Here is a 288,358-nt window from a genome sequence, read left to right as displayed (position 1 = left end):
CTTCTCCGAAGACCGTAAGTTTTTCAATGTCTGTGAGTCAGCATCTGTTCTGCAAAGAAGTTCCGTCTGTCCTTTTTTTCAGATTCCACATGTCAGTGAAAGCATTTGATGTTGGTGTCTCATTGTATGGCTGACTTCACTTAGCATGATAGTTTCTAGGTCCATCCAGAGGTTTGTGTTTTTTTTTTCCCCAAATATAAAACATCCTTGGATACTATCTTCATGGTGCTCTCTACTTCCTACTAACGGAATGAAGACTACAAAGAGCTGATGGAAATAATGTAAAAGGAGGACAGGACTTTGGTTACGTCTCCAAATAATTATTTGCTTATTTTCCTACAGAATTTAGCCTCTATATTCTGGGATTAGGTATTTCAAGGGGAAAGGAGAGCTGTTTCCCTTTCTTTCCTTTGGTGAACATCTTTTGCTTTGGGGTCAGATGATTATGAGACAGAGGCCAATAATTGGCTTTTCAATCTATCCTCACTGATAATGCATTTAGGGGAAATTGCCTGGAAAATCTGGTATGTCACTCTTTTTTTCTTTTGCCATTGTCAGTTTCTGTCTCCTTCATTTATCTTCATGAATGTTTTAACGGGCGACAGCAGACCAGACACATCTAATCTGTATTCATGTTCCTTATTAAATTTCATTCGATTTGGGGGAATTATACCAGTGTTTATGAAGACAAAAACTCTATTAGTAAATTTAATAGAAGCATGTTTATATATTTATTACAAAAGACAGTAAAACAGAGATAGCCTCTCTTTCTGGGGCACAGAATCTCTATAGTAGAGTATTAGCATGGACTATGGAATCAGATAGATATGGGTCCAAATTTAGGCAATACCACTTTCTGTGACTAACTTGACCATCCCGAACCTCTTTTCTCCTGTGTGAAACAGATATAATAGGACTTACTTTACAGGGTTGCTGTGAGGAATATACTTTGCATTGTGTTTGGTATATCATGATAAACAGTAGCAATGATTGGTTCTTAAAAGTATGATAAAAGATATTATTTTTGAATCTCATGAGTGCATGTAAAATTCATAAGCCTGGTTAGCAAGAGTCTCTTATTCTTTTAGAATATTGAGAAAATACTTTCAGAAAATAATATTTATGATAGACCTACGCCATTACATGAGCTAACATATCCTACCACAAATGATTTTCCCATGCTACCCATCTTACCCTATATGTTAGCATGCAAATATATCCCTAGGCAATTTATGTAAGAAGTGATTATTTAGTTACTCAATTAGGAAGGTGGCAACTGGTTCGCACAGAATCTAAAATAAAATTGTTAACTTGCTTTGCCTACAGGCATAATGGTCTCTTTTAAGAAAACAATTTCCCACATAAGAAAGAAAACAAAAGGTTCTTGATAAAAATAGGAAAACCAGTTTGTTCTAGTCATGTAGAGTCCTGCCAGGCTCCAGCTGTAGAAGGTCGGTCAAAACAACATGTGAGGAGTTCCTGTTGTGGCTCAGCGGTAACGAACCCAACTAGTATCCATAAGGACGCGGGTTCCATCCCTGGCCTGGCTCAGTAGGTTAAGGATCTGGCATTGCCGTGAGCTGTGATGTAGGCCAGCAGCAGCAGCTCCAATTAGACTCCTAGCCTAGGAACTTCCATATGCTGCAAGTGCAGCCCTAAAAAGCAAACAAACAAAAAACAAAACCCAAAAGACAAAATGAAAAAAACACCATGTAAGTGCATTAAAAACAGAACAGCAGAGGCCCTGCTCATTCAGTGGATTTCAAGGTCATAGAACCTTGTCCTGCTATAGAAGGAGAGGCATTCTTTTTTCTTTTTGTCTTTTTGTCTTTTTTTCTAGGGCTGCTCCCCGTGGCATATGGAGATTCCCTGGCTATGGGTCTAATCGGAGCTGTAGCCGCCAGCCTACGCCAGAGCTCACGGCAACGCCAGATCCTCAACCCACTGAGCAAGGCCATGGGTCGAACCCGCAACCTCATGGTTCCTCCTCAGATTCATTAACCACTGAGGCACAATGGGAACTCCAGGATAGGCATTCTTGATCAAAGAACATGATTTGCATCCAAACTGGCATAATTCTGAAAACAAAATATACACATGTTCTTGGCAATTTCAACAAATCATTTCATGTGCCTAGCAAGTTACTAATTGTATCCACCTAGAGCCAGTTCTTTTTTTTTTTCTGTCTTTTTGCCTTTTCTAGGGCTGCTCCTGAGGCATATGGAGGTTCCCAGGCTTGGGGTCTAATCGGAGCTGTAGCCATCCGAGCCGCGTCTGCGACCTACACCACAGCTCACAGCAACGCCAGATCCTTAACTCACTGAGCAAGGTCAGGGATCCAACCCGCAACCTCATGGTTCCTAGTCAGATTCAATAACCACTCCGCCACTCCCAGTTCTTGATTATATAGGAATGAACTGTACAGTTTATCACTTATCTAGCTATACTGTTGCTTATTCTCCTTTTCTTCTTCCTCTGCTGCCTAATCCTTTCACAATCTCATTGTTTGCTAACTTCCTCACTCACGGAATTAGTCGGCTTCCACGAATAAAGTTTCACTGTCTCACCTCTATTAGCCATTCCTTCGACATGTTTGAAAAGGGAGAAATTTGAACCTACAATTTTTAACAGGGTGTTGAAATAAGTGAATTTCATTTGTTTGAGACTATTCTTAAAAATAGCACAGGTAGAGGGGATGGCATGAGTAAGGGCACAGTATGTTTTTATTTTAAAACATACCTGGCTTTCGTGCAGTGTACTGAAAAATAGAATAAAAGGAAAAAGCTCAGCAAATTATAAGGTGTGAAACAAAAATGACTTTCAATTAGGGAGGAGCTACTGGTTCGGAGAAAAGCTGACATCTAGTTAGGTCATTCCCTACCTCAGATAAAGGGGAAGGAGAACTGGGCACTTATCACATGGGTTGATAAAGATTCATGTCTTCAAAAAAATCCAAGTGCTATAACTGGAATCTAATATCCAGCACAAATGAACATCTCAGAAAAGAAAATCATGGGCTTGGAGAAAAGACTTGTGGCTGCCTGATGGGAGGGGGAGGGAGTGGGAGGGATCGGGAGCTTGGGCTTATCAGACACAACTTAGAATAGATTTACAAGGAGATCCTGCTGAATAGCATTGAGAACTTTGTCTAGATACTCATGTTGCAACAGAAGAAAGGCTGGGGGAAAAATGTAATTGTAATGTACACATGTAAGGATAACTTGATCCCCTTGCTGTACAGTGGGGAAAAAAAAAAAAAAAATCCAAGTGCTTACACGACTTTGGACGGTCCCTTTTCATATCTTTGAATCTCAGCATGGTTGATTGTGAAGTGTGGTTTAAATATAAACTCCATCATGTTTATATAGATTCTTCCAATGAGCAGTCTGAGAAAATGTTTTAAACTTTAAAATGAAAGTTTACAACACAGTAAATGAGACCTTTGCTTAGAGAAATAGTTTCAAAGAATAGAGAAAATTTTGAGTAAAGGACAGGGCAATGTGATGTAATGGATGTGAGTGTAAAACCTGGAGCCAGACTGCCAGGGTTTGAATCCCAGCTCTACTATTTACACGGCATGTTCCCGGTTTTTTCCTCAGCTTCCTCATCTGTGAAGCAGGGATGATAATGATAGTACATAGCTAGAGTTGTTTTAAGGAGTAAATAAGTTAATATGGGTAAAATGTGTATTACCTAGCCTATAAGTCATGTGATGGAAATCTTTATTAAGTAAATTTTGAGGAGAGAAAACGTTATTTCTTAAATAGTCTTGACCATTTGGTATTATGGGCATACTTTACACATGCGTGCTTATTATGTGAATGTTTATTACCCTAACTTGGATATTATATGGTCTGAAGTAGAAATGAAAATTAATAAAAAAAAATCTATGTTTTAATTTGCATATAGGATCACAGAGATGTATTATAATGGATTGAAAGTAAGGTATGCTTGGGTCTTGGTGCCAGTGAATCTTTGGACCAGTCATAGCAGATCTAGGCTGTCACAACAATCCCTCTGAATTTAAATAGCACAAGCTTCCCTAAAGTCTCTAAGAAGGCCAATAAGAAGGATATTTGGGAGTTCCCACTGTGGTATAGTGGGTTAAGAACCTGACTACAGTGGCTCAGGTCGCTGAGGAGGTAAAGGTTCAATCCCTAGCCTGGTGCAGTGGGTTAAAGGATCTGGCATTGCTGCAACCGTGGTGTAGGTCACAGCTTCAGGTGGAATTCAATCCCTGGCCCAGGAATTTCCATATGCCATAGGAATAGCCATGGGAAAAAAAAAAGAAAAAGAGAAATGAAGGATATTTTGAAAAATTATTTATATATATGTATATATTTATTTTAGGGCTGCACCTGCAGCATATGGAAGTTCCCAGGCTAGGGGTCAAATCAGAGCTGCAGCTGCCAGCCTACATCACAATCACAGCATCATCAGATTCGAGTCACATTTGCCAGCCACACTATAGCCTGCAGCAATGCCCAATCCTTAACCCACTGAGCAATGCTAGGGATTGAACCTGCATCCTTATGGAGATTGCCTTGGGTTCTTAACTGACTGAACCACAATGGGAACTCCCATAATTTCTATTATAAATTATCATGAATAGTAGATTATTTTGGGGACTATAAAAAGTTCAACTTTAGAAGCTTCCGGTGTGGCTCAGCAGGTTAAGAACCCAAGGTAGTCTCTGTAAGGATGCGGGTTCTGTTTCTGGCCTCACTCACGGTGTTAAGGACCAGGCACTGCTGCGAGCTGCAAGATGTGACTTGAATCTGGTGTTGCTGTGGCTGTGGTGTAGACCAGCAGCTCCAGCTGTGACTTGATCCCTAGTCAGCAAACTTCCTTATGCTGCAGGTGCAGCCCTAAAAAGAAAATGCTCAACTTTATAGTGGAACAGAGAAGGTAAATAATGTCAAATATAAGATGAAACATCTGCTTTCAACCCAACTATGAATATTCTGACAAATTTCCTCACCGTCCTTGTAATTTCATTACATTTTTTCTAAAAGTGATATGATTTGATGATGATTTCCATCATTCATGGAATTTTTAAAATAATATCTTTGCAGTTAAGTACATGATTCAGTTATAATCATTTAAAAGATTCAAGAGAACGATATATATTCTTGGTTGGAATGGTACACAGGTCTAGATATTTCTACCAAAGTAGGTTTATTCATTGTGCATTGCATTTCTTTAGAGCTGTAATTATGTTTTCTCTATCTGATTTATTAAGTTATGAAAGAGACCTATGAAAGTCCTTCACTAGGATCATGATTGTTGTCAATATTGGTTATCAATACCATTCTATTCAATCCTCCTCCTTTATTGAAGATTGCAACACTATTCACTGTTCTGGTCCTTTTTCACATTGATTTCAGCATTCTCTGGATGAACCATGCAACACCTATTTTTCCTACCATCAATGATTTTTTATTTCGCCTTTCCTCAGCCACCCTCTCACCTAGATTGTGCCATGATCAGTAATTTTAAAAAGCTGTCATTACCAATAACTGGAACAGTTTCACTTTCAAGCATGCCACATTTTGTTCTTTGCCTTTTCCATCTTTTCAGCCCATTTTATGCTTTCACAGCTTTTTGGCTACCAGGTCCAACCCGTTAATCCCACCACTCTTTCATGGCCCATCATCCCCTCCGTGTTTTATTTTTTTCCTACTTATCCAGCTTAAACTCTGTAGTCCTCACTGTAGTCACTCCTTTGTGTAAACTCTTGATGGCTCTGTTCCAGTCTCCCAAGATTACATGCTGCTTTAAAACTCCAGCACTGCTTACATCCACCTCTACCTACTCCATGCTCACTCATGAGCACCAAAATGCTGCTGGAGAAGTGACGGCAGGTTGGCTGGTTTCATTGTCATTTGGGACCACAAAAGGAACACTCTCACTTTTAGTACCTTCCCCACTCTTCTAGGAAACTATTTTGCAATTCCTTTTTGGTGTTTCCCCTGTGCAGTATCGTCATTCTTCCTTCCCACTTCCTCATTCTCAGCAAATAACAGCACTTTTATTTCACCGAGAAAGAGAAGCTCTCAGAAGTTACTGCCCAGCTCTTCTCAGCATCAGATCTACTTACTCACCTGCACTGTACCTATATATACTTCTGTCTCTTCTCTTACCGTGATGGATCCCTGCTTTTTTCAGGACCAAACCTTTTTTTTTTTTTTTTGTATTCCATCCTTTGTCTACTTTTCTACTCAAAGATTTGCTTGCTCCATTCCAGCCATTATTCTTTCTCTTTCCTTCCCTCTAGCACCACGAAACTTTCCCTTTCTCCTGGATCATTCCCATCAGCATATAAAGAGACTTTGAAATTCCCATAAAATACAAACCTTTCTCAGATCCCACATCCTCCCCACTCTCCACCAGCTACTGAACTGTTTCTCTCCTTTCCTGAAATACCCATCATGTCACATTCTTGCTCTGCCTTCCCTCTTGAACACACTCCTCCCAGGCTCTGTTCTTCCAGTTTACCAGACCCCTTTTGGAATTACTGATAACCTCCACGTTGCCAAAACTAGCAATCAGTCCCTAGTCCCCATCTTCAACTACCTGGCAGCGTTTTAATTCAACACGTTCTTCCTTCCCTGAACACTTCACTTAGCTCCCAGGACACCTCCCTCTCTGTTCCTATCTGTCCCCCTCCAGAGCTCCCCTCATCTTTTTCTTGCCCAAATGTTAGAGAGCCCCAGGGCTTAGGACTATTTCTTATCTCTGTATACAATATTTTTTTCTGATTTTTCTCAACCAAGTGTATTTTGATGCTTTATACACTGACAATTTCTCAATTTGTGTCTCCAGCCTTGGCTTCTCCCTCCAGCTGTAGGCTTATAAATCCAACTTTCTACCCTTTAGTTGTCTCATAAGCATTTCAAACAGAACTCTTGATTTTTCTGTTCACATCTGCTGCTCTCTTAGTCTTTCCATCTCTGCGACTCTACCTCAACTATTCATCTATTTGAAAAATCTAGGGGAAATATATATATATATATATATTTTGCTTTCTAGGGCCACACCTGTAGCCTATGGAGGTTCCAAGGCTAGGGGTCCAATCGGAGGGAGCTACAGCTGCCGGCCTACACCACAGCCACAGCAACATCAGATCCAAGCCACATCTGCCGACCTACACCAGAGCTCACAGCAACATGGGATCCTTAACCCACGGAGCGAGGCCAGGGATTGAACCCATAACCTCATGGTTCCTAGTCAGATTCATTTCCGCAGCGCCCCAACAGGAACTCCTTATATATAGTCTTAACTGCTTCCTAGATGTTTACTAGGGGTTAGATCCTAAATGGTCTTTGGTGCCCTTCTCTAGTCTCTTATTCTGCTTGACTTTATTATAGTGTACATTTCTTTATTAGCTTTTATCCCATGCTGAAATGTAATAAATTCTATGATTGTGAGAAATATCTTTGTTATGTGAGCATCAGCCTATTCACTGACCTATCTCTAATGAGTAATGCTTAGCAGACTCCAGGTGGTCAACAGATATCTGTTGAATGATGACATGCATAATTTATTTTTTAAATTGCCATATAGACATTGTTGGATCCTCTTTTGTGACTGTAAATTTTTATAATTTAAAAGCATTCTTTGCTCCAATTAAAGTGGTGCTTATTTTATTTCAATATCGTTCTCCTTGTTTCTTTTACAATAGACCACTCTACCTTTGTGCCTTTTATTAACTTTTATTCAGAGTGATATCTCCTGTTTCATTCCTGATTTGCCAAATTCAGATCAAATTGTTCCACGGGAGCAGTGGTGGAGCAGTGGCTAACCTACACAGAAACATTAATAGCTGCAGTTCTTTAGATCAGCTGTTTTCCTTGAAGTAAGCCCCTTCAGTCTTCTCCTGAGGCCTTGCCAGCTGTGGGGGTGAAGGAAAAGACTGTCCCTGTGAGCCCTCCTTGTTTGCTTTTGTTGAGGTCAAATAATATTTGTGTACAAGGAGCCAGGATGGGCAGGGATGGGGGCCTTATGTCAAGTTGCTAGTAGGTAAGCATGTGGTAGCCCTAAAGGGTTGATCTGAGTAGAATGTTCTTTGCTAAGCTCATTTATGAGTGGATCCTGGTATTGCATGACTGTGTGTGTAGAAGTCTGGGGGCAATTTACCTACTGGCCATGAATCATACTATAGCTAAACTCCTCTTTTAAAATCATTTTCACAACAGTTATTCTACACTGGAACCAACAGTGTCATTTCTCCTTCATTTTAATATTGCCAACCAAGGCCCATCTGCACTCACGGCTAGATGGAGAATGTCAGGCAGCTGCAAACAATAAAAGACTGAAGCGCATTCATACTTGGTTGGTGACATGTCCAATACGATGATCTTTTAAAACGACCTCACATGCATAAAATCATGGCGTATATTCTCGTGTCATCAACTTTAAGTCAGCTGCCGATAATCTAAAACCAACTCCTCACTTTCGTGGACAAATGTGTCATGCATCTTAATATCTTTCTTGAAAAAGGCAACTAAGCAGCTAATAATCCTAGGTCAGGTTAATAAAGCAATAAAAGAAATAAAAATCAGAAGAGGCCAACTCGGGATTTTTATCCTATTTAAATCTTATTATAAATGTATTACCTTGACAAAACTCAAGTGTAATATATCTGTATGGAAAAGTCCAAGTTTGATCATCAGATATAGTAATGTGAGCAGATTCTGAGATACAGTTACTGATACTATTTAATGAGAAGCCTTGTATAAACTCAAACTTTCTGGACATTGAAGCTTGCTTAACTGAGTTTTACAAAATCAATTTAAGTTGGGGAACCTGCTGATTGGTTTAGTAATTCACCTGTTTATCAGGAATACAACTAAAAAACAAAAACAAAGCCCTCGGATTCAATTAAAGACCTGGGGAGGATTTCTTGCCCCTGCTTTGTTAGGTAGGTTCTCTTCCTTACCAATCTGTCAACTTTTTTGAGCACTTCTTAAATGTTCACTCATTTGTTCATCCATTTACTCAATCACTCATTATTTGCTGGGTAACTTTTGGGGGTTAAGTACTGTCCTAAGATCTGGGGATATAGGTCAGTGAACCCTTGTGGAGTGTTTTATTACGGAGAACAAATATTTTAACAATTAGCAAATAGATCCATAAAATAATGTCGGTTTGTGAAAAGTGCTACAAATACAAAATAAAGCGAAGAAACCAGCAGGTAATTGACCTCATTATTACAAAGAGACCACCTTTTGCTTGTAAGTGTGATAGCCCATTTAAAAGGTATTCCAGGTAACATGTTAATAAATTGAAAGCCTTGTTTTCTTGTGTGTGTGGTTTTTGTTGTGTGTTTTTTCCAGATAATGTTTCTATGAGAGATTTCCCAGAATGGCTGCATTGGAATTTCCTGGAGGTCCTCATTAAAAATACAGACTCCTGAGTCACACCCAGGGTTCATTAAACCACAGTCATGGGGGATCAGGCCTGAACTTGTGTACGTTTCACTGACCTGGCTAACTGGACGTGCTGCCAGGACAGGAATCACAGCAGCCACAGAAGGAACAAGAAGGGCATGAGGCATAGTCATTCTCTTCATTATCAGCACTTGGAGAAATCTGTTAGGAGCAAGTGTAAGATAGTTGGTGACTTCTCTTAACCTTTTCTCATCCTTAGTCTCTCTAGGCAGGAAAGATCAGAATCCATTTCGTGACCTCAATACAGAGCCTTAGTTACTGAGGCTCCTGTAGTACCCCAATATAACTGAGGTCAAATCAGGTAGGTGTTTTGATGGCAGCAATTTATAGCTGGGGATGACTGTGATGTGATTTGTCTCTCTAACTCTCTGCACTAGCTACCCGATGATGTGACTCAGATGAGTTGTGTGTGTGTCTCCGAAAGAGAAAGTCAATGATGATCACTCTTACTTATGTGACATGGCTTTACTGTCAGAACTATAGTGCCTTAAGAGACAAGAAACGGGCCACAATTTCAAAAAAGGACAGGAGATAATAACTTGACGAGTCTTTCAACTTTTAATAGGACTTCAGACAATAATCTTGCATATGGAACGTAACTTTGTTAATTACCTGGTGTATTACTTGTGACACATCAGGAGGTTATATTGCTTGTGGTTAAAGATTATGTGGGAGATTTAATGATTGTGGTCACGCACTGTGGCGGTGTTTTGCAGACTTACCTTCATATTGATAAATGACCTAAGGAGATTAAAAACAATCTGCCCCACCTCCGGATATTCCGAATGGATTGGTCTGGGGTTGAACCTAGGGATTTGCTTTAAAAAAAACACCAGACTCCTGAGCGATTCTCATGTGTGGCCCAGGCAGAGGTTTACTGTTTTTGTGGCTTAGAATCTGGTGCCTTGATTATACGTATCCCCACACAGGTGCAGGCCTTGTTGTGCTCACCAGTCCCATCTCTTTTCCCAATTTTCACATTTAACCAGAAACTTAGCACACATTAGCCACACCCCGGTACCTGTCAAGGAACAGACCCGTGAACCCATGACTACTTGTTACCCATCAGAAGCCGACTTAGAAAAACATTATTAAAAATCGTTCAATAAAACCTCAGTGGGTTTCAGGTAAGAAAAAACTCCAAAGTATTACTGCAAAACTAATAACCACTAGTACCTAGTTATTAGCCACTGGCAGAACTTATTTATTGTAAGCGCTCTTTACTTTTTTACTCAATTCTATCCCTTATCTTACAGTTCTATTAAAATGTTTTGATAGACAAAAATCTATCAGTGCACTTAGATGACAAGCTTTAAAAGCAGGGACTATGTCTTTCATGTCTCTAGTCTTTTACCTTTTTATATTCCCTCAGAATACAAACAGTGCCAGGAATTTAGTAGGTGTTTGATAAATATTTTTAAAAGGATGAATAAATCAATGAATGAGCAATTGATCCTGGTATCTCAGGTCACAGAAATCTACTGTATCACCTCAGAATTGTAAATATCCTAGGAATGTTTATTAAGAATTTTAAGTACAAAAATAAAAGAAAGTACCATAAGCTATATTAAAAAACAAAGTCTGGTAATGACATCCTTCCCTAAGTGGGTTCAGTTTTTTGTCTTCTTATTGCTGAATTCTGTGCTCTGTACTCCGTACTTTCAGCAAGGCCATAGCTAAGTGAGAACCTGTATGCATGCTTAGCGGGAGTGATGGATGGCAATTTATCAGTTTCTTTCTATATTGGTGGCTGAAACTTACGGCTCTCAGCACTTCCCAGTTGCTGGTGATTGATGGGTTTGTTTACTACTTCTTCCTCTGGTCTGGAGGGAGATACTGAGTGGGGTTTCTGCCAGCACTCTGGAAGGTTTGGCTGAGTCCCAGAGCCAAGAGCTCTGCAGCCCAAGCTGTGTTTACACCACAGAAGCCCTTGGGCTTTTTTGGATTTTAATCACTTTCCCAACAGATGCATTTCTGTTAGGATGGACAAGGTATTGAAACTTGCACTCTGCTCATTAAAACCTAAACTCTGTGTGGTTTTAAAACAGTGGGGTTTTTTGTTTGTTTGTTTTTTGCTTCCAACAAAGAAATTAAGTGGAAAATGTTTCTTTGGATCTGATTCCTATTTCCACCATTATATTTCTGACCAAAAACTGAAGACTATGGAACTGTAATCTCAAATTATTAATAACCTCTTTTTGGTTGAACATGAAGAGTTAAGTTGAAACAAATATGTAAGACACTAGGAAACTGCACAGCAAGCATATATAAATTAGCATGCTGTTTGCTGTATGTGAGAAAGGAAAATGTGTGTGTGTATACATGAATAATTACACTTTACACACACAAGCAATAATGTCTTTACTTTTCATTATCTGACAAGATCCATCGTGTGTTCCTTAATTGTAAACATTGGCTTTCACACAAAAATAGGAGTTACTTTTAATTTCATAGAACTTTCCTATGAAAAAGAAGGCTGGGAAATCAAGCCAAAATTAGTAAAAGAATTGTTTGTACCTTTTTGCTGCCAGAAAACACTGTATACACAGTCTGATAATTGACTCATATTGCTTTGTATGCCTGGCACCCTCTTTCTCTGTTTCGTTTATTGTCTTCTCTGAAAAGCCTGTGGAAGCCAGATCTGGTATTTTTATTGTGTTGATTCTGGTAAAAACAGGTTCTAAATAAGCATGACAGGTGTCAAGAAAAGCAGCTGGATCTGGTTTAGAGGTCTAGCAGATGGGAAAACATTAAACTGGAAATGGAGAGAAAGAACCTTTGATTGTCTGATACAGACACTATTGTGGTTGTGGGTTTGTGACCATTTCCAAGAGCTTCTAGCCACCAGCCTTCATCAAACTGTGACCCTTAGTTGGAAATGAAAAGTGACAAGAGAATTAAACTGAAGAGAGATGTCCCTCAGAAGGACCCAGGGAGGGTGAGGCTATAACTAGTTGACTAAACATTTTGGTTAGAAAAATACAATGCCTTTCTGAATAACTCTTTGGTAGAGTCTTTAGAATAAAATTGCCTTGCTTTTTAATAAGTAAAAAACAGAAATTTCACAACTTGTATAAAGGAATGCCCCTAGGTTTCCTACCTCTGTAATCTCTGATTCTTCAGGCCAATGAGTCAGGAGCTAAATAGTACATATTGGCAACAGTAACAAGTTATTTCACTAGATCTGGTCTTTGCAGAATCTCCCCTCATCCCACTGTTTCTGAAAACATCTGAGGTATGCTTTGCCTAAATTCACAAATACACCCCTTTTAGGCATTCACATTTCTTTTTTTTGCTCTTACTTTTAACTTCCTTCAGTGCCTGTTCCTTTGGTTCTCAAGTCTTGTGAAAGTGCCTTTCAATTGCAGCCACCCTTTATAGTCTGTGTGTGTCAATATGCTGGGATTCTTTTGGTTGCCAGTGACAGAAACCCAGTTTAATTTTACTTTGATTGGCTGATGAGATCCAATGGCAGGATTGCAGCCATCTCAGGAGCAAAGGGAGTCTGGGAACCCAACCCTGCCAAGAATCTCCTTCTCCCTTTCAACATTTTTGCCTTTGCTTTATTCTTGTCTTCAGACTAGCTTTCTATTCTTTGCCAAGCCACATGCTGATAGTTTCTAATCTTTGTGTTTTGTAATCCAGGCACCCCAAAGAGACTGACAACTCTTCCAATTCCAGAACTTCCACGCAAGGGCTTTGTTGGCTCAGTGTGGGTTTTCCTCTGGATCAGTCAACTGTGGTGAGAGAGGAATAATAGGGTGATCGGCTCAACTTGAGTCACAGCCCCACTCCTAGGCCATCTGTGGTGGTCAGGGAGCAAGCAGACAAGATAACACAGCTGCTGAGCAGCATGAAGTCGTATCTGCTTTCCTCACTGCTGCTGGAGAATCTAGCATAGACCTTCTTACTAGGAGGTATTTAAAAACTGTAGAATGAATGGATTATGTGTGTGCATGTATATTTGCGTGTGTAGCACGGAATTGATATGGATGGAGGAGGATAGCTATACACGTAGTTGTAGGGGACCATAAAGAGGGAAACCTAGGGAATTTTGGGAGACCCCTGTAAGTTAATAATGGCTGAAGAAAGCCATCAGAATGAAGCAGGCTTGCTTAACTATAAAACCATAAATGAAAGCATGAGATATGCCTCAGGTTATTAAATGAAACAGAAAATAAGGACTGCATTCAAGTTCAGCAGGATAATGATCCTTAGGACCAAGGAGAGGAATGGAAGGGAAAGATGACATTCCAAAGCAGGAGGCCCTTATTATATGGAAACCCGCGATGATTCAACATATTTTAGCATATGTTACCGCCCTTCTGCTGATTTGAATAAGCACCAGAACAGTCCTAGTTTGACCTCATAGGGTCAAGAACTCTCTTACCCAATACAAAGGAAGAGCTAGTGATATTAACCCTGACATCTATTCAAAGAATGAAGAAGGAGGCAGTCTTTTCCCCCTCCCCAGTTTCCTTTGGATTATAATAAATGTAACCCACCTAATGCTCAGGGCAGCTTCTTTGCCTGCCAGCTTGTATCTTTTGAAAGCATCCTATCTTAATAAATCTATTTCTTGCCTATCGCTTTGTCTCTTGCTGAATTCTACCTTTGCCAAGACACAAAGGACCTGAATCTCAGTAAGTCCAGACACTAGCTGAGCGATTCTAATTAAAAAACTGTGGACTCAAATCCCAATCTGGGTTCTGGCTGGATTCAAGTTCTGGCATGTGGGTTTAAGCCCCAGTCTAGGTTCTGGCTGGGTTCAAGTCAGAGGTGTTATTATCTGTTTCAGAGTGATGGGGAGTAGAGAAGAGAAAGGGTTTCCCTTACAGGAGATGGGCCAAGACGGCAGAGTAGAAAAGCCCTGTGCTCACCCCTTCTCACCGACACATCAAAATCACAACTATCTGCGGAATAACCACAAACAAAAAAGTCTGAAACTCACCAAAAAAGATCTTCTACAATTAAAGACATAAAGAAGGAACCGCAAGGAGATGGGTAGGTGGGGTGGATTCTCCATATAGTCAAGTCCCACATTCCCCAGTGGGCGACCTACACAAAATCTCACATGCACCAGGAGCCAGGACAAAAGCATAATTTGATAGGACAGACCTACCTGCTGGTCTTGGACAGTCTCCCAGAGAAGCAGGGGGTGGTGGTGGCTCACGCTGGGGACGCAGACACCGGTGGCAGCTGTTTTGGGGAGCTTGTTCTACTGCGTGGGCGCTGGCCAGAGGCATGGTGGAGTCCTCCTTCTCGCTGATTAGCGCTAAGACCTGGTCTCACCCACCAGTGCAGGGACGTCTTTGGCCAAGTGTTGGGATGCAGGCCTAAAGCCGCCCCAAGCCCACTGCTGCCTCCGGCCTCTTGCCTTCCAAACAGCCCGGGACTTGGCTCCACCCACCAGCGTGCAAGCAGCGGCCCCAGAATCCCCTGCGGCCCGTGCAGCCTGCCGGAAACTGCTTCCCGCTTCTGCGCAAGCCTCACCCACCAGACGCAAGCAGACCACAGTCCTGCAGGCTTCGGCCCCGCTCTGGGACCAGCTGGGCAGGCCAATACAAGCTTTGGGACACCCTGGACCCTGAGCCTAAATATGTCAGGAACGAACCTTCCCTCCCCAGTGATTGACGCCAGCTCTGGAACCTCTGGGTCCTGCAACCAAACTCCGGAACCAGACTCTGCCTGCCAGTAAGCTGGCACAGTCCCCAGGACCTGGCTTCACTCCCCTGTGGGCAGGCAACAGCCCCGGGGTCTTTTGGACTCTGACCCTCCGCACCAAGGATCCAGCTTAAGAACTGGGACTCACTGAGGTTCAGCGGCTAGCCACTTCCTGACCTGGTACTGCCAACCAGCTTTGGGCAGCTTCCACTCAAAGCAGGGCCCCATAACCAATAGGGGGCCAACCAAGCTTACCAGACCACCTGCAGGAGGCAGCCTTCAAGGCGGGCATCCCTGGCGCATGTAACTCCGCTAATGAGAGGGGAGTACGCTGCCGGGGCTCATAGGAAGTCTGCAAAAGGCCGCTTCTCCAAGGTCGGGAGAGGTCACCAACCTACCAGATACATAACAGTAAAAACGGTAACTTAGGTAGAATGAAGCGGCAGAGAAACTCAACAAGGGAGTAAGATAAAAACTCTGAAAATAGTCATCTACCCGAGAAGTTCAGGGTAGTGATCTTCAAGATGATCCCAAGAATTCGGAAGAAGAACAGATGCCAAGAAACGGTTTCCTTTTCACCCCCGTCACTGACATTTCCCACTGATGCCTGGAGCCGCTGCACCTTACCAGACTGAAGGTATTCCACTGATCCAATGCCAGGCTGATTTCTAACAGGGCAGGATCTTGTGGTTGTCTCTTCTGGGTCCAGTGCTTCATTGAGGTACAGAGAATTTCTTTCCCATGGTCTGCTGCTGTGGTCTCTGTTCACATCCGCTGAGGTCAGGCTGGGCTGGGGCTGCCCTTTCGTGTTAGTCATTGGCACCTGAGGAGTAATGGTATATGACAGATGGCTTTTGTTCACACAGACCACATAGGATCATCCCTTTAAAAGGGGAGAAGCCTCTCCCGATCCCAGGTCAAAGGCCCTATGATGCTGCTCTGTGCCCTTAGAGTTTTTTGGTTTGTTTTATTTTGTTTCGGCTTTTTTTTTTTTTTTTTTTTTGGAGATTTATGTATTTTTGCATCACCTGAATTTCCTTTTTCCTGGAACCCAATCATGAGTTCATTGCTAGAGGGCAGTCTTTGACCCCAGTATTGTGTTCTATTGCTAATAATTCCTTTTCCTTCTGAATGATGACATCCAGATTGGGTCAAATTTGCATTCCTGAGCAACTCTTCCTTTAGGATCAGTTATTTTCCATTTGTTCTTGTGTGGCTCATGCAAATCCTGCTGTGGTAGGTCTGCTCTAGCCTCTGGACATGTCTAGAAATGTCTGAATCTTAAAGCGCACCTAATCTCAATCACTCTTGTTCCAAATGCATATTTTTTCAGACTTATTGCATTTACTTCATTTGAATTTGAAGCTAGTACTAACAGTTTAAAAAAAATCTTTGAAAAACAGAGAAAAGATTAAAATACAAATGGCCACCATTCTAATGAAAAAAAAGTTCAACATTTTGTGTACATAATAATTCCTTTCCTTTTTTTCCCCCCCAAGCATAGTTTTTGAACAATGTAAACAGATATAAAATAGCTTTAATTACTTGGAGGTACATTTTCTAATCTTGCTTATTTTACTTCTTCTTATACATCTTGTCATGGTCTTCAGAATCAGCTGGTACATTTTTAATATAAATTAAGTTAGTATTTAATTATGTTTGCACCCCATGATCCAGAATGTTTCTATCTTTGATTTTAGCTTCTGGTCATAAAGCTTCTAACAATGGAATCTGTTTTTAGAAAAATCCTTTTTAATAATAGATGCAATGCTGCAGTCAGTTTGGAGCTTAGAGCTCCCCTGGTAACTGAATTGGGTCATAAGACTGAACAGTTTTGCTGTTTGAGATAGCCCCAAACACCTATCCATCAAAAAGTTCAGTTGGACAGTTATATAACTTAATGGGAGGGAAAGAGAGAGGAAACATGTTGTATTTCATTTAAGATAAACGGCCTTAACGATTAATAAGTGAAAAAAAAAGTGCTGCTGCTCAGATCAGCTCAGGGGACATTTTGAGACTTCTTTTCATCTGTCACCTTATTTTTTTACATCTCTCCCCCAAATCTCAGGAAATTTAAATAATTTCCCTTTCATTGATCATCTGGGTAGAAAGGACAGCATTGTCATTACAGTTTGAGCAGGCAGAAAGTAAATTAGAGAATGAAGCCACTTGCCAGATATTTCAAGTTATTCCCCCAAGCCTAGTTCCCCCCAACAAACAAAACCCCCAGAACAATTCCCTCCTGTCTCAATTATCTATTTCAGGTGAATATGGATTATTTTGACCGAGATTACTTTGCAGCTGTGCTGTTGGTGCACATCTGTTTACCTAAGAGGGGGAAATATACGTGTCCTGGCAAAGGTCTGGAATGATTACTTTAGAAATATTTTTTGGCTTGTAGTAAGACTCATTTTCCAAGTTGTCTGTTTTGAAAGAAAGTCCAGAAACACCCCTGAATAATCGCTGTGGCCTAATTCTGGAGCTCTGCCTGCTGCAGCTTTAGGTGCGACGTTCACCAGCTTTGCAGCACAGAAGGCCATCCTCTGAAGCTGCGGAGGGCCTGAGCACGAACTGAGGGAACTGGCCGAGTCCTATGGGATCGGTCATCTCCCGGTGGCCACTGTCCTCAGGGAGCAAGGGACAGTCTGTGGGGGGAAGCGCTCTGCTTCCTTCCTTTTTCAGTGTTACTAGATTACAAGTTTATTCTATTTTATGTGTATCCGTAAATAATTTTAAGGAGAATTTGTGTGAACCAAGTTATTTGAGAGACCAACTCTTTGGGCTTGTGTGTTTCATTGCTCATTTTCTTCATTCTACCTCCCAAATTTCCTCCTATTTCTCATTTTGCCTGGTAGAGGAGGTTGAGTTGATGTTATGAAGCATCTTTGCAGTCCTAACAGTTGTAGTTGTGCCTTTAGAGGAGGATCACAGCAAGAGACCCTCTTGGCTTGGAAGGAACGCTATCAGGAAACAGTGAAGGGAGTGTTCAAATTTCACATGTGGCCCCTTGATGTATCTGGAGTGAATATTTAATTTTATGAATATTTTATATTTAAATATGTGAATATTTGGTGACATCTAGATCAGCAGTTTCAAACTTTCTGGTCTCAGGCCTACTTTACTCTTCTAAAAGTTATTGAAATTTAAAAAGTTTTTGCTTATATGGCTTTATCAGTATTACCATTTAGAAATCAAAGCTGAGAAACTGGATTCATTTAAGATTCTAAAGTAATAAACCAGTTGCATGTTAATGTAAATAATATTTTTACTGAAAATGTTCGTCTTTTTTAAAATAGAAAAAGCAATTGAGAAGAGTGAGATTGTTTCACATTTTTGAAACTTCTTGTACTTAGTACATGATGGCTGGGTTTTTGTATCTGCTGCTGAATTCAATCTGTTGCAATATGTTATTTTGGTTGAAGCATGTACAGATATGTAGTTTGGAAAGACTGTTTTAACAGCCTTAAAAAGGTCATTATGAGTAATCTTTTTCGATATTACACCACAAGTAGGCAAGTGGTAGTTCTTAAAGGTTAGTTGCAATGTGGAATCTGAAGCTGTATTAATGAATTTTTTTGTGCACTGTTGCATTTGAATCCTTTTGTCTGTCTTGCAATGGGACAGAGTCGTTTAATCATGTTTGGTTTTATAACATCACGCATTGGTTATTTGGAAAATATTGGTTCAGTGAGCTATGCATATTTTCCAAATGTTAATACATTTTATTATACAATATGATGAAATCACATTCACTGATATCACCACAGATCCCATCAGAAAAGCTTTTCGGTATTTTGAAACTGTCAACCTCAGTGTTGGGTGCAAGTTTTTCAAACTGCTAATTTTTGTTGAAAGCTCAAAAGCAGTCATTGGCAACAGGTACTATCATTGTTTTCCTTAAAGTTATAGGTTTATATTTTCATTTTTGAGAAACTACCTACCAAATACCCAAGGCTGAACAATCACAATCAGGACCGTCAGTTGGTCTTTCAAGTAGAAGTAATTTTCCACTAAAAGAGCAGGTCTTTTAGATCACAGCTCAAACAATGGCCTGGTTGCTTTTCCTTGAGATTAACATTGTACTTTATTCATATGGAGTAGTAGTGCTTGAAAAGTTGGTAAGAGAGTGGATCTTTTTAAAAAAAATTTTATTGACATTTAGTTGCTTCACATCGTGTTAATTTCTACTGTATGGCAAAGTGATTCAGTTATGCATATATATTCTTTTTCATATTACTTTCCATTATAATTATCTCCGGATACTGAATATAGTTTTCTGTAGTATGCAGTAAAACCTTGTTGTTTACCCATCCTACAGTTTGCATCTGCTAATCCCAAACTCCCCATCCATCCCTCCTCTACTCCCCTCCCTCTTGCAGCCATAAGTCTGTTCTCTTTGTCTGTGAGTCTGTTTGTGTTTTATAAATATGCCCATTTGTGTTGTATTTTAGATTCCACATATAAGTCATATCATGTGGTATTTGTCTTTCTCTTTCTGACTTACTTCACTTAGTATGATAATCTTTTAAGTCTATCAGTGTTGCAAGAGGGATCTTAAAAGTTCTCAAGACAAAAAAAAAAAAAGATTGTAGCTCTGTGTGGTGATGGATGTTAAGACTCACTGTGCTGCTTGTTTACGAGTATATAAAAATATTGAGGAGTCCCCGTCTTGGCTCAGTAGAAATGAATCTGACTAGTATCCGTGAGAATGCAGGTTTGATCCCTGGCCTTGCTCAGTGGGTTAAGGATCCCGTGTTGCCGGGAGCTATGGTGTAGGTTTCATACATGGCTCGGATCCCGAGTTGCTGTGGCTGTGGCTTTTGCCAGCAGCTACAGCTTTGATTCGACCCCTAGCCTGGGAGCCTCCATATGCCACTGGTGTAGCCCTACAAAGACAAAAAAAAAAAAAAAAATTGAATCATTATGTTGCTCTACTCTTGAAACAAATATATTATATGTCAATCATATCTCAACAAAAAAATGAAAAAGAAGTATTTTATATATCTGTCCCATTTCTTCACAGAGAATATTAAAAACTACTTAAGGCTTGAATTTAAAAAATAAATATTTCTGTTGCTTCATGAAGAACATCATTGAGTAAAACTGCCATTCATATTACTATTATCATTTACTACTAATAAATAATAAAATACTTTTTTATTGCAAGTACTTTATAAGCCCATTGGGGGCCCTTACCTTGATTTGTGCTGAAGCATTAACCATTTCTTCTGCTATTGCTGTGCACCATCAGTGCAAAGGCCAACACCATGGAAAAGACACGAACATCATAGTATTGTTATGGAAATAATTCTGACCTCATAGACTCCCCGAAAGTGTTTCAAGGACTCCTTGGATTCCGGGTACCATACTTTTAGACCACCTGATCTAGATGCTCGACCGATTTTTTTTTTTGGGGGGGGAAGTTTACATTTTTGGGGCATATTATAGAAGCAGACTAAGGGAAAAATTGGGGGACACACGCAGTTTCAATGTTTTACATATTATAAATTTTTTCATAAGTTTTTATACTAAAAGAAATAACAATATATTTCCCACTGTACAAAAATAATTTCCAGAAGTCAACAGCAATTTTTCTCAAATTTATATTAGAAAATGAGGATGCAAAACAGAATTCAAACTTTCTAATACTTGTTTGTTCAACAAATATTTTAAAATACTTGGTATTTTTAAGTTATATAGAAATGAGAAATGAGAAATTTTGGAAATGATAAATATATATGATACACTTTCTTGTTTTAAAATTTCTATTTAATAAATATATACCCTCTCTGCCCATTTCTCCTGATGCATTTTATTAAAAATTGTTAATAATTTAAAATCTATTATTTGTGTGTATACTCCAGAGAGTAAATTTCATTTGTCTATTTAAATGAATATCCACTTTCCATTTTAGGTGGAAGAATCCTGGTATCAAATCAGTTCTGTAAGCATGGCCAGTGCTGCTACAAAGTAAGTAGAAATATTATATGAAATCCAGAGTCCTTGCTGTGCAAAGTCTCTTTCTCCCCCCCCTTTTGCCTTCCTCCCTCCCCCCCTTTTTTTTTTTCCTTCTGTTGTGGAAAGTTTGGTTTTGTTGTCTTCCATTTGTTGTGGAAAGTTTGGTTCTTAAAATTATTTACAGTGAACTTTCTTTATCTGATAAAAAAGTAGGCTTTATCTGTTGTTTTTATTTTCCTTTTAAAAGAAATGTTCTATCCTTGCTAAAATGCATCTCTTGGAATGAAACTGAAATAATTATCATGCATCACACTGAACTTCCTTTTCATTTTTATTCTCCAGCTTGAGTATTTCTGTGATCTCTTTCTGGGTATAGGAAGGTTATTCCTAGATCTCTTCTATATAGCAGTAACAGCACCAACTAAATGGACTGCAGACTCTGGTCCTGTATTCTAAAGAGGAGTGGGTAGCAGTTAAGAGCTTTGGCTCTGGGTAAAGTCACCTTGGGTCTAATCCTGTGTCTGCTGACCTTGGCGAAGCTACTTAACCTCAAAACCTTTGGTTTCTTTATCTGTGCAAATGAACTAACGATTAGTACCTACTACATGAGGTTTTTTTTTTTTTTTTTTTTTGTCTTTATAGGGCTTTACCCATGGCACATGGAAGTTCCCAGGCTAGGGGTCTAATCGGAGCTGTAACCACCCACCGCCTATGCCAGAGCCACAGCAATATGGGATCCGAGCTGTGTCTGCAACCTACACCACAGCTCATGGCAATGCTGGATCCTTAACCCACTGAGTGAGGCCGGGGACCAAACCCGAAACCTCATGGTTCCTAGTTGGATTCATTAACCACTGCGCCATGATGGGAACTCCCTACATGAGGTTTAATTGAGATAATATGTGCTTAGTACTAAGCACAGTTGAGAGGCACATAGTTAACATTTAAGGTATGCTTGCTATTACTTGAGTCCCACTCTCTTCAGAATTCATGTTAGATGACATATAAGGGTTCCAACAATGAATGCTAGTTCCTTTCTGTATGACTTTTGTCCTGATGAAATTTCTGAAAACAGCTGCTCGTCAAAAAGGAAAATCTATTAGCCCGAGGAGGGTTACACAGTTATATGTACACAGATGTGAAAAGAACATGCAGTTTGTTGTCTCACGTATTTGACCTTCCTTTCATGTATCTTATCTCTTGAGTGGCAGAGTGGAACAATTTATTCTAATCCAGTAATTTTAATCTAATCCAATAGTTGGAGTCTTTAGGCAGCCTAATAATTTTTTGGTCTAAATCCATGTGTTTTGGGAGTTCCCGTCGTGGCTCAGTGGTTAACGAATCCGACTAGGAACCATGAGGTTGCGGGTTCGATCCTTGGCCTTGCTCAGTGGGTTGGGGGTCTGGCGTTGCCATGAGCTGTGGTGTAGGTTGCAGACGCGGCTCGGATCCCGTGTTGCTGTGGCTGTGGCGTAGGCCATTGGCTATGGCTCTGATTCGACCCCTAGCCTGGGAACCTCCATGTGCTGCGGGAGCAGCCCAAGAAATGGCAAAAAAACAAAAAACAAAAAAAATAAATCCCAGTGTTTTGGTCTCCTTCTCTACCTCCTTTCCTCCAACATGGTGTCTGATCCTATTGGAAGGGGAACCATGAGGTGAAGGGAAAGAGAAGGTCTTTAAGATGTAGCTTCAAGGCTGTGTGCTATCCTCTGGTCCCTGTGGAAGTGCCTCTTGTTATCTATGACTGTTGCTTGCCCTGTTAGCCTTAGAGGCTGAAGCTGTTGTCTGGTCTCTGTAAATTTAGGATCAGGGCCAATGGCCTCTTTGATGATTAGCCTTAAGGCATCCACTCCGTCCCTAGAACACTTTGCCCTTGCCACCCTGACTCTGAGCCGAGTTAGACTGTGAGCTGACTTCTGGGTGCCATATTGGGGTCAGGCCTGTGCATCTCAGAACTCACCTAAGACTCCTCTTCTGCCTAATCACATGATGCTATAGCTTTTACCCAGTGGCCACTCCCTCTCTCCCAACCCCCTTTCCCCATGTGAAGTAGGACAACAGTGCTTGTGTTCTAGTCACTTCCCTAAATTGAATACTCTGAGAAATGAGAGCAGGACACAACATACAGCACCTACTTCTGCTTGCTTTTCTTTACCCAGGCTTCCCACCTGCTTTATGTCATGTGCTGCATTCTGTAATTTGGTGCGCCAGCCCTGCATCTCCACATGCTGAAAGTGGTGTTTTGTGATGTAGACATCTTTCTCTCTCTTTGTCCTGACTGCCTGGCTTTCAAGTCCATTCTCTCCCCTAAAGAATTCAAAAAAAGTCAGCTTTGAGAATCAAAGTTGCGCAATACTGTCTTTGTTCTCAGCTGTCCTTCCCTTAAGCAATAAACCTTAGGTTCACACTGGTGAAGAAAAGCTGAAAGGACTTAGAGGAATTAAGACATTGTTTTAATACCTACAACACAAGATCCTCTGTTACATTAACTTAGCAATGTTTGTCTAACTGTAAAACCTATGCTTTTTCTAATGTGCAGTATTTGGCACTGGGTAAGCCTGTGGTCTTTTAGGGCAGGATAGAAGAAAATCAGAAATCATGTGAGAACTTCAGTTTTCTTGTGTTTAAAATGAGAATTGAAATAGTCAATATTTGGGAGTTCCCATTGTGGCTCAGTGGTTTACGAACCCAACTGGTATCCATGAGGCTGTGGATTCGGTCCCTGGCCTTGCTCAATGAGTTAAGGATCTGGTGTTGCTGTGAGCTGTGGTGAAGGTTGCAGACACAGCTCAGATCCTGCGTGGCTGTGGCTGTGGTGTAGGCCAGCAGCTGCAGCTCCAACTCAACCCGGAGCCTGGGAAACTTCCATACGCTGCAGGTGCGGCCATAAAAATAAAAAAAAAAAGTCAATATTGAGTGTTTTTGTACGCCAGGCACTCTTCTAAGCACTTGTATATTGACTTATGTAGTCAATAAATAACCTCAGGATGTATTATTGTCACCTGTTTGGAGATGACACAACTGTGTCTCTGAGACATTAAGGTATTTGTTCATGATCATATAGTTAGAGGTGGAAGTAGGATTAGAATCCAGGCATTGTGGCTCTAGATCTGAATGATAACAGTTAACACATTTTTCTGTATTCTATGCCAGGCCCTGAACAAAGCACTCTATAACCTATGAGACAGAAACTGATTTTATCCTGTTTTAATAGATTAGAAAACCTAGTGTTGTTGAGGTTAAGGATCTTGGTCAAGTTGACACTACTCGTAAATATAAAGCCAGAGACATGTAGTCCAGAGTTTGTGCTGTCGACCTTCATGCTGAATTGTCTCCAAGGAATTTTATGGGCAGTAACTGAGAAAATCCATGTGAAATACTTAGCATAGCGCTTGGCACAGAGAAAATGCTAAATAAAAATTATTAGTACCAGGAAACTATAAATTGGCAGATACGGAGATTCCTTAAGCATGGAGTGTTGTATAAGGTTAAACCTTTTAAAATATGTATTATTCTCATTCCTATTCCCATTAATTGGTTTTATATAATCTCATTCATTCATTCATTGTCCTTTTATTTATTTATTTATTTATTTATTGTCTTTTTTTGCTATTTCTTGGGCTGCTCCCGTGGCATATGGAGGTTCCCAGGCTAGGGGTCCAATCGGAGCTGTAGCCACCGGCCTACGCCAGAGCCACAGCAACGCGGAATCCGAGCCGCGTCTGCAACCTACACCACAGCTCACGGCAATGCCGGATCGTTAACCCACTGAGCAAGGGCAGGGACCTAACCCGCAACCTCATGGTTCCTAGTCGGATTCGCTAACCACTGCGCCACGACGGGAACTCCCATTCAGTCCTTTTAATGAGCCAGTACTGTGCCAAGTGCTCTGGTATGTGATGGGTAGATACCTCTGAAAAAAAGGCTCAAAGGTTTGTTGTACTAAAGTTAAAGGTGCACTAAATAACCTTTATAAAAATTCCATACTAGCAGTCAAACTTCTCCAGCTAATTTCAGTTGTTTGGAAGAAATGTGTTCTTGGCTTGAGTGATGCCTACCGCACTGTGCCATTTAGCTCCTTTCGGCTAAGTTTTTGCACCTGTCTTATAACATTTTCACATGCATAACTTTGATGTGCTTTATCTCTTAATCTTGGAAGCTCTGTGCCCAAGTTTTGTAGCTTTTCACTTAATGCCTTGCTTGCTGTTATTTCCTTAAATATTTAAAAAACATAGCCTCTGTTCTAAATGCCATTTTGCATCTGCTAAGGGGGAGAGAGTCTGTGTAGCCTAAAAACACAGGTTTCAGAATCAGAGCATAAGTTCAAAGCTGATTCTCTTGGTTCTTTGAGCCCTAGCACGTTATTTAACCATTTTGAACCTCACTTTCGTCATTTATGACTGGGGATAATCATTTCTGCCCTGCGGGATTGCTGGGTGATTAAGTAATGAAAGCAAAACTTTCAAAACTTCCTTGCTCCTCTAAGACACTCTACTTGTGCTGCTTATTTCTATTGCATTATTATTATTTTAAGGAGGTATAATTTCATATTTTTTAGTTTGAAATCATAAACAGTTGGCATTACTTTTCTAAAATCCATTTGCTTTTGTATGAGTAAATCTTTCTTCTTTTTTCTTCCAGTTTTTCAATAGTGACGGTAGTGAGAGAGTGATGCAATGTAATTTTCAGCTGATTCAAATACATATTTTTAGGGGAAATAAATTCCTATCACTATGGGTACCAATAGAGTAGGTTAGATAGGATGACGAAGGAAGAACGTGATCCAAGTAGAATTTTAGCACAATAAAAAGGGGAAAGGTAAGAATAAAAAATAGATTTCAAAACTGATATGAATAAAGAGAATCAAAACAGTGAGAACTACCTTGACTTTTGCAAGCTTACGGTTGAAATAATAGAACATTGAACCTTAGAATTTGAGAAGCCTTTAAAAGCCAAAGCGAGTATGGTTCCCACTGCAGGAATCCAGTCCACAGAATCTCTGCTGGATGGTCACCCAGCATTTCTTTTTAGAGCGAAGGGGCTTTCATCTTTAGGAAAAATTACAAGGCCGTTCTGATGCCTACAAAGTGCTGGTAGTCTGATTGAGATGGCCTTTTACACAATCTATCATTTTCAGAAAAATCCCACATTTGTTCTTATCTTTCACAGCAAAGTCTAAATATTCAAAGAAGGGACTTTCTTCAAATTAAACAACCTCTTCTCTCTTAATTGTTCTCTACTGGTTGCCAGTGTTTCCCTTGGAACATAGAGCACAGAACAGACATGATTAATACGTGTTTTTCATATGAATTGTTATTACGCCAGATCTATCCCCCACTGCCACATGGATTATTTTTTTCACCTCAAAGAAGATTTTTATTAATACCTGAATCAGGGTTTAAACTGAGACGCTAATAATTTCAAAGGTACTTTTCCTAGCACCATATTATTCTACTATAACCTGCATTCTAGGCACAGGAAACTAATTTTCTCCAAGTGCCCCAGGTTCCTCTCATTACTGTAATTCTCCGCAAACTGTCATGTCCACCTGTAAAGCTTCGCCTTCAGTCCTTGTCAGTTGTAACTCAGTCGTGCATACTCAGAACAAGTCCAGACCTTGTGTTTCTCAGGCCTGATCCTGCCACCCAAGACAGATCTTTCTTCATGACCTCATACAACAGACTCCTTCCATGTTTATTGAGAAGAAAATGGAGGTAAGCAAGGATCCAGGTTGTTGTCGTTTTAAAATCAGCTTGATTTTATTTAAAATAATTTAAGCTCAGGTCAGCAGTGCCTTTGAACCAAAAATATTAGAGTCAAATAGTTTGGGCAGAATTTATTTATTGAAAATGAACCTGGAACTATTTTAGGAACAGATGTTTAGAGGTCTTTAAGTAGCATATTTGATTTCTTCATCAGAAAATCCTGTAGCTCTCTCAATATGTTTTTGCTTTTCTAAAAGTTTGCAGTAGAATTCAAATTTATTTTTTAAATAATATAAACAAAAGAAATAGGTTACTTTTAGTATTAGGTGCCTCTGCAACATTTTTAAGCAAGAGCACATTTTAGAAGTGGATTTTTCACTTTTTAAAACACCAAGTAGCTTGCTTTCCATCGAGTTACATTTTATTATATATTTTCTTATTGTATATTGATTGCAGAAACGAATATTTTACTTAATATTTAGCAGACCTATTTACAGAAACTAATATCATGTATTTCTACTGAGGATTTTCTTGTTTCTGAGTTTTAAGGACGGTAAGACGGCCTGATACCCAATGACCAAGAGGATTAATTTACATTATATTTAGAAGCACAACCTCCCACGTGTTACCACATCCAAGTTCTAGCCAGCAGTGTTGGCTTTTTGCAAAAACAGCTTCATTTTCTTACCCGATACCCACAAACCCTGCTTAGGTTTATTTTATATGACCATTTTATTTTAAACAATACTGCTGTGATGCTGTTTTTTCTCATTTGTGATAATAGCATGATCTGCCTTAACACATTAATTAAACTGTTCCTTTCATGATTTTTATCTTCTGAAGAATATAAATCAATAATGTCTGCACAGTTCAAGGAGGAGGTTCTGATGTAGTTGAATATCACAGACTTTAATATATTTAATCACAGCACATATTGAAGTAAGGGGACAGAAGTCATTTAAAAATAGATAGCTGTTAGAGTAATTTACTCTTCAACAAGCATTTCTCAATCACAGAGGAGAATCAAAAAGTTCTTTTGAAGCACTTGAGTTTCCTGTCCTTAGTCTTAAAGTTGCTTTGAAATTTGAGCGAGAGAAGCATTGCAGCTGCTGGCCAAAGAGCTACCAAATAGGACATATGTTTAAAGCAGGGAATGGTGCTAGATTCTTATCAAAAGGGACACACAGGGCCTGATAACAACAACAAAAATGGTGATTGTATAGTGACTTTTAGATTCAGGAAATGAGAGAAGCAGCGAATCTTATTAAGGAGGGAAGGAGTTCTTTCTTTGCATTTATTAAGATGATCTGAGATCTTAATTCACATGCCTTTCAGACAGGTGGTAGAAACTAGTGACTGGGTCAGATGGGGACAGTGGCCTCCTGGAGGCACATATCCAGCCGCAGAAGAGGCTTCCATTCTGTGTCCGTCTTATTACTCTCTGGGAATGCGGACCTTGCTCCCAGCGTGAGATTTGTTAAGAGAAGGCAGTAATCTGGATTTTAAGTGAAAGTATCGGGGCCACTTTGCACAACCTCATGAATTGCGAACCTACAACGTGCAGTGTTGTGTTGCCTCTTTGTGAACCAAACAAAGGATCGCACACGAGATACACTGGTCGGAGTTCATAGCCCCTTGTTGAGACTGTTAGAAAATTCTTTTTCATGAACTGAGATCTGTTTTTCAGTAGCTTTGATGCCTTGGATCTTAAAAGTCGTGTGAACAGATGTGATCTTTACACACACACACACACAACTGTGTTTTGGATTTCAAAGCCAGTTGTCATATTTCTTTACTTATATTTAGGTGCTGGTGAGCCAAAGAAATAAATTGTTAGTCTGTTGGGAAAGAATGATAGTGAGTGTAGGCTAGTCCCTGTTCTCACTTCTCCCTCAGCCGAGTGTTAACCATTACTTTAATAATGCATCTAGAATCTTGTCTTAAATCAACATGCCTGGTCTATATTGGGAGACTCTGTCAATCTCTGGCCTGCCCGGTGAAGAGTTCTAACAGTTTGCCACCTGTGAGTCCTTCCTGCCAAGTCCCCAAACCTGTGAAAGCATGGCTGGCAGGGAATTTGGTGAGTGGGATCCTAAAATAGTCTGCTGTGTCCACACCTGGTGTTGAGGGAATTTAGCCTCATGGTGACTTTATGAGCTTTAGACTTTATCCTTTCTCACTAATTCCCTCTGCCCTTGACTAAAAAAGCCATGCTGAAAAATGAATGGTGCAGACTATGCGCTGAGTTTGCACTGTGCACAGTTCCAAGTGTGCTTTATGTGTATTAAGTCACTAAGTGCTCACAGTAGCTCTATGAAGTCTTAGCCTTCCTTGTTATAGATTGAGGAAACTGAGTGTAAGAAACTGAACCATGACCACACAATCAGTAAAAAAGTAGAGATTCAAACTTAGGCGTTTGGCTCCCGGTTATGTACCTTTTCCTTCCCATAGCTGCCTGGATCCCTGGGTCTTTAGTACCCTTTTAAATTCCTTCGCAGACTGGAACTGGACTGTGTAAAATGCCCACTTTGATAGAGACTGTGATCTACTCTCTGCGTGTGTCTTGCCCACAGCCAGTCTGACCTACCCATGTGCTTATGCCACCTCTGTATCAGCCCATAAATGCTGATGCCCAGATGCTCTTGGGCGTCCATGCATGGACCAAAGAAGTCTTGTTGCTTGTTGCTGACCTGCTTTGCTTTCCTCCTCTTTTCATCCCATGTTACCTCTAGGCTCCGAACTCACCATTTACTCTGACTGTGCAATTTGGTGTTTGTACTTGGTCCCCTTTATGTTGGAACCTTGATCTGATTGAACTTGAATTTGCAGTATTTAATGCTTCATGCTGGCCTGGCCCTGCTAAATTTCAAACCAACGTGGGTTTGCATTTGGATTCTACAACTTAATGGTTGTAAGATTTTGAAAAAGTTGACTATCTCTTTGAGGTTTAATCCTTAGCGAAATGGAGAAATTGTACCTTACTTATTGAATTATGAGGATTAATAAGCAACAGATATACAATGCCTAGTACAGCATATAGCACTATAGTGTTCAAATGATACTTATTATGACAGTCATCATTGGGAAGTAGGAACTGAGTAACTCCCCACCAGGCCCTTACAATCTCAGCTAAGCCTTTACGCTAAGCCTCAGATAGTTGCCCAGGAAAAGATGAAAGTATTTGTTGCAATCTTAGAAGAGCTGGCAACTCCAAATTTAAACTTGAGAACTTATGAGAGCAATCGCTAAGATGTATTTATCAAGAATTATCAGTCACAATGATTGTTAACATTATCCATGAAGTGAAAGAAACATGATAATTTTATTATGCATTCATTTAAGCTACTATTTTATATAAAAATACTGACAGGATTATGTTTATGACCATTTGATTCTTTTTTTTTTTTCTTCAGCTTTGTGTTATAACCTATCCCCTGCTAGGTACTATCTGTTGGGGATTCAAGTGAGCTCCACTTTAAAAAAAAATGTTGCTCCTTAATCATTAAGAAAATATTTGGAAAATTTGGAAAGGTATAAAAAAGAAAAAAATTACCTATAACTGCATAAAACCAGAGATAAATGCAGATAACACTTTGGCGTATGTCCTTCTAGTCTTTTTTCTTTGTAAATATCTAGTAAATAGAGATACAGTAATAGGAAATACAGGTAAGAATGAAACCACTATGAAAAAAGATTTCAAGTGCTGGTATACGAATCCTATGGGTTATGGCTATGTCAGACTTAATTAACTAGTTGTCTGATAAAATGGCTATTTTTACTTCTATAAACTTAGTATTTTTCAAGGATATGGCTAGTTTTCCTTTCAACATCTGATCCTCTTTCCATGTTCAAGAGTTCTCCGCACCTTCAAAGGTGGAAGCTGGAAGAGATGCCTGATGTTTGACCTCCCGAATATCAGACATCTCTTGCAGCGAGTGTAAGACCTTGAGTAGAAGGGCGGAGGGTTGAAGAAGTGGGGCTATGCCAATCGCACGTACTGAGAAGCATGATAGCCAGTTTCTCATGTGGGCAGTGGCAGTGTTGCCAGCAGCATTCTTAAGAATTCACTGGGTTTGAAAGAATGAACATTTCAAGTCTCTTTATCTTTTTAAAATATCCTCTTAGAAATGTTACTTTGATCTACATTCTTGTACTTAAATTACATACCCAATCTTAGTCTTTTACTTCTAAAATGTGTGTTTTCATTACATACCTTACCACAAAATCTATTATTACATGCAGTGAAGATGTCAGTATAATGTGGAATTTGGTTTGTGCATAAGCAGTTTCACCGCAGTTTCTACCAAGGAGCAAAAACTGAGTGCAAGTTATGTTAACCCAGGAGAGTCAGCAAGCAACAGAAGAAGCCAGTGCTGTGTGGGCTACCCCTTCACCTCCCAGGCTTCCTCTGGAATTGATCTGGCCCATGCTCTGTCTTGGGAGTGTGTAATGCTTTGTTCTTCTGCATTGTTTTATAGGTTTTGTCCTGTCTCTGTGATTTGACAATCTAATCCTTCCTTACCCAGATTTCTTTAAGCTAGTTTTCACTTTTTTAAATGGTAGAATCTTGTATTTACTGTAGTTTTTCTTTAGTGTTACAACTTTTCATTTGTCTAATTAGGATTGCTATTGTTTTTGTTAGTGTTCTGGTTACAGTATGACACAGGTTTTGCATGGCCTTCCCTAGTCCTATTGTTTCTGTGAATTCTGTTGTTTTTAGTTCAACAAAAAAGGAAGTTTCTTGGGAATGCTACACTGGGCTGCAGTAGAAGCATAGTAGTTCCCTGTCTTGCTCAGTCATAGCACGTCCTAGCGAGACTTGTCAAACGTAGAGATTTCATAATCCACCTCAGGTCCAATTCAGAATTTCAAGGGAAGGGTGGCTCTGGCAATCTGTTAACATATGACCCAGGTTCTTCTTAAGTTTCAAAAGTTAGGAAACCTCTATGCAAGATGGTGGCTGGAAATAGTTCTCCCCCCGCCCCAATACAGAATTTAATTAAGGGCCCTTCAGTTAAAGGCCTCTTTAAAAAAGAAGAAATTATAACTATACCACCTCTATGACTTAAATTATCCTGGTCTGTAGGATCCTCCATTCTGTCTGGTTTTATTTGCAGTGGTCCTTTTAAGGCAAGTCTTCTTACACTTCATTTCATTCACTCACACCACTGATAAATCCAAGCAGCCTGCATAAAGGATCTGTTCTGTTTCTATTACAACATATCAAGTGTCAGATATAATAACAAAAGCTTTCTCTTTAAATGATGCAGCCAGGTTAAGTGAATTTTTGCAAATACTAAGTGCAAGTCTTGTGAAGATGGGGCTCAGATGAAGGCTAGAATAAAGGTGGTGGGGGAGAGGGTGCTTGTCACTGGAAGCTTTACATGCATTTGAACAGAAAAGCGTCTTACATTTAGAGGCTGTTTCTGTTTGTTTGTTTTAGCATTTTGGTTTTCTTTCTTCTAGTTGTGAATTTTTAAGAGGGAAATTGGTTTTGTTTAACTACTTGAGCTAAAGTATAGAAAAGATGCATTATAGGATTGTCATAAAAGATTTACTGTACACTGTAATTTGTTGTAATACTCAGTAAACTCAGAGTAATAAGGGTAAACCAGCTCATAATGGCAATGCTTGAATTCCAATTCCAAAAATACTTTTCTTTCATAACATCCTCGTTCATTATCCTTTTAGTTACACCTCTGAGGCTAGAAATCTCATAGTTTGTGTTAATACTTAGCTGGACTTATTGTCACTTTCTCTGCTTATTAAAAAGATGTACAATATGTACTGGTCTCTGGGCAATAAGAAATAATTGTTTTCTATAATAGTAGTTCACTCTTTTCAGTTATTTAAATATTGTTAGATGGGAGGATTTAAATGCACAGCAGTTTGGGTTGATTATCATGAAGAGCTAAAGAGATACTTTCTGGGGCTTTGCATTAAGAGCGGCCTTGAACTTGGGCTCTCCCAGTTCACACCAGTGTTTCTGTAACTCCAGTGATAAACTACTCCTCTTTACCTGGGATGGTGCTGTATACAATATTTTATTTGGTGCCTTTACTTCAACCGGGCCCCTTCACATTTGGAGAACTGATTATGCAGCAGCAGTTTTCTCATGGTCTGTTTGTTTTTTGTCATATCTAAGATCATAAGTGTGAAAGTCTAGGGCATGCAAAAGTTTGGAGAGTTAGCATTGCCACTTAGGGAGTTCTTCTTTTGCCGTGTTTAGTGAGTCAGGTCGGAATTTTCCAGCTGTCCTCTCCACCTACTGCAAATACATGAAACCTTAGCAAAGCCCTTTTCACTGGTAAACACTTCCCGTGTTTAATTATAGATACATGATATAGTCATTTGACCTGTGTTTGGTATATCAGAATTATTCCACACGTGCATGATAACACTAGATTGTAAATTATCCTCTGAGATTGAGGCAGAGAACAGACCAACTCGATGTGTGATACTTTAGAACTTAAAAGATTCTTAGATTTCTCCCTTTTCTAGTCTTTCAACCAAGCTTTTATTTCTTAGTTCTGTCTTTCTACATTCGCCATAAAAGGAGTGATTATTGTAATGGATGCCAGAACTTAGGGCACCATCCAGGTCTGGGCCATGCATTCCCCCAGCTGCTGGAGTGTTAGGGGTTGACAACTTTCAGCTGACCCCTCTCCATGCCTCGCCCTGATCCAAAGCCATACTCCTTCTTGGAAGCAGCCATTCCAATAAAAAAGTCACAGTCATCCATTCCTTTTCCAGAACTAGCCCAATTTCCAATCTAGAAGCCCTTTATTGAAGGAGAGTTCAAAACTCCTGGAGAAAAAAAATTGCCAGAAATCCCAAGTATATACAATAGTGATCTTCCCCTAATCTTTCCCCAAAGTGATCTATGGCCATTTACTCAGATAGTCGTACAACAGAAAACGGAAACTGCACCCTTTCAAGTGTGTCGGACATGGGATCTGAGTTGACATTGAAGACCTGGAACTTCAGCATCATCACGGCCTTCAAGTAATAAATGGAGTCCTGGGCCAGATCCATCTCATGGTATATCTGCTGGATTAATGGATGACCCTTGTGGTCATTGCCTTGGTCCCCAAATGTATAATTCTAATGGGCACCTTTGGTAGTTGGCAGAGTATGTATTGGTGCTTTGGCCTATGGGATAAGAGCCACCATTATGGAAGGAACCAAGAGTAGATGGACAAGTGCCATAACCAGGGCCTAAGGACATGGTGACCGGGGGCTTAGACCTCTTAACCATGAGGTCTGGGTCACCCCACTAGCAAGTCAGCTGACTGGCAGAGGTGAAAACAGAGGAAGTGGGGAATCTAGAATGGTGGCAGGTAAGGGCATGATGCTCCCCCCACCCATGACTTTGAGACCACCTGCAGTGGCAGGGTTGTCGTTGGTCCCACTCACCTTCCTCTGTCAGTTTCCCTGGAAAAAGAGACTAAACTGAATCCTGCACGAGCTGGGCTCAGAATTTATTATATGACACAAGTGGATCTGGGTGGCACGAGCAAAGGACAGGGGTAGGTGCTGTAGTGTGTCACTCACCGCCCCTCTGCAAGCTGAGGTCAGCATCTCCTAGACTGTTGGGAATGTCAGCACCTGAGGATTGCCTCAGCTGAAGAATGCTGCCTCGTCCAAAGCCACCCACACTGTCCTCGCAGCCTTTTTCTAAAGCCTGGTCAGAGAGGGTGCGGATAAAGCAAACCCCATGGCCTTGGGAAATGACTGAAGGACCTCCTACCCTGGGAGTTCCCTGGGAGGTCCGGTGAGGGGGCATTTTTGTGAGGCTGCATCAACAGTTGCATGGTCTCCTTTGCTCGGTCAGTTTTACTTCCTTCTCTCTGTCAGGGCTGATGATCAAAGGGCATTCACTTCCTGCTTGACAGTCCCCATCTCGGAGTCAATTTCGGGAACCCCACCTAAAGCAGTTATAAAAGCAGAAATGATGCCAGATGTAAGGCCCATGGTCATCTTCTCTTGAGGAAGCTCCCATAAATTCTCTTACTAGCTGTTCTGGGTGATGGTATTGCCTTCTACATTAGACAAGCAGCAGCAAACCCTGAACATCAGAAGTTTATGGATGCCCCCTTTTTCTCTTCCTTATACTTAGCCACCAAAACCAGAACATTTTCCCTTGTAATGACTTTTGAACTAATGATCATCATCGTCATTATTGTGTTTAAGAGACGTAAATTATTTCTTATCTGGACTGTTCTTCCCTCCTGCCTAGGCTATTTCGATTGGTTCTTCACTGATCTCCTGCCTCATGACTCTTTATCATTCCTAAATCATTCTATACAATGCTTTCTGATTGATTTCCCCTGAATTCTACATTATAACAGGACCTCACCACGTACAAGCATGAAGTAGCTCAACCATGTAGAAACCGCTCATCTTAGTGTCGTATCCCTAAGGCCTCTGCATGCTGAGCCATATTGACCTTTTTCTAATCTCTTTAACTCATAGTTCCTGAATATCGACAAAGATAGAAATGCAAGTCTGTCTTCAAGTTGCTCAGAATGATTTCAAAATTTCAGTTGTTGCCACATTCTTTCTATGGGCAACATTCTTCCTTGAGATAATCCTCTTGCAAATATCGATCCTTTTTAAAAAGTGTGTAAAATATTTAAGCACAAAGAAAAATGTAGAGAACTATAAAATAACTGTGTACTAGGTGTCAATAATTTTCAAACTGATATTATTAATCTTTGGTTTTTTGATGAGCAATTCATTAGAGATGTTCCTGTATAGCTTTCTCAGATCTCATTCCTTTCAAAAAATAATTTTTATTTATTTTCTTTTCTCTTATAAATATTTAAGGCTTTATGTTTTTTATATACAGTCTTTTTTTTTTTTGTCTTTTCTAGGGCCACTTCCGTGGCATATGGAGGTTCCCAGGCTAGGGGTCGAATTGGAGCTGTAGCCACCAGACTACGCCAGAGCCACAGCAACGCAGGATCTGAGCCACGTCTGCAACCTACACCACAGCTCACGGCAACGCCAGATCCTTAACCCACTGAGCAAGGCCAGGGATCGAACCCGCAACCTCATGGTTCCTAGTCAGATTCGTTAACCACTGCGCCACGACGGGAACTCCTTTTTTGTCTTTTTAGGGCCACATCCGCGGCGTGTGGAGGTTCCCAGGCTAGGGGTCTAATCGGACCTGTAGCCTCTGGCCTATGCCACAGCCACAGCAATAGCAGATCTGAACCGTGTCAGCAACCTACACCGCAGCTCATGGCAATGCTAGATCCTTAACCCACTGAGTGAGGCCAGGGATGGAACCTGCAACCTCATGGTTCCTTGTTGGATTTGTTTCCGCTGAACCATGACAGGAACTCCTTATATACAGTCTTAACTGCTTCCTAGATGTTTACTAGGTGACAATTTCATTATCATTGAATTCGAAGTTTTTAAAATTATTTTGACTGATGAATTATTTACAAATTAGTATATTTGCATTTGGGTGTTTGTATTTAAATTTCCAAATGTATAGGGATTTTTGTGGCTGTTTTCATGTTTTTACTATTTATTTCACAGAATAGTCTTTGTTAATTTAATATTTGCTATGTGTTATAAAATGTGGCTGATTGGGGATAGATTTGCTATAGACATGGAAGTAATGTGTATTGATAAGTTGGGCTTTGTAGTTTCATTGTTACTAAATACAGTAAATATTGTGTCAGTCTTTCACTTCTCTCTTGGATTGATCTCTCAGTTGTTGAGAGAAATATATTAACATTATTCACTATGATTGTAAATTGTTCAATTTATAATTTTATTATAAATTGCACTCAATATTTTGCACTTTGCACTCAATATTTTGAGGCTATATTATTGGGTATATATGTTGTAAACAGGGAATAAAAGTCATTTGTTTATTGTGCTTTGTTTTTAATGACAAGTGGGAGGCTCAGGTCTTAACACTGGCAGGTGGGAGACAATTCTCTGTGAGTTGCTCATGTCTCTGCATGTCTTACACATGAGGCAGTGATTGCCTTTTGGTCTGAACTATCTTTTCAAGGATGTTTGTACAGTGATCAGTAGTGGAAGATAAGTAGTATCTTCCTCTGGAGCAAAAGGCAGGCATGCCCATTATAAAAGACTTGGGTTCCCTCAGCTCAGGGTTCCACTTCTGTAACACATCCCCTAGGCATCCATTGGGTCCAAGCCCATTGCTCCTAGGGGTCTTGTCGGGCATAAGGAGACTGAGGCAAATATGTTTATGCTCTTGTGGCTTGAGTAGTAAAATCCTTTGTCTTTATCCCAGGATTCTTATGCCTTCTAGAATAATCATGAAACTGTGGCAAGCCAATATGTTGCCTCCAAAGTAGAGCAAATCTTAAGAGCCTTTGGAGTTCTTTGCTTCATGTTACAACTTGTCTGTAGTGCAACTGCTAATACCTCTTTCATACTCCACGGTGCCTATTACTGCAAGTTCTCTCTGACTTATGTGGTAGCTACTTAGAGAATTCTCGGAAACACAGTAACAGTTGACTCCAGATCTTTGTGGTATTGCTGATGGAACATTGCAAAATGGTGTTTTATACTCCCTCCAAATGGCTTTAGTCTGAGTTTTAGCCTTGAAACAGGTTTAAAAAAGTCCCTCGTTCTTTCCCAGCAAAGTCCATTTGAGCTGTAATTTAGTTTTTGATTGGAGATTTGTCTGTGTTTGCATTTCCTTCAGTATATTTTGACTGGATTGAAGAAATTTTTTTTTTATGTTTGCAAATCATTAATTAATATTGCTATGTAAATAACTTTATCTAATTATCAGTTCTAAAAATAAGATCAAAACTTAGTTATTCATACGGTCAGGCTCCTCAGCAGCCTCTTTGAATAGTCCACATTTCTCAGGATGCGCCGTCATAATTTTTCACATATTGTGTGTTAAGGCAATAAACATAATTTTATATTATTCTTTGCAAAAGTAAATGTGTCACAAGATTAATAATTTGTACCCCATGGCTAAATGGTAATGATTCTTTCATTTTATGCTGTTTTTCATTACTTAGTCCATGGTTACCCTCTTTGGTGAGAATAATTGAAAGCTAGCTATAATAATTGTTGCAGTTAGTGCAGAATATTTATACTAGGAAAAATTAGTGACCCAAATAAATACTAGATTTTAATATATCTTAGAGTTAGTCTAGTGCAACTAATAAGTATAGAAAGTTTTTAAAAGTAGAGACAGTTTGAGCTTTGCTTAAATTTCTAAATTGCCCCAAACCTTTAAAAGCTTTAAAAATTGTAAAATATTTTATTTATTAAGTACAAAAAGAGATTTATAAAATACATGTAAAGCATGTAAGAAGTCAGAATTCACCAATATATACATGTTATCCCTACATTTAAAATAAGACTACTGTCACCTTTTTTTTTCTTTTTTTTTCACAGGCGCGTCCACAGCATATGGAAGTTCCTAGGCTAGGGGTTAATTGGAGCCATAGCTACAGTAATGCTAGATCCAAGCCACATCTGTGACCTATACGCAGCTCAAGGCAACACCAGATCCCCAACCCACTGAGTCGAGGCCAAGGATCAAATGCATGTCCTCATGGATACCAGTTGGTTTTGTTTCTGCTGAGCCACAACAGGAACTCCACTACTATCACCTTTGATGTTTTCTATTAGCCCCTCATTATTTTCACGTACTTTCCTATCCCTTAAGATGTATTCACTATGCTAAAATTTGTTCTTATAAATCCTTGGATTTTTTAAATAGGTAAAGGGCATATGCTGGTATCAATCATTACATGAATATACAAATAGTCTATTCTCTTATGACTTTTTGTATTCAATATTATGTCCTAAGGATTCATCCAGGTCCTTTGTAGTTTAAATTCCACTTACTTTTATTGTTGAGCATTCTGCTTATGATTATAGCACAATTCCTTTATCCACTCTACAACTGGTGGACGTTTGTGTTGTTCCCACACTACTCTTTTTTTTTTTTTTTTGTCTTTTTGCTATTTCTTGGGCCGCTCCCGTGGCATATGGAGGTTCCCAGGCTAGGGGTCAAATTGGAGCTGTAGCCACCGGCCTACGCCAGAGCCACAGCAACGCGGGATCCGAGCTGTGTCTGCAACCTACACCACAGCTCACGGCAACGCCGGATCGTCAACTCACTGAGCAAGGGCAGGGACTGAACCCGCAACCTCATGGTTCCTAGTCGGATTCGTTAACCACTGCGCCACGACGGGAACTCCCCCACACTACTCTTAAATAGCGTGATGCTGAACTGTCAGCCTCCTGGCACGTGAGTGCAAAAGTCCAAGGCAGTAGTCTGAAAACTGGGAAATGAGTATGGGGGTGTACAAATGTTTTCCCCAAGGTATGTGGAACACACATAATTTTAACAGGATCAATTTCCAAACCCTTTGCTTCTGTGTACACTGTTTCCAAAAATTGATCTCCCCGAACTTACCTGAGATACAGGCCTTACTTGGTCATTTGCCCTGTAAAAATCCTTTTCCCCACTTCACAGAAGACATGCCTCTCACTATTGGCCCCTTTTACTCTAATGCTCATATCAGGAGTATAAATACCTCTAGAGTACCAAATAAAAGGCAGCTTGAATTATTGCTCTAGGACACTTTTGAGAAAGCTAACTATTTGAATGTCTGGTGTTAGGAACTGAATTGTGTACCCCCTTCATTCATATCTTGAAGTCCTAATGTCTGTACTTTAGCATGTGACTATATTTGGAGGTACAGTTAATAGAGAGATGATTAAGTTAAAATGAGGTCTTCAGGAGTCCTAATCCAGTATGACAAGTGTCCTTAAAAGAAGAGGAGATTTCGATACGGACAACACAGAGGGAAGATGATGGGAAGACCGAAGGAGAAGGCTGCCATTTACAAGGCAAGGAAAGAAGCTTCAGAAGAAAGCAGCACCACCAGCACCTTGATCTTACACTTCTAGCCTCAAAATTTCTATTGCTTAAGCCACCCAAGTCCGTGGTATTTGTTTTGGTAGCCTGAGAAAACTATTACATCTAGGTAGCAAGTTCTTTTGCAAATCAGATGGCCTTTAGTCCTTCGATGTCAACAATATGGGAATAAAATCTTACCAATGGGAATAATTAAAAACAAGATGATAAATTTAAAGTATATTTTAAAAAGTCCTGTCACCATAAAGCTTTAAATGTTAATTTTTGATTGATTTGACTTTATAAATAATAGTAGTACACAATAATCAAAACCGCACTAAATATTTAGTCTTTGAATTATCTAAATACTCTTAAGCAAAAATAATAATATTATCTCTTAGTGAAATGATTCTCTTTTTTCACTTTTACCTTGGAATTTTATTCAGTTTTTGTGCTCTTTTATTACAAACTTTTTTCTTGTTACAATGAATGATCATTGTATAATGATCACTTTTGATGACTAAGTTGTAGTCCATTCAGTTGACTTACCAAGAATATGAAATGAAGAAAAGAGAGTCTCTTCAATAATCAGTCCTGGGAAAACTGAACAACTACATGTAAAAGAATGAAATTAGAACATTCTCCAATACCATACCCAAAAATAAATTCAAAATGGATTAAAGACTTAAATTTAGGACCAGATTCTATAAAACTCCTTGAAGAAAACATAGGCAGAACACTCTTTGACATTAATTGCAACAATATCTTTTTGGATCTATCTCTTAGAGTAATGGAAATAAAAACAAAAATAAACAAATGGGGCCTAATTAAAATTAAAAGCATTTGCGCAGAAAAGGAAACCATAAAAAACAAAAAGACAACCTATGGAAAAGAAGAAAATATTTGCAAATGATGTGACCAACAAGGGATTAATTTCTAAAGTATACAGATAGCTCATACAGCTCAATGTCAAGAACAAATAAATAACCCAATTGAAAAATGGGCAGAAGATCTAAATAGACATTTCTCCAAAGAAGACATCCAGATGGCCAACAGGTATATGAAAAAATGTTCAACATTGCTAATTTATTAGAGAAACGCAAAATACAATGAGCTATCGCCTCACTCCGGCACTCCAATCAGAATGGCCATTGTCAAAAAAATCTATGAATAATAAACATTGGAGAGGTTGTGGAGAAAAAGAACCCTCCTACATTGTTGATGGAAATGTAAATTGGTACAGCCACTGAACACTATGGAGCTTCCTTAAAAAATGAAAATTGAGTTACTGTCTGATCCTGCAAGCCCATTCCTGGGCATACAGTTGGAGAAAACTGTAATTTGAAAAGATATATGCACCTCAGTGTTCATTGCAGCACTATTTGCAATAGCCAAGACATGGAAACAACCTAAATATCCACTGAGAGGTGACTGGATAAAGAAGATGTGGTATAGATACACAATGGAATATTACTCACCCATAAAAAGAACAAAATAATGCCATTTACAGCATCATGGATGCAACTAGAGACTCTCATACTAAGTGAAGGAAGTCGGAAAGACAAAGCCAAATACCATTTGATACCACTTATATCTGGAAACTAATATATAACACAATGAACCTTTCCACGGAAAGAAACTCATGGCCTTGGAGAACAGACTTGTGCTTGCCAAGGGGAGGGTGAGGGAGTGAGATGGACTGGGAGTCTGGGGTTAATAGATGTAATTATTGCCTTTGGAATGGATAAGCAGTGAGATCCTGCTGTATAGCACTGGGAACTATATCTAGTCACTTATGATGGAGCATGATGGAGGATAATGTGAGAAAAAAAATGTATACATGTATGTGTGACTAGGTGATTTTGCTATACATTAGAAAATTTACAGGACACCATAAACCAGCTATAGTGGAAAAAATAAAAATCATTAAAAAAATATACACAGCAGAACATTACTCAGCCATAAAAAGAGTGGATGCAAAGAATGGATAAAGAAAATGTGATATAATGAAATATTACTCAGCCATAGAATGAAATTAATGCTGAGAATGGCTGAACCTAAAGTTTATCAATACCAAGTAAAGTAAGTCAGACAGATATCATATGATATCACTTATATGTGGAATCAAAAAAAAGTACAACTGTACTCAATGAATTTTCATCTACTTACCTGTCACTGACTTCTAGTGATGACAGAAGCTCAAAGTAAAGGTTTTGATATATTCTTCATTGATTGACTTGAATATATTGACCTGTAGTTTTATACATAAGGATTTATATAAATTTGTTTTTATTGTAATATATATTTATGTTAAATCACTTTGTTATATAATCTAGTTTTTATTTTGAAATCTGTCATACTTGAGATTACTAATGACCCCTCCAATTTTGTTTGTATTTGCAAAACCTATTTTGCTTATCCTTTATGAAATGTATATATAGATGTGTTATTTTGAGTCTCATATCATTAGATTTTTGTTACATTAAATGAAGGTATATTCTTTTTATTGAGAGAAGGCCAAGTCATTTTTGTCAGAAAAGCTGGTTTTTATGTTTTCATTTACTTATTTTAAAAGTGTTTTCTTAATGTTTCTTAGTGTTTCATCAATGTTTCTGTTCTTTTTTCCTAAATAGTGAAAGATAAAATTCTTAAAGGATTGAGGCTAAAAAAAATAACTGTATGAATATTTAAAATTTAAATATTTTAAAATATATTTTAAAATTCAGTTTAAAAAGTAGACTTTAAGAAGATGAAGGGAAAAATACAAAGTAACACTGAAAACTTTTACTCTGTTCAAGTCCCTAATTTAGTGTTTTCTAAATAGTTGGTGAGTTTTAAATTGCTATTTACAGTCCCTTGGAAACATTTATCAAGGTGATGTAATTATTTCATTTAAAAAGATCATATTCACCACATTTTGAAACATATATTATTTGCAACTTTTTAAACTTAACATGAAAATTTGGGCTGGCAATTTAAAAAATGGGAGGGGGTGTACTTTTACAAAATTCTTTTAGATGTGAAACAAAAATTTTTGAAGAACAGTGATCTAGTTTTGCTAACTAAAAATAAAATGGCTAACTCATAAAATATGTTTATCTTCCGCTTTACACAATAAGGCCAGGCTGCATGGATACACATGTCAGCATGTTGAAATTTTTTTTTTTCTTTCCTGTATCCTCACCAGGATTTAGAATTTTCAGATTTTAATCCCTACCTTTAAAAACCAATACGGATGTGTATACATTGGGGTCTTGCTGTGCTTTTAATTTCAGTTTCCCTGGTTACTAATTAGATTGAGCATCTTCCTTATGTTTATCACCATATGGATTTCCCTTTCTGTAGAGTGCCTTTTCAAGCTTTTGCCCATGTATTTTTTTTTGAGCAGTTTATGTTTTTCTAATTGCTTCGAAATAATTCTTAACATGTTTTAATTACTTTTTTTCTTTTTTTAATATTTTTTATTACTCAAATGAGTTCATCACATCTGTAGTTGTATAATGATCGTAACAATCCAATTTCACAGGATTTCCATCCTACAACACAAGCACATTCCCCCCACCCCCCAAACTGTCTCCTCCAGAGACCATAAGTCTTTCAATGTCTGTGAGTCAGCATCTGTTCTGCTACTAACTCTTTTTCAGTTATTTGTATGGAAGATACTTTTAGTTCATGGCTTGTATTTTTATTCTCTTTATAGTGTTATGGACAAAAAGTGTTAGTAGTTTCTTTGGGTCTTAAGAAATCTTTACTTCAGAATCATAAAAATTACTTTGTCATCTAAAAGTTTCCCTTTCACATTTAAGTCTTTAATCAACCTGGAATTGACTTTCATGCTTGCTGTGTGTGCATCCAATTTCATTTTTTAGGTAGATGAACAATTATTATAGCTCCAGTGACTGAAAACACCATCATTTATTTACTCGTTGATCTAAAGTGCCAAATCTGCTATAAATCACCTTTCATTTACCTATGTATGGGTCTGTGTCTGGGCTCGCTGTTGTTTCATAGACTAGTCTCTCCCTGCGTGGCAGAAACTGTGTTTTCAGATCTTCGGGTCCATTTCCTTCTGGGCACCCGTTGCTACCACATATTCATTCCAGCCTTTCTTGTGATCGAGTGGGCTCGTGTGACTGAGTTCTGTAGAGGATGTAGACAGAAGTTACGTACATCATTTCCACCCTGGCCCCCGAGTTTCCCACGAGATCCTTCACAGTCTCTCTCATCGCTTGTCTGTGTCGGGTGCCACAGGACCCAGTGGAGTGTTGTGAGTCTATAATCAGTGGCAGAGTCTAGGCAGGAGTCTGGGATTGTGACCATCTGCATGATCTTCCTCCCAGCCCGTCACCATGTATCTCTCCCTCCTCATCTGCCACCAAGCTGCCTTGGACTTTTTGTTTTTATTATCTCTTATTTAAACCAGTATAGACAATTGAGACAGGAGTGTAATGGACTTAAGACTTTTATATTTGTGTATCCTTCCACTATGGGAAAGGTCCCATCCTTCCACAAAAGGGAAAACTGGAAATAGTGCATTTTGAAGCTGACTCCATGAGGATATAAGTTATGTCACTGGCAAAACAGATTCAGGATATAGAATCCATTACTATAAAATTATTACTATCTTTCTACTAATAAGAAAAGACATTTGATCTTTCAGGAGGCCATCACACACTTTAGCTAACAGCTTATTCTCCGTTGAGATAGGGAACAGATCATACCTTTTTTGAAGGTACATGAGAAAGTAACCAGGTCAGTGCAAAAGATAGGTGTGAAAGTGCCAGAACTGAAATGCATGCTCTTTAAATATTTGGAAGGTTTTTTATTCGAAGCACAGCCCTCCTCCAATGAATAATGAATACTGTCAACACTTTCTTCATTTTTTTTCTACCTGAAAATAAACTACTTTAAGAATTCTTTTTTTTTTTTTTTGCTATTTCTTGGGCTGCTCCTGCGGCATATGGAGGTTCCCAGGCTAGGGGTCTAATCGGAGCTGTGGCCACCAGCCTACGCCAGAGCCACAGCAACGCAGGATCCGAGCTGCGTCTGCAACCTACACCACAGCTCACGGCAACGCTGGATCGTTAACCCACTGAGCAAGGGCAGGGACCGAACCCGCAACCTCATGGTTTCTAGTCGGATTCGTTAACCACTGCGCCACGACGGGAACTCCAAGAATTCTTTTTTTGAGCTTAGGGGCAAATATTCCTGACATTGTTTTTACAGTCTTTTGGTGATGTGGTTAAGGTCTCTGTGCTGCATCGTGCATTTGGAGGCAGCATGATAAGCACATCTTTTGGCGTCATCTTGGTTTTTATTCTCTGGCTCTCCTTCATAACATGGTGATTTTGGGAAAGTTACTTAACCTCTCTGTGTTTGGTTATTTATCCATAAAATGGAGATAGGAGTGGTCACATTTTATAGGGCTGTTATGAGGAGTAATGAGATAGTTTATGTAAATCATCTACAACAGTGCCTAAACTTAGCCGGTCTTATTAAATGTAGGTTACGTAGTGTGAGAAAATCTGAGCTAATTACAAAAACTGGGGGGAAAGAAAAGATAGTGGACAAGACTAAAAATTCTAATTGATGACTAATTGTGGAACTAGAAAGATATGTTGTGGAGTTCCTGTCTTGGCTTAGTGGTTAACGAATCCGACTAAGAACCACGAGGTTTCAGGTTCGATCCCTGGCCTTGCTCAGTGGGTTAAGGATCTGGCATTGCTGTGAGCTGTGGTGTAGGTTGCAGGCGTGGCTCGGGTCCCAATTGCTGTGGCTATGGTGTAGGCCAGCGGCCACAGCTCCGATTCGACCCCTAGCCTGGGAACCTCCATATGTCGCGGGAGCGGCCCAAGAAATGGCAGAAAGACGAAAAAAAAAAAATGTTGCTCTAATAGAATATTCTGGCAAAAATAAAAATGTGTACTGATCTTACGATTCAATGCATTTGTATTTGGTCATTAGGAAAATTATAGAAACAGCTTTACACATGAGTTCTTTTAAAAGGCAATTGCCTAAGAAGCTCAAATTACTAACGTCTTCCTATAAAAAGTATTGTATTTGTAAAATTATGAAACAAATGACTATTGATACATAAACACATGCAGTAAGTACAGTTGGAATATTACAATGAAGGATGCAAAAGCCTTTGTCAAAAGGAGATAAATATTGTTCTGTCATCTTCCTTCAAATGTTGCCAAATATATTTTAGGGAAATCATTGCATAAACTCAGAAAAGACAAAGAGAACAAGAGAATTAAAAATATATGATGCTTTATTGTCAAAAATAGACAAACTTTAATTTCCTTTAACAGGAATATTAATTTAAGAGTCTCTATAAGCCATTACTATTTTGTGAGAATAAAAGACAAGAGAGTCAAAGACAACTGTTAGTGGGGAAAGGACGACAGTTCTATATCCATGCCAGAGACACCTCGCCACAGAATCACAGTGACCTTCAGAGCCCTAGACAATAACAGACACGCAAAAACAAGCTTGACTTATCCTGGCCCAGTCCTATAAGATTAGCTTTGGGTATCTTTCCAAGCATTTGAAGAGTTCAATTTGTTAGAACACTTTCTGATTTGAATAGTAGAATTTTAGGTCATTTGTGGGGTCAGGAATAGGATCATACCTGCTTTTGAATTACACCAGGATGAAGCCATGGTCCCTACAACCTTGGCCTCATGTAAAGTAATGCTAACAGCTTGGGCAGGAGACCTGAATAAGCTCCTTGCTGACCTACAGCAAGGATGTGAAGCCCTTGCCACATCAACAGGGTAACGTGAAGGCTCTGTTCTCTCATTTCATAAAAAGGGTAAAGATCTAGTTAGTTGGAATAAGAAAAAAATTAGGCCTTTATTGTTCCCTAGGGACAGGTATTCAGGGATGAAGAAAGCTGAGTGTGGGCATTGGTTATCTAGTCATGAGTTTCATTTTCTAGTTAGTCTGTACTATAAACCAGACATCCACAGCCAGAGGAGACTTCGTAAAGAGGCCCACTTAAAAATGAAAAGTGGTAGTGTGCAGCTATCACCTTTGAAGATTCAGGTTAAGGAGAGAGCCTTCAGTGCCCAGGAGAGGCCAAGGATGAAGTAACACTGACATGGTGAGATGGTTCATCTGAGAGTAAGCGTGTGTAATTGTGAAAAGAAGCTAGAATATCAAGTGAATGAGAAAGGAATCGAACTCAGCCCATCCTTGTATACATTCACCACTCACTCAACAGAAGAGTAATCAACTGCGTGCAAAAAAAATAAGCTTTTTCCCTCCTTTCTAATTTAAAGATAAAATTCAATACTTATGAACTAGAAAAGCTGAGCTTATACTGTACTGTAAGGTTATTTAAAGCAATACTGTGGTTATCTAATTGGTTGCTCAAGAGTTTGCCACCTTTTTGTTAAAAAAGAGTGGAGAGGATGCAAGAAACAGAATTCTGTTCTTGCTGTGATATTTCTAATTCACTTTTGCATGGGGTGAATTTTCATTAAGCTCACCCACATAATTCTCCCTTCCTGTATGAGCATTCTTCAGATTTGAGTAGGGGCAGGACATTGGTGCTATAGGCTTGTGGAAGTTTTGATGGGTTAAGCATCATTCAGTTAAGATTCTGTGATTGAAAGGATCACTCTGAAAACTTGCAGGAAAAAGAAAAAAAGGCCATATGAAAATCCAACTAGGCAAAGTGGGTTTATACAGTCTATTAGCAAGACTACCTGGAAAACTTTCAGTCAAAAAACCAAGTGGATTGTTTCTTTTCCTTCCTTATTCCATTCCACTTCGTAAAAATTGTGATAAATGCAGACAGTGAAGGCCTCATTTCTCAGAAGCCCCCCAAATAAGCTCTTCAGTTGGGGTGGCTGGGAATATGAAACACAAGGAAGGTGAACTCAATTTGGGGTTTCTTGCCAAGAGCAGGCAGGGCGAACTACAACTTCAGCTGAGCGGCTGCAAAGTTTTATTACCCAATCATTAAAAAGCTCCCTTAGAAGGACTTCCCTTTTAGCACTCTTCAATGACTGTTGTTCCAATCAACGAGTAAAGCTTTTTCTTAACCAGTCGGAATCCTGAACTCAGGATCAGAGTTCGCCCGAGGCCAGAGGAGAAGCGACCTCTACTAAAGAAAAAATCCCTGAAGCTCGTCCACGAGCAGGTCTCCTGCTTAAACACAAGCGTAAGCTCGAAGGTGGGCACCACGCTAGGATCACACACAATCCTATCCAGCTTTTTACATACATTTTCAACTTCCAAGTTCACGTGTATGACGCAGCCACGCAGGCCACAGGGTTCCGTGGAGGAAAGCCGCAGGACGTCTTGAGCGATCCTCTGGGTCAGTTTCTCAGGAACAAGGACTTTAGAGCAACCGAGTTTGGTGTGCTTAGATTTGGACAGACACTTCTCCAGCATTTGAACTAAACTCTGGCAAGTCGTCTCCTCAAATACGACCTCGTTGAGGTTGGGTTCAGGGACAACGTAATCCCAGTAATCAAAATCTGTCGAAAATGGAAATTTAAGCTTAAAAAAAAAAATCCGGAAGCAGGGAAACCCACCAAGATACAGCACCACCGGTTATTTCTGTCTGTCACATCGACTTGTTTTTAATATTTGTTCGGAAGTCAGCTGCTCTCACTTTGCTGGTAACCAGCTGGGTAATATAGCAAGTCATCTGACCCTGGACTACAAGTTCACCTCTGGAATAAAGGTCTTGATAGAGTAGATAGGCTATAACGATTTTAAAATAAATTTGTATGTGTGCACACACACAATCTTAACAACTACACAGCACAAATCTATTTATGGTTACCTCAGAATACTAGTGATTTTCTCTCCTTTCTTGCTCCCTGACTTGCTTATGGGGGTTCTCTAATTTTGTTTTACTGAACCTTTGCACTTGTTGCAGAATAAAAAGGTTAATTTTTCTTGACCGAGGATTACTACCTTCTAACTCGAAGAATCCATGCACTTATTATTGTAAAATACAGAATTTTTGCTATCGTTCTTTAGTGATAAACTGAAAATGAACTTGAGCTATATTAAGCATCAGTTAAATTTGTATTTTCCTTTAGAAGTCTTTACTGGAATGGCCTGTAGAGCTCAACTTTAGCTTCAATCTCTTTGATTAAAAATTGTCCAAAGAGAAAGACCTCTGAGGTCCGCAAGGATATTTATAACTGGCTGGGTGTTTTTTTGTAGCCAAGCAAAACAAAATAGTCCTAGGAAAACAAAATTAGATTTGCTCAAAGGAAAAGAGATAGCTCTGCATTCGGTCACCTACCTTCCAAATTAATCCTACCACTTGGCAGAATGCCACACCACACACAGTCAGCTGAGCAGGGCACAGACACATGCCCTGTGGGCTCCCCGCCCTAAGCCTACTGCACCTTCATTGGCTACTGTGTTTTCCTCACTCCACATCACGTATACACTTACATCATTGGGTGTTTTAAATAACTGAATGAAACAAACGCACTTTAAATTCTAAGGCTCCATGTTTTACCTCTGTTAAAGAGAGAGAATTTCAGAACTCTGTCCTGTATACTAGTAGATCATCAACCACTTTGCCTTCTAAATGAGGAAGGCCCAAAGATCTCAAGCCCTTGGTCTATGCCCACAGCTCTGAGGTGGCAGAATGGTGTGTTTATTTAGAATCTGCTGTTTTAAAATTGCAGAAGACAGTCTGTCTAGCATCACTGCTGTTTTAAAGTTCCCTTTTGGCATTAAAAATGAGGTCAACAGAATACTACTCAGCAATAAAAAGGAACATATGCTGATAGACGCAACAGCATGGAATGGATCTCAAAATCATTAAGCTGTGGGAAAGAAACCAGAAACAAAAGAGCACATATTATGAGATCCATTTATATGAAACTCTAGAGGTAGAAGTAATCTAGAGTGACAAAAAAGCAGACCCAGGTATCCCTGGGGATAGGGGAAAGGCAGAGTGGGGAATTGATGGCAAATGGGTACATGGGCCTTTGGAGGCAGAGGGTTATGGTGGTGGCTACGCGGTGAATACAGTTGTTAGAACACATATAATTGTACACTTATTATCCACCATAACTTCACAACCATGTAGGGTAGGGACTTTATAACTTTTAATCCCAAAGAGCCTATTAGCTGCAGACTAGACTGATGCAGCCTGTGGTGTTTTATTTTATTTTATTTTTTATTCTTTTTTTCTCACTATCATGGGCAGACAAAGCTAAAAGTTTGGAAGAGAGTCTCTTTCAGACGGATTCTGTGGCACTTCCCACATTCAAGGAAGCAGTCCACATTGCACTGCCCGCCAATCCCATCTATCCAGCGGCTGAGACCTTTGGAGGAAAGAGAGGCGGTTAGGAAGCTCACCATTGAGTAGGCTGCCCGGGTGGAAGCTACGGTCTAGCAACTCTGAAATGCTGTCTGGGTTCTTACTGCTCAAACTGCCAGTTGCAACCATGGTCAACGGCTCTGTTTCCCTCGCGGGGCAGCACTGGCTTTCTGGGGCGCTAGAAAAAGGAGACAAGAAGGACAGATTTGCAAAAGCAAGCAAGACGTGCAGAGGCTCCTAAATTGCCCAGCGTCCCCGTCGCGAACAATCCGAGGCATTCATTTTCCAAAGGGGAGGCACCGGCCTCTGCAGCTCAGGTTCACAAAAACCCAGGAACGGAGACGCCAACTACAGCCACAACCTGCAACGAATTCAAAGTTAGTAAAACTTGGAGCCGACTTGCCCCGCGGAGCTCTGCCCGGCGGCGGAGCCCCACTCCCTGCCTCCCCCCACCCTCGACCCAGCAGCCGCCCGCCTCACCTGCTGGGAGTTCACCCGGGCCGGTGCTCTCGCTGGCGAAGCTGCGGGTAAACAGAGGCAGGCAACGTTCTCAGGAGCCCCCAAGGGAGGGGGCTCAGTGACCTGCAGACCCGAGCAGCAATCAGCACCCTGCTCTCCCCCAGCCCACCCGGCACCGGCTCCACTGAGCAGCATCGCTGCTGGGGCAGCGAGCACTTTATAGGCCCAGCCCGGCCCGCCCACCTGCACCGCCCCTCCCGGGTCCCGCGCCCCGCCCCTTCGGGGTCGGGTTGCTTTTCAACTCACGCATTTCCAGCCGCCCGAAGTTAGCCTCCGAGAGTTAAGGATAAGTTTGCGGTGGGGTTAACACCTGCTGTTTCCTGGGTGGGCCACGGGTCACCGTGAGTGCAGTTCCGGGTTCAAGATTCGCCGAAAACTGGCTTCTTTCCTCTGCGGCCAACCTGGATTCTTTGGCGTGACCCCTCTGCCAGCGTGCAAGCATACACTCAGCACCGCTGATACCCTTGTTGAGGTTGTGTCCCGGGCAGCGGGGAAGCTTTCAGCCTTTGTCTGTTAGCGTGACTTGAGGCTTTGCTTTGTCATACTGAGCACTTTGATTATGTCTGTTTCGACGTTGAATGAGCATCCTTTACGCGCTTATTTCTGGCCTCTACCCCAGTCATCTCTACTCCTTAACTCGTCCAAGGGTTTCTATCCCCTCCTCTCCCTCCCGAGGTCAGCTCCAGCTTGCCTTTTCCTCACCCAAGGCTCTCCAGCCTTTCAGCAAGGGTCTTCGGGGCACCCCTGGCACCCTTCGTACTGTTTCATCTATGACTAATGCGTTTTCTCTGCGAGAAGGGTGAGCCTGGTACTCTTCTAATTAGACCTGGCTCCAGAGCGCCGGCAGCTTGAATAAAGGGGAGTTTGCCAAGAAACTAAACAAAACCATTAGTGGGATTTTAGCTGCTTCCACCACCCACCCGATAGCTGGGAGCAGTCGTCATTCCCAGAGGCAGAAGTTCCTGGCCAGCTCCCCTGGGGGGAGGAATTTGGGTTTGGGTGGGCTTGATGGGGGCTTGGGGCAGTGAAGATATGGTGGTTTAAATCCTGCTAGAATTATCCCTGTGAAGCTTGATGCACCTTCCTGAATTTGAGCGCACAGAGGGGCAGAGGAGTGGTGCAGTGTCAAAACGCTCACACAACCTGTTAGCAAGAAGCCAAGCATGTTTTCTTCCACAGTTCCTAAGCCACCCTGTGCCAGCTCGCTTTGGTGTGCCAGTCAGAGATGGTCTGGTCAGAGGGAACGTTCCCAAAGACGGCAGTGAGTCAGGAGAGGGAAGGAGGGGATGCCTGGAGGAGAAGATTGTTTCTAGTGTTGGCTCCCAATCCTTTAGGATTAGGTGTACAAGGATCTGTAGGCTAGGGCCTTGAGCTGTCCAGGCTAAAAACTCTTAGTATGAAAAACAACCACAGAAGGGATGAGGAAGGTGTGATAAACAGATCAGTAGGAGAACCCTGGGAGGCAGAGCAACAGAAATCAAAACCAGCTTGACAGTCCATTTTTAACTCCACTCAGGCAGCTGCACTGCCTGAAGGTCAGGGAGCCAAAGAGAGAGATGCTGATAGGCTGGTCTTTGATAGCAGATTTCCACTTCTATCTCAAGAAGAGAAAAGGGGAGAAAATAAGGTCATTTAAGCCAATTAAAAAGTAGTTTCTGAGGTGAGCGTATACAGGACTCATGGATGGTCAGGTCAGGGATGGCAGCTGCCTGATAATGTGGGGGCGGGGCCAGGTCACAGCCTCCTTATCTGGCTGTGCTAATGGGGCTGCCCCTACCTGCTTCCAGGGACAGTTATTAGCATTAATAAAATGAGTGGTCTGGAGTTGCCGTCGTGGCGCAGTGGTTAACGAATCCAACTAGGAACCATGAGGTTGCGGGTTCAGTCCCTGCCCTTGCTCAGTGGGTTGACGATCCGGCGTTGCCGTGAGCTGTGGTGTAGGTTGCAGACACAGCTCGGATCCGACGTTGCTGTGGCTCTGGCGTAGGCCAGTGGCTACAGCTCCGATTCAACCCCTAGCCTGGGAACCGCCATATGCCGCGGGAGTGGCCCAAGAAATAGCAACAACAACAACAAAAAATAAAATAAAATAAAATGAGTGGTCTGAACCTCTACCAAGTGAAGTAAAGCAGTTACCCATGTCATTTTCCTTAGGGTATTTAGGCATAACTCAGAAACTAAACAGTCCCAACGGGCCAGAAAGATTATTGGACCTTCTAGAAAGTTGCAGTTGCTCTTGGCTCACCTGAGTAACTGAAATTTTGCAAAGCCCTTTAGGAATTTACTGCAGAAAATAATTTGCCTGTGTACAAAAGGCTTTGAACAATATCGTTCTTCTTGGCCGAATGGGCCTTGCTTTCCGGAATTATAGGGCATAAGGAATGACCGATAGAGAACATGTACCTGGAATAATTAGTGGAGATTGTCCTTTTTCAATCTACTTAAAAGGGTAAAAAAACCCCAAAAAAACCCTTTCTATCACTGGTTTGCATCTTTGCACTGTTAAATAGCAGAGCTGATTTTTCAAAAGGAAACACAGAATTAGGAAAAGCTAGGTGCCATAATAGTCTTGTCACAAGATGACATACTTAGTCTATTAGAGGTTTTAATGTTGTGGATACAGTTAATTTTTTACAACTGAAAGTTTATTACATTGGTGTACCTCAGCTGTTTATCAGGTGCAGTGATGAAGTATGTTTCATTGCTGTTTTATCATTTCTAATAATGTAAAATTGTAAAATTTCTAATATTATGCTTTCTAATATTGTAAAAATAGTTTGTAAGGGTATTTACTGGAAATAATAGTTATATATGAAGAGAAAATCTAATTGATTGAATAATTTGACTCCCTTTGATACACCAGTGTATTATAACAAACTACCAAAATCATAAGCAAGGACTTTAACTTAAACATGCTTGCTTTTTATTACTATGATTTATTCATCTACCTTCCTCCAAAAAAGATGAAATAACATTAACAAATGGCAGCCATGTGTTCATCTGATGTATACACAAATGTTTAAGTTCCATGATCCATCCTATGTAAGTGTAGTATTTATAATATCATGGCTTACATAAAGTGAAAATTCAGAACACCAGGGATGTTGCAAAAAAACAAAAGACAATGTGATGTTTTAATGTATTAATATAGGAAATACTGGTATCTTGTGCATTCATGATTTGGAGTGTTGAATATTTATTACACGTTTTGCCAGCCAGTTTTCTGTCTTTATCCAGTAGCAGCCGTTGTTCTTGAGCTCTTATTAATGTGGTTCCATTCAATGCATTGCTTATTTCATTTCATAAACTATGATACCAGAGGAAAAATGACTGTGCTTATTATTCTGTAAAGTGGATTCAGGGAGGATTTACAGGCAATGGAAGTTGATCTGTACAATATCCAAGGTCCCTTGGCAAGCTCCTAGGGTTGTTATGAGGATTAAAAGAAAAATCCTTGTAATCAATGTTAAATATTCTCTCTTTTCTTATAAACAAATCTGAGGTCTTTGAGTACATACTGTCTCTGACTTTCCTTGGTTGTGCTAAATTTGTAAACCAAATATGTGAGGTCCTAGAACTAGGCTTGGTACATAACAAATACTTAATGAGTGATAGTTATTGTTTTTGCTGTTACTGTTCTGAAATTGTAGTTTTCTGGTTCAGTGCAGTAAACATGGGAGACTAAATGGAGTTAGAGAAGTATTGCTAGAGTAGAACAAAAATTATGGGTCTTCTCTGTTTGCAGGAAATCTGGAAAATGTTTGCCACTGATTAGAAAAGACTTTTTTTTTTTTTTTATTAGAATACATGCATAACTGTGTCAGAGAGCAGGAAGGAATTCTCCCAATGATATGTTAGAAAATAACGTGGGTGAAAAGTTATTAATCTAGAAAATGGTTTTCTGGAAAAAGATGAAATTTATAGACATTTGAAATCATTGACTGTAGAACCACGCAATTGTGTTCAGATATGACCCTCTGTTAACATTCTGGATGAGATATTCCATCACTGTTTTTATTTGTCTTTAAGGAGGTTCTACCCAATAAAATTTCCATTTAATCATTAAATATGAAATATGAGTTATTCTACTGAAGGTTAAAGGAGTTTCCATTAAGTAATGTGGAGACTTAGTAGAAGACCAAAAAAAGGTCCAATATAAAATAATATGTAATATCTGCTGCCGCTAAAAGCTGAGAGAATCTTCCAGTAGCAGAAGGCAGTGCCTCTAAATTCAAGCAGAGAAATGGTTACCATAGTGACTTATCTCTTAAAATAGTTGTATGATTTTTTCTCTTTGTAAACAATGCTGTGTATTTTGTCCTTTTAAACAAAGAAAGCACATCTGTTTAAATACACAGTCTATGCTTTTCCTTAATTATGCAAAGGTTTATAATAATTCAGGTGCACATTTAAGGGAATGTCATTTAAGAACATGGAGTAGGTCCTTGACATATTTCTAGGAATATATCTTAAAACCTTTGCAAACCTCAAATTTAAGAATATGTAATGACATAGCATTTCTCTGAAGTTCTTATGTGCATGAAGATAAGAGGAAAATAAAGATATGTTTTCATGTAGGTACTGGTCCTTCATTGTTCCCCCTCCCTGTGCCAGTCCAGTGTCCTATACTGGTGCACAAGCTTTGAACAGCGTTGGTTAGTCATATTTGTGTCCCAGAAAAATTACACATTGCTTTATGACATAAACTGGGGTTGGACAGGTAGGAAAGTAAATATGAGAGTGCCCACGAGTGGACTAGATGGGGGAATTCTGCAGAGTACTTTTTAGAAAGGGTCTAATCCCCATTCTGCTGATATAAACATATTAAGGTTAAAAAGCTTGACAAAGTCACAGAGAGATTCCATTTAAAAAATGTTTTTAATTCATTTTGTTTGGCCACGCCCACAGCATGCAGGAGTTCCTGGGCCAGGGATCAGACCTAAGCCATAGCAGTGACAATGCCTAATCCTTAACCCCTAGGCTACTAGGGAACTCTGAGATTCCATTTTTTAATCTTTAAGGTTTAGTAGTTAGATGCGTGTCCACTGTGGAGCCTGAGTGCCTAGGTGCATGTCCTAGTGATGACACAAAGTAGCTGTATAAACTTCACTAGGGTCCTTAACATTTCTATGACTCCATTTCTGTCTTTTAAATAGGAATTGTAATAACTTTATTTTATGAAGGGCTTTTGTGGGGATTAAATGAATTAATACACAGTGTACTTGATAAGTATCAACCATGATTATAATTATGAATTTTGCTCTGATTTTGAAAATCCCCATGCCCTGGTGATATTTTTATGAAAAGGTAGCTTGGGGAATGTAACATGTGTTCAAGGTGTGTAGAAAAGTGTATCTTTGGTTCATATTGATTCATTGGTTGGTTGACATTCAGAAGTATTTATTGAATAATAATTATCTGCTAGGCACCGAGAATGCAACACAGTCCCTGTACCCCGAGAGGTTGTAGTTTAGAAAGAAGTGTAGACGTGTAAATACAAGATAACAGCCAGTGTGCTGTATTAGAGGGGATACAGGGTGCTGTGGCCGAACAATGATGTAAGCACTGATGTTCTGAAGGAGGATTGACAGTGTTTACTACTCAGTGTTTCATGGGCCAGTAGCATGAACATCACTTAGGAGATTGTAACAAATGCAGAACCCCAGTCCTCAAACCACCTAAAACAGAACCTGCTCTTTAAAAAGATCCATAGGTGATTCATGTTGTATACAATTAAACTTTGAGAAGCTCTGATTTTATTTCATTATTTATTTATTTATTTGGCTGCAGTGGTGGCATATGGAAGTTCCCAGGCCAGGGACTGAATCTGAGCTGCAGCTGCAACCTACACCACAACTGCGGCAACGCCAGATCCTTAACCCACTCACCTGGGCCCAGGAGCACCAGTTCTTTAACCCACTGTGCCACAGCAGGAACTCCTGAGAAGCCCTGATTTTAATTAGAATAAACAAAACAATAAGACCATCTAAGCATTTATAAAACTTTTACTGGGCCAATTAAGAAAAAAATATTTATTGAGTTTCTACTATAGGCAAGACCTAGTCTTGAGGAAAGGTGGATTCCCAGCGAGGCAAGTGTTTATGGATTCTCCACAGCTTGTCTCAGCCATCCTGGCCTTGGGCCTGGCTCATAAAACCATACACAGCCATGTGAAAATAGTCCAGCTTTCTGAGAAGACTATTATAAAAAAAAGAAAATCCTGTTTAATAAACTTGAGATGTATCAAACTGTAAATCATTTTTAACCTTGATGAAATGGAAGCCAATTATGTAATGTAAGGAATGGACTTACACTTGTAAAATGTATTGAAAATGATTGTCCTGTGGAGCCATTGTATTTGGAAACAACAAATTTGAGAGGAAGGGAGAAAGATATATGTCTTATTACTTCAAAGTTACTGGAGAGGGTAAATGCAGCTATGCAAGTATTCATCTTTTCTGCTATATTCAAATCATAAAATATACTTTAAAACATTGACCTAGCTTTTTGAAATATTGTCCTGTGATTTAGAACTATTTTAATAAATGATATATAGTAATAGAGGCTCTAAATCATAAATTGCTGAAGCAGCCTTTCAGGAGATGTCAATAAAAGCACGCTGTAAGCACGCCGAAGTTGTGTGACATTCTTGATGCATCATATCGACTTGAACAATAAATGGTACTAAGCAAATTATTTATAGCAATACATGATTAACTTGGCAGTAGATTTAGAAGCCCATATGCTAAAGGTAGGGCAGGGCTCACCTCTGTGTGTGGAGCAGAGCAGAGCAGAGCAGCATACCTTAATGATTTGATTAAAGGCTGTGACTCAAACAGACCAGACTTCAAATTCTGGCTCTGTCAAGAGTAGGCACTGTGAAATTAACTTAAAATATGTTGAATCTCAACTTCCTCATCTATAATGTGAAGATCCAATGAAACAATATATGTATGTTAAGTTACCGACAACTTGTATGTTGGTAACTGACAACTTGTATGTCAGTCAAAGGTGGCCTTTCTAAACACACATGGCTTATCTGAGTTTGCACATTGTACTGCTGAAAATACTTTGTCAAGTGCTGTGTTGGGGTTTCTAGAGTGGTAGTAGATTTTACTTTGCACATAATGGATAACAGAGAGTTCACTAGCCAGACAATTAAGAGACTGGCCTCATTTATAGCTTTTTTAGGGTGGCACCCGAGGCATATGGAAGTTCCCAGGCTAAGGGTCAAATCAGAGCTGCAGCTGCCAGCCTACACCACAGCCACAGCAACACAGGATCCAAGCCACATCTTCAGCCTGCAACACCAGATCCTTAACCCACTAAGTGAGGCCAGGGATCAAGCTCTTATTCTCATGGATACTAGTTGGATTTGTAACCTGCTGAGCTGCATATAACTTTCCTACTGACTTGGTCTCTGACTTTAGGACAGGATGAGTCAGCAGAATCACCTGGAAGTACTGAGAAACTAAAAAGAGATTCACCCAGGCTGGAGGAGGAAAGTTATCTATGGAGTTCAGAGCAGTAGAGCCTGGGTTTCTGGTGGTGTCTAGGATATAGCAAGGTGCTAGAGAGGAACTGGACAGAGTATCCATATTTGGAAAAGATTCCAACTGTGCCCTGAGGACCACACAAAGCAGCAGGAAATGGTCCCATCTGATGAGATGCTGAGGCCATGGGAGATGGACATCTTGGTTTTAACCTGTGGGTAAACAATGACTAAAGCTTTCTCCATCCTCACCCAACTCTTGGAGCCTCAACACTACACAGGATTTAAAATCCTTGACATGAGCAGTGGTCTGTGGAATGGGAGGATGGGTATGGTGGGTGGGGGGGGGGGGAGAATGACAATGTGCACTGATTGATGTTACTTAATATATTATCAATGTAGCTATAGTTACACTTCTAAAAATACCAATTTTGGAGTTCCCATCATGGCTCAATAGAAACGAATCTGACTAGTATCCATAAAGACGCAGGTTTGCTCCCTAGCCTTGCTTAGTGGGCTAAGGATCTGACATTGCTGTGAGCTGTGGTGTGGGTCACAGACACAGCCTGGATCCTCATCATGGTGTAGGCCGGTGTTGTGGTGTAGGCCAGCTCCTTCAGCTTGGATTCAACCCCTAGCCTGGGAACCTCCATAGGCTGCAGGTGCAGCCCTAAAAAAAAGGCCAAAAAAAAAAATTAATTTTTTTGTTTTACTCAATTTATGCATCTTAAAGCAGCTTTCTCAGAAACTTTAATTTTCATGTTTATATCCAATATAGAAGTTCCATTTCTAGTGCAAAACTCCTTAAATCAGGAATATTTTTCAGTTGGGTTGTTTGTTTTTGTGTTGTTGAGTTTTATGAGTTTGTTTATTTTGGATATTAGGCCCTAGTCTGTTGTGTCATTTGCAAAGATTTTCTCCCATTCTGTGGATTGTCTTTTTTAAATGGTTTCCTTGTCTGTGCAAAATCTTTTGAGTTTAATTAGGTCCCATTGGTTTATTTGTGTCTTTATTGTCATTATTCTAGGAGGTGGATCAAACAAGATGTTGCTGTGATTTATGTCAGAGAGCGTTCTGCCTATGTTTTCCTCTAGGAGTTTGATAGTATCTGGCCTTATATTTAGGTCTTTGATCCATTTTGAGTTTATTTTTATGTATGGTGTTAGTTGTTCTATTTTCATTCTTTGACGTCTAGTTTTCCAGTTTTCCCAGCACCATTTATTGAAGAGACTATTTTCTTTGACTGTATATTCTGGCCTCCTTTGTCATAGGTTAGTTGACCATAGATGTTTGGGTTTATTTCTGGGCTTTCTATCCTGTTCCATTGATCTGTATTTCTGTTTTTGTGCCTGTACCATATTGTTTTGATATCTGTAGCTTTGTTGTATTATTTGAAGTCAGAAAGCTTGATTCCTCCATTTTAATTTTTCTTTTGCAATATTGTTTTGGCTATTCAGAGTCTCTTGTGTTTCCATACAAATTTTAAAATATTCTCTTCTAGTTCTGTGAGGAATGTCCTTGGTAATTTGATAGGGATTGCATTGAATCTGTAGATTGCCTTGGGTAGTATAGTCATTTTGACATTATTGATTCTTCTAATCCAAGAGCATGGTATATCTTTCCATCTATTTGTGTTGTCTTTGATTTCTTTCATCAGTGTCTTACAGTTTTCAGAGTATAGATGTTTTGTCTCTTTAGTTAGGTTTATTCCTAGGTTATTCCTAGGTGTCCCTTCCTCCCTTCCTTCCTTCCTTCCTTCCTTCCTTCCTTCCTTCCTTCCTTTCCTTCCTTCCTTCCTTCCTTCCTTCCTTCCTTCCTTCCTTCCTTCCTTCCTTCCTTCCTTCCTTCTTTTCCTTCTTTCTTTTCTTTTTTTTCCTTTTTAGGGCTGCAGCCGTGGCATATAGAAGTTCTCAGGCTAGAGGTCTAATTGGAGCTGCAGCTGCCAGCCTATGCCACAGCCACAGCAATGTGGGATCCAAGCCACATATGTGACCTACATCACAGCTCATGGCAATGCTGGATCCTTAACCCACTGAGCAAGGCCAGGGATCAAACCTGCATCCTCATGGTTACTAGTTGGGTTCATTACTGCTGAGCCATGATGGGAACTCTGTATTCCTAGGTGTTTTATTCTTTTTGATGTGATGGTAAATAGGATGGTTTCTCCGATTTCTTTCTCTTTATGATCATTCATTGTTAATATATAGAAATGCTATTTATTTATGTGTATTAATTGTGTAGCCTGAAACTTTGTCAGATTCCTTGATGAGTTTTAACAGTTTTCTCATTCTGTCTTTCAGGTTTTCTAGGTATAGTGTCATGTCATCTGCAAACAGTATAGTTTTACTTCTTCTCTTCCCATTTGTATTCCTTTTATTTCTTTTTCTTCTCTGATTGCCATGGCTAGGACTTCTAAAGCTATATTGGGTTTTGGGGTGCAAACTCTTATATTTGGGATGGAAAGGCAACGGGGCCCTACTCTACAGCACAGGGAACTGTGTATGATTGGGTCACTTTGTTGTACAACAGAAATTGAAGAAACGTTGTAAATCAACTGTACCTTAATATATGTATAAAAAAAGACCCACTGCTAAAGCACTGGGGGAAAAAAGGAATATTTTTGTATTTTCTAAATCAGGTTGCTATTTATAAATACTCATTATAAAGATATGACCCTTGTAAGAAATTATGTAGGTGAAATCTAGTAAGTTTAATTGTAAAAATTAGTTTTAAAATAATGATCCTTACAACTTATTTAACTCTTAAGTAGCCCAGGGAAAGTATTACTGAAGCAGGTCCAGAAAATTCAAAGTTAAATTAAATAATAACATTAGTAAAGTAGAATTGACTGAATTTACAAATAGTCAATTTAAAAATTACAAAATGAGGAGTTCCTGTTGTGGCTCAACAGAAATGAATCTGACTGGCATCCATGAGGACGTAAGTTTGGTCCCTGGCTTCACTCAGTGGGTTTAGGATCCGCCGTTGCCGTGAGCTGTGGTGTAGGTTGCAGACCTAGCATGGTTCTGGGATTGCTATGGCTGTGGCATAGGCCAGCAGCTACAGCTCTGATTGGGCCCCTAGCCTGGGAACCTCCATATGCTGTGGGTATGGCCCTAAAAAGCAAAAAAACAAAAACAAAAAAAAAACAAAAAACAAACAAAAAAACAAAGAAAAAGAAAAAAATACAAAAATACAAAATGAAAAATTAAATTCCTATTTTTGAGTCTTATTCATACCATTCCTTGTACCCTTTTCTGGGAGGTAACCATTTTTATTAGTTTTTATGTATTCTTCTAGAATTTATTTATGGAAATACAAGCACATAATAACCTATATGCTCTTTGTTATCCTAAAGGGAAATATTATATTTATGTTCTCCATGTCTCTTTTTTTCACTGACAGTATAGCTTAGAGTTCTTTCCATATGAATTCATAGTTACTCTCTCTCGCTTACCTCGTAGTGTTCTGCCTTAGAGATCTTCACTTCACCTGTACACAACAGAAGGACATCTTGATTATTTATAGATTTTTACAGTTACATGCAATCCTGTAATGAATAATCTTATTCATAAGTCACTTTGAACATGGGATATTATAATTATAAAATTCTCAGAGGAGGGAGCTTGTGAAGCCAAGGACAAATGTGCAAAATATAATTTGAAAGATTTTGATCAGTTATCCATTAAAGGGCGTCGTACAGTTTTGGGTACCCTCAGTAAAGTATGGTGTTTCCTCATAGTCTCTTCAACATTTATTCATTCATTTCATAACTGTTTTAAGCATTTAGCATGCCTTTTTGTATAGTTTTATCATGTTCTGGAAACCTATTGGCTAGCAGTCATAATTTTTCTCATTCAAGGTAAGAAAGATATTATCCTAATTTTGAAAAAGGAAAAACTGTAAATGGAAAGTGTTCATTATAATTATCAGGAAAAGCTAGAAGTATATCATGTTTTTCCTGATTCTCAGTTTTGGGGAAAGCATTGAGACTATATCTACAGTGATCATTATACCTTCACTGATTGGAACAAAAGGATTACTATTATTTTTCCGCAACTCTGTTCATACTTAATAACCAATCGTATTTTTTTGTTACGTGAGGCCGTAGCTGTGTTTATTGAAGCCAAAGGCCCTCTGATTTCTGTTGAGAGGATCTGCATTGGAGAAGAGAAAAACATCTTTTTAAACATAAACTTAAAAATAACCTGTTACTTAATTTCACTTTTCAAATAATTAAATAACATTTCCCTCTTTTAACCATTTCAAAGTCATAACTCCATTACAGATCACGGTAAAATATTCAGTTAGATGCAAGTCAGTAATCAGTAATGTTACTATTGAGTGCGGAAGAGAGCATGGGTTTAAGTGCAGCTTTGAGAAGGTTCTAGGTGTGTTCTGTTTACTTTGATAGCCACTTCACACATGTCACTACTGAGCACTTCAAAATGTGACTAGTCCAACCAAAGGGAGATGTATGAAATACACACCAGATTTCAGAAGTTTAATAGAATATAAAGAATGCAAAATATCTCATTAGTAATTATCATATTGGTTACATGTTGAAATGGTATGATTTTTAAGTTATTGGGTTAAATAAAATATACTACTAAAATTAATTTCGCCAACTTCTTTTTAGAATTTTTTTGAAAACAGGGCTACTAGAATATTTAAAATGCTGTATGTGGCTTGCAGTTATAGCTCACTTTAAAAAATAAAGGATAACACTAGTCTAGATCTTTATCACTTCATCTTAAAGAAGCAGAGGAGCCTCTTTGTACATAATAAGGTTTGAAAATTCTTAAAAGTGTACTTTTAAGGAACGCTTTTAAGGGAGGTCCCGTCGTGGCTCAGTGGTAACGAACCCCGACTAGTTAGTATCCATGAGGATGTAGGTTTGATCCCTAGCCTTGCTCAGTGGGTTAAGGATCTGGTATTGTCATGAGCTGTGGTGTAGGTTGCAGACAGGGCTCAGATCTGGCATTGCTGTGGTTGTGGTATAGGCCAGCAGCTGTAGATTCAACTCCTAGCCTGGAACTTCCATATGTATATTATTTTATTTTATTTTATTTTTAACTTATTACTATTTTTTAATTTTTTAATTTACTTTTTAAATTTTTATTTTGCTTTTTAAGGCTGCACCCACAGCATGTAGAGATTCCTGGACTAGGGGTCCATTCGGAGCTACAGGCAACACAGCATCTGAGCTGCCTCTGCGACTTACACCACAGCTCACGGCAACGCCAGATCCTTAACCCACTGAACGAGGCCAGGGATTGAACCCATAAACTCATGGTTCCTAGTTGGATTCATTTCTGTTGTGCCACGACGGGAACTCCCCATATGTCTTTTAAAAAGACAAACAAAAAATTTACTCAGTAAATTGTATCTACTAATTTAGGGGATGAGGTTTATTGAAGTATACTTTAAATATGTTAAAATCCACTCTTTTTAGTGTAGAGTTCTGTGAATTTTAAACAACTCTCACAGTCATGTAACCTCCATTACCACCACAATCAGTATAAACAGTAGTTCCATCACCACAAAATATTACCTTGTGCATATTTGTAATCAACCTCTTGCCCCAGCCCTAGGCAAACATGTTATACAAATGGGATCACACATTCTTTAGATTTTTTTTTTTTTTTTGTCTTTTGTCTTTTTAGGGCCATACCTGAGGCATATGGAGGTTCCCAGGCTTGGGGTCTAATTGGAGCTGTGGTCGCCAGCCTATGCTATGACCTATATACCACAGCTCACAGCAGTGCCATGCCTGATCCTTAACCCACTGAGAGAGGCCAGGGATCGAACCGGCAACCTCATGGTTCCTAGTTGGATTCATTTCTGCTGCACCACGACAGGAACTCCACCTTCTGTAGACTTTTGAGTCTCGTTTCTTTCATTAAGCATAATTCTTTTTATATTTCTGAGTACTATTCCATTGCATGGATTTACCATACTTACGGATTTACCATACTTTGTCTATCCATTTGCCAGTTGAAGGATTGGATTTTTTCCAATTTTTGATGATTATGAGTAAACCCAGTATATATATTTGCTTACAGATTTGTGTGTAAACATACACAATCATTTCTCCTGGATAAATACCAAGAGAATGGAATGGCTGAGTCATATTGTGTTTGTTTAATTTTACAAGAAGTTGCCAGAGTGTTTCCCAAAATGGTGGTTTCACTTTGCATTCCCCCAGCAAAGTATGAGTGTTCCACATGTGCCATATCTTTGCCAGAACTTGATACGGTCCTTGCCCTATTTTTTTTTTTTAATTTTAGTCCTTCTAATAGGAATGTAATAGTGTCTCATTGTGATGTTAATTTTTATTTCCTCCATAACTCATTTTGTTCAACATCTTTTCATGAGCTTATTTGCCATCTGCATATCATCTTTGATGAAACATATATGAAATCTTTTGTCCATATATTTACATTGGATTATTTGAAGCTTGAGTGTGTTTTACTATTATTGAGAACTTGACAGTTCTTATTTGAGCTTTGAGAGTTCTTTATGAATTCCAGACACAAGTCCTTTATCAGATTAATGTTTTGCAAATATTTTCTGCCAGTCTATGGTTTGTGTTTTTATTCTCTTAGTGTATCTTGAGGAAAAGCTTTAAATTATGTATGATAATGTCCAATATGTCAGTATTTTTATGGGTCATGTTTTTGGTGTCATATCTAAATAACTCCTGCATAACACAAGATCACAAATATTTTTCTCATGTTTTCTTCTAGAAACTTTATAGTTTTACATTTGTGTAGGCTATTTTTTGTGTATGGTATAAACTGTGGGTTGAAATTCTTTTTTTTTGCATGTAGATGTCCAATTGTTCTAGCACCATTTGTTGAAAAACTTTCTCAATTGAATTACCTTTGCGTCTTGATGAAAAAAATCAATGGTATATTTGACACTTTATTTTTGGTATTTACTGTATTCTGTTAATTGGTGTGTCTGTCTTTTTACCAATATCACAAGTCTTGAAATCAAGTAGTGTGAGTCTTTTAAATTTGTTCTTCTCTACCAAACTTATTTTGGCTTTATAGTTCCTTTGTGTCTTCTTATGAATTTAATTTTTTTTTTTATTTTTTGTCTTTTTGCCATTTCTTGGGCCGCTCCAGCGGCATATGGAGGTTCCCAGTCTAGAGGTCGAATCGGAGCTGTAGCCGCCGGCCTACGCCAGAGCCACAGCAACCCAAGATCCGAGCCGCGTCTGCAACCTACACCACAGCTCACGGCAACGCCGGATCGTTAACCCACTGAGCAAGGGCAGGCATCGAACCCGCAACCTCATGGTTCCCAGTCGGATTCGTTAGCCACTGAGCCACGACGGGAACTCCTTCTTATGAATTTAAAATCAGCTTATTCATTTCAAAAGAAATGTCTGCAAGGATTTGATTGGAAATGCATTGAATCCAGATCAGTTTCAAGAAATTTGTATTTCAAGATTACTGTTTTCCAACAATGAACATGATATAAACTCTCCATTTATTTAGGACTTTGATTTCTTTCATTAGATGTTTGTGGTTTTCAGCATGTAGAAACTGCATATATTTTGTTTGATTTATGCCCAGGTATTGCATTTTTTATGCTGTTTAGGAATTTCAAGTTCCAAATGTTCATTGCTAGCATATAGATATACAATAGAAATTAAAAAATGCTTTAAAAATACAGAAATAGAAGATATAAGAAAATTGACCTATTCTTTAACTCTTCCTAAAACTACCTGTTAGTTCTACTAATTTTTAAATAAATGCTTTTGGATTTTTTTCACAGGTAAGCATGCTGTCTACAAATAAAGACAGTTTCATTCCATTCATTCCATTCATTTCAATCTGTATGCTTATATTCTATTTATTTTTCCTTTATTCTATTTCTGTATTTTTCCTTTATTTTACTGATAAGACCATCAAGTAAGGTGCTGAATGTGAGTGGTGAGAGGGGATATCTTTGCTTTGCTCCCACTCTCAAGGGGAAGCATTTGGTGAGCTGTAGGTATTTTAGAGATGCTCTCTGTCACACTCAGGAAATTCTTTACTATTACTTGTTTGCTAAAAGGTTTTATCATGAATGGATGTTAAATTTTGTTAAATATTTTTTCTACATCTTTTGGGATGGTTATGTGATTTTTCTGCTTTAATCTGTTGATATGGTGAATTACTGTCTATTTATTTCAGAATGTTGAACCATCATTACATTTCCTTATGATGTACTATCATTTTTAAATCTTTGATTCAATTTCTGAGTAATTTGCTGAGAGCTTTTGCTTCTGTTTCATGAGGGATGTTTTCTGGTGTTCCCTCCCTCCTTCCCTCTTTCTCTCTCCCTTTTCTTTTTTCTTTTCTTTTCTTTTCTTTTTCTTTTCTTTTTCTTTTTCTTTTTCTTTTCTTTTCTTTTCTTTTCTTTTTTCTTTCCTTCCTTCCTTCCTTCCTTCTGTCTTTCTCTCTCTCTTTCTTTCTTTCTTTTTCTTTCTTGTACTGTCTTTGGTTTGTGTATCAGGATTAAGTAGCCTTATTAAGTTATTTTTGTAGTACTTTCTCCTCTTGTATTATCTGAAAGAGTTTGTGTAGAATTGATGTTAGTTCTTTTTTAGTTTTATTTTAAATAACACATCCTTGGAGAAGACTTTTCTAACACTTGAATCTAATTTAGATCCCTTTTGTTATTAACTCCGTTGGTGTCTTTTTTCTTTATATACTTTATCATAATTTATAATTGTATGTTTACTTGTTTATTAATTGTTTATTTCTCTAAAGCCAGCATTCTCTCCTAAGAGGCCAGGCTTATGCTTGTAATGTTCACCATTATGTGCTTATTGCTTAGCATGGTACCCAGAACTCAGTAGGCATTTAATAAATATTGGCTGAATAAATACATGAATCTCTAGAATGTAATGAATGGCATTATTCATCATTCATCATACAGTTTTGGGCATTATACCTATAATCACTAGTTATTTGTGCAAACTGCCTACAGTGAACAGGAAAGCACTTGAGACACATCTTAATGGGTGTTAAAAAGCACAGCATAGTAACAGAACCAGAACTAGATAATTACAAGCATAATGATTTACAACATGGAGTTAGTATTTCTATAAATAACCTTAGAGTGTGAATTCAACAAACTAAATTTTTGAGAAAAGTTAGAACTTTAGGTTTAGCCTTACCATGAAAAAGAAACTTTAGTAAAAATAAAATATTTTACTTAGCCTTTATAGATTAAATATAATAAAATTAAATAATTATGTTATATCGTACTTTAAGTATTTCCTAATTTTCCTTTTCTTAAAGTAAAACCAAATAAATATAAATATACTCGGTAAAGCAAATAGCAAGTTGGAGCAGTGAGCTGCAGAGCACATGGTCCAGATCTTGTGGTACAGAAGCAGCCTTATCTTCTGAGGGGGCAAACGTTCAAGGAAAACTTTACAATTCTAGTGACTTCCGTTTTATTTTATATTTATTTATTTTTTTATTTAAGAGTTGTAATAATGTAATCACAGAAGTGACATTACATCACCTTTGTCATATTCTATCAGTTGGGAGCAAATCCCCAGGTCCAGCCCATGCTCAAGAGAGAGGATTCTTTACGGGCACAGACACTAGGAGAGGGGTCTTTGGGAACCATGTCAGAAGATGCCTCCCACCTGAGGTATGAGGGGGAAGAAGAGGAGCCAGGATAGTGACTTCCATTTTAAATAAGTTTTCAACTTGTTCTTAGACAACTGCTATAATTCTGTTTTTTTTTTTTTTTTTCCAGCAGCAATAGTAGTTGTGGAGGGTGGAAAAGGAGTGATGCCTGTGGGTAGCCAATTAAACATGTAGAAAAAACTGTGAATATGCCAAACAATACAATCAAAAACACAACTTAAATTCAAGCAGATGTGGTTTCCCCTTGCCAGTCAACTTTCATTCTTTAATTCTTTCATTCTTTTGACAAATATATTTTGAGGGCCTAGTATGTACTAAGTGCTTGGTAGGGAACAGGAATAAGATGGAGAGCAGAGTAGATACAGAATTTGTCTTTGTAGAGCTTCCCGTTCAGTAGGAAAACATGGGCAGTGCCTAGGAAAGCTGCAGATGGTATGAAACCCTTTGATAAGGGACAGAGTACAAATAGGAGGAATATTAACCTAGTCAGAGGTGCGGTTATCCTGGGAAGATTTCTTGTTTAAACTACTATTTGAAAGATATGTAGGAACTAAGTATATTAAGGGGATGAAGAGTGGAGTAAGTGTTATGGAATAAGCATTATGAGCAGAGGAATCAATATTATTAATAACAACCACTATTTAGTGGGCGTTTCCTAAGTCTTCCACAGCAAAGATTTCTTTTGATCTCTACAATAACCCCATGAATTGGTGTTCCCAATTTAGGACAGAAGATGAGGAATGTAGGACACAGAGAATTTAGAAACTTGCTCTGGGTTACACCGGAAGTAAGTGGTAGAGCAAGGAATTGAACAGCGTTACTCTGTGTATGACTTGTTGCAAGAAAGACTTTCAGAATAACTGGAGTGTGTGACACTAGGAGTGAGGGAGGTTGTTGTGGGGGGAGGTGGGAGAATAAGTGGTGTCAGGAGTGAGATTGGAAAGGACGGAGGTAAGGATTGGGTACTGAGGAAGAGTCTTGCAAGCCATGAAAAGGAGCAAATTGAATATTACATTAACATTAGCCATTTTCTCTGACAATTGAAGTTCCTACCTTGAGCTCCTTCATCTGACTTGGTGTAGTGAAGAATATGGTCCTGACTCAGCTGACATGACTTAAATATGGCAAAGACTATATTCTAGTGGAAAATTACTTTGCTTGAAGAGAGTTTTTCCATCTCTAAGCCAAATGATCAAGGAAAGCTTCCTTATGTGAATTTACAGCTTCCTGACCAACAGTGCTTATTGTCTACGTATTTTTTTAACTGAAATATATTTATTTTATTTTTGTCTTTGGGTCGGAATAATTCATTAAGAATTATTACTTAATATGCTGCCGTGACACAGTGGAGTGCCCTATTCTATTGTAAGAGTATATCACAAGTGATTTGTTACAAAATATAAATTATTACATTTTGTGAATATTTTAATTAAAAAAGTAAACTCAGGTTGAAAAATTTTCTTATATATAATCATTGCATCATAATTCTGAGTCGGAGAGGAAGGAGAGTTATTTTTAGCATGCATCCATTGTGTAAGGAGGGGTTTTATGCATGTACCTGACCTCTGTTGAATATATCAGTGTAGATATTCAATTAGCATGAAGTGTGGTGGTCTTAGGCTCTTTTAATCGAAGCATGAGCTAATGGCTACAGGAGGCTATGTTCTTAATTAACCTTACCGACCATCTTACACCAAAGGAACTGGGAAAGACAGTAGAGTTGCTCAATAGCAATATTTAACTGCAAAAGGGAAAACAGAGCAAGCCCACGTCTCTTTAATGGTGGGTCAGTTGTGAAGTCTTTAAAAAAACATTGGAAAGGCATAGAGACAAAGAATTAGAAGTCCTGATCAGTTGCTCAGAATTAATCTCTACATCCACATATTTTCAGAACACTGGGCTCATAGCTCAATAGTTTTCTGAGTGGAAGTGGGAGTGTTTATTGACCAGCAGAATGGTCTAAGCTCTAATCCTTTTCTTGCTTTTGCAGCAGCAGATTAGAGATTTTATAGCTCTGCATGATCTGCATGTTTATTAGATTTGCATGAGTCTACTTCTGCTCATTAATAATATTTTAGATTATGCATTGCTTATAAAATGTGTTTTAGAAGAGGAATTTGTCTTTGTAGATCTACCTTTTAAAAATAAACATGCTTCAGATGGAGATTTTTCATCGGATGAAAGCTTCTTTAGATGACTTAAAAGAATTATTGCAGTAGGCCCCTCTGGAAGGAAATGCAATTCTTGTCTTTGTGTTGGCTTGAGTCCCTGCTCTGGAGCCTTGACCTTTGTACTAGGAATGTAATAAATTCTAATTTTTGGTTTGCTGATTCAGGGTTAAGAAAGAATCTTCTACAGTTCCATTTTATTGTCAAACCCCTTAAATCTAGGAAAAAGGAGAAATTGTACTTTATGGAATTCTATAAAATGACTTCACTTTGGACAAGGAGAAAAAGAAGGAAGCCTCTTTTTTTACATTGGGCTTTCATTTAGTTCCAGGGCTTGTGAAGGGGCCATGAAAGTTAAGGCAGCATGATATCAGTTGAGCTGACATATGCATTTCCTCATACACTAGAGTTACCATTTATTTTATTTTATATTGATTTTTATTTTTTACATTATAGCTGGTTTAGTGTTCTGTCAATTTTCTACTGTACAGCAAGGTGACCCAGTCACATAAGAGTTACCATTTAAAAACATTAAAAGCAAAAAGCTTCCCCTCTGCCCCGGGGGTGGGGAGGGGGGAGAATCGATGAGCGATAGTCTAACAGGACTAGTTGACTCAGCCACGAAGTCACCAATTTGTCTCATTTCTGGAAGAAATCCAGCACTCGATATAGAGTTTATCTAGAAATTAAACTGGTAAAAGTATGTCAGTCTCCTTGGACTTTGGCAGGGGAGCTTTGGTTTGACAGCGCATGACTGGTCTTTGCGCATATCCCTTGAGGTCCATGAGAAATGGAAGAGTTTGCCAATACTGTTGGTTGGTGCTTATTCATTTTGGATAAAGAGACCTGACCTAGTCATCTCCTTGCATGTGGCAACATTCTTGAATACTTTGTATGTGGAAAAGGAGAGCCCTTGGTAAACTTTAAAGTAGGGAATTTTATCTTCAGTGACCCTTTACCCTTCTTCTTGATGCAACCTGACCACTTTTACTCATTCCCATCCAGCTACTGAAGCACTGTTGGGTAGCCTGAAAGCCCTGGCTTCTTCACTGTAGGTCAAGTTTGCCCTCCTCTGCAATGCCTCATGATCCAGGCCTTTCCCCTTGGACTTTAATCCCCCTTCAAAATCTCACTGGCTCAGTTCCAATCACTAAGTGCTCTTATTTTTAGGCCATAATGGATAGCCAAAACCCATGGGATATTCTGTAATGCCTTTTAATACATTAGATTGCTTATGTTTTAATCTCTCTTGGATAATATAATCTCTCAGTCTAGTTAAAAATGTAGAAAATTAGAACATTTCAACAGATGAGTGGGAAGGGCCTTTACAGTCCATTTATTCCACATTCTTTCAATAATCGCTTACTCCACAAATACCTAGAATTCATTTTCTGGATATATTTCTGGATATATATTTCTTTTTTTCTTTAAGACAGTTTTAAGCAACTATAACTTGAGCAATTTGAGAGTTTTCAAACCAAAGAATAAAGAAAAAACTATTACCTTTACATAGATTGCAGGTAAGTCTTCAGGACTGGAAGAGTCCCATAAACTACATAAAGTTTGTTTTTTCATCTTAGTAGCCGTTAAGGCATAATCTAGTCTAATTGACTGACTTAAAAATGAAGGAAGCAGAGATAAAGAGAAAGGAAGCATTTATAAGGTCACAGAGATCGATTCCTGGGATGGGAACCTGAACCCAAGTTTTAATATAATTGATATGATACATTTTATTTTAATAAAGAACAGTAACTTCAGATATTCATTATAAATATTGGGGGCTTTATATGTCCTATTATAAAGATAATCTTTTAAACATCATTCTCTCTCATTCCTCCTCACATGGTACATCTCTAATTTCCTTTCAAATTTAACCCAAATTCACCTTCCTGGAAGAAAATGCATGTGACTACCTTACTCCGAACTTACTCTACTTGACACCTCATGAATCTTTAGGAAAGTATTTGCAGTATGTTCATGTTTAGCATGCATTCATTTATTTAAAAAGAAGCTACTGTGTCTAGTTTGTTTGTCTTACTTTCTCCATAAATAAGCATTCTCTGTCTCTCTCTCTCCCTTTTTTTTTTTTTCTTTTCAAGGCCACCCTTGAGGCATAGGGATGTTCCCTGGGTATGGGTCAAGTTGGAGCTGCAGCTGCGGGCCTACATCATAGCCATAGCAGCTTGGGATCCGAGCTGCATCTGCAACCTGCACCACAGCTCACGGCAATGCCTGATCCTTAACCCACTGAGCAGGGCCAGGGCTCAAACCAGAATCCTAATGGATACTAGTTGGCTTGGTTACCTCTGAGCCATGATGGGAAGTCCAGCATTCTCTTGTTCTAAAAGTTTTTTTTTTTTTTTTTAATTAAAGTATAGTTGATTTACATGTTGTCAGTTTCTGCTGTATTCTCTTTTTTTCACTCCATAACATCCAGTAGATGCTCTGAAATGCTAATGCCCAAATGTTTTTGGTTTCTTTTGTTTTCTCATGTTTCCTCTGCCTTCTTTCTTTGAGCCACTGTAGGCTGAAAGCAGAAGGTGTGGTGGAGATGAGCCACATATTCTCAGGACTGATTGCAATTGAAAACAGCTTCAGCTGGTCTTTTGGAGGGTGTGGCCTAAGTGAGGTTGGTATCTTTTTACTTACAGCACATTCAAAGCCAAGAATCTCTAAGTAAATAGTCTGGAGGTATGGAAAGCTGGTTGTAAGAGTGAAGAAAAAGCACAGGATTTTTAAAGGGATGAGGGAAAGAGTATCCAATTTAGATCACTCCTCTGAATCTGCTTTTTATATCCTCGCTGTGAATTCAGGAAAATGAGCTCCCCGTTTAATCGTGCTGTGGGCGTGTGCCTGTGTAGCTGTGTGTTTAGAGACCTCATAAATTTTTGCACTTTAAATGATCCCTATAATGCCCTGAAAGAATCAAGGCTTCCTGGAAAATCTCAAACTTGCTCCTTGGGAGTTTATTTATCCCTGGTGGGATCTGATTCACCATGATATTTATAGTGGATGTTTTGATTCGTGCTGGTGCCTTGGGCTCACAATGCGTTTTTCTAGACAGTGTTGTCATGAAATGTGACTTGCAAAACTATTTAAAGGCTAAAGCAGCCTTTTTAAAAACATTCTTTTAGGCATGGATCAAAATTGAAGGCTGAACTATTTCTTCATCTCTCTCTCTCTACCTCTCCTTGCTTCTGCTGGACCCTGACGAGGATTTTGATGCTTAAGAATTGATTGAAAAAGCATCAGGACAAATAGAGCATTTCACTCCTATATCACAAGCTGAATTTATAGATTTTAGTCTCTTTTTCACAGTTATCAGAAGTGAAATTTGGTTTGATTTAAGTCTGTTATTGAAAGGATTATATAATTTTTTGGGTGCTCATCACTGGGGAGCCTCATTTCTCCCACTTTGAGATAAACAGTGCAAGAGTGGTTGTGTAGTGAAGGAGGTTCTCTGTTCTTATTCCTTTTTTTCCCTTTTATTTTCTGGGGTGAAAGTATAATAGTGCTTTTATAGTGCTCAGAAATTATGCTCTGAAAGGTGATCGTGTTTCCTTTCTATATATATATATATATTTTTTTTTTTTTCTCATGATGAATTACTGATCTAAACTTGTACAATGGCCAGTAAAGATCGCCAGGTTTTCAGGACAAAGCCAGGAATGGTGGCCGTTGTGAACTTGAGAAGCCTCCAGTATGGAGCTGGGACCTTGTGGGAGGTGATCACAGGGGTTGAAAATGCTGACATGGAACAAAGAGGGAGACAAGAAGAGGAGGGGAGGCCAGAGAGGAAAGGACTATAAAACTCACGCCAGACAGACTCTAAACCAGTGCTTTTCAACAGGAGCAATTTTGCTTCACTTTCATTTGGGCAACATTAGGCCATTTTTTGGAGTTAATTTGGCTGCTACAACTTGGGGTTAGGTGATACTGGGGTCTAGTGAGTATAAACCAGGTGCTGCTAGTCACCCTGTGACATATGGGACAGCCCTTCAACAGAGACTCATCTCCTCCAAAAAGTCAGTAGTCCTGTGGCTAAGAAACATGCTCCAAACCAACCAAGAAGGGACTTGATGGGAAGAGTGATGTTTTGCAGCAACTTCTGCACAGCTGCGCATGACCAGCTGATACCAGGTCGTTTTCTTTCTGTTATCTGTACCTACTGGCCCTCCCAGATCTTTTGGGCATAGCTGAGTTTTCACAGTAGGGTTTTTCCTCATTCCTCACCTGAGACTCTATTTATAAATAAATTTGTAAATATCTATCTATCTGTCTGTCTGTCTGTCTATCTATCTATCTATCTATCTATCTATCTATCTATCTATCTATCTATAGATAACCCCCTTTTCCCTTGGCATGTTAAATCTCTATATTCCTGTATCTTCAGCACTTCCACTTCTGGCCCTTTGCCTATCTTACAAGTCTTATCAGCAGAGAAATACTTGTTAGGAGATACTCCTTTAATGACTTGTTTGTTTCTCCAACAAATTTATTGAAGGCCTGCTCTGTACAAGGCATTGTTATAGATTGTCCTTGTAACTATCAGTATAACCATGAACAAAACAAAGACTTCTTGTGGGGGTTACATTCTAGTAAGGAAGACAGACAATAATCAATAAATAATGGGTAAAAGATATAATATGTTAAAAAGTGTTAAGTACTTTGTTAAAAAAAAAAGAAGAAGGTAAGGCAGTGAAGGTTGAGCTGGTGGCATGTCGTATTGGCTGGTGTAGGGAGAGAAGACCTTATTGACAAAGTGACACTGGGTGCAGAGGGAAAGCAGGAGGCAATGGTTGCATGCATTCTTAGTTTCCTTCCAAATGCGAACTTTGGGTAAAAGGAGTTCCAAATGCTGTGATGCAGCCAATAATCCTGAGTATACTCAAGAAATTTTCTTGAAGGAAATCTGAAGCCAGGAGAACTTTTTTTCTTTTTTTATGATTTTTATTTTTTCCATTGTAGTTGATTTACAGTGTTCTCTCAATTTCTATTATACAGCAAAGTGACCCAGTCATACCTATATATACATAGAAAAAGGAGCACTTTTACAATAGTTTTGCCAGTCCAATTTATGAATTGGTTCAGTGGTCTTAAGCTTAAAATGTAGGTCATCCAGAAGCCCATGAGCTGGGTTATGGTTCAGTAACTTCTTAAGGCCTCCACGATGTTACTGATAGTGAATGAAGGCAGCTTTCCAAAAAAAAAAAAAAAAAAATTGCTATTTGGTCAGCACGGTATCTGCTATCACTCTTGCTATGCTGTCAGAAATAGTGCATTTCATAACTTAAAGCCATGTATCCTGTTTAGTCACTCAGGTCAAGTACCTATAAAGGGTAGTGTACTGTGTACGAGGGGTGGAGGGCAGAATCCTGAAACTTGAAGAGCTCACATCTAGAAGAGGTAGACTTGGGTCATGCTTCTTCCTAGGGTGTATCTGGACAAAAAAAAATCAAATGTCATAAAAATACAAAGGACCAAGAAGAAACCATAACTGAAGGCACTGAGGGAGCTCCCTGGAGAGGATGGCATTTGAGTAAGTCCCACTGGATGAAGAGAGTGGAAATAGGCAGAAAGGAGAGATTGGAAGGTGGGTTATTCCCAGAACTAGAGGAACAGCAAAGCAGTAGAGATGGGAGGCTGGCAAAAAGTATTTGGGGAGCTGCAGATTAAGTGTGCATTATGTGATCAGAAGCAGCTTTTTGCAGAAGGATTGCTTGAGGCTGTTAAGAGCCAGTTATGTTCAGACCATAGATCCTGAACCACAAAATTCTCTCACCCTCTTCTCAGTTGGGACAGCACACTGGCAAGGTTATGGCTCTATTTTGGAAAGGCTAGATTTTCTTCATAATATTTTTCTATTAATTGATTGATTGTCTATTTAGGGCTGTATCTGAGGCATATGGAAGTTCCCAGGCTAGGGGTCAAATCAGAGCTGTAGCCAGCGGCCAACACCACAGCCACAGCAATACAGGATCTGAGTCATGTCTGTGACTACACCACAGCTCACAGCAAAGCTGGATCCTTAGCTCAATGAGGCCAGGGATTGAACCTGCGTCCTCATGGATATTAGTTGGGTTCATTACTGCTGAGCCACAGTAGGAACTCCCAAGATTTGCTTTTCATATTGGTAAATGTTTTTCAGAGTACCCAGGATAACATTTAAGTCTGCCTTGAAGGGTGATGGATGCAAGCAGAGTTTTAAAGATTTTGATTTAAGGAGGAAGAAAAAGAGAAGCAGAATTAGGTTTCCTGACATCTAGATCTTACCAGCGCTTATTCCACATTTTTTATAACACTTGCCATATTGTATTTTAATATTTCACTTTATGTGTCCCAGCTCCTTCCCCTCACCTCCAGTTGGTGAGCCTCTTTTAAGGATAGGGGCTCTGTCCTACTCAGTTTTGTGTCACCAGACTCCATTTGGTCCAAATAATATTCGGGAAGTATTAAGTAATAAATACCCCAAGAAGTGATTGACCTCACTGGTCGTGTGAATTGTCTTTTTAAAAAGGAACGGTCTTCCCAGGCTCCCCAAATTTGCAGATGTTTTGGCAGCTAAGTTATTAGTGAACTTTACGTTTTAGCCTCACCTAAAGTCATGAATGGAGATTCCTTCTCGTTCTGTCGTTCCATGCCATGCCGCCCTGTCTTATTTTAGGCCAGTACGTATGATTCACAGTGGGAGCACCTTTAGATAAATTATTATTATTTCTTCTAAAGGCAGGTGGAGATACTTTTTTTTTAAAATCAATATCAGTACTATAAATAATCGTTTTTCTAGTCTATACCTGGATTGCCTGTATAGTAATTTTGTATTGAACTAAGCACTTTTGTAGAAAATAAGATGGACATTTCCCCTCAGAGTGCTAATTTGCTGAAGTATGATAAGATGCTACTTCATCTTTTCCCTTAAAATCTTTTTTTTTCCCTCTGGTTTCTAGTTAAGCATTGATTAAATCATTAGGAAGAAAATTTAGGTCATCTTTTTTTTTTAATATACATTGACCTAGTTACTTTTTCTTTCTAAGCAGCCGTTTAAACTAGATTTGAGGAAAGTGGTTGTTTCAGTCTTGCAGTAGGTCATAGAGCACAGAACAATGAGGGGAATTTGCAAAGTCCAGCTATGCTCTGCTGCTCCTTTCTCCCCTTCCGTGTCTTTGATTCTGCCCTTTCCCTTTGGATACCAAGGTCTTGCTAGACCAGGGCTGTACCTAAGTAACTTTTTTCATGTAGTTAGTCCCGTTAGGGACTATCTTCAATTGAAAACCACTTGATTGATATTACTTGGTGATGATTCTAGAGTCAACATGTTGCTTGGATCTTTCCCCCAGTTAAAGGGCACAAGAAATACCTGCTTCATGAGTAAGGAACATAAACAACAGCAGTACATGATATTCATCATCAGGCGGTTTGAAACTAAACCTGTAATGCCCTCAATTGTCTCTCTGGGAGTTGCATCTTCAGAGACCTAAAATAGGGTAACAGTGTGGGTGTAGCCTTGATAGAGGAAAACTCTCTATCGTTGCTTTTTTTTTGGCAGAAATTTTTCTTTTGCTTTCACAATTAATCACAAACTTATTCTGGAGGGTTATACAAGCAGTGCCCCAAATTTCTTGGAATAATCCTGCGAGAAGACTTTTTGGTCACAGAACATCTCACTTCTACATGATGGAAATTTTTTGATGGAATATAAGCACATGCTCCCTTATTCTACTGCCAGCCTTACTGCAAAATTATGGCTGAAATATACAGACATCTTAGAAAAAAATGGTCTCTGTTAACAGTCTTCCACTGTTTTTGTTTTTATCCAGCCAATTTGAATTTCAGGGTAAGCGCAGCTGAATAAAACATGTCATGCAAATTTGTTTGATCTGGTTTACATTTTTACTTCTAACGAGGCCCCGATTCTTAAATCAGCCAACTCGAACTAATAACACAGCAGAAAGGTGATGTATCCTGACACAGCCAGCTTTTCCTGTTCTGGGGGATTATGGTCTTCAGTTGCCTACTTTCTTGTTTGTTGAGCAAACCTATCTCCCTTAGTTGTGCAGTTTTTGAAAATGGTTCTAATTTCCTGACAGTGCCCTGGGGATCTAGACGTGGGCTTGGCGGGAAGACTAAGAACCACCTGCCTTTCCCTCTCTTGATGCAGCACCTTCGCTTCTTTCTTTCTGCAGCTGCACTTCCCATTGCTCTCTTGGCCCTATTCCTGCTACTTTGGTCACCTCAATGCTGTGAATACACCAACTGGTTCTCTGTCTCTCCATTTGAATCTCCTGCTCCACCTGGAAAAGCCACAGTTCTCATGTCTACTGTGTGAAATCATACCATCTCCTACTTGAACCCTTTCCCAAACCCCTGGGTCCCTTTCTCCCTCCGCACTTTGCTGGCATTATGGTTGGTACTGTTTCTACTGCAGCCGTTCCCTTTTCCTTATTCCTAGGATAATTTGTGCACATCTTATCTTCTCTGCTAAGCTGTGCATGCCTAGAAAGTGGAAACTGGTCGTTGTTTACTCCGGAGAGTACAGTTCAGTACCAGGAGCTGGATGATTCCTGGAGTGCATGAGTGCAGATAGTATCTTAGGGAAGCTTCATTGATGTTAGCCAACTGCATCCCCTCTGTTTGTATTGCTTTCCTCCACCCCACATTCCAGAGGGAGCAGGCACAGCACAGAGGTGCAAGCCCTGGGCTCTCCCTGTCCTGTGTGTAGGTTAAGCCAGCCAGAGGTTTGCCAACAAGAGCCCTGATAAAAGCAAGCCACATCTAGGACATGAGACAAGAAAACACAGGCAGTTTGTTTTGATCTCCATGATGTGTTTATTGGTTTCGGTGCCCATCTCATGGAACTGAAATACTTATTTTCCTATTCTCTATTTAATACTCGGTATTTTAAAAACATGTTTAATTATGTAAGAGCAGAACAGAAAAAAAAAGAAGCTGCTCCTTGTATTTTTTTTATGACACTTTGACTGCATTAGAGAGAGGTTATCATTTGATTTCACAGAGGAATACAAATTGTAATTATTAGACTGTGAAATGTCCCTAAGCAAAATTTTCTTACCGTCTTGTTAAATATAACTTCTTTAAGTTCTAAACTCTAATTTGACAAACCAAAGGCAGTGTACTCATGCAACTACAAATGTTTAAGACATTCAGAAGAAAAGCAGTAAAAAAAAACAACAAAACAAAACAAAAAAACCGCTAAAAATCCAAGCAATTCATCCAAAGGAGCAAGTGATAAATGCAAAAACTACTGCTGTCAAAAATGTAAGCATAAATCCAAAGGAAGACATGCAGGCATGTTCTAGTGTCTAAGATCCCTTTTACTTGTAAAGTCTGTACACTCCTGGGTCTGGAATGTTATTGAGGAATTCTCATAGCATCCCTGCACTGGGCTGGGGAGAGAGCCCCTTTCAGTGACCCTTGAAGATGTTCTTCTTGCCCAGTTCATTCATGCAGAGGGTAGAACATTATGGCTAGAAAGAAAAGTTGAGGGTTTAGCAAGTGACACAAGGCAAACCCAGAGTTATAAAGCAGGAAGGCAGAGTGTAGTGGTGTATTTGAGTCAGCCAGCTTCTATAGAGAATCATTAAATAGAGTGTACCTACGGGGGTACTTAGAACAAATACATTAGCAGAGACACAATAACGAAGCACCTAGGTAAAAGAAAGCAGCATGTGGGACATGAGACAAGAAAACCCAGAACATGCAGAGAAGCAGCAGATCAGACAACATATAAAGAAGAGGCAAGACTAGAGAACAGAGAAGCCCAAGAGCTGCAATTTTAAGGTTTTTCCCTGCTTCTTTTGGAGGAGAAAATGGAGTGTGAGAACCTCAATCTGTATCCTTCATATATGTTTACATATGCTTACACCTAAGGTAATTCCATGGTTATTTTTTTGGTGAATGAATTTAATTCTTTTTCAGCATTCCTTAGGTTATAACCACAAAGTCTCAATATAAAGAACTGTTGTAGAGATAGAACTTGCTGACAGTTTGAATTAAGATTTTCATGAGTGGACAGAACCAGGGATTCACAAATATAATTCATCACACAATTAGAATATGCAATGCAATTTTCTTTTCTTTCTTTCCTTTCTTTCTTTTTTTTTTTTGGCGGGGGTGGGGGGGCTCACCCGAAGCGTGTGAAAGTTCCTGGGCCAGGGATTGAACCAGCACTATGACAGCAATCCAAGCTGCTGCAGTGACAATGCCGGATCCTTAACCCATTGCTCCACAAGAGAACTCCAAAATGCAGTTTCTTTATAATATTCATAACTAGTTGGCTTTCTTCCAAATTCTCTATTTACTAATTACCAAGAAGAACATTTAAATGTTGTATATGGTTTAAGACTGAATGGAAGCCGATAATTTAAGTAGTCTACTTAGAATACGGTCTGTCCTTCTTGGATACCAACTCCTGGTTAACAGTAGCTTCCCTCTCTTCTCTCTCTGCTTTGTTTCCTAAGGTGTATGGAGAAGAGGGGTGGTTTCTGTGGTCTTACGAAGTTGGGGAAGATTGGGGGTCCCCACCCTAGATGTTCCTGGTTGACCTGCTGTCATACACTACTGAGGTTTGTGGCCAGGGTAACTCTCCCTGTGGGCTGGGTTTCTGCCGCCTTGGATATGATGCTGGCTTCCTACCCCTAGATCCTTGCTGCAGCTAGAGTACCTCTCAGATCTGGTGGGAAATCACGTTTGGCCTGGACTTTGGGGGTCTGCCCTGCAGCTCCTTCTGCAGAGTCCTTTGTGAGGAGTCTGCATCTGGGGACCTCCCACCCCCTCACCCAAGACTCTCAACCACTGCATGTTCCCTCTGGGCATCAACGGTGATTCCAGAAAGGCTGATTTTCAAGTCTCTCAATTCCCACTGTCTACAGTTTCCTCCCAGTTTGACGTGGCCATGCGCCAGATAGAGGTTGGAACAGGTCATCTCTTACAGCAGGGAGTGGGGACAATAGCCTGTCTCTGACCTCAGTTTTCCCTCGAGTTTGTGATGGTGTTTTTCCATCAGGGACAAATCCCCAGTGGAGACTAGCAGGGTCCGCATTAGGCTACTTTGCTCTCCTGTGCCCTCTTGCTTTCTTCTTTCCACCATCCTTGGGCCTTTCCTTTCCTTCCTTTCTGTGTTATTTTCCTTCTTAATTCTAGCCAAGGCTTATTGGAGGACAAGATTCTCTTCTCTATACTTGAGGAAGGCTGGGGGCACTGACTGCCCTTGGCTCGGTGACTGATTTGTGAGAGGAGGTTGGAATTATTTAGAAAATGATCCTTGAAGATAAAAGCTGGATTTTGCTGCCTACTCCTAGTCAGAACATCAGAATTTGCCCTTTCTCTTTGCATTTCTAATCAGTAGCCACACCATCTCTCTCATCTAACAACAAAACACTAAATGCTTTAGGAAATGTACTTAGACAAAGTTGAAAGCATGTTAATTTTTAAAATATTGCATTTATTGCACAGCACTGTGCCCCCTCCCCTCAAGTCCACTCTAAGTTACTTCCATGAATTTATTTCAGTCAAAGTATGCCTCAAGGTAGATCTGATTATGCGTTTCAGGTTAAAAGTACATTTCTTGGGAAAACATTCTGGAGCCTAATATCCTTTACGAAAAAAACAAACCAAAACAAACAAAATAAATAACAAAAACCTCTGCATGTGTGCATATACCTATATTCACCCATGTATTTAGTTTTTAAATTATTTATTTAAAAGGTTTTTTTAAGTTTTTTTTACTTGATTGATAAAAAGAGGGTTAGATACCATATTACATTATAGCTTTGAGAATTGTGTAAGAAATAATAAATTAAAAAGCAGTTTAATGAAACCACGCATAAGTTGTTTCTCCATAATATGAGTTAAATTATCTTTACACTTATCTCGGTATCTTTCACAGATTTAATGCTTGCTTGTCATTTAATTCTAAGGAAAGAGTAGGGAAGTAATCACAGCATATTGACTTATATGGAAAATCATTGTTACTATTATTATTTTGTCTCTTTAGGACTGCACCAGCAGCATATGGAAGTTCCCAGGCTAGGGGTTGAATTGGAGCTGCAGGGGCCAACCTACACCAGAGCCAGGGCAACCGCAGGATCCAAGCCACCTCTGCCACCTACACCACAGCTCATGGCAATGCAGGATCCTTAACCAACTGAGCGAGGCCAGGGATCGAACCCGGAACCTCATGGTTCCTAGTCAGGTTCATTACTGCTGAGCCACAACTGGAACTCCCATTGTTAATTTTTTGAGAGGAAAAGAAGATTAACTTACCCTTCTGAATGCAACTCAGAGTATGATCTGAATTTCTTTACTCTTAAACAAATATTCTGAAAAATGAAATCAGTGATATGTGTATAAACAATCTGTGATTTTAGAAATTCAAGAAACAAGAATATCTGCTGTTGAAATGCTTTTAAAGGTTATACTCCTGAATACTGGCCTTTTGAATTTAAAGTTTTTGTCTCAACTGGAGATAGCAATGTAATTCTTTCAATGTGCATGTCGTATTATAGATATGCCTATCCATACTCCTAGTATAATGTTTTCCATCTTTTGCTATCAAATATACTATTCTGTGAAAAGTTGCTGCTTAGATATGAAACTTTGAAGAAGTTTTTTGGATCTGAAATCATGCGTCTGGTGGTATTTACCCCAAACTCCAGCAATGTGCTGAAGAGTGAAACATCCCTAAAACCCTTCTGTTCCAGCTGGATGGGGCTTGAGTGATCATCTATGCTTTCTAATGTAAAGACCATTTGCTCTCCTTGGGGAAAGAGAGTGTAAAAGAAAGACTTCTCTCTTCATTCAAACATCTGTTAGCATAATACCATCTTTTCCAACCCGGCATATTTCATCTTCCTAATTCTCCTGGCTTTAAATCTAACTTAAAAGGCCCCTTTTATTTTATTTATTTTGTTTGACTTTAGAATTTCGGCTTTTCTGATATTATTCTGGTTCTATTATTTTTTAACTGGATTTTCCACTGGATATACATCTCTCTTTTCATCATTTTAAAGTTTTGAGTTTACCAGAGAGCGTCCTTTGCAACAAAATGGTTTCTCTGGGCACTTCCTTTTTTCCTTTCTCCAGAACCCGTTTACTCTTAAGTCGTTAGAATTTTACGCCCAAGTTAACATTATGTCTCTCTGGTTTAAACACCAAGGGCAGGCTAAAATGGGTTTGCCTGATTTCTACAGAGCTGTACTTAGTAGAGTTATGTCTGGAAACATCTAGGCAAAATTTCTTCTTTCTTTCTTTCTTTCTTTTTTTTCTTTTTTTGTCTTTTTGCTATTTCTTTGGGCCGCTCCCGCGGCATATGGAGGTTCCCAGGCTAGGGGTCGAATCGGAGCTGTAGCCACCGGCCGACGCCAGAGCCACAGCAACGCGGGATCCGAGCCGCGTCTGCAACCTACACCACAGCTCACGGCAACGCCGGATCGTTAACCCACTGAGCAAGGGCAGGGACCGAACCCGCAACCTCATGGTTCCTAGTCGGATTCGTTAACCACTGCGCCACGACGGGAACTCCCTTATTTCTTTTTTTCTGGATCAATGGCAGGATGAAATAACTAGGAGAAATTAAGTAGAAAGATACAGGAATCCATGGTTAGTGCTCTAGCTGTTAGATTCTAGAGATGACTTTTCTGCTATTTCTGTACTTTCTCAGTGATAGTCAGAGGCTAGCCTTATAGGATGTAATTTTTCAGAATATTCCTTTTGAAAATGGTATAAAGATGCTTTAAATACACTAGAGTTTTTAAATAGTGATTATCTCTGGTGTAGCATTATAGGAAATTTATTTCATGTTCTTTTTGCCTCTCTGTGTTTTCTCATTTTTCTGAAAAAAAATTAAAAGTTGAATCATCTCAGTTCTACCAAAAAACCCAAAGCATATCTTTTCACACAATTTACATATCTCTGATGTTTATCCTAATCAAATGGTCATGCTTTTAACCTTGCTATCTCTTACTGTGGTTTCTTATTCCTCAAACTCAAAGACTTCATGAATTTCTCTTGCCTGAGAGCTCTATCCATACAATGCAGAGAGAACTCATGGATGTCATGGACATATTCATTCATTTGGCTGTTTTATCACCTGTTGTTATTGAAACTTTTTTAAAAAAATTAAACTGAATTCAGTTCAAAGTGGTTATTTTTCCAGAGGTAGCCAGGAATTCTTCTTTGAACAGATTTCCTCTGACACCCAAATCTTGGACATCCAGGTAAATGAAGAGATTATCATTAACGCTGTTGTCTCATCTGTAGCTACTACATCTTGGATATCCAAAGCCTTATTTTCAGGGTTGTTTTGGCATCAGATGCATCCTAAATTGCTAGATTTGGGCCCCAAAAGAGAGTCTGACAGTTCTTACTATTCATTTTCCCTTCTACCTTCATGCACTGCCATTTCCCTCTTTGGTCTGTAAGAAGAGATCCTCTGGAGTTAAAAGCATACTCCAGCATTTCCTTTTCTCATATTCTTGTTCAGTGCCAGATCCAGTGAGTTGCAGAGGATGATGTGGCTCTGTGGCCTTGTTTGAAATTAATACCCTTTTAAAGATGGACGGGTGAATAAATAAGTGACAAAACCCTGCCAATCATGAAAGCTGTGCCCAGTGGTCCAAGTTCATGACACTGCTCTATGCTGGCTGGATCATGCTCAAAACAGTCTGTTGGGATTTGGGCAGGTCCCTTTACAGAGAAGAGACAAATCACAGACATGCATGCTGGACCACCACGGTGGCAATGTGGCATTTTCTTGAAATCTCCTATGTTTCAGCTACCTGGGTCAGACTTTACTTATATCAGTAAGAGGTAAGTCTTGCTATTGCTCTTTTTTATGGATTAGGAGAATAAAAGCTTAGACACTTCACTTGGTCAATGTCATATTTATATAGTGTAGAGGAAAGATTAAAACTCTGGTTTTTCTGGGTCTGATGGCCCTGCTCAAAGCCCCACATGACACTACTCGACACAATACCCTGACCAATGAAAGGAACTGGGGCTGTGGTATATGAAGAAGAGCTTCAGAAACTATTGGGGGTGAGATGGCAGAAAGAGTAGAGTGGAGAAGAAAACCTGAAGTCGGAGGAATGGACACTGTTACCAGGTATTTTAAGGGTTATAATATGTAAGAAAGATTTGATTTGGTTTATGTTTTTAGGACTCCAAAGGAATAAATGGATTATGGGGTGGCAGTCACTGAGACATAGATCCAAAAAAGATCTTGCTAGCTCTCGGGGATATAGAGAATAGAGTTGATTTGGGAAGAAGAGATTTCTGCCTCTAGAAGTGTTGTGTAATTGGCAGAGATAGAGCAGGAAATATGCATTAGATGCATGGTGGGCTATCTTTAAAAAATCCTTTCAGCAGTGAAATAGATACATAAACACACACTTGGTAGACTAGAGAGAATCGATCTGGAAACTCATGCATTTTAATAGGATTTACACTTAGAGCTGTTTTCCTAGTAATGAGAGTTAACTGCATGCATTGTCTTCTCAGTTTCCTGCGTGTTTAAAGGTGTGAACTTTTGAGATGTATGCCATGGTGGTTGGGGGGGGTCTGTGATGGGAGAACCTTGAGTGACTCTTCCCAAAATAAAATCTGTTACACTGATTTCACTTGTTACATACCCAAGTTCAATAGCTACAGTAGCTGCCGGATGGACGGAGTGGACAAAAGCTGTGTTCATACTAAGAGACCCACTCTGAATATCTGCTCTTCATTATTCTTTCTAAGGTGGAAATAAACCATCACACTGGCAAAAGGGGAAGGAGGAGGTGTCAGCACATTTGTGGTGCATTCAAACCTTGAATGGACAATGGTGACTTAAAACATTTCCTTGTAGCAGCCGACTGCCTGGGGGATATTCCACATCTCTGTATTTCCCGTCAGGATGTCCTGGTCGCTGTGCCATTTTGCTTTTCATTGAGAGTGCATAAATTCAGAACTTGTGTGAATTGCTCACCAGGTAACACAGCAGTGTAATAACAAGTGATAGCTTTTTTTGGGGTCGAATCAGAGCTGTAGCTGCTGGCCTATGCCACAGCCACAACAACACAGGATCCAAGCTGCATTTGCAACCTACACTGCAGCTCACAAGCAACGCTGCTAGATCCTTAACCCACTGAGTGAGGCCACGAATTGAACCTGCATCCTCATGGGTACTAGTCAGATTTGTTTCCACTGAGCCATGACGGGAACTCTGAGAGCTTTTGAAAGCACTGATGACATTGAACTTGAGAAGACAAAATCAGGACTTCACACAACTGATCTTGTCTCAATAACATTGCAGTAACATTGCGCTGAATCATTTACTCAAAATGATCACTTGAAACACAGTGATAATATCTTTTCCCAAGAAACTTCTGTGTTACTTAATCATAACTAAACACAAATAGAAGACCCTGAGGCAGTTGTAGTTTCAACACTGTCTGGACTGTACCATGGGGCTGAGAAAAAGGTTATGACCTAGGGTGGGGGCAGAGCCCCTTCAGAATCTGAAGGGAAGAATAGGGCCAGCATTTAACTCCTCCCAGAGCTAGACAGATGTGACTTTTGTGTATTTTATAGTCTCCCTTATTATCTTATTAATGATCCATGTTTATTTTTGTAAAAGTATTTATTGTATTCAATTTAAAAAATAAGATAATATTATAAGGTTTGCCTTCCCCTCTCATCATCTTTTTCCACTCCCCAGTTATAATCACTCAACTCTTAGCTCTTGCTTCCAGTAAGCACCTGTATATTTCTAATGGCATGATTACATTATTACTTCATCATATTTTGTGTTTTAGATGTTGTCTGTTGACTATCGAAGATTTTGCTTTCTCATACACCTCTTTACATATTTGTTCTTCCTGAAAACTTGCACAGTAGCTTTAGGGTTAAGTCCATTTTCAGGATTTTCATTATTTTGTACTTGTTCACTGCTAAATGTATTTTTAATTTCTGCTGTGAATTCATTGCTACTTCTTTATCTTTTTTTCTTTTGCTTGGCTTTCTGCAAGTTTCTGGTTAAGATTTCCTACAAACTTTCACAGCTCTGTATAATAACTTTCAATTCTCTTTCCACACACTTTCCTTCCTGCTTAGCCACAGTTTTGGTGTTTTGCTGTCGTCTCTTGTGTTACAGCTTCTGCTTCTTGGATGTCATGTCCTTATGTTTTTGGCTTAATTTTTCGTTTTGGTGGAGCATAACCTCTAGCAATTCCTAAAAAAATATGCATAGAAGCAACATCTTTGGAGAACTTGGATGTCTGAAAATGTGTTTATTCCATCCTTATGTTTGGTTAATATTGATTAGGATTTGAAAAAGTTGTGCTCTTTACAGGGGAGGACTCAAATGGTAAGAATCCATGGTCCCTGACAAAATTGTCCAATCTAGTGTACATTTAGGAAGAAAGTAGCCTGAGGACAAATTCAGGGTCTACTGACAGCAGCTTCTCTGGATGTCACCAGAACAAAGTAAATTCATTTTTATTATTTAGAATCTCTGGCATTATTTGAAAAGATGCTGCCGTTTTTTTTTTGTCTTTTTGCCATTTCTAGGGCCGCTCCCACGGCATATGGAGGTTCCCAGGCTAGGGGTCTAATCACAGCTGTAGCCACCGGCCTACGCCACAGCAATGCAGGATCAGAGCCGCATCTGCAACCTACACCACAGCTCACAGCAACGCCGGATCCTTAACCTACTGAACGAGGCCAGGGGTTGAACTCGAAACCACATGGTTCCTAGTCAGATTCATTTCCGCTGCGCCACAACGGGAACTCCAAGATGCTGCTGTTTTGTTATCTCACTAGGTGATTGTGTTGCATATCCGTTGGTAGGTAACTGTTCATCAATTATTGGAAGGAAACAGGCTGCATCAGGCCGTGGTTTTGTGTGTGACCCAAACAAAATATGTGCTTCCATTTAAGACAAGAATGCACAGGTAGAAAGATTGTATACTTTGATTCTGAGACTCTTAACCTGAAATCTCCTGCAGCCATCTTCCACAAACATCTTTATGAGTCCTTGAATTCCCTAGACTTGGGGGCAAATTTTCTTTTGTGTTATTTACGTCCTCTAAGCTTCAGTGATCTGATAACAAGGTGAAGATAATATCAATACCTCCTCCTGTGGAGATTTTTAATATTTAAAGAGACCCAAGGCACACAAAAAGGTTAAGAACAATTGAACTCTAATCCCCCTCTGTTCTCCATTAATTGAAGGAAAAACAGATTCTGTAGAGGTTGTGTGTCATGTTGATGGGATATGTGCTTTTATCCCAGCTGGGTTCAGCACACTAGTTTTCTGACTCCTTGACCAAAATCTTGCCATGGTAGCTTCCGCCAAGTTTACGTTTGAGCCTTATCTATCTTTATTGCTCACTTATTTTCCAAGGGAAATTGAGGTGAAAGTTCTTTGTTCTGAGATTTATTGTCTACAACTAAATGTGGCCAAAAAAGGCCTCTGAAACCAAAAAGTGACAAAGAAGCAGCATTTATTTTTGCAATTATTCATTCTTCTTACCTGGCCATGAGAAATATGTGAATATAGATAAATCAATGTAGAGGCAAAATCTTGACAGTATTGCATGACTCTCGCATGTACTGGAACCATAAGGCGAATTACAGTCTTGTCAGAAGAATAAGCATTTTGCTACAGCACTTTTGACCAAGGAGATCATGGAGATTTTTTAAATTGATCTCTTTTGCAAAGTAAATTGTATAGCTATGTAGGAATAGGCTAATTACTTGACATCCTGTGATCAGAAAATACTACATTTTGATTCCTCACTACAAGTAATTTCTTACATGTGTGTACTATTTACAAAATGCTTTCACATATCATTTTACTTAAAAAAACAATCTGACATAGTAAATTATCATTGCCCATATTTACAAAGGAGAAACTGAGGACAGAGATTAGAAGAAATTTGCCTCAAGTCATGTAGCTAATATGGGTTAGCACTGAAACAAGACACCTGCCTTCTGACTCCAAGTTCCATTCTTTTTCCATCATACCATGTGGCCTTCTAATCACCATTAGTCATGCTGCTCTCATACTCCAGTGATGGATACTTTTCAGAACTATGGGTGAAACTGGAGTGGGCCATGCTGTCCTTGAGGGTTTGCAGCTATGGCCTGTGCAAAGCAAATATGCTCTGTTAGCTTGCCAGGTATGATCAGGCTGAGGGCATGTGGCCTCAAGGGCAGGCCAGATACAAGATCCTAGGGAATTTGGGCCAATGAAGTCATTCATGGAGAGATCAACTTTACTCCTTCTATTTCAGGTAGGTGTTCATAGCAAATGAGTGAATAGAATATTTTTAGGGGACAAAAGGCAAGTGTGCCAACCAAGATTTATGAAGTTACTGTACTCCTTGAAGGACCCAGCATAATGTAATTCACTTCCAATTTTTTTTTTTTATCAACCGTATGGATCAATAGCAATTTCACTTAAAGTGATGTTGAGTCAAGGTTTTCATCCCTTGGTTTAACCTAAGAGGTAAATCACATAAAAATGTTATGTAAACAATTGAGCTTCATTAGCCTTATCTTTTTTACTTTATTTTTTTATAAAAAGGAAAAAATACTCAGCTTTCTACTTTGTGGATAAATCTGCCATACACAGGATGTAAAGTGATATAACTAATGAAGTGAGCATTTCTGGCTTGCTTGAGATAGGAAAGTCTTAAATCTTTCCCCTGCTCTTAGGGTAGCACAGGTGGGACATCAAAATGTCTTGAACATGACTTAGTGGTATTTTTTTTTTTTTTTAACGTGTGAATTGATGCAGCCTCAGAGGGAACGCTGAAGCAAATCCTGATGGACAGAGGGTTTGGTCATGGTCATGGCCAGGACTGTAGAAATCAGCACTGCTCTGGATGGATTAGAAACCTCAGCTTCACCAGACATGGTCTCATTTTCTTATAAATAAAGAAATGCCCCTTTAGCAGAGAGCTAACAATTTTTAACATGAAATAAAAATTATTTTTTTGGACAATATTCTTGCTAGCGTCCCTGAATAATTTATCGCCTTTCCTTTGCACGACTCTAATTGTTCTGAACACAATATACATCTAGACTGAAGAAACTGTTCCAAGGCTATGTCTTAGGAAACATTTAAGAATAGTACTCAGGAGTTCCTGTTATGGCTCAGCAGGTTAGGGACCCACCGTTGTCTCTGTGAGGCTGCAGGTTCAATCCTTGGCCTTGCTCAGTAGGTTAAGGATCTGGTGTTGCCTCAAGCTGTGGCATAGGTCTCAGATGCAGCTCGGATCTGGTGTGGCTGTGGCTGTGGCATAGGCTGGCAGCTGCTGCTCCAGTTTGATCCCTAGCCTGGGAACTTCTGTATGCCGCAGGCATGGCCCTAAAAAGAAAAAAAAAAAAAAATAATACTCAGCTTCATGTCCTGCAGTTTTGGCTTTAAATACTTGACAACCTAGTTTTACCCAACCCCCACATTATCTCATTCCATTTTCAGAATTTTCTTCAAAAAGCAACCTCTCAAAGTTTTCTATCGTATGTCTTACACTTAAGCAGTTTTACCATTGCTTGCTTTTCCCTATTTGGCTTTAGTAATTTGAAGATGGCTGTCAGAGGAGCACCTTCAAATGCCATCTGCTTGTTGGTTCTATGCTGCCTCTGCTCACCAACCAGTCTTACTGCCTTCTCGGAAAAAGCCCAGATATAATGGAGGGGTCACTGAAGAGGTTAGGTAGAAATCATAAAAAAATGACCAGCTCCAATTAATTGAACAATTTAAGATTAACTTTCATTCAACCACCACTTCATCTATATTGATGTCTTCCAATTGTCTGTATTCAAAAAGTCCAGGGGTATTTCTTCAGTGTTCCACTTTCTGGAGAGATGGGGGAAGGGAAGGCAGTGTTTGTAAATAGCTTGGCAACTGCTGGACTATCTTGATGGATATGTTGTCGATCTGTTTTGCTGTTTCCCCTTTGTTCTGATTGTGGCTCTGAATTCTTTGAAGATTAAAAAGAAATTCTTGTCTTTAACAATTGAACTAACAGCTCAAGTAAGGGAAAAATACTGCTGAAATCTGTCAGAGAATGTTGCTAACATATGTTGTGTTTATAGACAGGGAGAAAACTAAACCTAGCAAGTCCTTGGAAAGATGTGCAAGCTGGCTGACAGGTGTGACATCTCAGCACAACAAGTTAAAGCAACACTGAGCAGTGAGTTTTGTCCAGTGAGACTTGATTGGTCACAGATGACAATTCCAGCTCCCCAAGCTGTTTCTCCAGTGTTTATGATTAATATCAAATGTCAAGTAAGGCTCACTTCCAACAATAAGGTCTAAGACATCCTCAGTTAAAGCAACATAGGATTTTAGTTTCCCATAACCCAGTGAAGCTATCCAGGCACTTCCTGGGGGGATTATCCCCAGGATGAATTACATAGAAGGGAAGCTATATATAGGGGCTTGCTTCTTTAAGTAAAACTCCAAGCAGTGCACAGCAGAAGCAGATACTTATCACCCGCGTGAAGCGTGGTAGGACGGGTCTTTTTTTTTTTTTTTTTTTTTTTTAATAGCCAAAGCTGTTGAGTAGGTTCAGGTAGGAGATTCTGAAATAGACTCAGAATATGGGTAACACACACTTATGGAACAAATGATTTCAATCAAGACCATTGAAATTGGTTACGTATTTTCAGAGTAAGGAATGACAGAGGGGTTCTTTGGCTTTTTAGTTATTGACACGTACATTCTGCAGTATAATTGACTGGAAATATGTGTTTATGTATACATATGTATATATTTTCTTGGTTTTGATGCTTATAATAGTCAAGGGTCTTTGGATCAGATACAAGAAAAATGTACATATTTATTTTGCAAAAAAAATTTATAGGAAATGTTTAAAATCAGAAGTATTAATTTAACATATTTTGTATAGAAAACATAGATGGTTTTCCATGACTTGTCTCTAGAAAGGGGCTATTTGCAAGCCCTAAATTTTGGATATGTTCCTACTTCAGATGATCCCACTTTTTTAGGGAGGTCATAAATTGGTAACAAAATATATTCATCATTTAATATTTAATTTCTTAAGTTAGTGTCCCAGAAGGAATCCAGAAAGTTTGAATTAAATATCCATTTTCAGGAGCTCCAGTGGCACAACTGGTTAGCGTGCAGTAATTATATAAATGACCATTTCCTTTGCTGTCCTCTGCGTCCAACTTATCACTTCTTATTTATTTATTTATTTATTTATTTTTAATTTTTTTTATTACTCAAATGAATTTATCACATCTGTAGTTGTATAATAATCATAACAATCTGATTTCACAGGATTTCCATCCCACTAACTTATCACTTCTGTCTCTATGTCTCTCTCTTTTATTATTCATCAATAATTCCACAAGGATTTGAAGTTGCTTAAAACAAGTGTGTATAATAAGATAATAATATAGAAAGACAAAGTCAAGATTGAATAAGTCCCTATTATACATAAAGGGAAAATGGATTTTAGGGAAGGGTTTAACATGCAGACATAACTAGTAATCTGAATCTGAGAGTGCCTGGTAGAAGGATCTGTAGTCAGACTAAACCTTTGTGTACTGTCAACAAAATGCCAATTGTATGGGATCTTTGTGGTTCAGGGGCAAGTCAAGAAATGCCATATGCCTAGAAGTGACAGGGAGAGTTAGGTTGGTTTGAAACTAAGTTTATAGGATACCAACATTAGCAATGGAAAAAAAAAAAGAAGGAAAAAAAGGAGAGGGTTCAAGATGGAGATGTAGAAAGTTTCTGAACACATCTTTTCCCACACACAGAAAAACCTACAATTACACATGGAATAATTCACTTGGAAAAGGATCTGAAAGCTGGACAAACAGAGCCTCCACAATTTAATTATGTAAAACATTGTTATGTTTTAATTTTCATGTCTTGTATATTTGCTAGTAAGTTTGTGAATTTTTATTTTCTGGGAACATTACACATTTATATTCTTTACTTTTGTCTTTTCCCGATAGATCTGAAGGAACTCTGTATATATTAGGGAATTTAGCTTTTGTATATTTCAGGTTTTTTAATTAGAGTATAGTTGATTCACAGTGTTGGGCCAATTTCTGCTGTGCATCATAGGGACCCATATATATGTATGTGTGTGTGTGTGTATATATATATACACATATATGTGTGTGTGTATATATATATACACATATATGTGTGTGTGTGTGTATATATATATATATACACATATATGTGTGTATACATACATTCTTTTTTGTGAATACACATATTCTTTTTCTCGTATTTCCTCATATTCTCTGCTGTGCATCATAGGGACCCATAGGGACCTATATATATATATATAAATATATATATATATGTATATATATATATACACACACACACACATATTCTTTTTCTCATATTTCCTCAAGTTTTCAAATATTTTCTTCAGTTTCATTTTTGTCCTTTAGTTGTATTCGTGGCAACTTTTTCACAAAGAATCAAAGCTTATATAGTCTTGTTTGCAATTGCTTTCCTTAATGACTTTCCTTAATGGCTTCTTGTCTTGTTTGGAAAGTCATTTTACTTGGAAATGTCTCTAGTTATAATCTTTCCCTGTAAATTTCTTCTAGTGTTTTTTCAGGTTTTTTTATTTTAACATTTAGAACTGTAAGCACCGTGATGTTTATCTGAATATTCAGGGTGAAGTGAGGATCTAATTTTATTTTCTTCCATTTGGATTTTTTTTTTGTACTATCATTAACTGTCATTAAACAGTCCATTATTTTTCTTCTAAGTTGAAATTCCATGTATTTATGGATCACTTTCTGGACTGTATTCTTTGAATCTATGTGTTAATTTCTGCATTGTATCTATGCATTGATAAGTACTGAACCTGTAAGTATCTTTGGTTATTATAGGGAAGGGCCTTTTTATTATTCTTATTTTTCATAATACTCAAGTCTTTTCTATTGTGATTGCTTTTCGAGTAAGGAGCATTTATTTAGAACATAATTTATGTCATCTTTTACGTTTGTAAAAGTTTTATCATTTTCTTATAAATTTGCACATGTCCTCTTACTTATTTTTATGTAACTCTTTTATACATTTTTTGGCTATTATTACTAGGATTTTTTTTTAATCGAGTATAAAGGAAAGCTTTGGTTTTTTGAAATTTTTTTTAATTAAAATATAGTTGTTTACAATGTTGTGGCAATTTCTGCTCTGCAGCATAGTGACCAGTCATACATTCTTTTTCTCATACTATCTTCCATCATGTTTTGTCCCAAGAGATTGGCTATAGTTCCCTGTGCAGTGCGGTAGGTCCTCATCGATTTTCCATTCTAAAGTAATAGCTTTATCAACCCAGAACTCCCCATCCATCCCACTCCCTCCCCACTCCCCCTTGGCAACCACAAATCTGTTCTCTATGTCCATGAGTCTGTTTCTGTCTTGTAGATAGGTTCATTTGTGTCACATTTTAGATTCCACTAAAAGTGATATCATATGGTATTTGTCTTTCTTTCTGACTTACTTTACTTAGTATGATAATCTCTAGTTACATCCATGTTGCTGCAAATGGCATAATTTTGTTTTTTTTTTATGGCTGAGTAGTATTCCATTGAATATGTGTACCTCATCTTCTTAATCCATTCATCCATTGATGGACATTTAGGCTGTTTGTATGTCTTGGCTATTGTAAATAATAGTGCTGTTATGAACATAGGGTGCATGTGTCTTTTTGAATGAACATTTTATCTGGATATATGCCCAGAAGTAGGATTGCTGGATTATATGGTAGTTCTATATTTAGTTTTCTGAGGTACCTCCATAATGTTTTCCATAGTGGTTGTACCAATTTATATTCCCACCAACAGTGTAAGAGACTTCTCTTTTCTCCACACCTTCTCCAGCAGCATTTTTTTATTTGTACAGTGGTTAATGATGGCCATTCTGATCTATGAAATAATTAATTTAACTTGTTAGTAAACTGTTAGCTTTCATTGCTTCTAGTTGGTCCTTATCCTTTTGAAGATTTCTTCTAGCACATGACATTATATGGCTGCCTCAAATTCTGATTCAGCCCACAAGACTCAAGTGTCTATTCTTCCAAAATCTCCTTCCCTTGTGCAAGGGGCACCTGCAGCAGAATGAAGCGAGTGCTGAGAGTACGCTGAGAACATCTGGGCTGAGCGCTGCTTGATATACCATGTTAGCTACGATTGGGTTCAGCCCCACATATCAGAAAAAATGAAAGTAAGAGTAATTTAAACACACAAGATTTTATTCTTGCCATGAAAGAAGTCTGAAGGTGGACGTCAAGGCCTGGTAGGTAGTTTATGAAGTTGTCTTTGACATCTCTAGGACAAGATCCTTGTCCTTATGTTCCAAGAGAATGTTTGTACACCAGAAATTTCGTCTGATTCCAGGCCAGCATCAGGAAGAAAAGCTGAAGCTGCCCTTCCCTTAAGATCGTGTAGAATCATCCATAATCCTTTCGCATACACTCCATAGGGTAAACCTACCCATATGGCCATGGCTACAGAAAAGTCTGGGGAAGATTGTTGTTGCTGAAGTAGTTGTTAATGAGCCCTGAAATCGGGGTGTTTATTACTTAGGAAGAGTGGGGAGAGAGAGATTGAGCAGTTTCTCTTGAGTCACTAAATTCAAGTGTGAATATATGCCAATTTTGTTCCATAAAGAAAAAAACGTTTGTTTTTCCTGGTGACAAAATAATATTCTTTGTTTGGAAACCATTCACACAAATCAGAAAATTTGAAGACAAGTAATTGACATCCTACCACTCAGATAAATTGCCATGGCGACCTCAGTGAATGTTTTTTTCCTATAATCTCCCTAAACATGCTCCATATAATTTTATAGAAGTGGCATTATTTTACACTTTCCTTGCTTTCTCAAAATCTGCTGGGTGGCATGCTTTGCATCCAGGTATTTACACTTATGATTGTCTTTGTCTGCAATGCCCTTTCTTCAGATATTAGTCAGGCTATCTTCCTCCCTTTCTCAGTGTAGCAAGCTCTTTACTCCCTCAGTGTGGCCAGCTTCCTCACTTCCTTCAGGATTTTGCTCAGATGCCTTTTTCTGATGAAGCCTCCTGATATTCATTCTGTTTATAATTGCTCATCACTCTTTTTTTATATTTTATTTTAATTTTCTCCATAAAACTCACTGTCTTTTGATATGTTATATAGTTATTTTTCCATTTTCTGTTCCTTGTTAAGACAGTGAAAATACCATGAAAGTGGGGAGTTTTGTCTTGTCACTGTTTATCCAATGCACAGAATAGTGCTCAGCCCATAGTAGGTCCTCACTAAATTCTTGGTGAATGAATAAATTCTCAGCACTTCATAACAGCTGATCACATCACTAGTTGTGAGGATTAAATGAGATAACACGGATGACAGCGCTTAGCACAGGGACAGATGGCAGACTCAAAACAGGGATGTTGAAGCTGCCGTTACATCTCAATAAACTTTCCATGCTTCTACCAGAGCCCTTGCCAATGTATCTTTAAGTTTTTATTCATGTGTTTGTTTCATCCATGGGCCCCATGGACTCTTTGAAAGTTTAAACTTATTTGTTTTTCAGTCACTGGCATTGACAGTAGTCTAGTATACAGTAGGTGCTCTATAAGTCTGAACTGACTCAATTCATTTGTGGCTATTCCTAAATCTGTAGACGCTGACATACTTTCTAATTTCTCAATGCTTTCCCCTGTTCTCTGTACTGAAATATTTATGAAGCTATTTGGTACTCAGAGGAAATCAAGTTTTAACACAGCTGAGGCTATCTTCTCTCTCTAGTCAATGGTTTTGTTGAGAGCTCATTTTAATAAATGCACTAGAGAGGCATTTTTTTTAATAGGAAAGCGTCATTCAGCTTTGTGAAATGTCCAGGTGGAATAAGTATTAGATGCTTTTGTTATTTCTGCCACTTTGGTTAATGAAGCTGTCCCCTTTATAATATAATTAGAGCAAGAACAATTCTCTCTCCAAATATAAAGTGACACACATAGGCTTTTGTTATTAGAGCATTCCCTCTAAAGAGTCACAGGAAACCATTCAAACACAGGACTTGACATATCAGGGTAAATACAGCCAATTAAGAAAATGGTAAGTAATTTCATGAGAGAAATTCTAATTCTTACTAAAGATGTTCAGTGTCCCTTTTGTTTCAAATCACCTTTTATTTTTTAAGATCTAGAGGAAGCTGTTGCATAAACATGTTTTTGTTGTCCCTGCGTGGGATATTTTTTCTAAGTCTGTGGTAACATTTATACTTCTAAATACAAAGTCAGAATTCAAGGGAAAAAAAAAAAAGTGTGCCTCTAGTGATCTCCTGGAGACTGAAGACAAAATTGTCTTTTAAAGTCAGTAGCCTAACTCCTGGGAGTGCAAGATAAGTCAACAAGAGCACAGCGCTCCCCAGAGAAAGAATTCAGCTCCTCTTCACGGACCATTGGGCCAGATACTTTTCTATCAGAGAGGACTTCCTTGTCTGTGTCGCAGAAATGGGTGTTACACGTACAGTGGCAAATCCACAGCACTGACTCGCTTTACACCTGGATTGCCTGACTCTCCCTTCCATCCTTCCAAGCCATCCCCTAAAATGCCCCATACACAGTTGCCAGAACAAGTATTGCTTTTCTTCAGCATTTGATACACATGTACATCTTTCTTAGCCAAGGACGTCTACATACAGTCAAGAAAATGGACTCTGCAGAATTGAAATATCTTGGGCTTTAACTGAGACGCATTGATTTTTCTCCATGAGTCTGAATGGATCATTTGTAGCTGCTATAGTTGAAGTATGATACCTTTTTTTCTAAGCCATGCTACACATGTTTTGGAAATTGACAGAGGGGCACGCTAAATCTTGATGCATCGAATTATTAAAGCAGTATGAACACATAGGTTAAAACGTTTGATTTTGTAAAATTTTAGGTTTTCAGTACTTTGATATAAGATTTCATGCTGCGTATAAGGAAGAGGTGAATATCCTAATGTCATTTCTCCTTTAAAACTTCCTCTTCTGTTTGAAGATGTCAGGCACCTTTGGGAAATGGCGAACTTGGAAAAGCCTGAGCTTTAGCATCTGAAAAAACCAAATTCATATCTTCATCCTGTCATTTGCTAGCTTGTGGCCTTCAGCCACTTCTTATTCTGCATCTCATAAAAATGCAGCCAATAACAACTGTTTTATAGGATGAATGTAAGGAGAAAAAAATGACATTTACGTTGCTTGGTTTTAATAAGTACCAGGAGCTAAATAAATGGTAGCTGTTTATTTATCACACTGTTTTGTAAAATTTTTAATATTTCATTTGATGAATTCTCTATAATAAATGCTGCTTTAGTAGACTAAAACCAAATGTATATTATAATTATAGCAGGCTTTATAGATAAAAAAATTGTAAAGTCATTTTAATTGTTCCTACTGCATTGTTATTAGTAATATTTACCCTAGTCACTGAATAAAGTCTAACTTATGATTTTGTGTTCTGTATCGATAGATCTGCATGGCTGTTCTTTCCAGTGTCATTCAGAGTGGCTATCACGTATGGTAATACCATTTGTGTCTACTTTGTAATGACCTTGAGATACTGGTTTGGGGAAGGGGTGAGATGAGAGAGAGGTGCTGGGGAATCACTTAGAAATGAACAGTGTGTGGAGGAGTTGGGATGCCTAAAGGACAGATGACTAAATTGGTTTAAAGGTTGACATGTAGGATGTAGAGGGACATTTATCAAGATGAGAACTGATGCGAGCTTCATTTGCACAGGGGGGGAAATGGTAGGGGTGGGAGTGGTAAAAACATGCTTGGTTTTTTTTTTAGACTTCAGTTGGTCAGGCTGTGGGAGGGTAAACAGATTGAAAACCCAGTTTGCTTATTGACAGACTAGCTGAGAGAAATTACAGGACAAGGAAAAGGGCATTTGGTTCATTCTGCTATATTTGAAGTGAAAACTTCCGAGACACAAGGCTGACAAAGAAGGAACTTTAATTAAGCCTGGGTTGCTTGTGTGAATGTGCGTGTGTTATTTTTCCCCTGAGGCATTCTTCCTGAAAGGCACGACAGTCCACTGAGTTACCTTGTTAGTGGATTTTGTGTAATTTCCCCCATTCATTTCAGCCATAGTGGTATTGATGCAGTGGTATTGGTTCCTAAAATCCTTTCTAGTTTATATCATGACCTCATTGGCATTTAATGCAAACACGAGAAGCCCCAAGAGAAGAGAACTGTTTTATAGGCAAACTGTCTGCAAAGTTAGGGTACTCAGCCCCAAGCCCAATGGCTAATACTTTGAATTTTCTGGTATGTAAGTATCAAGTGTGTCCAATGTTTTTGTTGAAATTGTGTGGCAAAACTTAAGTTTTGATTTGGTTTTGTACAGTGACAGGTATTTTAACAGAAAGCAAGGGGAGCAAGGCAAAGTAGGGGTCACAGAGGAATTTTCCTGTATTGGAGAGGCTCCCTTTTCTGAAACAGAGCCCTGCGGGGGTCTTGGGAGGTGGGGACCCCAAGCCACAGTGTTTGTGGTAGGCCAGAGGGAGAAAACTAGAACGAGCACATCTTGGAGGAGATGCAAAGGCCCTCGTTGAGAGAGAAGTCTTAGGAAACAGGGAAGAGAGGGAAGGAAGAGTGTTGGGTGAAGGGGGCTAAGTAAGCAAGCTGGCTGCACTGCTCTGGAAGGATTCTAGAGATGGAGTGCTAATTCCTTTGGTGGCTCTTATACCTTCAGGACATTGGCAAGGAAAAATTATGCATTTGGAAAGAGGTGGGAGGAATCAGAATCACTTAGTGAACCATAGGTCTGGGTATGTCATCAACAAACTCACTATATGATAACCCAAGACTTGTAATTTATCTCTAAAAGGAGGGATTCCAATTGAATGGTCATTGAATACCTTCTTGGGCATTTTTTGGTTGTTGTTAATATTAACTGAAATTAATGGGTGACCCAGAACTGGTATGACTTGAAAGAAAAATTAGGAATATGGGTAGAAAATTGTCAGTGGCAAAATCTGCATACATGAGCCTCAGATATTCAGATGTAGAATGTGAAGGAAAACCCCAGACAGAAGCCTTCCTCTTTCCTCTGAAGTCCTGCACGTTTAGAAGCTCATTTGACACAGTGTCCACCACCTGACTTTTCATCGTCCCAATTCCACCTTTCACTTTTGAAAATTCAGGTTAGGGAAGGTCAGGTTTTGTACTTACAATGCAAGGGAGAAAAGAAATAGGTAACTACTACTTAGAAGTTGGGATCCTGGAGAGTGTGGAATTCCTCACTTTTGAAAGCAGCAAGCTTGCTGTCTCAGCAGTAGAGCTTCTTAATTCTGGTCCAGGAAACACATAAGGCCCTCTATGTAGGAAGCCGCACCTAGCCAGTGAGCTCTGGATTCTTTGTAATTAGTTTGCTGTTTGTAGAAAGATAGATGCTGTTTAAAACAAACAAACAAACAAAAACAGCTTTGGACATTCGGTGTTTACTAAGAGAACTTTTTTGTTGAGGGGAAATATGTATGGCCTTAGCCAGCGTTTATTGCTATGGATAATATACCTTATTTTTCAATCTTTTTTTTTTTGTCTTTTTGCTGTTTCTTTGGGCCACTTCCGCGGCATATGGAGGTTCCCAGGCTAGGGGTGTAATCGGAGCTGTAGCCACCGGCCTACGCCAGAGCCACAGCAACGCGGGACCCAAGCCGCGTCTGCAACCTACACCACGGCGTTGCCGTGATGATCACGGCAACGCCGGATCATCAACCCACTGAGCAAGGGCAGGGATCGAACCCGCAACCTCATGGTTCCATGTCGGATTCGTTAACCACTGCGCCACGACAGGAACTCCTTACTTTTCAATCTTGATTTACAGAGAAGGGTGGAATAATTTTCCACTAAGCAAGGAGTTTTCTTCTTCTCATTCATTTTCTCATCTGTATTTTCACAAATAATTTTAATATTTAGAATATTTTTCCTTAGGTCTATTTTCAGCTGTATAAAACTATTTAATTCTAATTTAAAATTAATTAAGGAGCAAAGTCCAAATTCTAAGTATGGTTTATTACTGTTTTCACCTCTGAATAGCCATCTTGCCCTAGGTAGTTCCTTCACTGAATGTGGCCTCAAGATGCATTTTTACAGCTCCAGAGTCACTGTTTGCTAAGGAAAAATGCAGTCAAACAGCTGGTTGGTTCTGCACATTGCACACTAGCAGAATACTCTTAATTAACTGAATATAGACGAGATCATGTGGTCATTTCTTCAATGTGTCCATTATTAAGATTCAGACTATTCAAAGGCAAATGACCCTATTTGCTACATCGTGCATATGTGGGGAGGGAGAAAGGAAAGAAAAGAATAGAATTACATGATTTGAACCTTTAAAAGCAGTCTCACCTTTTCTTGCACGAAGTATTTTTTTCTCTTTTAAGCTCTGCCTCTAGAATCTTGGTGGGAGACTTCTTTCATTCTTGGTATTCATCACTGCATTAAAAAAAAACTTGAGGTTATACCTTATAGGAATTACAAGGATTATTTTTTCCAGGTAAACCTACAATAAAAACATGATCTGGATTTAAAATACTTAAATTATTTGTTAAAATGTAGTCATTGATGCTTTGTTCATGAAACTCGTCATGAAATATTATCTACTCTGAGCCCACTTGTTCATTAAAGCACCACCTAATTCCATATAAGTCTTACAACTGAGTTCACTGATTTTTATTATGGATGGCTCATGATGGGTGCTCTACTAGATTGCAGAAGGACTTCATTTATCCTTTACTTTGATTCAGGTTGGAAGGTTAGAGAAATGTGATGTACAACTAATCTTCAACTTATTCTGGGCCTTAATTGATTTGGCAATGCATGAGCCAGGAATTTATTTGGTGGTAGTTTAGCCCAGAACATTTTCAGAAGATTGAAAAACAACTCAGAAGTTAAGACATAGGGACATTGACTTTTAGTCATGTTTTTATTTTAAACAGGATCAGAAGGTGATATGAAATCATTCAAAATTATCTGAAAGAAGCCTGGTGTCACTCAAAGCCTGAGTGAATTCCAAATACGTTGATAGGTTGTGCATGAGGGATTTGGCTAACTAGAACATCTGAGGCAAAGCCAAGGTAGCCAAGGGGAATGCAGATCACAGTAGTGGGAAATATACTGCTGTACAATGAGTGCTGCAAATAGGAAAATGAATAATAACATTAGGAGCTGAAGTATCATTGCAAAGAATAAAATAGGTAAGGCCAAGTGATTTAAAACTCACCTTTGAATAGGTGAAAGTCTGGAGGTTTGAAAACATGCAAGTTTTTAAGCAAAGGTCACTTGCAAACCCTATGGATTAGTTTCTGGTGGCACCATAAAGTTTCCATAAGACGGTAGGCTTAAAATAAATAGAAACTTATTCCGTCACATTTCTGAATGCCAGAAGTGCAAAGTCAGTTTCACTGGGCTGAAATCAAGGTGTCAATAGGACTGTGCTCCCTCTGGAGGTTCAGAGGGACTTCTGGTGGTTGCTAGCATTCCTTGGCTCCTGGTTGCATCACTCCAGTCTCTGCATCTGTGGCCATGTTGTTGCCTCCTTTGTGTGTGTAAAATCCCCCTCTGCCTCCCTCTTGTAAGGGTACATGTGATTACATTTAAAGTCCACCCAAGGAGTTCCCCTTGTGGCGCAGTGGTTAACGAATCCGACTAGGAACCATGAGGTTGCGGGTTCGATCCCTGCCCTTGCTCAGTGGGTTGATGATCCGGCATTGCCGTGAGCTGTGGTGTAGGTTGCAGATGTGGCTCGGATTCCACGTTGCTGTGGCACTGGCGTAGGCCAGTGGCTACAGCTCCGATTAGACTCCTATTAGACTCCTAGCCTGGGAACCTCCATATGCCACGGGAGTGGCCCTAGAAATGGCAAAAAGACAAAATAATAACAATAATAATAATAAAAAGAGTAAAGTCCACCCAAATAGTACAGAGTAATTTCCCTCCCTCAGAATCCCTAACTTAATCATGTCTGCAAGGACACCTCCCCTCAACCCTTTAAAAGACGTAAAATAGCACAGCCTCCAGAGATTAAAAGATTAAGACACAGATTTCTTTAAGGAGAGGGAGAATATGTGTTTAGCCTACCACATCCTATAATTTTCAAGTGAGGAGAACAGCCAGATTTGATTGGCTCAGTGGTAGGAGAAGATGCCATAAAAATGGACTTACTGAAGGTGCGTCACTTTAATTCTATTCTGTCTGCTCTGTCTTCCAAGGATGAAACATGGAAGCCAGATAAGCAATTACAGTTACCTGCTGCAATAGTTTGTCATGATCATCTTTGTTTGAAACATCTGGAATAAAGGCTTAGTGCCATGCTGAAGACTCTAAGGGTCCTATGGAGAAGAGAGGGAAGGAGAGGGGAAGGGAGAGAAGAAGAAAGAGGAGAAGAAGAGAGGGCAGGAAGGAGTAAGACCTATAAGAGGGAAAAGAAAACGTAGAAGGCATATCAGATTTTAGTCCTTAAACCAGAGTTTTAGCTGTTTTGATTGAATTGACCATATGTTGATGATTAAACAGAATTAAACATTATAGCACTTTATATAAACATTGTAAAAATATTCATATGGAATTATGTGTGTGAACACAGCTTGAGTAGAAGAATCAAAGGCCGCCTCTTCTCTGAAATTTTTGTGAGTTCCCCTATAGAATTACTCATTCTCTACTGCTTGCTCCAGATACATTGCACATTCATCTAGAGCAACATCATAAATGTGCATTGCATAGTTTTCTCTCCAGTAGATTATAAACTTAATTTGAAGATCTCTGTCCATATAACTAATATTTATTGCTAACTTGTTAGATACTAGGTATTTTGTCAAACATTTTATGTACATTTAATTCTCTAAATAGTCCTACAAGATAGATATTTTTATTGCCATTTTAAAGATGATAAAGCCAGGAGTTCCCATTGTGGCATAGAGGAAATGAATCTGACTCAGAAGCATGAGGTCATAGGTTCGATCCCTGGCCTCACTCAGTGGGTTAAGGATCCGGCATGGTGTTACCATGAGCGGTGGTGTAGGTCACAATGCTTGGATCTGGCGTTGCTGTAGCTGTGGCATAGGCCAGTGTCTGTAGCTCAGACTCAGCCCCTAGCCAAGGAACCTCCATGTTCCATGGGCGCGGCCCTAAAAAGCGCACACAAAAAAGATGATAAAGCCAAAGCAAGGAAAGTTTAATATTGTCAACATCACACAGCAGGAAAGAGGTAGAGCTGGGATTTGAAAGTAGTCAATCTGATTCCTAAATCCCACTCTTAAATAATCTAATCTATGATGCTACCTTGCAACTAACATATAAGATAGTTCAGTTACTACAACTGTTAATGTTCAGATTCTCTTAAAGTCCAATAAATAAACAGTTTCTATAAAATGTTTACTGGAGGTTTTCTTCAAGGGTTTAATTTAAAGGAAGCTTGTTGCCTAACTCTTTGGGTTACATTCTTTTGCCAACTCAGGAAGTGTGTGAAATGCTTCTATTTAGATGCCTCAAAGAATGTAAACTGTAAGAAGTTGTGATGACCTCAAACTTGAGACAGGTAAAATAAAGATATTATTTTTAGTTTGTTTTCCTAATAGATATAATTTATTTTGCAGAACCCAAAATGGTCTCATAAGGCCAGGATGTAACTGTGGTGTCCATAGTGAATAGAAAGAAGTGGACAAAGGAGAATCTGTAGGAGGACTGAGCCACCATACTTATTCATTGCTGCATTCAGTAAACATTCACGGGGTGCCAATCTGTTTAGAGTTATCCAAGGAGAAACTCCAAATATGAGTCGCTGAACAGTATATCTACTTACCTTTACACCATCGAGAGATATGCGAATGTAACTTCAGTGACTTCAGTGTAGTTTGAACTTCAGTGATTTTTTGGATAACTTATCTTTTTTTTCTTAGAGAAGCTAATAGCAACTTGAGGGTAAGGATTGTGGCTCAGTCTATTCCTTCCTTCTGATGATGCCTGCAAAGGCTGTTCTCATAATGGTTGATCAATAAATATTGGTCAAGTGGATAGATGAGTAGGTCAGTCAGTCCACTGAGAGTCTGACTATACCCAGTAAAAAATAGCCAGAGACATTAAATCTTACTGGGCTAAAACATTGGTTTGATTTAATGCTTTATTTTATTCTTGTCTTTTCTAGGGCCGTACCTGCTGCATATGGAGGTTTCCAGGCTAGGGGTCTAATTGGAGCTGCAGCCGCTGGCCTACACCAGAGCCACAGCAATGTGGGATCTGACCCATGTCTGCGACCTACACCACAGCTCACCACTGAGGGAGGCCAGTTAGCGAACCCACAACCTTATGGTTCCTAGTCAGGTTCGTTAAGCACTGAGCCACGACGGGAACTCCCTGACTTAATGCTTTTAGATACTGTCAAGAAAGTCAACATTTTCCTCTCTCTTACTTCACATTCACCTTTCTTTTCCTCTTTTTCTTTTCTCAGTCTTTTCCCCATTTTTCTACTTTTCCCTTTTTTATTTGGCCTCTCTGCCAACTACTATGAAGTGTGTCCCCATGATTTTTTATCATTAACCAAATAGGTATTTATGTTTATGGGAAAAGGAATGGAATGGAAATGTGATTTTTATTCTCGATTATTTGGGTTTAAGATGTTCCATCAGGTAGTTATGATGTAGGAATATAAATTAAGAGAGAAGTGAGGCTCTCACAGAGATCTGGAATTTATCTAGCATGAAGGTGATGTTCGAAGGTGTGCAAATAAACGTGTCCCCGGTGCTTTAACCATTGCACCAGAGTTTGCTCTGCGCACTAGCTCTTCTATTCTAATCAACAACACAGTGCTGGAAAGCCTTTACTAGCACCGACTCTGTCCCCCGCATTGTTCCTCTTGATACATAGTTATTTAATTCTCACAGTAATGGTGATGCTAGTATCTGACTTTGCAGACTGTCTGTGATTATTGGTGGTATTCATCAAACTACTATTCACCCAAGTTCCCTTTTTTGGATTGTGTGATTGTATGATTTAGAAAAGTTATTTAAAAAAATATAGATGGTAATTTTATGTTTCTATGATCTTTATGTTTTTCATTGTTATTCTTGCCAAAAGTCATATGCTTTTTTACTTTATCACTTAATTTTATGCATAAAATAGATATATACATACATGTGCATTTGTCCAAACCTCATAGCAAGCATATGAGGTAGCTTCTATTATTATTTCCTTTTTACCCCTGAAAAAATAGGCTTAATGTTAATTCGGCAAAAAGGGCAGAGCTAGGTAGGTGAAATTGGAAAGGGTGTGTTTCTTTTTCACATTCTTTTTCACTTGTACACATAAAACTAACACAACATTGTAAATCTACTATACTCTAATAGAAAATAAAATAAAACACATTTATAAGAGCGTACACTTTAAAAAAAGAAATGGCGTGTTTCTGATTATGGCAACTAGTAACATCATCTACCCACTTAATCCAGACCAGAAACCCGGAGTCACTCTAATCTTTCCCTCCAACCATCTGTGCATTTCACTGTCTAAATGCATCCTATATCCATTCTATCCTGTACATTCTGTTTCAATTGTTCACATTCCTCTCTTTAGCATCCGGTTTTGTCCTTATCTAACCTATCATTCATGCTGTTGCCAGAATCATTTTATCTGAACAAAAACTTCACTCCTTTATTTGCTCTGTTGGTGTGTTTACACTTACTTCTTAAAGTGTTTTGATGGATTCCTGTAGCAGTTAAGATGAAAATTTAAATCTTTCCTGTGGTCCCCAAGCCCCTGCTGGTGCCCCTTACTCGTTTTTCAGCCTCCTTTCAAACCACTTGCCCCTGTTGTCCTTACTCCAGCCACACAGGCCTTCTTCCAGGTTGTGGGAGAAGCTACACTGCTTCCTGCCTCAGGGCCTTTGCACACGCTGCTCCCGCATTTGGAATCTTCACATCCCCTCCTCCCTACCTGGTCACGTGTACATTCAGATGAAAGATCTTTTATTTTCAGATAAAATTGTTTTTATTTTAGGATATCATAGAACTGTGTCCCTTTTCCTTCTGAGCACTTAATTCAGTTTATAATTACAAAATCATAAACATGGTAATTTGATTAATGGCTTCTTTCTTATTTCCCTGTTGGGCAAAGACCATGACAGTTTAGCTTATCACAGCAACCCCACACCAGTACTATGCATTTATGAGTCACTTAGTAAATGTTATTAATTGAATGAATTAATACTAGAAATTCTCTCTAGTATTTCTGATGTTTTGGGTGACTCACTTCTTCCTTTTCTTCTCAGAGGATCATCTTTAACAGACCATCATTTATCTAGAATAAATGACAAATGAGGTTTTCTAATTATAAAGAAGCCTTCTTCTCTCTTAACACACACACACACACACACACACACAAAAACTCGACAAGGAGAAAAGTGCATGTGGGGAAGGCAGATGTTTTCATAGTTCCTCAAGTTTTAATTAAATTCGGGATTTTCTCACAGAAGGAATCCTGTTTCCTCTACCCTACTTGGTTCTGAGGCATTAACTACCACTATCCCTCTTTATATTCTGTGCCAAGAAGGAAAAATTCCCTTCCTTTATTTACTCTTAGCCCTATTTATATTTCCCTGCTAAAAAGCATTTTCAAAGAAATATGGAAGAACTGAGATAAATACTGAAGCTCCCAAGGAACAGACGGGTTGCTGGGCCCAGGCTCACTTTCGCGTGAGGATGGCAGATTCCCCCCATCTCATCATGTCTCTGGTCTGTTGGTAGTGGCTGCCTGCAGGCATGTGGGAGAGGGATTCTGAGGGCATGGCCAGCCTTAGTGGGAAAGTGTGCCGTGACTAATTCATTCAACACATACTTACTGACTGCCTGCTATGTAATTAGCAGGGCTGGCCAGGGGCGTGGGAGTACAGTCAGCAACCTCGTTAGCCCTTGTCTACTTATGGAGGGAAGATACAGTTTTGCAAGCATTTTGATTATTCTCCCTCAGCCCAGAAGGTAGCCCTCTGTTACATGGTTTTTGATCATGGTTGTGTTACATGGTTTTGACTCCCTGACCCCGGAAGCAGGTCTAATGGTCAATTTTGTTTTGCTCATGGACTGGAATCAAAAGCCCTTTCTTCACTAAAACCCCCAAATTTTCATGATTTGAGCCTCCTGCATACCATAATTCCTCTTCCTTTTTTTTTTCTTTTTCCTTTTTCCTGCTTTTTCTTTCAACAGACAGACTATATCCCCATCTAGTTTGTACTGACAGAATCAGGACCCCTTTTGAAGGCCAGTGAATAATCCGGGCGCTAAATTCCTGAGCTGTGGTAGAGACCACTAGCTGTTTATCCAACATCCACTTCCCTTTCTTTCTTATAGGGATGGCCAGGAAGTGGCCATGGGGTGGGGATTTTCACACATTTTGCCCTTTGTGCTTTTGGTCCTTTTTGTAGAAAGCAGATGTGATGGCTGGAATTTCAGGAATCATCTTGTGACTTTGAGGCTGGAAGTCATGATGGCAAAGCAGAAAGATGGATGGAACCAGGGTCCGTGCTGAGCAGAGTAGGGCTGTCCTTCAAACTCTGGCCTGCCTGCTTTTGAACATCATTTTACGTGAAAGAATAAAATATGTCTAAGCTATTTAGTATGGCTTCTATTATTTGCAGGTGAATGCAATTCCTAGAAACTTATGGGTTCTTCAGCTCTGATTTCTCCCTAACCCTATTATTATATTATTTTTTACATGAGACCTCACTCTTGTAAGAAGGAGGAAGGATGCTTGCATTCACGTTACTCTCAGACTGTAATTTCCGTGAGGCCAGGGAATGTGACTGTTTTGCTCATCAGTGTTTTCTCAGTATCTAGCACATTGCCTGACATTTAGTAGTTGGCTCAAAAAGAAAAAATTGATCTGTGAATGAATGAATAATAACCTATACTTTATTCAAATAGAAGTCATAAGCTGTAGAAAAGAATTAGCAATCGTACAGTTATCAGAAAGGCCAACCTCTCAATGAGTAATTGAATGTTCTTCTTAGCCGAAGGCCCATAAAAGCATGTGTGGTTATTGGTTTTGCTGAAAAAGAAGAAAATAATGTTTGACATTAAAACACAGTGCAGTTTGACTTTTGATAATTGGTAAGAAATTTGATGTTGGCATTTGTAAATTTTGCTTATAATAATACTGTTTCTTTAATGAGTCTTAGTTTAAGAACATTTCACGCTCTCCCTGACTTAGAGAATAGAAAGTATATTTAAAGTTTTCTTTTTTTAATTTTTAAATTATAATTAATTTACAGTGTTCTGTCAGTTTCTGCTCTACAGCAGAGTAACCCAGTCATATACATATATTCTTTTTTTTTTACGCTATCATCCATCATCTTCCATCACAAGTGATCAGATATAGTTCCCAGTGCTCTACAGCAGAATCTCATTGCTTATCCACTCCAAATGCAACAGTTTGCATCTACTAACCCCACACTCCCAGTTCCTCCCACTCCCTTCCCCTCCCTCTGGCAACCACAAGTCTGTTCTCCAGATCCTTGTGTTTGTTTCTTTTCTGTAGATGGGTTCATTTGTCCATATATTAGATTCTAGATGTCAGTGATATATAGTATTTGTCTTTCTCTTTCTGACTTACTCTACTTAGTATGAAAGTCTTTAGTTCCATCCGTGTTGCTGCAAATGGCATTATTTTGTTCTTTTTATGGCTGAGTAGCATTCCATTGTGTCTATTTACCACTTCTTCTTAATTCGTTCATATGTGGTTGGACATTTAGGTTGTTTCCGTGTCTTGGCTATTGTGAATAGTGCTGCAGTGAACATAGGGGTGCATGTGTCTTTTTGAATGAATTCTTTGTCTGGATATATGCCCAGGAGTGGGATTGCTGCATCATGTGGTATACCTGCACTCTATAACTTTAACATTTCTGTTCTTTATAACTTTAACATTGTGCTGAGTGCTTCCTGTATGTTCAGCTGAGTTATCTTTGTTTCGTATGCATTAGCAAATTTAGTCTAACTGATGGACAAGAACTCTGTTACTCCTGTTTAATAGTTGAAGAAACTGAGTTATAGAAAACTTACGTAACTTGTTAGTCTTAAAGCTAAACAAGCTGTATGATATTTTATTTGACCTTTTTTTTGGGTAGATCTACCTTTGCTAGTTTGCTTATCCATTTATCAAAGGAAAAAGACTGTTTGTTGGTTGCTTACTTGCCTGATTGAAGAATTACCCTGTATCAGACATTGAGCTAAGCTCTGGGGAAGTAGAAGTAATTCAGTTTCTCATGTTGTGGTGCATAACAATCCGATATAGCCTGATAAGTGCTTCGATAGAGAGGTGAACCTGGGTGCTTTATCTAGGCAAGGTTGGGTAGAGGAAAGGGGAGATTCTAGAGGCTTCTGGGAGAAAAATGGCACCTTACAAGATAAAGTTGGTCAGATAAAGAATGAGGAGAATGGTGTGCAAGAGAAGAACGTGTGCAAAAGCATAATGGTGAGGAAATGTGGCTTATTCAGAAAATGGGAAGTCCTTAATGTAGCAGGGAACAGCCTGGAATGAGCAGAGCACAAAGAAGTGACTCTCTACTGTGATCAGCTGTGGCCAGATTGTCAAGGGCTTCTGCTTTCACCCTAGTGAGCTCATGACACTATTCTCCACCCCTTCCCACTTTTAAAAAAAATTGAAATATAGTTGATTTATGATAGTGTTAGTTTCAGGTATACAGCAAAGTGAATCAGTTATACACACACACACATTTCTAGATTCTTTTCCCTTATAGGTTATTATGAGATACTGGGTATGGTTCCGTGTACTATATGGTAGGTCCCTGTTGTTTATTTTTATATATATAATAGTGTGCATATATTAATGCCAACTTCTAATCTATACCACTCCATCCTCCCCTTTCCCTTTTGGTAAGCATAAGTTTGTTTTCTATGTCTATGAGTCTATTTCTGTTTTGTAAATAAGTTCTTTTGTATAATTTTTTAAATTCCACATATGATATCATATCATATTTGTCTTTCTCTGGTTTACTTCACATAGAATGATAATCTCTAAGTCCATCCATGTTGCTGCAAATGGTATTGTTCCATTCTTTTTTATGGTTGAGTAATATTCCATTATATGTGCCACATCTTTATCCATTCATTTGTCAGTGGACACTTAGGTAGCTTCCATGTCTTGGCTGTTTTAATTAGTGCTGCTATAGAGTTCCCATTATGGATCAGCAGGTTAAGAGCCTAACTAGTATCCATGAGGATGTGGGTTCGATCCCTGGCCTTGCTCAGTGGGTTAAGGGTCCAGCATTACGGTGAGCTGTGGTGTAGGTTGCAGATGCAACTTGGATCCTGTGTTGCTGTGGCTATAGCATAGGCCGGCAGCTGCAGCTCTGATTCGATCCCTAGCCCAGGAACTATCATATGCCACATGTGTGGCCCTAAAATAAAATAAAATAGTGCTGCTGCGAACACAGGGGCATGTGCATCTTTTCAAATTAGAGTTTTCATCTTTTCTGTTTATATGCCCTGGAGTGGGATTTCTGGATCATACAGTAACTCTATTTTTAGTTTTTTAAGGAACTTGTATTCTATCCTCCATAGTGGCTGCACCAATTTACATTTCCACCAAGAATGTACTGGTTCCCTTTTCTTCACATCCTCCTCTGCATTTACAGCTTGTAGATTTTTTGATGATGGCCATTCTGACTGGAGTGAGGTGAAACCTCATTGTAGTTTTGATTTGCATTTCTCTAATCATTAGCCATGTTGAGCATCTTTCAATGAGCTTCCTGACCATGTGTATGTCAGACACTGTTCTTTAAGTAGCAAGGATTCCAAAAGAGAGTGCTATAGTTAACTTTATATTTCCATAGAATAATTCTGACCATAGTGTGAGGAATAGCACAGAACAGAATAACACCTGAAGACTCAAATAAAGGTGAATGAATTAGGTTCCTACAGTATCGTTTGAATTTCAATTTAATTGGAGTGAGATCCACTGCACATTTTGAATACCTATCATCATTTAATGCTGAAAATACCTATGAAGAATGTGCATGTGGTCACGTATTTCAGATAGGAGTAAACTTCTCTATCCCACCCTAGTGAGAAGGAACAGAGAGATGCATAATACAAAGTGGTAGATGATGTCAGCTAGTTACTTAGAAATTTATGCATATTGATTATATGTATGTTTTTACAATTTTTGAATATAGGGTCTTCTAGTGTCTAGACTCTTTATTTCCAGTAAAATAGCAAAGTGATACTAAGGAGAAATCCTTGGACAGGCTCAGGAATGTCCCACTATTCCATACTGATCTTGCCTTTCTGTCAGAGCCTCCTTCCATCATTTTCAATTCTAGGACTTGCTGGCTAACTTCTCAAAAGGATGCACCAAAATAGCTTTTTGTCAAAACTTCGGTGATGGAAGTATTATAGAAAAAATTGCAGACCCCCCAGTTCTCTGCAGAATATGAAATGAAGAGAAACAGAAGACAGCAAACAGATAAGTCAGGGGTCTCCATCAAGGCCTTCCTCTGTTTGACCAAAGTGGGTCTTGGAGTCATAATTCTTTATCTGCAGCTCCAAATCCAAAAAGTTCTGAAAAATTAAAGTACTTTCATGGCTGCTTTGGCAGCAATACCTGACTAAACCTGAACTCATGTGGTCATAAAACCTGACCCAGGCTGACAGAAGTCTATTTACAATCTGCATTCACTTGGTGTGAATAGTCACACACTTTGCTGCAGAAATATTAATGTATTTGACACTGTTTAGATTGTTACATAATATTCTGAATATGCACTTTATTGCTTTTTAACATTTCCTTAATTTTTTTTTTTAATTTTGAGGCTTGTAAATTCACATGCAGTTTTAAGAAATAATACAGGTAGTATACCCTTCGCCTAATTTCCCCCAGTGGTAACATTTTGCATAACTATAGGACAATATCATGACCAGGAGATTGACATGGATACAATCCATGGACTTTACTTGGACTTCACCAGTTTTGCATATATTCACTTTTGTTTCTTGAATTTTGTCATATAGAGGTTTGCATGACTCAGGTGACAGTCAGAAGCAAAACAGTTCATCACAAGCATCTCTCCAGCTACCCTAGTATAGCCACAGCCACCTTCCTCACTGTCCCGCTCCCTAACCCCTGGCAACCACTTATATGTTCTCCATCTCTATAATCTTGTCATTTTTTACAATGCTATATATATAGAATTATACATTATATGAACTTTTGTGATTGGCTTTATTGTCTCAACATAATCCCTTTGGAGATCCATTACAAGTTTTGCATGCTTCGTAATATCTGAAAATTCTAAACTCCAAAAGACATGTAGCCCAAAGGCTTTAGAGTAGACTCTGGAGCTGGGCTGAGAGTCTGCTGCTGCAGCTAGAGCCGTGCCTGCACTTTGAACCACTGAGGAGCCAGGCAGGCCAGATGGGAGGGGCTTCTTTCTCATCAGTGAGTAGGGTCTGGAAATAGTTTGAACCAGACGTTTTTTTGCGTTCAGCGTGGAATGCAGCTCGCACCGCCCATGCGACATTTGCCTCATTGTGGCAGCCTAATTATTCAGTGTTCACAGTCATCTGCCTCCCTTGCTTTTGCTTGGGTTTCTCATTCTCATTGCATTTCCCTTCTGGGCCTAAATTCTAACCTTAATTTGCCATCTGCTTTCCTTGGTCTTGTTTCTATGGTCCCTTTCCCTAGGACAGTGCACCTGGCTTCCTATATCACTTACATGACTCTGCTCAGCATGCAGATCTATGACTCGGGGCTCAGATTTCAGCCCTTGCCTCTCTCAGGCCTGTTCTGTGTTCGCTCTGCCACTCAGATTCTGAGAGTTGGATACAGGGTCTTCCTTGGAGAGCTCCCCGCTGTGGATTCTCATCAACCTTAGAGTGAGTTTTGATGTCAGTAAAATTAAGCCTTATAAATATAGTTGCTGTTTATTTTTTAAAGCAAAATTTGCCCCATTTAGGATGGTATACAGTTCAAAAGATAGTTTGGTAAATCCTATAGTGGAAATTGTGACTAAATGTAATAAGATAAGGTTCCATTCTTGACAATTGACTTAAGCACATCTCTAAGAAGTGTGTGTGTGTGTGTGTGTGTGTGTGTGTGAGTGACTCTCAAATGGCTTATGATATTTACAGAAGAGGAAAAATGGCACAATGGCCCATTCTGGAGGGGGGGGTGACCGCATTCATCCTTGCATCCCACTTCTCTTTTTAGCTTGCTGCAGTGGAAGACAGCAAAATAATCAATGTTATAATGTCATTGTCCTAGTCCACCTTGATTAATCTATGTCTTCCTTTTGGAGAAAGCTGAACTGAAGAAATCATCGTAGGATCACCAAGATTGTATTTCCAGCCCTAAAACTATTACAAAAACACACTTTCAGGTTAAAAGCTAAAACCTCATTTGTAATAATTCATAGATTTTGTTCAGGTGGAACAATTGTTTGGGAAATTTCCAGATGTTGGAGTGTTTCACTTTTCCATCTGGTACCTGCCATTGTGCAGAACAGCCTAGTGTTGTTCTGTGAGGCTTTTAATTAGCACCAACTGGGCAAAATTTTGCTTTGGGAATATCAACAGGGTCCATTGATTCACTGAGGAAATCAATGAAGAATGAAGAAAGAAAAGAAGAAGAAAAGGTAATATCTAAATTGGATTTACTTTCTCATCTGAAATATTGTCGCTCCTATTCTCAAAGAGAACAAGGGACATGGATTTGGAAACTATAATTTTCATTTTACTTTGCACATCTGTCCACAGTTGAAAGAGTCATAAAGCATATAAAATAAAAGGTGCACAATGCAATGCATGTGTCTGACTGGTTACCCATGATGGAAGAGTGAGGTCAGGGTAAATGAACATGAAAAATAAAGGCTGACAGGTTTCTGTTTCTTTTAGCTTAAATTATAGATGTATATGTTTCTTGTGTTTCTTGTTAGTTTATATCAAATATTGAAATCACCACTTCAAGGAGACCTTACCACTACTGGGTGCGCAGAGTTGTGGCTGGCACAGAGGGGGTGCCGAATAAATATTTAGCTACTCAGTGCCTGCATGAATGAAGATCCCTGTATTTATTCTCTCTCAATTCTTAAAAAAAAATGCATGTATACCATATGATGGTCCCAGAAACTTGACCAAAGCAGGTATTAACTTCTGAGTTTGGCACTAAACATCTATTTATTTTGAAAAGTGCTTGGGAAAGCTTTGCTTGAGGAATTTTAGTCGCGCATGATACAACACAAGCCTATGTTTTCTAGCAACAAAAGTAAAGATTTTTGCTGTCTGGCTTAATTATCTAATTAGAATTCAGTAAGCTATGTAGAGGCTGCCCTTTGGGGCTCATTAAATCAGCAGGGTTAGGAGTGTTGCAAGTGAAGAAAACACATTTTCGAGTGGAGGAGCCCGTTGTTACTGAAAGGTCCTTTGGTTACTACAACACTGCTTGGAGGAGAGGGCGGCCTTGGGCCAGACGGCCCGCGGGTATCCTGGGCGGGCGAGGAGGTGCCCTGGTGATCTGCGCCCCGACCAGGGATCCGCTTTCAGGTCACCAGGACGCAGCGCCCCGCAGCAGCGCCTCTCTGGGTGTTGATATGCAGGGTCAAACAAGTTTAATCTTTTGAGCTCGCTGACCCCAGCTTCACTGAAGAAACAGGCTGAATCACAAGCCTCTCTGGATTGAAATCTTAGCTCCAAAGGAACACGCGCTTTTACTGTGGATGCTGCTGCAACGTTTTGCTCCTAATGCAGGGAATTCAAGCGTTTAAGTCTCCAGGGCGTTCGGTTTAAATCGTTCTACCAGCTTGAAAATCTCACTGAGTTGTTAAAAGGAAAAAAAAAAAAAAAATCCAACGCAGAAAGCCACAAGCCTTTCACATTTAGTTTCCTTTCACTGGGAATCATACTCATTTGAAAATAGAGTGCAAAGCCTCTTTTATAAATGGAGATATTTTCTGTAGTTTAAACTTGCCCCGATTGCCCTGCCTTGCATTTCTTAACCAGAAAACAAAAGAGGTCTCATCTTGCACCTTGAGAGAGAATGCTGAAGTCTTGAGAATGGTCACAATATGCTACACTGTTGCAAAAGGCCAGTTCTTTGGTGCTGAGTTACACTTGCTAAGCGCAAAACCACCCGGTTGTCAACAAATCTTGTTCAAAATGGTTGGATTAAAAAAAATCCAGGAGAGATTTGTCATTTTGAGGCTCCTGACTGTATACTGTGTGGCTATGTGAAGGTTCTTTTCATCACTTGAAATGATTTTGTGTAGTCAGGCCCTTACTAAATTGAAATGTGTGTCCATGTGAATGTATTGGGGTTTGAAGACCCACCCTATTCCTGCCTGCCTCCCTGATTTTGGCTCCACTCACAGGTCCTTTTATTGGTTTTTGGCAGATTGCTGAGGGCATATGTTTTGGACTTTTCTTGCCTTATTGGTGAAATTCTGCTGACATCCGGGGAAGTGCTACAAAACCCTTCTGCTCATATTCAAGCTTAAGTGTTTTGTGGCAAAGCCACGAGCACCGAGCTCAAGTTTCTTGACAAGTCTTTCTTTATGGAGAAATAAACAGGCAATATTTTGTGGGACCATGCTGTTCTCTTTCTGGGAATAACATTTGGCATAACTACGCAAGAGGACAAATAACTTTCTAAAGGTCTCTTATTCAAGGATATGACAGAGGAAGTGATGCTGCCACTGATGGGATGGTAGTCACCATTTACAGAGGGGACAGCATGCACCGAACCATTTGCAGTGACTCATCACCGCAGAATTGCAAGACATATGCTGCTGTGCCCAGTTTGAAGATGAGGAAACTGAGGCACAACAGCATTCCCAAATCCTTATGGAGTGCTGAAGCCAGGATTTACACTTTGATCTTCCTCTTTCTAAAGCTTATGTTTTTTCCTCAAAGGAACCTGAGAGACAAATACCGCCTTTGGAAAAAAAAAAAAGTTTTTTTCTGGAACTGCCATACTATTTGATGACAATGAATTAAACATAAACTATTTATCGGAACTGGTGGCCATATGGATGCAGTAATGACAAACATGTAGTTCCTGTTCTTTAAGGAACATAGGCTAGAGCGAACAGTGGTTGCTGACTGGCAGTGACTTTGCCCCACCAGGGAACATGTCCCAAGGTCTGGAGCCTTTTTTTTTTTTTTTCTGTCTTTTGTCTTTTTAGGGCTGCACCTGTGGCATATGGAGGTTCCCAGGCTAGGGGTCTAATCAGAGCTGTTGCTACTGGCCTATGCCAGAGCCACAGTGATGCCAGATCTGAGCTGAGTCTGCGACCTGCACCACAGCTCATGGCAATGCCGGATCCTTAACCCACTGAGCTAGGCCAGGGATCGAACCTGTAACCTCATGATTCCTAGTCCGATTTGTTTCCACTGCGCCATGACGGGAACTCCTGGAACCATTTTTGATTGGCATGGTGGGTGAGCCTGTGTGGAGCCCTTGATGTCTAGTAGGTTGAGGCCAAACATGCTGGTAAACATCCTACAATGAGCAGACAAACCCCACTACTAAGAATTATCTGGCCCGAATTCGTGAAGAGTGGTGCTGTTGAGATACCATGGTCTATAAGAAGAAGAGAAAACCCTGAAAGCATAGGGGGTTTATGCTGTTCCTTTAATGACAGTGCGGTGGATTGGATCAGTTGTCCAAAGTATTTGCTGACACTCTCTATTGGAACCTTCCATGGGAGAATTATACTTCTTGCCCATTAACCACAAGCATGGCCATATGACTTGCTTTGATCAGTGGAGTATGGGTGGACCCTTAAAGAGCCATTGTGTAGTTTTGCCATTGCTCTTTTCCCTCTTTCACAAGGCTGTCGAGTTCCAGGCATGGCCTCCTTCATCTGGGTCCTCAAATGAAGACAACATGGAGTAAGAGGCAGTCTTTTTTGAAAGTCAGTGAGGTTTTGAGATTGTTTGTTACTGTAGCATAACTTAGACCTTGCTGGCTAATACAGATGTAGTTTTTATGTCAACAGGTAAGGATGAGGTCGATTGTAGTAAAAGAATAACCTAGAAGAAAAGATTGGAGCCAGGGTATGCTAGATGGCAAAGGGTGGATTTTAATTTTATATGTGGGAAGTTTAGTTGGGGTGAGAAAGGGAATTAATTGTGAAAGCAGAGGGAAAGATTATTCAGAAAGAGATGGATACAGGGGGCAGCAAATCACTTAGGCTATGAAAATAGTAGTCCCAGTGGCAGGAGCAAGAGCGTGAGTAGGGTATACATAAATGAAAAGTTGGAGGCTTATGAGAGAGTGATTGAGGAAGGAAAAATATTGGGTATGAAAATTTATTTAGTATGGACAATGAGAAGATGATTCAAGATTTGGGGAGTGATTATTTTGGAAAAAGGTATCACACAAGAACACATTTTGGAATGGATGTGATAAATTCCTTCCAGAACATATTGAGCTTGGGATAAAGATGGGACTTGTCCAGTGGGAGTTGTTCAGAGTCAGTTGACTATGAGGGTTTGGTCAGTGGGCATGTGATTTACATATTTGGGCATCATCCTTGCATAAGGGTGCAATTCAGACAATATTAACACGGGACAGTGGATAGGGGAACTTAAGGAAAGGGAGGTGGTGTTTGGGAAAAAAAGAACCTGGTGGAAGGAATGTCAGACATTTAAGAGGAAAATATCACCGTAGCTGGCTGGTAAGGAGCAGTGTTTGGAGTTTGCAGAGGTAACTGAGGGTAAGGATGCAAATTAATGCCTCCTCCTTGGTTAACTGTGAATAGGTGCTTAAATGCGTTTGCTGTTCTGAAGCAGTTACACTTTAGATAGAAAAGTAGTACATAGTTATAAGGTCAGAAATTTATAAACACTCGTAATGAAAGTGTAAGTTTAAAGTTTCCTCAGTGTAAAAATGAAAACCAGAATTCTAGTAGCACTTACATGGAAGAAATTCTCAACTTATGCTTGAAACGATGTAGTTTTAAACTTTATTTATTATGTGCTTGCTATGCATACCAGTTAGAAATGAGTTTACTACCTTCTTTGTTTATTGGTTGTGTTCTTAAGTAAAAATGTTCTTCTTTCCGTTATGACCTGTACATCTTCCATCTCAGTGTCCACATCTTGGGGCAACCTAACTAGCAGATGTTCACAGCCATGACTAAAGGTCTGAACTTCTTGTCCATGCCTTTCCCCACCCTCTCCAGGGTTCACAGGCAATATATCCTTTAGTTTTGAGGTTTGGCCAAGGCATCTCAGTGGATAAAATAGATTTATGATATGCTACATTTGCTAAGCCTAAGTCAGACTCTGGCCTATTTCTCTTCCCTTGGCTTCCCACTTCAGTATGTTGGGATCCTGGGACACTGTGGTAGAGAAATGGTCACATAGTGGTCCACAGTCGACATGCTGGTGGCTGCAGCAATTACAGACAGAGTGCTGGAGAGTAGTCACAAGGATGCAAGAGATTGGCCAGAGAAAGCATTATGCACCCTAGTGTTAAATACCACTCACATCTGAGAAGCTAGAACCTACTGTCTTCTGAAAGCGGCACTAACCTGAGTGATTTCATCCAGAATAATAATTTCCTTTCACTTCTCAGCCTAATCAGTCTGTCCTTTGGCTTTACTATAGGTAAAAAGTTTAGGACCCTTCTTTAGTTTTGGCAAGTTAAGGACACTGTCCTCTTTCAGGCATTTATTAAATTATTAAATAAGGCTAGTCCTTTGGAGATCTTGCTGTTTACACCAGAGAAGGCTGTTTAATCTTTTATTTTCTTTGGTTAATCCATTTTACCATCTTCCGTAGAGCATCCTCTCTGATTGCACAGAAAATTGGAATTGTAAACTTAGGGAGCCTCATGTTTCCAGTTCCTCAAGTGTCAACATTTGTCAGGAGCCCAGCACCCCCGGGTGCTCGCTGTAGCAGTTCATATGTGGCTTCATGTTTCTGAGCTTTCCTTCCCATTCCTTTGAAAGTTTAGTGCACATTGTCACATACATGGCAGCTCCTTGGCCTTAGTGGCAGGCTGCTAATTTGATCCGTTAGTCACTGGAATGATTCCTGGGAGATTCCATCTTAATGGGCATTTTTTCCCCCAGAGTTGTGTATTTTCTTGCTAATGCAGGCCTTCTGGAGACATAAAGCCTTGATCCAAATAACTTTCATCAACAGAATAATGTACAGGAAAATGGGGGAGATATGTTCGAGAAACCTTTAGACCTCCTTTTAATTATACCACTTTAGTGATCAGTGACTTTGCCTCTTCACTCTCTGTGTGTGAAGAAGTAGCAACTGAATGCCATTTGGATGTGGGTTGAGCAGAGATAAAGCCAGGCCCCATGATGAACATTGCTGCATTTTAATTAATGATTAGGGGTAATCAGATGATTTCGCTTCAAGGTTTTCCAGATTAAATTTCTTCCATCATAATTCACCTTATAAAAACCTACTGAAGAAACTGAATAATTCACAAGACTCAATTAAGGTAGACAGGAGAAGCATCAGGGCAGGTCCTGGTGAGCATGGTGGAGTCTCTAATCTTATGATTTGCTTAGTGGTCTTCACTGCTTCTGTTTTCCTGTCCTGGCTGCACAGTAGGGAGGACACGGCAAGTCTGTGGGTGGTGGTGGAGTGATATACCACCCTTGTGCTTAGAAGGAAACTAGAGAAAATGAGAGGGGAGATGAGGAAGAGAAAAATCAAAGGAATGTGTCCTTCCTGAGACCATTTAACAACTGGTCTTGGGCTAGGAAATAGCTAAAACCAGGGACTAGGGGAAGGGCTATGGTGAAAACCTCCAACAAATGCCAGGACCAGGGCTGGACACAGGAGCCCTGGCTGCCCGCCCCCTCCTCCGCCCCATTTCTGGCTGCTTCATGGTGGGAGGAGATTGGCACTCTGCCTGTGCTTTGAGACCTTGGGGAGTTCCCCATGAATATGCATCCTTGCAATACCTAGGCCCTGTGTATCTTGGGACATCTAGTGGGCCAGGAGAGGAGCTTAAAGCTCCACATTTTAGAGGCCAGAAGGATAGAGGAAAGTGTATACTTCTACTATCTACAGAGGAGGAAATGGAATTGGATGGGTTAATTTACCCAACTTCTCACAGAAAGAAAGAAGAGTTGGTATTTGAGCAGGGAATTTTTTAGCCTCACAGCTGGGGCTCTCTCCATTTCCTCTGTTTTGTTAAAACAGCAGAAAATGTGAATGCTGCAAATACTAAAACATGCTAGAGGTTCTCCTTCTGTACCTTCTCTGTTCTCAGCTGTGCATACATTCTGGGTCCCTCTCGTGGTGGCTGGGATGGACTAGGCAAGGATGTTGCACCAAAGAGTGCACCTAGAGGTCTTAAGTCCTCAGGTTAGCTGGAAGAGTGAGGTGTTCTTTTATGATGCTAACAACATTCAAGCAGAGAGACTTTATATCATGGTCTAGGAGTAAAGCAAAGCTGTCTGAGGAAAATTGAGATCATCAGAAGAGAACTTTCTCAGATTCCCACCACCCCATCCAACTATGAATAGCATCTGTACCATCATAGTCTGCCTTCCAGCCTCTCCCATAGATAAACTTCTGGTTTATCTCAATTACAACCATTATCTCCACTCTTTTACTAGATCCCACCAACTCTTTACCAGAGGATTATCAATCCAGCCATTATTTCTTGTCTCTCAGGTCAAGTTTTTACTCTTTCTTGATTCCTAGCAGTAATCACATTTTGTGTTATTGTGCCCATCTTTAAAAATAATCTTGTCAACTCCCCTTCTTCTCGTAGCTATCTCCCCTTAGTAGCAAAAATTTTAAGTTTCCTTTTTTTCCTGTTCTTTCTTCAACCCCCTCCAATTTGACTTTGTCCCAGACCACACTACGGAACTGCTCTTGCTGAGGTCCTTAACGCCTCCATGGTGCTAAAGCCCATGATGGAGTCTCAGTTTTCATCCTCATCTATCAGAGCAGTTGATAACAGTTGATCACACCTGTCCCTCTGAAACACTCTGTTCACTTGGCTTCTAAGGCACCACACCCTCCTAGTGATTTTTCTAACCCGCTATACTCTCCTTTTCTGCTTTGTTTGTTCTTGCTCTTCCTTGACCTCCCACAGTCAGAGCGCCTCAGAGTTCAACCTTGACTGTCTTCTCTGTCTACACTCAAGAGATGCCGTAATTCAGTTTCGTGGCTTAAAATGCCACCTACCTTCCAAAAACTTGCACATTTATATGGGAGCTCCACCTCTTCTGTATTAAACTCTCTTCTTGAAATCTCCATTCAAAAGTGTAACAGACATCTCCACCTTTATATATGCCCAAACTGAACTTTTTCCCCCTTAAAACCAGAAGTAGCAATTTTTCAGGTTATTAGATAGAGAATAGTAAAAGAAGAAGGGGGAAGAGAAAGAAGGAAGAGGAGAAGGAGGGATGGAGAGTGAGAAGGAAAACAAAAGTGGGCAGAAGAAGGTGAGTTTTAGGAACTTAAAGTAGCCATGACATTCCTGGATATACTTAGAAAAATGTCGTCATTTTCCCCCAAAATAAATATTTCAAGCCAGGAGCTCCTGATAGGTCACAGAGGTCTTCTGTTTACACAACACACACAAATCCAGTACCGACTCCTTTGGGAACTTTGGATTCCTTGCTTCAAAAGATGGATTGTTTCAATTTGGCATTTCCAAAAGAAAAACAGCAGAGACTGTCCAATTTCAGAAGAGTGTGTGGATGGCACAGCAGACCCCAAAGACCTTTCAGAGCTGCACGGGGTCAGATGCTGACAGGCTTTCCCTGCTTCCTGCACTTTTTTGTCCCAGTGACTGTGACCCCAGCCTCAGTCACTAATCACCAAAGGCCAAAAACTGAGCTTTTGGTATTCTTCCTAAAAGCTCCCCCAGTTCAGTCGACGGCAACTTCATCCTTCAAGGTGTGCAGGCTGAAAACCTCAGTCTCAACTCCTCTCTTTGGTTCATATCTCACATCTAAACATTCAAGAAGCATTGCTAGCTCTACCTTCTCACCACCTGCATTGCCAGAACGCTGCTGTGACCGAATCATTTCTCACCTAGGTTCCTGCAATAGCCTTCTAACTGGTCTCTCAGCTCCCATCTTTTCCGTCTAGAATCTATCCTTCACATGACAGCTGTGGCGACGTTTAGAAATGTGTCAGATCCTGCTGCTCCTCTGCTCAAAAGCTTCCAATGGATTCCCAGCCTAGTTAGAGCGAAGACTGACGTCCTTACCTGGCATTGTTACCTTCAGGGCTCATTTCCTGCTACACTTCCCTGTCTTAATCCTTCTAGGAAAACAGTCCTCTGGGCTTTTGCATGGGAACACTTTTCATCCACATAGCCCTGTGGCTAACCCCTTCATTCCTTCGAGACTTATTCAAATGCCATCTCTCAATGAGGCCTGCCCTGCCAACACCACTTAAAATTGCAGGCACTTCCATATTATTCTCCACACCCTTGAATCCCCTTACACTGTTCCAGTCATTCTTTTTTTTTCTTTTTTCTTTTTTCTCAACTTTCAACATGCCATTTACTTTACTCATTTCTGATATCTATAGGTTATTGTCTGTCACTTTCTAGAATAATAGCCCACCGAGGGTACTGATTATTGTCTGTTTAGTTCATTGATGCTTAAAATGCTTGGAAAAGTTGCTTGGTATATAGTAGATGATCAATAAATGTTAAATAAATGAATGCGTTAAGTCATTTCCTTTACCAGGGGAAGGGTTACCATGAGGTCAGAAATCGGAAAATTAGGGAAGGGAGGAGCGAAAGTGGAAAAAACTGGATGAGGACCAAAGATAAACCTAATGTGGCAGGCTTTGTCTCGTGTTGTGGACGTGGGTTTGACAGGTGGAAGTTACCATGCAGCACCAAAAACCTAATTTCTTCACAGTTCTGGACAGGACGTGGCTTCCTGAATCTCTACTATGTTGATGTTCCCCTCTGCATATATTTTAATGTGTTGGAATCCCTTTTAAAAATATGATGAAACATGATAGTCCAGTTACACTCAGACCAGCATCCCATTAATGTACTGGACCCATACCTTCCTTTGTCTGAACCTGCATGTTTAGCAATGTAATCAAAGAAATCATTGACTTCCTGGGGTGAAATGACACATGAGTCAGAATGAGTCTGCTGTCAGCCCAAACCGCAAGTTACTTTTGCTTATTTTTTCACACAGACCACACTTAAACAAAACCTGCTCTATTCTTTTCTGTGTATGACTATTATGGGTTTTTTTCTATTCAATTTCTCTTTTCAGTTTAGATCCATTATTCTTACCTGTCAAGGTCACAATTCAGTGTTTTAGTAAACACTCAGCATGTTTCATTTTTTGGAAATCTTGACAATTAAAAAAAAGATTGTTAAGGTATGGATAAGATACTGTCCTGTCCAGGGTCTTTGACAAAACCTATGCCAAACTATTACAAACCTTTATTTCCATAATAACAGGATCTATTTAATACTCAGCCTATATAAGTTTAAGCCAGCTGTTTCATAGTATTACCCACAAAATTTTAACTGAATAATTTTTCAAGTGCTTTGCCGAAATTCAGGTGTACTATGCCTGTAGGATACGACTGATTTTCTAGTATAGCATTTTGCCCAAAAGAGAAATGAGGCCAGTTTGGTATAGGTTTATTACATAAGCCCATGTTGGCTTTTGTGGAACCCGTTACATGAGCTCACAAACCATCTTGTATTAATTCGGTCCTGAGGTCAGGCTTACTGTCTCCAATGGGAAGATCTCATCTTCTCCATCACAGTGACATTTTACCTCGGTTTATTTTGTGACTTATATTTGGAAGGAACCATTCATACACTCTTTCTGGATGAGTGGTCCTTGTCATTTAAATGTTGATATATTATTTTCTATAGAATGCATGTTTGAAACTTCTTATACAGATTTTAGTGTCATCTTTCTTTTCCCATTTTCTTTGGCTCTCTTCTCTCCTTATCCTTCTTCCTCCACTCACACTGTCCATTCGCTTCTGTTCCAGATTCTCCATTTAAGACCTGGTGTGCACATTACATCTTTCCATATAATATACACATTCATGTAATCACAGAATCCTAAGGCAGCATATTTCAAAGAGAACAAGTTTACTCCTCCTTCCCTGAGAGACAGATAACATCACCCACAACACTATCCTAGAAGCACCTTTTTTTTTTTGTCTTTTTGCCTTTTCTAGGGCTGCTCCCACGGCATATGGAGATTCCCAGGCTAGGGGTCTAATCGGAGCTGTAGCTGCCTGCCTGAGCCAGAGCCGCAGCAGTGCGGGATCCAGGGATCCAAGCCACGTCTGTGACCTACACCACAGCTCATGGCAATGCCAGATCCTTAACCCACTGAGCAAGGCCAGGGATCGAACCCGCAACCTCATGGTTCCTAGTTGGGTTCGTTAACCACTCAGCTACAACGGGAACTCCCTGTTTTTTTTGTTTGTTTGTTTGTTTTTGTAAATTTTTATTATAGTTGATTTACAGTGTTATCTCAATTTCTGCTGTACAGCAAAGAGACTCAGTTATACCTCTCCATACGTTCTTTTTCTCACATTATCTTCCATCATATTCCATCACAAGTGATGAGATACAGTTTCAATACAGCGGGATCTCATTGCTTATCCACCCCAGATGCAATAGCTTACATCTACTAACCCTAAACTCCCAGTCCCTCCCTGTTCCTCCTCCTCCCTCGTGGCAGCCACAAGTGTGTTCTTCACATCCCTGTGTTTGTTTCTTTTCTGTGGATGGGTTCATTTGTGCCATATATTAGATTCCAGATTTAAGTGATATCACATGGTGTTTGTCTTTCTGACTTACCTCACTTAGTATGAGAGTCTCTAGAACACCTATTTTGTGTTAGATCCTTAAAAGTAATAAAAGAAGTCATTTATCCTCTCACTCAGTAACATCCATTGAACGCCTCCTGTGTCCCAGGCATTGTGCTGGTTGGTGTGTCACTTTCAGTCCTTGCCAAGAGGATGTGTTTGATCCACTGCTCTATCTTTTCTTTTCCCTCTGAAGGGGTAAAAAAGTATCTTCTGCTTAGAAGGCCTCTGGTGTGGACTGCATGTTTGTGCCCTCCCCAGATTCACACGTTGAAGCCCTAACCCCCAGTGTGGCTGTATTTGGCCTCTAAGGAAGTTATTAAAGTTAAACAAGGTCACAAGGGTGGAGCCCTGATCAGGTAGGGTCAGTGTCCTTATAAGAAGAGACACTAGAGAGCTCTCCCCTGAGGGAGACAGAGCTGAGAGACGCAGGTTTGTAACACAGACTTTTGTTTGGGGGGAGATGAAGAGGGGGTTAATACGAGTGCATTCTGTGAAGACAAGGGAAAATGTCTTCATTCAATAACATCAATAAAATTATAGTTATCCATTATATGATTATTGTTACCTGTGTAACAGTATTTCTTCAATTTTTTAAGACTCAAATATGCAGATTTCTGCTATGAATCTTCAGTGGGATTAAATATTAGTGTATTATGAGCTGGATTGTGTTCTCTCATCTTTATTACCCCCTCATTACCTTGGAGTGTGACTGTACTTGGCGATAAAGCCTTTAAAGGTGTGATTCAGTTAAAGTTGTGTCATTCAAGTGGGTCCTAATCAAATCTGACCAGTGTCCTTCTAGAAAGAGAAGATCAGGATACAACTAGGGACCCCTGGGATGTGCCTACAGAGAAAGGACTGAGTAAGGGCCGGGGAGGAGGTCGCCCGCAAGTCAAGGAGAGAGGCCTCAGGAGAAACCAAGTATGTCGACACCTTGATCTTGGACTTCTAGTCTTCACAATTGTAAGAAAATACATTTTTGTTGTTTAAGCTCCTCAGTCTGTGGTACTGTGTTGTGGCCGCCTGAGCAGACTAGTACAGAATAGATATAAGCCTTGAGTCTGTGTTTGTTTCTCAAACCCTCCCTTCTAATATTTTGCAGATACTGTGATTACCTTTTTGTCCCTTTGCTATTTAGGGAAATGGTTCTAGTCTGCTCTTAGATACCCTGGGCACAGTATTATGTCTATGGATGTTGGGTACCGGCAAACATTGTTGCTCCTCTGCTAACCAAAACCTGGCTGTTAGGGGGCTAACCAGCCATTTTGAAAAACATGGAGAGTACAACATTCTGTCTGTTAAAAGTCTGTTCTTCCCAAACAATGCATAACCTTGCCTAGGAAACACTCTGAAAGCATTTCCATTTATTATCATTTATTGTTCTATTTATGTGAATTTTCCTTCTAAGTTCTGCCTGTAACATTCTCCATCTCCTTTTTATGAGGACAGAATTGTAGTGTACCCATCCGGATGGTGGGAGGTTGATAGCAGCAGTCCCTAGAATGAGCCTTAACTCTTAAACCCACGTTCAGACTTCAAGGCCACAGTGACTCAGTGTAGCAAGCAAAAATATGAAGCCAGGGTCCAGGATCAGGCCCTGTGGTATTTCAAGTTAAGTAAATAAATAAATAAATAAATAAAAAGATAGAGGCTGGAAATAGCTGGAGTGACTCAGAACTTATTCTCTGGAGCCCAAATCTTCTTGGGGTTCCTTAGCTAAATTCCTGCACTTAGTGTATTTTTTTGAGCCAGCTTCTAATCTGTTCCCTGCTTTACTATGGATGTCTTTGCCCTACAGCTGGGGCTCATCTGATTTGGATTTTCATCTCTAAATTGCTGTCAGCAAGGATCTTTAGGAGCTAATTGCTGAAAGTAACCTAAAAAGGAAACCCCAGAAAGGAACCAGAAACACTGAATTTTCATCCTTTCTCTTTCCCCAAGAATTTGTGTTACTCTTTGCCAAGGAACAACTAGCTTTGAAGCTTGAGTAATCTCTTTTATTTAAAAGCTAAATACCACCTTAGATGAAATGCCATCAAACGAAAATATGTTTCTCAGTCTTGTAGTTGAGGAGTGTGGAGCGGATAGTGTTTGTGATTCAAAGTCCCACTTGGACACACTTCAAAGAGGGTCTCCAGGCAGAACTGCTAAAAGCTCCGCCAGCACCAGGACACACAGCTTTCCAGTCACTGGGGCCTGAGCTCTCTGCCTGTGTTGGAGGAGGATTGCAATTGCTGTCCTTTTAATCTTCTTTGCAGCTTATCAAATGGAGGTCACCTCACAACAGGACACAAGTTCAAAATAATAAGAGCAGAATTTGTAGCAATTTGATTTTTCTTTAAAAAAAAAATCTTTGCAGTGATACTGAGGCTTAACAAAAGTGCAAGAATTTAAATTGGAATAAAGGAGCTCAGGAACAGCTCAGATGATGGAAAAGCATTTCTGTCATCTCAGAACTGGCGGTGAAACACGTATGGTAGATGTACACAAGCTAAGATATACACAGGTCCAACTTTCCAGTTTTTTATACGGAAACACATTTTTATCTCTAGATTCCACTCCATGAAGGTCATGTCACTTGATCTTGGTCTCTTCAGGGTCTTCAGTGTTCTGATGGATGCTCAAGGTCACCTGTGTGTTGAATAGGAAGTTTTGAGGTATCCGTTATCCTTTTGGGATGTTGTCATTTTCCTGTGTGACTTGCCATCTTGGTGCTTCATGTTCCTATGCCTAACCCACTGGCTCCAGCAACTGTTTGTTTACCCCTTCTTTGTAGAGTCTGGAGCGCAAGGACCATCAGGGCACTTGACATAGCATATGGGGCGTCAGCATACATATGGATCAGCGATTCAGCCAGTATGTTCCCAGGATCTTGTCACCTCCCTGGGGCTCTACAAGGAGAGCATTGGTTTTTCTGCCTTTGCAGTTTCCATACTTCTCTTGGGTTTGGCCACCTTTCAGGGACAGAGAAAGTGCCCTCTCTGGGCTCACTCAGGTGTATACCCTCATCATTTTGTCATCAACTCTCTTTCTCTGCTCCTAGTAAGGGGTGTTTCCTAAGTATGAGGTTGAGGCAGGCAGAGGCATTGTGAGAAACTCTGCCTTCCTCCATCTCCCCAAGTAGGAAAGCCCAGTATTTCTCACATCTCTTGCTCTCAAACGTTTGTCTATGTCAGCAGTCCTTTCTGCACCTAAGAACTTTGTCTTTGGAAACAATGTCTAGGAAGGTGTTTCTTGTCCTTTGCTTCTTTTGTTATGATATATCCTTCCCCTAAGGCAAGGAGAACGAGTTTTGTGGGGATTTTGGTGAGGGTTGCGGGTGGGGGGAGGTTAAGAAGCAGAGGACAGACAATGGGGACATTTTTAGGGAAAAATAGCATTGGTTAACCTTTCAAAACTATGATTGCACATTAGTAGCTTCTGGATGTAATCTCAGGACTGTTAGGAGACAGCAGTGGGATAATGGCTGACAACTACCTTTCGTCTACTTGTAATCTGAGATGATCCTTAGTTGTTCTCTGCCCAGGCCTCTGGACAGATCTGCCCCACCCCACACTCTATTGATCTTAAGTAGTTCTTTGGCTGAACAGCCATTACCCCTGAAGCCCCAGGCTCTAAATCTTCTTCCCACACACATGCATTCCCATTTCTAAAGCCCTTCCCAGCTAGTCCCCAGAAGTCTAGAGGAGGCTCTCCCTGTTACTCACTCTTCTCTGCCCCACAGTTCTTCTTTCATAGTACATGTCACAATATTTAATTGTGCTATTATTTGTTAAATATTTACCTTGCTCACTATGAACACAGGAACCATTCTTTTTCTTGTTTACTGCTGTGCCCATAGCACTTGGCATATAGCAAGTATGTAGTAAATATTTACTAGGTAATGAATTAATGAATGATAAACCAGTTGGAGGTTGAGGGAAAAGGAATAGAGGCCAAAATTTGAATTCCTACTACTCCAGGCACTTTCATATAAAACTTATCTGTATCCTCACCTCAGTCCTTTGGGTTTTTTTTTTTTTTAATATATATTTAAAAAATTTTTAAACTGTTATGGAGAATAGTTAGCTTACAATGTTGTATTAGTTTCAGGTATACAGCAAAGTGAATTGGTTATACATACATTATATATATATATCCATTCTTTTTTTCCCATATAAGTTATTACGAACCATGGAATAGATTTCCCTGAGCTAGAAAGCTTCATTCTCCTTATTTTGTAGTCAGGATTCCAATGGTCCAAGGGCTGAGTTGAGGAGGTAGAGGGATACTTGTTCTAAGGTTATTCAGTTAATAAAGGGCAAATGTTCTCTACTTATGTTCACCTTGGCATTGGGTTTTTCTTTGAAAATAACTTTGTAACTTTTATGAATAACTGATATCTTACCAAGTCATATGTGCTTTTTTGAATAAAATGAGTCTCAAGTCAGGTGAGTTCTCTCTTGGAAGAATTTTAGGCAGATGACTGTGTCAGAGTCAATCAGAAATCCTTCCCTAACTATTTAATCATCCTATAGCGATGTACCTGTGTTCTGCCTGCTTTCTTCCTTTCTCCTAAATATTGGACCTATTCCACTTTAAGTACTGCATTCATTCCATTTTTAGGGCCTTGTTTTCAAATTATAAGGATGGGGTGAGAATAAGTAGAGGGTCTACTCTACAGAAAACAAAACCAAAGCATAATAAAAACTTTTTTTTAAGAACAGTGTATTTCTATTATAGTGGCTTATATTGTCAAATGTAAAATACATGTAACAGTGTAATAATTAGTATGAGAAAAACGTGATGGATTTTGTGACTTTAAAAAAGTGCATTGGGGGTGGGATGTGATTGTCTGGGGGTACTGGAAGGATTCTTGGGGGAGAGATTTGGGCTGGGCCTTGAATGAGGTATAAATTTCTGCAGGCAGTAGTTCCTGTTGTGGCACAGCAGAAACGAATTTGACTAGGAACCATTATTCCCGGTTCAATTTCTGGCCTCGCTCAGTGGGTTAAGGACCCAGCATTGCCATGAGCTGTGGTCACAGAAGTGGCTTGAATCCTGCGTTGTTGTGGCTCTGGTGTAGGCCGATGGCTACAGCTCTGATTAGACCCCTAGCCTGGGAACCTACATATACCAGCCCTAAAAAGACAAAAAAAAAAAAAAAAAGACCGAAAAAAAAAATTTCTGCAGGCAGATAAAATATAATCATAGGGATAATGGGCATTCCAAGAAAAACCTAGTGGTTTATTCTGGCGCTAGGTCTTCAATTTAGATGACTTCTGAGAATCAGAGGCAGACTTAGGGTCAACTTACAAATTGGAATATAACACATAGGGTTTGAGTCACTTTGAGGTTTCAGTGTGTCAAGGCCAGCTTAGGTGTACCTCCAACAGAGCCAATACTCTAGTTTCAGAGTTCTCCTGATCTCCTGGAAGTGCTTCTAACCACAAGACCAGTTTCTGGGTCAGCACAGAGGAGGAGATCAGGAAGCCCTCGCAACAAACATCCTCCTCCAGATGGAGTTAAGAATGGCCCCCTTCCCAGCAACCTCTTCAGTCCTTTCTTGCTTCCTTCATTATTGCTCATTTTGTTTACAACATGGTCTTTCCTCCATGTTTTGATGTTCTGGCCTCCTTGTGAGCAAGGCTCTGTTAAATTCTCAGTGTCTCCCAATGTCTTCAGCATCTAGTGCTTTCCTAGTACCTAGGCTAGAAGGTAATCAATTAATTGAGTGGAAATGGAGAGCAATACCACTGCCAACCCAGCTCCCAGCTAGTTTTTATGGAGGCTCTGTTTTTTTTTTTTTTTTTTCTTTCCTTTTTTAGGGCCATACCTGTGGCATATGGAAGTTCCCTGGCTTGGGATTGAATTGGAGCTAAAGCTGCCTGACTATGTCACAGCCATAGCAACACTGGATCCAAACTGCCTCTGCAACCTACACCACAGCTCACAGCAACACCAGACCCTTAACCCACTGATCAGGGCCCAGGATCGAACCCACATCCTCATGGATACTAGTTGGGTTCATTACTGCTGAGCCACAACAGGAACTCCCTATCTGGAGTCTTAAGGAGGCAAATGTATATGAATCAGGAGTTCAGGGGTCACTCATGTTGAACAAAAGATTCTAGACAGTGAAATTTGATAACATTACAGTAGAACTTTTAGGGTTTCAACATTTCTGCTCCAGAGGAGAATCCACTTTTCCAAAAGTCGGCCTTGACATGGAAAATTTCTGTTTTTATCAAAACAAGTAGGCTGTAATTCTCACCACAACCTCAGGATGGCAGTAATGTTAATCCAGAAGAACACAGAGGAAGCAGGCTGTGTGCTGTTGGGAGGTAAAATGTGCAGATGTGTGTGCATGCACTAGAAACAAACTTAACACCATTGCTGGGAAAAGTAGGTAAAAGCAAGGGTTGTATATTGGAAGTCAATAAAGCCTCTTAACAATAACACTGCTTAAGCTATTGCTATTCAAATCTGAACTTTGAGCCAATATAGAGACTATGTCCAGTAACGCATCTCATTCCATAGCAGAGTGGAGTCAAACAGAAACACATGACCTTGGCCAGAGGATTAAAAGGATGTGACAATACAAGGTGAAGATAAATTTAGGACAAGTTAGAACAGAAGCTATTCTCTCAGCTGTATCTACCAAAGAATTTTCACCAAATTGTGGTGTGGAAGAATTAGATGTTTATACCAAAATCCCCCACTGTACATCCTCTGTAATTGTTTGAATGCATTTATGCCTAAGTTAACTGTATAATAAATGTATATCTAACAGTAGATTCAGTTCAGTCTTTTTAGACTCATTCATTTTTATTTTCTTACTCAATAAAACCACAGTAAAGAGAGTCCTCACATATTATTAGCACCCTGCTGCCTGTTACATTTAAGATTCTGGCATCTTCAGGATGGGCAGAACCAGTTGGTAGAACCTTTCACATGATGCTGTCTTAGCCAGGTTAATTTCTCGCTGGATATGATACAAGTTTCATCTGACACCTTAAAACTCGAACAAAGATAAATTGGCTGTATTTCCTTTCTGAAAGCTAGTGGAGAACAGTCCTAAGCATATGGACCTAGCTTAGGTGGACTTTGCATTGAGAAGAGGGGATAAATGGGATGGAGTACATCTGAAGAACCATGGGTCCGGGTGGGCTTTCTCAGCTGCTGGGAGAGATCACCACCTCTGCTGCTCGGCTCTAGTCCATCTAGCCTCTGGAATTAGAGAACCTGACTATTCTCCCTGTAGACCTTGCCCACATCACTAAAACCCTCAAGAAGTCAAGCAGAATTATTCATCCTTGTCAATTGTTTATGGCTCACTCACTGTATACTGGCCGTTTTACTGATGAGGCAACTTGCTATGAACTGTGCTCCCTGGACATTGAGGATTAATGGAGCAAAACAGAGGATTTGGAAAATTTGGCACCCGGTGGGCTGGATAGTATGCATTTCCCAGGATATGGAGAATGGCTGCAACAATGACTAAGCCAGAAGTTCATTTTCTGTAGAGTTCTCTTTGATTTCTGTTATTTTATACCACCAATCATGCTCTGCATTTATCTGCCCACTTATATACCCATCAACATATGTGAGAAAATGTATCATAAAGCCCATTGACAAAGGAACAAGATTGGAACCCATGTTAGACCTTCCCAAATGTATTCATGAAAGCATGTGGACACAGGTATGATGCATGCTGGAATATTAATGAGAAATACACTTTTCAGTTATACCAACAAGGAGCTATCAAGGATTGATAGCACATAAAAGCTAATGGAACCTTATGGGTGATACGGTCAGATGTTTCTCAAACGGTTTTTAAATTGTGTGACATTTCCTTCAACTGAAAGTTTTTTTAGAAGCCCAATATGCGGAATAAAACTTTGCTGCCTAAGAAGGTAGGGTGAGGGCCCTGCATTTTTAACCTCCTCTGAGGCACTTCATAGAACTGGAGAGTGTCAGCAGGATCCTCCTGCAAATCCAGCTGCCTGGCATTAGGGAACCGTGGCCCAGAGGGGCCCCAGGGTCATTAGCCCAATGTCACATGTCAATGATTTAAGTCATTACCGCTAGAACTTGGCTCTACTGACTCCCGGGTCCATGCCAGCAATCAGTTTTTCCCATTCAATAATTATGTGGAGTCATTGAAGACAGGACTGTATATGTATTGCGATTGCTTTGTTTATGTCTTTCTTACTTTCACAAAGGAGTTGAATGGCTAGAAGGAAACACATGCTTTAACAGCTTGGTCTTTTCTATCTGGTTTTGAGGGAAAGTCCAGTTTACAGAGCCAAGAAATGGAGTTCTTCCAGTTTGTAGCTAGGTTGTCTCTTCAGTCCTGTTGACAACCCCACAATTTACCTACCCAATGCGCCAGCTTCTCAGCATCCTAGCTGGCCTCTTCCCTCTCCCTGGACCCCACAGGTCTTGGCTGGTGCTGACTTGTCTATTCTTTTTTTTTTTTTAATTTATTTATTTTTTGTCTCTTTGCTATTTCTTTGGGCCGCTCCCGCGGCATGTGGAGGTTCCCAGGCTAGGAGTCAAATCGGAGCTGTAGCCGCCAGCCTACGCCAGAGCCACAGCAACGCAGGATCCGAGCCACATCTGCAACCTACACCACAGCTCATGGCAACACTGGATCGTTAACCCACTGAGCAAGGGCAGGGACCGAACCCGCAACCTCATGGTTCCTAGTCGGATTCGTTAACCACTGAGCCACGACGGGAACTCCTGACTTGTCTATTCTTGATGTCCTCCTGCCATGTCTGTTGTCGCTGATGTCCTAACACCTTGAATCTCATCTCTTTCCCAAAGCTTTTCAGGTGCCCTTCTCAGCTCTTGTGTCCCTTCTGCTATTTCTCCAGAGTAGCACTGATCAGAGCTTGCCTCATATTAGTGCTCTTTAGTTTGTGTCTGTCCCCTGCCTTCTCAGTTGGGAACTGCTAAGAGAGCTCTGGAAATGTGTCGTATTCATAACATCTGGCAAAATGCCTGCCCACACTAGAGGCTGGTAGTCAGATAGAATTGCACAAAATATATAAAAATGGTCATATTATCTTGTTTAGATTACAAGTGACAATGGACTTACAAAGTGAATAGTAGAGATAACCCCAATTATGGGAGACTTATAAAAAAATGAGGCTTTGGAATTTTATATTTACAGTTCACTATAGGGCTATTTAATAGTAAAGGAATTGAACCTATGAAAAATGTGACCTGAAGCTTTGAGTATGTAGAACTTTAGTTGTTTAGCTTGTTTCTGCAGTTTTCTATTAAATTCCTCACAGTTTTTAAAAATTCTTTTTGGAACACTGAATCTCAGTTGATAATTTCATGAATAGAAAAAACATCCTTCTTTTTTTATTTAAAATTTTTCTCAAAGTGTATTGTTTTCCTGACTTCATTTTCCTGGAAATTATGAAGGTATTGACAATTAATTTATTTTCTATACCTAAATGTATGCATTATATATTTTCTTCCTAGCTATCTACTCATCCATAATCTACCTTTCTGTCTTTTTTTAAAAATTCTATTTTTTTTAACTATTTCCCCAATACAATTTTTTTTCTACTGTACAGCATGGTGACCCACTTACACATACATGTACACATTCTGTTTCCTCACATTATCATGCTCCATCATGAGTGACTAGACATAGTTCCCAGTGCTACACAGTAGGATCTCATTGCTAATCCATTCCAAAGGCAATAGTTTGCATCCATTAACCCCAAGCACCCAACCCCACCCCCCTTTGGCAACCACAAGTCTATTCTGCAAGTCCATGATTTTCTTTTATGTGGAAAGGTTCATTTGTGTCCTATATTAGATTCCAGATATAAGTGATATCGTATGGTATTTGTCTTTCTCATTCTGACTTATTTCACTCAGTATGAGAGTCTCTCCATGTAGCTGCAAATGGCATTATTTTTCTTTGATTGGCTGAGTAGTATTCCATTGTGTATATATACACCATTATCTTCCTAATCCAGTCATCTGTCAATGGACATTTGGGTTGTTTCCATGTCTTGGCTATTGTGAATAGTGCTATAATGAACATGCAGGTGCATGTGTCTTTTTTAAGGAAAGTTATAGAATGGGAGAAAATAGTTTCAAATGATGCAACTGACAAGGGCTTAATCTCTAGAATATACAAGCAACTTATACAACTCAACAGCAAAAAAGCCAACAACCCAATTTAAAAATGGGCAAAAGACCTGAATGGACATTTTTCCAAGGAAGATATACAGATGGCCAACAAGCACATGAAAAAATGCTCAACATCCCTGATTATTAGAGAAATGCAAATCAAAACTACCACGAGATACCACCTCACACCAGTTAGAATGGCCATCATTAATAAGTCCACAAATAACAAATTCTGGGGGCGGAGGGGAGAAGAGAGAACCCTCCTGCTCTGTTGGTGGGAATGTAAGCTGGTACAACCACTATGGAGAACAGTACATAGAACTCCCATATGACCGAGCCATCCCATTCTTGGGCATATATCTGGGAAAAACTTTCATTCTGTCTCTATGATATAGTCAGAAACAGGATTCAGAAGCCAACATTTTGGTTCTTGCTTGATTATAGACTTTAGAAGAATGCTCTTCACTCACGTTGTTAGGCTTTCTTGAATAACCTCTCAGGATATTTTCATTTGTAACAAAAGACCATATGACATTATAATTAAGAGCATGAACTTTGGAGTTAGGTAACCTAGTTTTGAATCACAGTTCCACTACTCTCAATTGTATAGATGAGGGCAAGTTATTTTAACTCTGTTTCTTTGACTGTAAAATGGGGATAGTAATAGTACTTACCTCCTAGGGGTGCCATAAAGGCTAAATATGGCCACATTTTAAGTGCTTAGAACAGTATATGGTACTAATTATATAAGTGCTAGTGTTATTATTCTAGAACCCTCTTTTTGATTCCTCACTCCTACTCCTGACATGCTCTTTGGTATGTTCTTGAGCATTAGTTATATGGTGAGATGAGCATGAGTAAATATAGGCTATACACCCCAAAGAACACCACATACACACCTCTGTAGGGTAGGTGTTAAATGCTGATGAGAAAGTTCCTGTAAGAGTATACTGTAAGAGTTAATGGCCTGCCTCAACCTTGGGAGTAGAATATATGGAGGAGTGATTAGAAATGCAGTCACTGCATTGAAGAAATGTTCAGATAACATAGTATAGGCTTTACCATAGGCAACTTTAGTGTATTATTAAAGTATGAGCAGAGCTGCCTATCTCAAAAAGCCATTCTAGACTGAGAGGTTTGCTGATGTTAAAGAAGGGCAAATATATACAATTAATGGGTAAACGATGGAGAGAAGGGTTTGCTGATTCAGACCAATATTGAGTTCCATCTGATTGATATTATTTACAGCTCCCTGGGAAAGAACCAGCCTTCTGCATGCACTGAGATGGTTTTAATGATCCCATTGCTTGCCATCAGTCTGCATAATAAGACTAACTTTCATGGGTATTTTTCCTGAGTTTTGAAACTCTGCAGGTTTTTTCCTTACTCTTTTTATATTTCTAAAGTGTATGTGTTTAGTGGAGAAGGGCTCCAAATTGGGCTCACTGTGCTTGATTGGACATAGAGTTTTTCCACTTTGAGTTTTAAATAGATTTGCAGATTTCCGAACTTGCAGAGGTAGAGCTGCTCTATGCCTTCCTGAATGGCTATCTACTGCCTCCTTTAACCAGGCAATTCAGCACCCATCAAAACTTTCCAGCTATGTTTTCCATGCTTAATCACAGATACAAATATCAATCCATATGTTTACTTTTATTTGTTTATTTTATTTACTGGCTGCACCCATGGCACAAGAAAGTTCCCAGGCCAGTGATTGAAGCTGTGCCACAGCAGTGACAGTGCTGGATCCTTAGCCCACTGAGCCACCAGGGAACTCCAATTTTCTTTTATTTTTAATGTTTACACTTATAGAAACAAAATTATGGCTCCTTTATTCATAGGAACTGTCAAGACAAGAGAAAAGGAAGAGGAAGTGGGATTTATATAGATATATAACTCTTTTTTATACCCTAACATCACAGCATGACTAAGGAACCTGGCAAGTAATCTTAGGGGAAAGTATAGGCTACTGCCAAATACCTAAGTAAAAATCAAAGACCTCACATAAATATTCAGACATCCTGTCTACATAATATCAGATAGCCAGGCACATGAAAATATCTGCATAATGAACTGAGTTTTCTAGATTTTATCTGACGCGTGATAACATCTAGAGGTAAACTTGACCCTAAACTAGTAAATTTATTCTGAGTCCAGAGAACTCAGCCTGTGAGGCAGAGGCATGGGCCTCTGAGAATGGGTGCTGGTTGCCTGGTCTTGGAGTCTAGGAAGGGGCGTGCCAAGGCCAGTTCTAGAATCTCTGAGGTGGAACCATGAGGCTAGATCTATGACTATTAGAACTGTACTCTTCCGCTTCTGAAAGGGATTTGTCTTGATGGTCGGAAGAAGTATTGCTCAGTGATGGCACTAGAGCCCAAGTTCAAGAGGAGCAGGAAACAAGAGATTCAGGAAGCAGACCAAAAAGAAGAAAAAAAAAAAGGGAGCCAATCCAGCCTCCCTCCCCCAGCCTTCCCATTTCCCCCTTGGCTCCTTCCCCTACCGGCAGAGTTTGACTGGCATCTAGCTAGCAAAGCACCACTGTGGGCTGCGTAGTCCTAGTTCCAGAGTCACAAACTGAGTACAGAAAGGTGTGTGTATAGGGAGAGCTTAGTAGCTTTCTCGAGCAGTAAAGGACTAGGAGAGAGGTACGAAATGCCTCAAGTCTCCTTCCTTCCAGAAGTGTCTGCAGTAGCCCCACTGGGACCTATTTAGGCAGATCTTCTGATGGTCACATGAACCTTCAGAAGACTCAGCTGACATGACCTTTCCATGAAGACCTTGAAATATGTGCAGCTCCACTAGGCCCCAAGAACTTTATGATATGTCATGTGACACTAATTCTGGTTCATGCTTTATGTGATGTGTAATTCTGGTTCAGATGCACACATGTTAGCAACGGGGAGGGAACACCTCATGGTGCAGAGAATTGGCTTTCCCTCTGAGTGCTTCCTGGAAGGAAATGGTTTCTTTAAGTAGGCATCACACTTCAGACTTTCCCCTGTCTTCTCTCAAGTTTGGAGTTGTGTTTGTGCCGGTGCTTGGCTAAAATTTGATAAACATGAAGTTTACCTCTAGTACAATTTAAAACAAAATTCTTCACTCCGTTAAAGTAAGGATTATTATCTTCATTGTGAATGGAAAACTTTTGCAGTTAAGGATCCTATAAAGACGGCCACCCTCCAGGTAAGTGGGTGTGCATTTTTTCTTGCCTCCACCTCACTGAGCTGTTGCCTCCCGCCCTCTCCACCCACTCCCCAGATAGCTCTGGCAGCCAAAGCTGTAGCAATAAGGTGTTCAGCTCTATAGGCTTGGTGGCATAAAGAAGATTAGGTTCTGTGATAGCACCTTATCGCAGTGGCATCCTCACCACACAGACCTCCCTGTATACCTTTTAAAAAAAAAAAAAGTGTGTATATTAAGGAAAAAGGGTTTCATCATCATGATAATGTCAAGGAAGATAACAATATGAATTTCAACTTAAGCTTACCCTCAAAAAGCTCGTTTCTCCACCTCTAGGGCTCCCTTCCCAACCACACCTTTGAAAATCAGATAGATCTGTGGTCACTCAAAGGCCAGAGGTCTGGAAGGCCTATAAGGGAGAGAGAGAGAAAACCTGGGACAGAATTATTTTGTCAGACTGGTTTGCACATGAAGACCAAGTATGGTAATATTTCATATGCTTGTCACCCGTCGTCCACCCCCATCTTCCTCAAAGAGGCGTGTAAAGCACCTTATAATAGAATGTCAAGCCTCTGCCTTGAGCAATTCAACCAGGCCCAGCTGACGTGCTCAGCTTAGAGCTGTCATTAAGGGGACAAGCAGGCAGGCTGACAGGTTAACTTGATACCCTTGATTTCAACATCATTATTGGATCAGGGGCAGACACAGCAAGGGTGCTGAATTCAGAGAAGTTATTGCTTACAAAATGCCAAAGGTGGGTTCTGAACAAAGATACCTGAGAGAAATCCATCTGTAAAATGCATTTTCTTCATAAAGTGCACAATTTACCACAAAGCACACAAGAATAAAGCTACCCTTCCTGCTGCGTCACTCAGCTCTCTTTTCATTTATCAGCAAGGATCCCCAAATTATGTAAACACGTAGAGGCTTTGGTGCTCTTCTGGAGAAGGGAAGAAAGAGACCCAGCTGAATCAGCTTCCTCAACTATTTCATTATTTTACCCTGATGGCTTTAATTAGAGAAAAAAATAACTGCATTGAGACCATCTGCATATTCATAATGTAGACCATATGGCTGGTTTTCAGGATTTTGAAAAAGAAAATGCATTAATAACCATGCTTCTTTCCATTCATTTCTCACATTCCAGGCTATTTCTTTGAAAAATAATATATTTGAAAAACCTGTTTACTCTTTACATGAGCCAAATGTTCTCATTCCTTCAGGCTTTGTGTGTCATGTCTGCTACTATTGTACATTTCAGCAACAAATGCTAAAACAATATGATTGTTTATGATGGAGAATGCCCCGTAAGTGAGTTCATAACACTTTGTAGATGTGTATTTACATCAACACATTGTCTTTGGTTAGGCATAAATTATGAGATTCGTATGCGTGGAAAGTCTTGTTAGAATTTCCTGAAGAGCTTGATGAGGACTCAAGCCAAGATGCATGTGTAGTGTGTGGGCACAGGGACGTGTGTGTGTGTGCGTGTGTGTGCTCATGTGGATGAGGGTGAGTGTATCTTCAGAAGGACTAAACAGTGTGCATCTCATTTTGACCAAGTGAAATAATCAGCAGCTGTGGAAACTAAAATGATTAAATTCATATAAAATATTTTGGACTTAATGTTATGCTGGTAAGGTAATAAATAAGATGGAATGATTTTTGAATTTTAAGTTCTTAATCAAAGATAAAGCAATTTTGAGTTACAGTAGCAGAAAATAGAAAGCCCATACATAAAACTTTGGGTTTTTTTTTTGGTCTGGCTTTTGAGTACTCACTGGATCAATAAGTCCAATTCCCAGGGTTAGGTAACAAACAAGAAGACAAGCGAAGCACTAGAACTGGCATAACTATTTTAATAACAAATAGAAAAAAGGTGTAAACAGGGTGGAAAAGATTAGGAAAGAAATGAAGTTTTGCTCCTCTGAGACCAACCTGCCATGTTTGTAAAGCAAAGGTAAAAAGAAACAAGGGAAATGAAAATTAGAGTCGCACGAATGTTGTGAAGAATTGGAGAAAACCCACCTGCTTTCCAGGAGACTCTCCAGCATGCGTGTCCTGTGGACATGGTGCATCTCAGTTCTTCTTGGTCCTCCAAGGCTTTTTAAGGCCTCCGAGAGCTCAAAGACACAATTTCTTTCTTTTGTGTTGCCACATTCTTTTGAATTTGGCAAAAGTCTTAGGATCTCCCTAGCTCGGATGAAACCCCTTATAACTTGTCTAGTTGCAGATAAAAAAATGGAGATATTTGAAGCGGGTATTGTTTACTAAAAAGAAAATATGTCAAGTCAATGGTCAGCATTAACATAAACAACCTGTTTATATCAAAATTTTGCTAGTCTCTATTTTGCAAAAGGAAGCGATCTGATATTTCCATTTATTAATGAGGGCATTGAAGATTTCCAGTATTTCACAAAATCTGCTGTAATGACTCAGATTGGGAATGATCTTGCTTTCATGGACATTGTAAATGAATGATTTCTTTTCAAGGAATTAACTTAATATGAATTAGTTTTTGTCTCTCTTTCCCCCACTTCTAGTTAGAACATCACACCTATGATTTCACCAACATCCTGCTTTGAAAGAGACTGTGTTAACTCAGCTTATTTGCCACAGTGCTTTGAATAGCAGAAAGGATGTCTTCTATGTTATCTGTCTTCTAATTGCTAGCGGTGATAATACAAAGTTAATCATTTTCACGTGGTTTTGAAATTTACTTCATATTTACTGTCCTTATAGCTACCTTAAAAATCCTTTTGCTTTGGAGTTCCCGTCATGGTGCAGCAGAAACGAAACAACTAGGAACCATGAGGTTGTGGGTTTGACCCCTGGCGTCCCTCAGTGCGTTAAGGATCTGGCATTGCCATGAGCTGTGGCGTAGGCCAGCAGCTGTAGCTCCAATTGAACCCTTAACCTGGGAATCTCCATATGCTGCAGGTGCAGCCCTAAAAATCAAAAAAAGAAAAAGAAAAAGAAAAAAAATCCCTTTGCTTTCCTTTTTACTGTGACTATCAAGCTTTTTCATAATGAATTCAGTCTGGTGTTTCTTGTACATATAGTTATCTTGGTTGTAAGCATTGTAATATACGTACTCTTTTTGCTCTGGATCCCACATTTTTTTTATTCATCCTATTCATGACTTTTTTTGAATTTGAGTTTTTGGAACTCAACTTTAGCTGATGAAATTGTCCCCATTTTTTTTTTTTTCAGGAGACAGAATATACCTAGATGTAGAAATGCCACATTTTAGTAAAATATGGACAGTGCAGTCAGTGTGACTCTCTCCCTCTTTCTTTTTTGAAAATTTGCTTTGGCTTCATGCCAGTCCAGAAGTGAACATGGAAGATCTCCTAATAACTTTTGGTTTGGTGCTTTTAACGATTCTTCAAAAACCTCAATCAAATAAATCATTCAGTACGAAGTGGCCCAAACATTTGAAATAAATTTTCCTTTTTTTATTGTGGTAAAATACGTGTAACATAAACTTTATCATTTTAACCATTTTTAACTGTACAGTTCAATGGTGTTAATTAGCATATTCACATTTCTGGGCAATCATTGCCACTATCCATCTCCAGATCTTTCACCTCATTCCAAACTGAGTAATCTGGTAACCACTATTTTATTTTCTCTCCCTAAGAATTCGACTATTCTGAGTACTTAACATAAGTGGACTCATACAATATTTGTCTGTTTATGTACAATTTCCCTTTTAAAATGGATTTTACAGCATTAAGAAGATGACTTGAACACTCCAAGTGGCTCCTGCACTTACCTTTAGTTTCCAGCTCAGTTACCAGTCCATGAAATATGGTAGGAGAGGCATGAGGGCTTCCCTTTTTGCCCCAGTGAGAACATGCCTCAATCCCTGGTGTCAAAGACAAATTAATTTCATGCCTTAGCAAACCAAGAGACTATATTATACTCATGGAAGAACAGTTTTAAGTTATATAAGTTAAGGAAATCAAAGTATATTGAGGAATACCTGTGGTAGCTCAGCAGTAATGAACCCAACTAGTATCCATGAGGATGTGGGTTCGATCCCTGGCCTTGCTTGGTCAGTTAAGGATCCGGCATTGCTGTGAGCTGTGATGTAGGTTGCACATGTGCTCAGATCCCATGTTGCTGGGGCTGTGGTGTAGGTCGGCAGCTGTAGCTTCGATTCAACCCCTAGCCTGGGAACTAACATATGCCAAAGGGATGGCCCTAAAAAGATGAAAAAAAAAATGAAATAATGGATTAACTGAGATTATCCCCTTTATTTTATATGTGTGTGTATGTGTGTGTATATACTCATAAAGGAAATGGTTTTGCATGTGTTACGTTAATAACTAATCTCCATAAGACGTGGTACAGCTTGAAAGGTCTTTTTCACAGACATTTTCCTATCAGATGTTGTTAATGTTAACTAATGAACATGTTAATGTTTATTCTCACATTGAGATGCTGTCATTCAGACTCAGTGAGATTAACTCCTTCACATGAACGAGGCAAATGAGTGTTGCTGCTGGACCCCAGTGCAATTCCACTGTGTTGGCACCACCTTTCCCCACTCCTTAATTTCCCCCCAGGGGCACAGGAAGCCTTGTCTGGGCTGCGTGGAGTCCCAGTTTGGTGCACTAATCAGCAGATGCAGTGCTGGCTTGCTTTTAACCTGACCTTCCAAGAGACCTTTCCCTGTGTCCAACACTCTGCCGCTCACTCTAAGGACCAGACACTTGACCTACACATTGTGAGGCTCTGTGAGGGTCAAAAACTTCCCATGTCTGGCAAAGAGCTTCCCCCCGAGCTGCAGTAATTAGGGATCAGGAACTCTCTTCCTTCACTAAAACTGGGTCACATTTCAGATAGTGTTGAGAGAGTGTGGCGTGGCAGCTGACCAAGTTCTGCTGCTGGCAACAAGCATGGAAAACGGCCTTATGTTAAAGTCCAACACGAAATTGCAAACGATTAAAATAATAATAAAAAAATGCTGCCAACGGTATTAAAAAAAACAAAACAAAAACACTTGCAACATGTAAGGAACATCGCGTAAAGCATATTGGTTTACTCTGTGATCCTCTGCTGTATCTCTGTGCCAGGTCTTACAGGAAACACAGCTAAGGGAGAAAGGTATGAAGCAGAAACCTCAGCGTGCTTTCTTGACTCCTGGAGCCTCATACTCCCAAGAGTATTGTCAGAGTGGTTTTTAATATATATATATATATATATATTTTTTAAGCTAGTTTGGCAAAGCTGTAAGCAGCGTTTTATTTCTTGAACCCTGGCTGGGCATGTCCATTAATGAAGCGTATTCTGCTGGTCCTGCAGAGTCCCAGGCAGGGAAGTGGGTCCTGCTGCCTGGATTCACCCCTCAGTCGCTCCTTGTTTGCTCCTGTTTTCCATGGCACTTTGATCCTTTCTTGTTTCCACTCCAAATTGGTCTCCATGTATTCTATGTCATTTGGCACACTTCTGTTAAAGAACTTATAATATCCCAGCTCCTCTGAATTCCCCATGGTCTCTTTTGTCCTTTGTGTGTATAATGTTCATTGCTCTAAAGCCCACAGTTGAATCTTGCTAAGATAAGCTCCATGGTTCCGCTTGTTTCTCTATAGATTCATCACACGCCCTTACTCCAAAGAGTTCACATGTTGGCCAAAAGTTCTTTTTTTTTTTTTTTTTTAAATGATGTTTGATTTTAACAATTTGAAAGGTCAATTTTTAAAAAAAATCTGTCGTGGTTTGCTAATTTGTTATTGTTGCCCAATGTGCTTAGGCTAGTTGAGTTTTTAACTTGAAAAAGTAAATCTTATCAAGAGATACCTTCATGGAATGACTCAAAAGAATCTTTCTAACTAATTGTGCTAGACTGGACGAGTTGTTAGACCTTTCCAGACATCTATTCTGTGTCAAAAATAAGGAGTGGAGACTTCCATTTGCCTTGGGCCATTAAAATGCAACGATTTTATAAATGTATAAAATAAAAAGGAAATCTGGCACGTTGCCTGAGGACTCCTACCAGTTACATTTCAGATGCTCTTGGCTGTGTGTTTCTAGAAATCAATCTCCTCATTAATCCTCTTTCAACTTATTTTGAAATTCAGCCTCTGGGAGTTCTCATTGGGGCTCAGTGGTAATGAACCTGACTAGTATCTATGACGACAGAGGTTCAATCCCTGGCCTCACTCAGTGGGTTAAAGATCCAGCCTTGCTGTAAGCTGTGGTGCAGGTCACAGATGCAGCTTGGATCCTGCTGTGGCTGTGGCGTAGGCTGGCAACTGTAGCTCCAATTCGACTCCTAGCCTGGGAAATTCCATATGCTGCAGATGCAGCCCTAAACAGCAAAGAAAAAAAGAAAGAAAAGAAATTCAGCCTTCTCACTGCAGCCCAGCTCAACTTGTTTATTTCTAGAAGCCAGCAGCTCCTACATGTGCTTCGAAACAAAGCTCTATCAGCTACTGAGAGCTGCACATGGAATTTGGTAAGGGGATTTCATAGAAGAGTGACCTTTAAAGGAGGGAGCTGCTGTCCTGTGTTTTCTTTTTTAGACCATGGAACCATTGTCACACATACATGTAATTTCTGTGTTTTGTTTGAATTGGGTGACTTGGTTTACATGAATGTTTTATCAATATATATAGATTTTATTTGAAAAATGATTTTTTAAAGAGTTCTGATTAAGTCTCTTTCTAGGTCTCGTTTTTCTATGGAAATCTGCTTTCATTGTTATAATAGAATTCTATTGGAAAACAGGATTAAAACGAAATCATTTCATTTTGAAAGCAACTTTTCGATAATATTATGGATAAGGCTTTGATGGGTTTTTAGGCTTTTACTATCTCATACTGTTGTTTATGAGTTTGAGAGGAAACTCTATATTCCATAGAGGCAGGATACTTCTCTGTTTCACAAAGGAAGCTGTCTGGACTTTAAATTCAGTAACTTTGGACTTTAATCTCATACGGCCCTTAGCTGAATGACCTTAGACAAGTCATTTCACCTTATTGAGCTTCAGTTTTTTTACTTGCAAATCGAGGGCAGTAATAATTACTCCCCAAGATTAGTGCTAAGTACCATCTAGCCCATGGGAGGCACTAAACAAATGGTATTGGGATGAATGATTTTCGACTAAGAGATGAGAGGAATTTTAGTTCTTCCAGTCTCAGGGTATTATGTATTTATTTTTCTTTTGGACTTGAAGAATTCAGTGAGTACAGTTGTGCAATTTAGCTATCACTTAATAAATTTGTCTTTAAATGACATCTGCCAGTAGTTTCCTCCATACCTAAAACCAGCCTTTTATCACATCCTCAGTCTTCTCAAAAATTAACTGTCAGCAAAGCAAGTCAATGATGTATCAGATGCTTTCTTTTTAAAAGCCAAAACAGGAGTTCCCGTCGTGGCTCAGTGGTTAACGAATCCGACTAAGAACCATGAGGTTGCAGGTTCAATCCCTGCCCCTGCTCAGTGGGTTAATGATCCAGTGTTGCCGTGAGCTGTGGTGTAGGTTGCAGACGCGGCTCGGATCCCGTGTTGCTGCGGCTCTGGCGTAGGCCGGTGGCTACAGCTCCGATTAGACCCCTAGCCTGGGAACCTCCATATGCCGCAGAAGTGGCCCAAGAAATGGCAAAAAGACAATAAATAAATAAAAAATAAATAAATAAAAGCCAAAACAATACTCCAGTATATACTTTGTATACTTACTTTGCTTCTCTGCTGGTTTTCTGACCTGAATCAAAAACATTTCTCTTTTTCTCTCCCTCTCTCCTTCATGCTTTCCTTTCTTCCTCTCATTCGACAGTATTTTTTTTTTTTGTCTTTTTGCTATTTTTTTTTGGGCCACTCCCACCGCATATGGAGGTTCCCAGGCTAGGGGTCTAATCGGAGCTGTAGCCGCCGGCCTACGCCAGAGCCGCAGCAACACGGGATCCGAGCCACGTCTGCAACCTACACCACAGCTCATGGCAACACCAGATCGTTAACCCACTGAGCAGGGGCAGGGATTGAACCCGCAACCTAATGGTTCCCAGTCGGATTTGTTAACCGCTGCGCCACGACGGGAACTCCTCAACAAGTATTTTTTGAGTGTAGTTACTGGCAGACACAGTTCGAGGCCCTGGGATGTAGCAATGAACAAAATAGAAGGCTCCCTTTAAATGAGATGGTCAGAGAAGGCTTTGATCATAATATGGTATTTAATATGACATGAATTTCTACATGGCAATCATTTTTCTGAAACACAGAGTCTGCTGTATGAAGCAAAGAGTATACAGACATACATCCATTTGTAATTTCTTTTTATCTCTGTCTGTCAGTCTCTCTGACTAGATACCTAAACAGATTCTGATTAATAGGGGCATTTCAGGAGGCCATAGAGAGGAGGGAAATTTAGAGATTATATTCTGGGCTGATGAAAACAAATGAAATCCAGAAGGTCTAAATCCTTGCCTAAGTGTATGGTGCCAGCGTTGAAATTTAAACTTGAGCTTGTGATTCTTATTTTGGTGTTATTTCTACCAATTTATACTGCCTCTGAATCTTTCAAAGGTGCACCAGATTTGACTGAGTTGACAGGAGAAGTAGGAAGCATTTACTGTATTCTGGGAGCCATGTAGATGTTTGAAGCAAAAAATGATCTCTGATCTCATGGAGTTTACAGTCAAGTGGAGAAGACAGGCCATTAAATTAGTCCCAGTGCTTATGTATCATGTATCACCTGGGCCCAGAATGGGATCTAGAGCTTAATATGATTTAATACTTAAGTTTACCAAAGTCAATGATGGTGTTCATTTATTCACTCTTGAATGGGGATGTGATAATATTGCAGGCCACTAGGACTTATGTGAACCAAGGTTCACTGACAAGCTACTGTGTATTGTACTGAAAAATAGACTATGATGCCAATGATGCTGAACTTGAGTTCTGCTCTCATGTACATTACATTCTTGCAGAAAGGAAGAGATTAAGCTTCTAAACACAGAATTGTTTAAGTATATAAAGTACTTACATTTGCATATGTTATAACAATCCTGTGAGCTAGTTAGTGGTTACCGTCCAGTACTTAGGATGCCACCCGTTATCACAGGGTCATAAGGCTTTTACAGTATCATCTTATTTTCCGTTAGCATTCCAGTAAGAGTCCAACCAAACTTTCTGTTATTCTGTTAGCTACATGAACAGTGAGAGCTCTGCATTCTTACCCTTTAGAGCAGGATTTCTGAAACCTCCAGCCAGATGATCACACTGCTGCCCTTAGTGACTCTAACTTGGGTCTCAACCAAACCTTTTTCCCTTCTGTGCTGGCTGTTAGGCTGAAGAAAAGGAGACGTATAAAATTTATGGACTTCACACTCATGTAGCACATGTCTATTGAGGAATTCAAGGCACTCTGGATTCTTTTACTGCCTTTCATTTAAAATAACCCTGAGATTTAAGCTGGAAGTGGTAGTTTTCTTGCCTACAAAATGGAGACACCTGAGCCCAGTGTAGTTTCCTTTGTGCTACAGCTCTATTTCTGAAAAATGGCACCTAAGCTGATGCTTGCAATCGAGCAGGTAACAGTGCTCATATAGCCAGCAAGGTAAAGAAATCCTGGAATTCCTGTCGTGGCTCCCCAGAAACGAATCTGACTAGTATCCATAGGATGCAAGTTTGTTCCCTGGCCTCGCTCATTGAGTTAAGGATTTGGTGTTACCAGGAGCCATGGTGTGGGTTGCAGATGTGGCTTAAATCTGGTGTTAGTGTGGCTGTGGTGTAGACTGGCAGCTACAGCTCAGATTGGACCCCTAGCCTGGGAACTTCTGTGTGCTGTGGGTACAACCCTAGAAAGACAAAAATGAAAGAAAGAAAGAAAGAAAGAAAGAAAGAAAGAAAGAAAGAAAGAAAGAAAGAAAGAGAAAGAAAGAAAGAAATCCTATAGTGAAAATGCTCATGAAACATGCTATTCTTTTATTTTTTTTAATTAAAAATTCAGCTTTCAGTATGCTTGGCCTAAGGAAATATGGTGTGCCTAAACTACGTTTCTTGGACTAGAATGGTCAGTAGAAGCTTCAGTCCTGGATTTTGTTGAAATGTCAGTGGCAAATGAACTTCCATTTGCCTATAGAAGAAAATCTGAGATCAAAAGGCTGGTCAACACGACCTCATATAGAACACCGCCTATGTACTTCCAATCTAATTTCTCTGCTATTGGCTATTTTTCTTTAGCCAATAAATATACTTATTGTTGGTTCTGCAGCCCTGTTCAGCGGGCTTGCAGGTGCTACTGAAAGCTGTGGGCTCATACCTGCACCAATAAGCATCAAGTTCGGCAGGTGTAAGAGGAAATTTCTTCTGAAGCGTGAATTACTCTGCTCCTCTGAGCCTTACATGCCTGGGGTCAGCCCCGGGTGCCCCTGTGTTCACGAGTACCTAGCCTCCTCATGCCCCCTGGGAATCTGCCCTGAAGTTTCCTGTTGGACTGGAGCCAACTCAGAACCTGGCCTTTTCCAGCCAATCTCTTCTCCCAGCCTTTGGCCTTTGCTCCTTCTTCACTTGTACAGCTGTTTGAGAATTGCTCTGATAATCTTTTTCAGTTTCCTACCTCAAAATTCATCCTCCTGCAACATATAGATTCTTATTTATATATTTCTCTTACCTCTAGAACTGTGCTTCTGCCTAGAATGTCGTAGCCAATAAAACTTCCATGTATTTGAAGACCCAAGTCACAAGTCACCCTCTCCAGAGATGCTTCCCCCGTCCACAGGCTAGGTACATTTTCTTCCTTTATTCTTCCATAGTAAACTGAATTGTAACTTCCTATTTGTATATATATTTATAATAAGATCCCACCTCTGCCCCATCCCATTCCCGCCCTACTTGCCTGTCAAGTTCTTGAGGATAAGGACCAAAGCATTCATCTCTGAATGCCAATCACTAAGATACTGTTAGATTCTCAGTAAGTGTTCCTTTGATGACTGAATGCTCCCCTGGCTCACTGGTCACTAACCAGCATCTTTATCAGCCTGGGAAACCTCTTCCAGAACCATGATGCTTACTCACTGGCTGTGAGTCCTCACCACAGATTCATGCCTCCAAATCAGACTATGAAAGTGGTGCCACTCTCTGATATCAACACCATGAATATTTTCTCAGGTCAGACTCCCAAAGCAATAGAAATTAGAGCAAAAATAAACCCATGGGACCTCATCAAACTGAAAAGCTTTTTCACAGCAAAGGAAACCAAAAAGAAAACAAAAAGACAACTTACAGAATGGGAGAAAATAGTTTCAAATGATGCAACCGACAAGGGCTTAATCTCTAGAATATATAAACAACTTATACAACCCAACAGCAAAAAAAGCCAGTCAATCAATGGAAAAATGGGCAAAAGACCTGAATAGACATTTCTCCAAAGAATATATACAGATGGCCAACAAACACATGAAAAAATGCTCAACATCGCTGGTTATAAGAGAAATGCAAATCAAAACTACCATGAGATATCACCTCACACCAGTCAGAATGGCCATCATTAATAAATCCACAAATAGCAAGTGCTGGAGGGGCTGTGGAGAAAAGGGAACCCTCCTACACTGTTGGTGGGAATGTCAACTGGTACAGCCACTATGGAGAACAGTTTGGAGATACCTTAGAAATCTATACATAGAACTTCCATAGGACCCCGCAATCCCACTCTTGGGCATCTATCCGGACAAAACTCTACTTAAAAGAGACACGTGCACCCGCATGTTCATTGCAGCCCTGTTCACAACAGCCAGGACATGGAAACAACCCAAATGTCCATCGACAGAGGATTGGATTCGGAAGAAGTGGTATATATACACAATGGAATACTACTCAGCCATAAAAAAGAATGACATCATGCCATTTGCAGCAACATGCATGGAACTAGAGAATCTCATACTGAGTGAAATGAGCCAGAAAGACAAATACCATATGATATCACTTATAACTGGAATCTAATATCCAGCACAAATGAACATCTCCTTAGAAAAGAAAATCATGGACTTGGAAAAGAGACTTGTGGCTGCCTGATGGGAGGGGGATGGAGTGGGAGGGATCGGGAGCTTGGGCTTATCAGACACAACTTGGAATAGATTTACAAGGAGATCCTGCTGAATAGCATTGAGAACTTTATCTAGATACTCATGTTGCAACAGAAGAAAGGGTGGGGGAAAAATGTAATTGTAATGTATACATGTAAGGATAACCTGACCCCCTTGCTGTACAGTGGGAAAATAAAAAAATTAAAAAAAAAAAGAAAGTGGTGCCAGATTAGAGAAGATCCAGCTGCACCATTTCCTCATGGACATTATGGTATGCCAGGCCCACTGGGGGTGGGGCGTAACTGAGAGAGACTCCCTTTGGTTTGTCTTTTCAAGTGGATCCATTTATTCTTAGATGAATCCCCCAGCCCCCCATCACAGGCTCATTTGGCATGCCCAGAAGACCTTGAGGTCACAGACAATTAAATTATAAGACAAACCACTCCCTCCAAATGGCGTAAATAATCCCATCTTTGCACCCACTTTCATACTGAATCTCCTTGACGTGCTTACCACTGGCTCCTCTGTTGAATTAAGCTTACCTATTCAAATTTTATTCAAGTTCTATTTTTTTCAAGTTCTGTTTCTCTTGTGCAGTTTCTTTAACCATCTAGGCTCATATTAACCCCTTCTCCTTTGCATTCCTCTTAGAATCTAGACTCCGGAGTCAGCTCTCATCTTTCCCTTGTGTTGCCAGTTTCTTTCTACGTATCTGTGTTGTCTTCTCAAATGGGTGATGTTTCGCAAAGGCAGGTGCTTTAACTTGGGGCTGCCTGAGTTCAGAACGTGTGGGGATGTCAGTAACATGGGCCGCTAGTGGGTAGGGGTGAACATGGCAGAACCAGATCAGAGATGGACTGAGAGAAGCTTACCTGGTGCTCAGGGGCACTGAGGCTGTCTAGCACTCCATGTTCCAGAGACATGGGGAAATCGGACATGGTTTATGCCAGTGGTAGGGATGGAGGCATCCAGTCTGCTATGTGGAGCAGGGTAGTGTGGGAGCATCTGGGCAGCGGGATTGTATTGTGGTTCCACTTAAACAATGCAGTCCTGCAAGGAAGCCAGTGAGGCTGAGGAATCAGGGAAGGCTCTGGCAAGTCTAGGTAGAATGGGAAGAAAGGCTCTCAGATCAGTGGGAAATGGGGATGGCCTAACCTTGAGGCAGAAGTCAAACTACAGGATGGAGGTGAGGAAAGGGTGGGAATAGTGGGTGAAAGAGAGAGAAGAGGAGAGATAGAAAAGGGAAATGAGAAGGTAGTGAGGCTAGCAGCAAGAGAGAAGGGGAGAGAGAAAGAATTGAAGATGGGAAAGAGAGGAGGAGAGACATGAAGGTGAGAGAGAGGGAGAAGGGTTAAAAGGGACCAGAAAGAGATTAGAAAGGAGAAAGCAAAGAGGAAACCGACAGGAATCACACTAAGGGAGTGGGTCAAATTGCATTATATCCCTCTAAAATCACCCATAGCTTTCATCTATTTTGAGATGGACCATTGTGATTTTTCTCACCTTTTGTAGAGTGTAAATAAAAGAAGTTTAAGAAAATTTGGCTACATTGGCTTTGCATGCTACATCCATTATTCATTATATACATTGCATAATTATGCATACATATATTATGCACACATTCCTCATCAGACACAAAGGCAATGCAATTGCTGTGCAAACACAGCTTCAAAATTAAGTTCCTAACAACCCACTCTTCTGCCTGGTTCTACCTTAACCTGCTTGCTCCCTGTGTTCAGTTCTGGGTCCGTCAGAGGTCCAGTCACAACCAGTTTGTTTGATGAGAGTCTGCAGATGCCTGTTCTGGCCTCTTAAGAATGGGCTCATCACCAGTCAGGGTCAAGACAGGAGGTGGTTGAGAAGGTGGTCTTGATGCAGTTTTAACATGCAAGTAAGAATAGCACCAAGAGTCATTCATTCCTAATAGTCTCATATATTAGATACAATACAGATCAATGCAAATAAAATAATGCCTGCCTGCATTGCAAGGCAGCACTGATGAGAGATCAGTGCTGAGAGCGGTAACTTGCACAGAGTGCTGTTTAACATTATCTATTATCACTTTTATTTTTATTATTATTTGCTTAGCGCTTGCACTTTTATCATGTAACACCTTACCTGGTCTCTACAAACACCTGTAAGGTAGACAAACAGGCATTGTAACCTCTTCGTGCTAAAGAGGAAACTGAGTTTAGTCTGAGGTTATGCACAGGGAGGAAAGCAGCCCCAGAAGACCTTGTTCAGTGTTGTCTGTACTCTTGTGAGCCAGCCAAGAAGACCAGCTAGAGAGAAGTGGTTATTTCCAAATTATTTCTAAATGGTCACAAAATAATACATAGTGCATCTCCTGACAGCCCTCCAGTGAATGATTTCACAGCTGTGTATCACTTGATATAATTGAAAAATTTTCAGCCAAGATTTGTTTCTGTGCTTTTTCTCTATTATCTTTCAAAATTGGTAAAGTAGTATGAAAATTTCAAGGCTAAAGCCTCGCTGAGAACAAGGGTTCAGGATCAGACTGGTGGAGTTCCCATCAGTGGTTAATCTCAGTGGTTAACGAACCCAACTAGTATCCATGAGGACGTGGGATCCCTGGCTTTGCTCAGTGGGTTAAGGATCTGGTGTTGCTGTGAGCTCTGGTGTAGGTCGCAGATGTGGCTAAGATCCCGTGTTGTTGTGGCTGTGGGGTAGGCTGGCAGCTTTAGCTCTGATTGGACTCCTAGCCCGGGAACCTCCTTATGCTGCTGGTGTGGTCCTAAAAAGACAAAAAAAAAAAAAAAATCAAACTGGCTTCAGAGCTACTCCATGTTTTATTAGTGACCACTGACACTTGGTGACGACTGTGTGGTTCTGAAGGTATCCTTTGTTGGGGTGAAAAGACAAGGTGGTAAATCCAGGAGTGGAGGGAGAACAACCCATTTTTGACTTGCTCCGTGACTCTTGACAAGTCATTGAATATCCATGCTTTGTTATCTTCCAAATGCAAATGAGGGCAAACAGCGGGACAGGAATGGCGTGGGGTGCTGTGACTTGGAGGAATCGACATATGTTGAAGCAGTCTGTGTGTGAGCACTTTCCCCACATGCGCATCAGGATGTTGGATGGATTTATGGGCTCACAGTTCACATTTCCTCTGATGATACCGTCGAAGGCACAGAGGGTGGGTGTTGTACACAGATTCTCATTCACTGGCTGCTCCAGGGCCTTGGGATTTTGCTGGGGGACCTACTGTGGGTGTAGTCACTGCCTCTGATGGATGCATGTGAATTCTCCCCCTGTAGCGTCCAAAGGGGTGGTGAGGAAAAAGCTTGAGAAAGGACTTTGGATCCAATACAGACATAAGGTTTTCCTGCAAAAGGTCCACAGCCAAGCGCTGACTGTACCTTGTTTATTTTCTGGAAGCCCCGAAGAGGCCTTTACTAAGGCATTATGGAATATTTTAAATGTGTGCAACCTGAGGGAATAAAGAAATGGAAGTCGAAAGAGACTGTATTTCGCTCATAACTGTGTTCTTTTTCGTCAACTTGGCCATGATGCTTAACACCTTTCAAGAAGAATTTTACATAATTCCATTTCCTTCCACAACTTTAAAGCTTCTTGGAACAGTCATTTTAGAATAAAATTTTCTCAGGGAAACGGATACATATTTCACATTTATGGTGCTTTCTTTATTGATATGCACTCCCTTGGTGATTTCATCTTCTATGGAGGCTTTAAACACCATCTATGTGCTGACGCTCCCATATTTATATCTCTGGCCTGGACCTTTCCTCTAAACCCCAGATTGTATTTCCAGTCAGCTACTTCCCACCTCCACTTTGTGTCTAAAAGCATCTCAAGTCTAACATGTCCAACAGAATTCCTGTTTTTCCCACCAAACCCATTCTTTTCAAAGTTATCTCCACCTCTGTGAATGGCAACTTCATTCTTAAGTAACTCCGTTCAGAAACTTGGGATTATTCTTTACTCCTTCTTATTTCACAACCCACATTCACCTCTTCAGAAATTCCTATCAGATTTACCTTAAAAAAAGTTTCCAGTACCTGATCACGTTGTGCCACCACCGCCACCGATCCTGTTCAAGCCAGCACTGCCTTTCATCTTAATTATTGTACTAGTATTCTGACGGGTCTCTATGTCTGTGGTCACCATGGAGTTTCCTGTGCAATTCTTTAAAAATGTAAATCAGGATCAAACCTTCTGTAATCTTCCCAACAAGTGGACATTAAAATGAAACCCTCTAAAAAACCTACAAACTCCTATAATATGTACAACCTGCCTTACCTCTCTGAACTTGTTTTCTTTTTCTTTCTTTCTTTCTTTTTTTATCTTTTTAGGGCTGCACCCACAGCATATGGAGGTTCCCAGGCTAGGGATCGAATCGGAGCTGTAGCTGCTGATGTGTGCTACAGCCACAGCAACATGGGACCTGAACTGCATCTACAACCTCATGGCGACCTACACCACAGCTCATGGCAATGCCAAATCCTTAACCCTCTGAGTGAGGCCAGGGTTCGAACCTATGTCCTCACGGTTGCTAGTCGCATTCATTAACTACTGAGCCACGACAGGAACTCCCTCTCTCTCCTAATTTTCTAATAGTGTTTCTCTTACTATGCTCTAGGTACTGGGTGCTTTTTCTTCCTCCACAATGCCAGGCACACTGTAGTCTCAGGGTCTTTGCATTTATTGTTGTTATTATTTTATGGTTGCTTCCATAGCATATGGAAGTTCCTGGGTCAGGGATTAAGTCCGAGCCACAGCTGGGACCTATGCTGAAGCTGCAGCAACCCCAGATCCTTTAACCTACTCTGCCAGGTCTGGAATCAAACCCACACCTTCACAGAGACCCAGACAGCTGCACTCAGATTTTTAACTCACTGCACCACACCAGGAATTTGCAAGTTCTCTGCATTTTTGTTCCCTTTTCCTGAAATGCTTCTTCACCAGATCATCTCAAGGTCACCTTCTATACTTGTCTTTCAACTTCCAGATTCTGCTCTCTGCTTCCTCTTCTGATTGCCACCTTTGGTCTAGGGGCGGTAACAAAGAGCTTGGAATAATGCATTATCACTTGTGGTTCTTCCTAAATCTCATTTTAGTAAATTGTCCTTTTGTAAGAGCCTCCTTTCAATTATTCCAATTTGAATGCACGTCTCTTTCTTCTTGTGTCCCTGGAGTGATACAGTAATTTGTATTATATTTAGTATTTATTGATGCTAGAAGTGACTGTAGGAAATACGCCTTCCAAATGGAATTCTGACATTGAGTGTCTCCTAAATTCATGGAACACAGGATAATCATCCTGCCAGGGGAAAGTGGGGGCATGGGTACAGAGATATTTCTTTTACCCAACTATCACTGATGGTGGTAGAGAATGATGTTCAGATGGTGGGCATAACAGTAGGGGATCACTATGGCAACAATAGAGATCATGGAGCTGTGGAATCAGCTGACTTCTTTTTCCCCTCAAGGGCTGACTTAGGGAAAAAAGCAATTAAAAGACATAAGCTTAACATAACACATGTGGAGAACAAGAAGGCCTTTATGGTGAAGGAATTCCTCATCTCCCACTGTTGCAGGGCCTGTTTGGCTAAGGCAGAAGCCCAGGATATGATTGTAAGAGGTGGGAGATTGTAGCATCCATCAAATTCTCAAGTCTATCAGGGTTCTCCTCTAAGGAAACTGGTAGAAAAGGAGTTACACCCTGGGGCAGGGGATTGGGCATTTAGCAGATCTTGGGCCGGGAACTTTGATCCTCCAAATTCTCTTAAAATTCTTTTCCCTGGGGTGGTCTTCTCTGCTCCATTCTCTCTCTCTCTCAATAGTCTTCTTCTACATAAAAGCTTTTCAGTGATTGAACCTAAGGCAGTTGCCTCATAAGCTGGTGCTGATTTTTCTCAAGACCCAACCTCATCAACTCTTAATCCTTCTAGATAAATAAGAGTTGTTTCCCAGTATAGCACAGTTTGAGAAATTCAAGACCTGACTGAATGAGGAAAGAGCATATAGAAAGGGCAAGAATAATTGACCAATCTGTGTCAGCAGATGTCTCTTTAGTCATACCCTTTGGGAGGACCCAAAGGACTCACTGGCCACCAAAGGACTGAGAAGTGCCGTGGTGTGAAGGACAGCAGTGTGCTTGAAAAGCTCTAGTCTGCCTTCTTTCAGGAAAGCGATGAGGGAGGGATGATGTGCTGTAATGGGTTCACTGATCTCAATGTGAATCTCAAATCTCAAATCTTAGATTTGCTGAGGAGAGTTGGTAGCAATGAACTGTCAGAGAAGAGGTGGGTGCTGTTACCATAATAAGCCATAGGATTTTGAATGAGAATCATAGAATTTGGATCTAAAGGGTTGGGATGAAGTCTAAGTGATGAGGGAGTCCCTAGTAATAAAACGGATGGCAGCCTCCTAGTTGGTTGTTTGACATCAAAAAGTGGGAAACTTTTTGGTCCACAGTGCAGAAACCTAGCTTGACTTTTTGAGGTGAACTTCATGCCTTCTACCCATTTTCTAAATCAAAATTCATTCATATAGCCTAAATTGACAGGCCATCCAGGCCACTTTGAAGAAAGGCATTATAATATGGACTTAACCGTCTTGTAATCTTTTCCCAGAACTTCCCTGGGAAGTCTGAAACCATTTTTTTTTTTTTTATGGTGACTGTGCACTGAACAAATGATAAGTGCCCACATTTTCTGGGGGTTATTAGACATTGTCTGTGAACTGAAGTGAATCCCCCAAGACTCAAAAGAACTCTGTGTTCTGATGAGCAGAGGCTCACAGAAAGCATGTAATAGGTGAAATCTTGGCTCAAAGCTAATAGCAGCTCTAGGAAGACTTGGCATAAATACTGTAATTCAGTTCCTACCTTGAAAGTTTAGGGAAATTAATTTCTTTAGGAAGAGACACAGTTCCCATATGGGCATCCTGACCTATGAAGGGGGAGATGTTATGTTAGAGAAGATCAAGCAGAGACCCGTGAAACTGGCTCCGACCCCCACCCCCCACCCCCAGTAAGATGACAAACTGAAAACAATATCTCATTTCTGGGCATGTTATAGAGACTTGTATCACTATCACAGCTTTGAGAAATGAAAAGGTGGTTATGCTTACCACATATTATTTAACATACCTATGTGGTTGGTGCAGAAGCAGGATATATCATGGAGAATAATAGTAAACTATTATAAACTAAATCATATGGTGATCATATTTGCAGCTGATATTACAGCTGTAGTATCAGCTGCAAGTATAATTACTCCAGTCAGCGACAAAACCCAGAAGCAGTTTGCGTTTATATGGCAGGGACTACATCATACAGTTACTATTTGCCCTAAGGGCTAGGTCAGTTCTCCAACACTATAATATAATCTAGATGAACCTCAATCATCTTGTTTCTCTGAACATCCTGCTTACCTGCTATTGTAAAGATTAACTGGGTCTGATAAATAGGAAGTAGCAAGCACTCGAGAGGAGTTCCCGTCATGGCTCAGTGGAAACAAATCTGACTAGCATCCATGAGGACGCAGGTTCAATCCCTGGCCTTGCTCAGTGGGTTAAGGATCCAGTGTTGCTGTGAGCTGTGGTTTAGGTCACAGATGTGGTTCAGATCTGGCATTGCTGTGGCTGTGGCGTAGGCTATCAGCTGCAGCTCCAATTCGACCCCTAGCATGGGAACCTCCATATGCCAAGAGTGTAGCCCTAAAAAGACAAAAAAAAAAAAAAAAAAAAGAGGAAGCACTCAAAGTATTTTAATGAGACATATGCATTCTAGAGTGTGTGAGTAAAGACTGTAAAATTACAGGGTTTCACCTACGAGTGGTCCAGAAGCCATAATGTGATTTCCTTTCTGATGTACGGGGCAGATTGCTCGACCTTATACAAAACTCACCACTTAGAAAATGGTATACACCTGGGACCAGTTAGGATTTTACATGCACTGCATGTGACTGAGTATGATCCTATCACCCATTTTTAGGTAATTAAAAGGTTACAAGTTATGAGTGGGGCTTATAGGAAGAATGGGCTCTGTAGCAAGTCTAGATTGCTCTGCAGCCTGCTTTGCTATCTGGGCCTCATAATATAGGACTCAGTGAATAAAGGCAGTATTTATGGCAGACAGAGATGCTCTTTGAGCCTCTGGCAATTCAGTAGGAAAATCAACAGCACAGATACCCAAGGTTCTGGAAAAAGGCCATGTCCTTCTTTAATGACAACTATTTTCCATTTGAAAAGCAGCTCCTGGCTTGCTACCAGACACTAAATACTTGACCATGGAAAGTGAAATGACTGTGCAATCTGAACTTCCCACTATATCTGAAGTAGGATTTGATCCACAGAAATTAGCATTGGACATAAACAATAATATCATACTATAAAATTGAAGTAGCATATGCAACTCCAGTCCTGAGCACATTCAATCAACTGCAGAAGCCGATGGCTCAGACTCAAAGTTGTACTTGCTTCTACTGCTTTGCCATCTTTTCCTCATTCTCATCTATGACTTTGTGGAGAGTTCAAAATGACTGGTAATTATGGAAGCAGGAGTATGGGTCTGATTTATGAATAGACCTACATGCTATGCTGGCACCAGCTGAAGAAAAGCAGACTGCCCAATGATCAGACTCATTGGTGACCTTGAAAGACAGTGTGGTGGAATTATTATCACTCCAGGATAGCACAACAGCTGGTGGGACTCCATGCATCTCCTGAGGTGAGAACACATATTTTTCAACTGGACGAAGGACAAGAATGAGTGGTGAGGGACAAAGCACACAGGCTGTGCTGAGTACCTTTCAGCTGAAACTGCAGATCAGCTTTCCCCCTTCTGCACTTCCATCTCTGCCTGTGGAGACTGATTTGTGTGGCAATGCCACAAGCTTCTCTGATATTTGGCTGGGTGAGTAGATCTCAGATCAGAACTAGAGGGAAGTCAAGTGCTGATTCCCATAGCTCTTTTCTGGTGAGTTCACCTTAAACCAGCTGTGTCTCTTGACGGTTTTACTGTTTATTTCAAGGTAACTGTCCCCTTTCATAACATGGTAACCAGTCCCTCCCTGGTCATTTTAGGTCTATGGATGATTACAGCACTGTTGTACCCAACTAGCACGCAACTCTTGTGGTTGCCGTCCACCCTGCCTACACCTTTGTAAACAGAACCTTAATTTTTAAAGAATCCTCTAAAATTTTCCAATTTGATGATGCCATCTGTTTCCTATTGGGAAATATATCTCATGCAGTCATCTTTCCTTTCAGCTACACACTGTTTATTACCTAGAGCCCATGTACTTGCAAGTGACAAAAATATTCCAACTAACTTACTTAAGCTAAAAGGCAGAGGAATTTATTAGCTTGTATCATTAGAAAGTCCGAGGGATAATAATTCTGCCTTTAGGCATGTTTGAATCCAAGAGCTCACACGATACTGGCAGGGCTCTCCCCTCTTGGCTCTATATTGTGTCCCTTTTTAGGCAAGTCCTTTCCACAAAGTGACACATATAGACAGAGTCTGGCTTATAGTGGCTTCACAGATTGTGATCCCAGGAAAAACAGCATGATATACTGCAACTATCCTCACAAATATGGTGATGTGATTCCAATGGTGAAGTGCTGGGTGTAGGTGAGGTTGCTTCCTTGGCTGTCACATTGTCCGTCACAGAGAATAAATTGATAAACCCACTGCAGTTTGACCGAGGAGTGGCTGTGAGTAGAAAAGAACATTGCCTGGCTCAGAGGAGTATGATCTCCCAGTCCTCGACTGGAGCTCGTTGTCTTTGAAGTATAGATGTGAAAACAAGCAAGAATTGCTGATAATAGAGCATAGAGCAAGTAGGGCAAACTAAAAGCCAGCTTCTGTTTTAACTGGAACGTTCCCCTTGCCAGAATGCTGCATCGCTTGTCAGTCTCAAGAATAGCTGATTTAGCAAATGCATTTGGAATGACCTCAGCCTCCTCCTTATTGCCAGGTTCGATAATAGTGTAAAGAGGGATTCCCTCTGGTAAAGAGTGAAGCAGATCTGATCTAGGGGCTTCATAAAAGGCAAGGAAGCCCTTTGACAACCTTGCATTTCTCCTTTGGCAACCCATGCTGCGAATATGACTCGGAGCACTTTGCGTGGACCTAAGGTATGAAGAGGTTTGTAAGAGAGCAAGCTTGTCTGGGATGGAGTGTGTACTCCAGCCTCCATAATACAGAAAATACAATACAGCTGGATTATAGCGCAGAGGGACAGACAGGTGGGATGGAGGGAGCTCCTGAAGGGGAGGGAACAGCCCCTCTTTAGGTAATTAGTAGAGCCATGGAAAATCTTCAGGGTTTCTTATTAGAGTAAAAGGTGAGGGTGGCAGGCATGGAAAATAGCTTTGGCCTTGGTGTTAGTAGACTGGCAGGAAGAAGGTTATTGCTGTCTAGAAAAGGAGTGCCAGGGGTCTAGACAAGGGAATTTACAGTTTACTGGGAGAAAGTAAGACAAAGAGGTAAAGAAATTGCTCTATGCTGAAAACAGACTAATATGTGCTAAGAAATAGACAGAACTCACTTGCCTCTTAGATTCTTGTTTGCACACATCAAGCCAAGAATAAAAGTCATATAGAAATATACATTGCATCTTTCACAGAACACATAACATTTTGTGACCAGAGATTTTGGCATCGTTTACTCAACAGATGTTTGTTAAATTCTTTATTTATTACTGTGCAGTTTGTACCTCCTAGGAGAGGTAGTGTAACAATATAATAGGTTTTGGGTTTTGGTGTCTGGTGAATTGCTTTTTAAAAACCTCTTCTGCCATCTACTAGTTTTGTGCTTTTGTTTTTTGGTTTTGCTTTTTTTTTTTTTGGTCTTTTTAGGGGCGCATTCGTAGCCTATGGAAGTTCCCAAGCTAGGGGTGAAATTGAAGCTATAGCTGCAGGCCTACACGACAGCCACAGCAACGCAGGACGCATCTGCGACATACCCCATGGCTCTCGGCAATGCTGGATCCTTAACCCACTGAGTGAGGCCAGGGATCTAACCTGCATCCTCATGGATTCTAGTCAGATTCGTTTCCACTGAGCCATGACAGGAACTTCTAGTTTTGTGCTTTTGGCCAAATATCTGAACTTCATGTGTTAAATGCAGAACACACCTTAAGATTGCAGCGGATATTACATTAAATAGTATGGCAGAGTGGCTGGCACAATAATCACTCAAGAAATGATTGTTGATATTATTACTGATTCCTTAACTAGTAATGACCTATTCAAATCAAGATGGAGTCATACTGACTGGCAGTTGACCTGTACATCAATATTTACTCCCATTTCTCTTTCCCTACAACCTTAAGGTACTTGAACAAACTGAGCATGTTAAGGTTCAACACTTTAAAAATTTTCAGCCTAGTTGGGAACGGGCTTGTGGCTTTTCCATGGTCTAGTTTAATCCCCTCACTGGCATCAAAAGTGGTATATCCTTTGTCTGTCAGTCTGGCTTACAGACTGCACCAGGGGGGACATAGACTCCCTCTGCTAAGGTTTAGACGTCTAGCTGTAGCTGAAATTTCTGGTCTCCAGCATGGATTCTTTCCTGTTCATGCCAAGAGCTTGATGCTTTCTTTGTGTATTTAAATGTCAGTGTAGCTTGACCTCTGGACCTCCCCTCATTTTGCCACCAGTTAAAGCTGCTGGTGCAGAACTCGTTGTTGTTTATTGTTGTTGCCTGAGCAGGTGAGTGATGCACACTCAAATGGCATATTTGTTCCCTTAGTTTAGTGGAATGAGTTGGCTAGGAGGATGGTGCTCCAGTAAACAGTGGCCAGCAGGAAGAAATGTCAGAATTAAGTGAAAGGGGCTCTTTTTTAACTTTTATGCACACTATTTAAAAAAGAAAATGATTACAGCAAATGGTGTTTCTCCTTCTGCTATCAGATATCTCTGGATAGTTTGTCAGTTTAATATTTGATTTAAAGAAATAATATTTTAAAAGTTGGAACTTAGAATTGAATGTAAGAAAATGTTTTCTTGGTCATTTTCTTTTTTTTTAATCAGAGAAGTATATGGTGGCTGGTGTTTGCGGATCTATTCATTTTGGAAAATTTCTCTTTGCTTCTTGCTAATTCTCATTCAGAGCTAAGTGTCCTGTTTTCATTTTCTTCTCAGTTACCTTGTAATTACAACTTCTTTCTGATAGTTACAGCAATGCAAATGTAGTTAATGGCCCTGAACAATGCACTTGAAAATGGTTAAGATGGTAAATGCTATGTAAAAAAATTTTTTAAATGGAAAAATACTCCCCGTATTCCCATGAGACATTACACACACACACACACACACACACGCACACACACACATACCCCCGCACGTTATCACACCTACGGAAGTGTTAGCTCAGTGTAGTGGTAAAGTGTGTAGTCTCTAGCACCAGGCTGCCTGGGTTCAAATCCTGTCTCTAAGCATCTGACAGCTGTGTGACCCTGGACAACTTAACCTCTTTGGGCTTCAGTTTCTTCATCTGTAAAACAAGGATCATAATACTATGTAACTCCTAAGGTAAATCATGAGGATTACATGAATTAATATAGCATTGAGAATAATCTTGAAACCTGCTGTGTGCTCAAGAAATGATAGCTGTTCTTAACTATTTGGGGATGCCTAAAATGTGATACTTTCTTGAGCATATAAAAGATGAGTGATTTGGGCAAGTGCAAATTCTTTTACAGTCTGAAATAAGGAATTTCTAATAGAAGGTGCTAGTATCCTAAATGTGAAAATACAAAAGTTCTTTGAATAGAATGGGTTAGTTCTTTTAGGTCAGAGATACGAACCCATGGATTGCATTCTGTTAAGTTAGCAGTGTCTTTTGCTTGTAATTGCTTTCAATATTGCTCTTCACTTAAAATGTCTTTCTACATTGGATATTTTGCTTTCTCATCTTCAGATATTAGATTTTTTTTTTTTTGCTAGCTTTTTGCTCTCAGTTATTCTGGATTTGTATTTATTGTAGAATGATTTAGTGAGCTTCTGAAACATGGCTGGGCATATCTAATTTTGCAAACTAGACTAGGCTAGACATGGAGGGATCATATTTGCATAATGGCCACAGTACAGCTAAACTTAAAGCATTTTCCTTTGTGTAACAATGATTTTCAAATCATTATGCTGCTCAGAATATAGCAGTAAACTAACCCAGGCACATGTTCTCTTTAATATAACACACTGTGACCTTTCTCTCCCCCAACATATTTAATGAGGATCCTGCTTTTCCAGCTTTTTCGTGTAGCAATCCAGAGAGGGCATCTCAAATGATTATGTGTGTGTATGTTTGCGTATATGAGATTCTTGTTTCAAACAAAAGAGGCTGTTTTCCTGATTTGGTTTTACATCTATTGCAATTATTTTCTCAATCTGTATTTTTTGGGGAGATCGAGGGGGAGTCCTGTGCCCACAATATGTGGAAGTTGCCAGGCCAAAAATCGAAACTGTGCCACAGCAGTGGCCCGAGCCACAGCAGTGACAACACTAGATCCTTAATCCGCTGAGTCACAGGAGAACTCCTGATGCAATTTAAATGATTTTTAAAAGCCTAGGAAATATGCATGTATGGCCAGCAACAACTGGGATTTGTATCAGGTATACTCTGGTTTTAGAAAAAATGTCATGTTTTTTCAAAATTTTCTTTTTAACCAGATATATCGAGAATGCAGATATTGTCCTGGCTGGCACAGTGTCATGTTTTTCAGCAGTATGAGGAATAATCTAAAGTTATAGACCTTTTTTGCATTCTTTTTCCCCTTGAATAATTGGTATCGTATTGACCCAGACCACTGCTCTGCCATTTGCTAGTTGTATGACCTGGGAAAACGAATCTCAGTTTTCTTACCCATAAAGTGGGGGTAGTAATACCTCTCTCTTAGGGTGGTTATAAGAATTGAATGTGAAATCATAGAATATGGCCTTCTTTTCTGACTGGCTTCCCATCATAGTGGCTAGATGGTTAGAAGCAGCTCCAGACTTATATCTGACTTGTTAAATAACTTTAAAAAAAGAGAGCTACAAAAGGCGAAGGACTGGTGTATATTTGGTGATCTCAGAGAAAAGACACAGTCCATGAAACAGTCTCTATGCCCAGAAGGAAGGTACATATGAAATGGCCAGCGTTTCTTGCCAACAATTTTTGTTTTTTTGTTTTCTTTTAAGCTACACTGAAGTATAATCTACATGTGATAAAATTCATACATTCTGTTGTACTATTTGATGAGTTTTGATAAATGCATACTATCGTGGAATCACCTACCACCAGATCAAGATATAAAATATTCCCATTACCTCAACAAGTTCCTCTGTGAGTCTTATAGTCAAGTCCCTAGACTGGCCCCAGCTCCTGGCCATCCATGATACATTTTTTGTCAGTATAGTTCTGTCATTTTTTAGAATTTCATATGAATTTAATCAATCTTTTATGCCCTCTTTCTTTTATTTAGCATGCTAAATGCTTTTCAGATCAATCCATGCTGCTGCCTATGTAAGTGTTCCTTTCTTTCCAAATTTGCCTGGTAATCCATTCTATGGATATGGCACGGTTCACTTCTTCTCCATCACTATTTGGTGAATTTGGGTTGTTTCCAGTGTTTGACTATTACCATTAAAGCTGGTATGGGTATCCACTACAAGTTTTGGTATAGATGTATGGTTATTTAGGGGGGAGGCAGGGAAATATTTATGAGTGGGATTTCTGGGTTACGTAACATGTATTTAAGTTCATATGAAACTGCTGGACTGTTTTCGATAATTTTATAAAAAGGAACCAACACAGATGCTTCAAATGAATTGTTGGAGTGTTGATTCTCAACCATGATAAAGCACAGGCTACACCCCAGACTAATTAAATGTGAATCTTGGATAGGACTCGGGCATCAGTATTTTTAAAGATTCCTCATATGAACCCAATGTATGAAATGACTCAATTGGAACAATGCTTTTTAAAATTTAGCATGCATGGGTATCACCTGGAGAGCTTGTTAAAGCATGGCTTCTTGGGCTCTACTTGCAGATAGGTCTAGGTGGGCTGATTTTTGTGTTTCTAACAAGCTCCCAGGTGAAGCTGATGTTATTGGTCCATGGGCTACACTCAGTAGCACTGCATCACAGTGACTGTACAGCCTCTCGAAACATTCAGACAGGTCTTCACCTCTGATAACAGTGTCCAACTTTCAGTCATTTGAAACTTGGATTCAGCCTATACCTACATTAATGAATTGTCCCTTAGAGAAGAAAATAATTACTTAATTACTACTATTTTAGGCAGTCGAGAAGAACCTATTACCACTTACTGTATACTGGGTGATCCTAACCGTAAATTCTGTGACCCAGATTAACGCCATGGGCACATGACCTTGCCCATATGATGACTAAGACACACCAGCAAGTTTATTAGCCTCCCTTTTCGCCTTTACTGAAATTTTTAATATCATGTATACTTGACATAAATGAGGCCTGGTTCCTATGACTAAAGTTCCTTCCTTTTCCCACATCTAGTCTTTCTGGACTTCACCGTACCATTTCTCAAATCTCAAAAGTAGACACAAAGGGGAGCTAGGAGTGGGGAGACTCAGTTCTAGTCTGACTTTGCCATGAATTTTCTAAGTCTTAAAAAGGGTTTTAAACGTACTGGGCCTCATTTTCTTCATCTATAAAATAAGGCATTGGATGAAATTATTATTTCTAAATTCCTTTCCAGTTCTAAAATTTTTTTTTCCTCTAGCATTTCACAAAATGCCAGACTAGAGCGAAAGGGATTTTTATTATGTAAGTATGTGTTGGTTCAATATTTCAGTACATTAAAAAAAAAAAAGTAGTTAAAATGTCTAGCTTTCTGTAGCTTTAGCTTTTAAGCTTTTAGGGCAGAGCACATGCAATTAAAATTGGTATTGTTCCATGGTGGCTTTGCTTGATCCATCTGCGGCTAGGAAACCTCTCCACAGAATCTACTTGAAACTATAAAAATCATCCATTTTAATCTTCTTGGCAAAACAAAAGTTCTCTTTTATGCCGGAAAACATTGTATTCTTCTGTATAATACTCATTGTGCCAAATAAAGTAACTTGATAACATTATTGTCAGATTAGTAATTTATAATAAAGGTACAAGTTGAAATTTCGAATCTGTTAACTCCATGCAGAGCTGTTGGGTAATTGACAGTAACCTGTTGCAAGGGAGAGTTTAAAAGGTGAGATTTAGTTTATCACTGATTTTAAGGACTAACAACCTAGTAACACACAGTGCTTGGATAAATATTAGAAACATTTTAGATTTTTCAAAAAGTGGATTATAAAACTCACTCTTAACTACTCAGTACTTCCACATCTGGATTATTTCCTAAGAAGGTAATTAGAAGCATGCTAAAATCTGGGTTCATGACGGTCCTGAAGGTAGGTTTATATACACATACAATAGGAAAATAATGGATGCAGCCTGGTATTTAATAGTATAGTAGTTAAGCAAATTATTTCATCCATAAGAATGAATAATATAAAGACATAAACTGAATCATAATGATTATTAAAAAAACACTGAAAAGTAGTTCTAATATGTTAACTGTTGAAATCCAAGTACAGAATATGTAGTATAATAATCATGAAAAAAAAGTGAGTTCCCATTGTGGTTCAGTGGTAACAAACCTGACTAGTATCCATTAAGACATGGGTTTGATCCCTGGCCTCACTCAGTGGGTTAAGGATCTGGCATTGCTGTGAGCTGTGGTGTAGGTCACAGACGTGGCTCAGAGCCTGAGTTGCTGTGGCTGTGGTGTAGGCCAGCAGCTACAGCTCCGATTGGACCCTTTGTCTGGGAACCTCCATATGCCATGGGTGCAGCCCTAAAAAGCAAAAAAAAAAAAAAAAAAAATTATGATACAAAATAATGAATATAGAAAAGATGGAAAGAGACTATATAATATATAATAGTTATGTGAGAATGAAAAGATTATGGGTGACTTTGTCCTTTACCTTTCAAACTTTTCATACTGTTTATGTGTTATCTTTATATCATAGTGGTTAAAAGCACAAACTTTGCAGCCATATACCTGTGTTCATACCCAACTTCACCTCTTACCACCTGGGTGAATTTAAAAAAGTTATTAACCCCTCTTCTCAATTTGTTAATTTATGAAATTTTTAGCAACTTTATAATTTTAGCAACTTCCTCATGGGTTATGAAGATTTAATGAATTACATATAAAAATCACTTAAGTCTGAGTGTACAGCTAATGACAAGCTTTAGATAAGTGTTTGCTATTTATTAATGTTTAAAACAATGGGTCTTGTTTCACGTACAATGTTTTTTCTATCGATGGAAACATTATCCTTTTTCTTTAAATAAAGAGAATATACAGGTTCCTTTTTCAAGTCCTTCTGACATGTATACACCACTTTCCCCACAATTGGGGAACATTACAGTAAGTTATTTGTTTTATCCTTAATCCCTTCTCTGCTCACATTCTAAACTTTATATCCTGTTTCTTGGAATGTTTCTTATCATACATTTAGATAAACCAATTGATTTAGAGCTACTCACTTAAATATGAGGCTTTAGTGATTATTATTGGGCTCATTTAATAAACTTTATTTATTAAAGTATAGTTGATTTAGAGTGTTGTGCCAAATTTTTCTTACAGCAAAGTGACCCAGCCATTCATCTACATACATATGGAAGTTCCCAGGCTAGGGGTCCAATCGTCCAATCGGAACTGTAGTCACCAGCGTACCAGAGCCACAGCAATGCGGGATCGGTTGCCATGTCTGCAACCTACACCACAGCTCATGGCAACACCGGATCCTTAACCCACTGAACAAGGCCAGGGATTGAACCCGCAACCTCATGGTTCCTAGTCGGATTTGTTAACCACTGAGCCACAATGGGAACTCCGCCCCTTCTTATGTTATTTTCCGTTATGGTCTATCCCAAGAGACTGGATATAGTCCCCTGTGCCATGTAGTAGGACCTCATTGCTTGTCCATTCTAAATGTAATAGTTTGTATCTACCAACTCCAATCCCTGACATTCCACTCCCTCCCCTCTTCCCCTTGGCAACCATAAGTTTGTTCTCTGTGTCTGCGAGTCTGTTTCTGTTTGTAAATAGGATCATTTGTACCATATTTTAGATTCGACATGTAAGTGATATCATATGGTATTTGTCTTTCTCTTTCCGACTTACTTCACTTAGGATGATAATCTGTAGTTGCATCCATGTTGCTGCAAATGGCATTATTGCGTTGTATTTTATGGCTTAATACATTCATCTGTCAGTGGACATTTAGGTTGTTTAAAATGATTAACTTTTCACTTAAACTTTTGTTTTTGCTTAAATCTCTACAATCCTCAGAGAATCTTTGGGTGTCTTTGGCATGTTGGTACCCTGGTCAACAAATAAGGAAAAAATATTTGTAAAACAACAATCCATTATAGGAAACTTAACTTTCCCAAATGCTGAAAACCAGAATCTAACTTTACGTCCTAAATTCTCTGGCACAGAATTTGTTCCTATAGTTATAAAACAGTACAGGAGGACTAAGACTCAAGCTCATTAAGAAGACAAAATCATTTAAGCATCTTTGAAAATGAGAAGGCAGTTGGAATATCTGGAAGTAGATGAGACCTAAGTATTGATAAATGTTAGTAGTGACATGTACCTATTTTTCAACATTTTGTAAAAAAAAAAAAAAAACTAAATTGGAAGGAAAATGGGAAGGAAATTCCTTGCAGCTGTACTCCTTAGTCCTAGTACAGTTGCTCAGAGGCACCAAGTTGTATTGCTTTTATTTTCAATTCTTATTGTTATTCTATATACTTAAGTATTGTTCTGGTACTACTGTTTCTTGATTTATCATTTTTCCCCCCAATCTGACAAACTCTCTGTTTTACCTGGAAGGTTAATGCATTTGTATGTGGAATGATTACTGGTATATTTGAAGTGATTTCCACAATTTTATTTTGTGTTTTGTTTAGTCCAATACTTTTCCCTTCCTCTGTCCTTTTCTTTCCTCTTCAGTTTATCAAGATTTTACAAACTTTCTTATTTGCTTCACTAGTTTAGAAGTTATAATTTATATCTTTGCCAGTTACTTATTTTAAAGTTACATTGACTAATTTTTCCAATGTTAAACTCAATTTATAATGAATGTAAAACGACTTCTTTCATAATGTGTCATTTTTTTTTCATATATTGCTGCTTCTGAGTTGTGAATACTTTAGCATTTTTTTGTATCGTTGTTTATGAGTGAGATTTCTTGTTACTTTCTTCTCTTTTACTGACATTGTTGGGATTTTCTATTCAAGCGATGCTAATTAAAATCAGTTGAATCAGTTGATAATTTTAACACTTTTTAAATTCTTTGGAAGGGTTTGTATATATTAGAATTATTCTCCCTTAATGTTTGGTAGAACTCAGCAGTGAAGCAATCTAGACCTGCAGTTTTTGTGGTAGAAAGTTTTAAATTACTGACCTGAGTAATTTCATTTTAAAATGTTTTAAGAATTGATTTATTTCAGACATTAAAGCATTTTTGTTTGGAAAATCTCTAATGATAGCAGCATTTTCATGACTATACTGGCTATTTCTCTCTCTCATCAGCCTATTAACTTTAATAGTCTTTTTGATTACTTGTGACTTGGTAGACCCACTCTGTTGTGTATTTTTTAATTTTTCTGTTTCGTTAGTATCTTCACTTCTCTTTATTTGATATTATTTATCTTCCAACTTCTTGTCATGGATTCTTAACTCACGGTGGTTTAGTTGCCTCCTGTGAATTTTGGAATGAAGTATTTTCATTTTATTCAAAGAATTGGATCTGAGTGGGACAAGAGGAAGTCTATGGTGGATGCTCTGATGTGCTTCCTGATCATCCTTCACAAGGGAATAATGGATACCATCAGCTGCTGAGTCCTCCAGGCAGAAAGCTCTAGGCCCCCTTCATTCTGCCTTGACTCATGAGAGGTGCCCCACTAAAGGTCATGCCTCCTTTGTCAGGTACCCTGTATGTAGTGCCCACTTAACCTGGGCTACAAATTCCTGACCCTCCTCCCCAACTCAGGATAGCACTTAAGGGGTCAGCTTCAAAACTCTCCCTAGAGTCAGCTCTGGTCTCTGCTGAGATTTCATCACAGCTATACTTGGTCGGTCCAACTTTGCTTTCCTCCCTCATATACTGATCCTTAGAGTACTCTCTGAGTACCATTTTGGCAGAGTAATCTCTCTGTCATTTTTCTCAGAAAATGAAACCTGCGAGAGCTTTCTGGAGGAAAGGACATTCAACCTGGAACTAAAATAATTCTGTATAAGAGCAAACATATTAAGTACCAACAGCTCACATGGTTGGAGGTAGAAGGCGTGTGCATGTGTATAAGAACTAAAGTGGAGGGATGATGGGAAAGCATGTCTTACGAGGGATAGAGCTAGAAAAAGCAAGCTTGATCTAAATTACAAAGGATCTTCTAATCTACCTTGAGAGGTTTGGGGTCTTAGGTCCCACTACTAGTGCTATAGCTCCGGGTGCTAGGCACAGCTCATGGAGCAGAAGAGTTAAGTGGGGAGTCTTTACCAGATTTCCTTCAAATAGTAAAGATATTATCATTTCCTGAAGTGTGATAGCACTTAGACAACAACAAATGTTTGCAGAGAAAATGATCACTAAATGATTACAAAATTTCTAACTACCCAGTTCTTCATTAGAAGTGCATTTCACTATTGACTTACCCAGCAGGAATTTTAAAAATGTTTTTACTCTATGGGGACCACACAGCCTTCTCCTCTTATGGCTTTCAGGCAAATAGCACCCACAGGGAAAATTCTACCGCACATTGTCAGTTTTCAGATATGCAACCAGATCACTGCTGTGCTTTATTAAAGGCATAAATCTGAACTTGTGCTGAATATGTACAAAGGAAATTTGATTTGTACATCTTTATAACATCAAAGAGTTACTCCAGTTTCCAAAGACAGCCTACTTACTGTCTCATTAAAGGATCAGCGCAACAGTAATATTTTCCAATAGGTGATACCATTGACAGGTCTGCATTCCCAGTGTTTTAAATGCACTGGACAATGCAATATAATTATAAATAAAATACAAGTTAATACCTACTTCTTCAATTGTCAATAATTGTCAGATATGGAAAAAATAATGATTTCATTATTAGCAGAAATGCAGTTAAAATTTGTCTTTTTGGTTAGAAAAGAAATTTCCCTACCGAGTAGGTGTGGGTGACAGAAGGAGGATGAAAGAGGAGGAAGAGAGGAAAGTGAGGCAATATCTACCTGTGCTTGATTGAAGAGAAAAACAAGGATATTTTTCTAAAGATTTGAGTAAGCACTTCAGAGATCTGCCACCAGCAGCAGCAAGTCAGCAGAGTCACTTTGGTAATGAATTCAGCTGAAAGTAGCAAATCCTGTTGCATAATACCGAACTTCAAAAGCAATGTTGCAATTCCTGAGTGACACACTGTTAACCTTAACAGCTCCGGTATCCAGGAGAAAACCATGTGTATAAAGTTTGTATGTAAAGTTTCATAAAAACAATTAGTAGGCACAGGGTCATTTTGTGTTTTCTTTTAGGTTCAGAGTAGCTGCTGTAAGAATTCAGAGCACCAAAATTCAGCCGCTCAACACAGGGAGTTATTTCTCACACATACAGAAATCTGATGAGGAATACTCCTGTGTTCCCACCTACCTGCAGAGGAGGCTGGGAGGTGTAATCTGTGCCTGTGAATCACCTCTCCATGTCACCTCTGTACTCTGGCCATTTTCAGTGGGCAGTTCAGGTTCCTCCACCTAAGCAGTCACTGTCCTCAGAAAATAGCAACAGATCCCCTTTTACTTTTCTGTTTCTGCTTTGGAATGCATGTATCTGATCTATGTCCCATCCTCTGCATTCATTTAGAAATTAAAAGAATTGTATTCAGTTCAATTTAACACATTTTTTGGGGGAACTGTTTATAGGGATCTAAGATTGTTGACTGGAACAGTACAGCCTGTGAATATTAATAGTGAATAAGATATTAGGATCCTCAGGGGACTCCTAGCGAATATGTTCTCATAAAACTAAATTTTGGTATAATGCAGTAAATGCTAAGCTCTTTTAAGAATGCTAGAGGTTTAATGGTTTTTTTTTTTTTTTTAATGAAGCATCATTCATTGGAGAATCAGTTGTCACAAAATGTCACAATGGTACTGACATTTGCATTACATTTATTTATGCCACTTGCCAATAAATGAAATACACTTTTTAAGATTTTAGTAAATCTCTAAAATGTAATTGTATAGAGAACTTGACATTGCAACAGAAATGTCTGACTTTAAAGGAAATTCTTCTCAATTCTGTCTTTCCAAAGAGGAGGAAGAGCGTTAATTCTGTAACATAACACATGGGGTCAGTCTTTTATTGAAACTAATAATTGATATTTTGTTTTAATGAGCTTTAGCTCAAGACATTTTCCTCAGACTAAAGAGTCTGAGTCACACTGTAGCTCAACCACGGCATGTACAATAAATAATTCATCTTGCCTATATCATACGTATATATACCATTGTATGACGTGTAATATATATCATGTATTACTTTATACATTCTTCAGTGTACTCCACAGCCCAGATTTACTACTCCTAATTCCACTTGCATACTTTTTAATAAAAAATAAAATGCATTTTGGATCTTCATGTGGTATTAGATAATGTAATGGAAAGAAATCAAACCCAAAAGCCCTAGGTCTGCCATTGTGTGACCTGAAATATGCATTTAACCATTTGCTATATTAGTCGTTTCCTCAAGTGTAAAGTCAGAATTTCAGATTCATGAGGCTCCAATGCTTTATGTATCCTGTTCATTGAGTCTATTATTCTGATACATTTCTGTATAATTATGCTGTCTCTGCAGGGAATTCCAATGTAAAAAAAAAAAAAAAAAGGCCAGTGGATATAGGACACTTCAGTAATAGCCCTTTTGTTGTTTAGATATAAACTTACCCACTTGTTCATTTTGGAAGTCAGTTTGTTTGTTACCTTCTGTTTATGTCATTAGCTTCTTTTGTGCTCTTTCTTATCCCCATGAATATGAATTATTGACTACCTGAAACTGATTTCATAAGCTACAAGCTTAAAAACTTGCACAATTCTTATGTTTGGCAAAACTCTGCTGAGGAAGATAATGTATTGAAAAGAAATAGGCTTTGTTTTGGGAATACTTCCAATTTTGAGTCCTTGGCAGGGTTGGACTTCCACTGGAAAATAAAATTAGCCAAAGCTCTAGCTCAAGAATCTTTTGAAAGATAAAGCTGTGGGGATTACTCTAATGTATTCAAGGTGTCCGTGTACTTTGAGCACAGCTAATAATAAGCTCCCTGGAAAATATGATGAAGACATTGGCAGATTATCAAAGTTCAGCAAAATCAACTTCACGCACATCCAAGACTACCATTTCCAAAATAGATCGGTGGATTTCAGGTTTACCATTTCATTTGGAATGTTAACTCTGGGAGCGTGGGAGGCATTTTCATAATCACAGGGAAGGGGACAGTGAGCTCTGCCTCCCACATTCAGCGTGTGTCCTGATGCTGTTTTATCTTAGCATCTGAAATTCAAAGTCATTTCCTCCAAAGCAAAAGGCCACCCAGGAGCTGGAATGAAAGGAGCCAGTGGAGGAAACTGTGGTGAAATTTGGCTGCAGTCCCTCAAAGCCCCCTTTCCTGTATTGCTAAAGAGGGTTGAGTAGTATTTGAGTGCTTATAATGGGATAGATGTTCTACACACTCAACTTGGCCTCTAGAAATTCTGGAGCAGTGCTGTATTCTTCTCAGTCAATGGTCTTCAGAAGTGGCAAAAGACTGCATTGCTGTTTCAAAATACAGAGAAACTAATAAAAATATTTCAGATCATGAGACTTTCCCTACTAATCTAGCTACCTCTAGGGTTCATGGAAGAGGGCTTCATTTTCATAACTGGATAAACTCTCTTTCTAGTCAGGAATTATATAACTTCTAGCAGTCATTTTTCTAACTAAGGGGGTGATGTGAAGGTTTGTATCGGCGTCACTTGCGACACTTTTCAACTCACACGTTCTCTCCTCCCAGCTGATGCCATTTCTCTCCACGAGTTTGGTGCATTCCTGCCTGTGGGCAGCATAGCTATAATCTGTCACTGTGATCAATAGTTACTTATAAGAGTGGGTGGTGGCTCCTGGATATTGGAGGGGGAAAAAGGGTGAGAAACAGCTCCTCTCTCTTGAAGCACTGCTTCTCGACAGTGTCCGGAGCTCTTTGGGGATTTATGAAGTTCATAATGGAGACCTGCAGGCTGTGTTCATTATTTTTTAAAACAACCTTATGGAAACTGTAAACCTGTTGACAATAAAGCTTCCCCAGCTGCTGGATAAAACCTTGTCTCTCATCTACAGACTAAAATTATATTCACCCCTGGTAATAAGCTCACTATCACAAGCCATGTGCAAGCTCTGATGAATACTTGCATATTCCTTGGTGACTGGAAATGGAAAAATGAATCTCTATTTAATTAAATCTGGTCGTTTGATTGATAGACTGTTTAAAAACATGGAACACATGTTAAAAGGGCATGTGGCAACACACAAATTTTTTTTTTTTGGCAATCACTAACCTCAAATGAGATAGACTGCAGCACAGGAGACATAGATGTAGATTTCTTTTAATACCCTTCTTATTAATAGTAACATCTATGTGTATATAAGGGCACAAATATTTATATTGTTCTAAAACAGGACTGAAGAAAGAACGTCAAACCTATTGATTGAGGATACAGTTCTCTATATATTGAAGCTGTAATCATTTATTAATTTTAATTAAAATCTTTTACAATTACTCATGTTTTATTTATTTTCATTAAATTTGAGTTCTACCTCCTTGTTCTTCCTGGGATGGGTGCCGTGGGTGGTGAAATTGTGGGAGGCTCAACTTTGGAATGCATTTTTACAAAATTACTCTCCTCAGTAAGTTCTGGGTCTTACATAAGGTATGGAGGGTTGACCTTAACACTATATCTGCAAATATGATATTACTACAGTTCTTACTACCTTTTGTATTATGGTTGATTAATTAAAGTCTGGATAAATTTGGGTCTCTTTCTTTCTATTATAGAATTAGCTAGAATTTCTACCAGCAAACTATTAGGAAAGTTGTTGCCGAGGCAAGAAAAATCATAAAGCAGAGATTGGAGCCCTTGAAATCGACCAGGCTTTTAACTTTTTGGGAGCAGAAATCTCTTTGTTCTTTTCTATGTTTTCTTCCTAATTCCAATTAGAATTGGAAGGAGAAGGACAGAGGCTAACAGGGCTCTGGTGGATGGCAGTGAGGGGCTTGGCCGTGAGAAGGGTGACATGGGTACCAGAGGAACAAATGTCTGGATCTATTGGTTTGATCTCCAAGGTTTGATTGGTAAGAAAATCATGAAAAAAGGCTGACCTGCTGATTTTTTCACCATGGAAGAAAGGTGTCATTTAATTCTGAAACTTAAGTGTGCGTTCTAGAAGAATTCTGCTTTTTTAGAGCAATAGTTGACAAGTTCTTAAGACTCTGGGTCATCCTTTTAAGTTACTTGAAGAGAGAACACTAATGCCTTGTAAATATCAACCCCAATCCACTAACATATTTATTTAACAATAGTTTGGCCCTCTTGGAGGGATTCTGGGCTATGTCATCTTTAGTGTTCAGTTGGGGGTCATAGCAACCCTTCAGTCAGATTTGAACAACAGTAGTCTGGGCAGAGCAAGAAAGAAATGAAGTGAAGGCTGCCAAGCAGTTGCCTTGTGAAATAACATTGGAGGGTTTCATCCTTTTGAAATCCTTTCTCATCTCTGCCTGTTTCCTTTGTAAGGCAGGAATAATTATCGGGAACTTGAAAGCAGTTTGACATCTGTTCCACTTCATGTGTCTAGTCTCTCTTCTTCGTCAGCATGTGCTCCCGCCAGACAGCAGAAGAGAGATGCTCAGTGCTCACGAACAGGAGAACCAACATAAAAGAGACCCTTTATTCTGTGGTCCGGAGTCAGAACAAAGTCAGGAAGGGAGTCTTTCAGGTTTACAGGGCCTCTGAGAACCTAACAAACCCTTGCAGGCAAAAGGCTGGGTATTTTTTGTGTTTGTTTTGTTTTGGCTACACCTGCGGTGTATGGATGTTCCCTGACCGAGGATGAATCCACGCTACAATGGTAACCCGAGCACAGCAGTGACAAGGCTGGAATGTTTAATCTGTAGGCCGCCAGGGAACTCCCAGGGCAGAGGTCATTGCCTTTGTCCATGTGTCAGCAATTCCAAAGTGATCTTTCCCCTGCTTTGAATGTGGTGAGTTTTTTTTTTTTTTTTTTTATTCTGTGTATTCTTTCCCATCACAGTGCTTAATGTGGTGTTCTGTGTGCGCATTGGCCCCTCAACAATCGCAGGTGGGTTGGAAATATGATAAGCTTAAAATAATGGGATGGGGCAGGGTGAGGGCCAGAAAAACCCACTGCTTGGATCTAAGGTGGGGAGTGTAATTGATGGGTGGTCCAGCTGCCACCTTTCTGATCCTCCCTCAGGGGACATGTGGTCAGCTTTTGGCAGGGCCATTCCTGCAAGGGGCAGGACTCTTCTCAGGGTGACTTTGGCTTGAGACTCTATAATCTCGCTGGAGACCTTCTGGAGTTGTCTCCCCTGTTAGACCCTGCCTACCAGCCCGCCTTCCTTTCCTCTGTCCTTTCATAGCAGTCAGACCTGCGGCGCCCTCTGAAGGGCTCCCCTGCTCCTCCATCTCCCCCTCTCCTGGGCCTCCCACAAGGCATTTTCTCCAATGAACCTCTTGCAGGTCTAGTACTGTGTTGTCAACTTGCTCCTCAGAGGACCCGAGGTGAAACAAAAGGGAAGTAGGTTTTCTCCCATGATTTAGAAATCTAAATTGAATGTAAATAGTGCAATGCATGAGGGGAAAATTAAGGGATAAAAGACAGATATTCAAGTGGAATTCCCAACTGTGCTTGGTCACCCTCTCTCTCTCTTAACTTTTTTGCCTCTTCCCAGCCTGCTGTGTTTTTGTAAAAGACAAGATAGTTGAGTGCTTTATGCTTTTGGGTGATATGGTCTCTGTTACAACTACTCAACTCTGCTATCGTAGGGTAAAAGCAACACATACAAGAGTGAACATGGGTGTGTTCCAATAAAACTTTACTTGAAAATCAGGTAGCAGGGTGTATTTGGCCCATGGGCCATCGTTTCCCAACTGCTGGTCTTTCAAGTCCATATTGGAGATTTCCTTAGGCTGCATCATTCAGTCATTAATGTAGGCCCGTGGAAACTGACAAGACCATATAGGCTAAAAAGAATAGGGGGCTTTGTGTTCTGCATTAGTATTTTCTCCCTCAGAAACACCTTGCCCTGCAGTCAGCATTCAAGGGTATCTTTCCTGGAGATCCGGTGAGTGTCCCATGTGCCCACTCCCCAGATCTCTTTCCTTTGCTTACCAATTTGCTAAGCACTCCACTTCCTATTCTAACAAAGGAGACTTCATTTCATTGTTGCTAGAAATTTTAAAACGGCAATAGATAACAAGACATGACTGCATCTTACAAAAGCTTGTAGCAATTACAATGGGAGTCACCATGGCAACTCAGATTTTTTTGGTTGAAAGCATTTTGGAGTGGGAGCTGATGAGGGGGAAAAAAAAGCGTTGCACACAGCCAATGGCGGTTTTGACTTTAGCTAGAAAAATACGTTGAAGTTTCCCCAGATGTGTAGGTGTTGGGAAGAAGGAAACAGAGCTGATAAAGATTCCATGGCTGAGAACAAACCCAGGTAGGAGGCCAGTTAATCAAGTGGCCAAGTATTCTACAGTGAGATGGGAAGGTGAGATGGAAGTCTGATGGGAAGGTTTTAATTCCCTAATTATGCTTAACTGGTGGTGAATTTTGGTATTTTGTGATTAGTGTTTTATAACATAATGTCACTTTATTTATACCCTTGCTCGACTATCACTTCGATTGTACTCTTCTCTAAGAAAGAATGTAGAAAAGGGCACTGGACCCATTTGGATTGTCTTTGGCACTTTTGGGTCCAAGCTTCAATATGGAATGGTAGGAAAGGGCCTCAGTTCTTGGACCACAGTTCGGAATGGTGGCAGTGTACATCATGGCCCTCTCTCTTGAGAGAGAACCCTGACTCAGATTAGATTTCCAAGTGATGCCTTTGTCTCCTGGCACTTCATTCGGATCCCTTTGTCCTTTTTTCCCCTCTTTGTTCTTGCTGAGGACTGAGACAGAGCCAGGCCAACAAAAAAGTAATAGATGATAAGGATTTACACAGAGCTGCTTCAAAGTAGTAACAATGTGCAAATCTTTTAATGAAGTCCCCATAGTCATGAAGGTTAATCATCAAATTGATGATAGCATTTAATTAATATAAATCATTTGTGACAATAATAGTAGTTGTAAAGCAGTAGACTAAGCTTGATCACAGTGATTACTAGAATGATAATGAGATGTGTATTATATCATTTTATTTTTACAATATCTCGTGTAATTGGCATTTTATAGATTAGAAAATTTAGGCTCTGAGATTCTTTTTTTTTTTTTTTTTGTCTTTTTTGCCATTTCTTGGGCCGCTTCTGCAGCATATGGAGGTTCCCAGGCTAGGGGTCCAATCAGAGCTGTAGCCGCCGGCCTACGCCAGAGCCACAGCAACGAGGGATCCAAGCTGCATCTGCAACCTACATCACAGCTCACAGCAAATGCAGGATCCTTAACCCACTGAGCAAGGCCAAGGATCGAACCTGAAACCTCATGGTTCCCAGTCGGATTCGTTAACCACTGAGCCATGACGGGAACTCCCTAGGCTCTGAGATTAATTCTGATTAAAAGATTCTACCCAGGGCATGAAGCTGATAATTTATAAAGTCAAAATTTGTTGGCTAGTCTGGCCTCTAATGACTTGAGACAGTACTTAGACCAAGAACTCTGAAGCCACATGATCTAGACTGGGATCTTGGTTCTACTCTTTTTAGGGTTACTCATCCTCTCTGTGTCTGCCCCATAAGGCTGTCAGGAGGATTTAATGGGTAGTATTTGGATAATGTTTAGAACCATACTCAGCGTAATAGTATATTAGCATTTATAAAATAAATAAATACACCACACTGGTGCTGAGAAGTTGAATAAATTCGCTCACATTAGCAAATCTACCTGACCATTTAAGCTTCATTTTCTATTTATCTACAAAATGGGGATAATAATAGCACCTACCTCACAGATGTTTATAAGGCTAATTGTAGTTAATGTAAAGACCTTATTACAGTACCTGGGACTTGCTAAGGCTTTTCTTTTTTTTGTCTTTTTAGGGCTACCTCCACGGCACATGGAGGTTCCCAGGCTAGGGGTCCAAGTGGAGCTGTAGCCACCGGCCTACGCCAAAGCCACAGCCACGCCAGATCCGAGCCATGTCTGCAACCTACACCACAGCTCATGGCAATGCAGGATCCTTAGCCCACTGAGTGAGGCCAGGGATCGAACCCATGTCCTCATGGATGCTAGTCGGGTTCACTAACCTCTGAGCCAAACACACGTTTACATGTTTCTATATGTGTTTTACATGCATGTTTATATATATATATATTTATATATAAAAACATACATATATTTAAACTATAAGAAGTTGTGTTATGCCAGCATGGAGGCTGAGAAGTATACCCATGATCCTCAGGGGAGCCAGTGGTCTAAATTTCACTCTGAGTCTAAAGGCAGAAGATTGATGTCCCAGTTCAAAGACAGTTGAGCAGAAAGCATTCGTTTATCAGCCTTTTATTCTTTTCAGGCCTTCAGTGAACACCATCTTCATTGGGAAGGGTGATTTGGTTTCCTTGGTCTATGACTTCAAATGCTAAGCTCATCTGTAAATACCCTCCCAGACACACTCAGAACAAACGTTTGGCCATTTGTCTGTCTTCTTTGGAGATATGTCTGTTTAGATCTTCTGACCATTTTTCAATTGGCTTGTTTGTTTTTTTGACATACAGCTGTATGAGATGTTTGTATATTTTGGAGATTAATCTTGTTGGTCATTTTGTTTGCAAAATTCTCTCCCCTTCTGCAGGGTGTCTTTTCCTTTAGTTTATGGTTTCCTTTGGTGTGTAAAAATTTTTAAGTTTAATTAGGTCCCACTTGTCTATTTTTGTTATTTCCTTTTTTAAAAATTTTATTTATTTATATTTATTAATATTTATTTTTTTATTTATTCTGCTTTTTGAGGCTGTACCTGTGGCATATGGAGGTTCCCAGGCTAGGGGTCAAATCGGAGCTACAGCTGTTGGCCTATACCACAGCCACAGCAACGCAGGATCCAAGCCACGTCTGTGACCTACACCACAGCTCACTGCTAACCAGATCCTTAACCCACTGAGCGAGGCCAGGGATAGGACCAGCAACCTCAAGGTCAGATTCTTTTCTGCTGTGCCATGATGGGAACTCCTGTTTTTATTTTCGTTACTATGTAGATCAAAAAAGATATTGCTGCAATTTATTGCAGAGTTTCCTCTGTTTTACACTATCCAGTCTTATGTTTAGGTCTTTAATGCATTTTGAGTTTATTTTTGTGTATGGGATTAGAGAATGTTCTAATTTCATTCTTTTCCATGTAGCTGTCCAGTTTTCCCAGCACCATTTATTGAAGAGACTGTCTTTTCTCCATTGTATATTTTTGCCTCCCTTGTCATAGATTAATTGACCATATGTGTGTGGATTTATTTCTGGGCTTTTTATGCTATTACACTGATCGGTATTTCTTTTTTTGTGCCAGTACCGTGCTGTTTAGTTTTGGGCTTTTTTGTTTGGGGTAGAGGGTGTTTCTTTCTTTCCCTTCCTTCTTCCCTCCCATCCTCCCTCCCTCCTTCCTTTCCTTCCTTCCTCCCTCTTCCCCTTTCTTCCTCCCTTCCTCCCTCCCTCCCCCTTCAGTCCTTCTTTCCTTCCTTCCTTTCTTTCCTTCCCCATGGCTTATGGAAGTTCCCAGACCAGGGTCAAATCCTAGCAACAACTGTGACCTATGGGATCCTTCTAACCCACTGCACCAGGCTGAGGTTCGAACCCATTACTCAGCAGGGACCTGAGCCACTGTAGATAACACTAGAACCTTAACCTGCTATACCACAGCAGGAACTCTGGTACCATATTATTTTGATGACTCTTTATAATATGTCTGAAGTTTAGGAGCCTGATTCCTCCAGCTTTGTTTTTCTTTCTCAAGACTGCTTTGGTTATTAGGGGTCTTTTGTGTTTCTACACAAATTTTAAAATTTTTTGTTATAGTTCTGTGAAAAATGCCAGTGGTAATTTAACTGAATTGGACTGAATTTGTAGATTACTTTGGGTAGTACAGTCATTTTTACAATATTGATTCTTCCAGTCTAAGAACACGGTATATCTTTCCATCCGTTTGTGTCATTTCCTTCATCCATGTCTCATAGTTTTCAGAATACAGGTCTTTTGCCTCTTTGGGTAGTTTATTCCTAGGTTATTTTATTCTCTTTGATTTAATAGCAAGTGGGCTTATTTCCTTAATTTCTCTTTCCGACCTTTCACTGTTAGTGTATAGGAGTGCAAGAGATTTCTGTGTATTAATTGCATATTCTGCAACTTTACCAAAGTCATTGATGAGCTCTAGTAGTTTTCTGATAGGACTTCCTATGTATAGTATCATGTCATCTGCAAACAGGGACAGTGTTTTCTTTTCCAATTTGGATTCCTTTTATTTTCTTCTTTGATTGCCATAGGTAGGACTTTCAAAATTGCTGAATAAAAGTGGTGAGAATGGATATAGATGTTAACTTTCCTCTAAATGTTTGATAGAATTTGACTCTGAAGCCATCTGGTCCTGGGCTTTTGTTTTGTTTTGGAAGTTTTTTAATCACATTTTTGTTTTCAGTACTTGCAATTGGCCTATTTAAATTTTCTGTTTCTTCTTGGTTCAGCCTTAGAAGTATGTAGCTTTCTAAGAATTTGTCCATTTCTCCTAGATTGTCCATTTTATTGCCAATAGTTGCTTGTAGGGGTCTTATGATATTTTGTATTTCTGTACTGTCAGTTGTAATTTCCCCTTTTTCATTTCTGAAAGATTCTCAATATCACTAATTATTAGAGAAATGCAAATCAAAACTATAATGATGTGTCACCAGTCAGAATGGCCATCATCAAAAAGTTTACAAACAATAAATGCTTGGAGAGAATGTGGAGGAAAGTAAATTCCACTGTTGGTGGGAATGTGCATTGGTACAACCATTGTGGAGAACAATATGGAGGTTCCTTAAAACTAAATAGAGAACTTTCACATGACCTAGCAATCCCACTCCTGTGCATATATCTGTAGAAAACTATAATGTGAAAAGGTACATGTACCCAATGTTCATTGCAGCACTATTTGCAATAACAAGGACATGGAAGCAACCTAAATGTCCATCAACAGAGCATTGGATAAAGAAGATGTGGTGAATATATACAATGGAATATTACTCAGCCATAAAAAGAATAAAATAATGCCATTTGCAGCAACATGGATGGACCTAGAAATTACCATTCTAAGTAAAGTAAATCAGACAGAGAAAAGCAAACATGATATGTAATCACTACTATATGGAATATAATAAAAAATTATACAAAAGAACTTAAAGAACAGAAACAGACTCAAAGATTTCAAAACCAAACTTAGGGTTACCAAAGGAGAAACATGGAGGTGGGGGAGGGATAAATTAGGAGGTTGTGCTTGACATAAACACACTATTGTATATAAAATAGTAGGTAACAAATACCTACTATATAGCACAGGGAAATCTACTCAATACTGTGTAATAATCTATATAGGAAAAGAATCTGAAAAGAAATGGATATACATTTATGTGTAACTGATTTGCTTTGCTGTACACCTGAAACTAACACAGCTCTGTAAGACAGTTGTATACTCCAATAAGATTTTTACAAAAAGAGATAGCATTTGGCGTTTCCTTCATGGCTCAGCGGTTAATGAGCCCGACTAGGATCCATGAGGATGCGGGTTCGATCCCTGGCCTCGCTCAGTGGGTTAAGGATCCCCAGTTGCCGTGAGCAGTGGTGTAGGTTGCAGACGCATCGGATCTGGCATTGTTGTGGCTGTGGCATAGGCTGGCAGCTGTGTGCTCTGATTGGATCCCTAGCCTGGAAACCTCCATGTGCCCATGGGTGTAGCCCTAAAAAGCAAAGCAAAAAAAAAAAAAAAAAGAAAAGAAAAAAAAAGAAAGAAATAATGTTTATAATGGATTGAATGTTAATGTCCCTCTAAAATTCATATGTAGAAATCTTAAATCTCAAGGTAATAGTATTAGGATGTGGGGATTAGTGAAAGGTGATTAGGTCATTAGGGTAGAGCCCTTATGGATGGGTTTAGTGCCCTCATAAAAGTGATTCTAGAGCGATTCTTTGCTCTTTAACCATATGAAGGAACAGGGAAAATACAGCTTTCTAGGAAGCAGCCTGTAACAGACACTGTTTCTGCTGATGTCTTGATCTTGGATTTCCAGCCTCTAGAACTGTGGGAAATACATGTCTGTTGTTCATAAGCCACTCTGTTTATGCATTTTGTTATAGTACCCAAATAGACTAGGACAATGCTTAACCATATACTGGGGCACCCCATAGCCCAGTCAGGTTATTGTGTAAAATTAACCATCCAAGGTAATATGGTTATTTTTATTGTTATTGTATTATATTTTGTGGAGCTAAAATCTATGCAAATAGATTAACCACATCAACATTGAAATAAAGACGAGTAAATATGGATAGTGTGGATAATGTGTATAATATTTTAAATTTGTTAGAACACACACACACGTTACTGAAAGATTAATCTCCTTGGCTGACAAAGTAATTTCAACTACATTTTTCAAGGACATTTCTACTCATAGAGAAAGAAATATCTTGTTTAGGCACTAGACAACTTAAGAATAATGGATTGATTGAAGACAGTGAACTCAAAACAGACCAATGTATAAAAATATTAGGGCTTTCCTTAAGTGTTGGGATTTTAAAGCATCAGTTGGACAGTAGCCTTTTAAGGCTGCTAAATTAAGGCAGAGTTCTTGCCAGACAAAGCACCTTTGCCTGTGAGGGGAATTTGTGAAATGTCACAGATGGTTTACTAAAAAAGACCCAGAGGAAATTCCTACAACCTACAAGCAAAGCTGCAAGTGCAGAACCTAACTCCCATTAAGCTGCCATAGGAAGAACACATCACCCTACAGCCTGTGTGACCTGAGAAGACTGGACTTGCAGAAAGAGACACCAGGAATACAGCCAGAAGGTAACCATCTACGACCAAAGAGAGAAGCTCCAGAGGAAGCTCACCTTGCTGACATCCTCACCTTGGATGTCCAGCCCCCAAAACTGGGAGAAAAGAAATTCCTCTTGTTTAAGCAACTCTTACGTGTGGCCTTTTATCATGACAGCCCTAGCAAACTAATACAACACCTTAATGAGGGAAGAGAAGAGGGGCTTCAGAAAGATAATGGCAAAGGAGGAAGGAAGAGTACGTCCGAATGTTTTAATGACTCACAGCAAGGTTGGGCAGTTAGTATTGGTCAAGGAGTCCCAGGGGAAACTAAATCCTCCGTCAAGTCCTAACTCTCTTCTTCCCAAGGCGTGCAAGGAGCAGGCACCACAGGCAAGACTACAGCACATTGTGGTGTGCGTGCTTGGTGTCACCATTAGAGAGCTCTGGTTTGCTGGCTGGGGAAGAGAAGGAGGCCTTCTCACCTTACCTGACTTCCCATCAGTTTTAGCCTGCAGGTGGTTATGCAGGAGGAATGTACCCAGAAGAGAGGAAAGTGTCATTCTTGGCAGTTTCAGGTTGTTACATTTCTTCTTGAGTCAATCTGTGCTATTTCTGTTTCCCCATTAAACTCATCAATTTCATCAACATCTTTAAATGTATTAGTATAGAATTGCACAGATTTTTCCTTTTCTAATAAAAAAATGCATTTTGGGGGGTTTATGTCAGACCTTTTCTCTTTCCTTTTGTCTTTTCCCTCTTTTTTCTTCCCTACTCCTTATTACTTCAAGAGAGAAGTGGAATCCCTCTATTGCATATGGTTCCCTTGGACTCTTCCCATCCCTTGTGCTCACCATTGCCATTGCCTCTGAACCTCTGCGCTCTCTCTCTCTCTTTTTTTTTTGGCTGCCCCAGGCCATATGGAGTTCCCAGGCCAGGGATCAGATCTAAGCCGCAGGTGCCACCTAAGCTGAAGCTGTGGTCTTAACCTGTGCTCTTTTTTTTTTTTTTTTTTAAAGGGCCGCATCTGCAGTATATGGAGGTTCCCAGGCTAGGGGTCGAATCAAAACTATAGCCGCTGGCCTACTCCACAGCCACAGCAACATGGGATCCAAGCCATGTCTGTGACCTACACCACAGCTCACGGCAATCCTGGATCCTTAACCCACTGAGCGAGGCTAGGGATTGAACCCATGTCCTCAGGGATACTAGCCAGGTTTGTTAACCACTGAGCCATGACAGGAACTCCTTAACCTGTGCTCTTAATATTGCTTTCTTTGTGTCATAGAGGTCATGCTCTTTTCTAAGCTTATGCTCTGATTCTCATGATAAGTCAATTTCAGACCTATATTCTTCTGGGTCTTCCTTATCTCGCTCTTTTCTCCTTTTCTGCAGCTTTTCCTCATAGGCTGTATTTTCCTACCTTGTTGTTTACTCTTCCTTGAAGGAAATAGACCTATACTTGGTTTTATTAACATAAACAATATATAGATTTCCCTGATCTCACTCACCATCCACTTGAGTGCTTGACATATGCCTGACAAGAGAACAAATTGTTACACAGTTCCCGTTTCCATTTCTGGAGTTGGGTAGCCTTTTACCTGATAAATTCTGTTGAGGTTCAATCATGTGACAACCCTCCTCCAGCTCCCCTGCCCAACTTCCTTCTATAACACTTTGAATCAGCTCACTACATGAAAACGAAGAATACTCAGAATATTCTAAAGGACTCTTTTTGCTAATGTACTTAAGACTTGTTCCTACTTCCTACCTGTTGTTTTCTGAGTGCCACAGTCTCTATATGGAGAATAGAGAGATATTATAGAAAGGCAGGTAAGATGTCTCAGGGGAGGAAAAAACCTGAGAATATCATTTTGTTGCCTCAAAAAACAGAATCCACGCAGCCACAGGATTCATGCTCAATGTTTTAGTTAGTCTGTATCATCTTTTTGAATGGGACAAGCAATGAAAAAATTGAAATATTTTCCTTTCCATTATCTTGCTTTTTAGAAAAAAAAAAAAGGGTTTGCTGTCTTCTCAGAAGCAAAGTATGTGTGGGACTCTTCCCAGTTTCATTTCATCATTTAATTCTAGTTTTAGGCAAATGTATGAGTTTCCATCCTTTTCTCTGACCTCTAGGTGGACAGTAACTATGCTTATCTTGCCACTTTACTTCTGACATACCCAGAGTATCTGGGACATCCTGGGTTCCCAATAAATAATTCATTTAATAAATGGATGCATGCCATCGTTGATATATCACTAGAGTCTTAGGAAAAAGCATATCAAGAACAATTAAAAGAAAATTTAGACAAAGCTTTCCTATGAAGGTAGGTTTCTTTGGAATTTCAGAGCCAATTTTGTTTCCTTCCCATCTGGTAATATGGCTATAACTCTAACACTGATTTGGAAACATTGATACATAAGAAATTGCATAAAGATCAATCATTGAGCCCACATATATGCACTGGGTGCCTGTTTAGGCCGGCTCTATGCCATGGTAGAATTCTTTCCAGCCCCACAAGCAGTGAGGATTTGGAAGTGGCTATATAAATATGAAGGACTCAGGTTCAAATTTTATAAATATATAAATATCTTTTCATATATAAGAAAAAAATATAAATATCTTTTCATGTTAAAATAATTGCAGCGTATTGTGAGATACAATGTAGTTACTTAAAATGTGTGAGAGTTACGCTGTGGGTCTTTAGAGAAAACTATGAAAGCTAAGAGGGAGAATGGCAGTCTAAAAGGAAGAACATCTCTGGGAAAGGTAGTAATACTCAGAGTCTGGAATGGTCAGGGATTTGCATGTAGTTAATTGCGATTGAAATAAGACGGTGGATAATAACTGGAAGGGTTTTGAAAATGTGGTTACCTGTGGATCACTGAGGATAATGTTTGCCTAGAATTCATGGATGGAACTAGATCCAGAAGGATGGTGGACCATAAGCCAGAGTGATAAATGACTGGGAAGATTCTTTGGTTTGCCTAATTATGTGTATGCTCTGGCAAAAGAGTCCCCAGTTTCAATGCAGATACAAATAACTGAATATGAAATACATAGATGAGTGAATGCCTCAAGGAAGCGTTATAGTGTAGGAGCGAGAGAATGATAATCCCCTGTTGGTTCATAGCTGGTTCCTCTTTACAAATTTGCAGCGTGATGAGTGCTCAATAAAATTGAAAATGATCTTATCTTATTTCTAACTGTATTCCTTTTTTTCTTTTTTTTTTTTTTAAGGGCTGCACCTGCAGCATATGGAAGTTCCCAGGCTAGGGGTCAAATGGGAGCTGCAGCTGCCAGCCTACACCACAGCCACAGCAATGTGGGATCTGAGCCACTGAATCTGTGACCTACACCACAGCTCATGGTAACGCTGGATCCCCAACCCATTGAGTGAGGCCAGGGATCAAACCCACATCCTCATGGATACGAGTTGGGTTTATAACCCACTGAGCCACAGTGGGAATTTCCTCTGACTATATTCTTAATAGTTATCTTCCTATCAATACCAAGTAAAGGGAGCCTACAGTATACATCCACCACATCTGACTTCTTTTTGCTGGGAGCCAGCATTATGTATGTATGTATGTGACTGTGTGTGTTGACAATAGCAACCCAACTTATTCACAAGGTTATTTTGGCAAGTTTATGTATAAGATGATAATTATAATACAATATGCACTTATCATCATAGCTTGAACTTTCATGAGAATTTTTGCCTACCTGAAATTTTGCAATATCTTTTAGAGAATAATGGAAACCCACTTCCATTTGCCCTTATTTGGACAGTATAGATTATAATTGGTTATTATTGCTGCCCATCACCTTGGGATAAAAGAAACTAGCAGGTTACATCAAAGACAGATCTAGCTTTGTTGACCTTGAACCTGGATGAATCAGTTGTTTTTTTAAATCTACCCCTTTAAGATGGGGTAAGAGTGGGCTGAGTTACAGAAAATCTCAGTCCTTTGAAACAATTAAGGAGAAAGACTCAAGTGACTGAAGTTTGAGAATCCATGTGGGTAATAGTTGATTACTAATTAGTATTGAGTTGAATAGCAAAAAAAGAGATTTTCTGGAAACATTTGGACTAATGTTTGTATTTTCATGGTGTGAACCTTTTGTTGCTTTAGTAAAATACCTTATTAATTAACTGGGCTCAGCAAGGAAAAGGGAGTTTTTCTTGATCTTTGGACAAAACTATCCCCTGAAATAGACCAATAGAAGGAAATACAACCTCTTATCATTAAATAGTGCTATTTAATGATAGCACTATTCTAGGAGCTATTCTAAGCATCAAAATCACATATATTCTTTTGGAAATACTTTTGACTATGCCCCTTTCCTTCCTTTTTGCATTAAAAAAATTTAAGAAGCAAAATCAGAAAGATCTACTGGTGGGAGTTCCAGTTGTAAAGAACCCAACCAGTATCCATAAGGATACAGTTTCCATCCCTGGCCTTGCTCAGTGGGTTAAGTGTAGGTTGTGTTGCTGTGAGTTGTAGTGTAGGTTGCTTGGGCAGCTTGCATCTGGCATTGCTGTGGCTGTGGTGTAGGCCGGCAGCTGTAGCTCCCATTCGAACTAGTTCCCTAGCCTGGAAACTTCCATATGCCCATATACCAAATTGGTCCTAAAAAGAAAAAAAAAAAATCCATAAGATTCTACTTGGCTGAAATACATTCAGAGTTTCTTCAGTGCCTACAGAAAAAGAGGCCAAACTTTTCCAGGATGTGGCTTCTATTTATACGCCAACCTTGTATACTTAATTATCTGTGTTAATCCACTGCTACATTTAATTTTGTTTTATTTTGAAGTTAGTGTTTTTCATGCTTGGTTTATATGCTAGGCCTTGTGCTAAATGACTTGCATGCCTTATTTTATGTAATCTGCTCAAAACCTTAATGTTGCCGTCTCGACCTCAGAAGGTAACTGATGGGACCTATCTCATCTCTAACTCTAGTCATTTTTTCCGCGCCTGTGATAGGCCCAATGTACACAGCTTGGAGAAGAAGCACCACCTTAGCTTTCCATTTAACATGACTTCACCTCACCTGCCTGCCCCTGTTATCTGTAAGCCAAAAACAGCCCCCATTTTAAAGCTATATGTTTTGTCTTCCATGCAGTAAACTCCTAGAGGGAATTATCACTCATGATGTCTTTCAGTAACTCCTCTAAAATAATACCTTGGTCTAGTAGGTAGTAATAAAACTTTATCGAGGATGATGATGGTGATGATAATATTATTAGCATTTGGTATTAAGAGATGATTTCAGCCTTTGTTCCCTTCCCACACACATTTCTTAAAATTTCAACCTTTGAAAGCTTCCCACGTTTCTCTACCCAGACAGTTTGACTTCATTTCCATACTTCACACTCTGAACCTCCACAGAGTGGGAAGCTCAGCTATCAGAACTTTAGAGGGACTATTCTTCTTTTGAAATAAAAATTCATGCAATCCCAGGGAGTGGGCCATATCTCGACAACAAGACAGAGCTAAGACTGGGGGGGACATCAGTCGAAGATGGCAAAGCGAAGTTTGATACTCTTCTGGACCATAGTTCTTATATAATAAAGGTATTCATTGGAACCTGCTTCTTGAGCACACACACCACAAAGAGCAGCTACTGCACTCAGCAAATAAGTGGGTTTTACTGCAAACCCAGTGAAAACCTCATCAGTGCTCTTCCAGTCTATCAACTCTTTAATCTCTTTGGAATAATGAAATGCCATTCAATGGTAACAGCAATGTAGTGCCTGACAGTGTTTGTTTTAAATGCCTTCATTTGCTTTAGTTTTAGTTCCAAGCAAAATGCTATAAATCCTGCCCTGTACTTACATTTATAATTTAAACGCATGCAGCATTATGACACTGTTCTGCAGCAGCAGCAGGAGAAGCCCTCTGGCATATATTGCTAGTAAACCAAAGAAACTGTCCTTTACAGAGCTTCTCTCTCTCTCTCTCTGTCACACACAGACACACACACACACACACACAGACACACACACACACACAGCCTTGGTTTATATTCATGAGTAGGGGAGTATAGATGTCACAAACACTGATACTAAAGAAGGCTATTCTGAGCCTAAATTTGAGCATACAAGTCAGGTTTTCAACCTTAAAACATTGCAATCATTATCTTGTTTCAAGTGTGCTTAAATTAAGGTATCCAGGCTTATATTTGGCCAACAAAACAAACCTGTTCCAAAAATCACAAAAATCCATATTTTAAAAACATGTCCTCTGAAATTATCATCCTGTCATTATCAAATCACAGTTATATGCACCAGGGATGTTCAGAAGATCTAACTGTAAGTGCAGCTTGGGACATTGACTTATAAGAACAGTTTGCCAGCATTAACAACCCCTCAGGTGCAGGATCCTAGAGGACATGAGTCCAGGGAACAGAGCAGGAGGGTTGTGGCGGGTGGGGGAACTTGGGGAGGAAGTGGGCTCAGGACAGCAGCTATTTATCAATGGTAAGGAAGGATTTCAGTATTTTTATATCTTATGACATAAATGTTAACCTCACTCAAAGCTCATTTATGTTAATAGGAGGTATCTAGAATTGTGATGCTTAGAAGCATAGAAGGTTATAATCTAGTAGTAGAATAGAAAGGGTTTAGATATTCTTCCAGCTATTGGCAAGGGATCTCAGGCTTGCCAGTTAATCTTGGTTTTAAGTATGAGTAGTTCTAACCCGGATTGTCACTGAGAAAAATCAAAGAGGGAAAAAGTTAATATTTCTTGTGTCTCTAATACTTCATAATCTCATTGAATTATCTCAATAACCCTGTAGGTTATTAAGTGTACTAAACTAATAAGTGTATTAGTTTACTAGGGGCTGCTATAACAAAGTATCACAGACTGAGTGGTATTAACAGGTTTATTTCCTTATAATTCTGGAGGCAAGAAATTGTCAGAATGAAACCATTCTCATATGTCAGCGTCTCCACTTTTATGTATTTACCCAAGAGAATGGTTTCATTCTGAGGCCTCTCTCCACAGCCTGTAGATGGTCTTACTATCATATGGTCTTACTATCATATGGTCTTACTTCATATGATGTTCCGTGTGTGTGTGTATCTATTCTTATAAGGACACCAGTTATATTGGATTAGGGTCTCCCTTAATGAACTTATCTAACCTTAATTATCACTTTCAAGACCCTATTCCCAAAACAGTCACATTCCAGAGGGACTATGGGTTAGGACTTCAACACATAAATTTTGGGGAGGGGCCCAATTCAGCCAATAACTGGAAGTTAATAATATAACCCTTCCCTTGAAAAAAGTTTATAAAAACTTTTCTAAAAGTCAATTTTGTTAAGGTATATTTTACATAGTTCTATAGTTCATAGTTCTTAAAATGTACCTGTTTTAAGTCTACAGCTTGAGTTTTGGCAAATGTGTATTCAACGCCATAATCAAACTATAGAAATTTCTATCATCTCAAAAACGTCCCTCTTTCTTGGCATTTCGCTGGAACAAGACAGCCATTGATCTTATTTCTAAAGTGTTTCATGTAAAGGGAGCCTAAAGGATGCATTCCACCACATCTGACTTTTTTGCAGCGTAATGCATAGTGTTTTGGGCATTCAGTTTCTGGGTATATCAACAGTTTGTTCCATTTTATTTCTGAGTGGTATTTCATACCACAATTTGTTTGTCATTTACAGATTTTAGCTATTATCAATAAAGCTCATATGAATATTTGGTTATATGTCTTTGTATAGCCAGGACATGTATTTTCTTTTCTCTTGGGTAAATATATAAAAGTGGAGATGCTGTCATATGAGAAATATAAATTTAACTTTTTAAACTTTCAAGAAGAATCTGCTAAGTTTTCCAAATTGTTAAATGATTTTACATTCCTTTCAGCAATGTATGAAACTTCTAGTTTCTCCATATGTTCATCAACACTTGGCATTTTTGATCTCTTTTCTTCCTTTTTTTCTTTTTAAGCAGCACTCACAGCATATGGAATTTCCCAGGAAAAGAATCAAATCAGAGCCACAGCTGCGACCTGTGCCACAGCTTTAGCAATGCTGGATCCTTAACCCACTGTGCTGGGCCAGGGATAGGCTGTGCCACTGCAGAGCCAACACTGGATCCTTAACCCACGGCACCACAGCAGGAACTCCAGGTCTTTATAATTTTAGTCACTCCTGTTGATATGTAGTGGTAGTCTTTGTAGTTTTAAGTAGTCTTTTTCCTGATGACTGATCCTGAGTATCTTTTCATGTGCTTGTCAGAAAATTACATATCCTCTTTTGTGAATTGCCTTTTCAATTTTTTTTTGTTTTTTGTTTTTTTGGGTGGATTGACTTCTTATTTTTAAGTTTTTTGAGTTCCGTATATGATCTAGATCCAAGGCATTTGTCATACATATATAATGTAAGTGTTTTCTTCTATTCTTTGGCTTTGCATTTTCAGTTTATTAATGCTCATTTGAAGAGCAGAATTTTCTTTGGCCTTTTGAATCTTCCTATCTAGGAAATCTTTACTGATGTTTAATAAGGTAAATGGTATAGATCTGGATTTAGTGCTTAAGGTTATGACACATTTAGAACTGTTCTTGTGTGTGGTGTGAGGTAAGGTTGGGCTTCAATTTTTCTGCACGTTGGTTCCAGAATAGTTCATTGAGAATACTGTCCTTTCCCTACTGAATTACTATTGCAGGTTGCAGACTTATCAAAAATCTGTTGACCATAAATTCAGGTCTATATAGGTGGAAAGCATATACATTTAATTCTTTGTGTAATTACTATTTTGTTTTATTTATTAAATTCTATTCTTAGATCAATTCTAAACTGTCTTGATTGTTATAGCTTTAAGTAAATCTTTAAATCCAGTAGTGTAAATCCTCCAATTTAATGATTTTTTAAAAAAGTTTTAGCTATTCGAAGTTCATTTTATTGCCATATAAATATTGTAATCATCTTATCAATCTCTACACAGAAGAAAACTAGATTTGGCCTGAAACTGATAAATCTGTAGATCAATTAGAATGGAACTGACATCTTAATAATATTGAGTCTTTTAATCCATTATTTAGTATTCTTTAATTTCTCTTCAAAGTTTGACAGTTTTAAGTTGTAAGGAGTGAACATTTTTTTGCCAGCTTTATCCCTGAGAATTTTATATTTGCTGGCATTATTGTAAATAGTATATTTTTTACGTTTTCATTTTTTTAGTTAAATAACTCAGCTGATTCTATAAATTTATCTTATATTCTGCAACTATAATAAATTAACTTACTAATTTTGGTAGCTTTTTGGGGATTTCATAAGATTTATACATGATTTTGTCATTCTAACAAAATGATAAAGTGGTCCATATTTCAGCTATAGTGAGGACCACACCTTTTTATAGATAAGTAAACAGAGAATAGAAAGACTAAGTAGTAGAGTGATGAAGAACAGGGATTTGGGGTTTAGGTCAGAATCCAAATGTTTACTGTTTACTAGTTGTACAATCTTGGGCAAGTGACTTAATTTTTCATCTTGGTTTCCATATTCCTAAAATGAATATGCTGCTGCTGATGCTAACAATAATGATAAAAATAATAATGTCAGAAATCATATCTTACCACTGTTGTTGTATTAACTGAGATGATGGATGTGAAGGTTTTAGCACAGTGCCTGGCGTAGAGTGATTCTCAGACGTGGTGCCAGTAACTAATGAATTTATCCATAATCACTTTGGTGGAAGTCTGATTTCAAGCCCAAGAATGTAATATTTATGAACAAGACAAGTGTTTTTCCATTATTTATCAAAACTGTTTTTCCTTTCAAAAGTATCCAGAACAGGTAAAAGATATATTCAACCTCCTAGGACAAATCCCCTTGAAGAAAAGACAAAGTATACTCATTAAAAGGAACATGAGAAGTCTTGATTTTGTGGGGGAATTTTGATGGGAAGACTTGTGGACAATCCATTAGCAGTTATCAGTTTAGGTAGTTGTTATTTAATGAACCACAATGATGGATATTGTTAATATTAGGCAATAATTAACAAATTCATAGTCTTAGGACTGTCACTCAAAACACGACTTTTAAAGGGCTTAGCCACTTTTCTTTTTGGGGCCCCATAAAATTTCAAATAATCACAAGTAGGACTCAAAGGAGAAAAATCAGGAAAATCTAGTATGCTAATGGTTGAAGGTTTGTGGATGTCCTCAGCTGATCCTCGAGAACTTAAGCATGGCAGCTAGACAAGAAATAAGACACAGATTTGTCAGGTATGCCAGGGAGTATTTCAGCTCAGCAAGGGGAATTTGGAAGCTTTTCTCTGTTGGGCTGATCAAAACCAGTGTGTCAGCCACCATCGCTTATTCTCAGGTGACAATGGCACCAGTTAATTAGCTCTTGTTTACGTTTTAACTATGGATATACTTAAATTATATTCATATGGTCCTGCAGAACGAACACATAGAAAGGTTTGGCTTTGATCTAAATACATCCTTTCCTTTGCTGCAGTGACATATGAACTGTATTATCAGAATAAAAAATTTATAAGTGAGGCATAAAAAAGTAGATCATCTAAATCATCTAATTAAAAAATTCCTGATTAATGATAATTTGGACCTGAAAACCAAATACTCTATTTCAGTAGAAGTTCAAGTTGACTCACAAAAATGCAGGCCTTACCTCTGAGATTGACACAAGATGCCGTGAGTATCTCTGTATCTCTAGTGCCTCGATCCTCTTATCACTTTGACGTTTTAAAGATTTAGTGCCATAGTTGTCAGTATAAAGCATATTCTTTATGTGTAACTCTTGAACTAGAATGAATTTCATTCTTCCATTATAATTAAAAAGCTTTCCCTCTTCCTGATCTTTGTAAACTCTTTTCCAACAATGCTTATGCAAGGGCAAGAAAATGGTGTTTCTAGAAGCCAGAAAAACATATTACTTGTAGCAATTTAAATTGCAGAAGAGTTTGTATCTTCACAGTACCATTCTATGCAACAATGCTTCTGCTGAGGCACTCCATAAAGCATTCTAGGGCTGTTGACATATTTTTATTTTGAAGACAAATGCTCCATGATTGGCATGCTCTAGCCACTGTTGCATCCATGTAAAGACTTTTAGGGTAAACATAAGCATGGGCAAAACATCCCTCAGGGGAAAGTGTATGTATTAGAGACCTTTGTCTTTTTCCTCTATCCTACTGCTTTTCTTTTTCTTTTCCTCATCCCCATTTTTCTTCTCAAAGAAACAGAAAGAGGCACCTGTCAGAAACATAAGTATCCTTGCTTGGTATCCTTGATGAGAAATAATCCAGACATCAGGGAGTGAAAAACCAAAATGATTATTTACACAGTCCTTAGTGCTGACCATTTTAAAATACATTGCAACAAAATAAACTGAAGGTAGTTTTAACTATACCCTTCTGTCTCCACTGCACTGCCTTCATATTACTAAGGTAATTCAGCATCAAAATCAGCTTAGTAATCATAAAAATTAAAGAGCTTCCCCTGGCAGCTTGTTAGTGCCAAAGCTTTCCACAGAACTTGAACCAACATGACATTTTGATCCCATGTGTCCAAGGAGTGGTCAAGGTTGATCAATCAGCTTTCAACAAAAGAATTTGTCCCTGATGGAGTGGCAGCTATAATCAGATGGTGTTTTTAGGAAAGTGATACTCTGAAAAATAATATCAGAACTATGTATTTATGAAATGTTGGTTTCTACAATCTGAAGATTTAACAATGATTGCTAGAACAAATCAATATATTTCTAAAAGAAATTTAAAAATGCACAGAGATAGTATCAATCAAATGGAGTACGAAAAACATCTCAGTCCTGTTCAGACTGTCATAAATGCCCTTATATCCTTGTTACACACCGTGAATTACAAATAGGAAGACCAGAGAAAGGGTAAGTTGACTTCTCTTGAACAGGGTCTATACCTGCATCTTTTGTCTCTTTCTTAGATGTCCTTCATTACTGAGTTCTCATATTCTAATAATCAATCCAAAAATATTCACAATTATGGGAAGACAATACACCTGCCATTTTCATAGTCACATTATGATATTTTTAGTGTGTTGAGTACAGTAATTATTTATTAAAAGTAACACATAAAAGTATGAATAAAATATCTTTATGTACAAAGTGGCCTGGCAGGATTTCGATCCAGTATTTAATAATACACTTGCAAATTTTCCCTGCATTAACATAGTGGAAAACAATAAATACAAACATTAGGTAATAGAAGAACACCCAGAAAGTAGGAATGTCTCTGTGGGTGAAATCTGTTGGTTCTGGAAACTTTAAACTCACGGGACAATCATTTCATCAGTGGAGCCACCTGCCTGGTCTGGTCAACCTGGTCTGTCGACTGCTCGCAGACACCCCTCTTAAAATTCACTCTCCTCGGAATGTTCCTATAAATGTGGTAATGTGCTTTTTCATGTCTCAAAGGACAGGAGAGGCCCAGGATTATCTTTGACTCTATCAGATTATTACATGTCATCTGGAAATCCTCTATTGGGACCAGGTGACTGGCTGGTGCAGACAGGCAAGCAGGGTTGGAAGTCAGGATTGATTCCACAAGGCTTTCTCCCTTGCTACTCGTGGAGCATAGAAGCTGAAGATTAAGCCTGTAGAGGGAAAACAAAGAAGTTCAGATTATGAGAAAGTGAAGAAGGAGGAGAGATGATGGGGGAAATTCTCTCTTGGTAAGAAATGTTAGTGACTAGTGGGAGTTTTGCACCAAGTAGTCACTGGAGTGTCTTGTAAGCACCTCAACCTCAGCAAGTCTGAAAGGAAATCCCCCTCTACTGCCTCCCAGACCTGTCCCCTCCCACTCTGTAATCCAACCCTTGCTCTTAGCTCTGCGGTCTGTCCAGGCACTCCTGCTAGAAGTGAGGGCATAGTCTCTTCTCGTAATAGCCCTCATGCCCCAGTGCCTGTATTCACAGTCACCACCTCTGGAGAATTTTATCTTCCAGACATTTCTCTATTCCATTCTGCCTCCTCATATCCATCCCTACCGTACCTGCAGACCTGGTGAAGCCCTTGTCCTTTTCCTGGGGAATACTGCAATAGGCTTCCGACTCCTCTGCTTCCCGTCTTACTCCTCTTAAATTAATCTTGCACATGAACCACTCAGTGAAGGGCCTCAAGCAAAAATCTCATCATATTCCTCTTCTTGTTAGAGCCCTTCACTGTGCCCTGTCACTGCTGGGACATCATTCAGTCTGTTGCTTGGGGTGACAACGTAATTAAGAACTTTATTGGCCACTTTCATGCTTTGCTGCTGTATACCGATCAGGGAGAAGAATGAGCAGGCAACTCTCCACCTCTTCATGGGAAGGAGAGTCAGGACTTTGGTTTAGGTTTATTACTTGGGGCTTTCTTGTTTGCAGTATAGGAACAGCTTTCTGTGTTCATCCAAAAAGGAGCAGGCCTTGGAAGCTTCTGAGCCTCGGTTGGGAAAAGGGCACATGCTCATCACAGCAAGGCTTAGAGGAGGTCATGCTACTAATGGCTGTGGTTTGCGGGAATCTAGAAGGGGGAGGTGGTGTGGGTGAGGATGGGCAGTGGGACTCGGGTAGAGACCTGCATCATGTTCCCTCGTGGTGTGGTTGGTGGAGGCAGGACCTTTGGTAGGGATGGCTGCACTGTCGTGGGGGAAAGCTAGACACTGGCTACTATGGCTTAGGGGGCAGTTTGGAGAGCAAAGAGTGGACGCAGGATCTCGGTCAAGCCTCAGTCTGTGGGAAGGACTGTAAAGCGGGGTATTTCCGGTGTCCTCTCAGAGCATCTGTGGCTGATGATGATCCAGCACAGGCCAGAGCATGGTGCAGCTCTAGAAAGAGCACCATGGTTATAGGGATGCCTGTGAAACAGTCCCCACTCTCAAATTTTGGACTAATTTCCTGGGTGTGTTTTACACTCAAGGTCAGACAGAGTCCCCAAATCAATAAATAGCTTCTTGATGGCATTAGTAACTAGGAAAGAATCAGAGTTTATTCTGCTTAGAAAAAGAAAGCATTTCATTCTCACCCTGTGAAGTCCTTTACAATTTAGCTTAGCCTGGGAGACAAGACCTCCCACGGTCTGGTGCTCTATACTGCTTCCACCTCCCTTTCCGCCCCTTCTGGCATTGAACTGTGTCTTCCAGGCTCATGCTTCCCAAGTTATCTATGGACCAGGTTGCTTTTTGAAAATTTCTAATCAGATGCAAACTGATATTTTAAAAAACACAATAACATGAATAAAATGTTGACGCAACATCAGATTGCTATAACAACTTTTAAATGCTTACGCTCTGTTTTGGTACTTAATCTCATCAGGGAATGGTAGCAATGGTTCACTGATCCTGCAGCAGATGTGCACAGCACAGCTCTAGACTAGTCAATTATTTACAATCTTTTTCGTATACCATGGTAATGCAGTTTCACAATTCTTTGCATTTTACATGCTATTCCCTGTGCCTAGAAAAACCCAAGTGACTTTTTTCCTTATCCTATAAGTTTCAACTCAGATACCACTTTCTAAGAAATTTGCCACTGTATTTCAAGGCATCATGGCTAGCTTTAATACCACTATCATTTTATCATTTTACCCTATCGAATAAAATGATCTTCTTTGTATTTCTCTCCACTTCTCTAAACTTCTTGAGGACAGCAACCATGTCAGGTCTCTCTTAATACCTGGCCTAGTACCTGGCAAGGAGTAAGGTCTCTGTCACGTTTTCTTCAACTGAACCCCAATCTCCTGTAGGTGAGTTTCCACGTGAAGTTAGGAGTTTGCAGCATAGATCAGTTAGGTAAACATCTGGATTTATGGAGTAGAATAATGCTCATGATTAATATTGTTTCGATCATGTTTTTCCTCTAAGATAAGAAACCAATATAGGAAGGAACTGGATTTTTCATCAGAGTGTAGTCCACATGGATAACCTTTTTCCTGAAGTGGATGTTACTTGCTTCAGTAGTGGTTTTATTCCTTAGTTGGTACTTTCAATGTGAATGTCTGCAAATATCACCAATTGCTTTCTTTCCAACATTTAAATCTCTCTAAAAGTCAATGCATTGGCTTCTTTGATAATACAGAACTTTATGGTCACCGAACCTCTCACAACCCTAAACTTTTATAAGTTTGTGATTCTTACGGAAAATTCATGATCACTTTAATAATAAAGTATCGTGATAGATTCTTTAACCATACTGAGAACATTTTATAAACAAAGAAGCACAATGGTCTTAGGAGACAAGATCATTCTGTCCTGGTTTTGTTATAGATGTGGAACCGAATGCAAAACATTATTAAGAAATTTGTTCAGAGCCAAAGACTAGGATCGGAAAATAAATCTCTTTTTACTCATGACATTTTCTTTTTAGCCTTCATAATTCATTTTAAAATGTAAGAAAAATAATTGAAAAATATGTTAAGCTCTCTTTGGGAGTTCGCAGAGTTGCTTTAAGATTATCAAGGGCATCATTTAGAAAATTACAGAAGTACAGTGAATTGTATCTGGGAGAAAAATGGAAATGGGTAACATTCTACTTTGTTGCGGGTCTGTGGGATGAGATTTCATACAAGCTATTGGTCTTGCTTCCCCTTAGTTCTTCATGGATCTGACGCTCCTTTCACTTCTTAAACTGTCGGCAGGTGGGGGGAGCTTGGAACAGAAGGACAGCAGATCTGCTGGCGAGGGAGTGACCAGGTGGCAGCAGGTCCCCTCCCCTCTACAGCACAAGATTCGTTTCAAAACAGTCAAAGGGCTTTCTGTCAGTTCTAAAATTGTCCCCCCGCCCCACATTTGATATATATCATAGACGTATTTACCAGTAATTTAAAAATTGTCTTGGGAGTTCCTTCTATGGCTCAGCAGGTTACGAACCTGACTATATTCATGAGGATGCGGGTTTGATTCCTGGCCTTGCTCAGTGGGTTAAGGAACTGGTGTTGCCATGAGCTGTGGTGTAGGCCCAAATGTTTGCTACCATTCTTCGTATATTAATCTTTAATCAATTTCAAGTAATTGTCTTATGAAAATTTCCTAAAGGTGAAGTCACTAGGTGACAAATGTGAATATTTTAAGTCCCTTAGTGAGTACTGCCACACTGCTCTTGAGAAAGATTAGTCCAACTTACATGCTCAAATGCAGCATATGAAACTATTTGCATCACCAGTATGACTTTTTAAAAATTAGAAAAAGTAAAGGTCTAGTAAATTGAAGGTTCTGATTTTTTTTGGTCTTAATTCACATTTTTGGCTAGTAATATAGTACAGGAACTCTTCTATAACTTTATATTACCATTTCTATTTCCTCCTTTATGGATTGCCTATTCATGGCCTTTGCTCATTAAAACTCTTTCAATTTATATAAATGCCTTTGTATATTTAGAATATTAATTAATTGGTCTCATATTTATGAAAAACCCTTCTGAATTTATAATTTATCGTTTTCTTTATGATGGTTTTTTATGTTGGAAGTTTTAAGTCATGATGTAATAAAATTCCTGTCTTTTCCATTGAATTTTTATATTGTTTCACATTTTGAAAATTTTTTGGGGGGGTGGGTTTTTTTTTTTTTTTTGGCTTTTTGCCTTTTCTAGGGCCACACCTGCAGCATATGGAGGTTCCCAGGCTAAGGGTCTAATCCGAGCTGTAGCCACTGGCCTATGCCAGAGCCACAGCAATGAGGGATCTGAGCCGCGTCTGCAACCTACACCACAGCTCACAGCAACGCCGGATCCTTAACCCACTGAGCAAGGCCAGGGATCGAACCTGCAACCTCATGGTTCCTAGTCGGATTCGTTAACCACTGCGCCACAACGGGAACTCCACGTTTTGAAAATTCTCAATCAGACATGTAATAAAGGCAATTTTTCTTTCTTTTTTTTTTACATTTAGTTTTTTATACATTTTTCCCCTATAGACATTATTAGCTAATGTCCCCACCTTCCTACTCATTATCAACTAATTTGTTCAGACTATTGGTTGGCATCAAAAAAAATATGTTTGCCTGCTCTACTTTTTTGCATAAAATTTTGGCTTTAGCAGAAGTTCTCTGTAACAGAAAATCAATTCCTTTAGCTATGTACTCCTTGTCATAAGAGAATTAATTTTGCAAGATAGCATATTTGTGTTGCAAATAAGCACAAATATATATACAAAGAAATACATACAATTAATATATCTCTAATCTTTGATTTCAGTGGCTTTCAAAACTCAACACAAGTTGGTTTTGCACCAATAACTATTTTGAGGGTGGTACTAGCCAATAGCTAGGATCAAAGTAAATTACACAGGGGAATTTTAAGCTAAAATAATCATTTTCTTATTCTAAAGAAATTATGGTCTCCAAATGTAGCAGTAAATCTATAGTGTAAAGATGTTTTTTGAAACTTCTAACAAACGTCCTCTTGTTGACATAAAAGTCTCAGATTTTAGAACTAGTTTGAATTGATGAATTATTTCAATCATGGCCATACAGCTTTTAAATTTTTTACTTTAATTAGTTTCATATTTCCTGTGTATGATTTCATGTTCCCACTAGACAAAGCTTTGCAGAGAGGGCAGGGATCACAGGTAAAAATTATTTTGGAATTCCTGTCTGTCCTGCCAAATTACATTATAATACTCAGCACAAAATAGATGGTCATTATATGAGACAGCAGGCATTACATACATCTAGAAATTTATACTGAGATGAAAATTTTTAACATGAATGAATATTTCCATATTGGGGTTTGCTGTTACACACAGACCCAAAGACTTCTCAACTTCTTTTCTCAACTTGTAGTTCTGATAAATACACTCCTATTTATCCTGAATTTCTGAGTAGGTATTCTATTTCTAGTTGATAGCTTGGAAAGCAATTACTCACTGGGTACTACATGTAAAATGTAATACAATGCTTGCTAAGAGAAATAAATTGAAAAAGGGTAAGGTAAATAGACAACAGAACTGACAGATGTCAGGCCTGTTTCTTCCCATTACTTTCCAGTCTTCACTCTTCAGAACACTGTTGTGTAATCCCACAATTACTCAGAAAGGCAACAAAAGCTCTTTACCTCTGCAAATCAAGACATGAAATCAGAGGCTGGGAATATTTTTTTTTAAGTACAGAAATCGAAAGGAATGTGAGTTGGACAATAATTCATTTTGTCGAGCTTGTTTGGTTTAGCACTCTTCCTTGTCTCCTATATACCTTTTCTTTTTCTTTCGCACTAAACAGAAGACTTTGTCTTGGAATTCCCATTGTGGCACAGGGGAAACGAATCCGACTAGGAACCATGAGGTTGTGGGTTTGATCCCTGGTCTCACTCAGTGGGTTAAGGATCTGGCATTGCTGTGGCTGTGGTGTAGGCTGGCAGCTGTAGCTCCAATTTGACCCCTATCCTGGGAACCTCCATATGCTGCAAGTGTAGCCCTAAAAAGCAAAAAAAAAAAAAAGATTTCGTCTTCCTCCAAATTGGACAGTTAGTCACTAGGATTTGAGCGTTTTGATAATCTGGAAAGCATCCTTTTCCTGCCCACAGGGTTGCCAAAAAACCCCATGGCTGGTATGGAAGAAAGCCTTCCATGTACTAGCGAGGACTAGTCTCCATGAATGTTTCAAGCTTCTCAGCTTCTTGAATCTTGCATCTGAAAGAGTACAATGCAAAAGGATAGACAAACTCCCAGATTGCTCTCATCCTAACCCATCCCTTGCTGGCTAGAGAAGGATGAAATCCTGACACTGGATGACACTCTTTTGTCTATGCTTATGGCCGGGGAAGCATGGCTGGTGTCATTTACTCAACAGACGCTCACTGAGTTTCTATAGGAGCACTGTGTTAGTGCGGGGAATTAGACAGGAGCAGTGGACCTAACAGTGGTATTCCTCCCCGGGACACAACCCAGAGGGACTGCCACTGTGGCCAGGCCAATTCTGAGCATATACTTATTTGCCTTTTTGCTTTTTTACCATTAGTTGCCTAAGGGTAAGTTTTATCATCGGTTCTAAAAATGATCAAACATGAATTGCGAGGGTACTTAATTGGTGCTTCTTGTGAAAATTATTTAAAGTCGGAAGAAAATTTTCTTACCCAATTCGAGAAAAGCAAAAGGCAGCCCTATGCTAAGCTGGGAAGGTTAATTCCAGCACTCCTGAAATTGGCCCGAGTCATTTTACTGAGATAAGACATGTGCCTGCATTGCACTGACTCCTGGTCAAAGCATAAGACATGCAGAATAGCAGTTGCTTGTAACCATTGTTTTGAGAGGTTTCAATTATTCATTAATGATTATCATAATGAGATTTATCATTTGGCATCTGGTCTCATTGAGACACCTGGAGGGCTCTGTCACTCATCTACTTCTGTAGCAGGAATATGTCTATAGGACCATCTGGGGATAAGAAACCCCAGCTCCGAGTGCATTTTGGATCCCTTGTTTGAAATCCTTTGTGCACATATACATGGTTCCTGGTCCTGGAGAGAAGGTACGTCCCAGTGCAGTCTGTACAGAGGGAGGACAACTGGACTCCCCACCCCTCACCCCTGGACCCCTCGCCCTAAGCCAGCCTTTGGCTGTGATGCATGTCTTACTTTAATGCAGCTGCTCCATCATATCCTTTTCCTGTAATAAACTGCATATTTGTAAGCACTGTCATTTTGGGTCCTGCAGGGTTTTGCCAGTGATAGAACCCTGTCTAACTGCCCCTGTTAATGTGTGTATATTGACCTAGGCAGAAGCAAAGTGCCTCTATGAGGAAATATTATCAATAGGCAGAAAAAGTAAACTGTATCATTCCTAAGGTAGGCAGGGCAACTGGAAAAATCTACTACAGCCCCCAAGACATTCATTTCTTTGGCAAGTCTTCTTAGAGTTGTTTTTAGACAAATAGAAAAATGATGGTTTCACTGACATAAGCCATTAACTTTTTGGTTTATAAAAGTCTTTAAAAATAATCTGAGCTGCAGCAGGCTAACAAAACAGATATTAATGAGTATCTCAGTGAATGAAATTAGGAAACTTACATATTTATTGCCCAGGTGTGGAGAGGATTCATCAAGCTGTCAGTTCTTAGTTTTCCCTTGTGCAGAGTGCTCACCTAAAAACAGAAGATATGTTTTAATCTATAAGCTCAGAGAGTGCATAAGGATGAAAATAAAGTTTCTTGGCTTGTTTTTTGTTTTGCAAGCAAAGTCCAATTTCCCTTCAAGAATGTCATTAGAGCCACAGTTTACTTCTTGGTATTGCCTGGAAATTGTTCACCAAGATTTATGAGTTTTTTTCGGCCCCTGTTTGTTTTCACCCTAGAGAAGCAATGCTAACTGACTCCCTGTGGATAGGGGGTGTGAGCTGGGAGGTGATAACAAGAGAGGCCCCCAAGGGAATGAATTATTGAATTATGCTCATTCCATGAACAGGCTCTGTCCAGGAAAAATTATGTTGTATATCTAAAATGCCATTTTATCAGGAAGACATTCTAGGGTCCTCTGCTTAAATAATGCAGTAAGAGTTTTGTGAAAATGAATTTATAGGCCCACATGAATACTTTGGTGACATACAAAGGAGCATAGGGAACATTACTCAAAATAATAGTGTTATTTCATCATCCAGGATAAAGATCAATGTTAACTTAGGATGATGGGAAACTGGGAGACTTCAAGAATTTTTATACACTCTTGGATTTGTGGTCAAAGCATTTCACATTACCTGTGTCTTTCAAGTCGATTCAAGTATCAACATCAGTCACATGATATAAAAGCACTGTGGGTCACAGCTCCAGCTTTGAGAATAAATGTCATTGCTTTGCTCCAGCTTTTTTCTGCCAGTTAGGGAACCAGTCTACTGGAGATTTCAATGATGTCACCTGTTACTTGCACAGTCATGGCAATAGTAAGTAGTGCCAGAGACCAATGAGAAGAACAGACCCGGGACCCTCCTTCAAGAGCTCCTCGGTCTTGTGCTTCAAGAAATGCCAGGCACAGAACAAGAGCCCTCACTGCCCTTGCCCAAGAACAGCCTTTGCTCACTATTTTTTATTTTGCAAAAGGCACAGTACATCTGGAATCCAGAGATGTAAATACAGGAATGAGAAGTCAACAAAAGAAACATATATTGAACTCCTACGGTCTGCCAGAAGTCATGTAAAGCAAATTATATGAAAATCATTACAAGTGTTAATGTCTCCCCTAATTCTCAAAGTCTATCTAATTGGGAAGAAAAAATGTGGAAAGATTCCAATACCATAGGATTCCAATAACAGTTACAATAATGATAGATATGGTAAAAGCAAACAAAATACATATATACCTAGAAAAACACAACTGGAAGGAAATACAACAAATGTCAAAATCATATCAAAGTTGTGTTTCATAAGTAATTTTTAATTCTTTTTAATTCTCTATTTTCTCTCTTCTCCATGATGCATAGTGTGGTCAAATATTAAAATGGCAGTTTAGGTCATGAAGTGATATTCCAAGGCAATAATGCATGTTGACTTTCCAAATCAACAATAAGAGGAGAGAAAGACCATGTAGAGCTGGGGCAGTCAAGGAAGCTCTGGTGTCAATGCAGAGATGAAGTCAAATTCTGAAGGACTGAGAAGACAGAAGCTGAGTCCATGTATGGTTTTATCAATCTGTGAATCTTTCATTCAACTTTTCACTTTTGCTCATTTCTAGTAGTGAATGAACTTTTACTTATAACAATAAATAAAAACTGACTGGACATTTAATGAGTGATTACCATAATAAACTAATTAGTATTAGTATACCAATATATGTGAGTAATGTGTAATTATCACAATGGCTAGGAGCAGGAGGGAGACCAAGGCACCATCTCCTCCTTCCAAAGAGCCTGAGTTCAGAGAGGAAGACAGCAGATAGGAGATGACTGATGTATGGGGAATACGTGTTGTTAAGTGGTTCAAACATTGAGCAGGTGGAGTTCCTGCTGTGGCGCAGTGGGTTAGGGATCTGAGCATTGCCACAGTGCTGGCTTGAATTCCATCCCTGGCTTGGGAACTTCCATATGCTGTGGGTGTGGCTGGAAAGAAAAAGAAAGAAAAAAATTGAGCAGCAGAAGCCTGGCACATCATGGAAAGCTTTCTAGACATGCTCAAGTGCTTTAACCTAATCTTAGGTAATATAAACTTACCACAGGTTTCTAAGCAGAGGAAACTTATAAGGAATTCAGATCTGCTTTTTCTTTCTCCAAATGATTCAAAATCAAGTAACGCTTTGCAGTTCAATTCAATAATACTGTTTTCTTTCTTTTGTGGAACCATTTAGGAAATTTTCTTCATATTTGTTTAGCCTTCCATGTTAAGAATGGGATAATAGATGTTAATTTTCTGAGGTGTGGTGTAGGTAGGAGTCGCATTTAAAATAGATCATGTCACGGGAGTGCCTGTTGTGGCTCAGCGGGTTAAGGACCTAACATTGTCTCTGTGTGGATGTAGGTTTGATCCCTGGCCTCGCTCAGTGGGCGAAGGATCCAGTGTTGGCATAGTTGTGGCATAGGCTGCAGCTGCAGCCATGAAGAGAAAAAATTAAGTAAAATGTATTGTGCCACATATGTATTTTGTAGTAAATCATGGTCATGTTTAACTTAGAAAGATTTCTTATTACGTGGGATCTTACATGTTCTCCTAAAGGACTCCTTGATCTGTTATGTTCGGTGCTCACTTTCTCTCAAAGCACATTCTTGTTTATACCCTGTTATGCTTTCTCTTTCGCATTAAAGAAAGCTCATCAAGTGAAATAATCTAATTTCAAAGATTTACCAGCTACCTTTCCCACAGAAGAGCCTTGACTGAGAGGGAAAATATTTAGAGGAAGTAGGAAGTGTGGCTGGATGAACCTCATGGCCAGTCAGAGGAGAAAATTTCAGAACAATAACCATTACTCACAGAGGCTTGTAGAGACCCCCAAATTTAGCATCCACTGGCATGCCTCCTAAAGGCAGGGTTCTGTAGAGCTTTGTTTCCTTGGAAATATGATTTATTGACCTCTAAAATGGCAAAATTTATTTAGAGATATAAGGTCAGAGTTTATAAACTGAAGTACTGACCAATCCAGTGAATTCGTAAGACCACTGAGGCTCAAATTTCATGTTGGTACCCACTTTGGTACATTAATTAACACTATATTTCTTAGGCCATGTAGCAAATAACATGAAATGTAGCAATCATCAATTCTGAGTGGTGGGTAGTCACACATTTATTCTATCAAATTCTTTTCTATATTTTTAAAAACTATTTAAAAGTGTTTATATAGGAGATAGGGGAAATTTAGGCTAAAACTGTGCCTTATATATTTTAGACTTTATTCCTATCTTTTAGGAACGATGTCACTACTGGCAAGAGGTGTTTAAATAAAAATAATTATAACAATGTAATTTCTGTTGAATATGGTGAGCACAGTTTCGTGTTTTTTTAAAAATTTTATTGTCCATACGGTTGACTTACAACGTTGCATTAGTTTCAGGTGTATAGCAAACTGAATCAATGATACATATACGTTCTTTATTCCCATATAGGTTATTACATAATATTGAGTAGGCGAGAAAACCTATTGGAGTAAGTTTTGAAAGACAGTGGGAGGAGATGTGTTTGCAAGCATTTCAGGCATTCCTGTGATCAAGTCCTGTGAACGGTGGACGGACAAGTCCTGGTAGCACAAAGAGCATTTGCAGAGCATTACGTTTTAGATGATCAGTTCTACTACTGAAATCGACTTTGAATCACCAATTTCAGTTTGGCCCTATTATCAGATATTTTTTATGGCAATCAACTAGGTTGACCTTTGAGAAGTTCCTTTAGTACAAGAGGTGAGCTTCCTAACTTGAGATTGGCAGAAACAAAAGTATCAGAGGCTAGATCTTAACTATTTCCGTAATACTACTTCCTCCTTAGATCTGTGATCTGAAAAGTTACTTCTGAAGAAAAGGAAGTTTGGAGAGTGAAAGTTTCCTCACCATCCCACCATGGTCTGCCCACTTATTCCTGCAGTTACTGCGAGAGTGGAAGCTATCAGCTTCAACAGAAGTACTAGGTGGTAGAGCAGGTGGTCCTGATCCCAGCCCTCTTCTCCCCAGGAAGGCCAGGGGCTCCCATACAGAGGCTTCTCGCCCACAGCCTGGAGAGCCCCAGAAGCTACTGAGTGCTTAGTCAGATTCTCAAGAGAATAAAGGGGACTGCATGAAATTATTGTGGAGGCTGCTTGCAGGCCACAGGCAGATTCTGACAACTTTTCCTGATGAATGGGGTCGTCACGCTCTGGGTCCTTCACGAGCACACTCAAGACTAGTTCATATTTAGGCCACTTCCTTGTGGAAATAAAGTATGGACATTGTAGAACTGAAGAGATACAAAAATAAAACTGTCTCTTCAAAGAAAATGGTTCACATGAGAGGTCTGGCCATGTCTCTGCAGATTTGGGGTGCCTTTGCTTTTCAGCTCTTTTGTTTGTCTGTTGTAGTTTGTTCTAGTCAGAATTTCCGACCTGAAATTGGGACTAATTCAGCTCTTAATATCTTGCTCTTGAATTGGGACTATATTTATAGCCTTTTCGTTTTTTACAAAAAATTTTTTGTAACATATTTACAATTTTTACCATCTGACAGCTCTCACTTTACATAACGTAAGTATTCTGGGACTATTTTGCAAAAGTAAAATTGGGGGGACTGCATATTGTAAATGTCTTGATCTAACTTGATATTTAAATTAGAGCCACTGGATTGTTATGTAAAACTAGTAATTCCTTTTTATTTATCTGTTTTGTAGTATATCGATGTTTTAAATATTTGGTCTACTCAAAACAAAAATGTAATCTGTGCTTTTTTTAATTTTTGAAAGCTATGTTATATCATTTTTCACTGCTCTTGTTACAAATATAACTCATAATACTCATACCTATATTTTGAAAAACCTTTTGCATTTCAAACCAAACAAAATCAAAACCTAATAAATAGGAATAAAGAAATATAAATTTTATCATCAGGAAATTGTTTTGTCCTCATCAAAATGCTCAATTAAAATGGTATATAATGACATAAAATATGATTTATATTTTAAATGACAAGTCCTGGGTTCAGTTGGCTCAACACAGCCATTTACCAAAAAGGAAACAAAACAACCGCAATAATAATTTAAAAAACCCCTATATATAGCATACTTAATGTTTTTCTACCACTACTGCAGAAGAGAAAATGCCTCTAGCATTTCTGTTCTTTAGAACTCATCTATATGCATGCTCTAAAAGCCAGATAATCTAATAACCTTACCAAAATATTTATAGAGCTCATCTTTTCTTCACAGGAGAATTTTCTGTTTCTTGGGAATTAATAATGGGCCATTTCTAAGAAGTCATACTTTTTGGTTATGTTCACTGAACAAAATCCAAGTTCGATTTTGAAATAACAATTTTTCATCTAGTCAACAATCTGGGAGCTTACCAGACTCATGAGAAATTGTCTTAACTGTGAGAAGCTTCACACTCTCTTTATCGGACTGAGGTCTATTTGGAACAGAAAACATTAAGTTAGCACTACAGTAATTAGCATTACATACTGTGAAAGAAAGTAAACATGATATAAACAGAAAGAAGATGATACACAAGCATATATATTTTTAAGTGTTTCTGTGACAAAACTTGTGTCTCCTCATATACAGACATTTTTTTCTAGCACTTTCGCTTCTGTAATTAAGCCAATAAATCTTCATCATTCTGTTATAGTGATGATCATCAGCTGAATTAGGCATCAAGATGGGCATGAAATACCTGTCAGGAGGTCCATATTGCATTCATATGCCTCCAGTTCTGGATTGTGAGGGTGAAGACACAGAAATGTTTCCGAACCTTTCGGACTAATGCTGTGGTCTGGGGACATGGCTTTCATGAGGTCATGAATATTGCAGTGGACTGTCTCAACTGTCTGTTTCAACCAAGAGTTCCCACCTATCTCTTCTTAAACTTGAATCAATTTCAAACCCCAACTCTTCCCCTTGGACATCTCTTTTAATCATGTGATGTATGGACATTATTCCTAAAGTTCACAACCTGATGGACATACAAAAACACCCACAGAAAGGCAGGCTTCACAGTCAGGTCAACCCAGAAAAAAACAACCACAGAATTTGGTTTTGACATTTAAAAGACAGTTATCTCTTTGCAGTGCTTCAACCGTAAGAGCTAGCAGGATTGCTAATAATTACTTTGTTTGTTTTAATAAAGTCGAAGCCGACTAGCCATCTGCTGTTAAAGCCACCCAGAGCCACCTCAAGGTGCAGCCATGGTTTTTACCCTAATTGTGAGAAACATATTGATAATTTCAGTGGGAAAATTATTTTAAAACTCTGGATGTTTTCGATGAATTTTCCTCATGGTGATATTCATTCCTCTATCTTCCATTTCAACTTTTTGGTTTCTGATTTTACCACTTTACCCAAGCTTAAGAGCAATCTCCTCTCTTTCAGTTGTTGGAATTTTTCTGTTGAATAGAGAGCTCTATGACAAATAAATAGCCAAACACCATATTTTGTGCTTTCTACAAAAAATAGCTTTTAAAAACAAAAGAAAAATGATGAGAAGAGGATCAGTACTTTCCTCTAAGTAAACCATAGGGTCAGAGCTTTTAGGAAAAAAAAATGATGTAGCATTACTTACTGGTCATTTCCATTTTCCGGCGTGCCTGGGAGAGGAGGGAATTGTTATTATAGTTGCAAGGAGCTTGGCTGCAAAAAACCTGAGACCTCTGCTACTTTCTGCACAAAGATGTTTCTAAAGCCAGTTTTTAACTTTTTAAATCTCCACCCATTCCCTGTCTCAGTGACCATTTTCTCAGATATTCCTGTCACGGCTAATACATTCATAGTAGAGTCTCAACTAGGCCAATTCCACTGAACTTAGTTCTGGACTAATTTTAAACTCATAGTTGCATATCATTGTGGGGATATGTTATCCATTATTGCACATCCCACAGACACCAAAAAATGTCTCAGCTTATTTCAGTATCCCTAAAAACAAATTTTCCTCAAAGTATCGAATTACCTTTTTATAACAGAGGATTGAATGTCTGGCTTTTCTTTATACGTTGCTGTCACTGGGGACACCAATTTCTGTATTTGTGGTGAGCCACGATGCAGATATTGCTGCTAATTGCATCTGAAGCTCACAGATTCAGCCTCGCAAAAGTGCCCTGCAAAATGTCACTGAGGCTACTAACTGCAAGTAATCCCCTGTCTGCTTTGCCAGGCTGTTCCACGAGAGTCTGGGGGAAAATGTTGGCCTTAGAGTAAGAGCTCGGAGTGATCATCTTGCATGAGAGCATGGCCTCTGTGGAGCAGATGGTGGTGGTCAAACCTTGCATTAATCTGTGACCTATGAGGCAAAATATTTAATGTAATCACTTAAGGTCTTGGCTTTGTGCCAGATTTTGTTGTGGTTTTATCTCATTGCTACTCAGCTTCTGTCTCTTGGATTGCCTTTTATCTCTAATGTAGTTCTTGTCATCAGGATATGCCCTTTGGATATCATTCTCCTAGCTTTGACCATCATTGTGTTATAAAGACCTTAATTTCCCATAATATTTTGGCCACTTCTGTCATCTTGGCTAAGATACTCCAACATGAATCTTAATCCCTAGAATATGATTCATGGTATCCTATGCTGTTCAACAACTAGATCTAACTTAATTTTCCCTACCATCAGTAGGGTTTTAACAGCATTTTAAAATTCTCATTATAAGTATTATGTATGGTCACCTGTGATGCTCACAGCCCTGTTTCAGAATGAGTTGTTATTTTTTGTGTCTGCTCTAATATCTTTCCTTAGAATTCTGTAATATGAGTTCATTAACAGATAGATGTATACCAACAGACTGCTTTCTGCATATATGCCATCCTTACTTGGATTAAGAGCTCAGACTATTGTCAACACTATCCAGATAAGCTTAATGTCATACCGAAATCTCTGATTCGTATTAACTTTCAAAGAGCAGAGTGGGTTTATAAATTTTCTGAACTTAATGAAGTCTCACGCACATACTTGAAGTGTGGGTGTTTAATGGTGCTAGTTTAGTGATAACAATACTGTAAATTCTGTTTGGAAAACAAAGTTGACAACAGTCAAATAGATTTGGCTAATTGCACAACTGACAAACTTGGTTATAAAGTGTTGTATGTCTTCAGAATAACTCTCCAGAGTGGTAGGAATTTTATACATTTTTCCCCCTGAATGATCCACTTCATCCATAAAATCCTCTTTAACAGAAAATGTCAACTTTTTTTGTCTTTTTTTTTTTTTTTTTTTAGGGCCACACCTGTGGCATATGGAGGTTCCTAGGCTAGGGGTTGAATCAGAGCTGCGGCTGCCGGCCTACACCACAGCCACAGTGATGTGGCATCTGAGCCACATCTGTGACCTACACCACAGCTCATGGCAATGCCAGATCCTTAACCCACTGAGTGAGGCCAGAGATCGAACCTGCATCCTCATAGATACTAGTCAGATTTGTTTCTGCTGAGCTACGACGGGAACTCAGAAAATGTCAACTTTTCAAATAACTTATTTGCAAGTCTTCCTATGCAAAGCAGTTTTTCAGTACAGAGTATTGTTACAAATGGATTTAGCCCACTAATTTTTTCCCTATCCTATATACTCAAAGCCCACTGGCTTCAAATTGGTTGGTTTGATTTCCCATAAAAGATAAGATTGGTGGCTTAGAAACTTAGAGAAATTAAACCGATTTAGAAAATTGCTATTTCACCTCTGGAAACTGACTGAGGAAACATATTTCAGACATTAAGAAGTTTATTCACTAACTCCCAAAGGGAAAGACATTGATTTGTTTTCTTCTTATTTTCTACGAAGAGCTAAAATGAACACCACTGCTTTCATCTCATTATTTTCCTGTGCACTGTCATCCTCAGGCGCCAAACTGTCCGTGCTGTGCACGGTCAGGAGTTGGCCTTGGTTTCGGCATTCATTAGTGTTCTGGGGGCAACCTGTCCATGGGGTGAGCAAAGAAGAGCACAGCTTATATGCCTTATACAAATAATTGATTGTCACTTTTTAATAGTATATGAGACAGCTAGAGTTCTGTTGGTGAAATATGTAGAGGAGGAAAGGGAAGGTTCTGTTTGACTGACGGTTAAAACATTTAACTCAACAAGCGTATCAGAGGCTCCGCTCTGTGTAATGGACAATGCAATGTGAATCGTGTACTTTGTGACTTGAAGGGTGGTCTGATGCAGTGGACTGAATCTCATCGTGTCCCCCTGATATCTGTATGTTCAATCTTGATGCCCAAGGTGGTGGTATTTGGATGCTGGGCCTTTGGAAAGTGCTTAGCTCATGAGGGCAGAGTCCTTGTGAAGGGGCTTAGTGCCCTTATAAGAGAGACCCCAGAGAGCTCTCTTGCCCCTTCTGCCAGGTGAAGACAAACACAGATTTATAGCCAGGAAGAGTGGGCTGCTCATCAGACATCAGATCTGTTGGTGCCATGATGGAACTTCTCAGACTCTGTCCAGAACTGTGAGAAGTAAATGGTTGTTGTTTCAGCCACCCTGTTGATGGCATTTTTGTTATATATATTAGTCTAAATGGAATACGGTGTTTGGCTTGCAGGAGAAGCAGACAGAGAGAGAAGTAACTATACTATAGTGTGATGGAGAATATCCTTAAATTCTGTAGAACTAGAAGTAAGAGAACACTCTGCTGAAAGAGATGGAGTGCTATAAAAATACACGTTAAGTTTGTTTTCCAGCTAGATCTTAATGGATAAGTTGGAGACTAGATGTGTTATTAAAGTTAAGCAGTTGGCTAAATTCTAGGAGAAGGAAGCACAGATGAAGCAGAATACATGGCACTACATTATACAACCAGGAAGGCATCTGAAATGGAAAGATAGATTGAAGTTTATAAGGTAACATAGGGGAGTGCGGAGTCATGGGAACTGGAGGGGCATTCAGATGAAGCATCAACTAAAAAGAGAGTTCAAGTTTCTGGAGCATAAAAAAAGACTCAACAATGACTGAAAGAAATCTGACAAAATTGGGAGTTTAGTTAATAATGTATATCAACTTTGGTTAATTAATTGTGACATATATACATACTAACAACGTTAACGTATTTTTAATAATAAGACCTTATGGGAATGCCCTGTAACTATATTCATAACTTTTCTGCACATCTAAATCTATCCTAAAATTTAAAAGTTTATTTTAAAAAAGACTTAAAAGTATAATGCGATTATGGGAATCATAAATATTCAAGAGTCGGGGGAAGATGATGAGACAGCAAAAAAGAAGAAAACAAAGAATGAGGATGTAAAAGAGAGCAGTGTCATTTCATTTGAAAGCAGAAAGACCCTTCAGTACTAATGGAGAGATTAAGGAGGATAATATAAATTGTCCAACTAGAATCCCTCTGAAAATGGGGATAGTATTCAATCCAGGGACGCTGATTCGATTAGCAGAACACACAGTACGGAAGACACCTTCATTGAAAGGAAGCCGTGCCTCCCAGGAGGAAGGTAATTCCCCAAGGGAAATTTTCAGCAATACTTCTCTTCATCTCTGTTACATGGAAATGAAACCAATCTCCACTATAGCTAAGGCATGTCATCTTTACTACAGAATTCCCTTGACCACCCACAAAACTATGGCTACTTTATTTAAAAGAATTTGTCCGTATTTGATAACACATGTCCCACTTACTAGTTAATTCCTACTTCTTCCATTCAGTAGGAAGTTTAAGGTATTCAGTGGATTTCTCCGCCCCTTTCCTTCTATTTCTGTGATTGAGCAATATGGCATTTCATTTCTATGCATAATTCCTCTTTCCCCTTAAGAGTTTAAATTCAAGTTTAGAAAATGAAACAAAATACTGTTACCTACCTGGGTCCTTCTTCCAGCACATTCGATACAAACCCACCAGAACAAAGACTGAAAGTGTTATCACAATCAAAGCAATAACCACAGGCAAAATAATACCTAAAAGGTATTGAAGACATCGTCAGTTAGTGGCTATTGAATTTCACAACAAATAGTTTACCCACTGATGAAAAGTATGCTTCTTTTTTTTTTTTTTTAACATCATCCTATATAAAAACATGATACTTTTGGCCAAGAAGGTTTATCTCATTTAGTTCTGCTCTAGCTGTCATTTCTGACGCATCCACTTGATGTCAGTCTTGCAGCCTTTCTGAAATAAAATTCCAACCCTAAGGAAGACAGTTCCCACTTTCCTAGAGACTGGTGGAGAGAGGAGATCGGAGACTGGCCAGGTAGACGATGTCCCCTTATGATCAGACTCACACTCACACTTTATATTCCTTACCACTTTATAATGAAGTTACTAAAAATATCTACATAGCTTGGATAAAGGCAGTCCAAAGGCACAAACTTCCAATTATAAGAGAAATAAATACTAGGGCTATAATGTAACCTAAATTATTATTATTATTCCTGTACCCAGGAACATTACACATGAAAGTTTTTGTTAAGAGTAAATCCTAAGAATTGTCATCACAAGAAAAATTTTTTCTATTTCTTTACTTTAGTATCTATTTGAGATGATGGATATGCACTAAATTTACTGTGATGTTTAATGATGCATGTAAGTTAGATCACTATGCTATACACCTTAAATTTATATAGTCCTATTTGTAAATTAAATCTCAATAAAACTAGAAGAAAAAATATGTATCCCCTACTGGCCCTATTAAAAATTTCCTATTCATAAAATTAGCTTCCTAAAAACTCACAAATATCTTTCTATAATAATATCTCAAAGCTAGAAAAAGGTATAAAGTAATGTAAATGGATATAAATGTGTATCACAGTGGATATGGTTCCTAAACATGAACGATGTAGTTCAAAAAAGATAAGTACATGTGTGTTTGTGAATGTCTGTTTGGGGGAGTGATGCTGCCACAGTGGATTCGGGTGAATTTTTTCTGTTCTTACGAAGAGAAGGGTTTTGCCGTTTGTTTGCTTTAGCATCTGCCTTCTTTTCTGACACTCATTTCCCAGGTTAAAACAAGAGTAATGACAGGTAAAAGCTGTCCTAGCCATATAAGTAGAGATTTAGAACTTAAAGGTATTGTTTAGTTAGGCGTTCTCATCTGCTTGAGGATACACTCCTCATATTTATCAGGGGTAGAAAATAGTTATGCAATTCATTTGTAGGGCGGTTTACACTTCACTGTTATGGTTAAACGTTTGTTTTAAGTTAAGTCCTTGAAGGTTCACATTAGACCTTGAGCGGGATCATTAGAACCTCCCAAAATGAAGATGCCATGAATCAGTGAGTCAGCAGGTCAGTAAATGCAATGCTGACTTAGTGAATGGAATGACTTTGCATAAACCTAAGATAATATTTTTATCATCACAGCTTCACAATACTTTAATCTCATTTTTAATCTCCAGGGAAATGAATAAATATTCTCTCTTCAGTCTTAGCATATACAGTGTGTTATATGACATATATACGTTTCTGCTAAAATGGAACATTTCTTTAAAAACCCATCTTAACATTGAGTTCTGTAAAGGTGAAAATTCATTTTTATGGAGACCTCTGTGCACTTTGGCTTATCTGAGACTAGTCCCATCATCAATTCACCTTGACCCTTGGTGTAATTGCTTAGCATTAGGGTAAGAAAAAAATCCCCAAAGTGTGCTTATTAAAATCAGACTCCACAGGAGGAAATTTTCAAAGCAAATGGCAGTCATATGGGGTTATAATGGGATTTCAGATTCAGCAAAGTTGAGAAAAGGCTGTCTGTAATTGAATCCCTCCCCTTATCTGTGACAGTTAAACATTCTGCAGATCTACTGCCATGAATGAAGATAAGGTGTATTACTCACTAGAATAAGAGGGGCTGGTTGAAGAGCTTGCATTTCTTGCATTCTCAATGCCTAATATTTTAAAAAAGAAAAAAATAAGTCACCTTTGGTTAATGTGTGTTAATCCTTACAATGCCCCCCCCCCATCTTCCCACTCCCATTTTAAGTAAGCCTCTGTGATCTATAGGTATAAAACTTCAAGTGAAAACATTTAATCTCATTCTGAAAGAGCTCAAGGCTGGTGGGGAATTAATGGATGTAATCTGACAAGTCTGGACACATCCACACACCCATGACATCATCACCACAGTTTAAGGTAAAAGACATAGCATCACCTCTAAAAGTTTCCTCGTGTTCCCTTCCTTTTCTTTCTTTCTTTCCTTCTTTCTTCCTCTCTCTCTCTCTCTTTCTTTCTTTGCTTTTTAGGGCTGCACCCGCAGCATATGGAACTTCCCAGGCCAGGGGTCGAATTGGAGCTGTAGCTGCCGGCTTATGCCACAGCCACAGCAATGCAGGATCCAAGCCCTGTCTGCAGCCTACACCACATCTCATGGTAATGCTGGATCCTTAACCCACTGAGCGAGGCCAGGGATGGAATTCACATCCCCTAGTCGGATTTGTTTCTGCCGAGCCACGAGGGGAACTCCCTCCCCTCCCGTTTCTTGTGGATGTGAAGGGGTTTTTTGATATCACTTAAACCTCAATAAGCTATTTTTTTCAGATTGGTAGGGTTGTCTTGCTGTGAAGGGGTCAAGAGAAGCACGTTTCCACTCATACACATGGAAGTCATACCTTGAAAGTGTAAGATGTTTTCTGAAGTTGTTATTGCTGATATTGAGGATAATGTACTGGTTTCGGAAGGTGATGATTCTGGTAGTGGAGTGGTAACTGCAGGAAAATGATAATCTAGAGTCAGATTAGAGTATTTACTCTTCTTACTGGATTTCTTTGCAGGTTCAAACACTGCATTTCTAAAGATCTGTAAAAACTGTTTATTGTCAAATAGTGGGATACATAACAATTGTTCATTAAATCTTGAGTTCAACTCTCACCTCTTGTACATATGATTAAATTTGGAATTATAAAACCTGGATATTGGTATTATATCTTCCAAGAACTGGCTAAGAAAACTTGAGTAAATCTCTCATCTTGGTCGACAGCCTATATCATCTACTGCATGGGATTCTTATGGGATACAAATCAATGCAAAAACATTATTCACATTTTAGATATTATAACTTTGAATAATTGTGATTTTTTTCATTATACATACTTATAAGGACACACATGCACAGGACTTAAGATTTTATAGTGTTTCTTAGTGGTTGAAGAGAAAGACTGCAATTGAGGCTTTGGTTGGAAGAATTGGGGGAAAAAATCAATGATCCTTTCATTTTTATCTTTAGCAGTGATTTACACTGTATGCCTTCTCTAGAGTAACTGCTGCTTGGTTGCATTTCCACCACTGCCCATGATCTTTTTTTCCATGGAAAATGTTAATTTAAAATTTATTGGAGTTCCTGAAATGGCTCAGTGGTTAACGAATCCGACTAGGAACCATGAAGTTACGGGTTCGATCCCTGGCCTTGCTCAGTGGGTTAAGGATCTGGCGTTGCCATGAGCTGTGGTGTGGGTTGCAGATGCAGCTCAGATCCCATGTTGCTGTGGCTCTGGTGTAGGCCAGCGTCTACGGCTTTGATCAGACCCCTAGCCTGGGAATCTCCATGTGCCACGGGAGCGGCCCAAGAAATGGCAAAAAGACCAAAAAAAAAAAAAATCTATTATTATTTGCTTAAGTCAACATTTGCCATCTTTAATCAGAAGAACTAAAACAAAAAGTAAATTTTATTACTCAAAATTTATAAATCTCAGTACACTTCAAGGAAATAGAGATAATTAAATGTTTTATAAGTATGTACACATTTTCTTGTGAACCTAGGATAATATGTAATTTGTATTTGAAGAATCATTTCTCTTTTCTTTGAAGTATGAAGTATTAGCATTTCAGTACACCTGTCTGCCTTGCTGAATTGCAAGTTTCTGGAGTGGGAAGGCTCCAACTCCCTCCATTGGCCGCATGAAGCTCTGACTGCAGTGGGTGTGCAGTAAAATGTAGCTGACTGCTTGGCTGAACTAAGAGGCATCTCTTATAATTATGGCCCCCCTAGGAGTATTAAGGCCATGCATAATCGCATGAAAGAAATTGATATTGCCTATGAGTGCCTTGGATCTTTCCTTCTCTGCCACCCACAGCCCTGCACGCACTGCATGCTTATGCATTTTTGACATCTGTGGGGGAAGAATAATGTTAAGAGTCTGTACCCTTCTTACCATGCAAGAGCTCTGGGGGAGGAAGCTAGATCTATGCCCATAAGAACAAAGAAAAATGTCAGGCTAGTGTACTAAGCAGGCAGAAAAGAGAATCTTAAATACAAGAGTGGGAACTGGCTGAAACCTTGGTACTTAGTGGCTTTTTCCAGTATTAAGTGTTCTAGTGAGGATGAATGTTCTTTCAGTTGTGCTGGTAGAGAATGAGATGGCTGATTAAATAACCCATGGCATAAATCCCCCTGGGATTTCCTAAGGGTTAATTTTCCAGTCTCCACATTCTACCTTATTACCGTCTCACAGACAGGTTAGGCAGCTATCATTCTGAGCATGATCTGTCTGGTTCAGATGAATCTCTTCCTATGTAAAAAGTGTTGACTGTCCAGCACCAACTGTTGGTGCACATGATCCATAAGTAGGCAATAGAATTACCCCTTCTTAAAAGAGTATTTGTTGGCTACTTAAAAAAGACTTTTTTGTTTGTTTTATTTTTGTTTTAACCACAACCTTCAGTTAACAAATCATTTCTGAATCCAACACACACATACACACACACACACACACACACACACACACACACAGGTTCACCTCTATTACATGTATTGCCTACTGGTGTTTTCTTTTCTGCTTTTACTTATTTATTTTTTAGGGCCTGTGGCATATGGAACTTCCCAGGCTAGGGGTTGAATTGGACCTGCAGCTACAGGCCTGGCCACAACCACAGCAATGTGGGACCCAAGCAGCGTCTGCAACCTATACCACAGCTCATAGCAACGCTGGATCCTTAACCCACTGTGCGAGGCCAGGATTGAACCTATGTCCTCATAGATACTAGTTGGGTTCGTTACCGCTGCGCCACAACGGGAGCTCCTGTTTTCTATTCTCTTTATTTCATTTTAAAAATACTAATCCTGACTTACGAGTGAGAATTAGTTTACAGTTTGAGAAACCTTGTCCATTAGCATGATCATATTGATGGAATTATAGGTCTTGGCTGAATTCATACATCGTGAGCTTAATGTGATTCTTTCTACGATTAAGATAGAGGCATCTATGATATGCTCAGAGCTGAGGAATTTCTGTGGATTTCTTTGGGACTCCAGTTTCCTACGAGAGCAGCATTGGCAGAGGAGGTCCGGGAGAGGCATAGTGGATGATTAAGATAATGGTTTCGAAGACGGCATATCTAGGCTCAAATCTGACTCAGACACTTATTTGCTGTGGAATCTTGGGCAAAGCACTTAAATTCTTTCTGAGTTTCTATATCTACATATGGTGATTATAATTTCTCTGTATCATAGTGGTGTGAAAATTAAATGAGTAAAAATGAATTTAAATTGCTTAGAAGAGTTGATACTAATGTTTATAATGTACGCAATTATTATACAATATTAATATACTATCTTATAATAATATCCTATTGTTACATTGTGATTAGACACTTACAGGGTTTTGTCTTGCAACCAGTCAATTTGCCTAATTTTCTCAAATATTTTAAGTGTAAAGATATATGAAACAGACTGTTCAGGCATGTATATGTTTTCAAATGCTTCTTTGCTGTAGTCAGGAAGTGGAGAAACTGGAGTATGTGATGCTCTTAGATGACATAGGTTTGCCCTTGGACCCTAACTTTTGGTGATTGTAATGATTATTGAATTATGGCTATGTTGTGTTATGATTTAAATTTAGTTTGCAAACTTCAGGCCAGAACTTGGAACAGGCCTTTTTGAGGCCATGACATTCAGAACACAGTCTGTTGTAATAAAGAGACCCGCAGAACCAAGTCTTTCGTAATAATGTACATCCAAATTTACGCCATTGGCATCTGACAGTGGTACATATTTGGCCCATGCTGTATTATTGGGTGAATCATTGGAGGTTTAAAAGACAGAAGACCTCACTGATGTCTCAGGACACCTGTGGCAGCCATGAGAATGTTCCGCACAGAAGGCCAGCCACACGCAGTGTACTTTTCCAAGCTTCTTCACCTGCTCCCTGAGCTCCACTGCTGTGTTTGTGCTGCTGCCATTCCTTCTGCAGGTGGCTCCCAGCCAGTAATGGAGCCTGCAAGGATCGGCAAGCAGGGCTGCTCCTGGGAGCCATGGACTTCTCTGAGAAGGGACCTGGGCTGGAAGAGTCCCTCATGGCCTTCTTGAATCTTTGTTAAAGGAAGGCATATAAATACACAGATAATATTGGGACATAAAGTGTGTGAGGCAGTAGAGGATAAAACATTCTAGTGCAAGAAAGAAAATAAAACTATGTGTTGTATTTTTATTTTCCTTGTGTTTCTTAGGCTTCTTTTTGATATATGGACATAGAGTATGTGTCTGAGGGGCTAAATTCAATTGAACTAGATGATTATTGTTTTCATTATTTATAGATAATTGGAACTGTCTCATTAAAAAAAAGGGGGGGACTTTTCAGCATTTGACAATAACTCATTCACTCCCCCTTAACACATTTTTCTTACGTGGCTTCCAGTAGAGCTCACTCTGCCGGTTTTTCTCCTGCCTTGTGGCTTTTTCTTCCATCTCCTTGACTAGTTTTGCCTCTTCTTTCTGACTCCCAGTCTTGGAAGGCCCCAGCATTTAGTCCTTCGTCCTCATGTCTAAACTACACTAATGTCATTGGAGATTTCAATTAATTTCAAGGTTTAAATATAATATCAATGCAAGGGATCTCCTAATTATACTTCTAGCTCAGACCTCATTCCTGAATTCCAGATTCATAATAATGGCAGATAATAAAAATCTGAAACTCCACATGTCTAAACTTCAATTTCTGCTCTATCTGCAGCCTTTCCATCTTAGCTGATGGCAGTTATTCCTCCAATTGTGCAGGCCAAGGACCTCCAAGTTATTTTTTGATTCATCTCCTTCCATTCTCTTCCATATGCAATTATCAAGAATATCTGTAGGCTCTACCTACAAAATATATTCAGAATTTGGAGATTTCATGCCAGCTCCCCTATGACCATTATCTCTCTCCTGGAAAATCTGCAAGAGATAACCTTGTTTCATCTGGCAGTCTCCCCTCCTCTCACAGAGTTGTACTTATGAAACATCTGTCAGATCGTGCCACCCCTCTGTTCAAAATCCCCAGTGTTTCTCCATTCCACTTACAGAAAAAGTCCAAGTCCTTGCAGTGGCCCACCGAGTCCTAGCAAATCTGCCTGGCAAATCCCCTGCCTTGCTCCCTGTCCACTTGCTTGGTGCAATTTTTTAAACATACCAACCTCTCCTCAAGTTCTAGCTCTGTTTGGATGTTCTTCCCCCATGTATTGGTGGCTCACTTCCTTCTGGTATTTGCTTAAACCTTTTTTATAAGACCTAGCTTGACCCCTTAAAAATTTGAAAGTATAGTTTATTTGCAATGTTATGCCAATTTCTGTTGTATGGACCCCCTTTTCAGTACTGCAAACTGATCCCCACCGCTCCAGCACTCATAATTCCTCCCTCCTACACTGCTCCACATTTTCTTTCTCACAGCACTTAGAAAGATAGATACAGACAGCTACTTGGAGTCCAACGGTAATGTTGAAGGGAAATACAGCAGAGCACCTGAGATAGTTACTTCATTTAAGGAGCTCTCATAGGAGAGGTGAACAGCACAGCCAGAGTTGATAGATGTGAAACAAGAGATAAAGAATAAGAAAACAGTATGTCAGGGATCAAAATAAGAGATGTTATGTTATTGTTAATTGAATTTTATAAATTAATTCTTAACAAAAAGGATTTGAGGCACTTTAGTAACGATATATGCCGTTAAGATGAATAAAATGAGAATAGGAAATCAAACAAAGGTAAATGGAAGAAATCCACAAGCTCCTCCTGAGAGCTCATACCAAGCATCAGCACTGTTGCTGGTGTTGGCCACATAACTGACGCTGAGCATCCTGACTCTCTGGGCAGGGGAGCACAGCTTACTCTAGGCTTTCATTATCAGAGTGGAAAAGGGTCTATTATATAAGGCACATCAGTGGTCCAGTCAATAAATGCTATGAGTTTGGCTGGCCCCATTCTGTGTTTTGGGAGGGGAATATGCTGACATGATCCCCGAGGTCTCTTCTAGCTTTAAGATTTTAGATTCTTTTGAGGGTTCCTTTGAATCCAAATTTTGTCCTAGCGAGTTTGCATTTTCATCCTTAACCGGACACCCTATCTACTTATTGGGCAAAATATCAAAAGGGAGTTTTCCTGCCTTCATGTCATACAAATGAGTTTCTGCTATCATCAGATTTGACCTTTCTGACTTAGTTGTACTCTTAAAGCTATGAAAAAAAAAATTATCTTAAATTTCTTTCACTTTGCTTTGGGCCATCAGCATTGCCAACGTGAGGTGATAGCATCCTCTAACCTAATAGTAACTGAGATTAGAGATTTATTTACTTAACTAACTCTGTAGAAATAGATGTTGGAGAAGGACGAAATATTTTTCCCTTTGTGATTTAATATAGTTATTAATTTCCAGAAAATTACATACAATATACAAAGAATGAATGGGGCTAATTATTTTCATACATGCTAACTCACTTTATTCTTAAACATTTTTATCCTGTCCTCTGAAGATGAGCGATGCTGTGGCTTAGAGAGATAAGGTAGTGCGTCTGACAGTAAGTGGAAGAGCTAAGCCAGATGCCACATATGACTTGAAACCCTTTCTGTTTCCTGTCCATTGCACCATGCAGCCAACAGATGTTAAGTGAGTTGAGTTCATCTTACTTGTTAATGGCATCATTATCAATGAGATCAGTGAATTTTTTTCTCAACATTCTGAAAGTTTTAGAATGTTCTCATCACCCTCCCCAAATTAGACATTTCATTTTACTTTGAATTCACAATTTGAATAGTATTACCTGAAAACACTGGGAAACTCATGCCCTATGCTTTCTGAGAATATAATGTAAGCAATCCAAAATATGGACATGAAAACATTAAAAAGGATTTCCTTTTCAAGCCCTTATGGGACACTATGTGCCAAGCATTGTTCTAAGTGTTTTACAATCACTATTGTGTTAATAATATTTTCATTTCATAAAATGGAAACAGGTCCAGAGAGCCGAAATAACTTTCCCAAGCTTATACAACAGGTCAGTGGCAGAGCTGGGGTTTGAATGCAGATTCTTGTCTCTGTTCTGTCAACCACGATACTATGCTGCATAAGCTGCTGTCCCTCAGTAGGAATGAGTTATAAGTAAATGCCTCTTAGTTTTGTTCCATGAAATATTTCAATTTGGACTCCAATCAAGAAGGTATTCTTTCTACCGAGACAAAGAAAACACCTTCTTCCTTCACTAGGCCGAACCAGACTGCAAATACATAGAAGGAGACTGAAAGAATTATTCCTAATGGGGTCAATATGTTGTAGGGTTTATTGGAGGAGCTCACACCCTTAGCAATATCATTAAAATGTGTTGGTTCTCAAAGTGAGTGCTGGCTAACTAATCAGTTGACACTGTGAGTTTTTTTGACCTTTCAATGTAGACTAGAGAGCTGCAGAACAGGGCAGGGCACTTTGTAGAGACTGATATAGGATCCATTAACTAGAGGAGAAATTACTTAGCCATACCTAGATTTATAAATTCATACAGTCTCCTAAGTGGAAGTTTATGCCAGACCATATTGCATAAATATTGATGTATTTCTTATTCTATAACAGATATTTTATTCTCAACTAATTTTAAAACAACATAAAATTTCCAAGGTTTTAAAAAAAACCCAAAACAACAGAGTTCCCATCATGGCTCAGTGGTTAACGAATCTGACTAGGAACCATGAGGTTGCGGGTTCGATCGCTGGTCTCGTTCAGTGGGTTAAGGATCTGGTGTTGCCATGAGCTGTGGTGTAGGTTGCAGATACGGCTCGGATCTGGCGTTGCTGTGGCTCTGGCATAGGCTGGCAGCTACAGCTCTGATTGGACCCCAGCCTGGAAACCTCCACATGCCACAGGTACAGGCCTAGAAATGACAAAAAGACAAAAACAAAAACAAAAACAAAAAACCCTCTGGATGTTGCTTTGCTATGGGTATATTTCTACTTTGAGTGCATTCTAAGTGAACAACACTTAGAACAACATTCTAAGTGTCACAATTCTGTTTTTTAAAGTTAGAATATGCAGATATCCTCTGTATAAAATAATTCAGTGCTTCACATTATACAACTTTCTAGAGATTGCAACAAGTTCCCAGGCATTACATAACAAGTCAAGCACAATGAATAAACTAGGATCGAACATCTTCCTTTGCAAAGGCCAGAGGTCAGTTTTGATGGGACTTGTCTGCATTGGCTTCTGATTTTTCATCAAAATTAATGTCTACAGTACAACTGATGTCCTGAAACCCAATTGAAAAAGTAAAGAGGGGTATAATGAGAATTTTCACAGCTGCGCTGGTCACTATGGGAATGTTGTTGTGATGATTAATTTCATGTGTCAACTTGACTTGGCCACGGTCAAGCACTGTTCTGGTTGTGTTTGTGAATGCGTCTTTGGATATATTAACATTCACATCAGTAGACAGTAAAACAGGCTGCCCTACCTAATGTGGGGGCTCTCATCCAATCAGTTGAAGGCCTGAATAGAACAAAAAGGCTGACCCTCCCTGGAGTGAGAAGGAAGCCTTTTTGCCTGATTGCCTTGAACTGGCTTATCAGTGTTTCCTCGCCTTTGAACTAAAATATTGGCTCGTCTCGGTCTTGAGCTTGCCAGCTTTCAGGCTGGAACTTACGCCATTGGCTCACCCAATCCTCAGCCCTTTGTACCGGGGCTAGAACTATATCAACCACTTTGCTGCCTTCCCAGGCTTCCAGTTTGCCAACTGAGATCTTGGGACTTCTCCGACTCAGTAATGCGTGAGCCAGTTCTTTGTAATCAGTCTCTTTAGAGACTTACATAAGTGTATATGAATACATATTTAGGCACATTCTCTTTGTTCTGTTTCTCTGAAAAACCCTAATATAGTTGGTTGTATTTTCAGAAAATTAAGGGCAAACGGTTTCTTTCTTTCCCAGTACACTGAGGTATATTGATCCATTTTTCTTCAGAGTTGAGGTCTCTTATCAAAGAAATCAAAAGGTTCATTTTCAAAGACAAGTTATTAGCTTGCTTGTCTGTGGGAAACTGATAAGACTAAAGAAGCGTGAATTCTATCATTGCTTAAAATTGTAATGGCCACATGATGTCTGCATATATCTCTAAGGAATAAACAGTCTTTCATCACTTTTTAGTGGGTCCCCTCATTAGCTCTGAACTCAGAGGTAGAAAAATGAGTAAGCAGAAAAAATCTGGCAATTAGAAGGTCATTTTTTTCATGAACCCTTTCCTCATCTTTCTTAAGCTGCTTTTTCCCACCCAATATTAACACAAGCACAGCTAAAGGAAAAAAATTATCTCCCTTCTCTGATTTTCACATAAAGTTATCCGAGGCTTGTCTATAGCATATTACTTTATGCCTACATGACTTCTAGAGTTATTAGAGTCATTTATAATATTGAATAGTCTCCTTTTGTACCCTTAATGGCAGGCTCTGTGTATCATTCATAACTCTTAGTTGGTATTACAAGTAATGGAACAGAATGAATATTTATTGAATGCCTTGGTTAGTGGTGGTTGGTTGAATATGTCATTCTGAATACTTATCAGGGGATTATACTCAATTTGAAGCATCACCAGGTGTATTACAGTGGGAAGTTGAAGTTTGACTTGCCCGCATGCTTTACGTATGTTTTTGATATTGGGCATGAATTTCTTATGCTTAGCACTGTTAAACAAAGCTGCCCACTCATACTACCTTCTCTCTGTTGAATGGAACAACTTGTCTTCAGACCTGGATCGATGATTTCCATGTAACTATGACTATCTTTCTTTTATCTTTATTACACAAAGTTAAATGTCATACATTTTATGTATAGGTGCCTTACTTATTCTGAATTCCAAAAAAAGATCTAACATAAAACAATCACCCATTTCTAGACCCTTAATAATAGTTTTTGAAGAGAGTGGTAAAAACATAGTTTTTCAAGAAAATGAAAGCTAGATGCATAGTAGGAAAGAAAATATCAAACGTGTGGCCTCTGTACATTTGAGTTAAAGATGAAATGTATATTAACTCATATCTATTAGAAGGAAGGAGTACTAATAATTCCATGGGCTAGAAGTCTACCATAACCTCACCTAAAAGAGAAGTACGTTATTTTAAGGAAGATGCCTGTACTTGACCATATGGCTGAATGTTTGTTAAATATTTTTGAGTAACTCTGGATTTAGCCTGTAGCCCCAACGTATATCTGAAGTTGGAGACTGACTTTTCTCACAGCTAATAGCATCAACCTCATGTCTTTCTAGTCCGCTTTTCAAATCATTGGTTTGTATATTATCTGTTTTAGGAGAATTAGTTTCTATAACTCAAAAATAGAGTCTAAATGGGATTTTTATTACATTTAAAAATTAATTATAGTTAAAACTGGCATTTTGTAAATATAGTTCTTTTAAACAAAATAAAATATGCTTCAGTCTCTCCTTAAAAGGAGCTGACAACTTGGCAGTTTCCCAAATCTCTTCCATGTGTAACTTCTCCCCAGTAACCAATCTATGAAGCAGGGGGCTAGGACTTCTCCAGAACAGTGCAAAGTATCAGCCCAATGCGAAGCTGCCCTCTCTGGCTGGATGTACTATTTTCTATGTTTTATTTTATTTTGTTTTTTCCATTGCTTTTTTCTAGTGCATTTCTAGACTATGTAGATGGAAATAAGAATAAAAATATGGGGATGGGGTGAACTAGAGTTAACAGTATAAAAATAACTTCTTTATTCATTAGATGTATTATGTAGATGATAAATAATTAAAACTTAAAAGCAGAATAATTTCAGTTTCTAAGGCCTTGAACACAAAAGATAGAAGGGAGACTATGATGATTATTTAGGGCATGTGATGAAAATGTTATTAGAGTCACATAATTTTCATGGTTTTACTTTTCCGATTTTTTTTTAGTTACATGATTTTTAGGTTTATTTTATATGTTTCTTATTTTATATATACCAGTGGTGATTATGATTGAGAGCCTAAGAGATTTGTCATTTATGTAAGTACCAGAGAGGATGTAGGAAGACTAAAAATCCCTCAATTATAATTTCAAAACAACAGGAAGATGCAACATTACCATTGTCCTCTACCCAGTAACCTTTTTCAGTTTCCATTGCTCCATCATCCAAAATTTATTCAGTTTAAAACTAAGGGTGGAAGAGTTCCCATTGTGGCTCAGTGGTAAGGAACCTGACTAATATCCGAGAGAACGTGGGTTCAATCCCTGGCCCCACCCAGTGGGTTAAGGACCTGGTGTTGCCGTGAGCTGTGGTGTAGGTTGCAGACACAGCTCAGATCCCACATTGCTGTGGCTGTGGTGTAGGCCAGCAGCTGTAGCTCCATTTCTACCCCTAGCCTGGGGACTTCCATATGCTGTGGGTGCAGCCCTAAAAAGACAAAACAAACAAACAAACAAACAAAACCTAAGGGGGGCAAAGCATGAGCATTTCTTGGAGTAATAACATTTTAGGCTGTTAACTGTAGTTAATGACAACATCTCTTTGGATGCCAGGACCAAGCTTTGTTAGAAAGTAGAGAAGACAGCAAATACACAGTCTTTTCTTCTGAGAGAGGGCAAGCTGACCACAGGGAAAGAGCAGGAACAGTAGGTTCTGGGCAGAGGAAAATTCCACAGACTTTATGTATTTACCAGAGCTGGTTCCACTCGCCCCAGCCCCAGAGCACTCAACACATCATTGTATATTATCCTGGTCTGCATTATTTTAAATGTAAGTTTTCTTAAATATTTTAGTTGCCGTGTAACATCTTCCTTTGTACTGTTTCACCCTGCCCTCAAACTGATTGATCTACTTTGTCTCATTCTTGGGATTTTACCCAGAATTATTTTCAGAGAAAAGAAAATTAACTTACTGTTGCTGTGATTGAACTCTGAATCTCAGCTTTAGAGGAAAGAAAAGAAAATTGCTAAAATTAAACGGTGAATATCACATCTCCTCTCACAATTGTTTTGGGTGGTAAATAGATCTCACTCTCTACTCATTTTTGATTCACTTTTTCTCAAACCATAAAATCATGAGCCTTCTTGATAAGAAGAAACTTCTGAGCAGGAGTCAGCCAACTTTTTCTTAAAGGGTCAGATAGGATTTTAAGCTTTGTGGGTCATAGGTCTCTGTAGCCACTATTCTATTTGCCATTGGAGTGTGAATGCAGCCATATATAGTATATAAAGAATAGGTGTGGTAATGGTCCAGCTAAACTTGATTTAGAAAAGTAGGTCAAGGCCGGACTTGCCCGTGAGCCATAGTTTGCTGAACCCTCCTTTGGAGCATCTGGTACAATCCCACATCTTAGATACGCCAAGATAAGCCAGACAACTACAGAACCTTGGGTAGAGACTTCATGAGTGGCACTGCCATGTGCCATATTCTTACTAAGATGTTATGTATCTCCTCAACTGAGGGAGATTCAGAATGGTCCAGACAGATACTTCTGAAGCTTAGGGAATTCCTCTAATGTAAATGTAGTTCATAAGAGCTTTCTACAGGTAAAACCACTTGAGAGAATTATAATCAATTATAATCAGTGATCACTTCAACAACTTTGTGTGTAACCACCATGAACCAAGATTTGCCACATGGAAAAATGTCGAAAAAATTGAGACAAATAGAAAGCCCAATAATGATAGTCTAAAAATATTCATTTGTTTCCTATATATCTTCACTTGACTGTCTTACCAGCAGCTCAAATTTAACATGCCCCAAATGGAACTCTTGACTGGTATCCTCGAATCCGCCCCCCCACCCCTTCACCTTTTTAGATGGAAGTATGGTACCAGGTCTTCTAGGTGCACGAGCAAAACACAGTGGCCTTTCTTGATTCTTTTCTTTTTCTCACCCCGTCAACTCTAGCTTCAAAATATATTCCAAATATGTCTCAGCATTTAAACAACTGTGGTTCATTTGTACTTATATCTCTCCCCTCAGTACCGGCAACAGTGACCTAGAAAAATCTTAAAATTTAACTCTTGCTACTCCAAGGGTTCCTTATTCTTCTCCTTACTACAGCTGGCCATTCTTCAGAGCATATGGCCTCTGCCTTGCTCTTCACTCCATTCATCTCCAGCCATTTCACCCTGCCCCAGGGCTCCTCCTGCCTCAGGCTTTCCTGCTCGCTCTTCCCTAAGCCTCGGTTTTATCCTCCCAGACCTACACTGGCTCCTTCCTGTCATCCAGGCTCTGGGCAGATGTCACCACTTTGAAAAGTCTTCTCCAACCGCCTTGTCTAAAGTTGTCCCTCATCTCCCTCCTGGTGAGTCCACCTTCCTTCATTTGCTCAACAGGACTTTTATCACTCTACGGACATGTACTTTATTTTTTAAAATATATTCATTGTCAGTTGGAATGTACCTCCGAGAGGACTGAGGTTTCTTGTTTGACTCTAGAGCTGCAGGTGCACTGCCTACCATCAGGTCTCTAGTAAAAACATAGGGAATAAAACAAATAACAATAGAAAAATAATACTAATACTAATAAAACTAATTCTACCTATTTAAATTCAATTTTTAAGGGAAAATGAATGCCTTATTTAAAATTATCAGTCAGACCATGAGCTATCACCTCACACCAGTCAGAATGGCCATCATTAATAAGTCCACAAATAACAAGTGCTGGAGGGCATGTGGAGAAAAGGGAACCCTCCTACACTGTTGGTGGGAATGTAAACTGGTACAGCCACTATGGAGAACAGTTTGGAGATACCTTAGAAATCTATACATAGAACTTCCATATGACCCCGCAATCCCACTCTTGGGCATCTATCCGGACAAAACTCTACTTAAAAGAGACACGTGCACCCGCATGTTCATTGCAGCACCATTCACAATAGCCAAGACATGGCAACAACCCAAATGTCCATCGACAGATGATTGGATTCGGAAGAGGTGGTATATATACACAATGGAATGCTACTCAGCCATAAAAAAGAATGACATAATGCCATTTGCAGCAACATGGATGGAGCTAGAGAATCTCATACTGAGTGAAATGAGCCAGAAAGACAAAGACAAATACCATATGATATTACTCATAACTGGAATCTAATATCCAGCACAAATGAACATCTCCTTAGAAAAGAAAATCATGGACTTGGAAAAGAGACTTGTGGCTGCCTGATGGGAGGGGGAGGGAGCATTTATTGTTTGTAAACTTTTTGATGATGGCCATTCTGACTGGTGACACCTCATTATAGTTTTGATTTGCATTTCTCTAATAATTAGTGATATGGGGAGGGAGTGGGAGGGATCGGGAGCTTGGGCTTATCAGACACAACTTAGAATAGATTTACAAGGAGATCCTGCTGAATAGCATTGAGAACTTTGTCTAGATACTCATGTTGCAACAGAAGAAAGGCTGGGGGAAAAATGTAATTGTAATGTATACATGTAAGGATAACCTGACCCCCTTGCTGTACAGTGGGAAAATAAAAAAAATAAATAAAAAAAATAAAATTATCAGTCAGATGATAACAGCAATCATTTTAAAGCAACCGTTATGATCACATCATATATTAATTGCTGATGAATGCCAGAGAGATGTTATTTCTATTTTGCAGTCTGCAAATATTAGCTGAAAGAAGTAAAACTATTTTCTCAAGGGGAGCACTATGATTACAATTCAGGGTTCTTGGTTCTAAGGTCCATCCTCTTTTACTAAAATAGACCGTTTTTTTTCCCCCGACACTAAACTGTTCTGAGTGGAAAACTTATATAATTAATTCCAACTTTTGATAACTAGTTAAAATACTTTTAAACATGGCATAACCCTGTGTTTGGAAGATGTGGTTAAAATATTTATCAGCTGCCAGAGGATTAGAATACAAATGAAATCAAAATCCTTTGTTCCTCCTGCTTTTAATATCAGGTCATAACCTTTCTTGCAGATAGACTTTATTGAGAATGAAAAATTTTTAATCTCACATCATACAAAACCTTCTGATTATCCTTTTTTTGCATTTTCCATCTTCCAAAAATGCATACTAATTTTAAAGGGAAATATTACATAAAAGAAAAATAACATAATTACATCCTAATTCAAACCCTTCTTATTGGGTCTTAAGAGGTGTAGACTTTTATATATGAATGAATATATTCTTATTCTGAGGACAGAATTCTGCAAATCTTAAATATTTAATCAATACTGGAAAAAATATATACCTTCCCCCCCCCTGAAATCAAGGGTGAGGGTAATAAAATGTTTTCATATGGCTTATTGCTTTCAGATTTGGATTCAGTTCTGTGGATATAAGCTTAATAGAGATGATAATGCTATGGAATATGGCTAAAGTTGTGTGGAAGTTAATGAAAAGTGGAGACATTTGTGAACTGTTCCTGATTTTTATTTATAACTTTCATAATGCACACGTGTTTTGAGAAAAAGCCAAACTCTGAGCTATTAGAGGGAGTAAGCAAAATCAAATTGCAAATGAGTGTAGGGCATTCTGTTAACCTGGTCTCAAACTTGGATGTTTAGTACAGACCAAAACCTTAGGGTGGATATGAAACTGAAATCTTATGAAATGCAAATGAACTTAGAAATGCTAAACTTTAATCCACAATTTAATCCAAAACTGAACTTTGCTTAAACTATTAGCTTTTAAAACAGAAAGCTTAAGCAGTGATACAATAAATAACTTTGCTAAATACTCTTATCTTACAAAGGCCATTGTATTTCCAGCTATATATAGCTGTATATAATTACACATGATATGACTTATCACTAACAGGCCAGGAAAAATATATATACAGCCATTCCCTTATATAATTCATTACTAATTTGCTTAAAGATAATTTACTATGACCATTTCACATTTTCCTTATCATTTCCATACAAAGCATTGACTGAGTCATTGTACATGATATTATTTCTAGTTTGGCCAAACCATCTCTTGTGACTAAGACTTTATTATCCTGAGGATTCCTTTTGTATCCACCCACATGAAGTGATACAAATTAATTAAATATCATATAAGAAACATTGTAATTAAGTTCCCAAATGCCATAGCTAAATGGTGCCATTCACAAAAGAAATGATGAGGCTAGATGATCAGATAAATTGGTGTTTTCCAAAGGATGAGATTACATAGCATTGTATGAGAGATTCTATAAGGCAATACTGGAAAGTGGCTTTAAATAAGATTGAAACACTCAGTGAGAAAGTTATTTTCTTTTCAGCTTTATTTTAATTATTTTAATGAAGAAGTTTCAAGATTGTGATTTGATGCAAAGATGTCATTAATACTAGCTTGTGCTTATCTTCCCCACACCCCATGCAGGGGAAAATGCAAATGCAGTCCCCTGCAGCCACATATTATGCAATTGAATTTCCCACATTTGGGGAAATCGTGGGGGTCAGCATGGATCCCAGGGTGCAATGGATAAGCCTTGCCCTGGGGAAAACCACCTTCATGAGCCTGGCATCGCCCTTGTCAGGCAAGTGATTAATTTATTTCTTAAACAAGGTCAAATTAGCCTCAAACTGAGAGCCTTTGGCAAGAAACAAAATCTAGCTAGAATTTTATTTTGCCTACATCAGAGTGATTTTATAGCTTCTGTTTATGCCAAGTGAAACTCGTGTTTCATTTATGATGGTTTCCTTTTCAAACAAATTTAAGAATAAAAAGTGCATCAATTTAAAGAAAGTACTAAATAAACAACTGTGCAGATGGTACACATATCTGGCACTATTCACTAAGTTGTGGGAAATACTGAGGTAATATTTTTAGAGGCTCTTGATGGTTGTTCAGAATTTGAATAAGCAATTGGAGGAAGGAGCAGGGCAAGAAGGAAGGACCACATAAATGAGGAGGGCAGGATGAACAAAACACGCAGTCAAGAATCAATCTGAGGAAGTTCTCATGGTGGTTCAGTGGTTAATGAACCCAGCTAGTATCCATGAGGATGTGGGTTCGATCCCTGGCCTCTCTCATTGGGTTAAGGATCCGGCATTGCTGTGAGCTGTGGTGTTTGTCGCAGATTCGGCTCAGATCCAGCATTGCTGTGGCTGTGGTGTAGGCCAGCAGCTACAGCTCTTATTTGACCCCTGGCCTGGGAACTTCCATATGATGTGAGTGCAGCCCTAAAAAGACAGGAGAAAAAAAAAAAAAAAAGGAATAAATATGGCAACTGCAAGAGAACCACCCTGGTTATTCAGTCAGCCAGGCAGTCCCACAAGCTCTTGTGTTACATTAATGCTTGTCAGGCATTTGATGTACCCAATTAAAAGATGTTTTCTAGTTCCTTTAGATACTTGATGTAAAATAGTTGTCATGAAGCAAGTATAGTATAGTGATGTTTATGGGGTTTGGAACAAGCAAAACAGGAATTGAACTTCACCTTTTAATTTAAACTTGGCCAAGTCATGTAGTCTTCATCAACCTGGTTCCTTAACACAGATGAGGAAACAGAGGGAGGCACAGAGAAGTTAAGCGGCTTCCCAAAGGCCACAGTCCAAAAAAAGGGTCGTGCTGTTATTTGAGCCTGAGCTGCCTGTTCCCAGAATCCCTGTTCACAACCAAAATGCTAACTTCCTCTTGGCATGACCAGAGTGCTCCCTTTTTTTTTCTAAGAAGGGTGTGATGCCTTGAAAAGGAGAGGCTTAGGCAGAGGCCATTCTCATGTTCAGCCAGTGGCCTCTCTGAAGTGGCTACTTGGCTATTGTACAATTATATATGCTTTTTGTATAAAAACGAACACCATACTAAACTAGGATAAATTATGCAAACAAGAAAATATATAATAAACTCTTTGTTACATATACATGTTATGTAACAAGCCCTAAGTAACCTACTGATTACTTATAAATGCTACTCATTTCTGCTTAACGCAAGTCAGAGTGATGCATCTGTGCACGAAAGAAGGCAAAGAATTACTGGCCAATCCCAGAAGCCCCGGGGGCACTCCAGGCTACAGGTGGTCTCCAAAAGATTGTTGGCGAATAAATTAATTTATGAATCAATCCAAAGGCCTCTCATTTCTTTAAAAAGCCAAATTACTGAATTGATGAGTATTTCTATCTTAAAAATCCTAGTATTCTAGGGAGTTCCTTTTGTGTCTCGGCAGTAACAAACCCAACTAGGATCCATGAGGTTGCGGGTTTGATCCCTGGCCTCGCTCAGTGGGTTAAGGATCTGGTGATGCCATGAGCTGTGGTGTGGGTCGCAGATGCAGCTTGGATCCCTAGTTGCTGTGGCTTTGGCGCAGGCCGGCAGCTACAGTTCTGATTAGACCCCTAGCCTGGGAACTTCCATATGCAGCAGATGCAGCTCCGGAAAAAATATCCTAGTATTCCAGGAATTTGTCTTTTAAGGGCAGAATAAAAGAGTAAACTGGGAAATATACACAACTTTAAGAGAATGGGAAATGATTATGCTTCTTTTCTTGATCCACATTCCACTTTTCTAAAGAGTAAAGCAATTAACTTCACCAACTTTTTTCTATTCTAAATCAAGTTACATTTTCGATAATGTACCACAAATGCCTTTATCTGATAAGTCACTAGCCAAGGACTCACTGCCCACATGTTTAAGGGGTAAATGAACCTTTAGCTGTTCAGACTTTCCTTGTCAACAGATTGGTTTTTCTCTTTTTTGTCTCTGTCTTGGCTGCACTCATTCTGAAGGTTTATGGGTGTGAGGGGTGGAGAGGGAAAGGGAGTCTTGCCTGCTAACCAGGAATCATAGTTTCATAATACGCAGTTGGAAATGTGTGCACACCCCTTATGTCAAGTGGGGTCCATGCTTAGCAGGAAGCATCTTGAGGAACAAGAGAGGTCTAGATAGGCTGGCTTCGCAAGGAATGAGTTTTACAACTAAATATCTAAAGGACTTTGCATAGAACTGGTTAATTAAATGACAAATACAAAGAGAGGCAGTAAATGGCCTTCTTCATTATCTTGCTTTCTGGCGTCTTTCACTGGACAAGAAATGGCTTTGTGGGTGTGTGTTTTTACAACTACCTAGAAGAAAGCCACTTCAGACTGTTTAGAAGCTAAATAAGTACAATAGTTCACAGAACTGAGATGCAGAAGGCATTTTATTGCATGAATCAAGGCAGAATTAGGAATCTTAAGTGACCCATGGGGCTGACCACAGACTTCTACATAAGTGCTAAACTTTAATAAACCATGGTCTTTAAATGACATCTTTCTCAACAGGCACTGAATGGGTGGATATTAGTGCAGAGTACAAATTATTTGAGTTTCATCTTCAGCTGCTAAACATTTTGCATGTACATATTTTATTCTTGTTCGTATTTGGGACAATCATATTATGAGATGGATGAGGTTTCTATTTGCTAAAGATAACTTTCAGACACATATTGCTTACAAAATTGGTCCTACTTCATTCAGAGCCTGCAACACTACCACAAGGAAACGTTCTTCAAATGAAGGAGAAATGACCCTGCTCTTCAAATTCCTCTATGTCGTGACTAATACATAATATTATTAGTTTACAATTACGGCGTGAAATTAGACTTCTTCTAGATAACCTTCTTTATGGTGTGCCTAAGATTATTACAATAAAAAAGAGGAAATGGATGTTTTCATTGTGTTTCTAGATGAGTGGACCTTGGCCGTCCACAGTTTCCACTGTGTCTCCTTCTGCCTTGGAGGTCTCCCAGGAAGAGACTTGGAGACAATGAGCCACCTGTAGCCACTTCTTACTAAAGACTATGGGTGTGCCAGGGAGTTCCCGTCATAGCTCAGTGGTTAACGAATCCGACTAGGAACCATGAGGTTGCGGGTTTGATCCCTGGCCTTGCTCAGTGGGTTGAGGATCCGGCGTTGCCGTGAGCTGTGGTGTTGGTCACAGACGCGTCTCGGATCCTACATTGCTGTGGCCCTGGCGTAGGCCGGCAGCCACAGCTCTGATTCGACCCCTAGCCTGGGAATCTCCAAGTGCCGTGGGAGTGGCCCAAGAAATGGCAAAAAAGACAAAAGAAAAAAAAAAAAGACTATGGGTGTGCCAAAAAATACATCTGTTACTTTCAATGGATGGGATCTGATAAGGCTGTTATAGATTACTACATCTCTGGTCAGGGTTATTTTAACTACACGTATAGATTACTTCAAATCACAGAGGATAGAATAAGGGAATTGCTTCTTTTGAAGATACATGTAGACTGGAACTGAAAGCTGCCAGGAATCAGGAGATCTCCAGGGAACTACATCTAGTCACTTGTGATGGAACATGATGGAGGATAATGTGAGAAAAAGTGTGTGTGTGTGTGTGTGTGTGTGTGTGTGTAAAAAGAAAAAAAGGAATCGGGATCTCAAGGTCCTATTACTCTCTCTCTCTCTCTCTGTCTCTCTAATCTTGCTCCATAGTCTCTCTCCATTCTTCTCTACTAACCCTCCTTCCTCATCATACCTGCCTCCTTATGCTGTAAGCATGCACATGAGTCACCACAGTGGTCTCTGAATCACTCTACTAAAACCTTGCTACTTCAGTCCCCCTTGCTTTTTAGGTTTTCTAGTTCAGAATTACCCAGAATGGAATTTTTTTTTCTTTTTTTAAGGCCACACCCGCAAGATATGGAAGTTCCCAGGCTAGCGGTCAAATCGGAGCTACAGCTGCAACCACAGCAACACGGAATCCGAGCCATGCCTGCAACCTACACAACAGCTCATGGCAACACCAGATCCTTAACCCACTGAGCGAGGCCAGGGATCGAACCCGCATCCTCATGGTTACCAGTTGGGTTCATTTCCACTGTGCCACAATGGGAACTGCTGATTTTATATATAATTAAGTAGAGTGTTTCTGTTTGCTTTTATTTTTTTTCTATTTCTGGCATTGTTGATGGTTATATACTTGGAAACAAATATATTTGTTATGAAAATGGATGGTAGATCATTACAGTATAAAACTTAAGGAAGCAGATGTCCAAACCATGTATCACTAGCCTCTTAAAATTTTTAAACATCTGGTGGCAACAGCACCCACATTCTACATTCTCCTCCCTACACATGGTTCCTTCTTTCCCATGAACCCTTGAAATGGCTTTGTGTGACTACAGGCAGAATCAAAACGATGCCTTTTTTGCATTTCATTAGCACTTTCCCACTGGCAGTAAGGTTTTAAAATCTGATTTCTTTGCTCAAGTACCAGATGTAATTGTACTAATGAAAATTTTTCTATTTTGATCCTTAGTGGGCTTGTCTGAATCACTAAAACTAACAGTCTTTTCACATAATGCTAAAATAAATATATTATTTAAATTGTGTGTGCATTACATTAAAAGTGCACAGATTGCCTTCCCCTCCCTGCTCTGCTGTGTCTGGCCTGCTGGCTCACACTCATTGCACCTCCCAGATGTACTCTGATGCCAGACTCTACACTGCGAATGTCCAGTTATTAGAAGGGGCTCATCTCTGCTTTGGTTTTCTTCTTAGGGTCCCACACAGCCCCTTTGATGATATACTAGTTACCACTGACTAGCCTATTTGGCTAACTGACCTAAGACAAAAAGCCTGGGGAGGTGGTGGCGTGGGATAAAGAAAACACAGGGTAAGGAATCAGACATGCCTAGTTGTTGCATCTGATACCCACTAGTCCTACTGATGTGGACAAATCTTTCTTGCTAATTCACTCTCAGTTATCTCATTAGATCACTAGCTTATTATACCAGGATATAATTCAGGAACAGCCAGATGGAAGAGATGCACAGGGCAAGGTATGGACAAAAATCGTGGAGCTTCTATGCCCTTTGCTAGTATACCACTCTGCTCAAATCTCACATGTTCATCAACTCAGAAATTTCTGGTTAGTTGTTTAATTTCTCATGGAAGTATTTTTTAGTTCAGTGTACACATTTTGCATTTATATTTTAAATTATCCTTAACTATTTTATTATCATGGATGGATTCATTTCCTTAATTTTATTTTTAGATTGTCATTACTAACATACAGAAATATGATTTAATTTTATATGTCTGGTATCCCATGATAGAGAACACTCTTTATTAGTTCTAGTAGTTTTACTGTGGAGTCTTTGGGTTTTCTACACAGATAATGAAATAGCCTGCTGAGAAAAACACTTTTATTACTTCCTTTCCAATCTGGATGAATGAGTAGCTCTATCTCTATCAATCTATTACTGTATCATACTGTTCAGAAATTCTGGTTATAATTTTGAATAGAATTGGTGAGAGTGGACATCTTTGTTGTGTTCCAGATTTTAAGCAGAAAGTATTAAGTATTCCACTCTTAAGTATGATGTTTGCTGTTTTTCATAGATATCCTTTATCAGTTTGAGGAAGTTCCAATTTATTTTTAGTTCATTAAGAGTTTTAGTTGTGAGCGGGTGATCAATTTTGTTAAACGTCTTTTCTAGATCTACTGATTCTACTAATATGGTGTATTACATTACCTGATTTTTCATACATTAAACCAACCTTGCATTCCTGGATAAATTCCACTTGTTTATGTTTTATATCCCTTTTCATAAGTTACTGATTTATTTTCTAATGCTTTATTAAGGGTCTTTGCATCTATGTTCATGAAGAATTTGATCTGTAGTTTTCTTCATTTGCCTTTTCATTCTTTTCTGAATTTGGTATTAGGGTAATACTTGCCTCAGATAATTATTTGTGTCATGTTTCCTCTACATCCTATAAGAGTTTGAAAAGAATTAATATAGTTATTTTTGAGAATATTTTTATAGAATTCACAATTGAAGCCATCCTACTTGGAGTTTTCTTCATAGGCCCATGTTAAATTTTTAATGTAGAACTTTAAATTGTTTAGGACTTTTCAGTCTTCTTTATCTTCTTTGAGTAAATTTTAGTGGTCTGTTTCTTTCTAAGAATTTTCCAGTTTCATAAAGGTTTGTCTAATTTTTTGGCCAAATTCACCTTTTTGTGCCAAGCGATACTATAGATTACTGCCCAGTCTTGAGTTGATTCTCCTTGGTACCCACTCATTTGTGACTATGGAGGGACAGAGTTATCACTTTACAAAGCAAAGTTGTCAAACAGTTGCCGCATTTGGTAGAGACCAGGGGAGACTATAAGTGAGGTATGGTTCTTTGGTAGCTATAGGTTGCAGAACATTCTAAGTTTAGTTCTACCCAGTACATTAGTTCAATATTTCAGCAGAAATTCTTACACTTACTCTGGAACGGGGAACTTTGCAATGTTAAAACAGCATCTGAAAGTGAAATACTTGTCACTGTTGCATTTATAGTGAAGGACGCAGTCTTCGTGGTACCTTCGACTGGAGTTCCTAATCATGTAGAAAGAAAGTAGTCATCAGGGGCATAAGTAATCACTAGATAGTCAGTTACGACTTGAAGATGAGTTACTTAAAGTCTTCCGATCAAGATATTTTGGAGTTCCCATCGTGGCACAGCAGAAACGAATCCAACTAGGAACCATGTGGTTGTGGGTTTGATCCCTGGTCTTGTTCAGTGGGTTAAGAATCTGGTGTTGCTGTAAAGCTGTGGTATAGGTCACAGACATGGCTTGGATCTGATGTTGCTGTGGCTGTAGCTCCGATTGGACCCTTAGCCTGGGAATATCCATATGCCATGGGTGCAATCCTAAAAAAACCCCCAAAAAACCCAAAAAGATATAAAAAGCTACTGTTTTGATATCTGCCTTTTGGTGAGTCAGTTACCTACCTTTTATAAAATGGAGGAACATTAGACTCTCCTATGTGTCTGCTATAGGTTCATTTGATCATAATAGTAATTCTATAAAATACATAGTAATTGTGATTATAATTGTATGTATGACTCAGAAAAGTTACATGATTTTCCCACAGTCATGTAACTTGTAACAGGAGAGAGCCAAACCTTTCTGATGCAAAACTTAGTGGCTTAGCTACCCTAGAAAGGGGCTGGTAAGGAAGTAGTAGTAGTTGAAGATGGTACCATGGTTCCCATTCTATTTAGGAGGGAATTTTCAGGGAGGTGGCATAGCCAGGAGGAAAAATAACAGGAAGTAGATAGAATAAACTTTTAAGTATATTTAGTTCATTTTTTGAAAAAAGGAAATTTAACAACAAAGAAATAAACAAGCTGAGTTTCAAAAATAACAATGGAATAAGATCACTTTAAACAGTCTATATTTGCGCAATATTATTAAAAATGGTTTATGACATTTAGTCTTTTCAAAGTCTAGCATGGGGAATATTGAGTTAGTAAAGAAAAGACAGGCATGCTGGTTAATGCATGTTTAATGTCTGACAGATACAATGTTGGCTGGATATGGGAGGGAAAGCAGTTTACCAGACATCTATCACAAAGAGGTATGGAAACCTGAATTGCTGATGCCTTCCACAAGTGCCAGTCAGCTTTCATCCTGTGGTGACAAGCATTTACAGTGTAATGCAAATTCTTAGTGCAATTGATAGATCCATGCTAGAGAAATTGATAGTTTTCAGGAAGACCTCATAGACAGTGGGTTAATAGGTCTTCAGGTAAAAAGCCTTTGGGAGTTGGTAGGCCAGAAAAAGTGAATAAATTTGAATGTAGTCTACAGCAACACCACAAATGAGAAAGAATGAGTGGAAATGGGCACAAAATTCAGCGGAATCTTTAAGTATTAAATTGAGAGGGAAATACCTGAGGAAGTAAAGGAATGTCTTATTGTAGTAGGAAAGCAGACATTAATGATTGTAATAGCATGGAAGTGAGGAAGGTACAGAAACTCAGCACTTGAGGATGGAGAAACATTTGGGATAAAGATTTTGCTTTTCACTGGAACTCCAAGAATATATGCCTGGAATACATCAGAATAGGAGTTCTTCAGAAATCTTCAGAGAATTCTTCTGCTGAGCTAAAAATTAGAAACCATGAAAAAGCTATCCTGATGGCCTAAAAAATTCCTTAGTCTAAAGCAAACTCAAGAGTTTTGGTGATGGAAAAAAAGAATATATGAGTACAGAATGGGAGAAAACAGTTTCAAATGATGCAACTGACAAGGGCTTAATCTCTGAAATCTACAAACAACTTATACAACTCAACAGCTAAAAAACCAACAACCTAATTAAAAAATGGGCAAAAGACCTGAATAGACATTTTTCCAAAGAAGATAAACAGATGGGCAACAAGCATATGAAAAAATGCTCAACATCTCTGATTATTACAGAAATGCAAATCAGAACTACTGTGAGGTACCACATCCCACCAGTCAGAATGGGCATCATTAACAAGTCAACAAATAACAAATGCTGGAGAGGATGTGGAGAAAAGGATACCCTCCTACACTGTTGGTGGGAATGTAAATTGGCACAACCACTATGGAAAACAGTATAGAGGTACCTCAGAAAACTAAATATAGAACTACCATATGACCCAGCAATCCCAATATTGGACATACATCCAGACAAAACTTTCCTTGAGAAAGATACATGCACCTGTATGTTCACTGAAGCACTATTAGCCAAGACACAGAAACAACCTAAGTGTCCAAAAACAGATGAATGGATTAGGAAGATGTGGTATATATACACAATGGAATACTACTCAGCCATAAAAAAGAACAAAATAATGCCATTTGCAGCAACATAGATATCTGGAATCTAATATATGGCACAAATGAACCTTTCCACATAAAAGAAACTCATGGACTTGGAGAACCACAGACTTGTGGTTGCCAAGGGAGAGGGGAAGGGAGTGGGATGGACGGGGAGTCTAGGGTTAATAGATGCAAACGACTGCATTTGGAGTGGATAAGCAATGCTGTGTAGCACAGGGAACTATATCCAGTCACTTGTGATGGAACATGGTGGAGGATAATATGAGTAAAAGAATATTTTATACACACACACACACACACACACACACACACATACATGACAGGGTCACTTTGCTGTACAGTAGAAATTGACAGGGCACTGTAAATCAACTATAATAGAATAAATAAAAATAATAAAAAAGAATATATGACTAAGAAAGATGTGGGTAACTTCCAGTTTACAAAAATACAAAGAGAAGAACAGAATAATGATGGAATAACGGGATACAATGCCAAAGATGTTACTTAGAGAGTTGCCTACTATTAATGTGGAGTATGCTTCACAAATGAGAGTAGAATAGAGCCCACACTCAATTCAGGGCTTGTCGTCAGTTAAACAATGTCAATTAGGCAGTGGAAGGAGATGGGGATTCTTTGACAGTAACCAAAATATTTAGACATATACATGGTGGACTATGAAAATAGAATAGAAAGATGAATAGAATGAAAAATATGGAGACTCATGCTGTCCCAGTCATATAAATTTTCAAAATTTTCTGTTACACTAAATGTTTGAAATCCTAATCTCAGAAGAAAAGAAAATAGGTGATGGACATTTATCAAAATGAGAAGATCATAGTCTTGTATTAATATCTTCTTGGGAAGATGTTCCCCCCTGCACTTTGGGTGTATGCATAGTAGATTCTGGACTTCTGCCAAGAAATGATTGACACTTCAGAGGAAAAGGAAACCAATCTCTTTTTCATTTTTTCTGTCTGGCCATTTTCTCCCAGATAACACTAACTATTTGCTTTGGCCTACAGGTGCTAATCATGCTCTCACTCTAGGTAATAATATACATGTTAGCTTTGGCAAATATTATTTTGCTTGAGAAATATGCATTTAAGTTACAACATCAGGATAATACTGCCTTTACTTTTAGGACTTATGTTTTTAAAATTTATGTTTAAGTCTTAAAATGTTGGTATAGGTGGAATGCATGAAAGACAAAATATGAAGAATTTAAAAATTCTATGTGACTTGGAATAAGGAGACTCTAACACAAGAGATGCTTGAGAAAGTTTCATTGGTACCAGAGTGCGAGTGCAGAGAAGAGATCCAGACTCCAGCCAGTGCCTTAGTGAGATCCAGTGGCTAGAACGAAGCAGAATAAATGTGAGGAATGTGGGCTGTTTTGTTTTTTATTTTGGTATTATCAATGTCAGATTCATTTTGTACATTTTGAGAGGTTCAATTTTGAGGAGTAAGCAACAAATGTGGACATTAATTATATGTGAAGTTTAAGTTGTGTTTACAATAGATGGACTTGAAAGGTAGAGTTTAACTACCTTTAAACTATGCAGGGAAGGGGATTAAGCAGCTTTATTCCTTTGAAATTACATGATTTGACTTACAGTATTGTTTTATCTAAGATGTACGGAAAAAGTTTCCTGTGTGGTCACTTTGTCTTCAGAAATAGACTATAGCATAAGTGACTTTTTGTAAAATTAACATTTACTAAAATATACGTTATAGAATACTAGTACTATGGTATATAATTTGGTTTATTTAAAAAAACACTTTTATAGTCAAATTATTGGAGCCACATAGACTTTTGTTTTTTTGTTTTTTTGTGTTTTTTTTTTTTTGCCATTTCTTGCGCAGCTCCCATGGCATATGGAGGTTCCCAGGCTAGGGGTCTAATCGGAGCTGTAGCCACCAGCCTACACCACAGCCACAGCAACTCGGGATCCAAGCCACATCTGCAACCTACACCACAGCTCACGGCAGCGCCGGATCCTTAACCCACTGAGCGAGGCCAGGGATTGAACCCACAACCTCATGGTTCCTAGTCGGATTCATTAACCACTGAGCCACAACGGGAACTCTCAGACTTTTTTATTTTATTTTTTTTAAAGTCAAATGGATGTCTTTGGACATGTCTTGTGTTAGGATTGCTAAGATTTTTCGTAATGTTATTGGGCATTGTTAAATCCTAGGAAATTAATATTTTCTAAAACAATTGCCCAAAAAACTCCATTTTCAGGGATCATTTTACGGGCTAGTGCTTCATAGACATTCTGTACCCGTGATAACGAAGGTAGCCTGGGATCAACTTAACTAATGTCTTGATTCATTTAAGTGACTTTTAAGGTAATATTCAAAGAGGCTGTAGAACGATCGTGAGGAGCCTAAGTGTTCATACTAGTGACAACCAGTATGAACCCTTAGGTATGTGACACAAGGATGGCAAAGACTGGAAAAAAGCATCTTATGGTTTCGCTCCGCATCTTCTCATCGCCTCTCTTGGAGTGAAGCGCCATACCCCAGAATGTGATAAGTTTAAGTGCTAAGCTTAAGGTGCGGGTGGAGTGGGGGGAGAGATGTGAAGGCATATAGGCCAGATATCTGAACAATTAGAAGAGAACAGAAAACTGCATGCCTCCAGGACTCACTCCTAAGGAGGAGGAACACAGACAACGAAACCAGACTGTAATAGGGTCCCCACGGCCTCTGAAGAGGGCAAGGGCTCTGGGTTCTGCATCAGGTTCCCTCACCTGTGAGTCCTACACGCCCAGAAAAATGAGTCACCAGAATGGTGGTGGTGAAGGAACGTAGGTAAAGTAGGACTAGCATTTTCAGTGGGAGACACGAAGAGGAGACAGTTTCTATGTAAATTGTATATTTCCCTTTCCGTTTCCATGTCATTTAGAGGGTGGATTAAGGTCAGCATTATAAGTCCCTTTGGAAGTTTGTATTTAGCAATCTTCTAATGCCTGTTAAGACCATCTAGTACTTGGGTAAAACCCCGGAAAAGTAGGGCAGGGCAGACCACCTAGAGCTCCCTGCCACTTAGGCCTGGCCCAGGAGGGTGTTTTTGTGTCTCCATATCTAGCGATTCTCTAACCCAGTTCGCCAAGATAAGTTCATAGAGGAACTTGGGACTTGTCCCAGGTCAGGAATAAATTTATATCTGTACTCAGAGTAGCTTTTTGAATTAAATCAAGTGGGTTGGGGTATTTGGTGACCTCAGAGAAGTAAGTTGAGACTCCTTTTTTAATCCTTCCATTTTTTCTTAGAGACTTCACTAGCAAATAGAAGTTGATTTTCTGTTTCCTTAAAATCTATTTTAACTGTCTTTCTTGGAGCCAGAAAGTTACAAAATTCTGTGACTATTTTGTGTAGAAAGAAAAAGAAATGCTATATAAGCTTTATTAATACCTGAGGGGCTCACTAATTGAATAGCCAAGTGTGAAAATTGAGATGAAAATAATAATACCTATCCACTAAGTAATAGTTGATTATAAATGAGTTCAAGGGAGAGGAACAAATTTGAAATTAAAGGACCGATTTTCAAAATCCAAATTATTATTATGACTTCTGTGCTTTTTTGGTTATATCCTTTAACCACACTGAAATTCCATTTTTTTCCATTTTTAAATAATAATTAAAAAACTCATCTTTAAAAATGATAATACATTCTGAGGTATGGGCAAGATGATGGAGTAGGAGGATTCTGAGCTTACCTCTGCCCACAGGTACACCAAAATTAAACTGTGTATAGAGCAGCTACCTATAAAAGTGACCTGAAGACCACTTTGAAAAGATTTTCCTCAACTGAAAACTGTCTACTGCTCACTCCTCTGTCTTCACCACTTATTAGGGAATACAGGTCACCAAAACAATGGAAAGTGGCTGTAATAGACAGATTCCATGAGTTATAATGTGGAGAGCATGTGAGACTTGCTAAAAGTTTTCTACCCCCATATGGGGTTATATTTTAAAAGATGCCAACAAAGGAAGCATTATGCTCTGCATGAGCAGGTATAAAGTTTCCTTTCCAAGTTAGAAAGCTAAGATGCATTCCTGCTATCACAAATGACAATTCTGGATTCTTTCACCAAACCATCCAGCTCTGCCCTTTCATAAGAACTCAACACAGTGGTTAGGACCTAAGTTATTATTTGGACAATGCTCTGCATCATAGATCATCATAGGTGGGCCTAAGGATCTTTCCACTGAGACAACATGTTAACAAAAAACTGTGGAACTTCAGCCTTTGGGGTGCTCATGCAACATCAGCCCCTGTCTTCTCAGCATTAGTACTTTGGGGAGGATATGACTGATTGCACATGTAATATGTTTTTGCCAAATTAGTGCAATTTTATGCCAAGGACTCAGCTAGGAACAAAGAGTGAGATGATAGAGAAAGAGAGAGAGAGAAGCAGCAAAAGGTTATACTTTGTAAAAGCACTGGAACACCACTACTTGAACTCAGGGAGCATAAGACTGAGGCAGTTTAGAGTGAGAAAAAATATAAAGTGTGCAGGGTGTTGGCTGGAGGCTTCATGGGCCCTGGCTTCCTGGTTGTGTCATTTGGAGTTGCCTTGGTTGGCAATGAAGTTTGTACCACATTCTGAGAATAAACTCCCCTGTACTGCCCTCATCGTGTAATGCTTCTGGTCTGATAGAGAAATTCTGAGAATTGGTTTGGCTTCACATTAGAATTACTCATTTAAGAATAACGGATTATATTTGCAATGTCCATTTTCCCTAAGAATCATCATCTCATTTAAGTTCAGTGAACAAGACCTTCTCTGTCTTTTGAATGTCTTAGAATGAAAGTTAGGAATAGGGAGGCAAGAAATACAGCAGTGGAAATTTCAGTTCACTATGGCATATAATTTTCAGATATTTCTGTGATTTTAGCATACTAACCATATTTCTTTTCACAGGCAATCAACAAAGACTTTTCTTTCCTCCATGAATGGTAAGGTAATCCCTTTTAATACCAAGAACCATAAAACATGATACAGTTGTCACTTAGTAACAATAATGATGACATTGCCAGTGAAATTTACAAATTAAATCAGCCCAATGTAACTAATAAAATCAGTCTGTTATTAATACAGTTTCACTTTGTTAGCTCTGCTGCTTAAGTAGAGAACTGGAATATTTAGGAAGAAATTTTTATGGCTGAGAAGTGATATTTTTTTCTTCTCTAAAAATAAACTTTGTATATATAACATTCAGAGTAGTATCATTCTCAAACAGGAAGCGATCCAAAGTGATATCATCAAAGAAGCCCACCGTGAGCTCAGGGTTCTGTATTCAACCCCAGAATAGCACATGAGTTTTAAAAGACTGAAATAACGTAGATCTTGATAACATAGATATAAGATCCCTAATTATTTTTCTATGATTAAATGATACTGTGCTACCAGTTTTATTTGTTAGAATAACTTTATGAAGAGTTAACCCTACCTTTAGGAAATGTTCCAGTTGTTGATTTCCCAACAGCATCTGGTAATGATGTTGGGTTTGGTGTTGATACAGGTGTATTTGTTGCAGAAGTTATAGATGATGATACATCTATAGTTGTATTTTTTGTAGAAGCTGATAATGATGATGCAGTAGTGCTTGTACTTTGGTCTGCTAAAAAAAAGTAAATTGTGTTAAAGAACTTACATTAAAATTTACATTTATTTTGCTAATGAACAGACTAGTAGTATATTTAAACAAAGTAAACTGTATGTATACACCTGCAGCAGGGGGTGGAATTTAAAGAAATTCAACAATTGCAACATGTCTAAAATTTTTGGTGACAGAGCTACCATAAATCTGTCTTTTCAGATGATTTATTTCTCTCAGCTGTAATAATCAAAGGCAAGAAGTGAAGGCAATACATTGTTATAGTATATATTTATTTTTCAATAACTTTGAGCAATAAAAGTCAATTTCTTATAGGAATTTTTAAGTATTCTTATTGTTTTTAAATATGTTACTTTAAATATTATTATTTTTTCAGAATGAAGCCTTTAGGACTTAATTCTTAGTGACCTGTGGAAAGATATGTTTCACATAATATTACTGTAATTTATTGACATTTATATAATCTTCTTAATTCTTATTTGTTGTACTTGTCTATGTACACTCACTGTTATGAAGATCAGAAACCAGCAAACATGGGGTTCCCGTCATAGCTCAGCGGAAATGAATCTGACTAGCATCCAGGAGGATGCAGGTTCCATCCCTGGCCTCGCTCAGTCGGTTAAGAATCCGGCACTGCCGTGAGCTGTGTTATAGGTCACAGATGCAGCTCCGATCTGGATCTGGTGTTGCCATGGCTATGGTGTAGGCCAGCAGCTACAGCTTTAATTTGACCCCTAGCTTGGGAATGTCCATATGCTTCAGGTGTGGCCCTAAAAAGACCAAAAAAAAAAAAAAAAAAGACAAAAAGACAAAAAACAGCAAACAAATGTCTGCAAAAGATATGGAAAAAGTACTCCTGTTCGTGAAAAGCCTATTTTTATTTTGTTCCTTGGTCTGTACACAGAACAGCTGACCCTTGAACAACTTGGGGCTTAGCGGCACCTACCTTCCATACAATCGAAAATCTGAGTATTAACTTATAGTTGAGTTTAACTCATAACCTTTCTATCCAGGGTTTCTCCACATCCAGAGATTCAGCCAACTTCAGACTGTGTAGCACTGTAGTGTTTACTATTGAAAATAATCCACATACAAGTGGACCCACGCAATTCAAACTCATGTTGTTCAAGGGTCACTGTATATAGAGTCACTACAGCAGGTGAGGAAAGGATGGACTTGGAGTAATAATTCGGTACTTCATTGTAGTAACTATATCATTACTATGACTTCTCAAATTTAAAGTTTCATCCCAAAATTTTCTCTGAATCTAAGAAAAAACAGTAATCTTGCAAGTCAGTGAAAAGGAGTGTTTCAGATATCATGAAACAGACATGTTTTATGTTCAAGCACCTGAGCTGCTTGAAAGTGTCAGCCCTTAGGGCTGACTTTGTTCCCAGACAGTACACAGAAATTGCTTGATGCATTCAGCACATACTGAGTGGTCTGCACATAGGGGAATGACAGAAATGGCTTTGCGGAAATCAAGTCAAAAGCTCTCCTCACCTCTGAAGATACGCTTCACACCCTTGACGTTTCTCCCTTCCCCTCTTCCTCCACAGTATTCAGCAGGGAAAGGAAACACAGCATGTATGAAGTTACATTTTCCCTATTAATCATTTTGTTCTTACTGTCTTTCTTGTTACCTAAAGTCCACCAAGTAACACTAACTTCTAAGTTTAAAATGAAGTTGAAGAAGTTATCCAAAGAAGCATATACCTCTTGGGCTGGAAATTGCACCTGTAAATAGCTTAAATGATCTTTTTTTTTTTTTTTGGCCCTTTCTTGGGCCACACCTGTGGCACATGGAGGTTCCCAGGCTAGGGGTCTAATCAGAGCTGTAGCCGCCAGCCACAGCCAAAGCAACGCAGGATCCGAGCCACGTCTGCGACCTACACCACAGCTCACGGCAACGCCGGATCCTTAACCCACTGAGCAAGGGCAGGAATCGAACCCGCAACTTCATGGTTCCTAGTCAGATTAACCACTGAGCCACGATGGGAACTCCAGATAACTTAAATGATCTCTTATCTATTAACTTGCTAAATAACAACAACCTTAAATTCTGAGTATCATGAGAACTCCAGAGATTTTTGCTGTATTTATTTCTTTCCTCTGTCCCTTTCTTTTTTCCTTCCTTCCTTTCTTTCTCTTTTTCTTTTTTTTTCTTTTTTGCTTCCACAAACACTTACAATTGGGTAACAATGTGAAAAGCATGATTGGATACTGTAAAAAACTATGCTCTACCACACAGTATCACCCTTGAGTAGCTTTTAATCTGGTAGGGAACATAATGTCTCTACATAATAAATAATACAGAATAGTCTATGTGAGTTGCATAGACCAGTGTTTTTCAGACTCAGGTTATGATTCAATTAAAGAGTAACTTAAATCTATTCAATGGATTGCAGTCAGAGTTTTTGCCAAATGAAAGCGAATAGAGGCAATATTAGAATTATACTGCAAATAATGAGAGTATGTAATGTTGCATGAAGGTTTTGTTTAGGAGTGAGTGTGTGTGTGTGTGTGTGTGTGTGTGGTTGAAGGAAATGTGTTCAATGAAAAATGTATTTCTTATTGTGATTTTAGCTAAAAATTTGAAAGCTATGGGAAAAAAATTGGGGCAAGGGCTTATAGAATAAAAGATGACCACCCCGCTGGCATGAGCAAGGAATACTTCACGAGAGAGTTGACTTAGGAGTTGGAGCTTGAAGAGTAAGTAGCAATGTCCACAGGGGAAGAGGAAAGAGCATGAGCAAAGGTCTAAAGTGGGGAAGTGAGAGGTATTTGAAGGGACTGCAAACAGTTCGATTTAGCTAGCTTGCTGGGTGCTACAGCAGGCCATGGTGGACGTCGTCTGGTAAATCTGGAGGTCAGATTGTAAAGGACCTTAAACACCAAGCCAGGGCCTTGAGCCTTTATCCATGAGCCAGTGGGGAGCCATGGAAATGACCAGATGGAAATTCTACTGGAGGAAAATGATGGGGAAATGAGTGGGGCAGAGGAGGAGAAGAAGACACCAGTTGCACTGAACCGCAAGCCTCCATTTTTATGTTTCCCAACATCATCGACCCTCTTGAAGGCATCACGTGAGATCAGTGAGTTCAACCCATGCAGTGACTTGAGGCAAACTCCCAAGAGGGCAAATTTCTAGCTACTTCTGTGGGAAGACTGAGATGCACTGTAAGGCTTTTCCTCCCTGCCTTCTTTCTACACATTTGGCCACTGATTTCCCTGAGTAAAACCTTAATCCATTGGCAGTCATCGATGTCTCCATTATTAATTCCTCAGACTGTTCAACAGAGAGTACTCCCTCTTTTGGCAAGAACACACAAAATATGCTGGGCGTGACTATGTGCCAGGTAACATCTGAGTACTTTCTGTGGATGATCTCAACGCTAACAAGTCTCTGCAATGCTCATGCTCTTAGGAGTCCTGTTTTACAAGTGAGGACACTGAGGCTCAAAAAATGGCAAGCAGCTTGCCCACATTATACGCTGGGAAGTAATACAGCTGGAACTTGAATCCAGACACCCTTGACTCCAGAGAAGAAACCCTTAGCCATCACACATCCGGCCATGGGAAGGTGGCTCCGTGCAAAGCCACACACTCTTGCTCCATCTGCTTTCTGCCTTTGACAGGGTATGATATTAAAGGGGTGGAAGCGACTAGATGCACAGAGGTTTTGCCCCTGTGTACCCAGGATGAGGAAACAGACAATTATGTCATTCCTTTTTTTAGTAACAAGCCTTCATCCTGTCATATATATACACAAACACACATATAAAATGTTTCCATATTAGAGTCAAAGCTTTAAAGGATGTTTCCAATGTTTTAAAATGACTTATAATTGAAAAATAAAAATAGAGATTTACTCAGTTTAAAAAGTTCTATAAATAGAAACGTTCTCTCCTGATGTGGTGAGAAAGAATTATTCCCTCTAACTATCACTGTTGAAGGTTTTATTGATCAGGATACAAATAACCATCAGTTATGCTTTTACTGTTATGATCTTTAAATTTCTTCTAGGTCTGATTTGATCTCCTACTAAACCGCTGAGGAATAATGGTTCATTCTGAAGCATTTTCTTTTCACAAAATACAGTGATGTAGCATTTTCCCTCTCTTTATCTCCAAAGTGATTAAAGATAAATTTAACAAGAAGACCTGTGCTTCACGGCTCTGCTTGTACCAAACCAGATGCAAGACTGGAGTTAGTGCTGCACTTGGGCTGTTGTAAGAAAAATAGAAGACATTTTGTCCTGATTCCACTCAAACTGAGACACTCAAAATGAGAGCCAACAAGGGATCCCATAGCATCAGTTTCCTATACTATGAGCAGATGAAGCATTATTGGAATTTAAACAAAACATTTTAATTATGAAAATCATAAGAACTTTGGAATTTAGTTTATGGCTAGAAACCAAGTGTCATATCTTCTCTAGTTTTCAAATGATCAAGTCATCAACTTCCAATCTTCTGGGACATGCTTGTAATTACATTTCTAGGTAATTCAGGATAATCTCTAAGCATTAGACTATCACCCATCCTCATAATGAGCAGCTGCTTCTTCAGCTATCTCTTGGTCTATGTCTGAAGTCCACTGAAAATACACTGCTTAAGAAGATTGATCCTGCTTCAAGATCAGCACCAACACTAAATGACAGTAACTTAGAATTCTAGTACTTGAGACTTGGGAAGAACTTCAAAAAATGTTCTAATGTAATAGAATCCCTAGCTTATAGCTTAGAAAATGTATGAGTTTAAGGTAGTTCCAAAAGATCATAGCACTCATTAGTAAAAAGTTAATTTTTTTCTTTTCTTTTCTTTTTTTTCTTTTGGATGTTCTCTTGGCATGTGGAAGTTCCCAGACCAGGGATGTAATCTGAGCCACAGTTATGATCTGAGCCACAGCAGTGACAACGCTGGATCCTTAACCACTGCACCACAGCAGGAACTCCTTTTTCTGATTTTACAACTTCAGTATGTAGAATACACTTCTAGCAGAGACAGTGCTAAAATTTCCCTTTGAACTACCTGAGAAAATATTTATTTTGCCAGTTTTAACCATAAATACAATTTCAATAGAAAGTTTTAAGTTCTTTTAGGAAGCAGAAGAATTGTTTCTTTAGAAATATGTAATTGCAGTATAATTAAAATGCTAACTACTAAATGGTCTTACAAACCTTCAAAGTTCCACTATTAGGTAATAATTTCATAAACTAGATCAACTGCTCTATGGAATTGAAAGTAAAGTAGATAATTTTATATTTCAGTAGTTTACAATGTATTATTTCTACTATTTCGTACTGTCTTCAGGCAATGCCACCTGCTATATCTGTCACCCCTTAGGCTTTTAGAAACTTTATACTGATTTTATCTTGAAATAAAGTAATTGTCAATTTTCAGCTATCATTTGTGGATGCTTACCCCCTATTTCACAGCTAATAATGAATACTGAGCCACATCTTACATTTTCATGTGATGGCAATGCATAAACCAGGGAATTATAAATAGTGAGAAGGTCCTTTCTCATAGTACCTTGTTAGTAATTGCTAGCATTGTAATTTTTGTTCACTATATAGCCTATATCTTCTTTGTCAGCAAAGAAGTAGCAAAGAATTGGCAAAGTTTAAGTGGAAATTTTCAATTTTCCTTCACACGTTAAAAATATATTAAAATATAAAAATATGTAATATAGTATAATACAAATTTATGTATAAAATTAAAATATATTTATATACCAATATAATAAAAATAAATAAATACCACATAATATCACTTTCTATATTCCCATCAAAACAAAGCCTTCATTGAAAGACAAGGTACCAAAACTTTTTGATTATCAGTGTCATATCAACACATTTTTCCATTAATGGTGACCCCTGCCCTTTGACATAGCAAAGGTCACTTTGGTTCACTGCCAACCAAATTTAAATGCAGTTAATTTTTCCCCCTCAATTTAAAGAAAACAACCATGATTATGCGATGATGTATTCCTAAGGATTTCTTAGGAATTAATCTGAAAATTTCATACTCTCCTGTATAAAATGTGTAAGTAACCTAGTAGCCAATGAGTTACTTGCCTCAATAAACATTTATTAAGCAACTGTTTCAGTAGGAACTAAGCCAAATTTAAAAATGCGTTTTTCCTAGAGGAACTTAGACTTTATTTTGGTCATCAAGCTATACATACATGAAACAACCCTAAGGTTCTGCTAAGGTGACATATAAAAAGGGTGCTCTGTAATTAACACTATGCATACGGGTTCTCTACAATGTTAAGAGAAATCAGCGTCAGGTGACGCCTCTCTCCGTGCCTGGAATCATCCGAACTCTTTTCCTGGTGGAACAGGTTTTAAGAGGAGTCAGATAATCCAGCACAACAAGGGAAGAAAAAAATGTTCCATGGAAGAAAAAGAAAGGATGTTCAAATAGAATGGGAATGTCAGGATTGTCAGGTGAAACAGAGGCTATTTACCATACGGCCTGAAAGTGTCTGGTGTTTTTAGATACTTAAAAGCAGACTCCTTTGGGAGAAGAAAACAGGAAAATCCTATTTTCAATGAAAACATCAGAGCTAGTGGCAGTGCTCGAAAAAAGAGATTCGACGTTTAAAGTACCTTCACAATTAAAGCTAACGAAAGACTGTAGCAAGTGTAAATGTTTTGAGAAAGCGTCTGGTTCCTCGGTGGAACGAATTTGGGGGATAAGTTAGAAGAAAATCTCCTCTTGCAGAACGAGGAAACTATGCAGATAAGGGGCAGAAAGCTCTCTCGAAAGAGGGATCTCCTCCGGTTACCAGCCATCTGTGAGGTGGAGAGGGAGCGCCAGGCCTGGCAGGCTCAGCCTAGACAGGTGTCTCAGCCACCTGGCCTCCCTGGGGAGAGCAGGAAGGCAGCATTGCACTGGTGAATCTCTTAAACAGCAAACAACAATATCTGCAAAATGGACCTGAGAGTCGGAGGGGTTTGGGCCAACAAACGAATGGAGGCTCCCAAGACAAATTTCCTCCACACACCTAGGTGCCAGGTTTGAAATTATGGGGCAATGCAGGTGTTTTTCCACAGAAATGTGATTCTTTAAAAATCATATTCCAGAATAATGATGCTTAAGACTGTGGATTCGCTCATACGTAGACTTTCTGTACTCCGTACCAGGACTGAGGAATTTCAGTTCCTTGAGGTATAAAAAGGCAGAGGTTCTATTTCATTGTTATAGGGGTGAGGGAGGGGGAAGGAGCGATCTGACAAACTCCTGGGCTTCGTCAGCCCTCCGAGATCCCTCTCACCCCTCTCTGCTCTGACTCTTCCAGGGAAACAAGAGGCTGCGGAAGTTCTTGTTGGCACCAGCAGACTCTACAGGCAAGTCTCTGGGGCTTGTCTCCGCAAAGGGATCGATGTGAGGGCCTCTCCATCCTGAGGGGGACTGCGCTGCTCTGTCCCTTCTCTGCGACAATAAAGTGTGGTCCCCTCCTCTCTCCAGTGGTGCCCCCAGCTTTTCCCTCTGCTCAGAAATCCTAGGTCTTCACTGCTGGCTCTCCTGGCATTTCTTCAGGAACAGAGAAGGTCTCAGTGGACACTTACTACCAGCAGGTGACGTTAGTTTGGAAGAGTGACTTATACACATGAAATGACACAGCGCGAGGTGGAAGGACAAACAGACTTGTCACTGGTGACATCAGCCAGTTATACGACTGTGTGAGTCACTGCCACTTTGGGCCTCTCTTTCCTCTCTATTAAAAGTGTCTGTTGAATAAAGTCTCTTCAACTATAAAATTACCTCTTCGTCTAAATTATAACATAAATATCTGTTATGGCAAATAATAAATTATAAGGTGCATTTCTGCATACCAAGAAGGAGGCTTGTACTTAAGCAGTTATACACAAAGGCTTTATGGAGTTATAAACCCAGAAGCCTCAGACAATTTATGAAGGACTTACTAAGATATGATTTTTTTAGTGTCCTTTCCACTTTATTTGTTAATCGTTAGAGATTTAGGGCAATTTTACATTTTTTTCCCTTTCTTGTTTTGAGGTAAAGCAACAGTGATATGGTAAATATATTATTATATTCACTTTTATAGCATAATCATCAATTATCTTTATCACATCAAGGAACTATTTTTCCCTCTTTATTATTTCATTTACATAAAATTATTTTTTAGCATATATATATATATATTCAGTGTCTCCTGTGAATGCAAGAAGAGACAGTAAATAAATGAAAAAAAAATATCTTAGCAAGGGGCAGGGTAATGTAGGGAGTAGGTGACCCAGAGATTTGGGGCCTTGTTGCCTAGTTTGAATGCAGGTCCCATAATTTACCAGCCATGTGACCTGAAGCAAATTACTTAATCTCTTCAGCCTCTATTTTTAATATTGTAGAAACATACCCTATAGGGTTTCTGTGCAGAGCAAAGCATTAATACATATAAAAAGGCAAAAGGTGCAGCTAACACCTGCATTACACTTGAATTTATCCTGATTAAAAACTCAATGAAATGAAATACATTTTAGAGTTCTTCCATTTGGTTAGACAAATTTATGTTTCTTGCATTTACTGCCCCTAAATATTTGATTAACTACTTAAAGAGCCACGTACAACAAAGTTGGTAGGTTCAAGCTAGTAAAGTCTTTCTGAAAAAAAAAACAAAACTTAAGTTCCTTCCTAAATCGTAACCTGATTCTCTCAGTTACCTCCTAACTTTGACAACCTCTTTACCAGATTTTATAAGTTATTTTAGTATTCTTTTGTTCTAATATCTTCATATATTTTTTTCCAAGAAACTGTGATTATAATAAAAGAACAGAGATTGCAGGATAGAATAAAGAAAACTTGGGAGTTAGTTTCATGTAGGAGAAGAAAGAAGATTTATATGTTGCAGTTACACAGGTTCCCTGATTGCTACGATGCTGTGAGCAGCTCTTGTGAGCCACAGAGTTTCTACTAGGGATCACTGAATCTATATTCAAACTAAATATTGTCTGCATATTGAAAAAAATGATTCGCACATATGTGTTACCCTTTAACAATTTATGTCCCTCTAATGATTAATAAAATACAAATTCAATTAATGGGTGCAATTATTATCTTACTGGGAAGGGAGTTCACAATTTTCATGTAAATGTGGTATTTATCTTAAAAAAAATTGGAGGGCCCATTTCTTTGTAGATCTCAGTATATCCATAACAGTACAATTTTGTTCATTTGAATGATGGCTTTATATAGCATCATAAACTGAGTCAGAATTTGATATCTGGTCTTATCCATTCTCTGAAAATAGTTAGGGACAGTCTTTAAACACTCATGACTCATACTTTTTAATTAGAATCAAACAAGCAGAGACTTACAGAGCAGGGGATTTATAGCCCTTTGTTTCCAATATGTGCCAGTTCTAAGTGCTAGAAAAAAAATTAACCTTTTCTTTCTGTGAATCTGTTCCTCCCAATTTCTCCGCATAGGCAATGGGAAAACTGCTCTGAACCACATGCTCAGTAGGAACCCAGGATGTATTTATAAGAACAGAGAAGAAACTGTGGTGTCTTTTTGATTCTGAAGACTGCTTTTATATGGTATATTTTCCAAATTAAAAATATTTTGAACATTCCTTTAGGATGCCATCAGAGGAGTCACTTGTGGTGGGTTAATTAAATCTAACACATTTAAAAATAACTCTGCATGTTGTGGGACAGATGCAGCCTTTGGAAAAAGAAAGAGCTTACACTGAACATTGCAACAGATTTTTGTTATTTAATAGTAGGCAAAAGACACGTTTACAGAATATGTTTTCAAAGCCTGGTTGGGAAGTAGCAGCTCTGCTGACAGGGGGAGAAATCAGTAAATCCATATTTAAAGAGAAGGAGAGCACGAAGTTAAGTACCCCTTTGCATGATATCCTTTGATTTTAACTGGAAGAATGAATGAACTGCTCCAAAATCCTTTCCCAAATGCCAAGGTGAAGACTAGGATGGAAAATTTGTCCTTCTCTAAGAACAAATGGTCAGGTAGACACTTGCAAGAGGCGATTTTGGAAATTCAGAAGGATGCCCCAATCTCTAAGAAATGGAAGAGAAAGAGCTAGAGAGAACTGAATTGCTCTACCCAAGAAAAAGGAAATGATTGTTCTTTTTTACTCTTGAGGATGAGAAAGCAGAAGATATGGGGGAAGAGGAGAGAGACTAGGTCAAGAAAGAAGGTAAAGCAGCCAAAAGACAATTTTAAGAACGGAGATTTCTAAAACACATCCCTAACTCTGCTGTAAAACCTCCCTTCCTTCAGTGAAGACAACTACTCCACGTGAAGTCTGCAAATACCCATGAAGAGTTTAGTTAAGTGGATCTTTCTGGGCAGGCATGAAAGAAAGCGGAACTACATTTTGGTTGTTGCCAAAGGAGAGTTAAAGAAACTCCCAAGAAACCAAATGGAATACAAGATTTGATGGCTGCATGAAACTGGCAAGAAAGGCAAACAAGAACTTAATCCTCTCTCCACCAAAAAGGATTTGAAGAAATGTGGGGCACTGGTTTTTCCCCAGAGCAAAGAGTAATTCTTCAGTCTAAAGAAGTTTTGTTTGTATTTTCTTTTTGTTTTCAGGGCCACACCTGCAGCATACGGAAGTTCCCAGGCTAGGGGTCAAATCAGAGCTGCAGCTACCGTCTGGCCTACACCACAGCCACAGCAACGCCGGATCCTTAACCCACTGAGCAAGGCCAAGGATTGAACCTACATCCTCATGGATACTAGTTGGGTTCTTTACCCACTGAGTCATGATGGGAACTCCTTCAGTCTGAAGATGCTTTTATATTAAAGATGAAGATATCCAGGTGCCACCTGAGATTTATAAAATTACCTTCTTATTTTATTAAATGCTATTTAATAGATTCGGAACCAAATTTTCTGAGTCGCAATTGTATGTTTGCTTTAGAAGATGATTGTAAATTTGTCCTATAGCAAATTATTCAATTATTCTAAAATTGACTATAAATTGTTTGCTTCACAAATATGGAAGGATGAATAATCAGAACAAATAGACTATGGAGCTATAGAATAAGCACTTCAAAGCAGCAGCAACAATTAGTTAAATCTGAGATATCACCAGCATTAAGTAATAAAGTGTTTTCTAAAGTGTGAAGGCTGGGAGTTCCCATCTTGGCACAGTGGCTAACGAATCTGACTAGGAACCAGGAGGTTGCAGGTTCGATCCCTGGCCTCGCTCAGTGGGTTAAGGATCTGGCATTGCCGTGAGCTGTGGTGTAGGTCACAGACGCGGCTTGGATCCTATAGCTCTGATTAGACCCCTAGCCTGGGAACCTCCATATGCCATGGGAAGTGGCCCTAGAAAAGGCAAAAAGGCAAAAAAAAAGTGTGAAGGCTGCCATTAGATCACAGTTGACATTTATTTGTAAACTATTTTTTTCTGGTTTTGAAGGTGAATTCATACCATGACAATTAAATTTACTGTCCTAACAGAGATATCAATAAATGAAAACCAATGATGTAATCTTGTATTATTATCAATATATATGTTTCTTTTCCCCAGAATGCCTAAGAAATATGGTGCTCTGTATAACTAAACATTTTTATTAGTTTAGAACCATTATGTAAAATATACAAGAATCATCAATTTTTTAAGCAATTCTAATTGAATTAACATTTATCTGTGTATCTATTAGTAGAGTACTTGACAGTAGGCACTTATTAACTGTTTACTATATGCTAAATATAAGTAAATTTTTCCTGAAGAGCCAGAATCTTCAAAATATCATAATTAGTCTATTATTTTGAATAGAAGTACCATTGGCTAAAAATAGAAAGTAAAAACATGGGTTGAATTTATACTGGACAAATGATTTACTGTTGAAACTTCATACTGAAATAAAATTTCTGGTGTTCAATTTGTTGGTGAATCATTTTTATGCTTTATTACTATTTGGTTTTTTGGTTTTGTCTTCTGTCTTTTTAGAGCCGCACACATGGCATATGGAGGTTCCCAGGCTAGAGGTCTAATCGGAGCTATAGCTGCCGGCCTACACCAGAGCCACAGCAATGCCAGATCCGAGCCGCGTCTGTAAACATTGTAAACATTTTTCTGCTTTTTTGTGAACTCAAGCAGTGTTGAATGCTACATAAATGTGAATTTATGATTTTTTTTTCTGATGTAGGGTCACTTTAAAATCTGGGAAGAATTTGTGGGGCATTTTCTATGTTCTTGGCATTTTTTTTTTTTAAATCTCTAGTGAGATTTCTATAGCATTTGAAAGCATTACACTTCCTATTCTCCTGGGCAATAAAGGTTGAAGTGAAATGTATTTGCTAAATTCAGAAGAGTCACTTATCAATTATCAAAGTGTCCTAAAACTCTTGTCAGTTTTAGCAGCTTCCTAGTGAGAAAAAAAAGCTGCAAAAGGAAATGCCATATTTGGCTGTAGAAGCCTCCTAAAGTTTAAATCTCTTGGAATGTGTGTTCAAAATTTCATTCACCCCTGTACCAGTTTTATGAGTTTACTCATATTCTTTACTTAGTTCCTTACTCTTTTTCTTAAAACCAAACCACTTTTAAAAATTCAGTTTTTTAAAAAGAAATATTACAATATTATCACAAAAGGGAATACAATCATTGGTTATTAATTGAATTAACCACAAAAGAAAAACTATGACAGAAGTCATATTCTATAAAGCTATCATTTAACTGTGGTGGTTCTATGCTTGAGTGTTGCTCTCCCTGCGTGGAAGAGTGAAATCAGTGAGTGTTAGGGCATAGTGAAGACATGACACCAAACATGGACTTAGACAATCGGAAACAGCAAAGAGATGTGAGTCAGTGTTGTTTAATTCATTTATGCCTGAAATTACCTCAAGTACCACCAAGTGTACCTGGAAATACTGCTCTAGGTGAAAGCCTCTTAGGGCCACCCAATAAGTCTTAAAAGAACCTTGTAATTCACTAAATTGAGGCTTCTCCATATGGCAGGAAGTCAGATCCAACTCCATTTTTTTTCCTTCCTTTTTTACCTCATGCCACCATGCATTAGTCCCACCCTTCTTTAAGAATCAAGATCAAAGGATCCCTAAAGCTCAGCATTGTTGAAGGGGCTGATAATATAGGTAGAAAATAAGGACAGAGTGGGTAATCAGTAATTACCTAGCGTCTCAGATACCTATGTGGAGATAATGCTGTACAGTTGATCCTTGAACACGTAGGGGTCAGGGATGCTGACCCTCTGCAGTCTCACATGACCGCAGCCCTCCTTCTCTACAATTTCTCCTTATCCATGATTCCTCTGTATGTGACGTTCCATACCAACAAATTCAACCAACCTCCAACCCTGTAATACTGCAGTATTTGCTATTTTGAAAATCCATGTAAGTGAACTCAGGCGGTTCCCACTCATGATCTAGAAATAATTGTATATATAAAAAAAGCCATAGGGGAGTTTCTGTCGCGGCAGTGGTTAACGCATCTGACTAGGAACCATGAGGTCGAGGGTTCAATCCCTGCCCTTGCTCAGTGGGTTAAGGATCCGGCGTTGCCATGAGCTGTGGTGTAGGTAGCAGACACTGCTCGGATCCCGTGTTGCTGTGGCTCTGGCGTAGGCCTTCAGCTACAACTCCAATTCGACCCCTAGCCTGGGAACCTCCATATGCCGCAGGCGCGGCCCAAGAAATCGCAAAAAAGAAAAAGAAAAAAAAAAAAAGATCCATAGGGCCTACAGTGATCCAGTTTGACTCCAAATCAGGTTTTTAAAGACAAATATTTTACTATCTTGGATAATAGTAAGGAAATTTACAATATAAAAATAATTAAATTATTCATTTATAAGATAAAGTTTAGTAGGAATAAATAAAAGGTGAACAACAAAAGAACAAAAAAAGAGGACAAATTTAGTAAAATAGTGTAAGAATAAATACATCAGGAAATGATGTAAAGGCAAAGGAAACCCCAAGTGAGGAATGAATAGTTAATATGATATTTTATCAAAATATTATACTTCCAAATAGAACTGTATGATGAGATCATGCTATACAACTAATAAGTAACTATTGTTATTTTACTCAACAGCAGTTAGATTCTTTTTACAACATGAATTTGTTTTGTTTCTTTTTGTTTTTAGGGCCATACCTGTGGCACATGGAAGTTCTCAGGCTAGGGGTTGAATTAGAGCTGTAGCCGCTGGCCTCTATCACAGCCACAGCAACGCTGGACCCGAGCTGCATCTGTGACCTACACCGCACCTCACGTCAATGCTGGATCCTTAACCCACTGAGCAAGACCAGGGATCGAGCCTGCAGCCCCATAGTTACTACTCAGATTCGTTTCTGCTGAGCCAAGATGGGAACTCCCTACAACATAAATTTAATTTCCATCTCTGCAGTTTAAACAAGCAGGAGCAACAAATGTCAAAGAACACAAACTAATGTGAGTAAAGGGGTAAAGTGGATTCCAGGAGGAGAAGGAAAAGGAATTCGAATGATGTACTGTTTAATCTGAGGAGACAATGTCTGATAACTTAATCCTTTCCAAATTTAAGTTGCTACAATGTCATTTGTCTCTAACTTAATTTCCCAATATGTGAATGAAAGTGAAAAGAATTTCACCTTAAAACTTTTGTCTCACTAGATGAAAAAACTCAGTAATTATTTTACTAATATTTAGAGAAAATAAATGGACAAATTTAGTTCATTAACAAAATTAATTCTCATGTAAGCACATCAAGAAATGCAAATGAGGGCGTTCCCATTGTGGCTCAGCGGTAGGTAATGAGCCCGACTATAATCCATGAGGACGTGGGTTCAATCCCTGGCCCCACTCAGTGGGTTAAAGATCCAGCGTTGCTGTGAGCTGTGATGTAGGTCACAGTTGCAGCATGGATCTGGTTTGGCTGTGGCAGTGGTGTAGGTCAGCAGCTGCAGCTCCGATTCAGCCCCTAGCCTGGGAACTTCCATATTCTGTGGATGTTGCCTTTAAAAAAAAGAAAAAAAGAAAAAAGAAATGCAAATGATAACTGTAAGTCAAATTAATTGGTAAAATATATCTGCCATGAAAATATCATGACAACATACATAATTATTGTGTATAACATTTTATTTATCTATGTTGGAAGAAGAGAAAAAACTATATGCTTATAAAATTTATTACTATTAGTAGCAGTAGTAAGATAATATTACATAAAAGGTAATAAAGCATCATTCTATCTGCACCACTTCTTCAATAGTAAATTAAAGCTCTGAACTTTATGAATTTAAGAGGCAAGGCATTTAATCCCAAAGATGCTTTTGGCCTTATGGACATATTAATAATGGGTCAAATAATAAATTCAGACAAGCATTAATTGAACATTTTCTATGGATATAACTAGAGAAAATAATTTACCTTGAAATCTAGAAAAACTTCCTTGATACAAGGTGTTCTTTCTGTTCATCTGAACAGCAATCAAATTTATGTCAAAAACTCACATGAATTACAAATTGCATTTGATGACACTTGAATTAGCTACCTATTGCCCAACAAATTATTCCTAAGCATGTGCCTTAAAATAACAATCACTTATGATCTCTCACAGTTTCTGCAGTCGGCTCAGGCTTGATGGGTCTGGAAGATCCACTGACAAGGTGGCCCACTCCTACTGCCAGCAAGTTGGTGCTGGCTGTCAGTGGAAGGCCTCAGGTTTTCTCCTCTGGGTCTCTGCCTGACTGTTCTCACAACAAAACACGATGACTTACTTCCCCCATAGAGAGCAGTCTGAGAGACCTAGGTAGAAGCCTTATGTCTTTTACTGCCTACCCTTGGAAAGCATACATCACTTCCACTGATTTCCCGGAATCACATGATTTAGTCCTAAGTCAATATGAGGGTCCACCCAAGTGCTTGAATATAAAGAGGAAAGGATCACTGGAGACCATGCTGGAGACTGGGTAACACATTACCTAGAATCTGTAGGATTACTTTCAAGTACAAATATTATTAGATTTTAAAAAATGAAGTATCTGTATTGTAGAAGAAACCTCAGTTTTACTTAAAATCTGAATCTCAATGGGCATTTAGGTTGTTTCCATGTCTTGGCTATTGTGAATAGTGCTGCAGCAAACACAGGAGTGCATGTGTCTTTTTGAATGAAAGTTTTGTCCAGATATATGCAAAGGAGTGGGATTTCTGGATCATGTGGTAGTGCTATGTTTAGTTTTCATTCAGAGGAACCTCCATACTGTTTTCCATAGCGGTTGTTGTAGAAATTTGTATTCCCACCAGCAGTATAGGAGGGTTCCCTTTTCTCCACACCCTCTCCAGCATGATGAATGGATTAAGAAGATGTGGTACATAAACACAACGGAATAGTACTCAGCCATAAAAAAGAACAAAATCATCCCATTTTCAGCAACATGGACGCAACTAGAGAGTCTCATACTAAATGAAGTAAGTCAGAAAAAGACAATGCCACATGATATCACTTATATGTGGGGATCTAAAATATGCCATAAATGAACCTATCTACAAAACAGAAACAGGTCACAGATATGGAGAGCAGATTTGTAGTTGCCAGGGGGAAACAGGGAAGAAGTGGGATGGATGGAGAGTTTGGGGTTGTAGATACAAACCATTACATTTAGAATGGATAAGCAATGAGGTACTACTGTATAGTATAGGGAACTATATCCAATCTCTTGGGATAGAACATGATGGAAGATAGTATGAGAGAAAAAGTATATATATATGCTATACATATTAATTCACGGAATAAGAGGTCTATTTCTCTTTTAAGCTTTTAAGTTCAATTTACAAATGTTATTATTCTGTTTATTAATATAGAAAATTTAGCAATCAATGTAGGGTCTTTTTAACATTTAATCCCATTTATATACCTATTTAAGTCTGCAATTATTTCTTTTTTTTAATTGCATTGTTTTAATTTTTCTTATTTATATTTAGTTTTTTCTCCATATTCTAGATGGGTTTTTTTTTTGTTTTGGTTTGGTTTTTTTGGTCAGTTGTACCTAGGTCAAATATCTCCTCCCATTTTGTGGTCATCTTTTCACTTTTGCTACTGTGTCTTTTGATACACAGCAATTAACTAATGCAATAAAATATGTGTCTTTTTCTTTATGGTTGGTGCTTTTTGTGGAGTTCCCTAGAATAAAGCTACAGCAATATTCTCCTATATTTTCTTCTTAAAGTTTTAAAGTTTGCATTCTACACTGAAGTCAGTAAGTAGTTCATCTGCAAATAGCTTTTGTGTATAGTGTTACATGGGAATCCAATGTATTTTTTCCCAATGACTATCTAATAGTTTCAGCATTTATGGAAAAGGCCAATCCTTTCCAGTTGCTCTTTGTATATCAAAGATCCATATATTTGTAGGTTTATTTCATAGATTATTATTCTATCCACCAATCTATGTGGCCTCAATGCCACTCATGCTTGGTATGCTCGGTATTTCTTCCATACACCAATTTGACAGTTTTACTTACTATATCTTTATTAATGGGATTTGATAACTGGTAGAGCAAGTTGTCCTTTCTTTTCTTCTTCAAGAATTACTAACATTTTCTTGGAGTTCCTGTCGTGGTGCAGTGGAAACGAATCCGACTAGGAACTGTGAGGTTGCGAGTTCCATCCCTGGCCTCGCTCAGTGGGTTAAGGATCCAGCGTTGCTGTGAGCTGTGGTGTAGGTCGCAGACGTGGCTCAGATCTGGCATTGCTGTGGCTGTGGCATAAGCTGGCAGCTGTAGCTCCAATTAGACCCCTAGCCTGGGACCCTCCATATGCCACGGGTGCAGCCCTAAAAAGACAAAAAAAAAAAGAAAAAAAAAAGAATTACATTTTCTTGACTTCCTGTATTTCTATAAAAAAACTGTAATCAGCTTTTTATATTCCACAATAAAATCTATTAGAATTTTAATGGGAACATAATGTATAAATCTATTAGAATCTATTAACATCACTGAAATACTGGGTTGCCCAATCAATCCACATAGCATATTTTTCTAATTCTTAAGGTTTTTTTCTTAATAGAACTCAATACAGTTTTATTCTTCTCACAGAAATTACGAATATCTTTTATTAGAATTGTTTATAGGTACTTGCTTTTTTGAGATTTTTGTAAATGACATATTGCTAAGTTTTCTTTTTCAACTATTTGTTGCCTAAATAGTAATGTAACTTATTTATATAAATCCTATAACCAGAAACCTATGAATTTTTTAGTCCTAAAATTATCTGTAAATTCATTCAGGTTTTCTCTTCTTTTTCTTTTTCTTTTTTTTTTTTTTTTTTGGCCACAATCATGGCATGGCGAAGTTCCTGGACCAGGGATTGAACCTGCACCACAGCAGTGACAACACTGGATTCTTACTTAACCCACTGCATCACCAGGGAACTTCTCTTATAGATGTGCTACTTATACAATCATTTCATCTACAAATAATAATTTAATTTTTTCCTAATTACTGTATACTTATTTGCCTTATATACTTATTTACTGCACGAGCCAGCAAATTTAGCACAGTGTTTTATAAAAGCAGCATTGCTGGGCAAGTCCTTAAAATTCTGAGATTGGCTGACAAGCCTAGTTAGTTGTAGGAAATTGTCCCGGAACCCTGTCCTTTTAAAATCCATTGAACCATCATATGTATGGTGATAGCTTTGCAAATTGCACACCTAATGCTTAGATAAAATCCTACAGGTTCACGAAACAGGTGAAAGGATGAACCCAGTGCCCATAGGGGTTTGGCAGAGCAGTGAGAGAATACGGTAGGGTGTAAGTCCACATACATTTGTAGGAAAGGGAGCGTTCCCAATTTAAACTCAGGCTTATTACTCAGGCTTAACTGAATGCTGCCATGAGGGAATATGAGACCCAGAGTTGCTGTGAGAGCTGAAAATGAGACTTTCTCTTTTTTCCTTTCTGGCAGTTGTTGTTTTGTGAAACTTGCTTGTTTTTAAATAGTAGCCTGCAGTCATAAAACATTATGTGGCCATACAAGGCACATTTGCAGGTTAAATGTCAAAGGTTGCTAGTCTGTGAATTCTGAAAGAGAGGCTGTTGACTTCTTCCTGTAACTTACCCTGATTTATTAAGATTAGCAGCAGCATCGTGACCAGTTTACAAATTTCGGTTTGTTGTTTTCTAATACCCCAAGTTTTCCAGGATACTTAGCCCAGAGTCATAACCTCACAGCTTCTCCCTTTCTCCTCATGCTCAAATGCTAATCATGCAGTCCTCCCTCCCTTCGCAAACTCCTCTGGCTCTTAACAGTAGAACTCTGGGAACCAGAAATAATTGTATTTGGATTATCAAATGCATCCTGACCTCTCTTGAACCTTTGATAGGAATACTGCAGCTGTTTCCCTACTCAAACTATTATTCCAGGTGGCTCATTTTCTTGAGCAGCCTATACTGCAGAGGCTCATGGTCTTCTGGTGTTAATGAAAACAGAAGAAGCTTAATAGTAGAACGGAAAGCACTAAGTAAAATCTTATAATGAGTAGAGCGAAGAATATCTCCTTATGAAGAGATGGTCAAAAAACCTGGGATTTAAGCCTATGGGGCTAGAAGATGTCCATGTTTCCACTTATATTTGCCTTGCCCAAATCAAGTTTCCTATTATCCTAAGCAAAGAAAAAAATTAGATTACACTGAATTAATACCAAAAATTTCCCTGAAGTACTACACCCTAGCTCTTTTCTGAAAGGTAAACAGCTCCAGCTATCATGCGGGCATGGAGCAGTGGAAAGACCTCTGATGACTGTCAGGAAACTTGAATCTAGCCCAGGATTTCTCAGAGGGTGTGTCAGCGTACCAGTATATAAAAATTATCAGCAGTAATTGCTGGAAACATAGTGTTTTGGAGTTTACTGAAAGGAAGTGGCCTGGAGATCACAGGGAGTGAACACTAGGAATCAATATTTTAATAAACAATTTAGGCAATTCTTCCGAGTGATAAACTTTGAGGGCTCCTGGTATGAGTCACACAGTATTATGTGTCCTTGGGCTTTTCTTCTCTGATAAAGTGCATGTATAACACCAGTTTGCCCAATCCCCTTGGGCAGGGCAAGGATTAAATGAGATATTGGATCAATGATGATGCTTTAAAAAATTCAGCCTTCAGCAAAAGCAATGCATGGAGGAATGAAGACCTGGCAAGAGATTTAATGATAAAAAAGTACTGAGCCTGTAAGACAGCTACGGGGCCTAAGGGGAAAGCTCTCCCCATCATGAGAGCATTCAGTAGTCTCCCCATCTCTCTATTAGCCTCCCTCCCCTTCTCAGTCTTCATCTTTCTTCATCCTAACCCTCTGAGAGAGGCTTCCTCTCTCTCGGCCTCTATGGCTTCTATCAGTTTCTCAATCTCTTTTTCACTTCATTTGTATTCTCAATCTTTTCCTGATGTCAATGCATTTTCTTCTCTCTCTCTCTGTCCTTTTTTTCCGTCCCTCCCACCACCACATCTCTATCATTTACTCACAAATAATGCTATGGGGGAAAAAAATGTCTTTTATTGATGTGCATTTTGAGAAATGCCTCTCATGGCAGAGAACTGGCTTTTCACATGCAAAGCAAATCCTTTCTAACAACCCTATCTGAAAACTCCCAAAGGAAGTAAACATTAGGGAATAGAATTGAACATTTTGCTTCAGAACGAGCATGTCTAGGAATAACAGAATGAAAACGAAGCAAGATAACTTGAGGCTAAATGTACAGAAACCACTTCTTACAGTGAGTTCCTACAATTGTAGATCTAGAAGGAAGCATCACTATCATCTAGTCAAACCACATGGTTTTACAGATAGAGAAATTAAAGCCTTGAGAGGTATGAAAAAAACTGTGTGGCTCAGTCACACAGTGAGAGTAAGGACCCTGGTGACCAAGGGGTCTTGGCTCAGAAGACTGTACCCTCTACCAATGCACAGAGCTGGCTTGTGACACCGGCCAGAGCTCAATGAGAAAAAAATATAGGAACATCATTATATTCCAAATATATAGAGAGAGCTAAAGTAGCTTTTCTTTCATGTAATGTGTTGATAAATAGTATATGCACTGTAAGAGTTTTTATTTAACAATGTAAAACGTTATTAGTTCCATGTCAATTGCCCATGGGGCATTTTGATTATTTATTAATCAGTGAAAATTCTGAAACTTGGGAATAACTGAATTATTAGATATCTTTCCTTCTTAGTTAGAATAAAGTTAATTAACATTCTGAACCAAGACTTCAGAGATGGAGAGGTGAAATCTGTACTCGATGTGTCTTGAATTTCCATAATTTTACATTTTATTCTACTGGAGGTGAGGATCAGTCTGACCCAAATGATGGATGGTGCCTAGAATAATAGGATACCAATTTTTTTCTTGTGAGCAAGACACGGGAATGATTCAACACTTGCATTCAGATAATTGCACTAGTCTTGTGTGATTTGGGCAGTTGATATAAACAAAGGCAGGCATTTTCTGCTATGCAGTCAACAATAAGACAGCAGATCAACTTCATAAAGAAAATCAAATAAGTTCAGCCAACCAAGAGAGTATCTCAAAAGGACACTCAGAGCTTCTCCATTATCCAGGCCAAGGATAAAAATAAATATTGTCCTCATGTCACTGAAAACAAAGCCAGGAATGCCTTGGGTGTTTTCAACTCTGCTGACTTTTGAAGAAATACAGTTCTCCAAATTAAGAGCAAGTCAGTCAGCATTACTTACATGTCCAAAGATAGGTCTTGGGGGGGGGATTATCAATTAGACACTGTCCTTGTTTTTAAGATATTTATATTCATTTAGGTTGTGATGAACCCTAATAACAGTTTTGGTTTTTTTTTCTCTTTTTTTTGGTCATGCTTACGGTATGTGGGAGTTCCCAAGCCAGGGACTGAACCTGAGCCATAGCAGTGACAACACTGAATCCTTAACCTGCTGAGCCACCAGGGAAATCACACAGGTTTTTAAATAGTGAAAGCATTGTAATTTTTCTTTCTTCTACTTCACAAATCTATAGAGTTCTAAACTTTAATGGATATAAAACCTGTGCCCAACAAATGAGGCTGTCAGAAAATGGAAAGAAGAAAAGCTTATTGATTCATATAATTTAATTATCCTAATCCCAAGAATGCAATTACTATTAATAAATCTTTAAATGAGTTAATCCTGTGCATTGAAAAAGGCGATTCTCACTTTTAAAATTGGCTTTGCAGCAGGAGAGGTAATTGAGGTATGTCCTATTGTTGGACAGAGGAATTGTCACAACAGCCTTGAGCTGACAAATGTAGAAGTGGCCTCTGTTCCCTAGAGAAAGTATCCAAGAGTTCAGTCAGTTTTTATGCCCTCACACGATTTCACAGTTTATACCACATCAAAAAAAAAGTTTATTTTCCCAGTTCAGTTAAAAATAAGTTCAATATGTGAAACCAATGATTTCTGTGTTTTATGTGTGTAATTTTGTATAACTCAGACATCATTTCAATAATGGCTATTTGAATGTAGCAGCCATAAAAAATATACAAAGGAATTTGGCTAAAAGAGCAATAGTGGATTGACAGTTAAAGGCCCAGCTGGTAAGGAAGAATTGTCAAGTTTATGCAATAACCTTCTCTTCGTCTGTGATTCTGTGGGTTAAATGTTAGCTTTCATATTAATAAATAAATTTTGATAGTGATTGATGGCTTACAGAGCATCTAAAATAGGTTTCTGATTACCATTTAACACAAATATTGTGTCAGTAATGATCATTTTTCTCATTTTTAGATAAAGAAACGGAGCGCAATAGCACTTAGTGTTTTGGGCAGCTTTAGCATACTGAAAAGCTAAATCCAAAGCTGCTTTAAAGTTCTTTCTATGAACATATTCCAACTCTCAGACTAAGCCAAGCTCAATACTTAAAGATAGGAAATAATATTTGAGGATGTTGGTAATTCTCAAACTAAAAAGTTAAAATTTTTGGAGTTCCCATCGTGGCTCAGTGGTTAACGAATCCGACTAGGAACCATGAGGTTGCAGGTTCGATCCCTGGCCTTGCTCAGTGGGTTAAGGATCCGGCATTGCTGTGACCTGTGGTGTAGGGCGCAGACGCGGCTTGGATCCTGAATTGCTGTGGCTGTGGTGTAGGCTGGTGGCTACAGCTCCCGTTAGACCCCTAGCCTGGGAACCTCCATATGCCATGGGAGCGGCCCTAGAAAAGGCAAAAAGCCAAAAAAAAAAAAACCTAAAATTTTCATTAAACACAAATACAATTTTGCTTATTAATTTGAGTGATTAGTTTATACAGTGAGTTAAGTGACTTACAAATCTGAAAGGCATTCTCAATAACACATCAGTCTGTATGTGTCAAATTGTGCTTATATATATGGCGACTAAGAACAAAACTTGGCAATCATGTCTCTAGTATCCTGTATCAGTTCCACTCTGAAAAATTTTCACGTGCTAGTTTTTCTCTTTGTGAGAATCAACATAGAAATTATTTAAATATTTTCTGATTCTAGATTGGAATCAACTCAGCAATAGTTTATCTAAGGAATGGGATGTGATAAACTGTGGGATTGTGAGTTCCAAAACTCAGCAAAATACAGTTACCAAATGCTGGCATATTCAGGGTGTTTAAGTATATTACTCACTTGATCCTCCAAATTTCCCCCTGAGGTAAGACTGTACTCATTCCTATTTTATAGCTAAGAAAGCTGAAGGTTAAGTAGCTTGCCCAAGTTCACACAGATAGTAAGTGGCAAAGCTGGAATTTGAATCCAGACAGTCTGGCTCCAGGAGCATTATAAATGTGACACTAAGTAATTACTTCACTAATAGTTATTTCCTCTTTGCTTCTTTCCTTCTCCTCTAGGTCCCATATTAGCTGCACTGACATGTATAGCCAAACGCATTTTTTTCCCCCAACTAACATAACAGTGGGTAGGTAGGGAAATGCCCACAACTCCTTTTAACCCATCCCCTAATAATTAATTGAATTCAGGGTGTTAATTATCACTATGTAGAAATTCATTCATGGCACTGTGGTCTTGGTTTGCAGTTTAGAGGAGCCAAAGGTGCTCTAAGAGGCAGCAGTGCTTCTAAATTACTCAAATGGCACGTTGCTACCTTTATTCTTTTCAATCAGAAAAACTCAGCTTATAGCAGCTTCACTACATTGGAAGGTAGAAAGCTAGGGAAGAAGGGAAGGTTTGAAGGAAAAACATTCTCTGTTTTGATTTTAAGCTATATTATACTAGGATAACATCATACCATCTCCAAGTCAGGGTCCTAATCAGTAAAATGGGAATTATCAAGTTCGCCTTGAAAGATTGTGATGGAAGTAACAGGTGTGAAGTGCCAGGGACAACAAATGGTAGATGTCTGTAGATGTGACAATACTTCTCTGGGTTAACTTGCACCAGACCTCGTTGTGATCTCCTTTCTCTGGTTTTCGGCACAACTAATTTTTGACACAACTAATCAGAATATAACTGATTAGCCAGAATAAAAGGCAGTTGACATTTCAGGTGATCAGCACACCAAGACTAAAATCAATGACATTGACATTTTTTATACCAACCTTATAATATAATTCATTACTGACTAGACAAACAGACAGATGATTGCCTTAGAACAAGACCTGGTTAGAATATTGTTTAATTTAACTCAACTAAATCGTTTTGGATTTGGATTTTTTTTTTTTTTTGAAGTGAGGGGGAATAAAGATAATGAATATCAATGAGAATGTCAGAGAAATGCTAGCATAATATATATACATTATCATCCAAACCAAAAATGTTCCCAACAAGAAAAATAATAAATCCAAAGAGCAGAGTCTGAGACAAGGGTTTGTGTGCAGGCAGTTTGTAAAGGAAAGTGATCTCAAGAAAAGGAGTGGAGAATTAAACAGTGAAACTGGAACAAACAGAAGAGGAAAGCATTTATTCACTGGCCCCATTCTTCTTCTGGACAAAGGCTGTCTTATAGAGTGCCAAGGCTCCTGCACTTCTAGCTCAGACATATAACAATGCCAGGCAGGGTTCTGTAGGTAGAACATGCCTAGTAGCAGAACAACAGCAGACAGGCAAGAGATAAGCATTCATGTGAGACAAGATGCTGTCAAGTTACACCTAACACGTTGCCATAGCAACAAGTGGACTAAACACATCCAGAGTGGATGTACAGAAAGACACGACAGGTATCTAATACTCATGTGGTGGCTGCTTCTGTTTAGACTACTTATGATTATCTCTGCTGATATCCTACTCTTCATGACGCAAAACCTCTATTCGAATTTATAAAACTATTTTTTTTACGGTTGCTGAAATTTGGGGATCATATAGTGGCCTTTGTAGATGTAAATGACACACTAATGTTTCCCATGCTACTGCAGATATTGTGTGCAACAGTACAAAAGGGATCTTAATTGCTGACTGAAAGAGCTTCTTTTAATACCCAACAGGCATCATTATCCTAACCTGATAGAGCTTTAATGATCCACAGGAATTCAGTAACAGGAAAGACACACCACTACACAGGAATTGGATGGAATGTCCTTTAGAGCAAATTCATGCTTTGACATTCAATGTTTAGGAACACACATCTCAAATTGTTTTAAAAGGCAAAGAGGAAGTTGGAAAGTGATGACTGAGAAAAAAAGAATATAAGGAACTTGGAATAGGTAATCAGTTACCAGTTAAAATAGTTACCCGAAGCTTGAAATATAACTTAATCAATGATAAGGAAAGATCAGGCAATTATCCAGTTGATAAGAAGCTTTCTGCAACCTCCAAATGTTCATTTTTTCCCTCAATATCTGAATAATTACAATCAGCAAGATAACATCCCCAGTTTTTTGGTGACAACTGTTATGAATCTCTGGAAAATAAGAATTCTACGAGGATCAGTTCTGCTTTTAGTGGAGATCATTGAAAAGGAAAATAAAGAGTAGTGAAGAGAGAATGCTTATTTTAAGTAAATGGCTTGGAAACGGAGTACTTTTCCCATTGAATTTGTTTTCCCATCAGTTCACTCTTCTTATAACAGATCACCCAGTTCAGGTGAGATCTACTGATAGTGATTAAGCTAAGAAGACATAATAAAACAATCTGCTCTGAAGCAACTCATGTTACCTAAAACAACACGTAAATTCATGATGTACGACATTTAATTTTCTTCCAATCTCTCTTTTGCAAACTTCATTTTCTGTTTCCTTGAAGTTCTTCCCTAGATTCTCCTTTTCATTTTGACAGACTCTCAGACTTGCAATAACATTTGAACCATTATCTTTAGCTTTTATCTCAGTCGTCTAATTTATAGCCTGCCGACAGATTCATCTTCTCAATTTATAGCCCCAATCATATAATTCCCATGCTCAAACACATTTAGAGTTTCTAAAACAATTAACTACATGAGTCAGTATTTCTCATCCTGGTATTCAACATATCCTAAGGCTATAGTTCCAACCGAATTTCCCAACACTTAACTTCTGTCCAACCTATGACTGCCTTACGTTTCTAGATTACAATATACTGATGTTTCTAATGTTCCTCCTTAAGAAAATCTGTCCATCTAGAAACTCTTTTTTTCCCCCAAGTTTCAAAGTTTATCACAATTTTCACTTCTACACGAAGCCTTTTCTGATGTCTCTATACCCAAAACTAAGCTAGTTGTGAATTCTTCATAACATTCTTTATTTACCAGTTAAGGCTTATAATAGAATCACACTTAAATTATCCGGCTCATCCTTTTCTCTCCTCATTTCTAGGGCAAAGGCTGAGTCTTATTGCTCTCTATAAACTTACAATACTTAGCATAGTGTCTATCAAAGTGTGTTCAATCCATCTTTTCCATGACTTTGAATGTTCACTCACTAACAAATGAGTTTCTATAAGCAATTAAATTCTTCTGATACCAACAGAGATATTTGTTCCTGCTTGAAAATGCCTAAACCATTTTAATCTTTCCTAAATTAACGTAGAGTTTGAAAAGCAAATGGCACTTGAAAAGTAAATTGCTTCCAGGGCTTCCTTTTTCTTGGAATCCTTCTTCATTTAACTTTTCTCAGCCCTGACAGCCAGAAGCGCATCGATCTAGACTTAAAAGCCAAAGGAGCTTAAAAGCCACTGTAGGGGTCTGTTCAGTTTTAAATACAATTTAGAAAACCCTGGCAAAGAATGACAGTTCCTTTTCAGGAACCTCCCATACATATTTCAATAGAACAGCTTTCCAAATTGGAGATAATAAAATATTATAACACCAACCAAGTAATACAAAGTCACTCACTGCCATGTAGAAAGATTTCCTTGATTTACACAAAGAGAACAAAAGACTACATTGTATTTATTCAAATCTGAAACTGACAGAAAAGAAAAAGCAGTCAATTTCTCTAAAAGATTATTATCTAGGAATAAATTACTATGCAAAAAAGCATGGCTCTTCTTGACAACTTGTGAATTTAAGGCAGATGAAACGACTCCTTCTATACCCCTATAATCAACTCTACTGATGAAATATGTTAAGCATTTTAAGTTTGGGGGAACATATAAAGCTTTGAAATCAATGTGTTTCCGGTACAGGGGGTTAGGGAAAGAACTTCATAAATCAGCTTAGGAAATGTTTCATTTCCTGCACAGTATCTGGAAAGGAAAACATAAAACGGACAGAACCAGGTGCAACAAAATCATGCACGTGGTTGGGACAATCTCTTCCAACTCCTTCCAGGCACCACTCAGATGGTCGATTTATGCTCCTAAGCTAGAGCTTCTTTTTCTGGGATCAATGGGGTAGATATGACAAACACTTGCCCTGAATTAACAAAGGCTTGGTGGCAGAAGTTGAAGGAGACAGCCATATGTACCCATTGCCTCCGCTCAAATGAGAAATTGTTGTACTTGGGTTAATTGTTCGTTAGAAAGAAGACACCGTTACCAGAGAGACTGAGCTCATCACCAGTGAGCTAAAAGTGCTGCTATCTTCCTCAAATAACTGTAATAGAAAAATCTGGCCGGTCATCTCCGGGTTATCCCTCACCTTTCCAGCTTCCTTACGGCCAGGTTGTGCAGGCTGCTTCTATTGATTTTATTCCACTTTCAGAGTAAAGCAAAGTCGTGTACTTAACTGATGCCTGCAGACCTGGGATGTGAGCAGCCGAACCCAGATGTTCAGATTTTATATCATCCTGGCACGTGTTTACGGGCAGTGTCTCTCATGGCATCAGTGCTCCTAATCGACCTCTCCCATGCGTCCTGAAGAGCTATTTATAAGCTAGTGTACTGACATCTATGTCACCTCACAAATGTTCTTTTCTTTTAAAAAATCAGAACTTAGTAACTCATCTAAGTTAAGTTTTCTGTCTTGCTACATACTGCAACCTAACCCTGGAAACGCTCAGATGGATGGTAAGCAGCCATATGTGATTCTGAAGTGTTTGGGTATTCATCCTAAATTTATACACATATTTTGAAAAATTAGTGATAAATATTGTTCAAGGAGGACTGTGCTTATTTTTTCCCACATAATCACTGTAAATTGGAATTTTGTAAGCAGCAAACTTCTGGAAAGAGCACATGCAAAGTAAAATTAGAACTGAGTTTTTTTTCCAGGGATCCTCAGAATCAGAATCAGTGTGTCTCAACTGTGTTCTTTTATGATAGTTTGTACTTTGGTTTTCGTACTTATTAAATATGTCTTGTAATAGAATTAGACACTTATTTCTCCCAAAAGTACATTTAGCACTGTGAGCAAGGACGGAGTCTTACAATTTTATATTCCTTGCGCTGCTGTGTACATGGTGGAAGCCTAATAAATATTGATTAAATTTAATTGCTTACAGTAAATCCCTCTGGAAGGGTTAAGAATCATGTAATCATTTCTTGCAACTGGTCATTAATATAGTCAGAGCTTATGTAGGTGTGTACATATATCCTTTGTCTAAGTTTCAGAACCTGCAGTCAATGGGTAGGGTTTTTATGTGTATAAATTCTCTGAAATGTTATGCAAAATATTGAACATGTACATGTAGATATGTGCTTATTTCTAGAGCAAGCGTCTGCAAACTTTAATCAATAACTCTCCTCTTTTCTCACTCTACCCCATCAAGATATTAAGATTCACTTCCCTGGGCAGCTTTATCCAACCTCTCAATTTATCAGAGCCAAAAGATAGCTGGGACAAATATAGGCCAGCATCTGCAACGCAATGTTTCTGATTACAGCCTTTCACCCATACATGACAATCTTGTTATTTCTAGACTTTTGTCTGAAAAGAACACATTTCTGAGAAACAGCCCATTTTTAGCCAGCATTTTACTCCCAGATTGTTACTCTCCAAAAAAGGTACTGTCTATTCCTAGCACCTATATGTGGCCACAGAGCACACGTCAAGGCCTCTGCAAAAGCAAACCGTTTCCTTGGGTGAAAACAAACATCCTTTCTGTGGAGCCTGCTCCATGCACTCCCCATCAACCTGCACACACTCAACTCAGCAAATAAACTGCTGCATCCACGTTTCAGGGGAAGCTCCCTGAAGGTAATCTGAGGTACAGAGCAGCACCTGCCCCCCCCGCCCCACTAGTGACTTCTGATCCACTCCATCAGAGCCATAAGAGAAAACAGTACCTGTGATACTGCTTCTACCAAGAAGAAGAAGAAGAAAAAGGATGTTCCCTTGCAGCAGTTTCATGGTGCCTGTGGACTGTCACAGTGGCTCCTCTCTCGAGAGTCAGGCAGGGACAACTCCCTCCCAGCCTGACGGGGCCTTCTTAGCAAATGGAAAAGGTGTGCTGGATGTGAACAGCCACGGCCCATTCCTACTTATTTCGGGGGCTCTGATAAAGAACGGGAGGAAATGCACAGACTCCCTTTGGGAGTTCAGCAGAGAGGAGATTTATTGTTTCAGTCCCTTACAGGAACTTTTTTTTTTTTTTCCTCTTCCTTTGGCAGCCACTGGTGTTTTTGTTGCTACATTATTTTGTTCTTCTTCAACAAAAAGGTCAGGGCGGGTTTTGAACAGAAAGAGATCTTTCTTGAGAATGGATCACACAGGCTTTCTAACTTTTGTTTTGAAAGTACGTTTTGGAGTGATTATAAAGGGGCCTCCTTAAACAGCAACTCACTTTGGATAAAGAAGTTTTAACTGCCTGAGGGTTAAGTGTTAGAGCAGAATCCGCAAGGAATCAACTTTGTGGGATTAGTAACTTGAAAGTCAGATTAGTAAAGACCACCTTCTCGAGACAGTGCCAAACTTTATTAAGTAGATCATGCTCTGACCTGAGTAAGTGAAAAGACTCAAGAGCCAGGGAGTTTTTTCAGGACATTTCTAATAGAGGTAAACAAAGACTTGTCATTCCCGGCCTTATTTTCGGAATTTGATGAAGAAAAAGGCAAAATGACTTCTAACGCCCAGTGGATACTCTTCTCTAGGAAATGTGACTGGAATGGCATTGGGGTGGAATGCTTTTGCTACATACAGAGTGAGCTTGGGATAGCCGGGTTCTTCGGACCAGAGTGCCAATCAGGCAAAATACTCTGTGTGTTGGGAGGGCGGGGGAGGTCTCTTTAATATTAGTAGCAATCGGTTAAAACATGGTGATAACGTAGCCATAGCCATGGCTAAAATCTCTACATATTTCCTCAGCCACAGGCTGCACATCTGATCTCCAGTTATACCTGGAGGCATGAAGCCTCCTGGACAAAAGAGTGTCCATGATCAGTATTAAAAACTGTTCCAAAATTATACCTATACCTGTTTATATGGAGGACACCCATTTCACTGCTGCACAGTGCTCAGAAGGCCTCATTAGAAGCATGAGTAGAGCAAATCACCTGTTCCCAAAACACCCCAAAACCCTAGCTTGTTTCATCCTAAGTTATACCAAATCTCAGAAGAACCTCCAAGTTTCTATTTTGTGTACATAACTTGATTTTACTCTCTCTTTTAATTAATTCTCTAAAGCAGACCGCCTTTGGAGTTGTTACTTTATTTGGCATATCCTGGAGTGTATAAAGATAGCAGTGCATGTGAATAGATGTCACATGCACTTTCCCGAAATACACGGGGGTGTGGCTGGGAACTCACAGTGGAGTGCTCACATTACCTCACTTCCTACTCCTGCTTTGCTTCAGTTCTGGAGCCTACAGTACGTGTGGTCACTCCTGATGTTGGTCACAATCACTGCTGAGGGATTCAGTAGCATTTTGATTTCTCTGGTCTTGATGCTTGACTGAGAGGCATTTACATGAAAAAAAAATGATACCTGTTCCTAGACTGCTTAAAGATAGAATATCATATCTATTTCAAAGATAAGAAATGTAGGTGAGAAAAATAAAAACGAAATCTAAGAAATGCATTTTTAAATGGCTAAGCAAAAAAACTGGAAAAATAGGAATAATATCACCCTATTAGTTTGTCAGCCTTGTCTTAATGATCAGTAGGTATTTTGGGGTTAAATAATTCATTGAAACAGTGATGACGGTCAGAGGGGACAGACAGATCAGTGGCATAAAATAGAAAGTATAGACATAGAACTATATATAGCCATCTACATATATACATAGATATATTTGCAGATTTGTGTGTATTGTGTGTATGTAGAGAGATTAGAGTAGGTGAATTTAACATATAATAAGTATGATGAGTAGGGTATATTATTTAATAAGTGATTTTTGGTGAGTTATGAACCATCTTAAAATATTAAAGTCAGTTATCTACTTCAAATATCAATATAAATTTCTTCTATGTTAAAGATTTAAATGTAAAAAACAAAATTTTAACATTCTAAAAGAGAATGTGGGTGACTATTTGCATATAACTGGGGAGGAGGGGACGTTTTATGCATGACACCAAAAGTAGAGTACATTGAAGAAAACTTTGATCTGTTTTCTTCATAAATATTAAATGATCTTTGGCTCAAAAACCATAAGCTTAAAAGGTAAATTTAACAACTTGTGAACAAATAATAAAGATCTGATGTCCTTCATATGTAAAGATCTCTTGCTAAATAATAATAAAACGACTCTGCAACTGAAAAATAGACAAAATTATGTCATCAAAGAAGAAACAGAAGACCAATACAATGGAAAAATACATTTATCTCAGTGAAATCAAAGAAATAGATATTTAAGAATTGAGATAACAACTTCTTGCCTTTCAAGCATAATTAGGTATCTTTCCTGACAATACCCAGTTTTAATGAATGTTCAAGAAAAGTTTCTGTCTTACTGTAGGGGCATGACCTTTATGGGGTGTGATTTGCAATGTACATCAATGTTATTGATACATCAAAATGATATGTGTCTATGTTAAAGAACCATACTCTTTGAACTGGCAAAATTATGTTTAGGAATTTATCCTAAAAGTGAAAATGCTCATTAAAGTTTATGTTGTTACAAACATTTGTCAACAACATTAATTATTGGGGAATAAGATGGAATATTCTGCCATGTAATAGGTACTAGAGAAATTTTTATAGATGTGGAAACACATTCATGATATTTTGTTGCATGTACATATGTATTTATATGTACATATGTGTGCATATATGCACATGTAAAAGGAAATATTAACAGTGCTTAATCCTGGTAGTGAACTGTGGATGGATTTTGTTGCATTTATTTTTCTTCAAATGATTTTCAGAGTGAAATATATTATTTCTATTTTTAAAAAACAAAACAAAGCTTTTGTTTGACCTGATAATTTTTAAAAATATTTTGAGGCTCTATCATGCAAACGTTTTGTATTATAACCTCTGTGAATGTTTTAATTTATTGAGAAGTGTATGATTTAAGAGCACCTTAATTAAAAAAAAAACAATATATGTGAAGAGAACTAAACCACCCTAACCTGAGAGAGGAAAAGATATTTTTGCTTTTGTGTTTTTTTTCACAATTTGTCTTCTGCATTCCTTGTTGAATCCAAAAGATAAGCTGTTGTGAGGTCATGCAAGAACAATCTCAGAATCCTTGCCAAGTACATTTCAAGGTTTGCCACTGACACTGAGGAAACTGTATAATGAAGAGGCTGACCCTGAGGAGTGTATGTTAACTTATGTGGTGCTGAGATTTATTCAGCCTGCACCATTATTAAGCCCCCCAATTAAACTTCCTTTCCATACTTGCCTTCTTCCTTTCTGCCAGAGTGTCACTTAATAAAATCACCTAAAAATGGTAGGAAGACCGAAAAGTGATTTCATGAACTGGCAAAGAGCATGAGCTCTGTGTGCAAATCCTGGCTCCCTCCCTTAGTCTCTTGTGGCTCAACGAGTTACTAGACCTCTTTGCGCCTAGACTTCCCCCCATGAAAAAAATGGTGATCATCACCCCGGCAACTTAAAATGTTTTTAGAAAATGAAGTGAGATTCTAGAAAGTCTTCTAAAAGTGTATATTCAAACAATTAAACCTCAAACTTCTAGTTTAGGCTAAAATAAATTGTCTCAATTCAGTGGTATGTTTACAGTTGTTAGGATTCTAAATAAACCATATTATTCCAGAGTGAATAGCCAGTTTTCTAAAGAGTATTCAGATGATGAAAGTCCCAATATACTGTTGAAAAAAGATTAAACAGGCCCCCAACTCTTTTACTAAATCCAAGTATAATTCATTTACAATATTGTATTTGGTTCAGTAATACAGCAGAGTGATTCAGTTATACATACATATCCATCTTTTTTTTTTCAGATTCCTTTCCTTTATGGGTTATTACAAAATATTGAGTATAGTTCCCTGTGCTGTATAGTAGATCCTGGTTGGTTATCTATTTTACATACAGTAGTGTATATATTTTAATCCCAAACTCCTAATTTATCCCTCCCCATCTTTGGTAACCATAAGTTTGATCTCTATGTCTGGGTCTATTTCTGTTTATTATCATTTTTTTTAGATTTCACATATAAGTGATATCATCTGATATTTGTCTTTGGCCTACTTCACTTGGTATGATAATCTCTAGATCCATCCATACTCCTTCAAATGGCAGGATTTATTCCATGCTTCACTTTAAGGTTCTTTAAATATCTAGTACTTTCTTCAGTGGAGATAGAACCTAACAGATTATTTTTATTAATTGCCTATCTGAAATGGGAATTGGGGCATCCCCTGAAGTTATCGGGCACAGAGTTGAAGGCCAAAAGGCTCATAGTATTAGGGATATTTTCCCCATCCTGAAAGCTAAAATGCATGAGAGCATCACCATCAACAGTGGGTGAACTCATTTTTGATTGGGTCATTTGTTTTTTGTTTTTGTTTCTGTTTTATTTTATATTGAGCTGCAGGAGGTATTTATATATTTTGGAGACTAATCCCTTGTTGGAGATCTAAATAGACATTTCTCCAAAGAAGACATATAGATGGTCAAAGAAAACACATGAAAAGTGCTCAACATCACTAATTACTAGAGAAGTGCAAAGCAACACTACTATGAGTTACTACCTTACACCAGCCAGAATGGCCATCACCAAAAAGTCTATAAACAGTCAACGCTGGAGAAGGTCCAGAGAAAAGGGAACTTTCTTATACTCTTGTTGGGAACGTAAACTGATACAATCACTATGGAAAACAGTATGGTGGTTCCTCAAAAAACTAAAAACAGAACTGTCACATGATCAAAGCCATATGACAATCAAAACTATCATATGATGCCACTCCTGGGCATCTACCCAGAGAAAAACCACAATTTGAAAAGAAACATGCACCCTAATGTTCATTGCAGCACCATTTACAATAGCCAAGACATGGAAGCAACCTAATGTTCATCGGCAGAGGAGAGGATAAAGATGTGGTACGCATATATAATGGAATATTACTCAGCCATAAAAATGAAATAATGCCGTTTGAGGCAATATAGATGGAACTAGAGATTATCACACTAAGTGAACTAAGGCAGACAGTCAAAGACAAACATCATATGATATCACTTATATGTGGAACAACAACAACAGAAAGGATATAGGGAGTCCCTATCATGGCTCAGTGGTAACAAAACCAATTAGCATCCATGAGGATGAGGGTTCAATCCCTGGCCTTGCTCAGTGGGTTAAGGATCCAGTGTTGCCATGAGCCGTGGTGTAGGTCGATAATGTGGTTTGTATCCTGCGTTGCTATGGCTATGGTGTGAGCCGGCAGCTGTAGCTCCGATTCGATCCCTAGCTTGTGAAGTTTCATATGCCACAGGTACAGCCCTAAGGAAAAAAAAAAATAAAAGCAAAAATAAATACATAAAATTTAAAAGGTTACAAATGAACTTTATTTGTGGAACAGAAACAGACTCACAGACCTTGAAAAACTTATGGTTACCAAAGGGGACAGGTGGTAGAGAGAGATGGACTGGGGGTTTGGATTGGCATATGCACACTTAGGTATATGGGATGATTGGCCAGTGGGGATCTGCTGTATAGCACGGACAACTCTATCTAACAGCCTTTGATAATCTGTGTGGGAAAATACTCTGAAAGAGAATGGATGTGTGTACATATAGAACTGAATCACTTTGTTGGACAGCAGAAATTATTATAAGCTTATAAATCAACTATACTTCAATAAAACTTGTTAAACAATGAAACAAAACAAAGAAACAGTGAGTCGGCCCAGCCATTTGGCCAAAGTTAGGCCAGTAACGTCCTCACTTACCATGTTTCTAGTAATCAACACCCAGTGGCCCAGGGCTGGTGCTATTTCATTATTGCTCAAATGAAAAGAAGACATGGCAAGCTGACTTTTGAACTTCCAAAGAGCTTATCTTTTACATTCGGCCGTGGTCCATTACAATTTTACACTTCAGTATATAAAGAAAATTCTCATACTTCATACCAACTCCCTAACTTGATAGGGTTCAATCTCTTAAGTCTTGTTATAGGAAGATATACATGGGGGGAATCATAAAAGCACAGAAGTTCATAGATAAGATATACAAAAAACTGCTTTTGTACAGATTCGTAGGTAATATTATCATTTGTCAGGAATCCCCTTGGCAAATGATGAATGAGCTTGCATGTCAACCATTGAAATGATTGGAGCTCAGTGCTCTGAAAGGCGGTCCTCCTGTTGGACCACTCTTCTTATTAAAAAAGTTCAACCACCATTTTTCATCCTTATCTGCCTTCAGAAGCTCTGGAAATCACTGTCATAAATAGACTTTTTTTGTGTACAAAACCAAGCTTAAGTGTTTTCCCCATTAATCATGTAGCTCATATACATATTATTTTTCTTTTTATGGCCTCACCTGTGGCATATGGAAATTCCAGAGCTAGGGGTCAAATCGGAGCTGCAGCTGCCAGCCTACCTCACAGCCACGGCAACACCAATCTTTAACCCACGGAGCAAGGCCAGGGATCGAGCTCACATCCTCAAAGATACCATGTTGGGTTCTTAGCCTGCTGAGCTACAACGAGACCTCCTACGTAGTACGGACATCAGATTTTGGGGGGAATAAGATGGAATATAATTGATTTATATCTAATGAAGCACAGGTATGATTACTTCCTTGGGATTCTGGAATATATAAATGAACTCTGAAATAAATAGACAAATAGAAAGTACTTCATTATTTACTCAACTTTCCATTTAGTTCAGCTATTACCACATACCTTACATCCAAGATTTCTCCTCAGATGTCCTATTTTTGGTGTGCCAGAAATAATATCTTAGGGAAATATCATTTTCTTATGTCAAATGACACCTAATAAAAATTGAGCAAGTCGTATATGCCAGGGATTTTCTGCGGATATGTTCATACAAAAGTGTGACATAAGTGGATGGCATCTAAGTGTTTTCACTCCAGTTTTACTAATTTATCTACTCATGTTTTACTCCTTTTTTTCCTACCCATTTTAGTCCTTACTCTCAGTTTCCCAAATCTCTTTTTGCATTGTTTCTCTCTGGGGCCATTTCGTAATACACAAAGGAATCTTCCACGGGACCAGATCTGAAACAATCTAAGAGCATGATGAGGTGATTTATTTATTTCTCCCTTCCAAACTTCCAGACAAATGGAAGTTGAACTTCATTGTCTAAGAACTGTGTTGTGTTTTTTTTTTTTCTTCTCTCTCTCTTTTTTTCCAAATAAAGAAAGCCAACAGCAGGCAGAGCTTTCTGACATTCATAGAAACATATAAACTTAGAGTTAGAAATGGAGCATCTGTACTGGCTCATTCCTCTTAATAAACTACACTTTACACATAACCCAGTGAAAGAGTTACCTTATTAATGGCTCCTGGGCTCTTTTCTGGGGTTCAGGAAACTGCTGCTTGTTCTTTCTCTATTTCATTCCCAATCTTGCTTGGTCATTCCCTTCTAGGATCCAGTCAGTGCCCTTCACAACAGCCTCTACGTTCTGGTGTTTTGGTTTCATTTCCCCATGGATGCTGTATCTCAGATCAACATTCTACCAACCTGTGGAGGGAGTTCTCAGACTGTGATGTTCTATACCCTCCACCCTGACTCTTGTCAAAATGGGCTGAAATTGGTAGCCAAGGTTTTTATAGCTTAATCAATGTCCAGCTCTCCATTTTAGGTATTCATTTCATGTGGCTAGTTCTGGCCAGAGGCTTTCAGCAAAAGTAACATGTGTCACTTGCAGGACAATGCATAGAAAAGCAGATGTGAATCCTCTATGGTTTTTGTTTCCCTTTCTTGGAAATCTTTGAGACTATGGATCACCAAAAGAGTAGGCTGGGTTCCTGGGTGACTCTGTGGAACACAGCTCTGCGCTTCCAACACTATGGATCTGTTCTGAATTTGCACGAGCAGCACCTAAATATTTGTTGCATTAAGCCACAAGATTTCAGGTTTATTTTGTTACTGAAGACTATTCTGAACAATAGAGTCTACTTATTGGCTTCTCTTGAAAATCTTGATTTGATAGAATTAAGACTAAATTGGTCACACATTTCCGACATCATTAACATCCCACGTTAGATCGGAAACTTCTCAATGGCAGAGCATTTGTCTTGGTCATCTATACCTATAGCTTAGCATAGAGGCAAAATGATTAAATTTTTACATCAACTAGATTGATTTCTCAGCTCTGACCCTAGCCATTTAGGAAGTTCTTATAGTGGGTCTTATTTTCTCCCCCATATTTATCTGCTCCATTTGTACCTACAGCAATGAAATGCAACGAAAACAACAAAGTTTTCTAGATCCAACCGAAAGTTCACCAATTGGTCTAGGAGGTGGGTAGGGAGGGAAGAGGTCCAGATAGGCTGGTAGAAATTCGTGGGTTAACACGTTACCTAAAGGACTTAGTATATCATGAGAACGTGGGCTTTGGTGGTATACAGTCTGAGCTCTGTCATTTTCTTTACGCAACTAAGAGCAAGTTAATAGTCTTATAATCCTTATTTTCTCATCTTTAAAATGGAGGGAAAAATGATTCCATCATGAGGCTATCAAAATAATTCTTACATAAATTACCCAAAGCAGTTGATACTCCTCACATTCCAGTCCTGCTGCATAACACTAGGATAGACACAACTTTTTCTTTGAGTCTTAGTTTACTCATCTGTAAATTGACAATGATGGTTCTTAGTTCTGAAACTACCCAGTTGATAGTATTGTTTGAAAAATTAAAGATGATTTGAATGAAAGTATCTTAAAATCTATTAATTTCTATGTAAAATTAAGATACATTTTTAGAAAATTTTTCTAAAAATAAGAATATATTTCATGAAGTAATACAAATAATTTTAGGAACAGGATGTTAATTATTAAGGGCATGGCCATTATTAAATGCC

At 39.0% G+C, this 288,358-nt stretch overlaps 2 protein-coding genes, 1 long non-coding RNA gene and 1 other non-coding gene across 8 annotated transcripts; 1 reads left to right on the top strand and 3 right to left on the bottom strand.

The window, feature by feature from the left end:
- Positions 1–45,915: 45,915 nt before the first annotated feature.
- DDIT4L (DNA damage inducible transcript 4 like) lies at positions 45,916–50,630 on the bottom strand. Its single transcript, XM_047799165.1, has 3 exons — positions 50,449–50,630; positions 50,007–50,146; positions 45,916–48,151 (listed from the first exon to the last, which is right to left on the bottom strand). The coding sequence occupies exons 2-3, from the start codon at positions 50,095–50,097 to the stop codon at positions 47,661–47,663; spliced, it is 582 nt and encodes a 193-aa protein (XP_047655121.1). The 5' UTR covers positions 50,098–50,146; positions 50,449–50,630; the 3' UTR covers positions 45,916–47,660.
- A 63,012-nt stretch (positions 50,631–113,642) lies between these two features.
- Positions 113,643–260,299, top strand: LOC125137711 (uncharacterized). 3 transcript variants are annotated; one of them, XR_007137486.1, is made up of 3 exons: positions 113,643–113,738; positions 257,001–257,385; positions 259,150–260,299. It is a non-coding gene; the product is annotated as an uncharacterized LOC125137711 (long non-coding RNA). The 3 variants fall into 3 exon arrangements; XR_007137487.1 differs by lacking the exon at positions 113,643–113,738 and adding an exon at positions 248,991–249,027; XR_007137488.1 differs by lacking the exon at positions 113,643–113,738 and adding an exon at positions 256,187–256,870.
- EMCN (endomucin) lies at positions 196,351–279,501 on the bottom strand. Of its 3 annotated transcripts, none has more exons than XM_047798693.1 (10): positions 279,251–279,498; positions 249,522–249,692; positions 241,690–241,800; positions 218,944–219,039; positions 218,173–218,223; positions 216,202–216,297; positions 211,970–211,994; positions 210,759–210,820; positions 205,331–205,404; positions 196,351–197,950 (listed from the first exon to the last, which is right to left on the bottom strand). In XM_047798693.1, the coding sequence occupies exons 1-9, from the start codon at positions 279,312–279,314 to the stop codon at positions 205,370–205,372; spliced, it is 711 nt and encodes a 236-aa protein (XP_047654649.1). In that variant the 5' UTR covers positions 279,315–279,498; the 3' UTR covers positions 196,351–197,950; positions 205,331–205,369. The 3 variants fall into 3 exon arrangements, with proteins under 3 accessions (XP_047654649.1, XP_047654650.1, XP_047654651.1); XM_047798694.1 differs by having other exon boundaries at positions 249,522–249,689; XM_047798695.1 differs by lacking the exon at positions 241,690–241,800 and having other exon boundaries at positions 279,251–279,501.
- LOC125110437 (U1 spliceosomal RNA) lies at positions 234,847–235,014 on the bottom strand. The gene has a single exon (XR_007130620.1). It is a non-coding gene; the product is annotated as a U1 spliceosomal RNA (small nuclear RNA).
- Positions 279,502–288,358: the final 8,857 nt, after the last annotated feature.

The sequence above is a fragment of the Phacochoerus africanus genome, chromosome 10 (assembly GCF_016906955.1).
Source record: "Phacochoerus africanus isolate WHEZ1 chromosome 10, ROS_Pafr_v1, whole genome shotgun sequence".
NCBI classification, from domain to species: domain Eukaryota; kingdom Metazoa; phylum Chordata; class Mammalia; order Artiodactyla; family Suidae; genus Phacochoerus; species Phacochoerus africanus.
The sequence above is the reverse complement of the archived record's forward strand: the minus strand, read 5'-3'. Positions and strand labels throughout refer to the sequence as shown.

Coding starts and splice junctions, on each gene's coding strand:
- DDIT4L (XM_047799165.1), bottom strand. CDS start 50,097: ATGGTTGCAACTGGCAGTTTGAGCAGTAAGAACCCAGACAGCATTTCA. Junction 48,152..50,006: donor CCCGGGCAGCCTACTCAATG/GTGAGCTTCCTA, acceptor CATTTTCGACAG/ATTTTGATTACTGGGATTAC.
- EMCN (XM_047798693.1), bottom strand. CDS start 279,314: ATGAAACTGCTGCAAGGGAACATCCTTTTTCTTCTTCTTCTTCTTGGT. Junction 219,040..241,689: donor GCAAAGTTCCCCGTTCCAGA/GTAAGTGTAAGA, acceptor ATTTTCCTGCAG/TTACCACTCCACTACCAGAA. Junction 216,298..218,172: donor AACCAGCCCCTCTTATTCTA/GTGAGTAATACA, acceptor AATACCTTTTAG/GTATTATTTTGCCTGTGGTT.